Source organism: Ranitomeya imitator, chromosome 2, assembly GCF_032444005.1.
Source record: "Ranitomeya imitator isolate aRanImi1 chromosome 2, aRanImi1.pri, whole genome shotgun sequence".
Classification (NCBI taxonomy): Eukaryota; Metazoa; Chordata; class Amphibia; order Anura; family Dendrobatidae; genus Ranitomeya; species Ranitomeya imitator.
The window spans coordinates 509,908,703-510,197,060 of NC_091283.1; the positions used below are offsets into that span (position 1 = coordinate 509,908,703).

Below are 288,358 nucleotides of genomic sequence, written 5' to 3' on the forward strand. Positions count from 1 at the left end.
ACTGAGGGCAAATATTAATAGGCTAGAGAGGGACCATGGTTATTGCCCCCCCCCCTCCCCCTAGCTAAAATCATCTGCCTCCAGCCAACCCAGAAAAGGCACTTTGCCTCTCTATTCCCACTCCCCTGTAGTGGTGGGATATGGGGTAATAAGATGTTAATGTCACCTTGCTATTGTAAGGTGACATTAAGCCTGGTTAATAATGGAGAGGTGTTAATAAGACACCTATCCATTATTAATCCAATAGTAGGAAAGGGTTAAAAACACACACCCTCACATTAAGAATAAAGTATTTTAATGAAAGAAAGACACAGGGCAAACAGAATCCATGTGGGAAAATTCTCCAAACTGCGGAACAAACCCATAATTGACCTGAAAGGGAGATTTGCCAGTAGACTGATTAATACGGCAACTGAACGCAAATTCTGCCATGGGTAATACTTCACACCAGTCCTCCTGTCTGGAAGAGGCCAGGCATCTCAAAATTTGTTCCAACGACTGGTTGGTGTGTTCAGTCTGTCCGTTAGATTCCAGGTGATAAGCAGAGGAGAAAGACAACATAACCCCCAACTTCTTACAAAAAGCCCTCCAAAACCTGGCCACAAATTGCACACTCCTGTCCGACACCACATTCACAGGGACCCGTTGCAATCGAATTATATGTGTATAGAATGTGTTAACAAAAATTTATTCTGCACACAAAAACCACAAAACAAATAGATAAAAATGTAATTATTAAAAGGCAAAAACTAAGCTAATAGAAGCATTTCACAACATATATTTCAACACCAGAGATATTCCACACAGATTTAACTAAATTGGCCAAGTAATGTGAAGTAATCTTCTACTACATATTCGAGAGCCTTGTGATAAACGACATTCTTAGTTTTTCCTTCAGGTCCAAAGACGAACAGATTTTTGGCTGTTCCAACTCTGGAACAGGCCACATAAAGTTGACCATGAGAAAAGCATGGAGATTGTAAATCGATTCCAACTACTTTCAAGGACTGTCCCTGAGCCTTGTTGATGGACATAGCAAATGCCAGTCGAACAGGAAACTGGAGGCGTTTAAAATCAAAAGGCAAATCAGATGGAATGAGAGGAATTGTTGGAAAGAAAACATCTTCTCCTGTGGCACATCCTGTCAAAATGGTTGCCTCAATTACATGTGGAAACAGTTTCTTAATCAAGAGTCTTGTTCCATTACACAGCTTTGGTGGATCCAAATTTCTCAATAGCAGAATAGGTGCTCCAGGTTTTAGAAAGAGGTTGTGAGGAGGAAGTCCTTGTGGCTCAAAGGAATTAAGGAACTCAGTTGGATAAAATAATGCTTGAGCAGGATCTATTACCGTGTCCACTGACTTGCAGGTTGTGCACACACCTGGAAGGAGATTTAGAATTTGAAGTTTGAAATTGTTGACGCTGTCATTTTTGGGTGCTTTCACACAGCCAGCCAGAATTTTTGAAGTGGAGTTGAATGTTTGGAAAAACCTTTGCTTTCAACTCCTCAATGGAAGTCACAATGCAACAAAAGTTGCTTGGGAAGGTGATCTGTCCAGTGGTTGAGTTTACTGGTGCTTTGCCATCTCCAATAGTCAACAGTTGACTGGAAAACAGTCCAGCAGAAACATCGCCAGATGACATTCGTGCCATGGAATTCCTTTTCTTATGAGGCATTATTGTGGTAAAATAGTCTGTAACTGGCAGTTTCTATATCCTCTCACATAGAGGTAATGTGACTGACATCAGCCTTTCCACCATCACACCCTAACTGACATGCTATTACCTCACACAAGCTTTGTTATACTGAGAATGTCCTTTGTTGCCTATATTAACCAATCAGAGGTCATATTAATTAACTGTAGCAAAATAGAAACTGAGCTGTGATTGATTGCTATTGGCAGCCTGATAAATCCCCAGCCAACAGGAAGCCCTCCCCCCTGGCAGTATATATTAGCTCACACATACACATAATAGACAGGTCATGTGACTGACAGCTGCCATATTTCCTATACGGTACATTTGTTGCTCTTGTAGTTTGTCTGCTTATTAATCAGATTTTTATTTTTGAAGGATAATACCAGACTTGTGTGTGTTTTAGGGCGAGTTTCGTTTGTCAAGTTGTGTGTGTTGAGTTGCGTGTGGCAACACGCATGTAGCAACTTTTTGTGTGTCGAGTTGCATGTGACAGGTGTGATGAAACCTCCACCAGGGGGAGCTGGTGAGGGAAGAGAGGTTAAACATTAAGACAGAGCACAGGCACAGGTGTCACAGGTAATGAGAGAAGTCAGACAAGCCTAAAGTCAAACACAAGAATATCAACGTGGTACAGAAGGGGCGAGCAGGGAATAATCGGGGACAAGCAAGACGTCAGAGCCTACCTGGATCATGGTAACCAAATCGTGAGATGCAATACAAAGTCGGTACACAAGCAAAGTCAGAACCAGGAGGGTAACGTGGTATCAGAGACAGAAAACCAAAGCCGAAGTCCAGGGAACAGATCGAGTCATACACAGGTACGGGCAGACAGAGACACAAGGATCACCAAGATCAGGATACAGGTCAGGGGCTCAAGCTGGGAAGCATGAACTATCATTAACACTGGTAGGCAGGCTGTGAAGGACTGAAATAGCCCAGCTAGCTCAAGAACGAGGCTGATGAGATTAACCCCCGCATGACCAGTCTCAAAAGAGGAAAAATGAAAATAAACTCCGGACTGGACCATGACAACAGGTTAGTGTAGCAAGTTGGGTGCAGCAAGTTTTGTGCATGCCAATTTTTGCACGTGGTGAGTTTTATGTGTGGTGCGTTTTGAGTATGCGCAAGTTTTGTGTGAGGCAACTTTTGCATGTGTTGCAATTTTTGTGCATGTGGCAATTTTTCCGAGTGTGCAAGTTTTGCGTGTGGCGAGTTTTCCATGAGGTGAGTTTTGCACGTGTGGCTAGTTTTGCATGAGCCTAGTTTTGCATGTGGCGAGTTTTGCATGTGACGAATTTTGCACGTGGTGAGTTTTGAGTGGCGACTTTTGTGTTTCGACATTTATGTGGCGAGGTTGGTATGTGTGGTGAAATGTGTGCTGAGGGTGGTATATGTGTTCAAGCACGTGGTAGTGTGTGGCACATTTTGTGTGTGTGTCCATATTCCCGTGTGTAGCGAGTATCCCATGGCGGGGCCCCACCTTAGCAACTGTACGGTATATACTCTTTGGTGCCATTGCTCTCATTCTTTAAGTCCCCCTTGTTCACATCTGGCAGCTGTCAATTTGCCTCCAACACTTTTCCTTTCAATTTTTCCCCATTATGTAGATAGGGGCAAAATTGTTTGGTGAATTGGAACACGCGGGGTTAAAATTTAGCCTATGATGCTCTCGGGGTCCAGACGTGTGACTGTGCAAAATTTTGTGGCTGTAGCTGCGACGGTGCAGATGCCAATCACGGACATACACACATACATAACACATACACACATTCAGCTTTATATATTAGATAAACAAGCGAGCTAAGGTTTCAGCAGAAGGTAATGCAGGTAACGGCACAAAATGGTCTTGCTTCGAAAACCTATCAACCACTACCCAAACTACTGAGTTGTCCTTGGAAGATGGAAGATTAGTGATAAAATCCATGGACATGTATGTCCAAGGTTTATCCACACTTGGCAAAGGTACCAATTCCCCAGCTGGTCTGACCAGAGAGCTCTTAGAACAAGCAAACACCCCACAAGTATTCACAAACTTTTTGATATCAGTACCCATAAAGGGCCACCAAAAATTCCTAACAATTGCCCCCCGGGTAGCTGCAATCCCAGGGTGTTCACTCAACACAGAATCATGAAATTCTTGCAGAAGTGTGAGACGGAAATGATCGGGTACAAACAATTTGCCTGGGGGTTTGTTCCTGGGAACTTGTGCTTCCAAAATCTCTCTCTGTAACTCAGATGAGACTTCTGCCACAACTACTCCCGGTTGAAGAATGAAGGAAGGAGGTTCTGGAGGGGACATAGAATCAAAATTTCGGGATAAGGGATAAGGCATCCGCCTTTACATTTTTAGACCTTGGTCAGAGCGTAATGGTAAAATGAAAGGGAGAAAAAAAATGGACACCGAGCCTGTCTGGGGGTCAATCTCTTAGCGGACTCGATATTGGCCAGGTTTTTATGATCAGTGATGACCGTAACAGGATGAACAGCCCTCTCCAGAAAATGCCTCCATTCTTTGAAGGCCAATTTAATTGCCAACAATTCCCTATTGCCGACATCATAATTTCTCTAGGCCGAAGATAATTTTTTGGAGAAAAAGGTACAGGCTTTAAGGTTAGTAAGTGTGGACGGCCCTGAGACGACACTGCTCCTACCCCCACCTCCGAGGCACTGACCTCCACGATAAAGTTTTGACTGATCGGGTTGTATCAACACGGAGGCTGAAGTGAAACATTTCTTCAATGTCTGGAAGGAATTTTTTGGGGCCAAGGACCAATCTTTTACATCCGCCCCTTTGAGTGTGAGGTTGGTTAAGGGTTTCACAACCTGCAAAAACCATTTAATGAACTTCCTATAATAATTAATAAACCTAAAAAGAACCCTGAGAGCTACCAAAGGGCAACCCCCGTCAGCCAATACATATAAACCGAAAAAAGAGAGCCAAACAACCACTAGGTGCGGCAATGGATACTACATATAACTAGGCAAATGAAAAAACATCAATTGTGACCATATACATAAAATCCATACCAGATGGGGGTAAATATGAGTATAAGTTTTATTGAAAATACTAAATATAAATAGTTCAAATACAAACAGGACAGCAGTGAATGAGCAAAGAACAGCTAAAAAGAGCAGCTCATCAGATGTAACCACTAGTGTTGAGCATTCCGATACCGCAAGTATCGGGTATCGGCCGATACTTGCGGTATCGGAATTCCGATACCGAGATCCGATACTTTTGTGGTATCGGGTATCGGTATCGGATACATAGAGATGTGTAAAATAAAGAATTAAAATAAAAAATATTGATATATTTACCTCTCTGGCGGCCCCTGGACTCAGCGCGGGTAACCGGCAGGCTTCGTTGTTCAAAATCAGCGCTTTTAGGACCTGAGAATCACGTCCCGGCTTCTGATTGGTCGCGGGCCGCCCATGTGACCGCCACGCGACCAATCACAAGCCGCGACGTAACCGCAAGCTATTAACGCGCTCATTTTTAAAAATGAGCGCGTTAATGGCTTTCAAAGACGTAGCGGCTTGTGATTGGTCGCGGCCACGCGACCAATCACAAGCCGCGACGTCACCGCAAGCTATTAACGCGCTCATTTTTAAAAATGAGCGCGTTAATGGCTTTCAAAGACGTAGCGGCTTGTGATTGGTCGCGTGGCGGTCACATGGGCGGCCCGCGACCAATCAGAAGCCGGGACGTGATTCTCAGGTCCTAAAAGCGCTGATTTTGAACAACGAAGCCTGCCGGTTACCCGCGCTGAGTTCAGGGGCCGCCGGAGAGGTAAATATATCAATATTTTTTATTTTAATTCTTTATTTTACACATCCCTATGGATCCCAGGGCCTGAAGGAGAGTTTCCTCTCCTTCAGACCCTGGGAACCATGAGAATACCTTCCGATACTTGATGTCCCATTGACTTGTATTGGTATCGGATATCGGTATCGGCGATATCCGATATTTTTCGGGTATCGGCCGATACTATCCGATACCGATACTTTCAAGTATCGGACGGTATCGCTCAACACTAGTAACCACACATAGAGGATGCGCTGAAAGACTGCACAAAAAAGTCACTGCTGCACAGCCCACAACACCTGAGGCATAGATGCCAAAAGTAACGCCCGCAGATAATCAATGCAAAATCTCATGGAGGATGACAGGTGAAAAAGCGAGCTGAGAAGTGCCAGCACTGAAAACCCAGAATGCTGGGCTGCAGAACTGCTCCATGTAACACAAGGTAAACCCAAATGGCATAAAGTGAAAATGAACTAGTGAATACTAATACCTTGGGACATCTCAGCAACAGGGTGCTGGCGTGCAGACAGGGAGCAGAGAGCCTCGATGCGCGTTTCACCGCCTTGGCTTCGTCAGGAGGCGTGGCCAATAAAAAGAGGGCCGGGATAATTATCGGAAAGTGAGGGGAGCTCCAGCGAATCAGCGCGCTGGTCCAGCATGATGTGTACACGCCAGCAGTGAGGCGGGCCTTTGCGCGCCGTGGAGTATGGGCAGGAGGACGTGCGTCATCCACCCCATCACCACAGCAGCGCTCCCGGCCAGCGACGCCGCCGAGGCAACACAGCGCATGGTGGGGCGCGTCTGCACCGGACAAGAAAAGGTGAGCAGGCAATACATAAACCGGGATCACATACACAGCGCCAAGTCCCTCCCCTAATTTAGAATAATACCATGATCCCGAGAACAAAATATAAAAAGAGGAACAGCGCACTGGTAGACACCAAAGTATGGACAAAAAAATGAACAAAAAAGTTAACCCTAGAATGTCCTAAAGAAATTAAGCATGAAATAATACAATGTAATTAGATACAAAACAGAACTGATAATTACAAAACATTTGTATAGGGCAGAACTATATGCCAAATAAAGCCATACAACATACAGGCAGATGAACAGCAAAAATATTAGACTGTAAAAGTCCCAGAACATGTTAATTAAAGTGGCCATGCATGAATTGTTTAGCCACAGAGTGCCAAACAAATGGTTAATAGACATTAGAATAATAAGTGTATCCAACACAAGTCAGTCCATGTATCTTCTGCTGAGCCAGATGGAAACTCCAATGAAGCATCCCCTCCACGTATATATAGAAATTAAGAAATAATGGATGAACCAGCATCTAATTGATAAGAAACATAACAATGAGAACTTATACCACTACAAAACAGCATAAAATATACCCGGACCACAATAAAAATATATAAAAACAATATCTAAAGAAAAGACTTGAAACTGAGGGCCTCATTTAAACCTTTAAGTGAAAGAGTATCCAGGGTTACTATCCAACGTGCTTCTTTTTGAAGCGACTTCTGTTTCACGTTGCCACCCCGAATCCCCATATATATACGATCAATCTCACATACAGAAAACCCCTTGGGATTGCTGTTGTGTCTATTGAAAAAATGTTTCAGAATAGGTTTTAACAGATGTGGTTCGGAACAGTTGGCTGAATTTTTTATGTCCCTCAGATGTTCCTGTACTCAAATTTTCAAGGACCTGGTTGTCATGCCAACATAAATGCGATCGCATGGGCAACGGCCATAATACAATACTGCTTCAGTATTGCAGGTAATGTGATGAACAATCCTGTAATTTTTGTTTCCTGCTGAGTTGGTGAAGTTTTTTGTTCTTTTAATAGCACCGCAGGCCGAGCAATTCCCACAAGGAAAACAACCCCAAGGAGGACCACAGCTGGTAGATTGCTCTTAGGAGGTACGAAAGGGCTGCTGCATAACAAATCACCCAAGGTACGGGATTTGCGCCACGTAATGAGAGGATAAGGAGTAAGTTGATTGGCCAGATCCCTATCAGTGAGTAAGACTGACCAATGTTTTTTTGAAGATACCGTTAATTTCTGACCAGTTGGAATTGAACTTGGTGATGAAGCGAGGTGTCAGATCTACGTTTTTGTTGGCTCTTCTAGGTGGTTTTGTCAGCAAAGTGGATCTATCGGAATTGAGGGCATGGGAGAAACCTCTGTAGATGTCTCTCCGTTTGTAGCCTCTATTCCTAAACGGAGTAGATAGATCCATGGCCTGGCTGAGAAAGCTATCATCATCCGAACAAATGCAACGAGCTCTCAAAAACTGTCCCGTAGGTATTGAGCTCTTGAGTTTAGGGGGGTGAGACGATGTAAAGTGCAACAGTGCATTGGTGGCCGTTTCCTTGCGGAAAATGTTTGTACCTACAGTGCCCTCCATGGGATTAGTGATCAGCAGGTCCAGGAAGTCAATAGACTTTTGGCTATACTTCCATGTAAGCCTGATGTTGAGTGTATTGACATTTAGTTGGTTCAGAAATGAATCCAACTGCGATGTGGAGCCCTGCCAGATGAAGAATATATCGTCGATATAGCGAAGCCACGAGATGACGGAGCTGTGACCTGGTGTGTCAAGGACCGCATCCCTCTCCCACAGCGCCAGGAACAGAGCGCTGGCGGCGTTCTATGTTGCCTGTGGAAGCGCGCTGGAGCTCCACAGCGAGTGCTGACCACCGTATCACTGAGCGACATAGCATGCTACCAGCCCCGGGTCAATATACTGCACACGGCATTGGGAACAATTTTAAACCACAAGGGGAATTCCCTTCTGATCATATACGTTACTTTAATATTCCAGATAACATTGAACTATTCTGAGGAAGGTCCATCTTGGACCGAAAACGTTCAACAAATCAATTGGTTCTATGTCTGGATGCAAAATTAATTAAATTTTCTTCTTTTCATAATTGAGTGCCGAGTTATTTTGGATATTTGCTATTAAGGGTGGGAAACCCTACTTGAGCACCCACACCCACAACCAGCAGAGTGCCGTGTTTTGTTTTATTTTTCCAAGAAACTTTGGCTGCCCAACGCCTTAAACTCTGAGCAGAACCATTCAGCGTATTGCCTCAACTGTGTCACACTCATCACCATATTCTCCACCAGACGTACTCTATCAGGCTCATCATAAATGTGCCCCAGAGGCACAAAAAACAGGGTCACAGACATGCGTTCAGGAGCAGAGGAAGGGAGAAAGAAAGCCCATGCCTGTGGGGCCCCCCTTAACAAGGACATTACTACCCCCACCCTCTGCCTTTCATTTCCAGAAGCCCGGGGACGCAACTCAAAAAACAACTTGCATCCCTCCTTAAAGACCTTGAACAATTTTTTATCCCCAGAAAAAGTATCGGGTGACCTTACTGGTGGTTCAGGGTCCTCTAGGGAAACATGAGAGGGGCCCCCCTCCCGGAACCCCAATGGAGCAGACATCTGTAAAGCACCTGCCACATCTGTCTGCACCAGTTGGTGCGAGTGGACCAGGGCTTGCTGCTCCATGGACAGCTTCTGAAAAATCTGGGAGAGATCATTAATGTGCCCCGTGAGAGCCTATACTGGATCTATGGTACACCAACACCCTTCCCCCCACCAGGGAAAAAGACTGTAATGTCAGCTATAATGTCACGGCTCCCGGGTATTAAGGAGTATGTGCAGTAGGAAGAAATGTCCCTTTCCTTCTTGTGTAGTAATATGTAGTGTAGGTAATCTCCCAGGGGTTCTTTGTCTTGGTGTTGCTTCTCTGATATTCCAGATGGATGATGTTTAAAAGCCTCTTGGTGATGATCTAAGTAGACTGTATGTAGTTAATATATATATATAATTGTCTAAGGGTCACTTCCGTCTGTCTTTCTGTCTGTCACGGTTATTCATTCGCTGATTGGTCTCGACAGCTGCCTGTCATGGCTGCCGCGACCAATCAGCGACGGGCACAGTCCGATTAGTCCCTTCCCTACTCCCCTGCACTCACTGCCCGGCGCCCGCTCCATAATCCCATCCAGTCACCGCTCACACATGGTTAATGGCAGCGTTAACGGGCCGCGGTGTAACGCACTCCGTTACCGCTGCTATTAACCCTGTATGTCCCCAACTATTTACTATTGATGCTGCCTATGCAGCATCAATAGTAAAAATATTTAATGTTAAAAATAATAAAATAAAACAAGAAACCTGCTATACTCACCATCCGACGCCTTTCCCGCTCCTCGCGTCGCTCCCGGGACCGCTCCTTTGCAAGCGGCAGCTTCTGGTCCCAGGGCTGTGTGCGACAAGGACCTGCCGTGACGTCACGGTCATGTGAATGTGATCGCGACGTCATCACAGGTCCTGCTCATACCAGCCCTGGAACCGGAAGCTGCCGCTTGCAAAGGAGCGGTCCCAGGAGCGACGCGAGGAGTGGGAAAGGCGGCGGATGGTGAGTATAGCAGGACTTCAACGGGCCTTCGGAAGGTGAGTATATGTTTATTTTTTTTAAGTCTCTATACTACGTGGCTCTGTGCTGTATACTCCGTCGCTGTGCAATATACTATGTGGCTGGGCAATATACTATGTGGCTGGGCAATATACTACGTGACTGGGCAATATACTATGTGGCTGGGCAATATACTACGTGACTGGGCAATATACTACGTGACTGGGCAATATACTACGTGGCTGGGCAATATACTACGTGACTGGGCAATATACTACGTGGCTGGGCAATATACTACGTGACTGGGCAATATACTACGTGACTGGGCAATATACTACGTGACTGGGCAATATACTATGTGGCTGGGCAATATACTACGTGACTGGACAATATACTACGTGACTGGACAATATACTCCGTTGATACTATGTGGCTGGGTAGTATACTACGTGGCTCTGCTATATACTACGTGGCTGGGCAATATACTACGTCACTGGGCAATATACTACATGACTGTGCAATATACTACGTGGCTGGACAATATACTACGTGACTGGGCAATATACTACGTGGCTGGACAATATACTCTGTCGATACTATGTGGCTGGGCAATATACTACATGGCTCTGCTATATACTACGTGGCTGGGCAATATACTACGTGACTGGGCAATATACTACGTGACTGGGCAATATACCGTACTACGTGGCTCTGCTATATACTATGTGGCTGGACAATATACTACGTGACTGGGCAATATACTACGTGACTGGGTAATATACTACGTGACTGGGCAATATACTACGTGGCTGGGCAATATACTACGTGACTGGGCAATATACTACGTGGCTGGGCAATATACTACGTGGCTGGGCAATATACTACATGACTGGGCAATATACTACGTGACTGGGCAATATACTACGTGGCTGGGCAGTATACTACGTGACTGGGCAATATACTACGTGACTGGACAATATACTCCGTCGATACTATGTGGCTGGGTAATATACTACGTGGCTCTGCTATATACTACGTGGCTGGGCAATATACTACGTCACTGGGCAATATACTACGTGACTGTGCAATATTCTACGTGGCTGGACAATATACTACGTGACTGGGCAATATACTACGTGGCTGGACAATATACTCTGTCGATACTATGTGGCTGGGCAATATACTACGTGGCTCTGCTATATACTACGTGGCTGGGCAATATACTACGTGACTGGGCAATATACTACGTGACTGGGCAATATACTACGTGACTGGGCAATACACCGTACTACGTGGCTCTGCTATATACTATGTGGCTGGGCAATATACTACGTCACTGGGCAATATACTACGTCACTGGGCAATATACTACGTGACTGGGCAATATACTAGGTGACTGGGCAATATACCGTACTACGTGGCTCTGCTATATACTATGTGGCTGGGCAATATACTACCTCACTGGGCAATATACTACGTGACTGGGCAATATACTATGTAGCTGGGCAATATACTACGTGGCTGGGCAATATACTACGTGGCTGGGCAATATACTACATGGCTGGGCAATATACTACGTGGCTGGGCAATATACTATGTGGCTGGGCAATATACTACGTGACTGGGCAATATACTACGTGGCTGGGCAATATACTACGTGGCTGGCCAATATACTACGTGACTGGGCAATATACTATGTGGCTGGGCAATGTACTACGTGACTGGGCAATATACTACATGGCTGGGCAATATACTATGTGGCTGGGCAATATACTACGTGGCTGGGCAATATACTACATGGCTGGGCAATATACTACGTGGCTGGGCAATATACTATGTGGCTGGGCAATATACTACGTGACTGGGCAATATACTACGTGGCTGGGCAATATACTACGTGGCTGGCCAATATACTACGTGACTGGGCAATATACTATGTGGCTGGGCAATGTACTACGTGACTGGGCAATATACTACATGGCTGGGCAATATACTATGTGGCTGGGCAATATACTACGTGACTGGGCAATATACTACGTGGCTGGGCAATATACTACATGACTGAGCAAAATACTATGTGGCTGGGCAATATACTACGTGACTGGGCAATATACTATGTGGCTGGGCAATATACTACGTGACTGGTCAATATACTACGTGGCTGGGCAATATACTACGTGACTGGGCAATATACTACGTCGCTGGGCAATATACTACGTGGACATGCATATTCTAGAATACCCGATGCGTTAGAATCGGGCCACCATCTAGTCTTCATATATATGTAATCAGTATATTTATGTAATCCTTATATGTACTTATTAACCTTTGTATGTTATTGTTAATATATACAAAAGTGTACGCAGTCAGACTATTCAATCTTAATATTCCTTGAATTTTGTAGTTTGCAATGAAATTGCTTTGCATTGCAAGGATTAGCCTTTTTTTAAAGCCGTATATGAACCGTAGCGTTAAAAACATGGCAAATACAATTGCAGGGCTGGCCTTACTGCCAATGTGTAAAACAATGGAGTACGGGAGTACAAAATGCACATTGTGAAGATGATTTTCATGGGCCCATCCAGTATGTTGGTTCTAAGGCGTAATGGGGTGCATATGACTGACTATGCAGCTGGGCTGGCCTTGCTGCCAATGTGTAAAACAAAGGAGTACGGAGTACAAAATGCATGTTGTGAAGTAGATTTTCATGGGCCCATCCAGTATGTGGGTTCCAAGGTGTAAAGGGGTGGATATGACTATATATAGAAAAGTTTGTAGCCAGCTCACCAGTAATCACTGCAGGTGCACGGAACTCCGCTGCAGGTAGACGTGACGATCATCAGGGAGAACAAAAAGATTGAGTTCCAGCTCCTTAAAACAATCCGTTTATTGAATCCAAGCATAAAATCCAAATGTCCATAGTGTACAGACTCCCATCGGTAAGTGCCCAAGGTGACAGAGACTAACGGCAACGCGTTTCGATCAAGATGATCTTTATCAAAGCCCTGGATATGACTCTGCAGCAGGGCTGGCCTTGCTGCCATTGTGTAAAACAAAGGAGTACGGAGTACAAAATGCATATTGTGAAGTGGATTTTCATGGGCCCATCCAGTAAGTGGGTTCCAAGGCGTCAACCACTGACACCGCCTACAGGATGCAAAGGAGCTAAATAGCAAACCTGAACCCAGAATGAGGCAGAGCAAAGTTAACCCTTGACATGATCAGCCTGGGAAAAGGGCAGACAGGACTAAAACCCAAACAGGATCATGACAAATAGGCTGTTTTTACTGCTTTCCACCCTATCTGATCTAATACTGGAGATTAGTGATATGATGAGCGAGTGTGCTCATTATTCGAGATTTCCGAGCATGCGGGATCCTTGAGGGATCGTTCAAACTGGTCAACACCTTTTAATTCTATTTTCCACAAAATAATAAAAGGATGTGAGCCATTGTTGTAAAGGCAAACCAACCAAAATGTATACCAATGGCAGCCTTTGAAACAAATGGTAGCTGTGCTGACTGCTAGCACTGACTCAGCATATTTAATTATAGAATCCTTAAACTTTCACACTTATTTAACACATTTTATGGCTCTGCATCAGGAAAACGCAGAGTTGGTAGTGCTGTGAAATGGTTTATTATGCAGATTTAAAATACAAGCCATCTAATCAGATCACACATTTCTGCTGTAAAGAGCAAATGTACATGATCATTAATCATTCTCACGTGAAATATAATCCAGGTGATCTAGAAAATTGACCACTGCATCGCTAAGCCAAAATGTTACTGGAATGTGGACTTTATTGTGTCTAAACCGAAAACCCCCTCAGAAAAGGCAAGAAGTTTTGAAATAATAAACTCAAACGTGCACCTGGGGGGCCAATGTAACACTCATACCATTAATAAAGAGGATCTCCGGAAACAGGAAAAAAAAAAAGAAAATGTCACTATAAATAAATATCAAAATGCTTTTAACCCCTTCATGACCCAGCCTATTTTGACCTTAAAGACCTTGCCGTTTTTTGCAATTCTGACCAGTGTCCCTTCATGAGGTAATAACTCAGGAACGCTTCAACGGATCCTAGCGGTTCTGAGATTGTTTTTTCGTGACATATTGGGCTTCATGTTAGTGGTAAATTTAGGTCAATAAATTCTGTGTTTATTTGTGATAAAAACGGAAATTTGGTGAAAATGTTGAAAATTTCGCAATTTTCACATTTTGAATTTTTATTCTGTTAAACCAGAGAGTTATGTGACACAAAATAGTTAATAAATAACATTTCCCACACGTCTACTTTACATCAGCACAATTTTGGAAACAAAATTTTTTTTTGCTAGGAAGTTATAAGGGTAAAATTTGACCAGCGATTTCTCATTTTTACAACGAAATTTACAAAACCATTTTTGTTAGGGACCACCTCACATTTGAAGTCAGTTTGAGGGGTCTATATGGCTGAAAATACCCAAAAGTTACACCATTCTAAAAACTGCACCCCTCAAGGTGCACAAAACCACATTCCAGAAGTTTATTAACCCTTCAGGTGCTTCACAGCAGCAGAAGCAATATGGAAGGAAAAAATGAACATTTAACTTTTTAGTCACAAAAATGATCTTTCAGCAACAATTTTTTTATTTTCCCAATGGTAAAAAGAGAAACTGAACCACAAAAGTTGTTGTCCAATTTGTCCTGAGTACGCTGATACCTCATATGTGGGGGTAAACCACTGTTTGGGCGCACGGCAGGGCTTGGAAGGGAAGGAGCGCCATTTGACTTTTTGAATGAAAAATTGGCTGCACTCCTTAGCGGACACCATGTCACGTTTGGAGAGCCCCCGTGTGCCTAAAAATTGGAGCTCCCCCACAAGTGACCCCATTTTGGAAACTAGACGCCCCAAGGAACTTATCTAGATGCATAGTGAGCCCTTTAAACCCCCAGGTGCTTCACAAATTGATCCGTAAAAATGAAAAAGTACTTTTTTTTCACAAAAAAATTCTTTTAGCCTCAATTTTTTCATTTTCACATGGACAACAGGATAAAATGGATCCTAATGTTTGTTTGGCAATTTCTCCTGAGTACACCGATACCTCACATGTGGGGGTAAACCACTGTTTGGGCACATGGAAAGGCTCGGAAGGGAAGGCGCGCCTTTTGACTTTTTGAATCGAAAATTAGCTCCAATTGTTAGCGGACACCATGTCGCGTTTGGAGAGACCCTGTGTGCTTAAACATTGGAGCTCCCCCACAAGTGACCCCATTTTCGAAACTGGACCCCCCCAAGGAACTTATCTAGATGCCTAGTGAGCACTTTAAACCCTCAGGTGCTTCACAAATTGATCCGTAAAAATGAAAAAGTACTTTTTTTTCACCAAAAATTTCTTTTCGCCTCAATTTTTTCATTTTCACATATGCAATAGGATAAAATGGATCCTAAAATTTGTTGAGCAATTTCTTCCGAGTACGCCGATACCTCATATGTGGGGGTAAACCACTGTTTGGGCACACGGCAGGGCTCGGAAGGGAAGGCGCGCCTTTTGACTTTTTGAATGGAAAATTAGCTCCAATTGTTAGCGGACACCATGTCGCATTTGGAGCGCCCCTGTGTGCCTATGCAATGGAGCTCCCCAACAAGTGACCCCATTTTGGAAACTAGACCCCCCAAGGAACTTATCTAGATGCATACTGAGCACTTTAAACCCCCAGGTGCTTCACAGAAGTTTATAATGCAGAGCCATGAAAATAAAAAATAATTTTTCTTTTCTCAAAAATGATTTTTTAGCCTGGAATTTCCTATTTTGCCAATGGTAATAGGAGAAATTGGATCACAAATGTTGTTGTCCAGTTTGTCCTGAGTACGCAGATACCCCATATGTGGGGGTAAACCACTGTTTGGGCGCACGGCAGGGCTCAGAAGGGAAGGCACGCCATTTGGCTTTTTAAATGGAAAATTAGCTCCAATCATTAGCGGACACCATGTCGCGTTTGGAGAGCCCCTGTGTGCCTAAACATTGGAGATCCCCCACAAATGACCCCATTTTGGAAACTAGACCCCCAAAGGAACTAATCTAGATGTGTGGTGAGCACTTTGAACCCTCAAGTGCTTCACAGAAGTTTATAATGCAGAGCCATGAAAATAAAAAATAAAAAATTATTTTCTCAAAAATGATTTTTTAGCCCGCAATTTTTTATTTTCCCAAGGGTAACAGGAGGAATTTGACCCCAAAAGTTGTTGTCCAGTTTCACCTGAGTACGCTGATACCCCATATGTGGGGGTAAACCACTGTTTAGGCACATGCTGGGGCTCGGAAGTGAAGTAGTGACGTTTTGAAATGCAGACTTTGATGGAATGCTCTGCGGGCGTCACGTTGCGTTTGCAGAGCCCCTGATGTGGCTAAACAGTAGAAACCCCCCACAAGTGACCCCATTTTGGAAACTAGACCCCGAAAGGAACTTATCTAGATGTGAGGTGAGCACTTTGAACCCCCAAGTGCTTCACAGAAGTTCATAACACAGAGCAGTGAAAATAATAAATACGTTTTCTTTCCTCAAAAATAATTTTTTAGCCCAGAATTTTTTAATTTTCCCAAGGGTAACAGGAGAAATTTTACCACAATATTTGTTGTCCAGTTTCTCCTGAGTACGGTGATACCCCATATGTGGGCGTAAACTATTATTTGGGCACTTGCCGGGGCTCGGAAGTGAAGTAGTGACGTTTTGAAATACAGACTTTGATGGAATGCTCTACGGGCGTCACGTTGCGTTTGCAGAGCCCCTGATGTGACTAAACAGTAGAAACCCCCCACAAGTGACCCCATTTCGGAAACTAGACCCCGAAATGAAATTATCTAGATATGTGGTGAGCACTTTCAACCCCAAAGTGTTTCACAGAAGTTTATAACGCAGAGCCGTGAAAATAATAAATACGTTTTCTTTCCTCAAAAATAATTTTTTAGCCCAGAATTTTTTATTTTCCCAAGGGTTACAGGAGAAATTGGACCACAAAAGTTGTCCAGTTTCTCCTGAGTAAGCTGATACCCCATGAGTGGGGGTAAACCACTGTTTGGGCACACGTGGGGGCTCAGAAGGGAAGTAGTGACGTTTGAAATGCAGACTTTGATGGAATGGTCTGCGGGTGTCACGTTGCGTTTGCAGAGCCCCTGGTGTGCCTAAACAGTAGAAACCCCCCACAAGTGACCCCATTTTGGAAACTAGACCCCCAAAGGAACTTATCTAGATATGTGGTGAGCACTTTCAACCCCCAAGTGCTTTACAGAAGTTTATAACGCAGAGCCGTGAAAATAATAAATACGTTTTCTTTCCTCAAAAATAATTTTTTAGCCCAGAATTTTTTATTTTCCCAAGGGTTACAGGAGAAATTGGACCCCAGTAATTGTTGCGCAGTTTGTCCTGAGTACGCTGATACCCCATGTGTGGGGGTAAACCACTGTTTGGGCACACGTCGGGGCTCAGAAGGGAAGTAGTGACTTTTGAAATGCAGACTTTGATGGAATGGTCTGTGGACGTCACGTTGCGTTTGCAGAGCCCCTGGTGTGCCTAAACAGTAGAAACCCCCCACAAGTGACCCCATTTTGGAAACTAGACCCCCCAAGGAACTTATCTAGATATGTGGTGAGCACTTTGAACCCCCAAGTGCTTCACAGACGTTTACAATGCAGAGCCGTGAAAATAAAAAATCATTTTTCTTTCCTCAAAAATGATGTTTTAGCAAGCAATTTTTTATTTTCTCAAGGTTAACAGGAGAAATTGGACCCCAGTAATTGTTGCGCAGTTTGTCCTGAGTATGCTGGTACCCCATATATGGGGGTAAACCACTGTTTGGGCACACGTCGGGGCTCGGAAGTGAGGGAGCACCATTTGACTTTTTGAATACAAGATTGGCTGGAATCAATGGTGGCGCCATGTTGCGTTTGGAGACCCCCTGATGTGCCTAAACAGTGGAAACCCCTCAATTTTAACTCCAACACACCCCAACACACCCCTAACCCTAACCACAACCCTAATTCCAACCCAACCCTAACCCTAAGGCTATGTGCCAACGTTGCGGATTCGTATGAGATTTTTCAGCACCATTTTTGAAAAATCCGCGGGTAAAAGGCACTGCGTTTTACCTGCGGATATACCGCGGATTGCCAGTGTTTTTTGTGCGGATTTCACCTGCGGATTCCTATTGAGGAACAGGTGTAAAACGCTGTGGAATCCGCACAAAGAATTGACATGCTGCAGAAAATACAACGCAGCGTTCCCGCGCGGTATTTTCCGCACCATGGGCACAGCGGATTTGGTTTTCCATATGTTTACATGGTACTGTAAACCTGATGGAACACTGCTGCGGATCCGCAGCCAAATCCGCACCGTGTGCACATAGCCTAATTCTAAAGGTATGTGCACACACTGCGGAAAACGCTGCGGATCCGCAGCAGTTTCCTATGAGTTTACAGTTCAATCTCTCATTTTCTCCCTTACACCTCTCATTTTCCCCCTCACTCCTCTTATTTTCCCCCTCACTCCTCTCATTCCCCCCTAACACTTGTCATTTCGACCTCACATCTGTCATTTTCCGATCACTCCACTATTTTCCCTCACTCCTCTCATTTTGCACTCACACCTTTTCATTTTCACCTCACACCCATCATTTTCACCTCACACCTCTCATTTTGCCCTCAGTATATACATGTTTGTCATCTCCATTTATATAGTATACACCTGTATGTCATCTCCTGTATATAGTATATACCTGTATGTCATCTCCCCTGTAAATAGTATATACCTGCTGTATGTCATCTCCTCCTGTATATTGTATATACCTATGTGTCATCTCCTCCTGTATATAGTATATAGCTGTATGTCATCTCTTCTGTATATACTATATACCTGTATGCCATCTCCTCCTATATATAGTATATACCTGTATGTCATCTCCTGTATATAGTATATACCTGTATGTCATCTCCCCTGTATGTAGTATATACCTGCTGTATGTCATCTCCTCCTCTATATACCTATGTGTCATCTCCTCTTTTATATAGTATATACTGGTATGTCATCTCCTCCTGTATATAGTATATATGTGTGTCATCTCCTCCTGTATATAGTATATACCTGTATGTCATCTCCCCTGTAAATAGTATATACCTGCTGTATGTCATCTCCTCCTGTATATTGTATATACCTATGTGCCATCTCCTCCTGTATAAAATAAATCTTTATTTTTATATAGCGCTAACATATTCCGCAGCGCTTTACAGTTTTGCACACATTATCATCACTGTCCCCGATGGGGCTCACAATCTAGAATCCCTATCAGTATGTCTTTGGAATGTGGGAGGAAACCGGAGTGCCCGGAGGAAACCCACGCAAACACGGAGAGAACATACAAACTGTTTGCAGATGTTGTCCTGGGTGGGATTAGAACCCAGGACCCCAGCGCTGCAAGGCTGCTGTGCTAACCACTGCGACACCGTGCTGCCCCTATATACCTGTATGTCATATCTTCTGTATATACTATATACCTGTATGTCATCTCCTATATATAGTATATACCTGTATGTCATCTCCTGTATATAGTATAGTATATACCTGTATGTCATCTCCCCTGTATGTAGTATATACCTGCTGTATGTCATCTCCTCTATATACCTATGTGTCATCTCCTCTTTTATATGGTATATACCTGTATGTCATCTCCTCCTGTATATAGTATATACGTGTGTCATCTCCTCCTGTATATAGTATATACCTGTAAGTCATCTCCTCCTGTATATAGTATATACCTGTGTGTCATCTGCTCCTGTATATAGTATATACCTGTGTGTCATCTCCTGTACATAGTATGTACCTGTATGTCATCTCCTCCTGTATATAGTATATACCCGTGTGTCATCTCCCTTGTATATAGTATATATGTGTGTGTCATCTCCCCTGTATATAGTATATACCTGTGTGTCATCTCCTCCTGTATATAGAATATACCTGTGTGTCATCTCCTCCTGTATATAGTATATACCTGTGTGTCATCTCCCCTGTATATAGTATATACCTGTGTGTCATCTCCTCTGTATATTGTATATACCTGTGTTGTCATCTCCCTCGCATATAGTATGTACCTGTATGTCATCTCCCCTGTATATAGTATATACCAGTGTGTCATCTCCTCCTGTATATAGTATATACCTGTATGTCATCTCCTCCTGTATATAGTATATACCTGTGTGTCATCTCCTCTGTATATAGTATATACCTGTGTGTCATCTCCCCTGTATATAGTATGTACCTGTATGGCATCTCCCCTGTATATAGTCTATACCAGTGTGTCATCTCTTCCTGTATATAGTATATACCTGTATGTCATCTCCTCCTGTGTATAGTATATACCTGTGTGTCATGTCCTCCTGTATATAGTATATACCTGTGTGTCATGTCCTCCTGTATATAGTATATACCTGTATGTCATCTCCTCCTGTATATAGTATATACCTGTGTGTCATCTCCCCTGTATATAGTATATATGTGTGTGTGTCATCTCCCCTGTATATAGTATGTACCTGTATGTCATCTCCTCCTGTATTAGACCTCGTTCACACGTTATTTGGTCAGTACTTTTACCTCAGTATTTGTAAGCTAAATTGGCAGCCTGATAAATCCCCAGCCAACAGGAAGCCCTCCCCCCTGGCAATATATATTAGCTCACCCATACACATAATAGACAGGTCATGTGACTGACAGCTGCCGTATTTCCTATATGGTACATTTGTTGCTCTTGTAGTTTGTCTGCTTATTAATCAGATTTTTATTTTTGAAGGATAATACCAGACTTGTGTGTGTTTTAGGGCGAGTTTCATGTGTCAAGTTGTGTGTGTTGAGTTGCATGTGGCGACATGAATGTAGTGACTTTTGTGAGATGAGTTTTGTGTGGCGACATGCGTGTAGCAACTTTTTGTGTGTCGAGTTGCATGTGACAGGTTAATGTAGCAAGTTGTGTGCAGCAAGTTTTGCGCATGGTGAGTTTTGCGCGTGGCAAGTTTTATGTGTGGTGCGTTTTGAGTATGTGCAAGTTTTGTGTGAGGCAACTTTTGCATGTGTTGCAACTTTTGTGCATGTGGCAATTTTTCCGCCTGTGCAAGTTTTGCGTGTGGCGAGTTTTCCATGAGGTGAGTTTTGCACGCGTGGCGAGTTTTGCGTGAGCCTAGTTTTGCATGTGGCGAGTTTTGCGCGTGGCGAGTTTTGAGCGGCGACTTTTGTGTTTCGACTTTTATGTGGCGAGGTTGGTATGTGTGGTGAAATGTGTGCTGAGGGTGGTATATGTGTTCAAGCACGTGGTAGTGTGTGGCGCATTTTGTGTGTGTGTTCATATCCCCGTGTGAAGTGAGTATCCCATGGCGGGGCCCCACCTTAGCAACTGCACAGTATATACTCTTTGGCGCCATCGCTCTCATTCTTTAAGTCCCCCTTGTTCACATCTGGCAGCTGTCAACTCGCCTCCAACACTTTTCCTTTCACTTTTTCCCCATTATGTAGATAGGGGCAAAATTGTTTGGTGAATTGGAACGCGCGGGGTTCAAATTTAGCCTCACAACATAGCCTTTGACGCTCTCGGGGTCCAGACGTGTGACTGTGCAAAATTTTGTGGCTGTAGCTGCGACGGTGCAGATGCCAATCCCGGACATACACACATACACACACATTCAGCGTTATATATTAGATTGTGTGGGTTATCTTCAGGTCACAATAGCTGCTAAGCATTCATAAATACAGAGTGGACAGCAGTGTGAGCAGCCTCTTCTTACATCTGCACCCTAGTAACTCCAATATCAGATCACATAGACATGGTGGAAAGCAGTATGAGCAGCCTCTTATGACCTCAGCAATCCTGGTATCTTCACTATTAGATCAGATAGACAAGGTAGATAGCAGTGTGAGCAGGTTCTTCTTAATTCACCATCCCTGGTATTTACAGTATTAGATGAGATAGATAAGGTGTACAGCAGTGTGATTGGCCTCTCTCACCTTAGCATTCCTGGTATCTCCTGTATTCGATCACATAAACAAGGTGAACAGCAGTGTAAGCAGCCTCTTACCTCACCATCACTGGTCTGGTATCTCCAGTATTAGATCAGCTAGATGGTGAGCAACAGTATGAGCAGCCTTTTCTTACCTCAACATTCCTCATTCCTAGAACCTCCAGTAGTGATAAGCGAGTATGCTCGTTACTTGAGATTTCTGAGCATGCTCGGGTGTTCTGCCTGTTTGTTAGGAAATCCCCACATGTATTCAAGCTGTCTAGCAGCCACAAATCATGCAGCTGCGACGACAAAAACTAAATCTCCGAGCATGACCAAAATACTCAAACACCCGAGCATGCGCGGAAATCTCGAGTAATGAGCATATTCGCTCATCACATCACTAATCTCCAGTATTAGATCAGATAGGGTGGAAAGCAGTAAAAACAGCCTATTTGTCATGATCCGGTTCGGGTTTTAGTACTGTCTGCCCTTTTCCCGGGCTGATCATGTCAAGGGTTAACTTTACTCTGCCTCATTTTGGGTTCAGGTTTGCTATTTAGCTCCGTTGCATCCTGTAAGCGGTGTCAGTTATAGCTTCTGCCAATGGCATGAGTGGTTGACTCTGGTGATATCCTGATTTGTCCTGCTGTGATCCCTGACTGTTGACGTGTCTGTTTATTCCCCTTCCCCCATTCCAACTCAGTGTTTTCCCTTTATGTTTGTGATAAGATGGCACACTCTTCTGCGTCCCACAAACGTGGATCAATTGTTGAAGGGCTTCTTGAGTAGGCTTATGTGTAGTAGCCTTCTTCCAATATCCAGGTCCCCGTTTGGTAAACATAATCTGATCGAGTTCACGTAGGATGTTCATTCCCAGTTCTACAGGCACATCTTCCTTGATAGGCTCAGGTACTAGCAGGATCCCTTTTCTCCCAAATACTTGCCCACAGATTCGAATATTCATCCACACGACCCCTGTGACCGGGTTCGGTTGTTGGTTGGCAGCAAACAACCGGATCAATGTCTCTTTTTCTGGCTTGGCCAGGTCCTGGAAATGCTGCTTGAAATATGCTTCTGGCATCGTTGTCACTTGTGACCCAGTATCTATCAGGCAATCCACTAGAACTCCTTCGAATTCAGGGGCTCGAGGCAATCAAGTGTTCGTTATGATATGGAGCGGCCTCTCTCCTCACCTCCCCCGCAGAGTGCCACACTACTGCAGGGGTTGGTAGTTTAACGGCGGCTTCCGCTGGCCTTGAGTATAGTTCCAACAGTCTCTGGCAAGGTGCCCCCGTCCTCCACATTCCCAGCATTGGATGCCTCCTCCTCGCCGGGGGGTACCTCTAGCCTGTCCTCGTGCCTCCGATGCCTGACCGGAGGGGGCTTGCTCCCACTGATCCCTTATCGGTCGGGCTGAAGTATGGTTGCATGAGTACGGTGGGTCAGACTGTTGTAGTTCCCCCACTCTGAGAAATTCCTTCTTCTTCCCGCTGCAGCCTAGAGAAAAATTTGTCGCGAAGGTGTCCGGCGCTAGCAGTTTCGCCGTAGATCTCTTCCAGGAACTTCACTAGCTCCTTCAGGGTACTGCGGGTGAATTCTGGTTGTAGGCAGACGTTTTTGCGGTCTTCTCCCTCTAGGGCAGTTAACGCAATGTCCACTTCAAGGTCTGGGCTGATGTTATAAATCTTCAGGGTGCTTTGCAGCTGGGACACCCAGTCGGACAGTGGCATATTCTTGCCGTCAAACTTTGGTAGCATACTAAATATGGTGCCCATAGGGAGTGTCCTTGCAGGGGTTCCACCAATGCCCACAGCATCTCCATTAACATCAGCATTCCCGCCATTGCTGTCTGCTGCCTCCATCTTGGTGACAGTACCCTGCTCGCAGCGCCACTTGAAGCGATGGCCGGGGGACCACCACGGTGCAGGAAGACTACTGTACACAAGATGACGTGCAAAAAACAAAGGGTAGATTTATTGGAAGGCAAGGAATGAAGGGAATGAGGAAGATGCAAACAGGGGTATACAATGGCAAAAGACAATTTACAAGAGTAATAAACTTTATCTTTTCCGTAAAATAACACGGTGCTCCAGCTATAACAGACTCAAAATATGTCTAACAAGCAAATGTAAACAATAAACAAGTGATGATGCTACTCTACGTATAACCTCCCTGGCCTTTACTGAGCAGGCCACACGGCTCCCGTGTACTGACTATTGAAGCTTACACTAGTCCCTAACAGGTGCACCAAACAGGAACAAACTCACTGTGATGTTGGAGAATCAGGTCCAGTCCCAGGGGGGCCCCCAGCAGTCTAATACGGTGGTGCGCTCGGCTTTCTGTCAGCTCTATGAAACGTGGTCTTCTCCTTGCTTCTGGATCCTAGGGATGCTCCTGGAAACTGTAAATCCCTTTCTCTGTATCTTTGTGGCTCTCTTGCAGCTATAACAGGACACAGTTCTTCTCTCTTTCAGCTATCAGCACAAAAGTCCTCTCTGCAGCAGCCTCAGCTCACACACGCTGCTCCAGCTCCACACCTGCACTCTGCACAGACTAGCTCATTACAATGATTATTGCAGGGGAGAAGCAGAACATTCCATCACGCCAGACAAGGGGGTGCAGCCTCTTAAAGTGACAGTGTGTTCCTTACTGTCCATAACAGCACCACCCTCTTACATTTGGACTCTCTGGTACTTGACTCGGCTTTGTCTCAGACCTGTCTTTGTCTTTTGCTCCTGGTTCTGCTGCTTGCGTCTGGTGTTGAACCTCTGGTGCATCTCTGACTCTGAGTTGATTTTCCCCTTTGTACTAGGCTACTCTCCTGGTTTTTGATGTGGCTTGTTTGACTACCCTGTTGCCACCTCGTGGTGGCCTCGCTGCAGCGCTGCAGGTCTGCTCTGGCAATTGTTGCAGTCTTCCCTCCTCTCTACTGACATCTAGTGGAGCGTGCATCTACCTGCATAGCTGCGGCGTGACACTATTCTTACCTCATCATTCCTGGTATCTCCAGTATTCAATCAGATTGACAAGGTGGACAGCAGTGTGAGCAGCCTCATCTTAGCTCATCACCCCTGGTATCTCCAGTATTACATCAGATAGACGGTGGACAGCAATGTGAGAAGACTCTTCTTACCTAAGCATTAATGGAATCTCCAGTATCATATCAGATAGACAGGGTAGACAACAGTGTGAACAGCTTCTTCTCACTTCTACTCCCTTAGTATCTTTTTATTATATGAGACTATGCACTGGAATTACATATTACTACACAAGAAGGAAAGGGACAGAGCTTCCTACTGCACATACTCATAATGTCCTATTAACATTCTAGGATGTTTTTCTGTCAGTGTGACAAAACAGCATCCAATATAATTCCATAGTTATTATCTACCTCGACAAAACAAATGTGATATGATAATTAAGAGTGTGTAGGAAATTATTAATGATGACCTTTCTCTTCTTTTTTTTTCTTTTCTATCTCCTAATGACCTCCATAAGGATTAGAAAAACAATGTCATAGCTGCCCACTGGTTGTACAGTTTTGCCGTTCAGTCCCATTCATTTCCATGTGACGCTGTTTTACAAGGGACATAGCGATGTTTTCTAATCCTGGAGAAACTCTTTAAAGAGGTGAGTAGACATCTTATGTCCTAATGTTCCAAGGATGATAGATGATTAGTAGCGATGAGCGAGTGTACTCGTTACTCGGGTTTTCCGAAGCAGGCTTGGGTGGTCTCTGGGTATTTATGACTGCTCGGAGATTAAGTTTTCATCGCCTCAGCATCATGATTTACAGCTATTAGCCAGCTTGATTACATGTGGGGATTACCTAGCAACCAGACAACCCCCACATGTACTTAGCCTGGCTAATAGCTGTAAATCATTCAGCTACCGTGATGAAAACTAAATCTCCGAACACTAACAAATACTCGGAGGTCACCCGAGCGTGCGCGGGAAAACCCGAGCAACTAGTATATTCGCTCATCACTAATGATTAGTGATGGGCGATCACTAAAATGCTCGGGTGCTCGTTGATCGGGTCGAGCAAATTGGAATACTCGGGTACTCAGCCAGAACAATGAGCCCAATGTAAGTCTAGGGGAGACCTGAGTATTTTTACCACGATCCCCCCAGGGGTCCTTTTAGGGTCTAAAAACATCTGAAAATGATGGAAACACTGCTCAAATGACACAGGGACATCATGGGGATCGCCCCTGGAAGCATTCCTGACTCTTAGTTCACAGCTTTGATCAATTTTTTCCGAGATTCATGCCATTTTTCCCGGTGCCACAAAAAACACATTAAAACAAAACCAAAATGGGTTTTGCTTGGAAATATGTCAAGGTACATCCTTAACAGGTTAATGACTTGCCTGCTAGGTTCACATTGCGTTAGTGCAGTCCGTTTAGCACACACGCTAATGGACTGCGTTAACGCAATGTCCAAAAAGGGATCGGGTTTAGCGATCGTGCTAAAGCAGATGCCCGATTTGCGCTAGCGAGAACCGACCCAAAAACGCTGCAGACAGCGCTTGAGGTCCATCACAAAATAACGGAACATCGCTAATGCATGCCAAAAATGGCATGCATTAGGGATGCGTTACATACATTGCGGTCAATGGGTGCGCTAACAGATCCGCTACATTGCGTTAGTGGTGCTATGTAACGGATTCCGTTAGCGGATACCCACTAACGCAATGTGAACCTAGCCGGCCAAATATTTCACCCCAGACCGAAAATTTCCTCCCCCACTTAGGCTTAGTTCAGACGCAGCGTTTTTGAAGAGTTTTTCAACTTTAACATTCCTTTCGACCAGTGCAAATACATTCACTGGGAAATGTCATTGTAACATTTAACAACACTAGCTGGCCATGTGGTGTGTGACACATAAGCAGACCCATCTTGCTTCATTTACGAAGGAGGGACTCAAAGTCACAGAGCCTATTTTTACTGGTGCATCAGGCGGCATTAATCTTCTTAAATGGTCATTATGAAACAGTGGGTCTCCTAAGCTGTTTTTAGCCTATGCTGTGAGTGGATGGGCTGCCAAGAATTATGAGGCACCACAATACCCCTGCCATAAGATATCGATGTCCAGGGGGACATTGAATTCAAGGCCTGCCCTGCTACCAATTCATATGCACCTCAATAAGCCTTTGAACCCACATACTGGATGGGCCCATGAAAATCCACTTCACAATATGCATTTTTTACTCCGCACTCATTTGTTTTACAAATTGGCAGCAAGGCCTGCCCTGCTGCATAGTCATATCCACCCCATTACGCCTTGGAACCCACATACTGGATGGGCCCATGAAAATCCACTTCACAATATGCATTTTGTACTCCGTACTCCTTTGTTTTACACATTGGCAGCAAGGCCAACCCTGCTGCATAGTCAGTCATATGCACCCCAATATGCCTTGGAACCCACATACTGGATGGGCCCATGAAAATCCACTTCACAATATGCATTTTGTACTCCGTACTCCTTTGTTTTACACATTGGCAGCAAGGCCAGCCTTGCTGCATAGACATATGCACCCCATTACGCCTTGGAAGCCACATACTGGATGGGCCCATGAAATTCCACTTCACAATATGCATTTTCTATTCCGTACTCCTTTGTTTTACACATTGGCAGCAAGGCCAGCCTTGCTGCGTAGACATATGCACCCCATTACGCCTTGGAACTCACATACTGGATGGGCCCATGAAAATCCACTTTACAATATGCATTTTGTACTCCGCACTCCTTTGTTTTCCACATTGGCAGCAAGGCCAGCCCTGCTGCATAGTCATATGCACCCCATTACGCCTTGGAACTCACATACTGGATGGGCCCATGAAAATCCACTTCACAATATGCATTTTGTACTCCGTACTCCTTTGTTTTACACAATCGCAGCAAGGCCAGCCCAGCTGCATAATCGTATGCACCCCATTACACCTTGGAACCCACATACTGGATGGGCCAATGAAAATCCACTCGTATTTTTTAATGGTATGATGGTTCCCTCTTTGCAGAATTATTTACAGGAGAATTTGGCAACTGCGTTTGCCATGTTTTTAACACTAAGGTTCAGATACGGCTTTAAAAAAGGCTAATCCTTGCAATACAAAGCAATTTAATTGCAAACTACAAAGGAACTTCAAGGAATATTAAGATTGATTAGTGTGACTGCATACACTTTTGTGTATGTTAACAATAACATACAAAGGTTAATAAATACTGTATTTTCTGGCGTATAAGACTACTTTTTAACCCCTGAAAATCTTCTCAAAAGTCGGGTGTCGTCTTATACGCCAGTTGTCGTCTTATAGGGCAGATGCGGAGTAATCTGCGGTCGCCGCATATTGTGGGGGGAGCGGTCCCAATGACGAGGTGAGGGGGCGCCTCACCGGGAAGGTGTAAGTGAAGCAGAGGCAGAGAAGGAGATAATAGGATACAAGGGCGAGCCAGATGAGTGAAAGAGGAGTGTTTTTCTAGGCACAGCATCGCCCTCTCTCTTTTTTGCTTACCCCTGGCATCCCAGACGCTGACAGTTTGCTTCACTTACACCTTCCTGGTGAGGCGCTTCCTCACCTCGTCATCGGGACCACTCTCCCCCACTTTATATGTTGACCGCAGATTGCTTCGCACCCTCCCTATAAGACGACACCCGGCATATAAGACAACCCCCGACTCTTGAGAAGATTTTATATTTTAACTGGAAAAGTTGGGGGTCGTCTTATACGCCCAGTCGTCTTATACGCCGGAAAATACAGTACATTTAAGGATTACATAAATATACTGATTACGTATATATGAAGATTAAGTACATACCGTCTACGGAGATCATCACCAAGAGGCTTTTAAACATCATTCGTCTGGAATATCAGAGAAGCAACACCAAAAGAGAACCCCTGGGAGATTACCTACACTGCATGGGTGTCCCCAATTATGCAGGTATGAGCACACTGTACATGTACAAGTACCCCAGTTTTAGCGTCTGTCTTAGTCATGTTTCTCTGGTCTTATATAATGATTTACACTATGTTGTAACTCTAGTTTCACCCAGACCTTCAAGTGGCCACTTTTCAAGGTTGGATGAAACTGAGATATCATGGACTCATCAGACGAGGGGCCATAAACCCCTAGAAAATAAAAGCAACAATGATTTAGATGAAACGACAACAGGCATAGTTTCAGTAAACCTTAATGTTTTACAATGACAAACAGCAAACTTATAGAGGCTTAGAACTGTTTGTGAATTGAGTAAACAAACATTTATCAAGATTGTGTCACTATGAGCATTTTCTGTCACATCTGTAAATGTTTTACAAGAAATGCAGCTATGTGATTGTCTGAATGCATTCGGTGTACAGTATTTCAATCTTGTTTACAAATCGCCATTTGTATATTTGCCATTTGTACATTTGAGGCAGCCAAAGTTATGGCTCTCAAGGAGAGAAAATAATATAGTGGACAAAGCTATATTTTTAATGAACTACTAAGCCACACTAACAGCATTGCTTTATCAAATTTATATGAAGTGTATTGTGTCCAATTTGAGCAACCAGGCAACACAAAAAGGAGCTTTTCAAGTGAGCTCTTAAAAAGGGAACCTGTCACAACGTTTTTTTTATATGAGATAAAAATATGGTTCAATAGAGCCCGAACTCTGCTTTATCATCAGTACCTTTCATATCCCCCGATTCCTCACCTTTGCTGAGAAAATACCTTAGTAATCTCTCAGTTTTCATATGTCAATCACCCCGATCCGGTCCGATGGGCGGGCGTAATCGCCGATTCTCCCCACCTCCGGCTTTGCTCTACGAATCTTCTTTCCTTTCTTTGGCATCAGTTTCTGCGGTTGCACATTGAATTAGCGTCTCGCGCATGCGCAGTATGCTTTGACTAACTGTGGGCAAAGCACAAAATCATTATTGCGCATGCGCCGGCTTTTGACCCTATGCTCTGTGCCTCGGAAGCATAGAAAGACTTCCGGGGCACAGAACATCAAGGAAAATGCCAGCACATGCACAATAATGATTTCATGCTTTGCTCACAGTTGGTCAAAGCATACTGCGCACGCGCAAGACGCTAATTCAATGCGCAACCGCAGAAACTGACCGCGATCTGTGCTATTCACAGATTTAGTTACATCTGACACGCCGAGGAGCGGGGGGAGAGACAGTAATTAGGCCTCGCCCATCGGACCGGACCGTGGTGATTGACATACAAAAATGGAGAGATTACTAAGGTATTTTCGAGGCAAAGGTGGAGAATCAGGGGATATGAAAGGTACTGATGTAAAGCTGAGCTCAGGCCCTATTGAACGATATTTTTATCTCATATTGAAAAAAACGGGGTGACAGGTTCCCTTTAAGGTACACAAATGTGAAGTGTTTGCCATCAAGTATGTGATTTCACCAATGTGGGGTACCTTTTATAAAAATATACTATTTCCTTCACAGCCCCCTTGCCCAAACTTCATCAGCCTATAACAGTACTGAGCACGCTCACCCTGGTGATCTAGTGGCAGTTAAACAAGAGACATTGCAGGAGAGAGAGTTAAGAATTAGGGCCAATGTAGTGGTGTGTGTCTCTGAGACTTGTAATGCAGTGCATGACCTGCGAAACAATTCCCCAATGGGGATCCCTTTTTTAACCCCTTAGTGACGGAGCCAAATTTTTTAAATCTGACCAGTGTCACTTTATGTGGTAATAACTCTTGAACGCTTCAACAAATCTCAGTGATTTTGAGAATGTTTTTTCGTGACACATTATAATTTATGATAATGGTAAATTTAGGTTGATATGTTTTATGTTTATTTATAAAAAAATATTAGAAATTTGAGAAAAATGTTAAAAAAATAGCAATTTTCAAACTTTAAATGATTATCCCTTTAATCCAGATAGTCATACCACAGCAAACATTAATAAATAACATTTCCCACATGTCTGCTTTACATCAGCACCATTTGTAAAATGTTCTTTTATTTTGTTAGCATTTTAGGAGGTTTTAAAATGTAGCAGCAATTTTTCATTTTTTCAAGGAAATTTACAAAATGTATTTTTTTAAGGGACCTATCCATATTTGAAGTGCCTTTACGGGTCCTATTTATTGGGAAGCCTCCAAAAGTTACACCATTTTAAAAACAGCACCCCCTGACATATTGAAAACTGCTGTCAGGTAGATTATTAACCATTCAGGTGATTTTCAGGAATTCATGGAAAGTGGCATGACAGAAATGAAAATGTGTATTTTTACCACCTAAATATCACTGACTTCTGAATAGGTTACAACAGCCGTCAGACTCTAAGGCCGCGATTTGGTCGTGAATTGCCATTGCAAATATCAGGACCACACAATCATGATTTGATGACACCAATTGGGATAAAGAGGGAGTCCCAACACTCTGTTAACCATTTAAGTGATGTAGTCACTATTGACAGCAGCATTTAAGGGGTTAAACAGATTTGGACGGTGCAAACGCTGATCGTGGCTGATACAGCAACTTGTCAGCTATAGTGTCCAGCTGACAGCTGCTGGATTGTCCCCTGTATGGGGATGATATTCTCTTACATCTCAGGTCAGTTAAAAGACGTATTGGCAGTCATTAAGGGGGTAAAAATACACTAGTACCATCGCAGGCCCCTAGCCCAAACTTCAACGGCCTATAACAGTACAGAGCACAATCACCCTGATGATATAGTAGCAGGTACATTTTAGATTTCAGGAGACCGAGTTAAGAAGTCGGCCCAATGGAATGTCATACCCAATTCCCCAATGTGAGGTCATTTTTTAAAAAAAATAAAAGAGTGCCATCACAGCCCCCTTGCCCAAAATACACCTTACAGAGCACGTTATCCCTGGTGATCTAGTGGCAGTTAAAGGACACATTGCAGGAAACAGAATGAAGAAGTCGTCTCAATGTAATGTCATGGACAATTCCCCAATGGGGGGTCATTTTTAAAAAAAATAAAAGAGTGCCATCACAGCCCCCTTGCCCAAAATGCACCATACAGTGCACTTTAACCCTGGAGATCTAGTGGTTCTGGATGACGAGGAGGAGGAAAAGGAGGAGGATAACAACAAACAGACCAAATATTGTAGCGTATACCCATGCCGGGTTGTGAAGAGGTGCATGAGAATACACCTCCCCAAAAGAGAATGTATTTGAGGTTATGTTTCGCTGTTTTCACTTGGTGGTGTACAAAAGTCTTTCCCAATCCAGGCCTTATTCATTTTGCAGATGACATAATTCCACCAGCGGCACTAAAAACCCTCTCTGACAGAACGCTAGCAGCAGGGCTGGCCAGGACCTCCAGGGCATAGAGAGCCAGTTCATGCCACGTGTCCAGCTTAGATACCCAATAATTAAAAGGCACAGAGGAATCACGGAGGACGTTTGTACGATCTGCAAGGTACTCCCTCACCATTTTCCCAAACATTCCACTTCTTGTAACAGCACCCCTTGCCTCTGTGCCGCCACAACGGGAGGGTCTGAGAAAACTGTCACAGAACGTGACAATTGTTCCCCTGCCTGAGCTGGATTGTACTTCTGTCTCTCTCTCTTGGACTCCATGGTTGTACAACAAACTCTGACTGCTGCCCGCGTTCTCACATGGGAATTTTCTAAGTAATTCCGCCACAACGGCCCTCTGGTACTGCAACATTTTAGTACACCTCTCTGCCTCAGGCAGAAGAGATTGAAAGTTCTCCTTGTAGCGGGGGTCTAGAAGTGTCATCAACCAGTAATGAGTGTCACCCAAAATTTTTATAATGTGAGGGTCACATGAAATGCAGCGCAACATAAAGTCAGCCATGCGTGCCAGGCTGCTAACAGGCAAGACTTCTATGTCCTCACCGACAGGACGACTGACCATGCTGTCCTCCTCCTCCTCATCCTCCCTGTCCTCAGGCCATCCCGCTGAACAGACGCTAATACAGATGTGATTGTAGTACCGTCTATAGCGTATGAAAGTAGCTCCTGTACTTCCTCCTCCTCCGCCTTGGCTACCAATCCACGTTGAGAAGACATGAGGCTGGGCTGAATGTAATCCCTCTGTATGTTTCCTTGCTCCATATCCTTGTGCTCCGCCTGCAATGCATCCTCTTTGATTGTGAGCAGAGAAATTTTCATAATGCTGAGAAGCGTGATGGTGACGCTAATTATGGCGTCATCGCTGCTCACCATTTTGGTGCAGTCCTCAAAGTTTTGGAGGATGTTACATATGTCTGACATCCATGTCCACTCCTGAGGTCTTATGCGTTGAGTCTGACCTGAAATTCAATGGCCTTGTTGATGTTGGAAGTCAACAACGGCCCTCTTCTGCTCACAAATCATTTCCAACATATGCAGCGTAGAGTTCCAGCGTGCAGGGACATCACACAACAGTCGGTGAGCTGGAAGCTGAAAACGCTGCTGAAGCACGGCTGAAGCTGTAGCTGACTTTCTAAAATGGGCAGACAGACGGTGTACTTTCACTAGCAGATCTGGCAGCTCCGGGTAGCTTTTCAGAAAACGTTGAACCACGAGGTTAAGCACATGGGCCAAGCAAGGTACGTGTGTGAGCTCACCTTGCCTCAGAGCCGCCACAAGGTTATGGCCATTGTCACACACGACCATGCCTGGCTGTAGGTTCCCGGTGTCATCCAAACATCTGACTGCTCTTTCAGCGCTGTCCACAACTCTTCTGCATTGTGCGGTTTGTCACCTATGCGGATTAGCTTCAGCACAGCCTGTAGCCGCTTGGCTGAGGCGGTGCTGCAGTGCTTTCAGCTTCTGACTGATGTGCTGATTTCAGGGATGGAGGATGAAGAGGAGGAGGAGGTGCAAGAGCTGTAGACTGTGGGGGCAACCCTGACTGACGTAGGGCCAGCAATCCTCGGCGTGGGGAGAATGTGTTCCATCCCAAGGTCCGACTGGGTCCCGGCATCCACTATGTTAACCCAGTGTGCCGTCATTGAGATGTACCGTCCCCGCCCAGAAGCACTTGTCCACATGTCCGTGGTTAGGTGGACTTTCCCTATAACAGCATTGAGGGCACGGGTAATGTTGTGGGACACATGCTGGTGTAATGCCGGTATAGCACACCTGGAGAAATAGTGGCGACTGGGGAACGAGTACCTTGGGACGGACACCGCCATCATTTTGCGGAAAGCTTCTGTCTCAACAAGCCAAAAAGGCAGCATTTCTAGTGCAAGCAGAAGAGAAATATTAGAATTTAGGACTGTGGCCTGTCGGGCGTTGGCTGGGTATTTCCGCTTGCGTTCAAAAGACTGGGTTATAGACAACTGAAGGCTGGGCTGGAAGAAGGACGTGGACAGGCTCGATGATGGTGCTGCTTGACTGTGGGGCACAACAGGTGCAGGGCTAGAGGCATCTTCACATGCACGGTGTACTGGGGATTAGCTTCTACACAAAACAGTGGAAGAAGCAGTGGTGTGACCTGCAGACCGTGTTCCTGGAGCCTGGAGTTCGGCCCATAAAGTCGGGTGCTTTGCTTGCATGTGCCTGATCATGCTGGTGGTGGTCAGCAGGGCCACCATCAGGGCATTACAGCCATGACTGGCGTATGGGGCCCTGTGGGCAGAGGCAGTGCGTGCTTCACCTGCGTGGAGGGAGTGAGCTTCGCTCGCCGCAGGAGTGTGGCCAGGTAAGAACTCGTGGTTTGTTTGTTTTTGAGAGCGGCGATCCAGGGGGCACCAGGGCAGAATGCTGGACACGCTGGGGTAGAGATGCTGGACACAGGGGCAGAATGCTGGACACAGGGGCAGAATTGTTGTGAATTCTGTGGCAGAGCTCCCTCCTGTGGTCACAAGCAGAGGCGTAGCTAGAGCTTTTGCCGCCCGGGGCTGTTCCCGAGTTTGGCGCCCCCCCCCCATCCCACCCCACCCCCCCTCCAGCTCAATACACACAAAGGTTACCAAAAATGGTTTTCCTGTTTTGTAGAACTTAAACTGGGCCTAATAGTGTCACCCCCACATGCCACACCTGTGACTTAATACCACCACACCATGACCAGGCCACATAGTGACCGAATAATACTACATACAAGGGACAAATACCACCGCACCATTTCCAGACCACATATTACCACCACATAGTGACTGAATACTACAATACTGATCAGTAATAAAAAAAAAACCCACAATACTATCACCATAAGTGCCAGTATTCACAGGAGATCTGTACTTAGTATGCAGTGTCTGTGTAGAGGTAATACAGAGATCACTGGTGACATTATACACAGGACCTCTATATAGTATACAGTGTATAGTGTCAGTGTATAGGTAACACTGACTCACCAGTGACGTCTCTAGGTGAAGTCCTTCATCTTTTATCCAGCACAGACCGCCATCATTCCTTCCAGCCAGGACTCGTTTCTGCAGGAAATAACACAGTTATCTCGAGCTCCGCTTGCAGAACACATTACTTAATTTTTCACAACTTCTACATTACACCACATGAAGAAAAAAAGGTGATATAGTGTCACTCTGCACAGTAACAGGACCGCCCCCCCATTTAAAACAGTATACTCAAAAAATAAAATAAATACATCACTGCAGTAACAATATCCCTTAATTATCCCCTATGGTAATAATATTCCCCACCCTGGCCCCGTTTATCTCATTCCTGGCTCCAGCCATATGTTGTCGTATCCTGCCCTCATGAGTATCCATTCTACCCCATATGATCTCCCCATCCTGCCCCACCAGCCTCCATCGTATCCGTCCTGCCCCATGATCCAATCCTGCCCCGTGTCTCCAATCATGCCCCGTATCTACATTCTGCCCATGCCTCAAGTCCTGCCCCCAGTGTGTCCAGCATATTACCCCCATGTTGTCCAGCAATCTGCCCCAGTGTGTCCAGCATATTACCCCCATGTTGTCCAGCAATCTGCCCCAGTGTGTCCAGCATATTACCCCCAGTGTGTCCAGCAATCTGCCCCAGTATGTCCAGCATATTACCCCCAGTGTGTCCAGCAATCTGCCCTCAGTGTGTCCAGCAATCTGCCCCAGTGTCCAGCCTTTCCCCAGTGTGTCCAGCAGTCTGCCCCAGTGTCCAGCATTGCCCCAGTGTGTCCAGTATATTACCCCCAGTGTGTCCAGCAATCTGCCCCAGTGTCCAGCATTGCCCCAGTGTGTCCAGAAGTCTGCCCCAGGGTCTCCAGCATTGCCTCAATGTGTCCAGAAATCTGCCCCAGGGTCTCCAGTATTGCCCCAGTGTGTCCAGCAATCTGCCCCATGGTCTCCTGTATTGCCCCAGTGTGTCCAGCATTCTGCCCCATGGTCTCCAGTATTGCCCCGGTGTGTCCAGCAATCTGCCCCATGGTCTCCAGTATTGCCCCAGTATGTCCAGAAGTCTGCCCCAGGGTCTCCAGCATTGCCTCAATGTGTCCTGAGATCTGCCCCATGGTCTCCAGTATTCAGAGTGTCCAGCATTCTGCCCCATAGTCTCCTGTACTGCCCCAGTGTGTCCAGCATTCTGCCCCATGGTCTCCAGTATTGCCCCAGTGTGTCCAGCATTCTGCCCCATGGTCTCCAGTATTGCCCCAGTGTGTCCAGCATTCTGCCCCATGGTCTCCAGTATTGCCCCAGTGTGTCCAGCATTCTGCCCCATGGTCTCCAGTATTGCCCCAGTGTGTCCAGCAATCTGCCCCATAGTCTCCTGTATTGCCCCAGTGTGTCCAGCAATCTGCCCCATGGTCTCCAGTATTGCCCCAGTGTGTCCAGCAATCTGCCCCATAGTCTCCTGTATTGCCCCAGTGTGTCCAGCAATCTGCCCCATGGTCTCCAGTATTGCCCCAGTGTGTCCAGCATTCTGCCCCATGGTCTCCAGTATTGCCCCAGTGTGTCCAGCAATCTGCCCCATGGTGTCCTGTATTGCCCCAGTGTGTCCAGCAATCTGCCCCATGGTCTCCTGTATTGCCCCAGTGTGTCCAGCAATCTGCCCCATAGTCTCCTGTATTGCCCCAGTGTGTCCAGCAATCTGCCCCATGGTCTCCTGTATTGCCCCAGTGTGTCCAGCAATCTGCCCCATAGTCTCCAGCATTGCCCCAGCCCCAGACAGTCAGAAATAAAGAAAAAAAAAAAAAAGTAAAATCCTCACCTCTCCCGTTCCCAGCGCAGGTCCGGTGCAGTCAGCGTCTCTCCGGCTCTGCGACGCTCAGGACAGAGAGGCAGAGCGGCGCGCACAGTAGTGACGTCATCGCGCCCTCTGCTCTGAGACGTCGCAGAGTCAGAGGAGGCTGCAGCTGCCGGCGCCGCAGGAACCAGGAGAGGTGAGTATAGAGCGGGGGGCGGGGGCGGGGGCGGGAGCGGGAGCGGGACCCGGGGGTGGGGGGAGCTGGCCCTGGTCGTGGCGGCGGACGGCGCCGCCCGAAGATTTAAAGGGGCGTCTTTTTTTTTTTTTTTTTTTTATCTTCTTCTGCAGCGCCGGCCGCCCCCAGCATTGTGCCGCCCGGGGCGGACCGCCCCCCCCGCACCCCCCTTCCTACGCCACTGGTCACAAGTGGTACTTCGGCTGATTCTCTCTGTGAGCTTCCGTTGGTGGAGGAAAGTGGTACTGCGGCTTCTGAGTTTCCTTCCTCAGGTGAGGTGGTGAAGTCGTTAGGTGCTGCTCTATTTAACTCCACCTAGTGCTTTGATCCTGGCCTCCAGTCAATGTTCTAGTATTGGACCTGTTTCCTCCTGGATCGTTCCTGTGGCCTGCTGCTCTGCATAGCTAAGTTCTGCTTTGCTATTTTGTTTGCTGTTTTTTTTCTGTCCAGCTTGTCTATTTGTTTTTCCTTGCTTGCTGGAAGCTCTGGGACGCAGAGGGTGTATTTCCGTGCCGTTAGTTCGGTACGGAGGGTCTTTTTGCCCCCTTTGCGTGGTTGTTTGTAGGGTTTTGTGTTGACCGCAAAGTTACCTTTCCTATCCTCGCTCTGTTTAGTAAGTCGGGCCTCACTTTGCTAAATCTATTTCATCTCTACGTTTGTCTTTTCATCTTAACTCACAGTCATTATATGTGGGGGCTGCCTTTTCCTTTGGGGTATTTCTCTGAGGCAAGGTAGGCTTATTTTCTTTTCTTCAGGCTAGCTAGTTTCTCAGGCTGTGCCGAGTTGCATAGGGAGTGTTAGGCGCAATCCACGGCTGCCTCTAGTGTGGTTGGAGAGGATTAGGGATTGCGGTCAGCAGAGTTCTCACGTCTCAGAGCTCGTTCTATGTTTTTGGGTTATTGTCAGATCACTGTATGTGCTCTGACTTCTATGTCCATTGTGGTACTGAATTATCTCATCATAACACAGAATGCTGGACACGAGGGGCAGAATGCTGGACACGAGGGGCAGACTGTGAGACACGGGGGCAGAGTGCTGGACACAGGGGCAGAATGCTGGACACGAGGGGCAGACTGTGAGACACGGGGCAGAATGCTGGACACAAGGGGCAGACTGAGACATGGGGGCAGAATGCTGGACATGGGGGCAGAATGCTGGACACGAGGGGCAGAATGCTGGACACGAGGGGCAGACTGTGAGACACGGGGGCAGAATGCTGAACACGAGGCAGAATGCTGGACACGAGGGCAGACTGAGACACGGGGCAGAATGCTGGACACGGGGAAAGACTGAGACATGGGGGCAGAATGCTGGACAGTGACACAGGGGCAGAATGCTGGACACGGGGGCAGAATGCTGGACACAGGCAGAATGCTGGACACAGGAGCAGAATGTTGGACACGAGGGGCAGAATGCTGGACATGAGGGGCAGAATGCTGGACACAAGAGGAAGACTGAGACACGAGGGCAGAATGCTGGACACGGGGGCAGAATGCTGGACATGAGGGGCAGAATGCTGGACACGAGGGGCAGACTGTGAGACACGTGGGCAGAATGCTGGACACAAAGGGCAGAATGTGAGACATGGGGGCAGAATGCTGGACACAGGGGCAGACTGTGAGACACGGGGGCAGAATGCTGGAGACAGGGGCAGAATGTTGGATACCGGGGCAGAATGCTGGACACAGGGACAGAATGCTGGACACCAGGGCAGAATGGAGATACAGGGCATGACTGGAGACACTGGGGGCATGACTGGAGACAGATGGGGCAGAGTGGAGACACATGGGGGCATGATTGGAGACAGATGGAGCAGTGTTGTGAATTCTGCTCTTGGGCTCCCTCCGGTGGTTATGAGTGGTAGTGCTGCTGTCTTTGGATCGCAGCATTTATCAGGTGTGTCCACTTATTGCAATTTGGACTTGGATATTTAGTCTTGCTTGATCCTTTAGTCAGTGCCAGTTGTCCATTGTTTTTGGAGGATTCACATCCCTGACTGGTCTCTCCTGTTTGCTGTTCTTTTCAACAAAGATAAGTTCTGGCTTTGTTTTTGCTGTCCACATGCTGTGGGCCTTATAGTTCTGTGCATTTTTCATGTTTTGTCTTGTCCAGCTTTGTCTGTGTAAGGATTTTATGCAGCCAAGCTGTATCTCTGGAGATGCAGATATACCCTCCACGTCTTTAGTCAGATGTGGAGATTTGTATTTTCTGTGGTGGATATTTTCTAGTGTTTTAATACTGACCGCATAGTACTCTGTCCTATTCTTTCTTTTTAGCTAGAAAGGCCTCCTTTGCTAAATCCTGATTTCAGTCTGCGTATGTCATTTCCCTCTCCTCTCACAGTCAATATTTGTGGGGGGCTGTCGATCCTTTGGGGATTTTCTCTGAGGCAAGATAGTTTTCCCGTTTCTATCTTTAGGGGAAGTTAGTCCTTAGGCTGTGTCAAGGTGTCTAGGGAGTGTTAGGTACATCCCACGGCTACTTCTAGTTGCGGTGCTAAGTTCAGGGTCTGCGGTCAGTACAGGTACCACCTTCTCCAGGGTACGTCACATGATGCTCCTAGGCCACCAGATCATAACAGAGCAGGGTTGGAGACAGATCGTGCAGGATCATGGGACAGGATGGATACGATGGAGACAGATGGGGCAGGATGGGGAGATCATATGAGGCAGGATGGATACTCATGAGGGCAAGATGGGTGAACATATGGCTGAAGCCAGGAATGAGACACACGTGGCCAGGGTGGGGGATATTATTATTACCATAGGGGCTAATTAAGGGATATTATTACTGCAGTGATGTATTTATTTTATTTTTTGAGACACTGTTTTAAATGGGGGGGGGGCGGTCCTGTTACTGTGTAGAGTGACACTATGTCGCCTTTTTTTCTTCATGTGGTGTAATGTAGAAGTTGGAAAAAATTAAGTAATGTGTTCTTCAAGCGGAGCTTGAGATAACTGTGTTATTTCCTGCAGAAATGAGTCTTGGCTGTAAGAAATGATGGCGGTCTGTGCTGGATGAAAGATGAAGGACTTCACCTAGAGACGTCACTGGTGAGTCAGTGTTACCTATACACTGACACTATACACTGTATACTATATACAGAGGTCCTGTGTATAATGTCACTGGTGATCACTGTATTACCTGTACACAGACACTGCATACTAAGTACACATCTCCTGTGTATAATGGCACTGATGGTGATATTAGTATTGTGTTTTTTTTATTGCTGATCAGTATTGCATTCAGTCACTATGTGGTGGTAATATGTGGTGTAGTCATGGTGCGGTGGTATTTGTTCCTTGTATATGATATTATTCGTTTACTTTGTGGTGGTACTATGTGGTCTGGTCATGGTGCGGTGGTATTTGTTCCTTGTATGTGATATTATTCGGTCACTGGTGGTAATATGTGGTCTGGTCATGGTGTTGTATTTGTTCCTTGTATGTGATATTATTGGTCATTTTAAAAATTGAAAAATAAATAAAACTATACCTAAATTGTATTGCATATTTTAACAAATATTTAGTAGGTTACAGCAGAGTAGGGCCCAGCCAAAAGTGTCTACCGTGTTATGGTGGTGGCTTAACCCCTTAACGACCGCCTATACGCCTTTTAACGGCGGCAGTTAAGGGTACTTAAACCACAGCGCCGTTAATTAACGGCGCTGTGGAAAAAGTAAATAGCGCCCCCCAGAGTCCGATTTTCTCTGGGGTCTCGGCTGCCAGGGGTAGCCGAGACCCCAAAGAACATGATCGGGGTCGGTTATACCGACCCCTGTTTTGCGATCACCGGTAATTAACTGTTTACCGGCGATCACAAAAAAAAAAAGTGGTGTGTAATTCTCTGTCCTCTGATGTGATCGCACATCAGAGGACAGAGAAATAGGGGGATTCGGGGACCCTATTATACTTACCGGTGTCCCTGGGTCCTCCTGCGTCCTCTCCTGCCCGCCGGCGTCTTCTTTGGGAAACAAAATGACGGGCGCATGCGCAGTGCGCCCGCCATCTGTCGCCATCTGCCGGCCGCCAGGAGAAAGCAGTTGGGGCTAAAATTAGGGTTAGGGCTAGGGTTAGGGCTAGGGTTAGGGCTAGGGTTAGGGTTAGGGCTAGGGTTAGGGCTAAATTTAGGGTTAGGGCTAAATATAGGGTTAGGCTTCTTTCACACTTGCGTCGGTACGGGGCCATCGCAATGCGTCGGCCCGACATACCGACGCACGTTGTGAGAATTGTGCACAACGTGGGCAGCGGATGCAGTTTTTCAACGCATCCGCTGCCCAATCTATGTCCTGGGGAGGAGGGGGCGGAGTTACGGCCACGCATGCGCGGTCGGAAATGGCGGACGCAACGTACAAAAAAACGTTACATTGAACGATTTTTTGTGCCGACGGTCCGCCAAAACACAACTGATCCAGTGCACGTCGCGATCCGTCAGCAATACAAGTCTATGGGCAAAAAACGCATCCTGCGGACACATTTGCAGGATCCGTTTTTTGTCCAAAATGACGGATTGCAACGGATGCCAAATGACACAAGTGTGAAAGTAACCTTAGGGCTAGGGTTAGGGTTGGGGCTAAAGTTAGGGCTAGGGTTAGGGTTGGAGCTAAAGTTAGGGTTAGGGTTGGGGCTAAATTTAGGGTTAGGGTTAGGGTTGGGGCTAAAGTTAGGGCAAGGGTTGCGGCTAAAGTTAGGGTTAGAGTTGGGATTAGGGTTAGGGTTTGGATTAGGGTTGGCATTAGGGTTACGCTTGGGATTAGGGATAGGTTTGGGATTAGGGTTAAGGTTAGGGTTGGGATTAGGGGTGTATTGGGATTAGGGTTAGGTTTGAGGTTAGGGTTGAGATTAGGATTAGGGGTGTGTTGGATTTAGGGTTTTGATTAGGGTTATGGTTAGGGTTGACATTAGGGTTGTTTTGGGGTAAGGGTTGTGATTATCGTTAGGGTTGTGATTAGGATTATGGATCGGGTTGGGATTAGGGTTAGGGGTGTGTTGGGGCTAGGGTTGGAGTTAGAATTGGGGGGTTTCCACTGTTTAGGTACATCAGAGGGTGTCCAAACACGAAAGCCAATTTTGCGCTCAAAAAGTCAAATGGTGCTCCCTCCCTTCTGAGCTCTGCCGTGCGCCCAAACAGTGGTTTACCCCCACATATGGGGCATCAGCGTACTCGGGATAAATTGGACAACAACTTTAGTGGTCCAATTTCTCCTGTTACCCTTGTGAAAATAAAAACTTGGGGGCTACAAAATCTTGTTTGTGGAAAAAAAAATATTTTTTATTTTCACGACTATGCATTCTAAACTTCTGTGAAGCACTTGGGCATTCAAAGTTCTCACCACACATCTAGATAAGTTCCTTGGGGGGTCTAGTTTCCAAAATGGGGTCACTTGTGGGGGGTTACTACAGTTTAGGTACATCAGGGGCTCTGCAATCGCAACATAACGCCCACAGACCATTCTATCAAAGTCTGTATTCCAAAACGGCGCTCCTTCCCTTCCGAGCTCTGCTGTGCGCCCAAACAGTAGTTTACCCCCACATATGGTGCATCAGCGTACTCAGGATAAATTGGACAACAACTATTGCTGTCCAATTTCTCCTGTTACCCTTGTGAAAATAAAAACTTGGGGGCTACAATATCTTTTTTTAAACTTCTGTGAAGCACTTGGGCATTCAAAGTTCTCACCAGACATCTAGATAAGTTCCATTGGGGGTCTAGTTTCCAAAATGGGGGTCACTTGTGGAGGGTTTCTACTGTTTAGGCACATCAGGGGCTCTCTAAACGTGACATGGCGTCCGATCTCAATTCCAGCCAATTCTGCATTGAAAAAGTCAAATGGCGCTCCTTCACTTCCAAGCTCTGCGGTGTGCCCAAAAAGTGGTTTACCCCCACATATGGGGTATTGGCGTGTTCAGGAGAAATTGCATAACAAAATTTATGGTTACATTTCTGTTTTTACACATGTGAAAATAAAAAAAAATGGTTCTGAATTAAAATGTTTGCAAAAAAAAGTTAAATGTTCATTTTTTCCTTCCACATTGTTTCAGTTCCTGTGAAGCACGTAAAGGGTTAATAAACTTCTTGAATGTGGTTTTGAGCACCTTGAGGGGTGCAGTTTTTAGAATGGTGTCACACTTCATTATTTTCTATCATATAGACCCCTCAAAATGACTTCAAATGTGATGTGGTCCCCCCAAAAAATGGTGTTGTAAAAATGAGAAATTGCTGGTCAACTTTTAACCCTTATAACTCCCTAACAAAAAAAAATTTTGTTTCCAAAATTGTGCTGATGTAAAGTAGACATGTGGGAAATGTTATTTATTAACTATTTTTTGTGACATATCTCTCTGATTTAAGGACATAAAAATGCAAAGTTTGAAAATTGCAAAATTTAAAAAATTTTCGCCATATTTCCATTTTTTTTTCATAAATAATCGCAAGTAATATCGAAGAAATGTTACCACTAACATGCAGTACAATATGTCACAAAAAAAAATCTCAGAATCAGCGGGATCCGTAAAAGCGTTCCAGAGTTATAACATAAAGTGACAGTGGTCAGAATTGTAAAAATTGGCTCGGTCATTAAGTACCAAATTGGCTCTGTCACTAAGGGGTTAAAAAATCTTTTGGCCAAAACAAAAGCTGCTGGCTATATATGTGATCTGGTGATGGGAACTGTTAATGTGTGATAGGTGAGAAGTGGAGTTTTTCCAAGAGAGAGCGGTGGGACTGGGGACAGTTCGAGGGGTGGAGCCTTGGCGGAGTCTCAAGGGGGCCCCGAAAATTTTGCCAGCATGGGGCCCCGAAACTTCTAGTGGCAGCCCTGGTGGTCAGGCTGGTTGTTTGGCTACCCCTGCTTGTGCGGGCATGGCAGGTGCTGCAAATGGCCTGTTTGGGGCAGAGTCTTTAAAAATAACCAGACTCAGGAAGATCTAACAGTTGGAATGGCAACTTCCCTCATGTTGGTGTTACTGGGAACGGATGCACGCCTTCTGTCTGTGGCCACCACACTGCTTCTTCCTGCCTGTTGGTGGGATATGCCGCCTTCCCCATTTGTGCTGCTGTCCTCGCTATGCATGTCCTCCTGACAGGTTGGGTCAGTCGCTATGTCATCCACCACCTTGTCTTCCACATCCGCACCCTGCTCCTCCTCCTGACTTTCTGGCAATTGTGTCTCATCATCGTCCACCTCTTGTGACACTTTCCCACCATCGCCTTTGTGTGACCGGGGCTGGTCAAAGCTTTGGGCAGCTCTACATGCGATCTCATCTTTCCCCACTACAAGTTGACCAGCAGAGATTTCTGAATCTTGAAATGGACAACTGAACAGCTCTTCAGAGTGTCCAAGTGTGGGATCAATTGTCTCAGGGTGCTCGGCAGGGTGGGAGGAAGGAGGATCAGGGTGAGGAATATCCTGACCACACTCACAGCTACTCAGACTTGACCGTGTGGAAAACATGGTGGTGGTGGTGGTGGCTAAGTGACTGGAAGCATTATCCTCTATCTAACCAACAACCATTTCACACTGCTCTGGCTTCAATAGTGGTGTGCTGTGGTCCCCTAGAAACTGGGACAGGAAGGTCGAGCGAGAAGATGTGGGTCTTTGTTGTTGCCCACTCTCACCTTGGCCACGGCCTCGTCCTCTGGATGCACCATCAGCATCACATCCACTTCCCCGTTCCTTGCCCCTTGCCTTAACCATTTTAAATGGACTACTGCACTATTTCAAATGCTCAACACAAATATCTTTATTAGTAGCAAAATAATATCTGATCAGTATGCCTGCAAATCTACGATTTTTCAAACCCAAGCACCAGGCAGGCCTCAGCCTGACATAACAAACTGTATTCAATGTTTGGGGGCTTTTTTGTGAAGTGAATTTATGCAAAATAGTGCTGTACAGAATTGGAGTATCAGACAGCAAAAAAATAAGTACACCGGCCTACAATGACCAAACTTGGAGCACGCAGATATGTGACGGCTGTAACGGAAATACCACACTGGCAAATATGTGGCTTTTTTTTTTGTTTGATATGCAAAATAGTGCTGTATTGAATTTGAGTATCAGACAGCCAAAAAATAAGTACACCGGCCTACAATGACCAAACTTGGAGCACGCAGATATATGACTGCTGTAACGAACACTGGCAAATATGTGGCTTTTTTTTGGTTTGATATGCAAAATAGAGCTGCATAGAATTTGAGTATCAGATTGCCAAAAAATAAGTACACCGGCCTACAATGACCAAACTTGGAGCACGCAGATATATGAGGCCTTTTTCTGTGAATTTAAAACACACAAAAAAAATGTGGCACAAGGGTAGCACACACAACTATGCTACGTATGCCTGACAAACTATGATTTTTCGACAGGCCTCAGTCTGACAGAACAGACTGAATTTTTTTTGGGTGGGGGGTAAATTTTTGGGGAAAAAAATCCAACTAGGTATATAGTAAAGAAGCTGCAGCAGCAGCAGACAGTAATGGAGCTTTGGGAGAGATGCAGTGGAAGCTATGTACGCACATACAGTGCCTGCAGGCCTTGCACTGATGTGGATATGCTGTGCCCTGCCTACCTAGCACTGCAATATCGGGGCCCACGAATTAGCCCTAAAAAGGACTGTTGGTTTCTCAGGAGTTGTGGATGTAAGAGTTGCAGACCTACACTAACTATAAAAACCATGATTCTGGCCCTATTTCGGCACCAGCTCTCCCTACTCTCGCTGAAACAGGAACAGAATGCGGCAAGCAGGCCGGCGCCAGGTCTCTTATACTCGTGATGATGCTGTACAGCCAAGCCAATCACTGCACGACCACAACAAAGATGGCTGCGGCGTTTCATGGCCTGGCAGACAATCCCTGCAGCGTGATTGGGTCTCTAAAGTCCGCCAAAACTGCTGGGTGGAGACTGCAGTTACTGCCGAATAATCTCGGAAATGCTCACTGCTCGCCGAGTACGCCGAGCATAGCGATACTCGGGCGAGTACCGAATAGTGGAGAGCATGTTCACTCATCACTACTAATGATTAGACCTGCTAGAGTATATGGACATAATAGAGTATCACCTTCTGGATCACCCTCTATAGGTAGTGAAGATGTTTTGGCAGTCTCAAGTTGTCCATGTGATAAAAGAATGGCCATTCAATGCCTGCAAATTTGATGTCATTCAATTTCAACAAAATCAACTAAGACAACTCCTTTATCATTAATAGAAAAGGGAGAATGAAATTTCAGAGTAGACCACCCTGCTGTGCTCCAGAGTAGAATAGCAATATTGTAGTATTTATTTTTATGTGTTTCGTGCTCACACCAAGTTCTTTTTAAAAAAGAAAAATATATTGTTCTTGTATTGTTGCCCAGCTACTTACGAGTATTTCCATGGAGGACTGTATGAAGGTATTTTGAAAGTTTTGGTTGGGTGTCTGGGGATCAGACTTATTTATATATATGCTTTTCTATATACTTTGCGTTCTTATGTCTACTGTCTATTATCTATTTTTCAAAATCTCAGTAAAGACTGATTACTCATAAATTGGCTGAGCAAATGTGAGTAAATGATGCAGACAACTTTCCTTTGGCTGTAATTAAATGTCAGGCCATTTGTAGGATGGGTGGAAGAATTACTCTATCTATAACCCACTTCAATTCTCTAAATATGTTTTCTGTTGCCTCACTGTTTCCATTCACTTGGCTTGTTTGAGGCCCTCCAAATAATGCAGAATGTTGCCACCCATCGTGGTAGGTAATTTCTGTGTGTAATATAGTCAGTATTTCAAAACTTCTAACATATTCCCAGTATAGGACAATAATGTAAATTGCAGAAATATTAAGAGGGACAGATGGCAAGAAAATAAAGCAGAAAGATTGACATGGAAATAAAGACATAAAGAACAATAAGCTAAAATGTAATAAGTTTAAAACCCATCAGATGCCTTATTTAGGAAATGTATAGAATAGGTAGGACGGGGCAGGTGAATGGAGTGCCTTCGCCAACTGGGTATAAAATAGGTAGGAGGGGCAGGTGGACGGGGTGCCTGTGCCAACTGGCTATAGAATGAGAAGGAGGGGGCAGGTGAAGAGAGTGCCGTTTCCAACCAGGTGTAGAATAGGTAAGAGTGGGCAGCTGGAGGTAGTGTCTGTGCCAACTAGGCAAAGAATAGATAGGAGGGGGCAGGTGAAGGGAGTGCCTTTGCCAACCGGGTATATAATACCTAGGAGGGGGCAGGTGTATGGAATGCTTGGACCAACTGGCTATAGAAAGTTTTGGTGCCAACTGGACTATATGGCTGCCTATTGGGATGGTGTGGTGCCATTTAGATTCTGACAATTTCAGATTGCAGCAACGCTACATAGAAACAGTTTTATTAGAAGGGTAAAATTTAATCTGTCATACAATTTCCTTATATTCTATCCTATGGCTATGCCAGTCCCGCATGAATAATGTGGGTATCTGCCCTGCAATGCCATCCCGTGTATACAATGTGCTACCTCTTTAATCATCCATGTTTTTTTAGTCCTGTTTCTGCTAGTCTCATCTTCTGTATTACTTGTCTGCCTCCTGATCTCATCCTCCCATCATCCCTCTATTCCTGAGTCTATCTCTTCCACATATCTTGCACCTCTCCAGCCTTTCCCTACATCCCTGTCATTTCCCAGCCTGTCTTCTCCATTCTGTGCTATCCCCTCCCTGTGTCTGCCTGTGCTCTCCTCCTCCTTGTTCTATCATTCACCCTATCTCTCCCTTTTCTTCCCTCCCCAGTTCTGCTCTCTTCTGCCTGCCTCTCACATACACACAGTCCTGGAACTGCTGGAGGGATGAGTGCAGGGTAACAGGAGGAAATCTGAGTGTGGAAGGGGGGTCACACCAATGGTCCAGCAGAGCAGAATGGCCAGGACCCCTTCCAGCTCAACACAGGAGATCCAGATGGATGTGTTAGAGGGGCACAGTCTGCAGGTGAGAAGACTACAGCTTCAGCTACACCCATTCCTGTACCATCACCAATGCACAATTTCATTGCACATTTCTGGCTTTTCTCTCCATCACATAATATATACATATATTAGGATGATTAATGTATATATCTCTTGGCGATACATTGTATCAGGAGTATCAACATCCAGAATGTATACTAGTACAGACAGAATGGTAATTTATAGAGGTGTTAGACATCCATGGAAAGAAATCGAAAGGAAGGTGGAGGGTTAGAGTGATTGGAATAGAAAAAGGAAGAGAATGGATGAAATGTGACCATGGAGAAACAGCTGGTATTGAGCAGGTAAACATAGGATGCATGGGGGATGGGAAGTGGAAGTGAGAGGGGGATGATTGCATTGCTGTAGCACTGAGAGGGTTAAGGAAGAAATATTTGACTTATTAATTTCCAAAACGATAGGAACGTTGACATGTGCTTTGCTGTATATATATATTCGTGTTATACCAAGAAAAAAAATATTATGAATAATGCACCGAATGAAAATACATGCAAGAAGTTATCAATCCTATTTATGTAATACTAGTATATGGGAAGCACTGGTATATATAGTATAGGAGCTAGTAAGTGGGTGTCCTGTGGTGTGATGAGTAAAAGTAATATTTGTCATTCCTCGGGAGTAGATACATTGCAATATATACCTGGGTTAAATATATACTGTAGCGTTAAGACTGTGTTCCTGACCGTGCCATTTGGGGAGCCATGTACTCTGCCATATATTGGAGTCCTATTATTGACAAAGTGAATGTGGGACCCCTGGTTTTGGGTCCCGAGCTTCGACAATACAATGGCACTAATCAGAAGTGGTGACAGGATGGTACTAAGCTTACTTGGCTTGGATGGCATTAACGGGTGATATGTCACATGGTGGCTGGAGTAATTCTACCAGGGACAATATTACTTAAGGTATAGTATATTTTCTGAATATCACAACCATTGTTCTGTTACTGCAGCATTTATTTTTACTCTCCTTGGCAGGCTAAATATAAGAGAAAAAGTCGATTTAAGCGTTCAGATGGCAGCACCAGCTCAGACACCACCTCTAACAGCTTTGTGCGGCAGGTAAGTCATGCTTATCCGTGCTTTACACTATGGCCTGGTGTGTGCGGCAACACAAACGCAGGCCTCGCTAGGCCCTGGTCCTGGGTTACCATAGCAACCAGCACCAGGGAAGAGATGCTCCTACGTCAGGAGATGGAAATGACAAACACTAATTAACTGACTGGAAGAGAGGGAAAGAGGAGATGCTGTAGAATAGTACAGGGAGAGGGAGGTGGATGGGAGAGACAAAGAGACATACATACAGTATATAGAGAGGGAATCTGGAAAATGGCAGCTTGTGGAAGGGCACAGGCAGAGAAAGCATGATAGCAGGGAGAAGCAGGGAGGGAGGCGCATCACATGGGCCACTATGGAAAACAGGGCTTGGACTAGTTCAGAAGGAAAACTTAAAGAAAGGATGGAAATAAGATGACTGCATTTGCAATGGTCTATTGTAACTGCTGCATCATGGGAAAATTAATGACTAGCCTTCTGCCATGCTGTACAGAGCTACACATATATGTATGGAACGTCTAAGGCTATGTTCACACCTTGCGTCGGGTCCCTGCGGGTTCTCCCGCAGCGGATTTGATAAATCTGCAGGGCAAAACAACTGCGGTTCTCCCTGCAGATTTATCGCGGTTTGTTCCGAGTTTTCCGCTGCGGGTTTCCGCCTATACTATTGATGCTGCATATGCAGCAATATGCAGCATCAATAGTAATGTTAAAAATAATAAAAATTGGTTATACTCACCCTCTGATGTCCGGATCTCCTGGGCGCTGCACCCGGCGGTCCAGTTCCAAAGATGCTGTGGGAGAAGGACCCTTCGTGACGTCACGGTCATGTGACCGCGACGTCACCGCAGGTCCTGGTCGCACAGCAACTCTGACCGGACGGCCGCGTGCAGCGCCCAGGAGCTCCGGACATCAGAGGGTGAGTATAACCAGATTTTTTATTTTTTAACCCCAAATATGGTTCCCAGGGCCTGGAGGAGAGTCTCCTCTCCTCCACCCCGGGTACCACCCGCACATTATCCGCTTACTTCCCGCAACGTGGGCACAGCCCCATGCGGGAAGTAAGCGGTTCAATGTATTCCTATGGGTGCAGAATCGCAGCGATTCTGCACAAAGAAGTGACATGCTGCGGGTTGTAAACCGCTGCGTTCCCGCGCGGTTTTTCCCGCAGCATGTGCACAGCGGTTTGCGGTTTCCATAGGGTTTACATGTTACTGTAAACGCTATGGAAACTGCTGCGGACCCGCAGCATCAAAATCGCGGCGGTTCCGCGGTAAAAACCGCTAAGTGTGAATATAGCCTTACAGGTAGGACGACAATAGCTACATTTTGCACTGGGATACATATGGCAGTCAGGACGTTTATAGCTCTCTAATTCATCTCAGCAGCTGATTGTAAGCATGTAAAGAGATACACTGAGACAAATTGACAATTAAAGATCCTATTCCTCTGCTCTTCTGTCATCACCTGATCTTTTGTCATCATCTGCTCTTCTGTCATCATCTGATCCTCCTCTGTCATCATCTGTTCTTCTGTCATCATCTGACCCTCCTCTGTCATCATCTGCTCTTCTGTCATCATCTGACCCTCCTCTGTCATCATCTGCTCTTCTGTCATCATCTGATCCTCCTCTGTCATGTTTGCCTGTTTTTAGTAAATACTTTACACACACATTTTAAACTTAGACTTCTGCGTTGTGCCTTTCCTCTGTAAATCCTACAGGAAATGCATGAATAAACTTACAGCTGGACGTTATCGCTCTCTTTGTCAGTAAGGTGTGGCTGCGAATGTCAGTCCAGACTTGTGCCGAACCGAGTAGGGACAACCTATTGACAAGTAGAATGAACAATAACACCCACTTGTCAACTGTACTGCCCTGTTACTGAAAAAAATCTCCATACAATCACAAGCATCGATATTACCACCATATTGTGACAGTGGTAGATAACAGACCTGCAGAACATATAAGACTACAGCACAGTTATAGATTTTCTGGTGGAGTCATTCACTTTTCCCATCTTTTCCATCTGACCCAGACCGACATGACGAATTCTCCAGCCAGGACTCCTCTGCCGAGATTACAGCAAAGACACATCTGCCTTCTCACATTTCCTGCATGTCTCCATTTAGCCACAACCTCCTTATCCTGCTGATACCCCAATGCTGAGCAGCTGCTGCTGTATGTGTCCCTATTACTACACCACTGTGAGGCACTGTGTCCTCTAATTTTCCTCCTACTGAAGCCCTAGATTTCCCTTTTATTGCACTTGCAAATTATGATGATGATGTCAACAAAAGTGCCCCACAAACACTAAGACATCCCCATAGTGAATTCCTCCACGGTACCATCTAAACGCATAGTATGATGACCCTCCTGTACCCCACCCCGCAACTGTCCCAGAAAACTATGGTGACTCGAACACAGTATGACATCCAACTGTGACCCCCACATAGCCCTTCATGTAGTATAATGGCTCCACATATCTCCACATTGTACATTGCCCCCACACAGTATGATGGACCCTGCACAAACTTTCACACTGTATAATAGTTTGCATACAGTTTAAAGACTCCCACATAAGAGTTAAAATATTTTATTAGCCCCACATAGTCCTCCATACAGCATAATGTACCCCATGTCCCATATAGTATAATACACCTCATGTCCCATACAGTATAAAGCATCCCCCCATGGTCCATACAGTATAATGAGCCCCCCTGGTCCTCACAGCATAATGCATCCCCCCTGATTTTCACAGCATAATGCATCCACCCACGGTCCATACAGTATAATGCACCCCCCCTGCTCCTCACAGCATAGTGCATCCCCCATGGTCCATACAGCATAGTGCATCCCCCATGGTCCATACAGTATAATGCATCCCCCCTGGTCCATACAGTATAATGCATCCCCCTCATGTATAAAGCACCCACCCCTCCATTGTCTATAAAGTATAATATATCCCCCCTGGTCCATGGAGTATAAAGCATTCTCCCCCCCCCCCCCATTGTCTATACAGTATAATGCATCCCCCCCATGGTCCTCAGTGCGGTTTTATCTGAACACAGTGTTCTAAAAACAGTAAAATACAATACTCACCTCTCCTCCCCGTTTCTCCGCTGCTCTCCGCAGCTCCAGCTTGTCTTCTGAACTGTCGCACATCTCAGTATACAGGACACCATTTAGTGACATCATCGCGTCTGTGCTTTCATAGGTGATAACATAGGTGATAACACTATGTAAATGTTTTTCCCAGCAATATGCGCACCTCAAGAAGGATGATGATGGAACTTGATATTCTGATTCAAGGATGATTTTTATTTCAAACTAAAATATTGAGATCTATCATCTTCCTTCAGGAGCGCATATTGCTGGAAAAAACGTTTACACAGAATTTAAAAAAAAAAATAAAACTCATGAAATAGGCCTGGACAGAAATGATGGTACCCCTGAAAATAATGTGACAAAAAGGACATGTTAAATCAAGGTGTGTCCACTCACTAGCATCACAGGTGTCTACAATCTTGGAATCAGTGAGTGGTCCTGTATATAGGGATACAGACACTCACTTTGCTGTTTGGTGACATGGTGTGTATCACACTCAACATGGACCAGAGGAAGCGAAGGAAAGAGTTGTCTCAGGAGATTAGAAAGAAAATTATAGACAAACATGTTAAAGGTAAAAGTTATAAGACGATCTCCAAGCAGCTTGATGTTCCTGTGACTACAGTTGCACATATTATTCAGAAATTTAAGAGCCATGGGACTGTAGCCAACCTCCCTGGACTTGGCCGCAGGAGGAAAATTGATGACAAATCAAAGAGACGGATAATACGAATGGTAATAAAAGAGCCTAAACAGAGGTGAACTTCAAGCTCAAGGAACATCAGTGTCAGATCGCACCATCTGTTGTTGCATGAGGCAAAGTGGACTTCATGGGAGACGACCAAGGAGGACACTATTGCTGAAAAAAAATCATTATAAAGCCAGACTGGAATTTGCCAAACTACATGTTGACAAGCCACAAAGCTTCTGGGAGAATGTCATATGGACAGATGAGACAAAAATTGAACTTTTTGGCAAGGCACATCAGCTCTATGCTCACAGATGGAAAAATGAAGCGTATCAAGAAAAGAACACTGTCCCTACTGTGAAAAATGGAGGAGGCTCTGTTATGTTCTGGGGCTGCTTTGCTGCATCTGGTACAGGGTGTCTAGAATCTGTGCAGGGTACAATGAAATCTCAAGACTATCAAGGGATTCTAGAGAGAAATGTGCTGCCCATTGTCAGAACGCTTGGTCTCAGTCGCAGGTCATGGGTCTTGCAACAGGATAATGACCCAAAACACACAGCTAAAAACACCCAAGAATGGCTAAGAGGAAAACATTGGACTATTCTGTAGTGGCCGTCTATGAGCCCTGACCTAAATCCTATTGAGTATCTTTGGAAAGAGCTGAACCATGCCGTCTGGAAAAGGCAACCTTCAAACACGAGACAACTGGAGCAGTTTTCTCTTGAGGAGTGGGCCAAAATACCTGTCGAGAGGTGCAGAAGTCTCATTGACAGTTACAGGAATCGTTTGATTGCAGTGATTGCCTCAAAAGGTTGTGCAACAAAATATTAACTTAAGGGTACCATAATTTCTGTCCAGGCCTATTTCATGAGTTTTATTTTATTTTTTTAAATCTGTAGAAAGCATGGTTGAAAAGCATTTGTTCATTTTCATAGATCTTTTATTTATTATTACTTTTGTCAGATTCAAGTTATTTCTGTGACCATTGTGGGTTTTTCTGTCTTTAAACGAGGGGTACCAACAATTTTGACCACGTGTGTATATACTGTATATACTGTATATATATTTAGTTGAATATTAGTTATTTTATAAGTGCCTTTGCTGTGCTTTATAAGGCCTACATAGGGCATTTGGGGTTATTGTGAGTGAAACTATACGTTATTTGCACTTTCAGCTGGTTTAATTACTGTGCATGTAAGTTGCAATTATTGGATCACACGTCTGATAGCATGTTAGCAATGTCACAAGTACCCCTAGTGTATGTAAAATTTTCCATGTATTTTTCATTGATTTAGCCATTAGTGTCTAACCCAGCACCTGCTCCACTGTTCCTCTTAATAGGAGAGGCACTCAGATCAATGATCCCAATTTTTGATCAATACTTCCGATGATGCACTCATTGTGGTTGTTCTGGAGCGATATATGAAGGTCCTGGCCTTACAGACAATTGCATGAATCATGTGAACCTCCCATTAGGATTAAGCTTGCTTTGAATCTAATTGTGGTCAGACAGCTGTAGCGACTTCCTTCCTCAGCCTGTTGTAGTGGATGAGTCAGTTTACCGGATTTTTCTGGAGATAATATAGGCTTTCTCTATGTTTCATAAAGATGGAAAAATATGCTTGGGAATGTGTTAATATATTTTCAGAAAGATATACATCCAATACATGAGACACTGTGCTGACGTAAAGGCAAAATCATGATTCCTAAGAATGGGCTGAGTAATTTCTGATCGCTTCTTTGATGTTCGACACATCCCTTGGTTTGTAACACTGTTAAAGGGATATTCCCATTTTGATAAATTTATGGCATATCAATCAAGTATGCCATAACATTATAATCGGTGGAAATTTGGTTGCAGCTCTTGGAAGGCCTAGCAATATGCCTTTACGTGTAATGGTTGGAAAACTACTTTAAGGGCTCGCACTCATCTGCGTTTAAAACATTGCCCCAATGTTGATCCGGAAAACAGGATGAGTGTCATGCAAGTGTCATGTGATTACAGTGCGATTTTTCTCACATAGCATCCGTATGACATCTGTTTGACATGTGTATGCATTGTGTTTTTTTCTCCGCAACTATTATTCTACAATCAAACCCCCTGAGGAAGCAATATTTGTAAATGTACGTTGGGGAGTCTGGGCTGGTGCACTGCCAACTGTAGTGCAGCGGTAGCACGCTTATGCAGTGATGAGGCAGTGACCCAACAAAGTTCCAAACAAAAGTCTCTTTAACCCCTTAGTGACAGAGCCAATTTTTACAATTCTGACCACTGTCACTTTATGAGGTGATAACTCTGGAATGCTTTAACGGATCCCGCTGATTCTGAGACTTTTTTTGTGACATATTGTACTTCATGTTAGTGGTAAAATTTCTTCGATGTTTCTTGAGGTTATTTATGAAAAAAAACGGAAATATGGCAAAAAAAATTAAAATGTTGCCATTTTTAAACTTTGAATCTTTATGCCCTTAAATCAGAGAGATATGTCACACAAAATAGTAAATAAATAACATTTCCCACATGTCTACTTTACATCAGCACAATTTTGGAAACAAAAATAATTTTTTTTGTTAGGAATTTCTCATTTTTACCACAACATTTACAAAACAATTTTTTTAGGTACCATCTCACATTAAAGTCACTTAGAGGTGTGTACATGACAGAAAATACCCAAAAGTGACACCATTCTAAAAACTGCTCCCCTCAAGGTGCTCAAAACCACATTCGAGAAGTTTATTAACCCTTTACATGCATCACAGGAACTGAAGCAATGTGGAAGGAAAAACTTAACATTTGACTTTTTTTTACAAACATTTTAATTCAGAACCAATATTTTTTATTTTCACAAGTGTAAAAAGAGAAAATGAACCACAAAATGTGTTGTGCTACTTCTCCTGAATACGCCGATACCCCATATGTGGGGGTAAACCACTGTTTGGACGCACGGCAGAGCATGGAAGAGATGGAGTGTCGTTCGACTTTTTTCAATGCAGAATTGGCTGGAATTTAGATCGGACGCCATGTCGCGTTTGGAGTACCCCTGATATGCCTAAACAGTGGAAACCCCCCACAAGTGACACCATTTTGGAAACTAGACCCCTTAAGGAACTTATCTAGATGTGTGGTGAGCACTTTAAATCCCCAAGTGCTTCACTGAAGTTTATAACGTAGAGCCGTGAAAATAAAAAATTGTATTTTTTCCACAAAAATGATCTTTTCGCCCCCAAATTTTTATTTTCACAAGGATAACAGGAAAAATTAGACCATCAAGGTTGTTGTGCAATTTGTCCTGAGTACGCTGATAGCCCAAATGTGGGGGTAAACCACTGATTGGGCGCATGGCAGAGCTCGGAAGGGAAGGAGTGTCGTTTAACTTTTTCAATGCAGAATTGGTTGGAATTGAGATCGGATGCCATGTCACGTTTGGAGAGCCCCTGATGTGCCTAAACAGTGAAAAAAAACCACAAGTGACACCATTTTGGAAACTAGACCCTTTAAAGAACTTATCTAAATGTGTGGTGAGCACTTTGAACCTCCAAGTGCTTCACAGAAGTTTATAATGCAAAGCCGTGAAAATAAAAAATCTTTTTTTTTCCTCAACAATTATTATTTAGCCCCCGATTTTTCATTTTCACAAGGGTAACAGGAGAAATTGGACCCCAAATGTTGTTGTCCAGTTTGTCCTGATTATACCAATACCCTATATATGGGGGGACCACTGTTTGGGCACATATCGGAGCTCGGAAGGGAAGTAGTGACTTTTTAAAAAGCAAACTTTAATGGAATGGTCTGCGGGTGTTATGTTGCGTTTGCAGAGTCCTTGATGTGCCTAAACAGTAGAAAACCCACCACAAGTGACTCTATTTTGGAAACTAGACCCACTAAGGAGCTTATCTAGATGTGTGGTGAGCACTTTGAATGCCCAAGTGCTTCACAGAAGTTTATAACGCAGAGCCGTGAAAATAAAAAATCGTTTTTTCCACAAAAATGATTTTTTTTAGCCCCAAATTTTTTACTTTCCCAAGGGTAATAGGAGAATTTAGACCCCAAAAGTTGTTGTCCAATTTGTCCTGAGTACGCTGATGCCCCATATGTGGGGGTAAACCACTGTTTGGGCGCACGGCAGAGCTTAGAAGGGAGAGAGCACCATTTGACTTTTTGAAAGCAAATTTGGCTGGAATTAATGGTGGCACCATGTCGCGTTTGGAGACCCCCTGATATACCTAAACAGTGGAAACCCCACAACTCTAACTCCAACTCTAACCCCATCACACCCCTAACCCTAATCCCAACCCTAACCATAACCCTAACACACCCCTAACCCTATTCCCAACCCTAACCATAACCCTTATCACAACCTTAACCCCAACACACCCCTAATCCCAATCATAACCCTAACCCCATCCTAACCCTAATCCCAACCTTAACTCTAATCCCAACCCTAATCCCAACCCTAACCATAACTCTAACCACAAACCTAACCTTAATCCCAACCCTTACCCTAATCCCAACCCTAACCCTAATCCCTAACCCTATTCCCAACCCTAATCCTAACCCTAATCCCAACTCTAACCCTAACTTTAGGCCCAAACCTAACCCTAATTTTAGCCCCAACCCTAACTTTAGCCCAACTCAATTTAGCCCAACTGTGACCCTAATGGGAAAATGGAAATAAATATATTTTCTTTATTTTATTATTTTTCGCTAACTAAGGGGTTGATAAAGGAGGGGTTCATTTACTATTTTTTTTTATTTTGATCACTGTGATAGGATCTATCACAGTGACCAAAATGAACCAATAGGAAAAATCTTCCTATTGTTGCCTGGTGCTTGCGCCCGCCATTTTCTAACCAGAAGAAGACGCCAGCGGCCGTGGGGGGAAGCAGGAGGACCCAGGGACACCGGGAGACACTGGTAAGTATCAGTGGGCGATCAGGGACCCTATTTCTCTGTCCTTTGATGTGCGATCACTTTGGAGGACAATGAAATTAAATGGCAAATCGCGCTTTTTCTTTTTAATAGCGGCGATCGCAACCCAGCTGTGTACACCAATACAGTTACAGTAGAGTAGCTCCGGGTGGGCCCACTCAGATCACAGGCCCGGGGCGACCGCCCCCTCTACCCCCCTGGTAGCTATGCTACTGCCCTGAGAGTTTCAGGCGAGTGTTACATGTTTTTTTCTCACCTAGCATCCATATTCAATGTGAGTGCTATGCAAGTGTGTGCTTTTTCCCTCAACTAGCATCTGTATGACATACGTATGCAATGCATTTTGGTTTTTTTTCAAATTCAAATTTTTTATTTTTGTGTTTAGAAAGTACAAGAAAATACAATACAAATAGTACAGGGGGTAAAATATAACTATAAATCTATGCATGACTACAGAACATTGGGGGTAAAGGGAGGGTTTTCCACCAATATCCCGATCAAGCATGTATTTTTCCATATGAAATATAGAGAGCAGACCACCAATCAATAGAGACTGATTATTGAACATTGCTGTGACAACATCCCGGATAATCTTAGTTGGAGGCTAGATGGTAGGCATCAGAGTTTTGAAAAAACTTCCAATCCCTTCAAATCACACAGTATCTATCAATATCAGCCGGTGAGAGGGCAATCAGATGCTCCAACCTATTAAGGAGAGAAATCTCCGCAAACCGTTCCTCCACAGTGGGTGGAGTAGTGCTTTTCCAATGTCACGGAATGACATTCTTAGCCGCCTGAATTACGTAGCCTATTGACGACCTTTTATACATGTGTTTACTTATTGGTGACATTGATAAGAGGAGGGCTTCTGGTGTATTGGGTGTAGTCAGACCCGTTATTTTCTCTATCAAGTGAACCACTTTTGCCCAAAATGTACGGTATTTATTTTAGGGCACCCCGACCATATGTGTGACATTGTTCCCTCCCCCTCCTCACACCTCCAACATCTGTCTGAGACCACTGGGCACCATTTATGAAGGACCGCCGGTACCCGGTACCATCTAGAGATAATTTTGAAGGAGGTTTCCTGAGCTTTGGACCCTGTTGAGGTTTTATGTATTAGGAAGAAACACTTATCCCATTGTGAGTCAGAGAAGGACTTCCCCAGTTCCCTTTCCCATACATCACAAAATGCTATTGTCTGTTACCTGGGCAATGTGGAGATTATAAAGTAGGGAGATGGAGTGTGTGAGGCTATGTGCTAATGTTGCTGAATTGCCGCGGAAATTTCTGCAGCAATTCTGTAACTCCCTGCAGCGGGTAAAACGCATGCGGAATTGGCATGTGTTTTCCCGCTAAACACTAGCGTTTTGCAAGCGTAATTAGCTTTCAGAATGCTAGCGTTTCCAAGCGATCTGTATCATCGATTGGATAACTGATTGACAGCGGTGCCTAGTGTTGTCCAATGGGTGAGATTTTATTTGATCCAGCATTTGCCCTCCTATGACTACATGTGCATATCCACTTTGGATTTGTGCTGTGGGATTATATCACGCTTTATACACTGAGTAAAGGAATAGGCTGGTTGTTACTATGCGTAACTCACCCATGTGTATATCTTTTATTGGGGTTACTCATCTGCACATCTTTTTCTAAATAATTTATACATGTTGTTACTGGTTGAGTACCCCCGCATTAAGGATAGCCTGTCACTGCCTGTATGCATCGTCATATAACTTACCTGTCCTGAATTTTCTTGGGTTTCATTATGTAAATTTATTTGCCTGTTTTCTGTATTAACGTTCTAATAAAAATCTTGTATAAATTTTTCTAAAAAAGGTTTCTTATGACATATGTTACTAATTTAATATAGGTTATTATATTTGGGAATTTTAAGCTCTTTCTTTTCTTCTATGGTCATCATATTGCTCTTTAAAGAGTATTTCCTATTAATGTGGTCTTGTTATGTTATCAGTTCTCGTATGTATTTATATTCAAAATTAACCTTTGGGGAAGCAGCTCTTCCCTGTAGCAAGTCATTGCAGCGAAGTATTGGAGATGACATCAGAAAAGAATATTGGATGGGATTTGTTTGAACTGAGAAATCTATTTGCAGATAGGCCTGGTGGGAAATCCGGATTATGTGGAATCGGGAGCAAAGACCCCTGGGGGTCGATTAAGGATAAGCTTTTTTATGGGGATCTCAAAGCTAGAACAGTGGCGTAGGTACTATATGACATGAGGCCAGGAAAGAGAACAGTTAAATGGGCACACCATGGGAGAGTGGTAAGAGCTTTAGGACAAATGGATTGAGCTATTTTGACCCATAATTTCCCCTCTAAATGATGGAAGAAGTCCAGGATTCTAGTGTGCAATGCGTTTTTTAACATCAGCTCTTACATACAGTAATTCTCTATGTCTTTTAAAGCTAGTTTTCTAACTAATAAAATAATCTTATATACAGAGATAGATAGATGGATAGATAGATGGATGTCATTGATATATATAATCAGTGCAGTGTGTGGCTTACTGTACATGTATTTAGCTAATAAATAAAATAAAAAAATGGCGTCAGGTCCTCATATTTTCCTTAACCAGCTAAGGGAAAGCCGACATGATGTTTATAATCTGAGAAGGAGATAATAAACATAGAGCTTCCCAGGTTATTAATATCAGCTTACAGTTGTCTACTTAACCTTTACTAGCTATTCACAAGGGGTGACCACCAAAAAAATTACGTGGGGTCCCCCCCATTTTTTAAAAAAAACAAAACATTCATATGGACAGACCTATTGAATAACATTAATCTAAGTGCTGTCAGATTTGTTTTCTCATGAACAGCACTCGGACCGAAAATACGGTCATGTGAACATAGCCTCAGAGTCACGATTATTCATGAGCTGTGGCTGCTCTCACTGCTGAGTGGCTGCTTTTCCCCCTATTCACAGTGTAGGAAGAAACTTGTTAATCAGCTAAGGCACAATGAATATCGCTGGAGCTGATAAAGATTGATTTTAGGATTGCAAACAAAGGAAAATAACAATACACAGTTCTCATTGAAATCAATGTGCTTTCTGTGTATAGCATGGACTGGAAGAGTCCTTCAAACTGGGAAAGTTTCTGAATATTTTCCCACGTTACCACGTTCATATAAGTTCATGCCGCCGGGGGGCGCAGCTTCGGTGACGGCACCGCTAGTCACCGAAGCTCCGCCCCCTGCATTTCATTAATTCTCCAGTTGTTTACAGCTAGGAGCGGACACATTAGCAGCGCTCCCGGTTGTAAATGTAAATGCCCCCAGATATGGATTACTGCGTTGGACTTGACTGTATGGCGGACAGGTATGGGATACTGTTGCTTTTTTATTTTGGAATTTTTTACAGGACAACGAGGGCTTCGCTTGGATTTGGTGTGCAATAAAGATGTTAAAACCTGTGTTTATTTATTTCAGTAAAATACTTTTTTCTTAGTGTTTGTGTGTTTTATTAACTCTTTCACAACTGTGGGATTAGTAATGGATAGGTGTCTAATTGACACCTCTCCATTACTAAGCCAGCTTAATGTCACCTTACAATAGCAAGGTTACATTAACCCCTATTACCCCATATGCCAATGCCACAGGGCAGTGGGAAGAAGCGGGCAAAGCTCCAGAATTGGCGCATCTAATAGATGCGCCTTTTCTGGGCAGCTACGGGCTGCTTTTTTAAGGCTGGGGGACCCATAGCCATAGCCCCTTACCAGCCGGAGAATAGCAGCCCTCACCTGTGAGTTTTGTGGGGTTGGTTGGAAAATAATTGGGGGGCCGCACGTCGGGTTTTCTTTCATCCCTTCTTCCCTGCTCGCGCTGCTTTGAGCTGAGCAGGGGAGAGGGGATGACAGCCAGCTTCAGTACCACACGCAGGGTAACAGCGCTTACAGTAGCACTGTTTCCCCCGCGGCCGTCCGTGCGCACGGAGGAGAGTGTACACTGTTTTACGTGTGCGGGATGTATTGCGGTACGTGCTGCCGGTAAAAAAACGGACATGTCTACGTGTTTTGCACACGGACACACGGTTTGTGAAAACATGCTGACGTGCATAGACCCATTCATTTGAATGGGTCTGCATGTGTCAGTGTCTCCGGTACGTGAGAAAACTGTCACTACACATACCAGAGGCACTGACGTGTTAAACCGCCCTTAGTGTGAAGCCAAAAATCTATGTGATTTTCATTTTTTTCGTCAGACAACACATAGACCCACCGAGTACGTCCTCAACATCACATCATCATCATAATACAACAAGCCTCGAGTTTCATGGATCTTATTCTCAGGTCCATAATTTTCATGGTTGTATGAAAGGATCAGTAAGACTGTATGACTAAAATCGGACAGTATTTGGACATTTCACATGTGTGAATGCACCCTTAGTATAAATTCACACATCTCAGTTTGAAACAGACCGCATACAGATACAGTACCGATGTTTGCTGTCTGTTCAATCCATCGACCCATTAATTGAAAAGTATGAATTTGATCTATGAAATGGACCAAAATCACAAATGTCTCCATTTTTTTGCAGACCATTTGCTTGCAAATAAAAGACGTTTAGAATTGTAATTTGTGCATGTGCTATCTGTTGGATAGCACACATACGAGAAAAGTGTTCATATGAATAAGGCCTGATGGATCGCCATCCTGAACATTGGACCCTCTTAATTATTTTATAATTCTCTAATAGGGAAAATTTAAAAAAAAACAAACAGCTTACCGCATTTATAGATGAAGAACATCCCTTTATATTAACCGCGGCCTGGGTGCTTCAGCCATATTACCCTGGTACTCTCACAAGAAGATTCCTTTATTCACGTCTTCCACGCACAGAAGACTGCAGAGTATAACACTTCTCTCGCTCCACAGAAAAGAACAATTAGCAAGTACAGTTATTTTTAGTCATGTATTATAGAATACATGTTAAACCATTCCATACTGTTAGAAGATAAAGGTTTTCATACAGATATTTTCTATAAACCCATAAATCCAGATAAAACTCTCTGTGGATTGGAGGTTGTAGGTGGTATATGTGTGGTGGGGTTGTAATGGATATGATTATATTTAGCTTGGTGGCTTCTATGGACATTACCCATGCTGCATGTGTGGCTTAGATATTACTGTGTAAATAGGGTTCCTGTTGGGTATTGTGTGCCACCATTATATTCATGCACAGCATATTTAAAGTGAACCTGTCACCCCCAAAATCAAAGGTGAGCTAAGCCCGCATCAGGGGCTTATGTACATCATTCTGGAATGCTGTAGATAAGCCCCCGATGTAACCTGAAAGATGAGAAAAAGAGGTTAGATTATATTCACCTGGGCGGGCGGTCCAATCCGATGGGCGTCGCGGTCCCGTCCGGGGCCTCCCATCTTCTTACGATGACGTCCTCTTCTTGTCTTCACGCTGCGGCTCCGGCGCAGGCGTACTTTGTCTGCCCTATTGAGGGCAGAGCAAAGTACTGCAGTGCGCAGGCGCTGGGCCTCTCTGACCTTTCCCGGTGCCTGCGCACCTCAGTACTTTGCCCTCAACAGGACAAAAAATAGCAAAACCTCTGTATGTAGATGAACTACACAGATATACCCACTAGAACAATGAATACTAAATACAGCGCAAGTGGAAATAAAACATAACTTTTACTAGAACAATATAAAAGTACAAATCAAGAAAGCCACCCAAAAGTGATATAAAAACACATGGGGTAAGGTCTCAACAAAGAGACACCGGAAAAAAAACCCTAAAAGGATTCAAAAACACCGCCTGCAGAGGCGCTTGCGGATGAAAAAGCAGACCAATATATGATTCACGCAATAGCTACCAGAAACAAATACATATGAGTCATGAAGCAATAATACATATAATTGGTTGCATGTAAATAGACAAATATTGCGCAATGGCAAAAAACATAGCACCTATACCACGGTGTCATTAGTAAGAGTCAGGGTAAAGAAAATGGAACATTCTCACCAACTCCAGGATAAATAGGCAGGAGACCCGGAACACCTCTTGTTCAGGCAATGGTCCGGAATATGATGAAGGGAACTGACAATACCCTGTCATTCCCTATGGGGCTAACAGTAGTCTATCCCCAGAACTCCTGCCCTTACAAGGGCAGTCCACAGCTACCCCTGCACAAACATGCCCTGCACTCTCCCTGTGGTCAGTCCCGACGCGTTTCCTCCAAGCTAATCATCAGGGGACCTGCTTGATTGTAGAGATAAGTGCTCAAAAGGGAGACATAAGTTGCTGCCACCCCCTATGCTATCCTGCAACAGGGCAAAGTATGCCTGCGCCGGAGCCGCAGCGTGAAGACAAGAAAAGGACGTCATCGTAAGAAGATGGGAGGCACTGGACCGAACCGCGACACCCATCGGACCGGACCGCAGCGGGAACGCCCCTGGGTGATTATAATATAACATCTTTTTCTCATCTTTCAGGATACATCGGGGGCTTATCTACAGCATTACAGAATGCTGTAGAAAAGCCCCTGATGCCGGAGGACTTAGCTCACCTTCGATTTGGGGGGTGACAGGTTCCCTTTAAGATGGTGGACAGATCGCTAGATATTTCTGCTGTGCAGGGTTTCTCCTTATGTTCCAGTTTAATTTTGCTGATCTGTGTCACTATTCTTTATAAAAACATGATTCTGATGTATTTTCTCACATTATGTAAGTACTCATAATGTAAAGTGTACCCCAATGCTATGGAAATTTGTAAATCAAGCATAGCTTACCTAAAACAATAGGCCTACAATATACTACCCGTTCTTTGGAGAGCACAACATCTTCAGTCTCTGTAATATATTATTTGCCATAAGTGTCCTATTTTGATGAAAACATACCATATGTGTTAGGGAAGCAGCTATATTTACATAATCATATTTTAATAGGCTAATATATGGACATAATAAACACATGGGTGTTTTGTAAGCTGGTCTCGAATCAAGGTGCATCAGAGTAAGATACACCAATTCATTGTGAGGCAAGTGTTTGAGGAATGTTCTGCCACGCTGAAAGCACTTGGTCATACAAATCATGATCTTCTGCTGGCAACTCCCTTTACAACTGACAACCAATGATGTCCCAGATGTGCTTCATGAGAGACAAGTGTGGAGATGCTGCAAGCTATGGTAGCACGTTTAAGCCACGCCGGCTGCTCACAGTAGCACGAGCAACATGTGGCCTGGCATTGTAACGATTAAAATGGCTCCTGAGACACTCTGAAGAAATGACCGTGCCACAGTTCCGCGACCAGGCTGTTAGAGTACCTGGACTGAAGGATAAAGGGTCTGGCTACAGTATGTTATGCCATCCCACCCCGCAATCTCAGGAATAGGACCGATGTGATGTTACTTCATGAAGGCTTGTTCATGGCTTTGTCCACATGGTGTCCAGACCGGCTATCATTTAGTCCAAAACAAAAGTGGGACTCATCATGGTAGAGGATAGACCTGCATTCCAGCCAAACTCCTCTAGTCTTCATTCCAGGTAGACTAACAGATCAATGTTATATTGATTTGAGTGTGGGGCTAGACCTATGGACATTTTTTCATAGTGTTCCAGGAGCCATTTTTGAACAAAACAACGCCAGACCGCATGTTGCTTGTGCTACTGTAAGGAGTCTGTGTGAGCTAAATGTGTTACCAAGCTCTGCAAGTACAGCGCCCCAGGGTCCTGGTCGTTGCAGTAATATCATTCTCCTCTAGGGGAGAGTGGTGTTATGTTTGGAGGCAAAGAAGGACAACTGAATCCAGGTATCACAAACATGCAACACATTTCGCACTCCAGGCCACCAGGGGGAGCTCTGCTCCTATTTATTAGGGCACTCCTCACACTTAGGTAAAACTGGTTGCCTAGGGAGGAAGTTGTTTAGTTACTGGCTGAGCTTTGCACAGGTAGTTGGTGCCTGACAGGGGTGAAATCCTGTCAGAGATCGAGACAGAAGGACACGGAGCTGTGTCTGCCCTAAGTGCGGCAACTTCTAGAAAGAGACATTGAAAGAGAACTGTATTGTAGAGAGGGTGAAGAAGTCGGAGCAAAGGAGTGGATATCAGAGGAGTTCTGCCCTACACAGGCTGCCTCCTTCTGAGGCGCAGGATCCCGGTAGCCGGAACACCGAGGGAGCAACAGTCCTTTATGCCTTGCTCCAGAGACCGGCAGGACAGCTAATTTCACGTTACCTGCCCGCCCTATACCCAGGACGCAAGGTGGCACCCCTTAGAGGCTGGGGCATGATAGAGTCCCTGTAAAACGCCTCAAGCCACCAGTCATACGGGTTTGTCCTATCCATCTGGGGGACAGAGAGAGACATAACATCTGTAACATCTTCAACAGTTGTGAGGAGCTTATGAGAAGCTTAGCAGTAAGGTACTACAACACCACGGTGCTAGAGGAAGGCTACTGATTTGTACCTGGACAAGGGGACTCTGGATTTGCCTCCAAACCGGCCGGACTCTGCCTGCCCTGTGGTCTGGTAGAAACTGGACTGTGGATGCTGAAGCCTTCAGTAAAAGGTAAAGAGACTGCAACCTTGTGTCCTCGTTCTTCACTGCACCTCTCACCATCCACCATTTACACACTGGGAAGCCCTGGGGACATACTTCACCTGTGGGAAGGTATACCATCTAGCTGCCATAACATCACCCCAGTGGACCCCTTAAAGCAGCGTCGGTCACCCTGACCAAATACCACAGGTGGCATCACGAACATTTCCCCTTTAAAGACCTTTCCCTTTAACATGGACATCCCAAGGGCCACGGACCGGGTCAGCCACCGTGACATCCCCCTGTGAACTGAAGGACCCGGTACTGAGTACCCCGCTGCCCTTGGGGGCACTCCAAATCATCTCCAGAATTGTCTCCCATTGACCACATCTGGGATGTCATTGGTTGGCAATTGGAAAGGGAGCTGCCAACAATGGATCTTAGTGATTTGAGTGTCCAAGTGCATTCAGTGTGACAGAACATTCCTCAGACAAGCAATAATAACCTCAATGATCGCAAACCAAGGTGTGTAAAGGTACCGTTACACTAAACGACTTACCAACGATCACGACCAGCGATACGACATGGCCGTGATCGTTGGAAAGCCATTGTGTGGTCGCTGGGGAGCTGTCACACAGACAGCTCTCTCCAGCGACCAACGATCAGGGGAACGACTTCGGCATCGTTGAAACTGTCTTCAACGATGCCGAAGTCCCCCTGCAGCACCCGGGTAACCAGGGTAAACATCGGGTTACTAAGTGCAGGGCCGCGCTTAGTAACCCGATATTTACCTTGGTTACTATTGTAAAAGTAAAAAAAAAACACTACATACTCACATTCCGATGTCTGTCACGTCCCCCGCCGTCAGCTTCCTGCACTGACTGTGTCAGTGCCGGCTGTAAAGCAGAGCACAGCAGTGACGTCACCGCTGTGCTCTGCTTTACGGCCGGCGCTGACAGTCAGTGCAGGGAAGCTGATGGCGGGGGACGTGACAGACATCGGAATGTGAGTATGTACTGTTTTTTTTTTTAACTTTTACAATGGTAACCAGGGTAAATATCGGGTTACTAAGCGCGGCCCTGCGCTTAGTAACCCGATATTTACCCTGGTTACAAGTGAACACATCGCTGGATCGGCGTCACACATGCAGATCCAGCGATGACAGCGGGTGATCAGCGACCAAAAAAAGGTCCTGATCATTCCCCAACGACCAACGATCTCCCAGCAGCGGCCTGATCGTTGGTCGCTGTCACACATAACGAGATCGTTAGCGGGATCGTTGCTACGTCACAAAAAGCGTGACGTTGCAACGATATCGTTAACGATATCGTTATGTGTGAAGGTACCTTAAGTGCGGGAAATTCTGCTTGTTGGAGCTCATATTACTGAATAAATAGAGAGATTTTAAAAAAAAATTTCTATAATAGAAAAATAGACTGATTTTGATTATTATTTTTAGCTGATTTAACTAAAAATTTTTTTTTATCTGCGTTGTTTTTACCACCAGTATGACATCCATTTTTCTTGTAAGCGGAAGAAGGTGAAGTTTCCTAGGATTTTTCTACCCAGTAGAAAAATGGACAGCATATGGATGACACATAGATGACATCCATGTGCTGGCCTTTCTGAATTAACAGACTCATTGACTTAAATTGATGATTTTGATTAAAAAAATTAGATTAAAATAAAAAATATCTCCCTTTTTATTTGCAGACCCACAGACCATCAGAAAAAAAAATGTACAGAACACCTGAGTGAGACACAACCCCTACATTTGATCTAGATTTACATTCAGATTTTGCTTACAATGCATGGAAATACAACTAAAATACGGTTGTCAAAATTCATGGGACAAAGCACAAAAGTTTAAAAGAACAACATGGTCCAAACCGGTACGTAAACACAACTACAATAATGTAAATGGAAGAAAAAATATTAAAAAATGAGAAAAAATCTGCAAATATATGTAATAAATAGATGGGACAGATAAAACTTACAGTGGAAATTTTGTCAGCTTCCAGGAATTGCAGTCATAGCTCAGTCAATCTCATTTCCAAGTGTCAAAGAAACCTCTATTAGTAACAGGTGACAATAATATCCCAGCACTGAATGGCTAAAGAGCCAAGAGATGGCAGCTCTTAACTTGGACTGAAGCTGTAAATATGTTCTTTACCACTGAACTGTAAATAATCAGCGTGCTTCTTATAAGAAGATGTTTCTATTCCTAGAATAATGCAGAGCAATCAACTTGCCTTGAAAGCTAAACTAAAAAAAAACCACATCTATATTCTCAAAAACTGGAAAAATCAGAATATAAAATGTAAAAGTGTCTTACAAAAATAGGTTGTAATGCATGCCTAAAAAAGATGTGTAAAACCTTCTGTACTTCTCTCAGATTAGTGTTACTTGGACCCACTGAACCTACCAGGAAAATAATTTTCACAGCCCATCCTATTCTTATACAGAACACATGCCTGTCTCGTACTTAGTTTCTGTGGGATTAGGATCTTATGATAGTTTGGACCCACTGGTGGATTCTGAATCTTGGTGATTTTGTAATATATGTGCATGTATTCCACTCAGTATATGAAGGCAATACAAAGGAAACATAAGATCTTTGCAATCTTACTCATGGTGACCATTAACTCCTTTCCGACATCAGGCGTATTAGTACGCCGATGTCAGACTCCCCTGTGTGGTGCGGGCTCCAGCGCTGAGCCCACACCTTTCCGGGCACATGATAGCTGATCTGTACAGCTGACATGTGGCCACAACAGCCGCAGGTGGAATCACGATCCACCCGTGGCTGTTAACCTGTTAAATGCCGCTGTCACTCTCTGACAGAGGCATTTAACTTGTGCTTCCGGCAAGCGCTCCGGAAATCCTGCCCATCGGTGACCCAGTCACGTGATCGCAAGTCATCGATGGATTGTCATGACAATTAGAGGTCTCCAGCAGACCTCTATGGTTGTCATAGCCAGATTGCTATGAGCGCGGCCCGGTAGTTGGCGCTCGTAACAAGTGAGCATTTCTGCTACATACATGCAATCTGATTATTGCCTGTATATAGCAGAGGTGATCAGACAACGGCAGCTTCTAGTCTCCCATGAAGATTATTGAAGCATGCAAAAAGTAAAAAAAATATGTTTTTAAAAATATTTAAAAAATTAAAAAATATATAAAAGTTCAAATCGCCTCCCTTTCGCCCCATACAAAATAAATCAATTAAAAAGAAATCAGATATACACATAATTGGTATCGTCGCATTCAGAATCGCCCGATCTATCAATATAAAAGAAGAATTAACCGGTTGTTAAACAGCGTAATGAGAAAAAAAAGTAAAAGCACCAGAATTACATTTTTTTGGTTGCCGCAACATTGCATTAAAATGAAATAACGGGCAATCAAAAGACCATATCTGCATCAAAATTGTATCATTAAAAACATCAGCTCAGCATGCAAAAAATAAACCCTCACCCAAAACGAGATCTCGAAAAATGGAGACGCTACAGGTATTGGAAAATGGCGCAATGTGTTTTTTTTACAAAATTTGGAATTTTTCTTCACCACTTAAATGAAAAATAACCTATACATGTTTGGTGTCTGTGAACTCATAATGACCTGGAGAATCACACTGGCAGGTCAGTTTTAGCATTAGTGAACATGGTAAAAAAAAAAAAAAACAACTATGGGAGTGCACTTTTTTTGCAATTTTTGGAAATTTGGAATTTCTTTCCCGTTTTCCAGGACATGATATCTTAAAACCATTGGTGTCGTTCAAAAGTACAACTCGTCCCGCAAAAAACAAGCCCTGACATGGCCTTTTTGACCAAAAAATAAAAAAGTTATGGCTTTGAGTAGAAGGGGAGCAAAAAATGAACATGCAAAAACAAAAATACCTCTGGTTCTTAAAGGGTTAAATATAATTCTTCACAGTAGAAGGGAGGTAACAGTTTATAGGCATACATCTATGACAAACCAGTCTACCGTCTACCAGAAAATTTTAGAGCACTTCATGCTTCCATCTGCCGGCAAGCTGTTTGGAGATGGAAATTTCATTCTCCAGCAGGACTTGGCACCTGTCCACACTGCTAAAAGTACCAATACCTGGTTTAGAAACAACAGTATCACTGTGCTTGATTGGCCAGCAAACTCGCCTGAGCTTAACTCTATAGATAATCTATGGGGTATTGTCAAGAGGAAGATGAGAGACACCAGACCCAACAATGCAGACGAGCTGAAGGCTGCTATCAAAGCAACCTGGGCTTCCATAACCCCTCAGCAGTGCAACAGGCTGATCGTCTCCATGCTACGCCACATTGATGCGGTAATTGATGCAAAAGAAGCCCCGACCAAGTATTGAGTGCATTTCCTGAACATACATTTCAGTGGGCCAACATTTCGGATTTTAAAATCATTTTTCAAGCTGGGGTTATAAAATATTCTAATTTACTGAGATAATGACTTTGGGGTTTTCATTGGCTGCAAGCCATAATCATCAACATTGACAGAAATAAACACTTGAAATACATCACTCTATTTGTAATGACTCTATATAATATATGATTTTCACTTTTTGTATTGAAGAACCGAAATAAATTAACTTTTTGATGATATTCTAATTTTGTGAGATGCACCTGTATAATGTAAAAAACCTCGGAACGCTAACATAACATGTGAAAGAGAATGGATGTTTTATTGGTTCTGCAATCCTCTTCGATCTGATGAGGGCAAATAGATTCAGTTTAGCATAGCCGTTCACAGATGTACCCAGAGGTAGGAAGGCTTGAATCAAAGTTGTCCCCTGGTGTTCTTTACACCAACAAAAACCTCCAACGTCAATATCCCCAACCGATTTGGTTGAATAAGGGTGAATTGCTTGTGGAAACCTGACAACTCGTAATTTGGTTTCTTTGGGCAGACTTTGTGCAAGCTACTTTATCTAACAGTTCCCAAAGGTACCCTGGCCTTTAGCATATAACCTTTATACAGGAATAGTGGTTAAAACAGGATTGTCCATGGAGTTATGGCTGGAGCAAGCTGGCAAAGGAAGGTCAACTAGTGGGGTCAAAACCAGAGAGGGCAAGTGCAAGACAAAAATTAAGAGCCAGAGATGAATTCAGAAGGAATTTAATGTCTGATTCTAAGGAACAGAGTCAGAGGCAGAATTTCAAGACACATGAAGGGTCAAAATTCAGAACAAGATTTGTACACAATATTTTCCAGAAATATTTAAGTTATTTATTTTTATTTTTTTCAAAAAAAAACATCTACCGGTAAGTCTTTTTTTTTTTTTTTTAAGACATTGACTGTTTTTGTTACTACCAACTCCTGAATAAGACTGCTCCACAGACTCTCATGATGAAGAAGGCTTGTCTACTCTGGAGATTAACAGTTTTAAAGGAAACATTTAAATATATTTTTTTGTATGGGTCATTTATGTACTTTTACAAGTTGATCATGTCCCAAATAGACATCTCTGCACAAGACTAAATAAATTAAATTATTTTAAATCTTCACACATAGCTAAAATTACGCCATGTCCCTTATTAATTTTGTGGCTTTTCTTTATACATTTTCAAATTCCATTTTTTTTCTATGAACTGGGGCCTAGAATTATTCCACATCCTGTCTAACTAATGCTTTGCAAAGTGATAGTATTATGTCCCTGTTCCGCGAGTCCATGCCTGGTTTAATGCATGACAATATCCTGTTGGTCTGAGAAGCTGCTGAATGAGATTGTATGCTTTGTTTAGTTTGTGATCTACAAATACCCAGATCCTTCTCTAGAAGTGACTCTCCTAGTTTTGCGCCCCCTAGAACATACCTAACTGACTCATCTTCAACTCCCATATCGGCCAAATAATATACTGACTTCATCCAGGGCACTTAAGGCCATGACGATGCTGGCCTCGAGACCGTGAGTGGCAGCAGTTGGAGTTGAGGAGAAACCCAGGAGTAAGGAGGGTAGTCAGGTTGTCTACAAATCCAATTAAAGGGCTGAGTATCGAAGAAAATCAATTATTAAAGGTGGAAAATCTTTGTGAGGCCCATGATGACCATAATCCGTAGTAGTTTTAGACCACAGCTAGAAGCTATGAATTTACATGCTTGTACATTCGAAAGGCATGTCTAACTCAGTAAGGCTACGTTCACATTTGCGTTGTGCGGCGTTGCGTCGGCGACGCAACGCACAACGCAAATATGAACGCATGCACAAACGCTGCGTTTTGCGATGCATGCGTCGCTTTTTGCATGGTTTTGGGTGCAGGAAAAACTGCATCATGCTGCGTTCCCTGCGCCCTGACGCATGCGCTGCAGCGACGCATGCGTCGCAAAACGCAAATGCAACGCATGTCCATGCGCCCCCATGTTAAATATAGGGGCGCATGGCGCGTGCGTCGCCGCGGCTGCGCCCGACGCAGCCGGGAGCGGCGCAAACGTGAACGTAGCCTAATGGGGTACACGTTGTAACGCATGTCTAGATTGGAGTCAGGACACTAGAAGTGACATACTTTTGAATATGAAAGCTGTAGGGTGATGTATAAGTCTGACAATGGCGTATTCCACAAGATGCATCAACACAGTCCAAGGTGTCCATAGCTTGTGAGCACCGGTTCCCTACCAGTGCCTCCTGGGTCAGCCTTATCCCTTTATAGCCTGTAAGCCCCCTCGCTCGTTTGCATTTCTCTCTGTCCCCCAAACACTGCTAAATATACCCTGTCAGGTTGCAAAGGCTGCAGGATTTCTGTAACCTGAGCCTGAGGCTCTGAGAGACCTCTCCGAGGAGAGGAGCAGAATGTCTGCTCCTGACCCTCTCATCGGGGCTGCTTCCATCATGGACCCTCCACCTAAAGCCCCCCGTCTTCTATTGGTGAGACCTTCATATCTCTGTAGTCTGCATAGATTTTTTTTGTCTAGATTCCTCCTGTCTGTGCATAATCTTCCAGCACTTGTCTCTCTTGTCCCCAGAGGTCTCATTTACTGTCTTGTGTTCTTATTCTTCTATCTGTTCCCTTCCCCAGACAGCTCCCTCTCATAAACTGGTTGTGTGTGCTTATGACATGGGGGAGCTCTCCTCTCCTGGGTGTGTAGGTGCTTTCTGGGGTTATATGTAGGATTTCCTTATTTATACCAACACTGCCTATGCTGTATTATGAATGGGGGTGTAACAGAAGGCCAAGATTGCACATTTACGAATATGAAAAAAATATCTTTTTTGGGGGTATTGACCATACATCACAGCTATATAGTATATAGGGACAACTTTTCTGTTGATTAGTCTTTGGGAAATGCCGGATGAAAGGTTATTGTTTTCTGATGCAGGGCCTGTTACCTGGATAAGCAATGTGCAGATCATTAATAGCAGACTTATCACACGTGAGGCATTGGGTTCACCCAGGCGCTGAGGCATGGACAGAGCTGTGATATGGAGTAGTGTGGGTGCTGCTTAGAAACGCTGCTTTGTTATGTTTATAGGGTATGTATTCTGTAAGGAGTGTTTTGTGCTAATGGTATGCTCAGTGACAATTTTGACAAGTATACAGTCAATCTTGCCCCCTGGTTAGGATGGAGTACTCATTTCATCATTTGTTTAGCAAATGATAACAAAAAAAGTAAAAACACCATTGATTATACAGAGATTTTACAAAATGGTTGAAATGTGGTTAAGCAATTTCTCATTTTATGCTTACGCTGCCCAGTAGCAGCTCAGTTTTCACACCGATCTGGGTGTCTGTGAAAGAGATCGGCTAGCTTTAGTTAAAAAGATAATTCATCTTAAATTTGTCTCATTATTCTGTAGGGTCAGCAGAAAATTCCCGCAACATTGTGATTTACACGTGTCACCCTCAGTTTAGTGAAAAAAAAAACAACATAAAATTTGTATTTCTACCTAGTTATTTAAAGAGAACCTGTCCTAGATTCGTGCGGCCCGATCTGCAAGCAGCATGAATCAGAATTTGGCTGTGTGACCGCAGCCAGGTGTGTTTAAAAGACCATTTACGCCACACGATTATCGCGATGATCAGGCACTCTATATTGGCTGCCGATCACCTGATGACTGAGCAAAATGCTTATTCGCTGGGTGAAATGATCTTTTCAATTGCACAAAAGATCATCGTTCTTGGCAGCCAAACATCCTGTGTAAACTATTACAGATTAGTGATGAGCGAATATACTCGTTACTCGAGATTTCCTGAGCATGCTCGGGGGTCCTCCGAGTATTTTTTAGTGCTCGGAGTTTTAGTTTTTAGTGCCGCAACTGAATGATTTACATCTCTTAGCCAGCATACGTACATGTGGGGATTCCCTAGCAACCAGGCAACCCCCACATGTACTTATGCTGGCTAACAGATGTAAATCATTCAGCTGCGGCAAGAAAAACTAAAACTCCGAGCACTAAAAAATACTCGGAGGACGAGTGATGTCTTCCCCTGAAGTCTCCAGTTGGCTTAAACTATGTTCTCTCTGTAAGGCCGGAGTCACACATGCGAGAAACACGTCCGTGTCTCACATGTGAAAACCAAGCTCTGGCGCCGGCACTTTGGAGCGGAGCGTGCGTCTCCATGTAATGCTATGCAGCCGCACGCTCTGCTCCCAAGTGCCGGCGCCAGAGCTTTGTTTTCACATGCGAGACACGGACGTGTTTCTCTCATGTGTGACTCCGGCCTAAAAGTGAAAATGTTTCCGAGTAAAAGTTACCTGGCTGCACCTGATTCTTACAGCCCATGGTTTTGGCAGCATGAACCTAGTAAAAGCTTCCCTAATGGTACAAAAACAAACTCCTTGGGTCTTTGGGTTAACAGCGCAGCAAAGATTGATTTTCTCTTCCCTTCATACTCACAGGAATCAGGGAGCCGAGATTTATAGTCTTGTTTGCATGATCCTTGCACTGGACAGCTTGGTTGTCCCGTGCTTCCAAACTATCAGAGAAGAAAAGTGTATTTGTTTGGCCGGCGTCACACACCACACATAAAAAATCGGTCTGTTTTTCTCAGACAAGAATCGCACAAATGTTTCATGAACAGTGATCTGTATGTCATCCGTGTGCAGTGCGAGGATGCGATTTTCTCGCACGTAACATCTATGTGACATCCGTATGCCGAGATTTTCTCGCCGGCTTCCAAAATGGACATATAATGGATCCATGGCCTCAAATATTCTTGAAAACATATATGCAGTCTATATATACAGTACAGACCAAAAGTTTGGACACACCTTCTCATTTAAAGATTTTTCTGTATTTTCATGACTGAAAATTGTAAATTCACACTGAAGGCATCAAAACTATGAATGAACACATGTGTAATTATATACTTAACAAAAAAGTGTGAAACAACTGAAAATATGTCTTATATTCTAGGTTCTGAATAACATTTTTGTTACCCCTCATTAAAGGGAACCTATCATATTCCAAAGCACTGTGAACCAACAGATATGGGGTTAATCTGGAGGTTTATAGACTTGAATTGTAAAGGCTGTTGGTCCGGAACAGGACTCTGGTTGTGCACGGTGATGGCAGCATACATGGTTTGTACCAATGTGTCTGTGTATAGACAGGAAAGAATTTCCGTAGTGGCCTAATAACTGCAAGGACGACGGAGGTGTTGTACAAAGGTCATTCCATGCGAACAGTGGCCACTGATGACTGAGGCCTCCCTCCTGGTTTGGTCCTGGAGCCCCCCCCCGGCTACTTGCTGAACATCTTTCCTCTGGTATTTACTTTTACACAAGACCCTGTGTGTTCTGTATTCTGCGGCTCTGTGCCCCGGTCTTCAGTCTTCTCTCTGTAGTATGTTGTGTAGGAGGTACTGTATACAATGTTAGTGCCTCCAGCACAGACTGAGCCCTATGACAAATGTAATGTCATTTGTTACCCGACATCTGCTCACTGTATATGAAGCCCCCTATACTTCCAGGTCTAGTGGAATATTCAGGGTAGTAGTGATTACTCCCATCATTGTCATTGTGTAAGGTGAAATCCAGGAAAAAAACATACAACACAAAATATTTATAGAGATTTTTTTTGTTTATTGGAATAGCAATAAGCAACATTGTAATGAAAATATTACTGGCCCTTTAAGAAATTAAACTATGGTCACAGTGACTCTCAGATTGTCCCCAATGGAGACCACAGAACGAGCTGCGGTCATTGGGAACCACCTGAGAGCCACTGGGACCCAAAGATCCAGAGGAAGGCAAAGAAAACCCCCCAAAGAGTTCTGCTTCAGGGGGAAAAAAATTCCTTCCTGACCCCATTGCTGGCGATCGGATGTTTCCCTGGATCTTGGGTCCTGCTGCATATTGCTGTATATAACATTGGGTTATGTCATGTGAACAGCGACCAAATAGCTGTTGGCTGAACACTTGTCCTATATGATAAAATCTGCGATGGAGGCTCCTAATAGGGTGAATAGAGGTGAAATCAGCCAAATGTGGAGCTGGGAGGCTGGTAGGTAATAAATCATTATCTGTCTTTATAGGAGCGTTTGTTTAACTATATAGGAGGTTACCATTGGTAAAAAAAAATCCACAGAGCTGCTCCGGCTCTGGATCTTCAGCACTTCCTGTGGTCTATTTTGACAGGCTGCAGCGTTGATGGCTCAACTACAGCACAAATGACTGCTGCAGCCAATCACTAAGCTTAGACACTCTGCCAACATGGGCCTCTGAGCCAATTGATTGGCTGCAGAACTGCAGTCATGACGTCACCCCTGAAGCCAGTGACTAAAGATCAGAGGCAGCAGTGAAGGGCCAGAACTGGATCGGCAGGAGGTAGTAAAGCTTCATGTGTTATTATCACACATTACAGTAAAACCCCTTTAACCCTTTAAGGACCGGGCGATGTTTCGGTTTTGTGCTTCCGTTTATTCCTTCCCAAGAGCCACAACGTTTTACATTTTCATGAATGGGGCTGTGTGAGATCTTGTTTTTTGCCCCATTACCGATGTTTATATTAATATTATTTTGGCGTACATATGATGTTCTAATCATGAAAGACTAGTTCTGGCATTTTATTTTCTAGTTAGGCCGTTTACCGATCAGACTAATTTATTTTTTATTATATTTTTTATAGATCTGACTGTTACAAAAGCAGCAATATCACATATGTGTAATTTTTAATTTTTTTAATTTTTCTAAATTTATATTGGGGACAAACCGTTGATTTGAACTTTTATTTTTTTCATATTTTTAAACTTTTTACTGTATTTGTTAGTCCCCTTAGGGGACTTAAACCTGGCATCATCTGATTTTTTGTGCTACATACAGCATTGCTATATATAGCAGAAATCACAATCTCCTATAACAGCAGCCACAGGCTGGCTTTCACAGGAGTGCAGTGGTGACAGTCACAGGGATACTCAGCGGTCACGGGTGCACCGATGAGGGGATAGAACGGTGCGTCCCCCTGCCGGCGAGATTTAAATGCAGCTGTCACAGATTGACTGCGAGATTTAACAGGTTAACAGCAGTTGGTGGATCTTCGCTCCCCCCGTCGCTGTTAGAGGCATATGATGGCTGAATAACACAGCCATCATCTGCCAATTAAGATGTGGTTGGGTGTGCTAGCCCATGTGAAAGGTGGGGAGCCGACTTATGGCGGACATAGCCCATCATAAGTTGTTAAGGGGTTAAGATACATTTCTTAAAGCGTGACTGTCACTGACTGTATTTTCTAGACTACGAGACAACTCGTATATGATGCACTTATTAACAACAAAAATCTTGCTAAATATTGTGTGCGTCTTATAGACCAGAGGCAGCGGCCGATCATGTATGCTTATCATGTATCTGGCAACAGCCACAGCAGATTTCAGCTGATCGTGGGGGTGCCAAGTGTCGGAACCCACCGATCACATACTGATGATCGATCTTACAGTTAGGTCATCAATCCAAGTTCTAAATAACCCCTTTAAGAGAGTTGGGAATGAAGTTACCACCAATGTGGTGGGAGATTAGGGGCCTGAAATGAAGTGACAGGTTGCCTTATACATACATGAACACTCATACACATAGGCCGGGGTCACACTTGCGTGTGTAATGCAAGAAACTCGTTGGGGTCACGCACACACCCATTTAGTGTTGGGGTCATACACACATTCCTTTAGTGCTGGGGTCACGCACACACCCCTTTAGTGCTGGGGTTACGCACACACCCCTTTAGTGTTGCGGTCACACACTTTCCTTTAGTGTTGGGGTCACGCACACACCACTTTAGTGCTGGGGTCATGCATACTTTCCTTTAGTGCTAGGGTCACGCACACACCCCTTTAGTGCTGGGGTCACGCACACACCCCTTTAGTGCTGGGGTCACGCACACACCCCTTCAGTGCTGGGATCACGCACACACCCCTTCAGTGCTGGGATCACGTACACACCCCTTTAGTGCTGGGGTCACGCACACTCCCCTTTAGTGCTGAGGTCACGCACACACCCATTTAGTGTTGGGGTCACACACATTCCTTTAGTGCTGGGGACACGCACACACCACTTTAGTGCTGGGGTCACGTACACACCCCTTTAGTGCTGGGGTCACGCACACACCCCTTTAGTGCTGGGGTTACGCACACACCCCTTTAGTGCTGGTGTCATGCATACTTTCCTTTAATGCTGGGGTCACGCACACACCCCTTTAGTGCTGGAGTCACGCATACTTTCCTCTAGTCCTGGGGTCATGTACACACCCCTTTAGTGCTGGGGTCACGCACACACCCCTCAGGTTCTGGGGTCACGTACACACCCCTTCAGTGTTGGGATCACGCATACACCGCTTTAGTGCTGGGGTCACGCACACCCCTTTAGTGCTGGGGTCACGCACACACCTGTTTAGTGCTGGGGTCACGCACACACCCCTTTAGTGCTGGGGTTACGCACACACCCCTTTAGTGTTGGGGTCACGCACACACCCCTTTAGTGCTGGGGTCACGCATACTTTCCTTTAGTGCTGTGGTCACGCACACACACCTTTAGTGCTGGGGTTACGCACACACCCCTTTAGTGTTGGGGTCACGCACACACCCTTTCAGTGCTGGGTTCACGCACACGCCCCTTTAGTGCTGGGGTCACGCACACACCCCTTTATTGCTAGGGTCACAGACACACAACCTTTAAGTGCTGGAGACAAACACACACCCCTTCCGTGCTGGGGTCACGCACACACCTCTTTAGTGTTGGGGACACGCACACACCCCTTTAGTGTTGGGGTTACGCACACACCCCATTAGTGTTTGGGTCACGCACACACCCCTTTAGTGTTTGGCTCACCCACACACCCCTTCAGTGGTGGGGTCACGCACACACCCCTTCAGTGCTGGGATCACGCACACACCGCTTCAGTGCTGGGATCACGTACACACCCCTTTAGTGTTGGGGTCACACACACATTCCTTTAGCGTTGGGGACACGCACACACCCCTTTAGTGCTGGGGTCACGTACACACCTCTTTACTGCTGGGGTCACGCACACACCCCTTTAGTGCTGGGGTTACGCACACATCCCTTTAGTGCTGGGGTCACGTACACACCCCTTTAGTGCTGGGGTCACGCACACACCCCTTTAGTGCTGGGGTCACGCATACTTTCCTCTAGTGCTGGGGTCATGTACACACCCCTTTAGTGCTGGGGTCACGCACACACCCCTCTAGTGCTGGGGTCACGTACACACCCCTTTAGTGCTGGGGTCACGCATACACCCCTTAAGTGTTTGGGTCACGCACACACCCCTTTAGTGTTTGGCTCACCCACACACCCCTTCAGTGGTGGGGTCACGCACACACCCCTTCAGTGCTGGGATCACGCACACACCGCTTCAGTGCTGGGATCACGTACACACCCCTTTAGTGTTGGGGTCACGCATACACCGCTTTAGTGCTGGGGTCACGCACACACCCCTTTAGTGCTGGGGTCACGCACACACCCCTTTAGTGCTGGGGTCACGCACACACCCTTTTAGTGCTGGGGTTACGCACACACCCCTTTATTGCTGGGGTCACGCACACACCCCTTTAGTGCTGGGGTCACGCATACACCCCTTTAGTGTTTGGGTCACGCACACACCCCTTTAGTGTTTGGCTCACCCACACACCCCTTCAGTGGTGGGGTCACGCACACACCCCTTCAGTGCTGGGATCACGCACACACCGCTTCAGTGCTGGGATCACGTACACACCCCTTTAGTGTTGGGGTCACGCACACACCCTTTTAGTGCTGGGGTTACGCACACACCCCTTTATTGCTGGGGTCACGCACACACCCCTTTAGTGCTGGGGTCACGCACACACCCCTTTAGTGCTGGGGTCACGCACACACCCCTTCAGTGCTGGGATCACGCACACACCCCTTCAGTGCTGGGATCACGTACACACCCCTTTAGTGCTGGGGTCACGCACACTCCCCTTTAGTGCTGAGGTCACGCACACACCCATTTAGTGTTGGGGTCACACACATTCCTTTAGTGCTGGGGACACGCACACACCACTTTAGTGCTGGGGTCACGTACACACCCCTTTAGTGCTGGGGTCACGCACACACCCCTTTAGTGCTGGGGTTACGCACACACCCCTTTAGTGCTGGGGTCACGTACACACCCCTTTAGTGCTGGGGTCACGCACACACCCCTTTAGTGCTGGGGTCACGCATACTTTCCTCTAGTGCTGGGGTCATGTACACACCCCTTTAGTGCTGGGGTCACGCACACACCCCTCTAGTGCTGGGGTCACGTACACACCCCTTTAGTGCTGGGGTCACGCATACACCCCTTTAGTGTTTGGGTCACGCACACACCCCTTTAGTGTTTGGCTCACCCACACACCCCTTCAGTGGTGGGGTCACGCACACACCCCTTCAGTGCTGGGATCACGCACACACCGCTTCAGTGCTGGGATCACGTACACACCCCTTTAGCGTTGGGGTCACGCATACACCGCTTTAGTGCTGGGGTCACACACACACCCCTTTAGTGCTGGGGTCACGCACACACCCCTTTAGTGCTGGGGTCACGCACACACCTTTTTAGTGCTGGGGTTACGCACACACCCCTTTATTGCTGGGGTCACGCACACACCCCTTTAGTGCTGGGGTCACGCACACACCCCTTTAGTGCTGGGGTCACGCACACACCCCTTTAGTGCTGGGGTCACGCACACACCCCTTTAGTGCTGGGGTCACGCACACACCTCTTCAGTGGTGGGGTCACGCACACACCCCTTCAGTGCTGGGATCACGCACACACCCCTTCAGTGCTGGGATCACATACACACCCCTTTAGTGCTGGGGTCACGCACACTCCCCTTTAGTGCTGAGGTCACGCACACACCCATTTAGTGTTGGGGTCACACACATTCCTTTAGTGCTGGGGACACGCACACACCACTTTAGTGCTGGGGTCACGCACACACCCCTTTAGTGCTGGGGTCACGCACACACCCCTTTAGTGCTGGGGTTACGCACACACCCCTTTAGTGCTGGGGTCACGTACACACCCCTTTAGTGCTGGGGTCACGCACACACCCCTTTCGTGCTGGGGTTACGCACACACCCCTTTAGTGTTGGGGTCACACACACACCCCTTTAGTGCTGGGGTCACGCATACTTTCCTTTAGTGCTGTGGTCACGCACACACACCTTTAGTGTTGGGGTAACGCACACACACCTTTAGTATTGGGGGTCACACACACACCCCTTCAGTGCTGGGGACAAACACACACCCCTTCCGTGCTGGGGTCACGCACACACCCCTTTAATGCTGGGGTCACGCACACACCCCTTTAGTGTTGGGGTCACGCACACACCCCTTTAGTGTTTGGGTCACGAACACACCCCTTTAGTGTTTGGCTCACCCACACACACCCCTTCAGTGGTGGGGTCACGCACACACCCCTTCAGTGCTGGGATCACGCACACACCGCTTCAGTGCTGGGATCACGTACACACCCCTTTAGTGCTGGGGTCACGCATACACCGCTTTAGTGCTTGGGTCACACACACACCCCTTTAGTGCTGGGGTCACGCACACACCCCTTTAGTGCTGGGGTCACGCACACACCCTTTTATTGCTGGGGTCACGCACACACCCCTTTATTGCTGGGGTCACGCACACACCCCTTTAGTGCTGGGTCACGCACACACGCTTTTATTGCTGGGGTCACGCACACACCCCTTCAGTGCTGGGATCACGTACACACCACTTTAGTGCTGAGGTCACGCACACAACCCTTTAGTGCTGAAGTCACGCACACACCCATTTAGTGTTGGGGTCACACACACATTCCTTTAGTGCTGGCGACACGCACACACCCCTTTAGTGCTGGGGTCACGTACACACCCCTTTAGTGCTGGGGTCACGCACACACCCCTTTAGTGCTGGGGTTACGCACACACCCCTTTAGTGCTGGGGTCACGTACACACCCCTTTAGTGCTGGGGTCACGCACACACACCTTTAGTGTTGGGGTAACACACACACACCTTTAGTATTGGGGGTCACACACACACCCCTTCAGTGCTGGGGTCACACACACACCCCTTTATTGCATTGGTCACAGACACACAACCTTTAAGTGTTGGGGACAAACACACACCCCTTTCGTGCTGGGGTCACGCACACACCCCTTTAATGCTGGGGTCACGCACACACCCCTTTAGTGTTGGGGTCACGCACACACCCCTTTAGTGTTTGGGTCACGCACACACCCCTTTAGTGTTTGGCTCACCCACACACCCCTTCAGTGGTGGGGTCATGCACACACCCCTTCAGTGCTTGGATCACGCACACACCGCTTCAGTGCTGGGATCACGTACACACCCCTTTAGTGCTGAGGTCACGCACACTGCCCTTTAGTGCTGGGGTCACGCGCACACCCCTTCAGTGCTGGGGTGAAACACACAGCCTGTTACTGCTGCATTTCAGGAGACGTGTACATGTGTGCACACACAGGCACACACACACACAGGCACATACACACATGCATGCCCACTTACCTTCTATGCTGAACCCCAAAAAGTCTTCTCACTTGATACTTACATGTCCTATGATAGTCACTACACCAATCTCAGAACAGCCTGGGGAAGGTCAGGAAGAAGAATAAAATGCAGCTAATAATCATCTGGAGAAATACTTGTGATGATGAGGACACCGTCCACACATCGCACACTGCAGATCTCTTCCTGGCCCTGCTGTGCTGTCTGTGCTGTGCATGATGCTGTGCAGCGAGTCCTCCTCCCTCTCCAATGAGATGCGATCCTCAGGGTTCAGTGAAGAGCTACCTACCTGGACTCGTCCTCTTCAAGCTGTGACACAAGATGGCTCAAGAATAGAACTTTGCACATTCTATAGCAATTGTGATGTCATGTGAGGTCTATGATACCAAGTACTATGATGTCATGCCCCTTGTGATATCATCAGAACTGCCACTGCTGTTTTATGTATCAAGTTTACAATGTCAATAAATTAATTAAAAAAAAACAGACTGCAAATAACCTACAGCCCCATGTTATAATTCGTGACCCCTATTTAAATGAACCTTTATTTTAGTGCATATCACCTACTGCTCTGCGTAAGAGGAAAACATGAGGTTCTATCAGGGCCGGTTTTAGACAAATAGGGGCCCTGGGCAAAAGTTTAAAGTAGTGCCCCAAATGCTATCATATTGCACCATCACACAGAAACATTTATGCGGATACAGTTGGCGGAGGGGCCTGGAGCCAGTGCTGACACCGTGGTCCTAATATTCAGGGGCCTCATATCGGCCAAGTGGTCTGCAACTATTAGCAGTATAGAGAGGCGTTGCTGAGTCAGAAAAGATTGGGGGCCAAATCCCTAAGGCAAAAAGTTGCCCCCAACCCCCTCCTGATTTTTTTTTTTTTTAAAGGGAACCTGTCACCTGAATTTGGCGGGACCAGTTTTGGGTCATATGGGCGGAGTTTTCAGGTGTTTGATTCACCCTTTCCTTACCCGCTGGCTGCATGCTGGCCGAAATATTGGATTGAAGTTCATTCTCTGTCCTCCGTAGTACACGCCTGCGCAAGGTAATCTTGCTTTGCGCAGGCGTGTACTACGGAGGACAGAGAATGAACTTCAATCCAATATTTCGGCCAGCATGCAGCCAGCGGGTAAGGAAAGGGTGAATCAAACACCTGAAAACTCCGCCCATATGACCCAAAACTGGTCCCGCCAAATTCAGGTGACAGGTTCCCTTTAACAGTGCAAATAACACCATGATAACAGTGCAGATAATGCAGATGTCACCTGCAGTCCTATGTAACACCACAGATAACAGTGATAACTCTCTGAGTACAGATAATGTAGTAGATGTCAACTGCAGTCCTATGTAACGCCACAGATAACACAGTGATATGAGTACAGATAATGTAGTAGATGTCACCTGCAGCCCTATGTAACACCCAGGGCCGGTTTTAGACAAAGTAGGGTCCCAGGTAAAAAAATAAAATAAGGCCCCCAATACTCACATATTGCACCATGACACTCAAACATTTTGGTTGTATTTACATGCGCTGAGTTCAGGCCGTTCAATGAGTGTGATCGACAATATTGCAGTCGTTTGGTTCTTGTTTCTCGGCCTCTTTACATTGGCTAATGAAGACTGATGGAGACAGAACACTAGTAGCTCAATCTATCCCTACAGAGTATCATGTTATAAGCAGCAGGGCTGGCGAGTCGGAGTCAGTGTCCATTTGGTGGAGTTGGTATCAAATGAACAGACTCTCACTCCTTAAATGCAGTATATAATTAGAGATGGGCGGACACATGGTTGTTGGGGTTCGGGTGAACAGTTACAAAAAATTTGGGTTTGGGTACCAGAACAGTACCTGGACCCAAACCCCATTCACTTTAATGGGGGACCCAAACATCCAGTGTTTTCCAAGCTGACATGTGCATTACAGCGCAGCAAACACCACTTCTGATCGGTGGTGAAATCATCCCCGCCAGTCAGACAGCCGCAGTTCCCACTCTATCAAAAGACAGTGTGAGCGCTCAGCTGTGATCGGAGGTATAAAGTTTACCTCCGGTCACTGATGTCAGCTGATGGGACTACTGCTCCCATCATCCGACACCCGCTACCGCTAATAACAGCGAGAGCAGAAACGTCTGATGACTGTATTCATTAGCCGGCTCCTGCGCTGTAAATAATTTAAAAAAACTGCGAGGGTCCCAGGTCTTCCCACTTGCCCTATAGCGGTGGTAAGTGGTGTTCATATTTGTGGGGTTGATGTCACCTTTGTATTGTCAGGTGACATCAAGCCCATGGCTTAGTAATGGAGAGGTGTCTATAAGACACCTCTCCATTACTAATTCTATAGTTGTATTGTAAACAAAGACACAGCCAGAATAAAGTTCTTTATCAGAAATAAGACTAAACACAGTTTTCCATTTTTATTTAAAACTAGCAAAAACAGTTATACTCACCCAATGCCTAATTCTACCGAAGCCCTCGCTCTCCTGTAATAAAACTAAACTAAAAAAAACAACAATATCCCTCACCTGTCTGTCGTTCTGTCCCACGCTGTAATCCCTGTCTGGGAGGATAAATAGTTTTCAACCTGGAAGGTACCAAGATGCAGCCGACCCAACTGAGAACCACTGGTAACTAAACTGCTGTGATGATGTCACCGCCGGTTACTGACACTGCACTCACAGCAGCTCAGTCACCAGTGGTTCTCAGGCTGGACAGTAACACGGACTTCCTGGTGAAGTCCGTGTTCGGTGTCCGTGCTCGAACAGTAGGTGTTCAGTACAGATGCCGAACATTACTGTTTGGTTCGCCCATCTCCATATATAATACATTGGGTGCAGGATGTGATGTCATTTTTTCATAGTAATTTGGGAAAGTTATGAAATGCCCAATAAATGTCTGTTCTGTTCCTGATCTAATCTTGGCTTTTAGCTGAGATGAATCTATGCTGCACTTCATGCACATGCTCAGTAGTGACCAGTGCTGTGGAGTCAGGGAAGTTGAGAAGTCAGAGTTGGAGGTTTGGCTCACCAACTCCACAGCTCTGATTAGCAGCACATCTGCAGCTTACACCGGCGATGTGCTGCCGGCTGCCGAGAACAATGATTTATGTTCTGCCATAAACAATCCAATCACCTGATGAATGAGCAGCATTTTGCTAGTTCACTGGATGATTGCCAACATGTTTATATAGAACTTTTGTCTGTGCAGCTGGCATTTAAAAATGCGCGCACACACACACACACACACACACACACACACACACACACACACACACACACACACACTCTATCACTGTGTGTCTACACCCAGCCACCTGCATGTACTAATAACATATTCAAAATATTTATATATATATATATATATATATACACACATATATATAATGATTATATAGCACCATTAATTCCACGGTGCTGTACATTAGACGGGGTTACATCAAAATACAAATATCACTTACAGTAAACAAAACTAACAATGACAGACTGATACAGAGGGAAGGATATATACAGTACAGACCAAAGGTTTGGACACACCTTCTCATTTAAAGATTTTTCTGTATTTTCATGACTATGAAAATTGTAAATTCACATTGAAGGCATCAAAACTATGAATTAACACATGTGGAATTATATACTTAACAAAAAAGTGTGAAACAACTGAAATTATTTCTTATATTCTAGGTTCTTCAATATAGCCACCTTTTGCTTTGACGACTGCTTTGCACACTCTTGGCATTCTCTTGATGAGTTTCAAGAGGTAGTCATTGGGAATGGTCTTCTAAAATTCTTGATGGCATTCCCAGAGATGCTTAGCACTTGTTGGCCCTTTTGCCTTCACTCTGTGGTCCAGCTCACCCCAAACCATCTCAATTGGGTTCAGGTCTGGTGACTGTGGAGGCCAGGTCATCTGGCGTAGCACCCCATCACTCTCCTTCTTGGTCAAATAGCCCTTACACAGCCTGAAGGTGTGTTTGGGGTCACTGTCCTGTTGAAAAATAAATGTTGGTCCAACTAAACGCAAACCGGATGGAATAGCATGCTGCTGCAAGATGCTGTGGTAGCCATGCTGGTTCAGTATCCCTTCAATTTTGAATAAATCCCCAACAGTGTCACCAGCAAAGCCCCCCACACCATCACACCTCCTCCTCCATGCTTCATGGTGGAAACCAGGCATGTAGAGTCCATCCGTTCACATTTCTGCGTCGCACAAAGACACGGTGGTTGGAACCAAAGATCTCAAATTTGGACTCATCAGACCAAAGCACAGATTTCCATTGGTTTTAATGTCAATTCCTTGTGTTCTTTAGCCCAAACAAGTCTCTTCTGCTCGTTGCCTGTCCTTAGCAGTGGTTTCTTGCAGCTATTTTACCATGAAGGCCTGCTGCACAAAGTCTCCTCTTAACAGTTGTTGTAGAGATGTGTCTGCTGCTAGAACTCTGTGTGGCATTGACCTGGTCTCTAATCTGAGTTCCTGTTAACCTGCGATTTTTGAGGCTGGTGACTCGGATAAACTTATCCTCAGAAGCAGAGGTGACTCTTGGTCTTCCTTTCCTGGGGCAGTCCTCATGTGAGCCAGTTTCTTTGTAGCACTTGATGTTTTGTGCCACTGCACTTGGAGACACTTTCAAAGTTTTCCCAATTTTTCGGACTGACTGACCTTCATTTCTTAAAGTAATGATGGCCACTAAATTTTCTTTACTTAGCTGCTTTTTTCTTGCCATAATACAAATTCTAACAGTCTATTCAGTAGGACTATCAGCTGTGTATCCACCAGACTTATGCACAACACAACTGATTGTCCCAACCCCATTTATAAGGCAAGAAATCCCACTTATTAAACCTGATAGGGCACACCTGTGAAGTAAAAACCATTCCCGGTGACTACCTCTTGAAGCTCATCAAGAGAATGCCAAGAGTGTGCAAAGCAGTCATCAAAGCAAAAGGTGGCAACTTTGAAGAACCTATAATATAAGACATAATTTCAGTTGTTTCACACTTTTTTGTTAAGTATATAATTCCACGTGTTAATTCATAGTTTTGATGCCTTCAGTGCAGTAGCGTAGCTACTGGGGGGGCAGAGGGGGCCATCACCCCGGGCCCTGTCACATGAAGGGGCCCACTGGGAGCCAGCACTGCCACTTCTGTGCTGAGGCACAATACAGTACAGGAGGAGAGCAGCAAAATGCCTGCTCTCCGGAAGGAGATTCTGCACGCTGGCAGCACAGTGACCAGTCTCCCTCCTGCACTATATTGTGCTGAGTCGCTGACCTCAGAAGCTTCTCCCAGGCTGCAGGTTTCTTCCCTCCCTGTGCACACTGGGACTAGCTCAGGGCAGGCACGCTGGGTCCTAGTGCCCGCCTGCATTTTATTCAGCTACTTCCTGGTCCTGCTGCAATCTTCATTGGTAAGTGGGGATAAAGGTACCATCACACTTAGCGACGCTGCAGCGATACCGACAACGATCCGGATCGCTGCAGCGTCGCTGTTTGGTCGCTGGAGAGCTGTCACACAGACCGCTCTCCAGCGACCAACGATCCCGGTAACCAGGGTAAACATCGGGTAACTAAGCGCAGGGCCGCGCTTAGTAACCCGATGTTTACCCTGGTTACCATCCTAAAAGTAAAAAAAAACAAACACTACATACTTACCTACAGCTGTCTGTCCTCCAGCGCTGTGCTCTGCTCTCCTCCTGTACTGTCTGTGAGCACAGCGGCCGGAAAGCAGAGCGGTGACGTCACCGCTCTGCTTTCCGGCTGACCGACGCTCACAGCCAGTACAGGAGGAGTGCAGAGCACAGCGCTGGAGGACAGACAGCTGTAGGTAAGTATGTAGTGTTTGTTTTTTTTTACTTTTAGGATGGTAACCAGGGTAAACATCGGGTTACTAAGCGCGGCCCTGCGCTTAGTTACCCGATGTTTACCCTGGTTACCAGTGAAGACATCGCTGAATCGGTGTCACACACGCCGATTCAGCGATGTCTGCGGGGAGTCCAGCGACCAAATAAAGTTCTGGACTTTCTTCCCCGACCAGCGACAGCACAGCAGGGGCCTGATCGCTGCTGCCTGTCACACTGGACGATATCGCTAGCGAAGACGCTGCAACGTCACGGATCGCTAGCGATATCGTCTAGTGTGACGGTACCTTAAGATTGATAGGCATGTCATAGTCCCTGGGGGGTAAATGTGAGAGGATGAGGTGTTGTGGGGGCTTTGGTGGGGAAGGGGGACAGGGCACTGAGGCGTGAATGTGAGAAGATAAGGGTATTGTGAGGGCTGAGGTGGGTGAGGGGCGACAGGCACTGGGGGGCTGATTATTAGATGGTTACCAGATTATATGCACTCCATCACATGTAATAGTTGTTCTCTGGGATGGGGAGGTAGGGGCTTATTATACTAACCAGCTGGGTAAGCCATAAGCTACATCACATTTAGGCTATGTGCACACGTTCAGGTTTTTTCGCGTTATTTTCACGCTAAAAACGCTATAAAAACTCATTAAAAACGCATACATTATGCATTCAATCATTTAGAATGCATTCTGCATGTTTTGTGCACATGGATGCGTTTTTTTCCGCAAAAAAAATGCATCGCGGTAAAAAAATGAGCATGTTCATTATTTTTGCAGATTTTCTGCGTTTTTCCCGCAATTCTATGCATTTGGGAAAAAACGCGTAAAAAAACGCGAAAAAAAACACATGCAGATTTCTGGCAGAAATGTCCGGTTTTTGTCAGGATAATTTCTGCAAGAAATCCTGACGTGTGCACATTCCCTTAAGCATCACTCCAGCATTTTTTTTTATTTGACTGCTGGAATGGCGCGTCAAGGGTATGTGCACACATTGTGGATTTTGCTGTGGATCTGCAGCAGTTTTCCATGCGTTGTACAGTACCATGTAAACCTATGGAAAACAAAATCCGCTGTGCACATGCTGCGGAAAATTCCGCGTGGAAACGCTGCCGTTTATTTTCCTCAGCATGTCAATTCTTTGTGAGGACTCTGCAGCATTTTACACCTATTCCGTAATAGGAATCCGCAGGTGTAAAAACGCAGGTGAAATCCGCACAAAACCAACAAAATTCGCAGTAAATCTGTGGGGAATCCACAATGTGCACGTACCCTAAGAGGCGCAGTTACAGCTGCTGCTCTATACTCAGAGCGGTGACTGAAACCGTGTCAGCGCCGCACCTGAGGCTGCAGTGAGGAATAAAGCTAATTTCCTCATGGCAGTGTGACTCTCAGTGCAGGAGACACAGTGTCAGAACACTATTAACTATTATACTGTGTTTTGGGGGATCATTGAGGACATTATTCTATGTATAGGGCAACTCTAATGGACATCATAATGTATGTATGAGCTGTGGGCCCATCATACTGTGTATAGGGGAGCTGTGGGGACATCATATTGTGTATGGGGGGGCTGTGGGTTCAAAATATTGTGTATAGGGGAGCTGTGGGGGCATTATACTGTGCATAGGAAAGCTGTGGGCCCACCATACTGTGTATAGTCAAGCTGTACATGGAGGCTACTTAGGGGACATTATTAAATGTTAAATGGGAACTTAAACATTATTGTTATATGGGCACTCACTACTGAGACCATCAAAATTTCTTGTGTGGTATTTTTACTTTTTAGGGACAAAATGTGGAGGGCACTAGCACAGGGCATTAATGTTTTCTAGGGGTGAATTTTATTATCTAGAGAGCACAAAAGAGTCATTATTACTATGTAAGGGGCACAGTGGTGGCATTGCTATGTGGGGCGGCACCATTATTGTACCACACAGTAGGTGCTGTAGGACACATACGGCAGCAGCGGCTCAGTATTGGGGTATCAGGTGCAGTAATAGGGACGCATACGGCAGCAGAGGCTCAGTATTGGGGTATCAGGTGCAGTAATAGGGACACATATGGCAGCAGCGGCTCAGTATTGGGGTATCAGGTGCAGTAATAGGGACGCATACGGCAGCAGAGGCTCAGTATTGGGGTATCAGGTGCAGTAATAGGGACGCATACGGCAGCAGCGGCTCAGTATTGGGGTATCAGGTGCAGTAATAGGGACGCATACGGCAGCAGAGGCTCAGTATTGGGGTATCAGGTGCAGTAATAGGGACACATACGGCAGCAGCGGCTCAGTATTGGGGTATCAGGTGCAGTAATAGGGACGCATACGGCAGCAGAGGCTCAGTATTGGGGTATCAGGTGCAGTAATAGGGACGCATACGGCAGCAGCGGCTCAGTATTGGGGTATCAGGTGCAGTAATAGGGACGCATACGGCAGCAGTAGCTCAGTATTGGGGTATCAGGTGCAGTAATAGGGACACATACGGCAGCAGTGGCTCAGTATTGGGGTATCAGGTGCAGTAATAGGGACACATACGGCAGCAGCGGCTCAGTATTGGGGTATCAGGTGCAGTAATAGGGACACATACGGCAGCAGTGGCTCAGTATTGGGTATCATCAGAATGAGGAGTTTGTGCAGGTTGGGGATAGATGGGGACGGGGCTGGAAATGTGAGAAATCTGATGTGTCATCATAATTTCTGCAGACGAGTCCTGGTGGAGAAGTTGTTTTGTTGGGCTGGGCCAGATGGAACAGACGAGAAAGGTGAACGATTCCATCATAAAGAACGTCATCTGTAAGTTATCTATATATATAATTGTCTAAGGGTTTTTCCGTCTGTCTGTCTGTCTTTCTGTCTGTCTGTCTGTCTGTCTTGGAAATCCCACGTCTCTGATTGGTCGAGGCCGCTAGGCCTCGACCAATCAGCGACGGGCACAGCGACGATGTCATAAAGCACGTAGACATCCCGCATCTGATTGGTCGAGGCCGCCAGGCCTCGACCAATCAGCGACGGGCACAGCATCGACGTAGAAATCCCGCGTCTCTGATTGGTCGAGGCCGCAAGGCCTCGACCAATCAGCGACGAGCACAGCGACGATGATGTCATAAAGGACGTAGATATCCCGCGTCTCTGATTGGTCGAGGCCGCCAGGCCTCGACCAATCAGCAACGGGCACAGCGACGGTGATGTCATAAAGGACGTAGATATCCCGCGTCTCTGATTGGTCGAGGCCGCCAGGCCTCGACCAATCAGCAACGGGCACAGCGACGATGATGTCATAAAGGACGTAGAAATCCCACGTTTCTGATTCAGCGACGGGCACAGTATCGACGTAGATGTAATAATGGTTGCCATGGCGATGATGATGTCATAAAGGTTGCCTCGACCAATCAGCGATGGGCACAGTCTGCCGCGAATTCTGGAATCATCATTGTCCATATACTTCGTGGACATGCATATTCTAGAATACCCGATGCGTTAGAATTCGGGCCACAATCTAGTTATCTATAACTGTGCTGTGATCTCTTATATGGTCTGTAGAACTGGTATCTACCAATATATGGTCCTCACATAGTAGTATCAGTGTTTAGTTTTGTATATAGATGTATTTTCAGTCACAGTGCAGTCATCTGCTGATGTTCCCCTATGCTCACAATTAGGGTGCACCATGTAGCTGTAGTCAGGGGTACCTCGTTAGGGGCCCACTCAGATTTTTCGCCCCCCCTAAGCTGAAACCCTAGCTACGCCTCTGCTCAGGCACGCTGGGTCCTAGTGCCCACATCTTTCATTTCACTCACTTCCTGGTCCTGCCTGCAGTGCAAACTTTCTCAGTAAGTGGGGATGGAACTTATTAGATTTATTAAATTCAGGTATCTCACTGTGAGACCGTTGGGGTATTGTGGGGGCTGAAAGTGAGTGAGGGGGACAGGGTACTGGGGGGTGATTGTGAGACCATGGGGGTATTGTGGGGGAGGGGAGTCAGGGCACTGGGGGGTGAATGTGAGACCATTTGGGGGTTATGAGGGCAAAAGGTGGGTGAGGTGGGACAGGGCACTGAGGGGTGGATGTGAGATGATGGGGGTATTGGGGCTGAAGTGGGGGAGGGGGGACAGGTCACTGGGGGCTGAATATTATAATGTTTTGTTATGATATTATATGTGCTCCATCACATGTAATATTTGCTGTCTGGGGAGGCTGGCGATGGGGGGGGGGTTTGATATGTACCACCTGGGTCTTTTATGAGTATTAGTATAAGGAGCCCGCATACAGTAACCAAGAGCTGCATCACATTTACAGCACCATTCCAGCATTATTTTATTTCATTGCTGGAGCGGTGCTGAAAATCCACGTCCCCTGTCTGATACTCACCTTCTGACGTTTTTCATCTGGTTTTGTCTCCGCTCGGCTCCGTCTCCTGCAGTTAGTGACATGTCCGCGGCTCCAGTGTTTCATGGAGCAGCGCAGAGGTCACTAATCAGTGTGAGTCTATGAGAGCCTCGTCCTGGCCCCTTTCTCACGCTCAAGTTATGTGCACACGTTGCGGATTGGCTGCTGAGGATTCGCAGCAGTTTTCCGTCTGGTTTACAGTGTCATGTAAACCTATGGAAAACCAAATCCGCAGTGCACATGGTGCGGAAAATACCACGCGGAAACGCTGCGTTGTATTTTCCGTAGCATGTCAATTCTTTGTGTAGATTCCGTAGCGTTTTACACCTGCTACTATATAGGAATCCGCAGGTGGTAAAACGCGGGTGAAATCTGCACAAAAAACACAGGAAATCCATGGTAATTCCGCATACAAATCCGCAACAAGTGCACATAGCCTCATAGTCTTACATTGAGCGCTTGTGACATAACTTCTAACTACTGGCCAGTCAGAAGCTGCGCTCATAAGTCTGAGCAGCGGCACTGCAGCAGTGCCACAAAAAATAGTGCATACGCTGGAGGATGAGTAAATGACCGGGACATCCAAATCATGACAGGAGGCTGTGAATCCATCACACTGTGTATAAGGGAGCTGCGGGCCCATCATACTGTGTATACGGGAGCTGCGGGCCCATTACACTGTGTATACGGGAGCTGTGGGTCCATCACACTATGTATACGGGAGCTGCGGGCTCATCATACTGTATATACGGGAGCTGTGGGCCCATCACACTGTGTATAAGGAAGCTGCGGGCTGTGGGCCCATCATACTGTGTATATGGGAGCTGCAGGCCCATCACACTGTGTATAAGGGAGCTGTGGGCCCATCATACTGTGTATAAGGAAGCTGCGGGCCCATCATACTGTGTATAAGGGAGCTGTGGGCCCATCATACTGTGTATAAGGGAGCTGTGGGCCCATCGTACTGTGTATATGGGAGCTGCGGGCCCATCACACTGTGTATAAGAGAGCTGCAGGCCAATCATACTGTGTATACGGGAGCTGCGGGTCCATCATACTGTGTATAAGGGAGCTGCGGGCCCATCATACTGTGTATACGGGAGCTGCGGGCCCACGGGCCCATCATACTGTGTATACAGGAGCTGCGGGCCCATCACACTGTATATACAGGAGCTGCGTGTCCATCATACTGTGTATAAGGGAGCTGTGAGTCCATCATACTGTGTATAAGGGAGCTGCGGGCCCATCATACTGTGTATAAGGGAGTTGTGAGTCCATCATACTGTGTATAAGGGAGCTGCTGACCCATCATACTGTGTATAAGGGAGTTGCGGGCCCATCATACTGTGTATAAGGGAGCTGTGGGCCCATCATACTGTGTATAAGGAAGCTGTGGGCCCATTATACTGTGTATAGGGAACTGTGGGGGACATCATACTATGTATAGGGAACTGTGAAGGCATATTGTGCATATGGGAGCTGTTGGCCCATTACACTATATAGGGGAGCTCTGGGGGGCATTATACTTTCTATAGTGGAGTTCTGTCAGCATTATACTGTGTATAAGGGAGCATTGGGCTCATACTATGTATAGGGGAGCAGTGTGATCATACTGTGTAAAGCGGAGCAGTGGGAACATCTTACGGTGTATCGGGGAGTTATAGAATCATCATACTGTGTATAGGGGAGCTGTGGGGGCCTTATACTGTGTATATGGAAGCTTTAAGCTCACCATACTGTGTATAATGGAGCAGTACATGGGGGAACTTAGGGGACATTATTAAATGTTAAGTGGGCACTTAAGCATCATTGTTATAGGGGCACTCAGAGTATTGTGACCGTCAAAGTTGCATATCGACACAATATGGCGGTAATGTCAATGTTCGTTTTTGTATATAGATTTATTTTCAATAACAGCGCGGTCATATTCTGAGGTTCCACAATATTCACAATTAGAGTGCGCAACCATAGCTGTAATCAGGGTTAGCTGGTTAGGGGCCCACTCAGATGTTTCGCCCCCCCTAAGTTGAAACCCTAGCTACGCCTCTGCTTCAGTGTCAATGTACAATTTTCATAGTCATGAAAATACAGAGAAATCTTTAAATGAGAAGGTGTGTCCAAACTTTTGGTCTGTACTGTATATATATATATATATATATATATATATATATATATATATTTCATACAGCGCTAGATAGCTTAAAAGCCGGTAATTCAATTGCCGGCTTTTGCTATCTCCTTCCCAAACCCGACAGGATATGAGACATGGTTTACATACAGTAAACCATTTCATATCCCTTTTTTTTACATATTCCTCACTACTAATGTTAGAAGTGTCTGTGTGCAAAATTTGGGGGCTCTGTTAAAATAACGGGTTAAATCACGGAAAAAATTGGCATGGGCTCCCGCGCAATTTTCTCCGCCAGAGTGGGAAAGCCAGTGACTGAGGGCAGATATTAATAGCCTGGAGAGGGTCCATGGTTATTGCCTCCCCCCCCCCCCCCCCGGCTAAAAACATCTGCCCCCAGCTACCCCAGAAAAGACACATCTGCATGATGCGCCTATTCTGGCACTTGGCCACTCTCTTCCCACTCCCGAGTAGCGGTGGGATATGGGGTAATAAAGGGTTAATGTCACCTTGCTACTATTGTAAGGTGACATTAAGCCAGGTTAATAATGGAGAGGTGTCAATAAGAAAAAAGTATTTTAATGAAATAAAGACATAGGGTGTTGTAATATCTTGTTAAACGCTCAATCCAATTGAAGACCCTTGTCATTTGAAACAAAGTTAAAATAAAAAAACTACTGTATGTAAACCATGTCTCATATCCTGTTGGGTTTGGGAAGGAGATAGCAAAAGCCGGCAATTGAATTACCGGCTTTTCTGCTATCTAGCGCTGTATTAAATATAAATATGTGTCTCACTGACATATATATAGACTGTATATCTATAGACTGTATATATGTTTTCATGAATATTTGAGGCCATGGATCCATTGTATGTGTATTTTGCAAGCCGGCGAGAAAATCTCGCTGTATGGATGACACACGGATAATTTTTGGAGAAAAAAAATCGCATCCTCGCATTGAATACGGATCACTGTTCAGGAAATTTTCTGCGTATCTCGGCCATCAAAAACGGACCGTATTTTTATACGTTGTGTGTGACTCCGGCCTAATACTCAACGTATGTATTCTTCTCCCAGTACTGCCTGAGTTCTCCACCTCTAATTGAATGTGGTGTGTGATTTTTTTTTTTTTATTACATGTTATAGAACATGAGTAGAAGAACAGCTTGATATATAGATTTGTGATAGATAGAAAAAAAAATAGTTTAGCGCCACTTGGCATTTATTTTTGAATTCTCTCCCCTTTCTGAGTTTAGGAGTCCAGTGGGCGGTCCTAATCAGTGACTGTAGATTTGTGACTAGCATGTCACCACTGAGTCAGTGAGTGATTGCAGTCACGTCTGTCTGGACCAAGCAGAGCGTAAAGAGCTTGTCTCCGCCTGAGCCATCATTAGCACCACTAGACACATCAGTGAAGAACATGTCACCGCTACTGCCAGTTGTTAGCTGCAGCAGTCGAGCTCCCATCCAAATCGAACAGTAATTGCAGAAACCAACGTGGCGTCTGAGCAGCATTGGAACAGAAGGGGCAGAGGACTCATCTGAGAGGCTTTTCATTTTTTTCTCCAGTACCCTGAGAATCCCTTTAAATGCTTAGCTCAGACCTGAATTTTACAATGTAAAGTGTTTTCAGTTCGTATATTACACTCAGACACTTCAAGAACAAAGGTGCTTATTATTCCTCATCCATATCAGAACAGTTTATTATTTCACAGCAGGCAGGTATTACCTAGAGAGAATGAAAACTCTCATACCTTAAAAACCATGTCGACAGATAGTGTTAACATTATTTTTTTTTTTGATCTCTTAGCGCTGCCAGTCAGAAATCAATACCATCCAAACCGACGCCAACATCAGAATACAGATTACCATTGCCTCATGACAAATTGGCTCTTTAAAAAAAAATAATAAGACGTCAATGCCCAGTCGCGTGAAAAACAAGTGTGCAGAGTCATGCAGCCGCCAGGTCCACTTTAATGAAAGTGTTGATTTTACTGACAGATATCCTACAAATGCCAATTACATGGGTTGTGGATCTTGGACAGGATGTGCGGAAATTCTGTGCCATCCCTTACTAGACGTGGGAGTGAGCAGTCCACAAGGTCTGTTCATTAATAAGACTCTTGTTATTTTACATATTTCTACATGATTTCTGTAATTGGTCTCCACTTCTCATTAATTTCATATATGACCTGTGAGATGTATATTGTGATTGCCAATTCAGTGGTACAGCTTGTGATAAAAATATGATCTATTCCTATACGGACAGATGTATTACGGTATATCTTTTTTTTTAATACATTTTCACGTAGATTGTCCTTTTAATTATATATTGTATAAGGTATAAAAATCTGTTACCCGTAAACTGTCATCTTTCAGACTAGCTATTGATGGGTATTGGTGGATTATTAACTCAAGGATGAATACCCTACGATAGATAAATACCCTAATTCGATACGGGTGATTTAGGGTCCATGCCCATGGCATTACTATATGTCAACGCGCTCACTTTGAGTCCTGATTATGATTGGTATAGACAATGCTTTCTCCCTATATCATTGGCATGGGGACTAAAGAGAGCCACAGAATTGGCACACAATACAGATTAATAGAGTCATGTTAGAGGCCCAGCTGTGCCTACAGAAGTAGCTGTCAGTTACTGATTAAGACCGCCCACTGGACTCTTAAACTCAGAATGAGCAGAGAATTCAATAAACAAATTACAAGTGTCGGTGAATCTTTTTTTTTTCTATTTTTTTTATATGCTGGTATCAATCTGTTCTTCGCCTCCTGCCCTAACCTGCAGCAAGCGAATCAGACGCCATGTTCAATTATAGGTGTTAATCAGCCCAAAAGCAACTGAGCAACTCAAAGTACAAACAGAAACACATAATGAGAATAACAGAGCAATCAACAGTAGCTAGTTTATGGTTTCCAGATGGAAATTACTCTCATAACTACAAATGTGTGACTAAAAAATATGTGGAAACAAAAAAAACCACATGATAAAAATATGTGGCATGATCCAAGATTTGCATATTTAAGAGACACTTATTAATCAAAAGCCTTTTTTTGGCACATAAATATCTATCCATAAGCGTGTCGGCGCCTGGCACAGCCTCACCTATGAAGAACTCATGTGCCTGTGTAAACTATGAAGAGATATCAGGGTTGCAGGAGCCCCATGGCTGTTTCAATGTGTTGACTGGCCGTGTTCTCGGAGGCTGAACGCCCACCCAAGCACTGACATCACCAATCGGGACCTCATTTACCAATGGCCAAGCCCTTAGGCTTTCTGGTATATTGGGCCTCATATGGCACCTTTTGTTTTCAGCTGACAACCTGACCCTGGTACAGTAGGTACTAGACCACAGTACATAATAATAATAATAATTTTTATTTATATAGCGCCAACATATTCCGCAGCGCTTTACAAATTATAGAGGGGACTTGTACAGACAATAGATATTACAGGATAACAGAAATACAGTTCAAAACAGATACCAGGAGGAATGAGGGCCCTGCTCACAAGCTTACAAACTATGAGGAAAAGGGGAGACACGAGAGGTGGATGGTAACAATTGCTATAGTTATTCGGACCGGCCATAGTGTAAGGCTCGGGTGTTCATGTAAAGCTGCATGAACCAGTTAACTGCCTAAGTATGTAGCAGTACAGACACAGAGGGCTAATAACTGCATAAAGTGAATGAGTACATAGCTCTATATCCTTTTTTAGGGTCTCCTGAATATTTTTATGATGTGAGTATAACTCTTTTCTCACCGCGTAATCGTTCTTTTTTTTCTATTTCAAATTCCGACTGTGATGGTGTATTTTGGCTGCCAGTGATTCTTTTACCATTTTAGTTGTTTTTTTTATGTGCCTTTCTCATCTTCAGCGGGTCTAGTGTGAGTTTCTTCCGCTGCTCTAAGAGCCTGTCAGTATCTGCAGCGCTGCCGTCACGTCGATAGTTCTGCAGCCAATAACTGAGCTCCGCGGCTCTGCCTGAGATGATGGCACAATCTACTGAGCTCAATGATGGCAGCGCTGTCTATGTAGTGTCAGCGCTGGAGACAAGGACAAACACCAGCAGCAGTAGAGACTCAGTACTGGACCTGGGGAGGGTGAGAAAAAGTAAGTTTTCTTTTTTAAACAAAGAGGGTTTCCGAAGCTGAAAACCCCTTTAAGCCTTGAAAGCCTTATGAATAATACATCCATGCCACCAATCGGGCATTATAGAGGAAAACCGCATGCACTATCCGGAAATGGTGCCTTAGTAGGGTCCAAAGCCATATATAGTGAAAGATAAACTTAGGCACTCAACTTAAAAGGAGTTTTTTGTAATTTATTGTAGTCATCAAAATAAACGTTTCGGCCTCAATGCTTGGCCTTCTTCAGAATCAGTATGAGCTGCTCGAGGTAATGAAGTCCGGGTTATAGTGTCCACAGTTAGTTATCAAGAGACCGGTGTCGGCTTGTGCTAGTGCGACGCGGTATCCACCGCTAGTTGAGTGCCTAAGTTTATCTTTCACCAATCAGGCATTGACAGCCTATCCTCTATTGTACATCCTCCCCGTACTACTTTGCAAACTTCCCAAGTTATAAAATGAGCAGAAAATCATCCTGTTTCTGATAAGCTCTTGAAACTTTTGCATACATATTTATGAAGATCATTAGTGGCTCTTTCATGTGAGCCAGGTTGTAGTTTAGATTTAGTTGTCCTGAAGAGAGCCAGTTTCCCTTATTAGCATCACATTTTCCGCAAGGAACATTGCTTATTAATCACTGATGAGCTTTGGGAAGACATTTGAGATCTCACCCACTCACCTACCAGGAAGAACAGACTTCTCAAAGGAGAAACCTAAAATGTGCTGCTTATAAAAGAGCCGATCATTTCATCTTCACATACGATTCCATGTGGAGTACACTAGTTACAATGGAGGCAGGCATGTCTATGCTAGCTTGTAGTCATTCACCGAGGTGACAGAAGAAGAAAACAGATCATTTTGGTTTGTCCAAAAAGGTTTGATGGAGTCACAAATACATGCCTGGTTTCATCTGAAGGCGGGTACAGGGCTGTTTTGCTGTGGGCCGAAACTGAGTTCTTTTTGCCCTGAAACCCCTCTTCCAACCAGGAGTCAGACAGGTGTGGGGTGTTGTGCTGTGAGGTGCTTTCTTTACTCACTTGTAGTTTGAGAGTCCTTGTCACCTCTCCAACCATGGGACCAGATCTGGCTGCAGCTACAGATATGACAGGAGACTATAGGTCCAGTGTAAGAGGTTCAGCTGTTCTGTGTAATCCGGATACAAGCAATTGTGGCCTACAAATTGAGACAGAGTCCTTTTTGATGATGTTCCCTTGGTCCTGGTCATTATCAGTCCTTGACTCCATTCTCACTGAACTGCCCTGCCTCAATATCTTCTGTTGGTCACAGGAGCTTCCCATCCAGCAGTTTCCCTAAAGCCCACCATCTTTTTCTCTTGCTGGCATCTTCGTCACATTGAAGATAGGCACTCAATATCTCTTTCGGGCCCTAAACTGTCCCAGCGTCCACATGAAGCTTGGGATGTGTCTTCTTTTTGTTAGGAGACTTGCTCTGAAGGAATCCTTCCTCCTCTGCTACATCTGTTTTCTTAGAACCCGTTGGCACGTCGTTATCTAGCACTTCTTGACTCTCTTAATGCCTCACTCACTCTCCTCCACTCCGACTCTCTCTAGACTGCTTCAAATAAGGAAGTGTTTTCCCTATAAATTAACCTAACCCCTCAAAACTAGTGGGCTAATCCCATGAAGTACGGTAACTATTTTCCTGTGAAGTGCAAACTGTATTCCTATGCTGGCAATAGTTCCCCTAGTGAGCAGACCTCCCCCATTCCCAGGAACGGCCTTGAGGCAAAGCCACTGGGAGAACCAAAACACAATACTGTCACATATAATTCAACAACAAACAAATAACTTCCCTGTTGCCACAACGTCTTCTTCTAAAGGTACCGTCACATTTAGCGACGCTGCAGTGATCTAGACAACGATCCCGATCGCTGCAGCGTCGCTGTGTGGTCGCTGGAGAGCTGTCACACAGACAGCTCTCCAGCGACCAACTATGCGAAGTCCCCTGGTAACCAGGGTAAACATCGGGTTACTAAGCTCAGGGCCGCGCTTAGTAACCCGATGTTTACCCTGGTTACCAGTGAAGACATCGCTGAATCGGCGTCACACACGCCGATTCAGCGATGTCTGCGGGAGTCCAGCGACGAAATAAAGTTCTGGACTTTCTGCTCCGACCAACGATGGCACAGCAGGATCCTGATCGCTGCTGCCTGTCAAACTCAACGATATCGCTAGCCAGGACGCTGCAACGTCACGGATCGCTAGCGATATTGTTCAGTGTGAAGGTACCTTAAGCCTTCCATCCCCTAAACATTTGTTATAGCACATCAGTTTTCTTTAAAAGGGTTGCCCACTTTCTCTTTTTAGTGCAACATTCCTCATACCTGCACTTCTGTGCATATAATGTCTGTTTTTGAAGGAGCCTGTGACCGGACTTGTCAATTAGCCTCCTCCATTATAAAAGCAGCTTTCTCATTTGAGGCGTTTTAAAATTGGAGGAAGCCAATGGACAGGTCTGGTCACGACCCCCTCTACTGCTCTACCAGCAGCCATTGTATGTACATGACAGAACTGTTGGTCAGTTTGTGAGGAAAACTGCATTAAAAAGAGAAAGTGGCCAATTTTTATCAATTTTCCTTAGTACTGCATATATCAAAGACAGACTGTTACAAATGCTTAAAGGGAACATTGTACATGGGGTCCAATGTATGGACTGCACATGGAAAAAAGAAGGAGATTATCCGAATAATAGATAGGTTAGTTGGATAAGAGTCAGTCTAACTTGCATTTATTAATTGAAATCCCTGGTGTTTGTATGTATATGAGTGAAGTGGGCAGTCCTACTCAGTGATTGTCAGCTATCTTCGCATGAAGTCATAGAAGGAAGACTGACAATCACTGAATAGGACCGCTCACTGGACTTATATACATACAAACACCAGGGACTTCATGTAATATATGCAAGTTTTACTTTTCCCACAAATCTCTATAATATCCTGCCTGCAGATCAGATAAAGAAAACTCAACTCTTATGCCTCCTTCACATGTCTTGGAGATTCCTGTACAGGAAAAACCAGTACATGTGAGATCCGTGGTCCGTGTCCATGTGACAGCCGTGTATCTGTTTGATGTCCGTGTGTCACATCCGTGTAGCATCTGTATTGCATCCATGTGTCATGTATTAGCGCCTGGGAAAAGCATTACAGTTAGCTGTAATGCTGGGTGCTGAAGGCCGTTCTCATCGTCTCCTGATCTCACTGTGATCAGCATGACCAGGCGACAGTGATGGGAGTTGTATTCAGAACACGCTGTGTACATCATGTGTTAAACTAAGAATTAGAAAAAATGGCGTGGGCTCCTGCGTAATTTTGACAACCAGCAGAGGGAAAGGCCACAGCTGGGGTCTGACGTTACTAATCTGGCAAAGGGGACAATGTCCCTGAAGGTTCCCAGGCTATTAGTTGGTTAGTTTAAGGGGCGCCCAGAAAAAAAGTTGTAGGGTCCCCCTATAAATTCTAACCAGCAAATGCTAAACAGATAACTGTGGGTTGATATTCATAGCCTAGGAAGGGGCGAAGGATATTGCCCACACCTATCAGTCTACCAACATCAGCCCTCAGCCACCCCAGAAATGGTGGATCCATCGCTCTTCCCACTTGCCCTGTTGTGGTGACAAGTGAGGTAATAGGGTTGGTATTAATGTCAGCTTTGTATTGTCAGCAGACATCAAGTCGAGGGGTTACTAATGGAGTTTTGAAAAAAACACACAGCAAGAATAAAATCCTTTATTTCAAATAAATACTCCCTGACCCTTTTTCCCATTTATTACTGTACAAATGAAAATATTAAAAAAATATATTCCTCACTTGTCTGACGAGATGATTCATCAATGCCCATGTCCCCTGTAAAAGACCAAAAGTAATAAAACAAGATATTCCTCACTTGTCCGATGAGAAGATAATCCATTTGTCCCACGCCGTAATCCATCTCTGCTACATCTGATGCAGCTGCTCTTCGCCAGTCGTTACACTGGCTGACCATTCATTATAGGATCCAATTCAAAGTACTTGTTCTCACCCACAAAGCTCTCCACAGTGCGGCACCCCCTTACATTTCCTCCCTTATTTCTGTCTATCGGCTTAACCGTCAGCTGCGCTCTGCAAATGACTTTCGACTAACCTCTGCACTAATCCGTACCTCCCAGTCACGTCTCCAAGACTTCCCCTGTGCTGCGCCAATCCTCTGGAATGCTCTACCCCAAGAAATTAGGACCATCCACAATTTGCATAGTTTTAGGTGCGCCTGCAAAACATATTTTTTTCAGCGCGTCCTATCACGTTTCCTAATCAGTCATTTTATGTGTAAGGGTGTGTATGTAGCCCAATTCACTATCTGCATCTATCCCCCACCACCTGAAGATGGCTGGACCTTCATTGAAAATACATCATTGTAAATAAGCTCCTGTACTTTGTATCTCCCCCACCTCACTGTAGATTGTAAGCTCTCACGAGCAGGGTCGTCTTATTGTGCTTTAATTATTCTATTGTTAACATTGTTACTTATGACTTGCGTTTGAAACTGTTAAACTGTAAAGCGCTGCGGAATATGTTGGCGCTATATAAATAAAGATTATTATTATTATTTACATCTGGATGCTTTGATGAACGGTGGCATCATGCAACTGTTTACCCTGACATCCAGAAGATGTTAGCTGAAGTTAGCTTGGGGTGCAACTTCAGTAATGAGCGATAACATCATAGAGGTTACCTCCCGTCACTACCAGCTGTTCACATGCTAAGTTCACTGTGGGCAAGCCAATGAACTGCGGTGACCTCAATGAGATCACTGCTAGCACCGTGAAAAAATTCTCAGATCTGTGGGGTCCAACATCCAGCATCCCAAACCCAGCTGTTTTCAGCTCTGGATAGATGTAAACAGTAAACTCTGGTAACGATGTAATGCCTGTTCATAATACAGCTTAATTCTTATTACAGAGAATGGAGGCTGAGATTTCAATCTTAGCAATGGCCACTACACAGTAAGTGAGCTGTGCTGTTCTGGCTTTATTTACTGTCTATATCTGACCAACCCGAACAACCCCTTTAAATGACATTTAAAAATACTCTACAATTAAAAACTATCTTTATAAATACCTTACATATCTTGTACCACTGAAAAGTTATGTCCAGTCATTAAAAAAATAATATCACAATTTCTGAAAACATAGAATGTTCTAAAAAAAAAAATGCAGTGATTCTTACCTTTCCAATCCCATGTTGGTAAAGGTTCTGATGTTTCCCGGTCCTCACTGGACCAATCACTGTATGGCTGCTGCAATGATGTGGCTAGACGGCTTCTGATTAGCTAAGCTGCCGAAAAGGACAGTCAGGTGGGAAATCAGGAAGCATTGTAACCGAAGCGGCAGGGGATTGGTAAAGTGCACTTTTCTACCTTGTTAAGCTGGATAACTCTATTAATTACATGATTGGGCGGGTATATTGAGTCACCCACCAGGGCGGTGGGGTACTCGGTACCGGGTCCGGTCGCACTTAAAGGGGATGTCACGGTGGCTGCGACCCGGTCCGTGGCCCTGGGTCTCAATTAAAGGGGAATGGTCTTTTAAGGGGTATTGTGAAAGTCTATTTTCGTGACGCCACCTGTGGTTTTCGGTCAGTGGGGACCAACGCTGCTTAAAGGGGTCCTCTGGGGTGTTGTTGCAGCAAGATGGTGACACTTCCCACCGGTGAAGCGGGGTCCCCAGGGCTCTCAAGGTGTGTGACAAGGATGGTGTATGCCGATGGATAAGTAGAGGACACAAAGTTGTTAAGTCTTTACCTGGTTTACTGGTGGTAGTAGTCCACAGTCCAGGGTACCAGGCACAGGTGGTGATGTGGTCCGGCCGGCTTGGAGGCAAAGGTAATCTCTCTCCCAGGTGAGATCCTTAAGCCTTCCTACTGTACTGGTATGCGAGGTCCCTGCTGCCTGAAGCTTGCTGGCATAGTCCTCTCACTCCTGTCTTAGGACAGGTACCTGTATGATTGGCAGCTTGAGCTGTTTTACAGGGTCTCTATCACGACCCGGGCTCCTACGGTACTGCTTCACCTCCAGGTGTGGTGCGGGCAAATTACATACAGTTCTAAGACCTCTGGTTCTGCTATGTGTCTGCTCCCAGTACCTGGTTTCTGCGCTTCGGCTCTGAGGGTGCTCGGTCACAATTCCCCTCTGAGCGCTTTTCCACTCCTGTGCTCCTTCACTCAATTGCTTCACTGCACACAACAACCCCTCAGGTTCTAGTCCTTTCCTGGAGCTGCAGCTCAGTCCTGGCTGCACGGCTCCATAGTCTGCACTCTGCTCCAGACTTCCTTTCTCCTCAGTGTCTCTCTCCAACTGAACTCCTTGGTCTCCCTGGACCAACTGTCTCTGTCCACTGTCTCTCTCAGACTGGCAAACTCCTCCTCCAGACCAGGATATATAAAGCTGAGGGAAGCTCCCCTGAATCCGGGTCCTGAGTTCCCCTCCTGGCCTGGATTCTGATTGCATTGTGTGTAAGTGCTTACCTGGTAAAGAGAATCCTCCCTGCCTCCAAGCATGATATCGCCCTCCCTGAAGGGAAGGCAACATCACTGTAACAACCAGTTACCTGGGGTGTTACACTATCATTGGTGCAATCTGTGCGGCACAGGGGACCAAGAGGTAAGGGGGCCCATTTCTACCTACAAAGCAGGTGCAATTTTGTATTTTTAGGAGCTCTTGGCCTGGCACATATATTGTTTTTGCATAGGGGCCCTTTTTTGTCTGTGTCTATCAGTGGGGCATTGGATGCTCAGACAAAAAGTAAATTCAGAATTTTTATCACCAGAGTGTACTACATTAATAATTCTCATATTACGGTTAATCATATAGCCCTCATGGGTGTATATGTTGTATTATAGGAATACTTTTAGGGGAGAATGCTGTGCCTTACATATGGCAGCAAACAGACTGGCTATGGATCAGTGGCACATACAGAGTGCACATGCAATCCGTGGACCTTTGGTGTGTTCAAGCAGGTTTATCTGGACAAATATTAATTCATTATCCTTAGGACAGCCCGTCAATACTTGATCGGTCAGGGTCTGACTCATAGCATTCCAATCAATGAGAAGATTGAAGGGGTCTTCAATGATATATATATATCTACTATATAATTGTCTAAGGGTCACTTCCGTCTTTCTGTCTGTCCTGTCTGTCACGGAAATCCCAAGTCGCTGATTGGTCGTGGCCGTTTTGCCACGACCAATCAGCGACGGGCACAGTCTGGCGGCAAAATGGCCACTCCTTACTCCCCGCAGTCAGTGCCCGCTCTATAATCCCCTCCAGTCAGCGCTCACAAAGGGTTAATGGCAGCGTTAACGGACCGCATTATGCCACGGTGTAATGCACTCCGTTAACGCTGCTATTAACCCTGTGTGACCAACTTTTTACTATTGATGCTGCCTATGCAGCATCAATAGTAAAAAGATCTAATGTTAAAAATAATAAAAGAAATAAAAAATCATTATATACTCACCTTCCGGCGCCTTTCCCGCTCCTCGTGACGCTCCGGTGACCGGTCCATGCATTGCGGTCTCGCGAGATGATGACGTAGCGGTCTCGCGAGACCGCTACGTCATCATCTTGCGAGACCGCAATGCACTCTTGGGACTGGAGCGTCGCGAGAAGCATCGGTAAACGCCTCGGCTGGATCCGGGGGGCCGACGGAGGGTGAGTATATAACTATTTTTTTATTTTAATTCTTTTTTTAACAGGGATATAGTGCCCGTATTGCTATATACTACGTGGGCTGTGTTAGATACTGCGTGGGCTGTGCTATATGCTACATCTCTGTGCTGTATACTATGTGGGCTGTGCTATATACTACGTGGCTGTGCAATATATTACGTGGCTGGGCAATATACTACATCGTTGTGCTCTATACTGCATGGGCAGTGTTATATCCTCCTGGCCATAACCCTTCTATTTGACCAGATACTGAAGCCTCCGCCTCGAAAAACGAGAATCCAAAATCTTCTCAACCACATACTCCAACTCCCCATCAATCAACACCGGGGCCGGAGGATCAACAGAGGGAACAACGGGCACTGCATACTTCTGCAACAAAGATCTATGGAACACATTATGGATGGAAAAAGAGGCTGGAAGGGCCAAACGAAAAGACACTGGATTGATAATCTCAGAAATCCTATAAGGACCAATAAACCGAGGCTTGAACTTAGGGGAAGAAACTTTCATAGGAACATGACGGGAAGACAACCAGACCAAATCCCCAACCCGAAGCCGGGAACCAACACACCGACGACGGTTAGCAAAAGTTGAGCCTCCTCCTGAGACAACACCAAATTGTCCACCACATGAGCCCAAATCTGCTGCAGCCTGTCAACCACAGAATCCACACCAGGACAATCAGAAGGCTCAACCTGCCCTGAAGAAAAACGAGGATGAAAACCAAAATTACAAAAAAAGGCGAAACCAAGGTAGCAGAACTAGCACGATTATTAAGGGCAAATTCGGCCAATGGCAAGAAAGCCACCCAATCATCCTGATCAGCAGACACAAAGCATCTCAAATAAGTTTCCAAAGTCTGATTAGTTCGCTCGGTCTGGCCATTTGTCTGAGGATGAAATGCGGAAGAAAAAGACAAGTCAATGCCCAGCCTAGCACAAAAGGCCCGCCAAAACCTAGAAACAAACTGGGAACCTCTATCGGACACAATATTCTCCGGAATGCCATGCAAATGAACCACATGCTGAAAAAACAACGGAACCAAATCAGAAGAGGAAGGCAATTTAGGCAAAGGTACCAAATGAACCATCTTAGAAAACCGGTCACAAACCACCCAGATAACCGACATCCTCTAGGAAACCGGAAGATCTGAAATAAAATCCATAGAAATATGCGTCCAAGGTCTCTCAGGGACCGGCAAAGGCAAAAGCAACCCACTAGCGCGGGAACAGCAAGGCTTAGCCCGCGCACAAATCCCACAGGACTGCACAAAAGAACGCACATCCCGCAACAAAGAAGGCCACCAAAAGGACCTACCAACCAAATCTCTGGTACCAAAAATCCCAGGATGGCCAGCCAACACAGAACAATGAAACTCAGAAATCACTTTACTAGTCCATCTATCAGGAACAAACAGTTTCCTCACTGGACAGCGGTCAGGTTTATCAGCCTGAAATTCCTGAAGAACCCGTCGTAAATCAGGGGAGATGGCAGAAAGAATCACCCCTTCCTTCAGAATGCCGACCGGCTCAAGAACCCCAGTGGAATCAGGAAAAAAACTCCTAGAGAGGGCATCCGCCTTAATATTCTTAGTACCAGGAATGTACGAGACCACAAAATCAAAACGGGAGAAAAACAGAGACCATCGAGCCTGTCTAGGATTCAGCCATTTGGCAGACTCGAGGTAAATCAGATTCTTATGATCGGTCAGGACCACAATACGGTGCTTGGCCCCCTCAAGCCAATGTCGCCACTCCTAAAATGCCCACTTTAGAGCCAACAACTCCCGATTGCCGACATCATAATTGCGTTCCGCAGGCGAAGACTTCCGAGAAAAGAAGGCACACGGTCTCATCAAGGAACCATCAGAATTCCTCTGAGACAAAACGGCCCCTGCCCCAATCTCAGACGCGTCAACCTCAACCTGAAATGGAAGAGAAACATCCGGCTGACGCAACACAGGGGCAGAAGTAAATCGGCGTTTAAGCTCCTGAAAGGCAGAAACAGCCGCAGAGGACCAATTCGTCACATCAGCGCCTTTCTTCGTCAAATCGGTCAGAGGTTTAACCACACTGGAGAAGTTGGCAATGAAACAACAATAAAAATTAGCAAAGCCCAAGAATTTCTGAAGGCTCTTCACAGATGTGGGCTGAATCCAATCATGAATGGCCTGAACCTTAACCGGATCCATTTCTATAGATGCGGGAGAAAAAATGAAGCCCAAAAAAGAAACCTTCTGCACTCTAAAGAGGCACTTTGACCCCTTCACAAATAAAACATTATTACGGAGGATCTGAAATACCATCCTGACCTGTTTCACATGAGACTCCCAATCATCAGAAAAAATCAAAATATCATCCAAATATACAACCATGAATTTATCAAGATAACTCCGAAAGATATCATGCATGAAGGATTGGAACACAGATGGAGCATTAGAGAGTCCGAATGGCATCACAAGGTATTCAAAATGGCCTTCGGGCGTATTAAATGCAGTTTTCCATTCGTCACCCTGCATAATACGAATAAGATTATATGCCCCTCGAAGGTCAATCTTAGTAAACCAGCTAGCCCCCTTAATCCTAGCAAACAAATCAGTAAGCAAAGGCAACGGGTATTGAAATTTGACCGTGATCTTATTCAAGAGGCGATAATCAATACAGGGTCTCAAGGAGCCATCCTTCTTGGCAACAAAAAAAACCTGCTCCCAATGGTGAAGAAGATGGCCGAATATGCCCCTTCTCCAAAGACTCCTTAATATAGCTCTGCATGGCGGCATGTTCTGGCACAGACAGGTTGAAAAGTCGGCCCTTAGGGAACTTGCAACCTGGAATACAGTCAATAGCACAATCACAGTCCCTATGCGGTGGAAGGGAACTGGATTTGGGCTCATCGAATACATCCTGGAAATCTGACAAAAACTCAGGAATTTCAGAAGAGGGGGAAGAGGAAATTGACATCAAAGGAACGTGACCATGAACCCCCTGACAACCCCAACTAGTCACAGACATAGATTTCCAATCTAACACCGGATTATGTAGCTGCAACCATGGAAAACCCAGCACAATATCATCATGCAAATTATGCAACACCAGAAAACGACAATCTTCCTGATGGGCTGGCGCCATGCGCATGGTCAGCTGTGTCCAAAACTGAGGTTTATTTTTAGCCAACGGTGTAGCATCAATGCCCCTTAAAGGAATAGGGTTCTGCAAAGGCTGCAAGGGGAAACCACAACGTCTGGCAAATTCTAAGTCCATTAAGTTCAGAGCGGCGCCTGAATCCACAAATGCCATAACAGAAAATGATGATAATGAGCAGATCAAGGTCACAGATAACAGAAATTTAGGTTGTACAGTACTGATGGTAACAGAACTAGTGATTCTCTTTGTACGCTTAGGGCAATCAGAAATAATATGAGCAGAATCGCAGCAGTAAAAACACAACCTATTCTGACGCCTGAATCTTTGACGTTCAGCTTTAGACAAAATCCTATCACACTGCATAGGCTCAGGGCTCCGCTCAGAGATCAATCTGAATGGCCAGAGACATAGAATCACTCAGACCAGCAGGCGTGGGGAACCCCACCATAACATCTTTAACGGATTCAGAAAGACCCTTTCTGAAAATTGCCACCAAGGCATCCTCATTCCATTTAGTCAGTACAGACCATTTTCTAAATTTCTGGCAATACGATTCTGCCGCTTCTTGACCTTGACACAGGTCCAGCAAGATTTTCTCAGCTTGATCCACAGAATTAGGCTCATCATACAATAACCCCAATGCTTGAAAGAAAGAATCAACATTAAGCAAAGCAGGATTGCCAGTTTCCAGGGAAAATGCCCAATCCTGTGGGTCACCACGCAGCAGGGATATGATGATTTTAACCTGCTGAATGGGATCACCAGAAGACCGGGGTCTCAATGCAAAAAACAGTTTACATTTATTTTTGAAGCTCAAAAATTTGGATCTGTCACCAAAGAATAAATCAGGAGTGGGAATCTTAGGTTCTAAGGCAGGAGTCTGAATAATATAATCTGAAATACCCTGTACCCTAGCAGCAAGCTGATCCACCCAAGAAACTAACTCCTGAACATTCATGTTATTACTAGGTTCCGTAGCCACCCAGAGATTAAGAGGGAGGAAAAGACAAAACAGGCTAAAGAAAAAAAAAATGGCTCAAAATCTTTCCTCCCTTCTTCTGAGATGCAATTAACTCATTGTTGGCCAGTTGTATTGTTATGATCTGGTGGCCTTGGAGCAGCATGAGACGTACTCTGGAGAAGGTGGAACCTGTACTGACCGCAAACCCTGAACCTAGCAGCGCAACTAGAAGTAGCCGTGGGGGGTACCTAACACTCCCTAGACCCCTCGACACAGCCTAAGAAATAACTACCCCTAAAGACAGAAACAGGAAACCTATCTTGCCTCAGAGAAAAGTCCCAAAGGAAAGACAGCCCCCCACAAATATTGACTGTGAGAGGAGAGGGAAATAACATACGCAGAAATGAAATCAGGATTTAGCATAGGAGGCCATACTAGCTAAAAAGAAAGAATAGAACAGAGTACTATGCGGTCAGTATTAAAACACTAGAAAATATCCACCACAGAAAAATACAAAACACCACATCTGACTAAAGACATGGAGGGTATATCTGCATATCCAGAGAAATAGCTAGGCTGCAAAAAATCCTTCACAGACAAAGCTGGACAAGACAAAAACATGAAAATGCACAGAACTATAAGGTCCACAGCAGGTGGACAGCAAAAACAAAGCCAGGACTTATCTTTGAAGAAAAGCACAGCAAACAGGAGAGACCAGAAGGGATGTGAATCCTCCAAAAACAATGGACAACTGGCACTGACTAAAGGATCAAGCAAGGCTATATAGCCCAGCCCAAATTGCAAAAAATAGATACACCTGATAAATGCTGCGATCCAACTACCACAGCACTACCACTCAACCACCGGAGGGAGCCCAAGAGCAGAATTCACAACATACTACGTCTCTGTGCTATATACTATATTGCTGTGTTATACAGTGGGGCAAAAAAGTATTTAGTCAGTCAGCAATAGTGCAAGTTCCACCACTTAAAAAGATGAGAGGCGTCTGTAATTTACATCATAGGTAGACCTCAACTATGGGAGACAAACTGAGAAAAAAAAATCCAGAAAATCACATTGTCTGTTTTTTTATCATTTTATTTGCATATTATGGTGGAAAATAAGTATTTGGTCAGAAACAAACAATCAAGATTTCTGGCTCTCATAGACCTGTAACTTTTTCTTTAAGAGTCTCCTCTTTCCTCCACTCATTACCTGTAGTAATGGCACCTGTTTAAACTTGTTATCAGTATAAAAAGACACCTGTGCACACCCTCAAACAGTCTGACTCCAAACTCCACTATCGTGAAGACCAAAGAGCTGTCAAAGGACACCAGAAACAAAATTGTAGCCCTGCACCAGGCTGGGAAGACTGAATCTGCAATAGCCAACCAGCTTGGAGTGAAGAAATCAACAGTGGGAGCAATAATTAGAAAATGGAAGACATACAAGACCACTGATAATCTCCCTCGATCTGGGGCTCCACGCAAAATCCCACCCCTTGGGGTCAGAATGATTACAAGAACGGTGAGCAAAAATCCCAGAACCACGCGGGGGGACCTAGTGAATGAACTGCAGAGAGCTGGGACCAATGTAACAAGGCCTACCATAAGTAACACACTACGCCACCATGGACTCAGATCCTGCAGTGCCAGACGTGTCCCACTGCTTAAGCCAGTACATGTCCGGGCCAGTCTGAAGTTTGCTAGAGAGCATTTGGATGATCCAGAGGAGTTTTGGGAGAATGTCCTATGGTCTGATGAAACCAAACTGGAACTGTTTGGTAGAAACACAACTTGTCGTGTTTGGAGGAAAAAGAATACTGAGTTGCATCCATCAAACACCATACCTACTGTAAAGCATGGTGGTGGAAACATCATGCTTTGGGGCTGTTTCTCTGCAAAGGGGCCAGGACGACTGATCCGGGTACATGAAAGAATGAATGGGGCCATGTATCGTGAGATTTTGAGTGCAAACCTCCTTCCATCAGCAAGGGCATTGAAGATGAAACGTGGCTGGGTCTTTCAACATGACAATGATCCAAAGCACACCGCCAGGGCAACGAAGGAGTGGCTTCGTAAGAAGCATTTCAAGGTCCTGGAGTGGCCTAGCCAGTCTCCAGATCTCAACCCTATAGAAAACCTTTGGAGGGAGTTGAAAGTCCGTGTTGCCAAGCGAAAAGCCAAAAACATCACTCCTCTAGAGGAGATCTGCATGGAGGAATGGGCCAACATACCAACAACAGTGTGTGGCAACCTTGTGAAGACTTACAGAAAACGTTTGACCTCTGTCATTGCCAACAAAGGATATATTACAAAGTATTGAGATGAAATTTTGTTTCTGACCAAATACTTATTTTCCACCATAATATGCAAATAAAATGTTAAAAAAACAGACAATGTGATTTTCTGGATTTTTTTTTCTCAGTTTGTCTCCCATAGTTGAGGTCTACCTATGATGTAAATTACAGACGCCTCTCATCTTTTTAAGTGGTGGAACTTGCACTATTGCTGACTGACTAAATACTTTTTTGCCCCACTGTATACTACATGGCTGAGCAATATACTACGTGGCTGTGCAATATATTATGTGTCTGTGCTATATACTACGTGTCTGTGCTATATACTACATCGCTGTGCTATATACTACGTGGCCTGTGTTATATACTGCATGGGCAGTGTTATATACTATGTCGCTGTGCTATATACTATGTGGCTGTGCTATATACTACGTGGCTGAGCAATATACTACGTGGCTGGGCAATATACAACGTGGCTGTGCAATATACTACGTGTCTGCGCAATATATTACGTGGCTGTGCTATATACTACGATGCTGTGGTAAATATTACGTGCCTGGCCAATATACTACATCGCTGTGCTATATACTACGTGGCCTGTGTTATATACTGCATGGGCAGTGTTATATACTACGTGGCTGTGCTATATACTACATGGCTGTGCAATATATTACGTGGCTGTGCAATAAACTACGTGGCTGGGCAATACACTACGTGTCAATTTGAACCACGCTTCGCTAATTGCTCACAGCCGGATGGCCGAATCCTGTGTGTAATTTGCATTATTCTGAAAATTTTGTAAATAAACTACATACAGATTCTAGAATACCCGATGCGTTAGAATCGGGCCACCGTCTAGTATATATATACATATACTAGATGGTGGCCCGATTCTAACGCATCGGGTATTCTAGAATGTGCATGTTCACGCAGTATATTGCACAGTCACGTAGTATATTGCCCAGCCATGTAGTATATTGCCCAGTGACGTAGTATATTGCCCAGTGATGTAGTATATTGCCCAGCCATGTAGTATATTGCCCAGTGACGTAGTATATTGCCCAACCATGTAGTATATTGCCCAGCCACATAATATATTTCCTAGTCACGTAGTATAGTGTCCAGCCATGTAGTATATTGCTCAGCCACGTAGTATATTGCCCAGCCACGTAGTATATTGCCCAGTGACGTAGTATATTGCCCAACCACATAGTATATTGCCCAGCCACGTATATTGCCCAACCACGTAGTATATTGCCCAGCCACGTAGTATATTGCCCAGCCACGTAGTATATTGCACAGTCACGTGGTGTATTGCCCAGCCACGTAGTATATTGCCCAGCCACGTAGTATATTGCCTAGCCACTTAGTATATTGCGCAGTCACGTAGTATATTGTCCAGCCACGTAGTATATTGCCCAGACACGTAGTATATTGCCCAGCTACGTAGTATATTACCCAGCTACGTACTATATTTCCCGGTGACGTAGTATATTGCCCAGCCACGTAGTATATTGCCCAACCACGTAGTATATTGCCCAACCACGTAGTATATTGCCCAACCATGTAGTATATTGCCCAGCCACGTAGTATATTGCCCAGTTACGAAGTATATTGCCTGGTGACGTAGTATATTGCGCAGCAACGTAGTATATTGCCCAGCCACGTAGTATATTGCCCAGTTACGTAGTATATTGCCTAGTGACGTAGTATATTGCACAGCCACATAGTATATTGCCCAGTGACGTAGTATATTGCCCAGCGACGTAGTATACAGCACAGAGCCACGTAGTATATTGGCCAGTCACGTAGTATATTGCCCAGTCACGTAGTATATTGCCCAGTGACGTAGTATACAGCACAGAGCCACGTAGTATATTGCACAGCGAAGTAGTATACAGCACAGAGCCACGTAGTATATTTGACAGTCACGTAGTATATTGCCCAGCTACGTAGTATATTGCCCAGCCAGGTTTGTCACAGGTTAAAAAATAAACATATACTCACCTTTCCGAGGGCCCCTTGTAGTCCATGGCAGCTTCCAGTCCCAGGGTTGGTATGAACGCAGGACCTGTGATGACGTTGCGGTCACATGACCATGACGTCATGGCAGGTCTTTCTAGCACAGGCACGCAGGGCCTGTGATGACGTCACGGTCACATGACCGTGACGTCATGGCAGGTCCTTCTCGTGCAGGCGCGCAGGGCCTGTGATGACGTCGCGGTCACATGACCGTGACGTCATGGCAAGTCCTTCTCACATACCATCTTTGCCACCGGAACCTGCAACGGAAGATGGCGGCCGGCGCGAGCGTCTACGGAAGGTGAGAATAGCAGGTTTTTGGGGTTTTTTTAATTATTTTTAACATTACATTTTTTACTATTGATGCCGCATAGGCAGCGTCAATAGTAAAAAGTTGGGGACACACAGGGTTAATAGCGGCGGTAACGGAGTGCGTTACTCGCGGCATAACGCGGTCCGTTACCGCCGGCATTAACCCTGTGTTAGCGGTGACCGGAGGGGAGTATGCGGGCGACAGGCACTGACTGCGGGGAGTAAGGAGCCGCCATTTTCTTCCGGACTGTGCCCGTCGCTGATTGGTCGCGGCAGCCATGACAGGCAGATGGCGAGACCAATCAGCGAATGAATAACCGTGACAGAAGGACAGACAGAAAGACGGAAGTGACCCTTAGACTATTATATATATAGATATATATATATATAGTCATAGTACCATATATTTGGCTGTGCCTTGTTCTACAGGTTTTCCTGTTCTCTTGATGAGTCATCAGTATTACGTTCCCAAAAAACCCTTTAGGGCATGTTCTCACAAAACCTAGGTTAAAAAAATGAGCATAAGGTCTTGCTCGGCCCTTATTCATATTTACGTAATTTGACATATGGTGAGATTTTATACTAGAGGCTAGGACCATCCTGACATGGTGGGATGACTTTTATGTTTTTTAATCAAAACTATGTTAACTAAGTGCCCTATGTTATTTTCATGCACTATTGCTATTTATTTACCTACTGCAGGGTATTTGATCATTGTGTTTTATCTGCAGTCTTGTCTGTTTATTGGCCAGTGTGAACATGCGCATACACGTTGCATGCACACCAACTTATAGTTCAGTTCATCCCTTTAGATTCATGCTCACACAAAAGTCAAAATCAGCATAAAAAAACTCACTTCAAATTCACTTGTAAAAATCTTACCATTCATTTTAATAGGAAAACACACCTTTAATGTACATCACTATAGGCTTTGTGTCACTATATAGAAATTCTTGGAATGCAAAAAAAAAAGCAAATGTGTGAACATTCCCCTAGGCTGTTAGCTTACGTGTGACAAAGTGGTATAGAGCTGTCTAGACCAGAGAAACAAGCAGAATTTCAAGCACCATGAAAAAAAAAGTTGAAATCAATACAAAAATAGTAAAGCAAAGTATTTATATAGTAACTCAATGTTATACATGTTTCAATTTCATTTTATTATAGGTAGAATTAGACTTTAAGCATTATATTGGTACCCTCCAGAAAAGTTCCTACTATAAATTGATCACTGCCATTCATAGCCATAGCTAAAGTGCAAAATGTTGCATTCATGCTCATGCAGAAGTAGGTGCTGTGTGTGGATAATCAAACAATGAAGTAATCACAATGGTGGAGTAATATATAGTTCACTTGTATATATTGTACATGAATTAAACGCAACTCGCCATCACTATATCCAGCAGCGTGTGATGTCATACTGTACAGCATTGTGTGTGGTCATGATATATAACATCATGTGACTTCATTATATATTGCATAATATGACATCATTACATATAGCAACATGTGACGTCATAGTATACCGTAGCAGGTGACATCACTGTACACAGCAATGTGTGACATCATGATATGCAGAAGTATGTTGCTTCGTTAACCACAGCAATTTAAGACACCATAACGGCATAAGATGTCATAATTTACAGCGGCATGTTATGTTATTATACTGTATATAGCAGTGTCTTTAGTTATGGTATACTACACTGTGATGTCATTATATGTAGCAGTGTATGACATCATCATGTACACCAGTATTTGAAGTCATTATATACACAGTGTGTGACACCATTATATACAGCAGTGTGTGACACCATTATATACAGCAGTGTGTGACACTATTATATACAGCAGTGTGTGACACCATTATATACGGCAGTGTGTGACACCATTATATACACAGTGTGTGACACCATTATATACAGCAGTATGTGACACCATTATATACAGCAGTGTGTGACACCATTATATACAGCACTATGTGACACCATTATATACAGCAGTATGTGACACCATTATATACAGCAGTATGTGACACCATTATATACAGCAGTGTTTGACACTATTATATAGAGCAGTGTGTGACACCATTATATACAGCAGTGTGTGACACCATTATATACAGCAGTGTGTGACACCATTATATACAGCAGAGTGTGACACCATTATATACACAGTGTGTAACACCATTATATACAGCAGAGTGTGACACCATTAGATACACAGTGTGTGACACCATTATATACAGCAGAGTGTGACACCATTATATACAGCAGTGTGTGACACCATTATATACAGCAGTGTGTGACACCATTATATACAGCAGTATGTGACACCATTATATACAGCAGTGTGTTACACCATTATATACAGCAGTATGTGACACCATTATATACAGCAGTGTGTGACACCATTATATACAGCAGTGTATGACACCATTATATACAGCAGTGTGTGACACCATTATATACAGCAGTGTGTGACACCATTATATACAGTAGTATGTGACACCATTATATACAGCAGTGTGTGACACCATTATACACAGCAGTGTGTGACACCATTATATACAGCAGTGTGTGACACCATTATATACAGCAGTGTGTGACACCATTATATACAGCAGTGTGTGACACCATTATATACATCAGTGTGTGACACCATTATATACAGCAGTGTGTGACACCATTATATACAGCAGTGTGTGACACCATTATACACAGCAATGTGTGACACCATTATATACAGCAGTGTGTGACACCATTATATACAGCAGTGTGTGACACCATTATATACAGCAGTGTGTGATGTCACTGTAGAAAACTGACTGTTTGAAGTCAGGACTATCTATAATATAACGCTGGGAGCGTCGCTCTGTCCGAAGCCTTTATAGACTGCGCAGGCGCAAGCGCCGGCGCAGTCTGGGCCTAACAGAGTGACGCTCCCGGGAGATCGCGGTATGCGTTCACACTGAACGCACACCGCGATCTCCAACAGAGAAGCAGGGACCGCCAGGAGGGTGAGTATCGCCTATATTCACCTGTCCTGCGTTCCACCGCTGAGCGCCGCCATCTTCCCGGTCTTCGGCCTGTGACCTTCAGTTCAGAGGGCACGATGACGCGCTTAATGCGCGCCGGCGCCGCCCTCTGACTGAACAGTCACAGCCAGGAGACCAGGAAGATGGCGGCGCCCAGCGGTGGAACGGGGCCAGGTGAATATAGTAAGTGCTGGGGGGCCTGAGCTGGCGGCGATACCGGCACCTGACCCCCACAGCGCGCCGGTGTCCCCGCCTGCTCAGGCCCCCGGATGGGTACAGCACATGACAGGATGGGGACGCAGGATGGGTGCAGCACATACCAGGATGGGGACGCAGGATGGGTGCAGCACATGACAGGATGGGGACGCAGGATGGGTGCAGCACATGACAGGATGGGGACGCAGGATGGGTGCAGCCCATGACAAGATGGGGACGCAGGATGGGTGCAGCACATGACAGGATGGGGACGCAGGATGGGTGCAGCACATGACAGGATGGGGACGCAGGATGGGTGCAGCACATACCAGGATGGGGACGCAGGATGGGTGCAGCACATGACAGGATAGGGATGCAGGATGGGGACGCAGGATGTGTGCAGCACATACCAGGATGGGGACGCAGGATGGGTGCAGCACATGACAGGATGGGGACGCAGGATGGGTGCAGCACATGACAGGATGGGGACGCAGGATGGGTGCAGCCCATGACAAGATGGGGACGCAGGATGGGTGCAGCACATGACAGGATGGGGACGCAGGATGGGTGCAGCACATGACAGGATGGGGACGCAGGATGGGTGCAGCACATACCAGGATGGGGACGCAGGATGGGTGCAGCACATGACAGGATAGGGACGCAGGATGGGGACGCAGGATGTGTGCAGCACATACCAGGATGGGGACGCAGGATGGGTGCAGCACATGACAGGATGGGGACGCAGGATGGGTGCAGCACATACCAGGATGGGGACGCAGGATGGGTGCAGCACATGACAGGATGGGGATGCAGGATGGGGACGCAGGATGGGTGCAGCACATGACAGGATGGGGACGCAGGATGGGTGCAGCACATGACAGGATGGGGATGCAGGATGGGGACTGTTGTGAATTCTGTGGCTGAACTCACTCCTGTGGTCACAAGTGGTACTGCAGCTTCTGAGCTTCCTCCCTCAGGTGTTCTGGTGAGCTCGTTAACTGCTTCATTACTTAACTCCGCCTGATGCTGCTATCCTTGCTCCTTGTCTATGTTTCAGTGTTGGATCTGAGCTTCTCCTGATTGTTCCTGTGACCTGCTGCTCTGTATAGCTAAGTGCTTTTTGCTTTTTTGTTGCTTTTTTTCTGTCCAGCTTGTCTTTTGTTTTGCTGGAAGCTCTGAGACGCAAAGGGTGTACCGCCGTGCCGTTAGTTCGGCACGGTGGTTTTTTTTTGCCCCCTTTGCGTGGTTTTGCTTTAGGGTTTTTTGTAGACTGCAAAGTTCGCTTTACTGTCCTCGCTCTGTCCTAGAATATCGGGCCCCACTTTGCTGAATCTATTTCATCCCTACGTTTTGTCTTTTCATCTTACTCACAGTCATTATATGTGGGGGGCTGCCTTTTCCTTTGGGGAATTTCTCTGGGGCAAGTCAGGCCTATTTTTCTATCTTCAGGCTAGCTAGTTTCTTAGGCTGTGCCGAGTTGCCTAGGTAGTTGTTAGGCGCAATCCACAGCCGCTTTTAGTTGTGTTTAGGATAGGATCAGGTGTGCAGTCTACAGAGTTTCCACGTCTCAGAGCTCGTTCTTGTATTTTTGGGTATTTGTCAGATCACTGTGTGCGCTCTGATCGCTAAGCACACTGTGTCTCTGGATTGCCTGTTGTGAATTCTGTGGCTGAATTCACTTCTGTGGTCACAAGTGGTATTGCAGTCTCTGGGCTTCCTCCCTCAGGTGTTTTGGTGAGCTCGTTGGCTGCCTTGCTATTTAGCTCCACCTGAGTCTGTCTTCCTTGCTCCTTGTCAATGTTCCAGTGTTGGATCTGAGCTACTGCATCTTTCCTTGGGCCTGCTGCTCTGCTAGATAAGTGCTTCTAGTTTGTTTTCTGTTTTTTCTGTCCAGCTTGCTATTAACTTTTGCTGGAAGCTCTGAGAAGCAAAGGGGTGCACCGCCGTGCTGTTAGTTCGGCACGGTGGGTCTTTTTGCCCCTTTGCGTGGTTTTCGTTTTAGGGTTTTTTGTAGACTGCATAGTTCTCTTTGCTATCCTCGCTCTGTCTAGAATATCGAGCCTCACTTTGCTGAATCTATTTCATTCCTACGTTTGTCTTTTCATCTTGCTAACAGTCATTATATGTGGGGGGCTGCCTATTCCTTTGGGGTATTTCTCTGAGGTAAGTCAGGCTTGTATTTCTATCTTCAGGCTAGTCAGCTCCTCAGGCAGTGCCGAGTTGCATAGGTAGTGATAGGCGCAATCCACTGCTGCTTATAGTTGTGTGAGGATAGATCAGGTACTGCAGTCTACAGAGATTCCACGTCTCAGAGCTCGTCCTATTGTTTTTGGTTATTGCCAGATCTCTGTATGTGCGCTGATTACTGCACGCTGTGTTGCCTGATTGCCAGCCATAACAGTACAAGGAGCCACACCAATGATTCCCAATAGAGGGAAAAAAGAAATCCTGACAGCATTTTTTTTTCTTAGCTCTGTCTTCAGTCTTTTTTTTCCCCTAGACATTAGAGTGCTTCAGGACACAGCTGTGGACATGGATATTCAGGCTCTGTGCTCCTCAATGGATAATCTCGTTGTAAATGTACAAAAGATTCAAGATACTATTGATCAGAAATCGATGCTAGAACCAAGAATTCCGATTCCTGATTTGTTTTTTGGTGACAGAACTAAGTTCCTGAGCTTCAGAAATAATTGTAAGCTATTTTTGGCCTTGAAACCTCATTCTTCTGGTAATCCTATTCAACAGGTTTTGATTATTATTTCTTTTTTGCGCGGCGACCCACAGGACTGGGCGTTTTCTCTTGCACCAGGAGATTCTGCATTGAGTAATGTTGATGCATTTTTCCAGGCGCTGGGATTGCTTTACGATGAGCCTAATTCAGTGGATCAGGCTGAGAAAAATCTGCTGGCTTTATCCCAGGGTCAGGATGATGTAGAAGTATATTGTCAGAAATTTAGGAAGTGGTCAGTACTCACTCTGTGGAATGAATCTGCACTAGCGGCTTTGTTCAGAAAGGGTCTCTCTGAAGCTCTTAAGGATGTAATGGTGGGATTTCCTATGCCTGCTGGTTTGAATGAGTCTATGTCCTTGGCCATTCAGATCGGTCGTCGCTTGCGCGAGCGTAAATCTGTGCACCATCTGGCGGTATTGTCTGAGAGTAAACCTGAGCCTATGCAGTGCGACAGGACTATGACTAAAGTAGAACGGCAAGAACACAGACGTCTGAACAGACTGTGTTTCTATTGTGGTGATTCTACTCATGCTATTTCTAATTGTCCTAAACGCACTAGGCGGTTCGATAGCTCTGCCGTTATTGGTACTGTACAGTCCAAATTCCTTTTGTCCATTACCTTAATGTGCTCTTTGTCATCGTATTCTGTCATGGCGTTTGTGGATTCAGGCGCTGCCCTGAATCTGATGGATTTGGATTATGCTAAACGTTGTGGATTTTTCTTGGAGCCTTTGCGGTGTCCTATTCCGTTGAGAGGAATTGATGCTACACCTTTGGCCAAGAATAAGCCTCAGTACTGGGCCCAGCTGACCATGTGCATTGCTCCTGCACATCAGGAAGTTATTCGCTTTCTGGTACTGCATAATTTGCATGATGTGGTCGTGTTGGGGTTGCCATGGCTACAAACCCATAATCCAGTATTGGATTGGAACTCTATGTCGGTAACCAGCTGGGGTTGTCAGGGAGTACATGGTGATGTTCCATTTTTGTCTATTTCGTCATCCATTCCTTCTGACATCCCAGAGTTCTTGTCGGACTTTCAGGATGTATTTGAAGAGTCCAAGTCTGATGCCCTACCTCCGCATAGGAATTGTGATTGTGCTATCGATTTGATTCCTGGTAGTAAATTCCCTAAGGGTCGTTTATTTAATTTGTCCGTACCTGAACACACCGCTATGCGCAGTTATGTGAAGGAGTCCCTGGAGAAGGGACATATTCGCCCATCGTCGTCACCATTGGGAGCAGGGTTCTTTTTTGTAGCCAAGAAGGATGGTTCGCTAAGACCGTGTATTGATTACCGCCTTCTTAATAAGATCACTGTTAAGTTTCAGTATCCCTTGCCATTGATTTCTGACTTGTTTGCTCGGATTAAGGGGGCTAGTTGGTTTACTAAGATTGATCTTCGTGGTGCGTATAATCTGGTGAGAATCAGGCAGGGAGATGAATGGAAAACGGCATTTAATACGCCCGAGGGTCATTTTGAGTATCTGGTGATGCCGTTCGGACTTGCCAATGCTCCATCTGTTTTTCAGTCTTTTATGCATGACATTTTCCGTGAGTATCTGGATAAATTCTTGATTGTTTACTTGGATGACATTTTGATCTTCTCGGATGATTGGGAGTCTCATGTGAAGCAAGTCAGAATGGTTTTCCAGGTACTGCGTGCTAATTCCTTGTTCGTGAAGGGATCAAAGTGTCTCTTCGGTGTGCAGAAAGTTTCATTTTTGGGGTTCATCTTTTCCCCTTCTACTATCGAGATGGATCCGGTTAAGGTTCAGGCCATCCAGGATTGGACTCAGCCGACATCTCTAAAAAGTCTGCAGAAATTCCTGGGCTTTGCTAATTTTTATCGTCGCTTCATCTGTAATTTTTCTAGCATTGCCAGACCATTGACCGATTTGACCAAGAAGGGTGCTGATTTGGTTAATTGGTCTTCTGCTGCCGTGGAAGCTTTTCAGGAGTTGAAGCGTCGTTTTTGCTGTGCCCCTGTGTTGTGTCAACCTGATGTTTCTCTTCCGTTCCAGGTCGAGGTTGATGCTTCTGAGATTGGTGCAGGGGCGGTTTTGTCACAGAGAGGTTCTGGTTGCTCAGTGTTCAAACCATGTGCTTTCTTTTCCAGGAAATTTTCTGCTGCTGAGCGTAATTATGATGTGGGCAACCGAGAGTTGCTGGCCATGAAGTGGGCATTCGAGGAGTGGCGTCATTGGCTTGAGGGTGCTAAGCATCGCGTGGTGGTTTTGACTGATCATAAGAACCTTACTTATCTTGAGTCTGCCAAGCGCTTGAATCCTAGACAGGCCCGTTGGTCGTTATTTTTTGCTCGTTTTGATTTTGTGATTTCATACCTTCCGGGCTCTAAAAATGTGAAGGCGGATGCTCTGTCTAGGAGTTTTGTGCCCGACTCTCCGGGGTTATCTGAGCCGGCGAGTATCCTCAAGGAAGGAGTCATTGTGTCTGCCATCTCCCCTGATTTGCGGAGAGTGTTGCAGAAATTTCAGGCTAATAAACCTGATCGTTGTCCGGCCGAGAAACTGTTCGTCCCTGATAGGTGGACTAGTAAAGTTATCTCTGAACTTCATTGTTCGGTGCTGGCCGGTCATCCAGGAATCTTTGGTACCAGGGAGTTGGTTGCTAGATCCTTCTGGTGGCCATCTCTGTCGCGGGATGTGCGTGCTTTTGTGCAGTCCTGTGGAATTTGTGCTAGGGCTAAGCCCTGCTGTTCACGTGCCAGTGGGTTGCTTTTGCCCTTGCCGGTCCCGAAGAGGCCTTGGACACATATTTCGATGGATTTCATTTCTGACCTTCCCGTTTCTCAAAAAATGTCGGTCATTTGGGTGGTCTGTGATCGCTTTTCTAAAATGGTCCATCTGGTGCCCTTGGTTAAATTGCCTTCCTCCTCTGATTTGGTGCCTTTGTTCTTCCAGCATGTGGTTCGTTTACATGGCATTCCTGAGAATATTGTTTCTGACAGAGGTTCCCAGTTTGTCTCGAGGTTCTGGCGAGCCTTTTGTGGTAGGATGGGCATTGACCTATCTTTCTCCTCGGCCTTCCATCCTCAGACTAATGGCCAGACCGAACGAACCAATCAGACCTTGGAAACATATCTGAGATGTTTTGTTTCCGCTGACCAGGATGATTGGGTGTCATTTTTGCCGTTGGCTGAGTTCGCCCTTAATAATCGGGCCAGCTCGGCTACCTTGGTCTCTCCATTTTTCTGCAATTCTGGGTTCCATCCTCGTTTCTCTTCAGGACAGGTTGAGTCTTCAGACTGTCCTGCTGTGGATTCTGTGGTGGACAGGTTGCAGCAGATCTGGACTCAGGTAGTGGACAATTTGACCTTGTCCCAGGAGAAGGCTCAGCTTTTCGCTAATCGCAGACGCCGTGTGGGACCCCGACTTCGTGTTGGGGATCTGGTTTGGTTATCTTCTCGTCATATTCCTATGAAGGTTTCCTCTCCTAAATTTAAACCTCGTTTTATTGGTCCGTATAGGATTTCTGAGATTCTCAATCCGGTGTCTTTTCGTCTGATCCTCCCAGACTCCTTTTCCATATATAATGTATTCCATAGGTCGTTGTTGAGGAGATACGTGGCACCTATGGTTCCATCTGTGGAGCCTCCTGCCCCTGTTTTGGTGGAGGGGGAATTGGAGTATATTGTGGAGAAGATTTTGGATTCTCGTGTCTCTAGACGGAAACTCCAGTATCTGGTCAAATGGAAGGGTTATGCTCAGGAAGATAATTCCTGGGTTTTTGCCTCTGATGTCCATGCCCCAGATCTTGTTCGTGCCTTTCATGTGGCTCATCCTGGTCGGCCTGGGGGTTCTGGTGAGGGTTCGGTGACCCCTCCTCAAGGGGGGGGTACTGTTGTGAATTCTGTGGCTGAATTCACTTCTGTGGTCACAAGTGGTATTGCAGTCTCTGGGCTTCCTCCCTCAGGTGTTTTGGTGAGCTCGTTGGCTGCCTTGCTATTTAGCTCCACCTGAGTCTGTCTTCCTTGCTCCTTGTCAATGTTCCAGTGTTGGATCTGAGCTACTGCATCTTTCCTTGGGCCTGCTGCTCTGCTAGATAAGTGCTTCTAGTTTGTTTTCTGTTTTTTCTGTCCAGCTTGCTATTAACTTTTGCTGGAAGCTCTGAGAAGCAAAGGGGTGCACCGCCGTGCTGTTAGTTCGGCACGGTGGGTCTTTTTGCCCCTTTGCGTGGTTTTCGTTTTAGGGTTTTTGTAGACTGCATAGTTCTCTTTGCTATCCTCGCTCTGTCTAGAATATCGGGCCTCACTTTGCTGAATCTATTTCATTCCTACGTTTGTCTTTTCATCTTGCTAACAGTCATTATATGTGGGGGGCTGCCTATTCCTTTGGGGTATTTCTCTGAGGTAAGTCAGGCTTGTATTTCTATCTTCAGGCTAGTCAGCTCCTCAGGCAGTGCCGAGTTGCATAGGTAGTGATAGGCGCAATCCACTGCTGCTTATAGTTGTGTGAGGATAGATCAGGTACTGCAGTCTACAGAGATTCCACGTCTCAGAGCTCGTCCTATTGTTTTTGGTTATTGCCAGATCTCTGTATGTGCGCTGATTACTGCACGCTGTGTTGCCTGATTGCCAGCCATAACAATTTCCTTCATAACACCTGTCATTAGCAAACATAACAGGGGACGCAGGATGGGTGCAGCACATGACAGGATGGGGACGCAGGATGGGTGCAGCACATGACAGGATGGGGACGCAGGATGGGTGCAGCACATGACAGGATGGGGACGCAGGATGGGTGCAGCACATACCAGGATGGGGACGCAGGATGGGTGCAGCACATGACATGATGGGGACGCAGGTTGGTTGCAGCACATGACAGGATGGGGATGCAGGATGGGGACGCAGGATGGGTGCAGCACATGAGAGGATGGGGACGCAGGATGGGTGCAGCACATGACAGGATGGGGACGCAGGATGGGGACACAGGATGGGTGCAGCACATGACAGGATGGGGACGCAGGATGGGGACGCAGGATGGGTGCAGCACATACCAGGATGGGGACGCAGGATGGGTGCAGCACATGACAGGATGGGGATGCAGGATGGGTGCAGCACATACCAGGATGGGGACGCAGGATGGGTGCAGCACATACCAGGATGGGGACGCAGGATGGGTGCAGCACATGACAGGATGGGGACGCAGGATGGGTGCAGCACATGACAGGATGGGGACGCAGGATGGGTGCAGCACATGACAGGATGGGGAAGCAGAATGGGTGCAGCACATGACAGGATGGGGACGCAGGATGGGGACGCAGGATGGGTGCAGCACATGACAGGATGGGGACGCAGCATGGGTGCAGCACATGACAGGATGGGGACGCAGGATGGGTGCAGCACATGACATGATGGGGACGCAGGTTGGTTGCAGCACATGACAGGATGGGGATGCAGGATGGGGACGCAGGATGGGTGCAGCACATGACAGGATGGGGACGCAGGATGGGTGCAGCACATGAGAGGATGGGGACGCAGGATGGGTGCAGCACATGACAGGATGGGGACGCAGGATGGGGACGCAGGATGGGTGCAGCACATGACAGGATGTGGACGCAGGATGGGTGCAGCACATGACAGGATGGGGCGCTGGATGGGTGCAGCACATGACAGGATGGGGACGCAGGATGGGTGCAGCACATGACAGGATGGGGACGCAGGATGGGTGCAGCACATACCAGGATGGCGACGCAGGATGGGTGCAGCACATGACAGGATGGGCACGCAGGATGGGGACGCAGGATGGGTGCAGCACATACCAGGATGGGGAAGCAGGATGGGTGCAGCACATGACAGGATGGGGACGCAGGATGGGTGCAGCACATACCAGGATGGGGACGCAGGATGGGTGCAGCACATGACAGGATGGGGACGCAGGATGGGTGCAGCACATGACAGGATGGGGATGCAGGATGGGTGCAGCACATGACAGGATGGGGACGCAGGATGGGTGCAGCACATGACAGGATGGGGACGCAGGATGGGTGCAGCACATGACAGGATGGGGACGCAGGATGGGTGCAGCACATACCAGAATGGCGACGCAGGATGGGTGCAGCACATGACACGATGGGGACACAGGATGGGTGCAGCACATACCAGGATGGGGAAGCAGGATGGGTGCAGCACATGACAGGATGGGGACGCAGGATGGGTGCAGCACATACCAGGATGGGGACGCAGGATGGGTGCAGCACATGACAGGATGGGGACGCAGGATGGGTGCAGCACATGACAGGATGGGGATGCAGGATGGGTGCAGCACATGACAGGATGGGGACGCAGGATGGGTGCAGCACATGACAGGATGGGGACGCAGGATGGGTGCAGCACATGACAGGATGGGGACGCAGGATGGGTGCAGCACATGACAGGATGGGGACGCAGGATGGGGACGCAGGATGGGTGCAGCACATACCAGGATGGGGACGCAGGATGGGTGCAGCACATGACAGGATGAGGGCGCAGGATGGGTGCAGCACATGACAGGATGGGGGCGCAGGATGGGTGCAGCACATGACAGGATGGGGACGCAGGATGGGTGCAGCACATGACAGGATGGGGACGCAGGATGGGTGCAGCACATACCAGAATGGCGACGCAGGATGGGTGCAGCACATGACAGGATGGGGACGCAGGATGGGTGCAGCACATACCAGAATGGCGACGCAGGATGGGTGCAGCACATGACAGGATGGGGACGCAGGATGGGTGCAGCACATACCAGGATGGGGAAGCAGGATGGGTGCAGCACATGACAGGATGGGGACGCAGGATGGGTGCAGCACATACCAGGATGGGGACGCAGGATGGGTGCAGCACATGACAGGATGGGGACGCAGGATGGGTGCAGCACATGACAGGATGGGGATGCAGGATGGGTGCAGCACATGACAGGATGGGGACGCAGGATGGGTGCAGCACATGACAGGATGGGGACGCAGGATGGGTGCAGCACATGACAGGATGGGGACGCAGGATGGGTGCAGCACATGACAGGATGGGGACGCAGGATGGGTGCAGCACATACCAGGATGGGGACGCAGGATGGGTGCAGCACATGACAGGATGAGGGCGCAGGATGGGTGCAGCACATGACAGGATGGGGACGCAGGATGGGTGCAGCACATGACCGGATGGAGACGCAGGATGGGGACGCAGGATGGGTGCAGCACATACCAGGATGGGGACGCAGGATGGGTGCAGCACATGACAGGATGGGGGAGCAGGATGGGTGCAGCATATGACAGGATGGGGATGCAGGATGGGTGCAGCACATGACAGGATGGGGACGCAGGATGGGTGCAGCACATGACAGGATGGGGACGCAGGATGGGTGCAGCACATGACAGGATGGGGACGCAGGATGGGGACGCAGGATGGGTGCGGCACATGACAGGATGGGGACGCAGGATGGGTGCAGCACATACCAGGATGGGGAAGCAGGATGGGTGCAGCACATGACAGGATGGGGACGCAGGATGGGTGCAGCACATACCAGGATGGGGACGCAGGATGGGTGCAGCACATGACAGGATGGGGACGCAGGATGGGTGCAGCACATGACAGGATGGGGATGCAGGATGGGTGCAGCACATGACAGGATGGGGACGCAGGATGGGTGCAGCACATGACAGGATGGGGACGCAGGATGGGTGCAGCACATGACAGGATGGGGACGCAGGATGGGTGCAGCACATACCAGAATGGCGACGCAGGATGGGTGCAGCACATGACAGGATGGGGACGCAGGATGGGTGCAGCACATACCAGGATGGGGAAGCAGGATGGGTGCAGCACATGACAGGATGGGGACGCAGGATGGGTGCAGCACATACCAGGATGGGGACGCAGGATGGGTGCAGCACATGACAGGATGGGGACGCAGGATGGGTGCAGCACATGACAGGATGGGGATGCAGGATGGGTGCAGCACATGACAGGATGGGGACGCAGGATGGGTGCAGCACATGACAGGATGGGGACGCAGGATGGGTGCAGCACATGACAGGATGGGGACGCAGGATGGGTGCAGCACATGACAGGATGGGGACGCAGGATGGGGACGCAGGATGGGTGCAGCACATACCAGGATGGGGACGCAGGATGGGTGCAGCACATGACAGGATGAGGGCGCAGGATGGATGCAGCACATGACAGGATGGGGGCGCAGGATGGGTGCAGCACATGACAGGATGGGGACGCAGGATGGGTGCAGCACATGACAGGATGGGGACGCAGGATGGGTGCAGCACATACCAGAATGGCGACGCAGGATGGGTGCAGCACATGACAGGATGGGGACGCAGGATGGGTGCAGCACATACCAGAATGGCGACGCAGGATGGGTGCAGCACATGACAGGATGGGGACGCAGGATGGGTGCAGCACATACCAGGATGGGGAAGCAGGATGGGTGCAGCACATGACAGGATGGGGACGCAGGATGGGTGCAGCACATACCAGGATGGGGACGCAGGATGGGTGCAGCACATGACAGGATGGGGACGCAGGATGGGTGCAGCACATGACAGGATGGGGATGCAGGATGGGTGCAGCACATGACAGGATGGGGACGCAGGATGGGTGCAGCACATGACAGGATGGGGACGCAGGATGGGTGCAGCACATGACAGGATGGGGACGCAGGATGGGTGCAGCACATGACAGGATGGGGACGCAGGATGGGTGCAACACATACCAGGATGGGGACGCAGGATGGGTGCAGCACATGACAGGATGAGGGCGCAGGATGGGTGCAGCACATGACAGGATGGGGACGCAGGATGGGTGCAGCACATGACCGGATGGAGACGCAGGATGGGGACGCAGGATGGGTGCAGCACATACCAGGATGGGGACGCAGGATGGGTGCAGCACATGACAGGATGGGGGAGCAGGATGGGTGCAGCATATGACAGGATGGGGATGCAGGATGGGTGCAGCACATGACAGGATGGGGACGCAGGATGGGTGCAGCACATGACAGGATGGGGACGCAGGATGGGTGCAGCACATGACAGGATGGGGACACAGGATGGGGACGCAGGATGGGTGCAGCACATACCAGGATGGGGACGTAGGATGGGTGCAGTACATACCAGGATGGGGACGCAGGATGGGTGCAGCACATGACAGGATGGGGGAGCAGGATGGGGGCAGCACATGACAGGATGGGGACGCAGGATGGGTGCAGCACATGACAGGATGGGGACGCAGAATGGGTGCAGCACATGACAGGATGGGGACGCAGGATGGAGCAGCACATGACAGGATGGGGACACAGGATGGGTGCAGCACATGACAGGATGGGGACGCAGGATGGAGCAGCACATACCAGGATGGAGACCATATACCAATATAAATGCTCGCCACCCGGGCGTAGAACGGGTTCAATAGCTAGTATAATATGATTATATCCAGCAGTGTCTGAAGTCATCATCCACTAAACATTGATGTCATTATTCAGTATATAATGGGATGTGACATCATTATACACTGCAGCATATGATGTGATTACAGTATATACAGAGCAGAGACATGTGTCGTCATTATATGTAGTGGACCGATACGTGGTATTTATATATCTGTAGTAACAAAGTACCACCTATATTGGGTGCTGGGAAATGTTTCTTTTGGTGAATACTAGTGAAGACACAAAAGAGAATGGTAAAACCAAAAACACTCAGTTTGAAAAAATGTTTGCAGTAATCCGCAAGTGCTAGTAAAAGATGTAAATAACAGGGTATTTGGTTGATACGTTTTTTGCAAAAAATGTATACTAAGCTGCTCTACCAATCTTCACGGTATACCCATATCAGAGCAGTCCTAACTAATGTATGCAATCCCTATCTGATGTATTTAAAAACCTGATCATCTGTATATTACCTGTGTGAACAGGGTTCAGAGAGGAAAAATCCATGTGTGCATACAGGGCAGAACAGCTTTTGTGCAGCTAGCCCAAGAGGAGTGGTGGAACTCCCCAGTCTTGTAGACACAAGAGAACAATCATGGAAACAGGAACACATGGGCTACTGGGTCTGGAAGGACCCTGGACTGTTCAGAGGCTGCATCTGGCCTCTGCCTCTGAAGCCAGTGCTGTTCATTCTCCTACAATCTGATCATGGTATTTTGGTGCTGGGCCCTTTATTGGGGAAAGGAATGTGCAGTTATAAATATATGTAGCATTGCTCTTTCTATGGCCTTTTTCTCTTTTTATTTGATGCTATGGTTGCTCATCTTTTATAAGGACAGCAAACGTGCTACGGTGAAAGACAATGCTGATATCCGTTCATGTCTCCGAATGCAGACACATTTATCAATGGTCACTGTAAGAACTATTTCTTCTGTGATTGTGCGCTGAAACAATGTGTCCAGTACAGAATGTCTCACTTATCCTGATACAATCGTTCCTGTTACATAAGCCCTGTCATATGGATGGATTTTAAATAGAAACCCATTGCTTCTGACCGTTAATGATTTTTTTCCTTGTCTTGTGAAGCTACTATCCTTGTAGATAGACCAATGCAGCAGACTAGTGTGTGGGGAGCCGGTGTACTACCTTTGGGGGCACCATATTTACTCTAGCAAGGTCATAATATCCACAAAAAGCTTCTGGGTAAATTACCTGCGTAATATGGCATTTGACAAAGCCTACTGCCTATAACTATTACCTTCTGTTGGCTTCATTTTAGATCTGCATCATTATGACCCAACTACGATCAGTTATTCCAGACTAGGGGCCATACAAATTAAAGCTTTAAACCCAACGCTCGTTCAGCTGACCGCTATCTCTTGCCTGTACTCATATGAACATTGACTTGACCTTCCACTTTCTATGGGCTTGGGTGACCAACAAATGCGTCAAAATGTCAATATAGATTGGCCATTGGGGATTTCAACAGACCTCATGCTTTGTTCTCATGCAAAATAAATTGTTGCTAGAGGTGTTTGACAGCCGCTTGTCCTCATCTTAGTTGAGAACACATGCACACTCAGCCCATTTGAGAGTGCATGTGTATGAGGGAAGGCTGTATCAGTAGCTGTCAGCAAACTTTAAAGCAGCCGATTCCAGATATATCCCTACAGGTGATTGATATTAGGAACTGATACAATAAATATGACTGGTGGATTACTTACTTCCTATGAGGAAATCAAAATGTTATGACACTTTGTCAAGAAATGAATCACGCTGATCAAAGAGTGAAAATTAGGAACCAAAAATCTGTTATTATAACTGTAAAAACTTTTATGCACATTGAAAGCGGATGGACAACCCAGTGCGATGCTGATTTACACTGTATGTCCATATTACACTGCTTATAGTAGGACTGTAATACCCGACCCTGACTGCGGGTGACCTAATCTGAACCAGCTGCCTCACATACGGTACATGTCTATGATTCAGTTAGTCCAGGTCAGGAGGCCTGCCATCGGGCCATGTTTCACTGTCTGAGCACAGACCATATAATACAGACATACTGTATGAATTCAGCTTCACATTTGTGGCTCCAGTTGCCATCAGCTGACACCCAGTGGAAGAATATTGATTGAGGGGATCCACTAAATCAGCCCAATAATACATTTAAAAAATGATGGTCTAGGTCTAAGTCTAGGGCATGCAACTTTTTTAGCTGTTCTTCCACATTATTGCAATCTTTGGTGTTTATGGTATACTAGATGGTAGCCCGATTCTAACGCATCGGGTATTCTAGTATATGTATGTAGTTTATTTATGAAGATTTTAGAATAATACATTGAATACACAGGATGTGTATATACTACGTGGCTGTGCTATATAACACAGCCCACGGAGTATATAGCACAGCCACGTAGTATAGAGCACAGCCCACGGAGTGTATAACAGCCCACATAGCATATAACACAGCTCACATAGTATATAACAGCCCACGCATGCAGTATATAACACAGCCCATGTAGTATATAACACAGACCACGTAGTGTATAGCACAGCCCACGCAGTATATTGCCCAGCCTGCGTAGTATATTGCCCAGCCTGCGTAGTATATTGCACAGCCCGCGTAGTACATTGCACAGCCCGTGTAGTACATTGCACAGCCCGTGTAGTACATTGCACAGCCCGCGTAGTATATTGCACAGCCCACGTAGTATATTGCACAGCCCACGTAGTATATTGCACAGCCCACGTAGTACATAGCAATGTGGGCATCATATCCCTGTTAAAAAAAAGAATTAAAATAAAAAATAGTTATATACTCACCTTCCATTGGCCCCCGGATCCAGGAAGCGTTTACCGACGCTCCTCGCGCGCGCCGGTCTCAATAGTGCATTGCAGTCTTGCGAGATGATGACGTAGCGGTCTCGCGAGACCGATACGTCATCATCTCGCGAGATCGCAATGCATGGAGTGGTCACCGTAGCAGGAAAGGCCTGTTCTGGATCCAAGGGGCCGACGGACGGTGAGTATATAACGATTTTTTATTTTTTTTATTCTTTTTAACATTAGATCTTTTTACTATTGATACTGCATAGGCAGCACCAATAGTAAAAAGTTGGTCACACAGGGTTAATAGCAGCGTTAATGGAGTGCGTAACACCGCGGCATAACGCGGTCCGTTAGCGCTGCCATTAACCCTGTGTGAGCGCTGACTGGAGGGGAGTATGGAGTGGGCACTGACTGCGGGGAGGAAGGAGCGGCCATGTTGCCGCCAGACTGTGCCCGTTGCTGATTGGTCGTGGCAATGGTCGTGGGCGTTTTGCCATGACCAATCAGCGACTTGGATTTCCATGACAGACAGAGGCCGCGACCAATGAATATCCGTGACAGACAGACAGACGGAAGTGACCCTTAGACAATTATATAGTACACTAGATGGAGGCCTGATGCTATCACATTGGGTGGACGGTAATGTCGCAATGGCGGTAGGCTTTGCAGTGTTGAGCACCTCTCCCCCCATGTGCTCACCCACATATCCACTCTCTCTTTCCCCATGTGCTGACTTCTCCCGTCTGTGCTCTCTTCTATTACCTGTCTACTTTATGTGCTCTCCCCCCTTGTCTGCTCTCTCTCCACTACTGTGCTGTCTTCTTCCCTCATGTGTTCTCGGCAGCGGTCAGTGAATCATTCGGCTGATCCCAGCAGCGGCATTTTTGCGATGGTGTTCCGCAGAAGAGGCTGTGTACGGCGTATACATTGTGTGTGTGGTGCATACGGCATATACAGTGTGTGTGTGTGTGTGGTGCATACGGCTTATACAGTATGTGCTTGTGTCTGTGTGTGCTGCATACAGTGTGTGTGTGTGAGTGGTGCAACGGTGTTCCACTGGTGGTACCGCGCAAGAGGCTGGTACCATCAGCAGTTTTCATATTGAGACACCCATCAATTGGGTGTCCCAGTATGGAGGTCGGTGAACTTCCGCCGCTTGGAATTCTGGGATCCAGACACATCTGAATGGAGCAGGATGTGAAGACATTACAAGATACAGTTAGGTCCATATATATTTGGACAGAGACAACATTTTTCTAATTTTGGTTATAGAAATTACCAAAATGAATTTTAAACAAAACAATTCAGATGCAGTTGAAGGTCCGACTTTCAGCTTTCATTTGAGGGTATCCACATTAAAATTGGATGAAAGGTTTAGGAGTTTCAGCTCCTTAACATGTGCCACCCTGTTTTTAAAGAGACCAAAAGTAATTGGACAGTTGACTCCAAGGCTATTTCATGGACAGGTGTGGGCAATCCCTTCCTTATGTCATTCTCAAATAAGCAGATAAAAGGCCTGTAGTTGATTTGAGGTGTGGTGCTTGCATTTGGAAGATTTTGCTGTGAAGTAAACATGCAGTCAAAGGAGCTCTCCATGCAGGTGAAACAAGCCATCCTTAAGCTGCGAAAAGAGAAAAAACCCATCCGAGAAATTGCTACAATATTAGGAGTGGCAAAATCTACAGTTTGGTACATCCTGAGAAAGAAAGAAAGCACTGGTGAACTCATCAATGCAAAAAGACCTGGGCGCCCACGGAAGACAACAGTGGTGGATGATCGCAGAATAATCTCCATGGTGAAGAGAAACCCCTTCACAACAGCCAACCAAGTGACCAGCACTCTCCAGGAGGTCGGCGTATCAATAACCAAATTTACCACAAAGAGAAGACTGCATGAAAGTAACTACAGATGGTTCACTGCACGGTGCAAGCCACTCATAAGCATCAAGAATAAAAAGGCTAGACTGGACTTTGCTAAAAAACATCTAAAAAAGCCAGCACAGTTCTGGAAGAACATTCTTTGGACAGATGAAACCAAGATCAACCTCTACCAGAATGATGGACAGAGAAAATTATGGAGAAGGCGTGGTACAGCTCATGATCCAAAGCATACCACATCATCTGTAAAACACGGGGGAGACAGTGTGATGGCTTGGGCATGAATGGCTGCCGGTGGCGGTCACTAGTGTTTATTGATGATGTGACACAGGACAGAAGCAGCCAAATGAATTCTGAGGTATTCAGAGCCATACTGTGTGCTCAGATCCAGCCAAATGCAGCAAAACTGATTGGTCGTTGTTTCATACTACAGATGGACAGTGACCCAAAACATAAAGCCAAAGCAACCAAGGAGTTTATTAAAGCATAGAAGTGGAATATTCTTGAATGGCCAAGTCAATCACCTGATCTCAACCCAACTGAGCAGCATTTCACTTGTTAAAGACTAAACTTCAGACAGAAAGGCCCACAAACAAACAGCAACTGAAACCCACCAAAGTGAAGGCCTGGCAGAGCATCAAAAAAGAGAAAACACAGCGTCTGGTGATGTCCATGAGTTCAAGACTTCAGGCAGTCAATGCCAACAAAGGGTTTTCAACCAAGTACTAGAAATGAACATTTTATTTAAAATTATTTAATCTGTCCAATTACTTTTGGTCCCTTTACCAACAGGGTTGCACATGTTAAGGAGCTAAAACTCCTAAACCCTTCATCCAATTTTAATGTGGATACCCTCAAATGAAAGCTGAAAGTCTGAACTTCAACTGCATCTGAATTGTTTTGTTTAAAATTCAATGTGGTAATGTCTATAACCAAAATTAGAAAAATGTTGTCTCTGTCCAAATATATATGGACCTAACTGTATGTGTATATTAAGATGGTATTATATACACTGCAGTGTCCCCAACCTGTCTTACATGGAGAGCCACATTCAGCTCCTTAGAGAGGGCCGCGAGTCACAACCTGGCCTTACCTCAGAGTAGTGGCATCCTGCTCCAACCCCCTCAAAGTTCCAATTCCTAAAACTCCCATTACCAATGTAATGACAGTCAAAATTTTCCCACAGAAATAACAATGAAGTAGTACACCATGTTCCAAATTATTATGCAAATGACATTTGTCTCAGATTTTCCTAAATGGTCGGCGCAAAAGACAGTCAGTCTAATAAAAGTCATCACTCGTTACAGTATACATCGAATTTTATTGAAGAAACCTCCCAATGATAACGGTATAATCTCCAAAATGAATTAAAACTCAAAATGCACTGTTCCAAATTATTAGGCACAGTAGAATTTCTAAATATTTGATATGTTTTAAAGAACTGAAAATGCTCATTTGTGGAATTTGCAGCATTAGGAGGTCACATTCACTGAACAAAAAGCTATTTAACTCCAAAACCTCCTAACAGGCCAAGTTACATGTTAACATAGGACCCCTTCTTTGATATCACCTTCACAATTCTTGCATCCATTGAACTTGTGAGTTTGTGAAGAGTTTCTGCTTGTATTTCTTTGCATCAAGAATCGCCTCCCAGAGCTGCTGTTTTGATTGATGGTACTCCAAAGGTTCCCTATAGGGTTGAGGTCAGGTGAAGATGTTGGCCACACCGTGAGTTTATCTCCTTGTATGCCCATAGCAGCCAATGACTCAGAGGTATTCTTTGCAGCATGAGATGGTGCATTGTCATGCATGCAAGATGATTTTGCTCCTGAAGGCATGTTTCTGCTTTTTATACCATGGAAGAAAGTTGTCAGTCAGAAACTCTATATACTTTGCAGAGGTCATTTTCACACATTCAGGAACCTTAAAAGGCCCTACCAGCTGTTTCCCCTTGACTCCGGCCCAAAACATGACTCCTCCACCTCCTTGCCGACGTCGCAGCCTTGTTGGGACATGGTGGCCATCCACCAACCATCCACTACTCCATCCATCTGGACCATCCAGGGTTGCTCGACACGCATCAGTAAACAAGACTGTTTGAAAACTAGTCTTTATGTATGTCTGGGCTCACAGCAACCGTTTCTCCTTGTGAACAAAAGTAGGTTTATGCACCACACCAAGCCTTTGAAGGATCCTACACTATGAGGTTTAAGGGACTCCAGAGGCACCAGCAGCTTCAAATAACTGTTTGCTGCTTTGTAATGGCATTTTGGCAGCTGCTCTCTTAATCCAATGAACTTGCCTGGCAGAAACCTTCCTCATTCTGCCTTTATCACCAGAAACATGTCTGTGCTCTGATTCAGTCACAAATCTCTTCACAGTATGATGATCACTCTTTTTCGTGAAATATCTAATGTTTTCATCCCTTGACCAAGGCATTGCACTATTTGATGCTTTTCGGCAGCAGAGAGATCCTTTTTATTTCCCATATTGCTTGAAACCTGTGGCCTACTTAATAATGTGGAACATCATTTTTAAGTAGTTTTCCTTTAATTAGAATCACCTGGAAAACTAAACATGTGTTTAAGATTGATTTCAGTGAACCATTGAGCCCTGAGACACAATACCATCCACGAGTTTATTTGAAAAACAAAACAATTAAATCTTTATGACACTTAAATCCAATTTGCATAATAATTTGGAACATGGTGTATACTTACATCTAGGGGTTCCCACCTTATCCCGACTAGGTCCTCTTGCATCAAGCACTTACCTACTCAAGCACCTCCTCCGACTGTCAGTATCATCCTATCTCCAGATTTCTAACAGGAGAGTATATGCACGTCCATGTCTGCTCTTCTATATGGGTCACCATCGGAAGACCTGCTCTTTATAGCTGTTTGCTAATCATGGTGCTAAGCTGGAAGACAGCCGCCAGCCACACATCATAGGCCTGCGAGCCACATGGGGCTCCCAAGCTACAGGACTGAGACCACTGATATACTGGGGCCTCCATAAATGTTATTTATTATTATTAATTATGCATTGCTTATATAACGCCAATATATTCCGCAGCATATTATAGATACGATTATCGCTGTCCCCATTGGGGCTGACAAAGCATCAGTGCTAACCACTGAGCCACCATGCCACCAGTCATAACATATTGGATTTTAATTAGAGGAGATAAGTCAGTGCTAGAGGTATCTGGTGGCAGTCATAGAAATAAACATGCACATTTGGGGGTGGAGATGGGGGTTCTACATATTAATGGGATGAATGGGGGAGAAAGTGTTCAACCCAACAACAGCCAACATGGCTGGATTACAGACCCTTGCTGTACAGGTCCATAATATAGCAGCCATAGCTACGGGCCTCAATGCATCAGTGCGCATCAGAGTTCATCGCAGACTCAGGTCTTGTCTATGGTGTTTGTTTTTTATCCTATTTATCCAAGTAATGCCTAATGGAGAAACTATAGGATTAATCATGGTGACATCCTCCATTGCTCACTGTATATGGGTATTTTTCTCAAAGTTTCATAATCATAAGGATTTGTTTTTTGAGTCCTTCATGTATGGAACGAGTTCAGTGACTGGCTGCAGCGATAAAATGGATCTACTGGCAGGCACACCATCATTGCAGCACAGTAAGCAAGGACGGGTAGTGGCAACAGAATTAGTGGCGCTGGAGCAGTGATTTTTATTTATTTTACATTTTAGGCTATTTCCTGCTATCTGACAATTGTATAAAAATTTCGGACAACCTCTCTAAGGTCCTAGGATTCTTAAGACTCTAAAAGTCTCATAGCTATGTAAGATAATGTCTATAATGTGAGATATTGTTTACGGTTTTATGCATTACTGTAAATTTTTCGAATAATAAGCATGATATTTATGTCTTAAGACATAACTTTACATAAATATGTATTTTTTGTTTTACCTGTGCTAATATCACTGTTCTACTGAATCTGTCATTGTTTTTCTTTTGTTCCTGCGCCCGTCATTTACTGAATTATAGCGCCTTCTCCCTTGCATGTAAATTTTGACTTTTTAACTACCTGGACTTAGTTCTCAACTGTTCTCTATGGGAGTCTACTTAAAGATCATGCTCAGTCCGCTTAAAGGGACTCTGTCACCTGAATTTGGAGGGAACAATCTTCAGCCATAGTGGCGGGGTTTTCGGGTGTTTGATTCACCCTTTCCTTACCCGCCGGCTGCATGCAATATTGGATTAAAGTTCATTCTCTGTCCTCCGTAGCCTTGTTCAGGCATGTACTACGGAGGACAGAGAATAAACGTCAATCCAATATTGCAGCCAGCATGCAGCCAGCGGGTAAGGAAAGGGTGAATCAAACACCCGAAAACCCCACCCCTATGGCTGAAGATTGTTCCCTCCAAATTAAGGTGACAGAGCCCCTTTAAGGCTAGGTTCAGATTAGTTTATTCAGATGGCTGTCCATGATGAAATTGGATAGGACACAGACCAATGTTATTGAATAGGGCTGTTTTTCACATTGACCACGTGACTGTGTGAAAAAAATTGCAGCGTGCACTAGTCTGTTCCGTTTTTTTTGGGACAAAACTCATTACTATGGACATGTAAAAAAAAAATGAATCCCATATGGATCATCTGATTTACATTGTTTTTTTACAAGCAGATTGCCATTATTAACATAAGAAACTTTATTTGCTCTTTCAAATTTTTTAAATGTTGATATGTCAAAATTGATGCCATATGGATTAAAATTGAAATGGACACATGGATGACACCGGGACGACAAGTGGATGAAATAAGGATGAAAATTGTTTGGTTTTTTTTTTTACGGATAAAGAACAGATATTTTCTCATATGCCTGCCTGAACCCAGCTTAAAAGACCAAATTTATATACAGGGATTGCTAGATTCACACAAGCGTATAAAAAAATCAAAAATTTGAACCAGAAAACTTGAACGATTTTTTTCCCACTTGCAATCTATTTTTTATAGTGGTAGTTGTTAATTACTTACAAGACCATTTACTGTTTCCTGTTTTAAATAATTGCAACGCATCTGTAAAAAACAGATGTAATATGAATGTTCGGTACGGAGATCCATTTTTTTTCTTTTTTTAACCCAAGGTATGAAACACACTAGTACATGCTGCAAATTTCTTTTTTCACAGATTTGGTCCGTGAAAAAAAAAAATCGCTCATCTGCTCTTCCCCATTCAATAAAATTGGTCCCTGTGCTGTCTGTTTTTTCAGCATTAGGAACATATCCAAAGCGGGCAAAGTATATCAGGAACAGACAGTTGCAGGAACAAAAACACCAGGTTTATGGAAGAGTAGCACTTAGATTAGGTAAAGTTTATGGCAAGCTAAGATTTGTTGTATGTAATTTGTCTTTTTCAAGCACTGTTTGGGGTGTGTATTAGGGTATTTTACTGGTGGGATTTGATAGTAATGAACAAAGTGGTTGTTCCAGGACAGTAAAGTTAGTAGTAGTGGACGTCACTGGGTTTGGAAGCAGACATATGTTTTTATCAATCATTGTGTCAGCTTCACTACTATCCGGGGCTGGGTCTCTGGCTACCAAAGCTGCCACCTGTCCCTAACTCTCCGTACATGAGCCTGTCACTGCCACTCTGACCTCATTGAGGGTGGGACTGCCGGTCGGAAGAGCAACTTGGGAAAGGAGATAGGAAGTGTCCGTGTAACAATATTTCTTTGTGTAAATTTATTAGTCTTTAGGATTTACTAGTTTGTGATTTTGTGTCTTTGAGTGGGTGGTTATAACTTTGATATTGCACAAATGACCACCTATTACTGAGACAGAGATTGTGTCTGGTTAGCACGGCTAACATAGACTGAAAGAAAGCAACAAGTAAAATCCTGCAGTAGGCAGGTATCATGTATACAGAATATGGATTTGATCATGAGGTGAGTATCTGTATAAACAGGTCTGATCTACTGTTGTATATTGCATGTAATGTATTTGTGTTGTCCATGTTCTCTGTCCCCTGCTGCCTACTGATGTACGTTACAGGCCTCACTTCAGCGACTATTTACCAAGTTTCTGTCCATATGACTATACAAGTCTTAATCTCTCTATCTAGGGGTCAGCAGAGTCCTATACAAGTCGTCCATCTGATTCGGATGTGTCCCTCGAAGAAGATAGAGAGGCGTTACGAAAGGAGGCAGAACGTCATGCTCTTGCACAACTGGAAAAAGCAAAGGTACAACTAAAAAGAAGTGTGTAGACATGTTTATTATGGTGTAGAGGTGAAGAATCTGTTGTAGAGTGATGTTTTATCCTCTAAGGAATGTCCACACAAAGTGGATATGCTGCGCATTTCATCCAGTTTTGGGGGTGTAAATATGCAGTGTGTTACAGCAACAAAGTAGATGCAACTGTACCAAACCTGATTGTGCCAAAATACAATGGTCATGAAGACCAGCGATTTTCTCTCCGGCTTTGATGAGGAACGTGGTGGAGTCAGATGCTCCTGATTCATGAAGAGGTGTGGAGTACACCTCTTCATGAAATAGGAGCCTTTGACTAGGGGCATGTGCCTCCCTGCACCACACTAGAAATCTTACAACAGTCCATGACTGGAGTAAGATTTCTGGTGTAGAGAACGCCACAGCTTGTCATAAACTAGATGAGCTCTCTGTCACACCCCCGACCTGCCCCCACTCCTCCCATTTTGGCGAATTCGAGAGAAAACTGGCGTGAAATCGACAAAAGGCTAAACATTTTTATGCAACTCCAAGTAAAGCCCAAATTTTGTAACTTTTCAAAGCACATTACAACCAAATTCTGTCTAAATTGCTTTGATGAATTAGGGCCAAAGTGTTTATTCTGACGTTCTCTTTTCTATTAACAAGTTTTAAAAATTATTTTACAAAAGTAGTCAAGCACTTTTTGCTGCTATTGGTAGTAAACATTTTGGTCTTTCAATATATATACAGTGGCATTTAAAAGATTGGGCACCTCAAAATTACTGTTATACAATACGATACGATACACTTTATTGATCCCGAGGGAAATTATGGTATTATAGCAGCGTTACAAACAGCATTTCAATTTTATTGTAAACAGTTAAGCAAGTTGAACATGAAATGACCTCTAAAAGGCCTAAAGTTAAAGATGACACTTCTCCTTTGTGTTTTAGACACACAAAAAAATTGTAGTTTTTTTACATTCTAAAAATCACAAAAAGGGAAATGGGCCGATGTAAAAGTTTGGGCACCCTTGGAGCTATGTGTGCTCAAATATCTTTCACGAAAATTGCAGAACTAAGCGTGTTAGGGTTACAGCTTCTTCACTGTCATCGTTTATAAAAACCTAGCCTCCTCTAACCTTGTGCCAAAAAACAACAACCATGGGTTCTTCTAAGCATCTGCCTAGCACTCTGAAAAATTAAATGGTGGAAGCCCACAAAGCAGAAGAAGGACATTAGTAGATAGCAAAGCATTTTCAAGCTGTCCTTTCCTCAGTTCTTAGTGTAACTAAGAAATGGCAGTTAACAGGAAAAATGGAGGTCAAGATAAGGTCTGGAAGACCAAGCAAAATTTCAGTGAGAGTTGCTCATAGGATTGCTAGAGAGGATAATCAGAACCCTCGCTTGACTGCAAAAGACCTTCAGAAAGATTTAGCAGACTCTGGAGTTGTGGTATATTGTTCTACTATTCAGAGACATCTGCACTAATATAGCCTTCATGGAAATGTCATCAGAAGAAAACCTCTCCTGTGTCCTCACCATAAAATTCAGCGTCAGAAGTATGCAAAAGAACATCTAAACAAGCCTGATGCATTTTGTAAACAAGTAATGTGGAAAAATGAGGTAAAATCACAACTCTTTGGCCACAATGATTAAAGGTAAGTGTGTAGAAAAAAGGGCCAGAAATTCAGGAAAAGAACATGTCAAAAACTATTAAGCATTGGGGTGGAGCAAACATGTTTTGGGGTTGTGTTACAGCCAGTGGCACAGGAAACAGTTCACAGGTAGAGGGAAGAATGGATTCAATAAAATTTCGACAAACTATTGATTCAAACATAACAACATCTGTAAAAAAAAATTAAAAAAAAGCTGAAGTTGAAAAGAGGATGATTCTAAACATATGTCAAAATCCACAATAGACTATTTCAAAAGAAGCGAGCTTAAGGTTTTACAATGGCCCGTACAATCCCTTGATCTGAACATCATTGAAAATCTGTGTCTAGACCTTGAAATAGCAGCGCAGGCAAGACAACCCAGGAATCTCACAGAACTGGAAGAATTTTCCAAGGAAGAATGGATGAAAGAAAATCCCTTAAACAAGAATTGTAGACTCTCGGCTGACTACACAAAGGGTTTACAAGCTGTACAAAAGGGGTACCAATAGGTACTAACCATACTAAACTTTTGCTCATTTTCCTTTTTGTAATTTTTAAAATGTAGAAAATGACAACATTTTTTTTTTGCCTAAAATACAAAGGAAATGGGTAATTTTAAAAGGGGTTTTCCCGCAAACAAAAGTATATTTTAATCAACAGATCTTGGAATAATAATAGACTCCACAATTGGATGTGTTTAAAAAAATGTTCCTGTGCCTAGGAGCTGTGGTATGATCAGACCATGCTCCTGCATGGTCAGACACGGCCATTACACAGTACACAGCGGGGGCACATTTTTAAGATTATCTCAGTACAGGAACATTTTAGTTAAACACATCCAATTGCGGAAATTATTATTATTCTAAGATCCATTTTGCTTGTGGGAAAACCCCTTTAACTTTAGCCCTTTTATAGATCATTTCATCTTCAACTTGCTTAATTGTTCATGGCAGTAATTTTTACCAGGAGAGGCTCAACTTTTACATGCCACTGTGTGTGTATGTATATATATATATATATATATATATATATATATACACACTGAGTATAAAACTCAAACTAATATTGACCTTGGGTATGTATTTAAATCTGCAGCTTGCCAATTTATGTTGTGGATTTTTAGGCTGCCGTCACACTATCAGTATTTGGTCAGTATTTTACATCAGTATTTGTAAGCTAAAACCAGGAGTGGGTGATAAATACAGAAGTGGTGCATATGTCTCTATTATACTTTTCCTCTATTTGTTCCACTCCTGGTTTTGGCTTACAAATACTGATGTCAAATACTGAACGTGTGACGGCAGCCTAACTGCTGATTTCTCTTTTGTATTTAACAGGGTGGGTGGTATCTGCAGCAAAACGTCCAACAAATCTCCATGTAATGCAGATTTTTGCCAGAGATTTGCCCGTTTTGCTACTGCATTACAATCCTAAATGGATTATTTTCAATCTCCATGTGTTTTTATAATTAATGTCTCATCTCTCCTAATAGACCAAGCCAGTGGCATTTGCAGTACGGACGAATGTAGGATATAACCCGGCTCCTGGAGATGACGCTCCGGTGCAGGGGATGTCCATCAACTTTGATCCCAAAGATTTCCTTCACATCAAGGAGGTATGTTAGGAATGTATAGGATGAGGGCATGAGGACATACTGATGACTGTTATAATCTTATCTCTAGGACCAAGATTATGTATGAAAATGTGATTAATTGTACATTCCCATTTACACAGGAATATTGACTATGTTGTCATCACAACAATAACGATAACTGGAGAATTAGATACAAATGCATTTTTCCCCATAAAGACCATGCCTAATTTTGCCTTAATGCCTACACATCTGTTTTTCTCATTATGTCATTTCAGGAGCCATATGTTTTTTTTTTCATTACATATAGCTGTACAAGGGATTGTTTTATATAGAATTAGTTATATTTTGCAATCGCCCCCATTTCAGGGTACATACAAAATAATGACTAACGTTTATTGACTTTTTATAGAAAAAAAAAAACACAATTCTGCCATTATTTTTTTACATTTTATACTAATAATTTGCTTTGCAAGAAAAGCATTAAATAGGTTGGCCACTACTTTTTATTGATAGCCAATACTTAGGATAGGCCGATAGGCCATCAGTATCTTGCCAGTGGAGGTGACAGAGGGAGAGGTCTCCCTCTGTCAATCTCCTTATACGGTGTGGCTTTGGCATGTAAGCGAGTGCTGTTGGGCAGAGGGAGCCTCTGGATTGTGATGATTCACTGTCTTTTCACATCCTAATAGAGTTCTGTTAGAATGTGAAGAGGCAGCACTGTGACAGGAAACGCTTAAAGGGGTTTTCTAAGCTCTAGACGAATTTGTAGACAAATGCGCTCACTTTTCCTACATTCCCAGCATGAGTGATCCTTCACGTGACCACAAGTATGCAATTTACAAACTTGTGGCCCCTGTAGCATAGATTTTCATTAGATCATTGAGAGAACACAAATTAACTGCAATAATTTGTCTAGCGCCTGGAAAACCCCTTTAAGCAAATTGCATCTTATGGACCAATCACCCTTATACCCACGGCCATTTTCACGAAAAGTAGATTATAGCACAGACTTGATAAATTAGGGCTTTGTGATAGACTAACCTCTGCGATTTTTAGTACAGATTACAGCTTACTGCCAATTAACTATTTTTGTACAGGTGAGAAATCGTGGCCTGGTGATATAATGTAACGTATTCCATATGTAGTTTTTTTCACTCACTTATATTGGATCGAAAAAGTCAGAGTTTTACTCTACGGTCGTATGATTTCTATTGAGAACATCTCATGGAATGGAAACTTCTTAACCTTGAAGTTTATACAATGCAAAAAACTCAATTTGTATTCCCTTCTGCATTGACAATGTGTGAAGTCCTTACTGAACAGCATGTGTCCTTCCTGCCTGCAGTATGTCCGTTGTTAACCTACACAAGGCTTTCCTATCACTCATGCACCATCGTGTATACATTTGTACTGCTAATGATCTAATAGCTGCTATTTGCATAATTTGAAAAATAAAAATTAAATATTTTGGTAGGTTTATTGCAGGAAGCCACTTTATTGGCTGAACCAATATATGTGAGATATCAATGTATGAACACTTATGATCCAGTGACATCACTGATGCGTTCCATAACATACAATGAATACATCATCTAGGCTAGGCTGCAAGGCTTTCTGTACCCAGGGTAAAAATTCAGTTCACGTCGACCCATCCCTATACCATAATGCCTAAGGCCTCATTCAGATGGCCATTTTTTTTGCACACAAGAAAAACATTATTTTACATCAGTGTACTAGATCCAATTTTCATTCATTTTTGTTCCATTTGTCCATTATTACCACTAGTGCGGAATCCATTTAGTATGCAAAAAAAAGAAAAAAAAAAACAACAGTAAAAATCTCACAGTACTCGGATAACACAAGGATGGCATTTATGTGCTGTTGTTTTTTTTCACCAATCTACTGATTTGATCTGTGATTCAGATAAAAAATGGATATGCATTTATTTTTGCTTTTTTTTCTGTTGCTGACACTCGGTCCACAAAAAAATGGACATGTGATCAGCCCCATAAACTATGACCATAAGAATGAGACCTGAGGCAGAGTGACTTCTTGGCGCCCACACAAAGAAAGCATGTGGAGCCCCCTTGAGACTCCGCCCAGGCTCCACCCCAGCCCCGCCTCCACGCTCCACCCCTCAAACTGTCCACAGTCCCACCGCTCTCTTGGAAAAAAACTCCACTTTTCACCTATCACACATTAACGGTTCCCATCACCAGATCATACATATAGCCGGCAGCTTTTGTTTTGGCCAAAAGATTTTTTAAGCCGCCACCATAACACGGTAGACACTTTTGGCCGGGCCCTACACCACTGTAACCTATTAAATATTTGTTCAAATATGCAATACAATTTAGGTATATTTTTATTTATGATGATGTGTGCAAAACTGTAAAGCGCTGTGGAATATGTTAGGGCTATATAAAAATAAAGATTTATTTATTTATTTTTCAATTTTTAAAATGACCAATAATATCACATACAAGGAACAAATACCGCAACACCATGTCCAGACCACATATTACCACCAGTGACCGAATAATATCACATACAAGGAACAAATACCACCGCCCCATGACCAGACCACATATTATCACCACATAGTGACTGAATACTACAATTTTGATCAGTAATTAAAAAAAAGCACCATACTATCACCATAAGTGCCAGTATTCACAGGAGATCTGTACTTAGTATGCAGTGTCTGTGTACAGATAATACAGTGATCACTGGTGACATTATATACAGGAGCTCTGTATATAGTATACAGTGTATAGTGTCAGTGTATAGGTAACACTGGCTCACCAGTGACGTCTCTAGGTTAATTCCTTCATCTTTCATCCAGCACAGACCGCCATCACTTCATCCAGCCAGGACTCGTCTCTGCAGGAAATAACACAGTTATCTCAAGCTCCACTTGTAGAACACATTACTTAATTTTTCCCAACTTCTACATTACACTACATGAAGAAAAAGAGGCGACATAGTATCACTCTGCACAGTAACAGGACCGCCCCCTCATTTAAAACAGGATCCTCAAAAAATAAAATAAATACATCACTGCAGTAATAATATCCCTAAATTAGTCCCTATGGTAATAATATTCCCCATCCTGGCCACCGTGTGTCTCATTCGTGGCGTCAGCCATATGTTCTCCCATCCTGCCCTCATGAGTATCCATTCTGCCCCATATGATCTGTGTCCAGCTTTCTGCCCCTTTGTCCAGCATTCTGCCCCTGTGTCTAGCATCTCTGCCCCGGGCCCCCCACCCCGCATCGCCGCACTCAAAAAAAAAAAAGAGTTCTTACCTGGCCGTGCTCCTGCGGCGGGCAAAGCTCCCTCCCTCCAGTGCCTCCACGCAGGTGAAGGACGCACTCGCCAGCGGCTGACAATGACGTCAGACGCCCGCGAAGTGCGACTGCGCACTGCGGCTTCTCAAGTCAGCTGCCAGCATCCGACTGGCTGGTGGCGGCTGTTAACTATTGACGTGCGGGCACGGGCCCGCACGTCAATAGTGTGCCACAGCACCTGCAGGGGAGGCCCGGTGAGCAGATGAGACGGGGCCCAATGCGGGCCCCCTCTGCCCACCGGGCCCCATACGCCAGTCATGGCTGTAATGCCCTGATGGCGGCCCTGTGGAGCGTTCCCTTTTTCCTTGCTACATCCTGTCTGACCTTATTAATTGTGGTTTTTAGTGCGCAATAATATTATTTCTGCATTATATAATTATAATATATTGCATATGAATATTTAGATTGTGAGCCCCATTGGGGACAGTGATGATAATGTGTGCAAAATCTAAAGCGCTGTGGAATATGTTAGCGCTATAGAAAAATAAAGATTATTATTATTATAATAATAATCTTTATTTTTATATAGCGCTAACATATTCCGCAGCGCTTTACATTTTGCACACATTATCATCACTGTCCCTGATGGGGCTCACAATCTAAATTCCCTGTCAGTATGTCTTTCGAATGTGGGAGGAAGCCGGAGTGCCCGGAGGAAACCCACGCAAACATGGAGAGAACATACAAACTCTTTGCAGATGTTGTCCTTGGTGGGGTTTGAACCCAGGACTCCAGCGCTGCAAGGCTGCTGTGCTAACCACTGCGCCACCGTGCCGCCCATTATTATTATATGAATTAAAAAAGGTCATCACACCCTCTCCTCTTTCAATGCTCCAAGGGTCCAATCATGATCTCCATACATCCTGTTTGGTCAGACAGGCATGTGATTACTGCAGCCAATGGTGATGCATGGGTCACTGCTGTGGTCAGTGATTGGCTGCAGCTGTCACATGCCCATCCGGATTTAACAGGAGGTATGAAAACTTGTAAGGGGATGTTGGATGGGTTTTAAAAACGTGAGCATGCGAAAAAAAAGCTGTGAAGGTAAAAAGCAGACAAAATAGGGTAATCCTATTAGAGGAGGATATGATTAAAGGTACCTTCACACTAAACAATATCGCTAGCGATCTGTGACGTTGCAGCATCCTCGCTAGCGATATCGTTCAGTTTGACACGTAGCAGCGATCAGAATCCTGCTGTGATGTCGTTGGTCGGGGCTAGAAGGCCAGAACTTTCTTTGGTCGCTGGCTCTCCCGCTGACATCGCTGAATCGGCGTGTGTGACACCGATTCACCGATGTCTTCGCTGGTAACCAGGGTAAACATCGGGTTACTAAGCGCAGGGCCGCGCTTAGTAACCCGATGTTTACCCTGGTTACGATCCTAAATGTAAAAAAAACAAACGCTTCATACTTACCTTCCGCTGTCTGTCCTCTGGCGCTCTGCTTTCCTGCACTCACTGTGAGCACAGCGGCCGGAAAGCAGAGCGGTGACGTCACCGCTCTGCTTTCCGGCCGCTGTGCTCACAGCCAGTACAGAGAAGCAGAGCGCCGAGGACAGACAGCTGAAGGTAAGTATGAAGCGTTTGTTTTTTTTTTACTTTTAGGATGGTAACCAGGGTAAACATCGGGTTACTAAGCGCGGCCCTGCGCTTAGTAACCCGATGTTTACCCTGGTTACCAGGGGACTTCGGGATCGTTGGTCGCTGGAGAGCTGTCTGTGTGACAGCTCTCCAGCGACCAAACAGCGATGCTGCAGCGATCCGGATCGTTGTCGGTATCGCTGCAGCGTCGCTTAGTGTGACGGTACCTTTAGTTGAAAATACAACTGCTGCTGCCTCATGCCTGAGGGTGATTCTCAGTAGGATAAAAACACTTTAAAATAGGCTTTTGTTTTTTTTTACTTTACTTTAAAAAGTACGCTGTTGAAATGCGTAGTCTAGTTAAAGGACCCTTATCTACGTAGAAAGTTTGTTCCAGTTGCGCAGCCTATTTTAAAGTGTTTTATCCTATTGATGAAAAATGTTAGCTTGTTCTAGTATGACCTCCAAACAAAAAAGATCCCTTCCTGTAGTAATTTTTACGAGGAAGCTAGGTATTGATGCAGACTATGAATGCTTCCATTAACTTGCCTTTCAATGAACCATTATTCCCAGAAATACAATAATGACTGGTGGATCGGGCGAGCAGTGAGGGAGGGCTGTGAAGTTGGTTTCATCCCCTCTCCTGTCAAGTTGGAACATATGAGAATGCTGCAGGAACAGAAGATGCGACAGAGCCGGCTCAGTACCAGGTGAAAACCGTATGTCTGTGCTAGGAAATAAAAGTTGTACTGTAGTGTCTCCTATAGTTTTACTGATTCATTGATTGCACTTTATATGTAATTTCTCCTTCTTTTACCCTGCAGTAAATCCATTGGGAATTCAAACAGTTTAGGAGATGTGGGTGGTGGTACCCGCAGACCAACCCCTCCAGCAACAGGTGAGGGATATGTTCTATTGTCTTCTCTCTGAAAAACAATACCAAGAAAGCATAGTCCAGTTACACTGCTTGGTACATCTTTTACTCATGTGTACAATTCATATATCTCAAGTCATCACTATTTTTTTGTCCAAAATATGATCTGCATTTCAAGCTAGACCATTATGACCACCAAGCAATGGCATTTTGTCTCAATATATAGATGCCATATAATAGTTAAAAACTTGCACTTTGTTAACAGTGCAGAAGAAAAATGGTTGGATGTTAGATGCAAATAGATCCAAGGGTGTGGCATTAACTTATTTGATGATTTTTTCCTTTTTTCTACTCTCGGAGATACGCAGATGCACATTAACCTAAGCTGAACAAGGTGGGGTGGGGTGATTGCTTCCATGAAACAATCAATAGTTAAGTAATGTCTATGGTCAGCATAGGTCTGAGTGACAAGACACAGATCCTAGATGCATTCACATTGCATTCCTCAACTGTACTTCATATCCTCTTACACCTCTTACCCAAAAATCCCATGTCCTGTTTTTTCATCTTCATGCCTTTTTCTCATCCTTTTAACTCTTTTTTTGTTCTTTAGTCAATGGTTGATACCTTTTTAATGACTAACTGGAAAGGTGATGACAAATAGCAAGCGTTCGTGACAACTTCTCTACATCAGGCATGGTTTACCCCAATATCTGCAGAGTACCATAAAAGTTAATTTATTTCTTCAATACAAAAAGTGAAACTCATATATTAGATTGAGTCATTACAAATAAAATGATCTATTTCAAGCGTATATTTCTGTTAATGTTGATGATTATGGCTTACAGTCAATGAAAACCCAAAAGTCATTATCTCAGTAAATTAGAATACTTCATAACACCTGCTTGAAAAAAATATTTCAAAATCAGAAACGCTGGCCTACTGAAATGTATGTTCAGTAAATGCACTCAATACTTGGTCGGGGTTTCTTTTGCATTAATTACTGCATCAATGCATGTGGCACTGCTGAGGTGTTATGGAAGCCCAGGTTGCTGTGATAGCAGCCTTCAGCTCGTCTGCAATTGTTGGGTCTGGTGTCTCATCTTCCTCTTGACAATACCCCACAGATTCTCTATGGGGTTAAGGTCAGGAGAGTTTGCTGGCCAATCAAGCACAGTGATTCTGTTGTTTTTAAACCAGGTATTGGTGCTTTTGGCAGTGTGAACAGGTGCCAAGTCCTGCTGGAGAATGAAATTTCCATCTCCAAAAAGCTTGTCGGCAGATGAAAGCATGAAGTTCTCTAAAATTTCCTGGTAGACGGGTGCGCTGACTTTGATCTTGATAAAACACAGTGGACCTACACCAGCAGATGACATGGCTCCCCAAACCATCACTGATTTAGGAAACTTCACACTAGACCTCAAGCAGCTTGGATTGTGGCCTCTCCACGCTTCCTCCTGACTCTGGGACCTTGATTTCCAAATGAAATGGAAAATTTACTTTCAACTGAAAACAACACCTTGGACCACGGAGTCCATTTCTTTTTCTCTCTAGCCCAGGTAAAACGCTTCTGGCATTGTCTATTGGTCATGAGTAGCTTGACAGAAGGAATGTGACACTTGTAGCTCATGTCCTGGATACGTCTGTATGTGGTGGCTCTTGAAGCAATGACTCCAGCAGTAGTCCACTCCTTGTGAATCTCCCCCCCAATTTTTGAATGGCCTTTTCTTAACAATCCTTTCAAGGCTGCAGTTATCCCAGTTGCTTGTGCACCTTTTTCTACTACACTTTTTTCTTCCACTCAACTTTCCATTAATATGCTTTGGATATTGCACTCTATAAACATCCAGCTTCTTTAGCAATGACCTTTTAATGTTTCACCCTTCTTGTGGAGTGTGTCAGTGACTACCTTCTAGACATCTATCAAGTCAGCTGTCTTTCCCATAATTGTGGAGCTACTGAAACAGACTAAGGGAACTTTATAAATGCTTAAATAATGTACAAAACACGGCACTCTGCTGGATGGTGAGATATGGTGCTCAAGTAGGGTCTCCAACCCGTCAATCAATGTATACAATAAACTTGGCACTCAAATCGGTTGTAAGGTGAAGTTAATTGACTTTATTGCACGTCCCAGGTCCTGGGACGTGCAATAAAGTCAATTAACTTCACCTTACAACCGATTTGAGTGCCAAGTTTATTGTATACATTTATAAATGCTTAGGAAGCCTTTGCAGGTGTTTTTTGTTACGGTAATTATTTTAATTTACTGAGATAATGACTTTTGGGGTTTCATTAGCTGTAAGCCATAATCATCAACATTAACAGAAATAAACACTTGAAATAGATCACTCTGTTTGTAATGACTATATAATGAGCACCTGTAAATAGCATAGGACTAGTGCAGTAAATGGGACAAGTGATGTGAGGCACAGTCAACAATGTCAGGAGGGGAATTAACAATTATTACAATAAATATTGGAGCAGTTCATAGATAGGATAGATCTCATGAAAGGTTTTTTTCTACTGATTGAGGTCTGGTCTATGGTTGAGATTTCCCCACTAAGTTTGTGGGGGCATCACTATTACAGTTACAAATTAAAAGGTATCAACCACTTAGGACTCTCAGTTTCTACTTTTTTCTGTATACTGGTTAACATGGTACACCTGATTTTTTTTTTCCTTTTTTACTACATTTGTGTTGCTATAACTCTCTGGCATTATCTACTTTATTTTTATCACTTTTTTATCCTTCTTGTTCTCTCCGACACACCTCTTTCTACCTCCCCATCTTCAGGTCCCTTAGAGAACCAATTAGTGTATGACATAGATGCTGTTGATTTAGAATACGATGAAACAGAGCCTCAGCCTGTGCAGCAAACACCCAACACCAGCACAGGGAGCGTAACAACCCCCACGTCCACTACCAAACGTGTCCCTTTCTTTAAGAAGGTAACCAGTTGTATACCCATTATACTAACCCCCAAACTATCCATCAAAGTTTGTGGTTTGGTCTCAGAGCCCTAATACAGGATTGTGTAGATTTTATAACATGAAGCTTGTGTTTTGCCGAGTGTTTATTAGCAGAAGTGTGATAGGCATCTGTGTGCATGTGCTTGTGTTCTTTAAAAGCTATGCTCAAATGAATGGAAATTGATATTGGGTACAGAGGACATACTTGTAGCACCAACTCAGCAACTAGGTGTCATGTTTGACTTCAGTTGTGACATATTGTATGACAAAGGTTAGATTAATAACACCTATAGCTATGTAACTATGTAAGGAGACATATACAGTGTATTACCCATATGGTTGTATAAGGCCGACATGCCATTTGCTGAAAATTACTATTTTGATGTCTGCAAAGTGTGCCACATATGTTTCACCTATCAGTCAGACAGTCAGAGCTGTAAATGGACACTTGGCACAAATACTTGCAACACTGATCCTCCAACTAAAAGCTAGAAAGTTCTCTATTTCTCGTCCCCTGAGAAGGTCATTTATTGAGTGCAACCCTCTAAACCTCTCATCACCACCGAGTGACAAGTTCCCAATAACTGATACAAGGTAAAGCACTTTTCCAGTTCATTTCGTAAGTTAATGCTTTTATCCAAGCATAGCGTAAATTGAAGAAGTTTGCTCCAGAGGTTTCATTGGAAGGCGAGAAGCAGGCATTAGAGGTGGCCGACTGTACAGTAAAAATGACTTCACGGTACCACAACGTAAAGGCATTTAGAAGATTTTTTTTCCAGAAGAGCACATATCCATATTTCCTGCAGTTATCATACAGCAGGCCATACTCCAATATCAATGTCGAGATGATCATTTGTAGCACTTTAAAAAATATTAAATGAGAACGTTCTTAAAGCATTGTTCCACTACTGTGAAAAGTGGATTAGAAGAGAAATAAATATAAACGACAAGTCAAATTCTTCTTGTGTGGTTCATCCTGTCTGATCACCAATGGTTTTACCATTCAGAATTCTCTCTTCTCTTTTCTAAGATGCTGATCATGTCGTAGTGCCCTATGGGCACCAGGCCTGGGTGTAGCTTCTACCTTGGGACTTAATCCCTTAACCCCCGGAGCTTTTTTCGGTTTTGCTTTTTTTGCTTTTCGCTCCCCTCCTTCCCAGAGCCATAACTTTCTTATTTTTCTGTCAATATGGCCATGTGAAGACTTATTTTTTGCGTGACAAGTTGTACTTTTGAACGACACCATTGGTTTTACCATGTTATGTACTACAAAATGGGAAAAAATTTCAAAGTGCAGTGAAATTGGAAAAAAAAGTGCAATCCACACTTGTTGTTTGTTTGGCTTTTTTACTAGGTTCCCAAAATGCTAAAACTGACCTGCCATTATGATTCCCCAGGTCATTACGACTTCATAAACACCAAACATGTCTAGGTTCTTTTTTATCTAAGTGGTGAAAAAAAAATTCTAAACTTTGCTAAAAAAAATGTTAAAAAATTGCGCAATTTTCCGTTACCCGTAGCATCTTCATTTTTTGTGATCTGGGGTTGGGTGAGGGCTTATTTTTGTGGGACGAGCTGACTTTTTAATAATACTATTTTGGTGCAGATACGTTCTTTTGATCGCCCATTATTGCATTGCACGTAATTGTGGCGGTTTGACTTTCTCGCTATGCCATTTAGCGATCAGGCTAATCCTTTTTTTAATTGATAGATCAGGCAATTCTAAATCCGGCGATACCAAATATGTGTAGGTTTGATTTTTTTTTATTGTTTTATTTTGAATGGGGCGAAAAGGGGGCGCTTTAAACTTTTATATATATTTTTTTTTCATATTTTTTAAAACATTTTCTTTTAAATTTTGGCATGCTTCAATAGCATCCATGGGAGGCTAGAAGCTACCATAACTCGATCGCCTCTGCTACATAGAGGCGATGCTCAGATCGCCTCTATGTAGTAGAATTACAGCATTGCTAAAAGCACCGACAACAGGGTCGCGCTCATAGCAATCCGGCATCAACAACCATCTGATTGTCATGCCGACGCACTGATGACCCCCAATCACCGATGCACGCATTTCCGGCCGAATGCGCTTGTTAAATGCCACTGTCAGAGTTTGACAGCGGTATTTAACTAGTTAATAGGCGGGGGTGGATTGTGATTCCGCCACGCCTATTGCGGGCACATGTCTGCTGTTCAAAACAGCTGACATGTCCTGGCTTTGATGCGGGCTCAGCGCCGGAGCCCACATCAAAGCGGAGGTTCTGCCATCAAACGTAGTATTCCATCAGATGGCAGAAAGGGGTTAAAACCATTAAGATTTTAAAATTCCCTCACCAAATATTAAAATCAATTCACCATTTGAGGATCAAAAAAGCATTGCGTGCTTCTCAGATGTCAGGACTAATTTACCTGTTAGGCCGGCGTCACACTCGGCGTAAGACAATACGGTCCGTATTTTATGGCCGTAATACGCTGAAAAGTCCCCAAAATAGTGGTCCGTATCTCCTCCGTAGGCAGGGTGTGTCAGCGTATTTTGCGCATGGCATCCTCCGTATGTAATCCGTATGGCATCCGTTACTGCGAGATTTTCTCGCAGGCTTGCAAAACCGACATACGGATATACAAGGGATCCATGTGCTCAAAAAATAATAAAAACATACCGTATTTTCCGGCGTATAAGACGACTGGGCGTATAAGACGACCCCCAACTTTTCCAGTTAAAATATAAAATCTTCTCAAAAGTCGGGGGTTGTCTTATATGCCGGGTGTCGTCTTATATGGTGGGTGCGGAGCAATTTGCGGTCGACGTATATAGTGGGGGGAGTGGTCCCGATGACGAGGTGAGGGAGCTCCTCACCAGGAAGGTGTAAGTGAAGCAAACTGTCAGCGTCTGGGATGCCAGGGTTATTCAAAAAAGAGAGAGAGGGGTGCTGTGCCTAGAAAAAAAATCCTCTTTCACTCATCTGGCTCGCCCTTGTATCCTATTATCTCCTTCTCTGCCTCTGCTTCACTTACACCTTCCCGGTGAGGTGCCCCCTCACCTCGTCAATGGGGTCGCTCCCCCCACAATATGCGGCGACCGCAGATTCCTCCGCACCTGCCCTATAAGACGACACCTGGCGTATAAGACGATACCTGACTTTTGAGAAGATTTTCAGGGGTTAAAAAGTCTTATACGCCAGAAAATACAGTATATACTGTCTATATATATATATATATATATATATATATATATATATATATATATATATGTTAGTGAGACACATATATATATATATATATATATATATATATATACTGTATATATTAATATTTCATCCAGCGCGAGATAGCTTAAAAGCCGGTAATTCAATTGCCGGCTTTTGCTATCTCCTTCCTAAACCCGACATGATATGAGACATGGTTTACATACAGTAAACCATGTCATAGCCCCCTTTTTTTTGCATATTCCACACTACTAATGTTAGTAGTGTGTATGTGCAAAATTTGGCCGTTCTAGCTATTAAATTAAAGGGTTAAATGGCGGAAAAAATTGTAATGAAATATTGCAACAAACGGTGTGTTTATTTCATTAAAATACTTTTTAATAATGTGTGTGTGTTTTTTTTTAACTCTTTCATACAATTGGATTAATAATGGATAGGTGTCATAATTGATGCCTCTCCATTATTAATCTGGCTTAATGTCACCTTACAATAGCAAGGTGACATTAACCCTTCATTGCCCCATATCCCACCGCTACACGGGAGTGGGAAGAGAGTGGCCAAGTGCCAGAATAGGCGCATCTTCCAGATATGCCTTTTCTGGGGTGGCTGGGGGCAGATGTTTTTAGCCGGGGGGGGGGCAATAACCGTGGACCCTCTCCAGGCTATTAATATCTGCCCTCAGTCACTGGCTTCACTACTTTGGCGGAGAAAATTGCGCGGGAGCCCACGCCAATTTTTTCCACCATTTAACCCTTTAATTTAATAGCTAGAATTGCCAAATTTTGCACATACACACTACTAACATTAGTAGTGTGGAATATGCAAAAAAAAGGGGGATATGACACGGTTTACTGTATGTAAACCAGGTCTCATATCATGTCGGGTTTAGGAAGGAATAAAGGAAAAAATGGTGTGCACTCAGGTCTAGAATACGAGGTGCTGGCGTAACGGACCTTGATGGCCCCAGAGCTAAGTAGTAGAAATTCACCGCACACTCTCAAATGCTGGTTTGCAGACTTGTATTAACACTTTTATTCCAAAAAATTGTTTCAGACAGAAAAATCAACCACAAGCAGTGTAGAGATAAAGTAAGATATAACAACCCAACGTTTCGACCCTCCTGGGTCTTAGTCATGGGGTTACTTGGTAGGAGATGCCAAAGTAGAAGGAAGAAGATGTAGGACCCTTAGACTTAGGGTAACCGAAACTGCTGAAGGTGTGGTGTCCAGGGTGCTAGAGCGGCGCATCCGCGTCCTGCTCCGTATGCGGCTGTCTGATGTTTAGGAAGGAGATAGCAAAAGCCGGTAATTGAATTACCGGCTTTTAAGCTATATAGCGCTGGATGAAATATTAATATATATACATATATGTGTCTCACTGACATATATATACAGGTCCTTCTCAAAAAATTAGCATATAGTGTTAAATTTCATTATTTACCATAATGTAATGATTACAATTAAACTTTCATATATTATAGATTCATTATCCACCAACTGAAATTTGTCAGGTCTTTTATTGTTTTAATACTGATGATTTTGGCATACAACTCCTGATAACCCAAAAAACCTGTCTCAATAAATTAGCATATTTCACCCATCCAATCAAATAAAAGTGTTTTTTAATAACAAACAAAAAAACCATCAAATAATAATGTTCAGTTATGCACTCAATACTTGGTCGGGAATCCTTTGGCAGAAATGACTGCTTCAATGCGGCGTGGCATGGAGGCAATCAGCCTGTGACACTGCTGAGATGTTATGGAGGCCCAGGATGCTTCAATAGCGGCCTTAAGCTCATCCAGAGTGTTGGGTCTTGCGTCTCTCAACTTTCTCTTCACAATATCCCACAGATTCTCTATGGGGTTCAGGTCAGGAGAGTTGGCAGGCCAATTGAGCACAGTAATACCATGGTCAGTAAACCATTTACCAGTGGTTTTGGCACTGTGAGCAGGTGCCAGGTCGTGCTGAAAAATGAAATCTTCATCTCCATAAAGCATTCCAGCCGATGGAAGCATGAAGTGCTCCAAAATCTCCTGATAGCTAGCTGCATTGACCCTGCCCTTGATGAAACACAGTGGACCAACACCAGCAGCTGACATGGCACCCCACACCATCACTGACTGTGGGTACTTGACACTGGACTTCAGGCATTTTGGCATTTCCTTCTCCCCAGTCTTCCTCCAGACTCTGGCACCTTGATTTCCGAATGACATGCAAAATTTGCTTTCATCAGAAAAAAGTACTTGGGACCACTTAGCAACAGTCCAGTGCTGCTTCTCTGTAGCCCAGGTCAGGCGCCTCTGCCGCGGTTTATGGTTCAAAAGTGGCTTTACCTGGGGAATGCGGCACCTGTAGCCCATTTCCTGCACACGCCTGTGCACGGTGGCTCTGGATGTTTCCACACCAGACTCAGTCCACTGCTTCCTCAGGTTCCCCAAGGTCTGGAATCGGTCCTTCTCCACAATCTTCCTCAGGGTCCGGTCTCCTCTTCTCGTTGTACAGCGTTTTCTGCCACATTGTTTCCTTCCAACAGACTTACCATTGAGGTGCCTTGATACAGCACTCTGGGAACAGCCTATTTGTTGAGAAATTTCTTTCTGGGTCTTACCCTCTTGCTTGAGGGTGTCAATGATGGCCTTCTTGACATCTGTCAGGTCGCTAGTCTTACCCATGATGGGGGTTTTGAGTAATGAACCAGGCAGGGAGTTTATAAAAGCCTCAGGTATCTTTTGCATGTGTTTAGAGTTAATTAGTTGATTCAGAAGATTAGGGTAATAGGTCGTTTAGAGAACCTTTTCTTGATATGCTAATTTATTGAGACAGGTTTTTTGGGTTATCAGGAGTTGTATGCCAAAATCATCAGTATTAAAACAATAAAAGACCTGACAAATTTCAGTTGGTGGATAATGAATCTATAATATATGAAAGTTTAATTGTAATCATTACATTATGGTAAATAATGAAATTTAACACTATATGCTAATTTTTTGAGAAGGACCTGTATATATATATATATATATATATATATATATATATATATATACCTATTCTATGTATACACATTTATTCCACCTATTCTATTGTAAGCTGTCAGTGTGATTTTACTGTACACCGCACTGAATTGCCGGCTTTTCTCGCTAACACCGCTGCGTATTTCTCGCAAGTCACACTGCTGGTCCGTGTGTAATCCGTATTTTTCGGGCCCCCATAGACTTGCATTGGCGATTTTTTTGCGCAATACGGTGACAAACGCAGCATGCTGTGATTTTCTACGGCCGTAGAAAGCCGTATAATACGGATCAGTAAAATACGGCAGATAGGAGCTGGGGCATAGAGAATAATTGGGCCGTGTGTAATGCGTGTTTTACGGACGTATTTAATGCGCTCATACGTCCGTAAAACTTGCTAGTGTGATGCCGGCCTTAGAAGGACCATAATTTGGGAGTCTGGAAGAGCAGAAAAAGAAAAATATTATACACTGTATGGGCTAAAGTATTAGGGCACGCCTCTTAATCAAAGAATTCAGGTTTTTCATTCAGTCCCATTGTCACAGATGTATAAAATCCAGCCCCTCACCATGCAGTCTGCCTTTAGTAATTTCTGTAAAAGAATGGTTTGTCCTGAAAAGCTCCTTACTACCAGCACGGTCCTGTAATAGGATGTCACCAATGTAACAAGTCAGTTTCTGACATTTCTTTCTTCCTAAATATTACTCCATAAACTGTGAGTAACATTATTGAAAATTGAAAGAGTTTAGGAATTACAGCAACTCAATCAAAGTGGTCGATCACATAAGGTTACAGAACTGGGTCACTGAGTACTGAGTCACATATTACATAAAAGTTACCAACACTCTGCAGACTCCATAACTGCAGAATCCATTCCTCCTCTTTCATTAACATTAGTACATAAACTGTGCCCCGGGAGCTAAATATCATTGGTTTCTATGACTGAACAACAGCATGCCAGCCTTATATCACCAAGCACAATGGCAAGCGTTGCGTGGAGTGGTGTAAAGCTTCCACCACTGGACTCTAGAGCAGTGGAAATGTGTTCTGTGGAGTGACAAATCACTTCTCTATCTGGCTGGCTGATGGACAATTCTGGGTTTGGAGAATTCCAGGGGAACGTTACCTGACTGAATACTTTGTGCCAGCTGTAAAGTTTGGTGGAGGAGGGATAATGCTATGTGGTTTTTTCTCAGGGGTTGACCTAAGCCCCTTTATCCCAATGAATAGAAACCATTAACTCTTCACCATACCAAAACATTTTGGACAATAGTATGCTCTCAACTTTGTTGGAACAGTTTGCGGAAGGCCCTTTTCTGTCCCAGCATGACTGTGCCCTAGTGCACAAAGCAAGGTCCATAAAGACATGGTTGGAAGAACTTGGCTGGCCACACAAAGCCCTGACTTCAACCCCATCAAACACCTTTTGGGATGAATTAGAACTAAAATTGTGATCCAGGACCTCTCCTCCCACATTGGTATCTGACCTCACAAATGTTCTTCTGGATAAATGGGCAAAAACTGCTACAGACACCTCCAAAATCTTGTAGAAAGTCTTCAGAGAGGAGTGGAAACTATTATAGCTGCATTATATATGTCTATGTATTTAGAATGGGATGTGCCTTTTTTCTCAGTTTTTTTGTGTTGTTCCAATAATCACAAATACAATAAACATTTATGTAAATGGAGCTGAGCTGTAATACCAGACACAGCTTATGGACAAGATTGATGCTGTTCCTAGTGGAAAACGGTCTGTTAATCTAAGACATCTCCTTTAATTATCTGATAGGGATCTGCAATAACCAGTGACAGTCATCTACTGTATATCCGTGTTAGCTTTCACATGATAGCTCTGTATGGATGCCCATTCTACATATGCATGTCATGTAATTATTGCAGTAACCCGCATGGTTTGTTTTCTTTTCTCCCCTTTTTCATCTCTCTCCTATCTTCTGACTATTCACCAATCTGCCTCCTTATCACCCCTTAACCTATACCCCTTCATTTCTAAACTTTTCTTGACCCTCATCTATTATACCCGTCATTTTGCACATTTCTTATTTCTTTTCGGACTGCCTATAAATAGCCAAACAGAGGCAGAAGTCAGTAAGTAATTGTATATGTCTCCTGTATTGCCTCTATCGTTCACCTGTCTAGTTTTGATGTTGTGTAATTTCCCTGAATTGTGCATGCTGTGATGTGTTTGTGGTACATTTGGACAAAAACATTTGCATGACACTTAATGCATGAAGGTAAGGAGCAGCAGAAGAGAAATGACCTGGTCTTTGTCTTCTAGACTGAGCACATCCCTCCATACGATGTGGTTCCATCCATGAGGCCAATCATTTTAGTTGGACCCTCACTGAAAGGATATGAGGTATATGAACTAAGCAAACACTTTATACATACCAATGTTTCTTGATTCTCCAATGAAATGTCCCCGTCAAATAAAATTTCACACTTTGAATGTAACTGAAAAGTTGAGTAAATACTTTCACTTATACTTTGCAGTGATTTCATTGTATTTGCCATCCATATACCTAGCTTCCGTGGTTTAGCTTCATTTGGCTGTCGGACATATAAATTATATAATGTAGTTGAGGTGGCTGATGGGTGGACTGCCATCTGCTATCCCTTCAGTCTATCCTTATTAACATAAATCCTTGGCCAAGCATGTAAATTGTTGTCAAAGGGTGAGGAGAAGAATAAGCCACTGCCAGACTCTCCTACCGGTGTCTTTAAAGTCTTTATACACATTAAAGTCATCTGAACCTGACAATTTCATATGCGGGCCTCCTGTTTCTCCTGTGACAGATGATTTTGGTGGAAGTAAGGGTTGGGCAATTTGAATTTACATGACCTACCTTTGTTAGACTTGTTTAGCTGAGAGCTATTTCATGGGAATAGCCAGTTTTTTCGATGTAGTTCATAAAAGAAAAAGAGACCCCATAGCAAAGATATTTTCCCCAATATGTTGGGTTTGGTACACAGCATAAAGTTGCTTGGTATCTGATCTTGTCTTCCTGCTCATTCCATCACATTTGGGCTAATTCTCCTTTCTGCCTTGTTTGACATCACTGAAGTGGGGAGTACTGCACAGGTTCTTACCATCCATTACCAAATTAGGCAGAATTCAACATGGTTAGGTTGCCTCAAGGATCCCAAAGCCAGCATATGGAAGGTTATGTCAGCCAGTAGGACAACAAACACATTAGATGATATGGCTGACTTTTATCTAACGTCTACAATTTGTGAGCTTCATTACGTGTATATGCTGAGAAAGCTCTTGGCACATTTGCCATATACATTCATTTTCAGTAATCCTGACTCACCTAGAATATGGTAAAACGGAAAAAAAAGCAGCCATACATGCCAACACCTGGTCACAATACTAGTGCACTGTGGTAAGATTCCATTATATAGTTTATAGTAGTACTGTAGAATAATAGAAAAATAGGAAAAGTTAATTTTTTTTATGTTGGATGTAAATTACCGTAACTGCCAAGTGTCCACTGAGCAAGAGAAGTGTCCTGGCCCTGTGTCAGAAAACCCTTCCAATTCCCTCCACTTTCATCTTGATTGATGGTTTAGATTTAACTGATGTGGTTTGTCAAGGGTTTGATAACTGGCTCCCTTAAAAGTGGTAAAGAAAGTAGTTTGCAATGTTGCTCAACTTTTCATGTATTTAAACTGTAGACAAATGTAAAGTGTCATTGGAAAGCCGTGTTTAGAGGGGTTGTCCGAGACTTTTACATGGATCCTTAGATAGGTCACCAATATTTGATCGGTGGGGGTGTGACACCTTTGCCTATCAGCTGTTCCCTGTTTGAATAGAGGTGGATGTGCAGTACCCGGTCATGGCCACTATACAACTGACAAAGCTGTGCAGCTCCACTACTAAGCACTTGTGCCCGGCATTGGTTAAGCTGAGGAGGATAAGGTGGAGCATGTGCCCAGCCTACCAGGCGTTGACAACCGACTAATCTGCCTTGGCGGCGTATTTAGCTATAGGGCCAGGACAGTAAACTGAATGTTACTATCAACTTTTCTTTTCTTCTTTTTTTTTTTGGTTTTCAAATGGTCTATAGGTTTGTAGGCCTTAGGCTGCTTTCACACATCAGTTTTTTGCCGTCAGGCACAATCCGGCGAATTTTGAAATAAACGGATCCGGCAAAAGTTTTTCTCATAGACTTGTATTAGTGACGGATTGCGATAGATGGCCTCACGTTTCATCAGTTTTTCACCAGATCCATCTAAAATTGTTGCTCCAGTGGCCCGGAGAAAATGGTCAAAGTAACGTTCTTTGTGTCCGTCGAAAAAAGGGACGGCGACGTTGTTTGCTATAATGGAACCCTATGGCGCCGGATCCGTCAAATGATCCAATTAGCTGGATCAGCTAGTCGGATCCATCGAAAAAATGGATCCATCGCATCAGTTTTTCACAATCTGCAACGGATCTGTTTTTTTCAACATTCAACGGATTTTGCCTGACTGCAAAAAACTGATCTGTGAAAGCAGCTTAGTCCCAAAACAGTATTTGGTGTTTTGCATTAGTGTTTGTAAGACAAAATAAAGAGTGGAATTTACAGAGAGAAGAGCTATAATTGAAGAATTATTACATTATTTGTTTCTTCCTTTTTTTCCTCATTTCATCAATTGTGTGGCCTTCCTATTCATATCCTGTCAGTCTTATTCCATTTGTTTGGCAATAGCTAATCTGCAGTTCTCTAACATTTCTTTGTGTGCCCGCAGGTCACTGATATGATGCAGAAAGCTTTGTTTGACTTCTTGAAGCATCGCTTTGATGGAAGGTATTCATCCCCTTGAATGCTGATTTGTGAATAAGCAGATAAACAGATGGGCAATCTAAGAAAAATTTAGCCTAAGGGTACCGTCACACAGTGGCATTTTGATCGCTACGACGGCACGATCCGTGACGCTCCAGCATCGTAACAATATCGCTCTAGCGTCGTAGACTGCTGTCACACTTTGCAATGTACGACGCTGGAGCGATAATTTTATGACGTATGTGCGATGTAGAAGCCGTTGGTTACTATGCGCACATCGTATACAATATCGTGCACACCTTTGTTACACGATGCGATCATGCCGCCACAGCGGGACACTAGACGACGAAAGAAAGTTTCAAACGATCTGCTACGACGTACGATTCTCAGCGGGGTCCCTGATCGCAGGAGCGTGTCAGACACAGCGAGATCGCTGGAACGTCACGGATATATCGCTGGAACGTCACGAAACGTGCCGTCGTAGCGATCAAAATGCCACTGTGTGACGGTACCCTAACATTGATACAGTCTAATAATGTCTAATAATGTTAAACTTCGGTATATGAAAAGAAAATCTGATTTTTTATATATATTTATATACACTAGTAGTAAGCAGAGATCTTGAAAATCAGAGATGCTAAAGTACAAAAAATGTACAATAGCTGGAAACTTTTAAAAATAAAATAAGTTGTTTTTTTTCAAGTAAACTTAACCACATTTCAGCACATGACTGCGCTTTGTCATCCTATAGGACGTGTCACTTTCCATTAGGGAGTGAAAAACAGTATTCACCCAGAGATCATGATCCCAGGGCTACTGCCCTAACAGCACTCATTTTTCCCTGCTACCAAAGACATAGCAGAAGGAATTGAGCATCGTTAGAGTTTTCAGCTCTCATTGAACTTTTTACTTGCCATGGTCAATAGCAATCGCACCATGTAAAGTGACAGAAGGAGATTGCTCCCTCTGTCATTTCATTGGCTCCCTGCAGTGTGATAACTGAGAGACAATGGTTTCTATAGGAATCTATATGGCCTTCAGTGTGCCATAGATCAAAGCTTAGATCATTCCATAGGCTGCATACTGTATACTGACTGGCTGTAAGTATATAATGACAATGTGAATAATGCACTGCACTACAGAAGTAGTAGTGTACTATGTGATCAAAGGATCGTGGATAGCTGGTGGTTACTATGGCCTAACAATGGCATCTAGTGTGTCATAGATCAAACCCTAAGGCTGCCGTCACACTATCAGTATTTGGTCAGTATTTTACATCAGTATTTGTAAGCCAAAACCAGGAGTGGGTGATAAATACAGAAGTGGTGCATATGTTTCTGTTACTTTTCCTCTATTTGTTCCACTCCTGGTTTTGGCGTACAAATACTGATGGAAAATACTGACCAAATACTGCTAGTGTGACGGCAGCCTAAAGGTTGCACAATGTATTAGGCAGTCTATCATTATAAGGGCAGCTTCACACAATTGTAAGAGTTTCATCCAGAAAAGTGGGAAAACATTTTCTCACTTGTCATCCGTGTGCAGTCCGTTTTTTACAGCAGCATCAAATTTTATTTTAGCATCTATATATTCGTGAAAATCAGATCCTATACTGTTGCATCCCAAATTTTTTTGCACACACATAGACTTGAATGGCCAACTCTCCTCCAATTTATGGAAAAAACTAGTGCTTGCTGCAATTTTTTGTCAGACACAGATTCAGTTAGTGAAAAAAATCGTTCATCTGCACTGCCCCATTGAATAACATTGGTCCAAGTGCAATCTGATTTTTAAACAGACAGCACTCGGACCAGAAATATGGTCGTGTGCACAAGCCCTAACAGTATAATGCACTGTACTACATAAGTAGTGCAGGGTATTATCTATGATATCAAAGGATTACGTGTTGAAGTCCTCTTGTGGGACTAATAAATATTATTAAAAAAATATATATATATACATATATATCTCTTGATTAAGAAGAATTTGAGTTACTACTGTTAAGATTCTATGTAGACAGGATGTGGGATGAGGGAGGATCAGAAGCTAGAGTTATAGCTCCTCCCTCCTCCCTTCTACATATAATCTTACCTGCACCAACTGTCATCTCCTATCTCAACAGATTTTACCTGTAAATTGAGAATTTTGAAAATGCCTGATCAATGCTGTCAGAGAAAGAAGCAGATTTCTCTGATCAGATTTTCATGTGTAAAATTAATTTATTAAATACAAATTAAAACGATGGTTACTCTTTAAGCCGTGCCCTTTTCCAGCTAAACAGAACCCCATCTGCTAACAGTGTTTAGAACACATCATAAGAAGCTCTAAAACCACATGCAACAATTTGCACTGGCTGTAGTACGTCTGGCAGAATTTGTGTTTGTGAGGCTTTCTATAACATTTATAATGATATGGAAATCCCCAGAGTGAATGTAGTACTCTGGGTGTAGTGTGTGTCATGGAGACAGAGGCTTTGTACAAAGTCACACAGTGACTCGTTCCATGCAGTGCTCCGCAGGCCGCATTCCCACCAGCTCAGCAGAAATGAGGACTATTTATATGCGAATATGAGTGGAAATGCTCTGGACAGTCCATACGATACCTTAATCCATGGATTATCCAGCTCTTGCTCATCCTCCCCTGAACTGGGATTTTCTAAATATCAATGGCATGATTTTAAAATTTAAAAAAAAACCCACAAGATGTGCAATATTTAGCCCCAAACTTGTCTTTTTCTTCAGAAGTATAATTATTGAGGGGGCTCTATATTTTTTGGTGATTAAATATGAATTAGTGAAAAAAAAGTTAAATATGCCAACGTATATTACCGATACAGTGGCATGTAAACGTTTGGGCACCACTGGTCAAAATTACTTTTATTTTGAACGGTTAAGCAAATTGAAGATGAAGTGATCTCTAAAAGGGCTAAAGTTAAAAGTGACACATTTTGGATGTATTTTAGGCAAAAAATATATATATATATATCTATAATATAACGGTGGGAGCGTCACTCTGTCCGAAGCCTTTATAGACTGGGCCAGAGTGACTCAGCCGAACTTACTTATCCCCCCCTTTCAATATACCGGCCATGGGGGCTCCACACACCTGTGTATCCCCCATAATATAGCGGCCATGGGGGCTCCGTGCTCTGCAGCTCCCGTCAGGGTAGATGTAGAGCCCAGTGGAGCTCCAGGACCTTCGATGATGTCACCAGCACGTGACCAGTGACGCGAGTGGGCGGAGTCAGCCCTCGCTGTGCTGGCTGCAGGGGTGCTGTATCCATTATAGCCAGCGCCACACTCAGGCAGTAAGTACAGTCACACTCACGCAGTACAGCCACACTCACACAGTACAGCCACACTCAGCCGCACTCACACAGTACAGCCACACTCAGCCGCACTCGCAAAGTACAGCCACACTCAGCCGCACTCACGCATTACAGCCACACTCAGCCGCGCTCAGGCAGTAAGTACAGCCACACTCACGCAGTACAGCCACACTCAGGCGCACTCGCGCAGTACAGCCGCACTCGCGTAGTACAGCCGCACTCGCGCAGTACAGCCACACTCACACAGTACAGCCACACTCAGCCGCACTCAAAAAGTACAGCCACACTCAGCCGCACTCACGCATTACAGCCACACTCAGCCGCTCTCAGGCAGTAAGTACAGCCATACTCACGCAGTACAGCCACACTCAGCCGCACTCGCGCAGTACAGCCGCACTCGCGTAGTACAGCCGCACTCAGCCGCACTCGCGCAGTACAACCGCACTCAGCCGCACTCGCGCAGTACAACCGCACTCGCGCAGTACAGCCGCACTCAGCCGCACTCGCGCAGTACAGCCGCACTCAGCCGCACTCGCGCAGTACAGCCGCACTCGCGCAGTACAGCCGCACTCAGCCGCACTCGCACAGTACAGCCGCACTCAGCCGCACTCGCGCAGTACAGCCGCACTCAGGCAGTACAGCCACACTCAGGCAGTACAGCCGAAGAGAGAAGGATGGGAGCAACATATGGCAGAATGGAAACAGGAACAGGCAGAATGGGTGCAGCACATTACAAAAGAATGGGGGCACAGGATGGGAGCAGCACATGACAGAATGGTTGCGCAGGATGGGAGCACCACATGACAAAATGGGGGCGCAGGATGGGAACAGCACATGACAGAGTGGTTACGCACGATGGGAGCACCACATGACAGGATGGAGGCAGGATGGGAGCAGCACATGACAGAATGGTTGCGCAGGATGGGAGCAGCACATGACAGAATGGGGGTGCAGGATGGGAGCAGCACATGACAGGATGGGGGCACAGGATGGGAGCAGCACCTGACAGAATAGGGGCGCAGGATGGGAGCAGCACATGACAGGATGGGGGTGCAGGATTGGAGCAGCAAATGACACGACGGGGGCGCAGGATGGGAGCACATGACAGGATGGGGACGCAGGATGGAGTAGCACATGACAGGATGGGGACGCAGGTTGGAGCTGCCCATGACAGAATGGGGGCGCAGGGTGGAGCAGCACATGACAGGATGGGGGCGCAGGATGGAGCAGCACATGACAGGATGGGGACGCAGGATAGAGGAGCACGACAGGAATGTTGGCGCAGGATGGAGCAACACGACAGGATGGGGACGCAGGATGGAGCAGCACATGACAGGATGGGGGAGCAAGATGGGAGCAGCAGATACCAGGATTGAGACCATATACCAATATAAATGCTCGCCACCCGGGCGTAGAACGGGTCCAATAGCTAGTATATATATATATATATATATATATATATATATATATATATATATACAGTCATGGCCAAAAGTATTGACACCCCTGCAATTCTGACAGATAATACTCAGTTTCTTCCTGAAAATGATTGCAAACACAAATTCTTTGGTATTATTATCTTAATTTAATTTATCTTAAATGAAAAAACACAAAAGAGAATGAAGCAAAAAGCAAAGCATTGATCATTTCACACAAAACTCCAAAAATGGGCCAGACAAAAGTATTAGCACCCTCAGCCTAATACTTGGTTGCACAGCCTTTAGCCAAAATAACTGCGACCAACGGCTTCCGGTAACCATCAATGAGTTTCTTACAATGCTCTGCTGGAATTTTAGACCATTCTTCTTGGGCAAACTGCTCCAGGTCCCTGATATTTGAAGGGTGCCTTCTCCAAACTGCCATTTTTAGATCTCTCCACAGGTGTTCTATGGGATTCAGGTCTGGACTCATTGCTGGCCAACTTAGAAGTCTCCAGTGCTTTCTCTCAAACCATTTTCTAGTGCTTTTTGAAGTGTGTTTTGGGTCATTGTCCTGCTGGAAGACCCATGACCTCTAAGGGAGACCCAGCTTTCTCACACTGGGCCCTACATTATGCTGCAAAATTTGTTGGTAGTCTTCAGACTTCATAATGCCATGCACACGGTCAAGCAGTCCAGTGCCAGAGGCAGGAAAGTGTTGTGATCAGGTAATTCAGTACCACAATGGACATAGAAGTCAGAACACATACAGTGATCTGACAATAACCCAAAAAACATAGAACGAGCTCTGAGACGTGGGAACTCTGCTGACCGCAATCCCTAATCCTCTCCAACCACACTAGAGGCAGCCGTGGATTGCGCCTAACGCTCCCTATGCAACTCGGCACAGCCTGAGAAACTAGCTAGCCTGAAGATAGAAAATAAGCCTACCTTGCCTCAGAGAAATACCCCAAAGGAAAAGGCAGCCCCCCACATATAATGACTGTGAGTTAAGATGAAAAGACAAACGTAGAGATGAAATAGATTTAGCAAAGTGAGGCCCGACTTTCTGAACAGAGCGAGGATAGGAAAGGTAACTTTGCGGTCAACACAAAACCCTACAAACAACCACGCAAAGGGGGCAAAAAGACCCTCCGTACCGACTAACGGCACGGAGGTACACCCTCTGCGTCCCAGAGCTTCCAGCAAGCAAGAAAAAACCAAATAAGCAAGCTGGACAGAAAAAAACAGCAAACAAAATAACAAAAGCGGAACTTAGCTATGCAGAGCAGCAGGCCACAGGAACGATCCAGGAGGAAGCAAGTCCAATACTAGAACATTGACTGGAGGCCAGGATCAGAGCACCAGGTGGAGTTAAATAGAGCGGCACCTAACGACTTCACCACATCACCTGAGGAAGGAAACTCAGAAGCCGCAGTACCACTCTCCTCCACCAACGGAAGCTCACAGACAGAATCAGCCGAAGTACCACTTGTGACCACAGGAGGGAGCTCTGCCACAGAATTCACAACAGCAAAGCAACCCCAAAACATCAGGGAACCTCCGCCATGTTTGACTGTAGGGACCGTGTTCTTTTCTTTGAATGCCTCTTTTTTTCTCCTGTAAACTCTATGTTGATGCCTTTGCCCAAAAAGCTCTACTTTTGTCTCATCTGACCAGAGAACATTCTTCCAAAACATTTTAGGCTTTTTCAGGTAAGTTTTGGCAAACTCCAGCCTGGCTTTTTTATGTCTCGGGGTAAGAAGTGGGGTCTTCCTGGGTCTCCTACCATACAGTCCCTTTTCATTCAGACGCAGATGGATAGTGCGGGTTGACACTGTTGTACCCTTGGACTGCAGGGTAGCTTGAACTTGTTTGGATGTTAGTTGAGGTTCTTTATCCAACATCCGCACAATCTTGCGTTGAAATCTCTTGTCAATTTTTCTTTTCAGTCCACATCTAGGGAGGTTAGCCACAGTGCCATGGGCTTTAAACTTCTTGATTTCACTGCGCACGGTAGACACAGGAACATTCAGGTCTTTGGAGATGGACTTGTAGCCTTGAGATTGCTCATGCTTCCTCACAATTTGGTTTCTCAAGTCCTCAGGCAGTTCTTTGGTCTTCTTTCTTTTCTCCATGCTCAATGTGGCACACACAAGGACACAGGACAGAGGTTGAGTCAACTTTAATCCATGTCAACTGGCTGCAAGTGTGATTTAGTTATTGCCAACACCTGTTAGGTGCCACAGGTAAGTTACAGGTGCTGTTAATTACACAAATTAGAGAAGCATCACATGATTTTTTGAACAGTGTCAATACTTTTGTCCACCCCCTTTTTATGTTTGGTGTGGAATTATATCCAATTTGGCTTTAGGGCAATTCTTTTTGTGTTTTTTCATTTAAGACAAATTAAATGAAGATAATAATAACAAGGAATTTGTGTTTGCAATCATTTTCAGGAAGAAACTGAGTATTATCTGACAGAATTGCAGGGGTGTTAATACTTTTGGCCATGACTATGTGTGTATATATATATTTATATATATATATATATATATATATATATATATATATACACACACACACACACAGTACAGACCAAAAGTTTGGACACACCTTCTCATATAAAGATTTTTCTGTATTTTCATGACTATGAGAATTTTACATTTCACTGAAGGCATCAAAACTATGAATTAACACATGTGGACTTATATACTTAAAGGGAACCTGTCACCTGAATTTGGTGGGACCGGTTTTCGGTCATATGGGTGGAGTTTTCAGGTGTTTGATTCACCCTTTCCTTACCAGCTGGCTGGATGCTGGCCGCAATATTGGATTGAAGTTCATTCTCTGTCCTCCGTAGTACACGCCTGCGCAAGGCAGTCTTCGCCCATATGACCGAAAACCGGTCCCGCCAAATTCAGGTGACAGGTTCCCTTTAACAAAAAAGTGTGAAACAGCTGAAATTATGTCTTATATTCTAGGTTCTTCAAAGTAGCCACCTTTTGCTTTGATGACTGCTTTGCACACTCTTGGCATTCTCTTGAGGAGCATCAAGAGGTAGTCACCGGGAATGGTTTTCACTTCACAGGTGTGCCCTATCAGGTTTAATAAATGGGATTTCTTGCCTTATAAATGGGGTTGGGCCCATCAGTTGTGTTGTGCAGAAGTCTGGTGGATACACAGCTGATAGTCCTACTGAATAGACTGTTAGAATTTGTATCATGGCGAGAAAAAAGCAGCTAAGTAAAGAAAAACGAGTGACCATCATTACTTTAAGAAATGAAGGTCAGTCAGTGTGAAAAATTGGGCAAACTTTGAAAGTGTCCCCAAGTGCAGTGGCAAAAACCATCAAACGCTACAAAGAAACTGGCTCACATGAGGACCGCCCCAGGAAAGGAAGACCAAGAGTCACCTCTGCTTCTGAGGATAAGTTTATCTGAGTCACCAGCCTCAGAAATCGCAGTTTAACAGCAGCTCAGATTAGAGACCAGGTCAATGCCACACAGAGTTCTAGCAGCAGACACATCTATGCCACACAGAGTTCTAGCAGCAGACACATCTCTACAACAACTGTTAAGAGGAGACTTTGTGCAGCAGGCCTTCATGGTAAAAATGGTAAAATAGCTGCTAGGAAACCACTGCTAAGGACAGGCAACAAGCAGAAGAGACTTATTTGGGCTAAAGAACACAAGGAATGGACATTAGACCAGTGGAAATCTGTGCTTTGGTCTGATGAATCCAAATTTGAGATCTGGGGTTCCAACCACCGTGTCTTTGTGCGACGCAGAAAAGGTGAACGAATGGACTCTACATGCCTGTTCCCACAGTGAAGAATGGAGGAGGAGGTGTGATGGTGTAGGGATGCTTTGCTGGTGACACTGTTGGGGATTTATTCAAATTTGAAGGCATACGGAACCAGCATGGCTACCACAGCATCTTGCAGCGGCCTGCTATTCCATCCAGTTTGCATTTAGTTGGACCATCATTTATTTTTCAACAGGACAATGACCCCAAACACACCTCCAGGCTGTGTAAGGGCTATTTGACCAAGAAGGAGAGTGATGGGGTGCTACGCCAGATGACCTGGCCTCTACAGTCACCAGACCTGAACCCAATCGAGATGGTTTGGGGTGAGCTGGACCGCAGAGTGAAGGCAAAAGGGCCAACAAGTGCTAAGCATTTCTGGGAACTCCTTCAAGATTGTTGGAAGACCATTCCCGGTGACTACCTCTTGAAGCTCATCAAGAGAATGCCAAGATTGTGCAAAGCAGTCATCAAAGCAAAAGGTGGCTACTTTGAAGAACCTAGAATATAAGACATAATTTCAGTTTGTTAAGTATATAATTCCACATGTGTTAATTCATAGTCTTGATGCCTTCAGTGTGAATGTACAATTTTCATAGTCATGAAAATACAGAAAAATCTTTAAATGAGAAGGTGTGTCCAAACTTTTGGTCTGTACTGTATACATATATTGTTAGCAAAGGCCAGGTGATGCACATTTCCCTGATTTTGAAAAGCCCAGCCTCATCTAACCTTGTGCCAAAAAAACAACAGCCATGGGTTCTTCTAAGCAGCTGTCTAGTACACTGAAAATAAAAATTGTGGAGACACGCAAAGCAGGAGAAGGCTATAAGAAGATAGCAAAGCATTTTCAAGTTGCCCTTTCCTCAGTTCCAAATGTAATTAAGCAATGGCAGTTAACAGCAACAAAGGAGGTCAAATAAGACCAAGCAAAATTTCAGTGAGCTGCTTGTAGGATTGCTAGAGAGGGAAATCATAACACCTGCTTGACTGCAAAAGACTTTCAGGAAGATTTAACAGACTCTGGAGATGTGGTTCATTGTTCTACTGTTCAGAGACACCTGCACAAATGAGGCCTTCTTGGAAGAGTCATCAGAAGAAAACCTCTCCTGTATCTTCACCATAAAAATCAACATCAGAAATATGCAAAAGAACATCTAAACAATCCTGATGCATTTTGGAAACAAGTCCTGTGGACCGATGAGATTAAAATAGAACTTTTTGGCCACAATGATCAAAAAGTATGGGTGGAGAAAAAAGGCACAGAATTACAGGAAAAGAACATCTCGCCAATCATTGAGCATGGGGTTGGATCAATCATGCTTTGTGGTTCTGTTGCATCCAATAGCAAGAGGAACATTTCATAGGTAGAGTGAAGAATGGATTCAATGAAATTTCATGGTGCAAACATAACACCATCTGTAAAAAAGCTAAAGTTCCAAAGAAGATGGCTACAAATGGATAATAATCCTAAACACAAGTGAAAATCCACAATAGACTACCACAAAAGGTGCAAACTGAAGGTTTTACAATGGCCCTCACAGTCCCTTGATCTGAACATCATTGAACATATGTGGCTCAAAATAGTAATGTATGCAAAACGACCCAGGAATCTCAAAGAACTGAAAGAATTTTCCAAGGAAGAATGGACCAAAATCCCTCAAACAAGAACTGAAAGATTCTTGGCTGCCTATGAAAAGCATATACAACCTGTGATACTTGCAAAAAGAGGTGCTACTAGATACTAACCATGCAGGGTGCCCAAACTTTTGCATTGGCCCATTTTCCTTTTTGTAATTTTTAGTTTCAATATGTTTATTCAAATTTTTGAACATACAACATAATATAACAGTGCATATATAATGTTCCGTGTGGAAGGAATATACAAATTATTGGCACTTATAATACTTGAGTCAAGTCAACTCAAACTGAGTCGAACAGATAAAGAAAGAGGAAATAAAAAAACAAAACCACGTAAGCTATAACATAGACAAGGACAAAGGGAAGAAACAATAGGACAGGGAACATCATTGCTGTCTGCATACTTATAACTATAACATCGGTGGTAAAGGAGTAGTATAACACAATCCCCAAACGCGCACAGACTCTAATTGGAAGGAAGCACACATAGTCAAGTGGACTTCAATAGATAGGGAGATTTCTCCTGTTTTTTTTTTTTTTTTGACGGAACATTTCACAGTATATACAACCAAGATCAGGCCACAATGCATACAATTATTTACGGAGATAGTGAGATGGCCGGAGCCAAGTGAGCACCAAAGTCAAGGTCCAGCCAGGGGCTCCAGATTTTATAGAAAGTGTTCCATTCATTCGTCCTGGTGGCTTGGATCCGTTCATACAGTAGGATTATGTTCACCCTATCTTTGACCAGTGAGATTGTCAGCGATGGTGTCCTCCATTTGGCAGCTATATGGATCCTGGTTGCCATACATATAGTGTTTACCAATTTATGTATACTCTTAGAAAACCCGGGGTATTTCTTACCTAGCAAGAACACCGCAGGATCCATTGGGATCGATTTACCGAAAATCAGTTCAACAATTGATTTAACCTCACGCCAAAGAGTCTCAACTATTGGGCACGTCCACCAGATGTGTAACATATCACCTGGTATATTACAACCTCTAAAACAATTTTCAGAGATGTGTGGGAACATTGCATGTAATTTTGTGGGTACATAATATGTTCTGTGTAGTACTTTTAGAGAAGTTTCAGTTAGTGATGTCTGATGACTACCCTTGGATAGCGTATCACAGCAAGCCAGCCATGTATCCAAGGACATGGTGAGGCCCAGGTCCTCCTCCCACTGTAGCATATATTTTAGTTTCCCCTTGGTGTGTTGTACATTGAACATGGAGTATAATAGGGATATCATCCCGTTCCCCATTGGGCTATTTATGCACCTCTGTTCAAAGCTTGTTGGACAAAACGGGGTTCCGTGGGGTGAGTTCTGTCTAGCAAAGTGGAAGACCTGGTTAATGCGTAAGGCTTCTCTAGGGGGAGGCTCAAACCGCTGTACAAATTCTTGTCTGGTAAATAATAAATTAAACGGTGAACAAAGATGTCTCAGAGTGGTGATTCCCTTTAAAATCCACCAAGAGTAGTGTGCTGTTTCCAGGCCTGGCTTAAACATGGGGTTACAAAACAGGGAAATGAGGGGGGAAAACCTTGACTGCAATCCGTACTTAAACCTCTCCTTCCTCCATAGAACCAGGGAGAGGGCAGAGAAGGGAGCAATAGTTGCAATATTTTGCGGGAGTTTTTCTTTAGACCATAGGAGGCCGCGAAGTGAGTGTGGTCGTAAGAGGTGAGATTCTAGTTGTACCCACCTGGGGCTGTGTTGATTAGCGTTAAGTTTGGCCATTTGGGCTATTTGGGCGGACTTAAAATATAGTATGAAATTGGGTAGCGATAAACCTCCCATTTTTCTATGAAGATTCATGACATTTTGCTTGATTCGGGGTCTCTTACCATTCCATATGAACCTAGAAATAGTTGACTGAACATCTCGAAGGCTTTTTGCAGGTATAACAACAGGAAGTGATCTAAATAGGTATAAAAATCTAGGGAGGGAAATCATCTTTATTGTATGTAGACGGCCTAACCAGGACAATGTCAACCGTGACCACCTGGCTATATCTGCTTGAAAGTTTCTAATTAGAGGTGAGTAGTTCCATTTAAAAAGAGAGGATTTATGGGTTGTAAGATTAATTCCCAAGTAGGTCAGGAAATGTTCCTTCTCTGTGAAGCCAAACTGCGAAACCAAATTCTCCCGATCTCCTCTGGGGGTGTTGATGAATAGAGCTTCCGATTTGTCTACATTAATTTTTAGTCCTGATATTTTTTCAAATGTGTGGAGAAGGGAGAATAAGTTTGGCAGGGTGGAATATGGGTTTGTTAAAGTCAGGAGAAGGTCGTCCGCAAAAAGACTAACCTTATACTGCTCCCCTAGACCTGTGGGGCCTAAAATGTTAGGATTATTTCTTATAGCCGCGGCCAGTGGTTCCATGGCTAGTGCAAATAGAGCGGGGGACAGCGGACATCCCTGTCTTGTGCCTCGCTGTATATCTATAGGAGCAGGTTTGGTTGAGGGAAGTTTAAGATACGCTGTAGGCTTGTCATATATTAATTGGAGGCGAGAGATTAGTTTTTGGGGGAAACCAAATTTAGCCAGTACTGTAAAGAGGTAGGGCCAGGTGACAGTATCGAAAGCTTTTTCGATGTCTAACGCTAAGACCAGAAGTGGCTTCTGAGTGTTATTTGCTGAATGGATGACATTGAGATTTCTTCGTATGTTATCAGGGCCTTGTCTCATAGGAATAAAGCCTACTTGATCCTGATGAATCAGTGAAGGGAGAATTTTGTTTAGTCTATCCGTAATGAGTGAAGTAAATATTTTTAAGTCAACATTTAGTAAAGATATGGGCCTATAGTTTTTAACTGATAAGAGGTCTCGTTTTGGTTTGGGTATAACGGTGACATGGGCGACATAGAACTCAGGAGGCATTTGGGAACCCAGAAGGAGAGCGTTACAAAAATTTTTGATGTGGGGCATGAGGAGATTTCCAAACTTTTTATAGTATAGGGCTGAAAGACCATCCGGTCCAGGGGCTTTACCTGCTTTTAGTTTTTTAATTATTAAATTGATCTCTTCTGGCAAGATTTCTGATTGAAGCTGTTGCGCTATCGGCTCCGTAATTTTGGGGAGATTTATGTCCTGTAGGAAGGTATTTAAAAGATTTGTGGGGGGAGCTGGAGGAGAGGAGCATAATTTCTGATAATATTCTTGAAAGACTTTGTAAATGTTCTCGGGATGAGCTGATATATGTCCTGTATTATCTTTGATAGAGGGTATGGTGTTAATATATTCTCTCGCTCGTAATTGGCGTGCTAGCATTCTGGAGGGCTTGTTTGCCTGCTTATAGAAAGTGGCTCTGGTCCATGACAGGGCTTTTTCCGTTCTATTAGTAAGGATGACATCCAACTGTCTTTTAACGTCGTGAATTTGCTTTGTTAGGTAGCGGGATGTAGACAGTTGGTTTGCCTGTTCTAATTTAAATAATTTGGTTTCTAGATTATTCTGGAGTTCAGTTCTGCTTTTTTTACGGTGGGAGGCAATTTTAATTAGAGAGCCGGTGATAAACTTTTTATGAGCCATCCAAATGTTCCCTGGTGTAGAGTCATTGTTTGCGTTAGTTTGGAAAAAAAGCTTTAAGTCCTCAGTTATTTGAGAGGATATTGTAGGATCTGTGATCAGTGACTCATTTAATCTCCATTTAAAAAGGTTGGAGGTGGTGATGTCAAATTTAAAAACGGATAGGACGAGGTCATGGTCCGACCAGGTCGATGAGACATGGCGAGAGTATAGGACCGTTGTGAGTGAATTCGCAGTCGTTATTTGTAGATCGATTCGTGAATATGATTTATGGACTGGTGAGAAAAACGTGTATCCTCTTGTAGGCCCATTCATTTCCCTCCATATATCTACCAACCTGTTCTCACTCATCATATGCAAAAAATTTTTCCTGTCGCCCTTGGGAATGTCAGATCTGCGCGCCGAACTGCTGTCCAAGCTCGGGTTCAGGGTCAAATTAAAGTCTCCGCACCAAACTAGGTAGTGGTATGAGAAAAGGGATATTTTTGAAATTATCATTTTAAATACTGTCAGTTGGGTAGTGGCGGGGAGGTAACTATTTATAATACAGAAGTTTTTGCCCTGTAGAGTCCCTTCTAAAATTATGAACCTGCCCTCTGGGTCAGAATACGAGTCAGTTAGGTGAAAGGGAAAGGAATTTTTGAGGAATATGGCCACACCCCTAGTTTTGCGGTCCCATGAAGCTAAATAATGGCGAGTGTATTTGGAATCAAAATACTTGGGTGAGGAAGTGGAGGAGAAGTGAGTTTCTTGTAGGCACAGGATGTCAGGTTTGTGCTTATGGTAGTCCAGAAAAGCTTTTTTCCGTTTGATAGGGGAGTTCAACCCTCTCACATTGTGGGAGATTACCCTACACATGATTAGGCATATATTTACCGCTTAGAGACCTGTTGAGCTGGGCGTTGGTCCATCTCAGCCAGTGATGGCGCCTCCGTTGATGATGAAAGAACTGACAGCGATGTGTAAGTCTAAGGGGAAACGGTAGGAAAGAGACAATACAGGGGAAAACAGACATATACAACAATACGAACAAGTAGATTTGGGCCGTGGGCCCATAAAGTATGGCGATCCAGAAAGCCATAATATAAAGCTTACCAGAAAACACCAGAATTTAGGCAACATGTGGTGTACCCGAAGCCTAACCCATTATAATGCAAGACCCTCCCAAGTTATAACGGTGAAGGGGGGAGGGGATTTAAATGAGAGGGGGAGAGAAAAAAAAAAATATGGGGGGGGGGCAAGAGTACAAGGTAAGTATTTTTTAGGTAGGTTAGGGCCTATCTAGATAAATTCGGAACCGGAAGGATAATCTATGTTGTTACTATATAACATAGACAAACCCGCGAAGCGCGGCAAATCCAGCAGTAGGCTGTGATGTGGCATCAAGACCAAATCAAGTGCTCAGTTAATCATCAGCTGCCAGTCAAGTAATTCGCGTGCGTTGGCTCCTAGTTATGGGAGCATTTTGCCAGTCCTTGGCCGGACGTGGTTTTCTTTGTGGTTGTGGTGGCAGGGAATCAGCAAATGGCAATCCAGCTTTTTCAAGGGCCTTTTTGCCTTCTTCTAGTGAACGGCATATGTGAAGCTCATTTCCCAGAGTGAAGGTTAGAGAAAATGGAAAGCCCCAACGGTATTTGACTTGTGCCGTTTGTAATGCTGAGGTGACTGGCTTTAGGGCTCTTCTGCGGAACAGCGTGGTAGGGGCGGTATCAGAAAAAAGACGTACAGAGTCTGGTAGGCCAGGTAGTGTGGAGAGTGGTCTAGCAGCATTTAAGATAAGGTCCCTGGTTTCCTCATATTGCATTTTGAGGACTACATCTCTGGGAATGTCTGGGGCTCTCGGCCTGCCCAGGGTCCTATGAATCCTTGTGATGTGCATTAGTGAGGGATCCACCTCTGGTAAGAGAGCTGAGAACAGTGTGGCAATTGTGTCTTTTAATGCTGTGAAAGACTCTGGCAGACCACGTACCCTGATGTTTCCTCTGCGTGACCTGTTCTCTAGATCTTCACTCCTTAGTTCCAGGTCTATTATACGGTCCGCATGAAGCTTGAGGGTCTCCTGGTCCTCCTCTAAGGCCTCTGCTGTGGCGTCCATCTTCTCTTCAAGGTGTGTTGTGCGCTGGATAATGTCCTGCAGCTGGGTGGTAATGCTCTGCATAGCGGTGGAGAGCTCAGAGCGAAAAGTCTCCTGGAGGGTTTTAGTTAACGCTGCAGTGTCAATGACAGCGTCTCCTCCGTTATCTGAGTCCTCCTCGCCAGCTCCTGCGCTGAGCTGCGGGGATGGGGTGGGAGCAGGGATAGTTGCGGCGGCCATTTTAACAGTGCCGCTGCCCGCCAAGAGCTCTGTTATCGAGCGACCCACCGGCTGGCTAGTTCCCCCCTTTTTGGGCATTATCAGTCGCCGGACTCACGGGCACGAGGGGCGTCTGCTCGTTATGAAATCCTCCCGGTTCCGGTGCTCGGCGAGGGTTAAATCAAGCGCCGGGCTGCGGAGCTCAGCAAAGCGCGTCTTGCTCCATCAGAGTCCGCGCATGCGCCCTCCTTTTTGTAATTTTTTAAATGTAAAAGATGGAAAAAAAATAATAATAATTATATATATATATATATATATATATATATTATTATTATTATTATTATTATTATTTTGTATGCCTAAAATACAATGGAAAGGTGTCATCTTTAACTTTAGCCCTTTTGGAGATTATTTCTAGTGATGAGCAAATATACTCGTTACTCAAGATTTCTCGAGCATGCTCGGATGTCCTCCGAGTATTTTTTAGTGCTTGGAGATTTAGTTTTTCTTGCCACAGCTGAATGATTTACATCTGTTAGCCAGTATAAGTACTTGTGGGGATTCCATAGCAACCAGGCAACCCCCACATGTACTTATGCTGGCTAACTGATGTAAATCATTCAGCTGCGGCAAGAAAAACTAAATCTCCAAGCACTAAAAAATACTCGGAGGACACCCGAGCATGCTCGAGAAATTTTGAGTAACGAGTATATTCGCTCATCACTAATTTCATTTCATCTTCAACATGCTTACCGTATTTTGCGGCGTGTAAGACGACTTTGTAAAAAAAAGTTGCCCACAAAACAACTAAACTAGAAGGATGCCAACAAAGATACAGTACATCAGGAAAAACATTGCCAGCTCTTTCCTGAAGCGTCTTCTGTTTCAAAAACTGCACATTTCATTAAACTAGTAGTCATATTAAGGTCATCTTCTGTTTAAAAGCCCTACTAGGACATCTAGTTATCATAGAAGGAGAACTTGCTTGAGATGAGCCAATGTTACCCTACAGCAAATAAAAAAAAGTCTTTCCTAAGTAGCAAAATTAATTTAAGGGGTATCCCTGTCTCCATAGTATTCACCCGTTTACTGCATAGGTGAAAACTATTGGATTGATATGGATCCCACCAATCGCCAGAATATTGGAGTAGTCTCCTCTGTTCTTCCTGGTCAAAAGACAGTGACCAGGCAGAGTAAAACCGATAGGCTGGTTAAACATGTGCTCCTGTCACGATGTGACGCGACCCAACAGGGGTCGGTCAGCGGACGGCGCAACACACACAACGGGATGAAAATGGGGAGAGGAAAGCCCTACTGATAGGGAAATGGGGGATGGTCACCACATGAGCTCAAACCTGAGCCTGTCCCTGCACTCCCTTAATGCTCTAAGTGAGTCCTTCCCCCACCGCCATCAGGAACCTCATTGCTCGCTGTCACATAGCACTGTCCTAGCTAGTGCACTGTCCGGCAAGTGGTGCTAGCCTCATCACTGCAGATAGTATCACACAGGCGACAGTGACAAACACGAAAGGGACGAGGAGAAAACACCACACTTAGCTTCCAGACTCTGCTGCCGAGGTGCACACCGCAGATTACACAGAAACAAGACTCCAAACTCCAGAAAAAGCGGACACCAGAGAGCTGACACTGCAAGGCTGGTCTCCATAGAGAAACTCTATCATCAACAGTCAGCTGATGCATCAGGTGACCATTTAAAGGATGGTGGGAGTGTTCACCATCAACATCAGCTGACCTAGCAACTCTGCAGCTGCAGTAGATTGTCAGTGAGGGAAAAACTGACATTAACATATAATTATTTGTCATTTACATACTAATCTTTATATGGGTATCATACTAATTTTATTTAGTTTGGTATGTAGCACCAGGGCAAATCCTTTATATTTTTTATTCTTTTATAGTGCCAGCTGTGTACTTAGCAGTGAGTCCAGAGGACATAGATTTTTAACAATGACAAAAGCTGTAATGATATTGTGCATTTTACAGTACAAGGGGGTCTTGGCATATGCAAAATGAAAACTTAATTGTAAAAATAATATATATTCTCCATTACCTAAGGCCATTGATCATTCATGACAAATCAAAGCACAGAATACATTTTCAATTTAGTGCACAATAAATCGGTATATGATCACTAGTGGGCAGCAGTGAGCCATGAAGATGGAGCTTAAAGCCTGTATCATGAGGAGCAAGTTACTCGCCCCCTGTCATTTAAAATCCATCACAATCACTTATTACTGGGAAGTTATTACAAGGGTCTTTGCCACCTACAGAGATAGTGCAGGTTATTGATCTCCATGGTTTTTCTTATATACTATTTACATCTTTATCTCCTTATTTTCTGAGATGTTAAATATTTATATAAATATATATATCGGCAGCACAGAGGCTCAGTGGTTAGCACTACCAAGGAAAGCAACAGCTGCATGAAGCTTGTATGTTCTCCCCATGTATGCATGGATTTCCTCCGGGTTCTCCAGCTTCCTCCCACTCCCCAAAGACATACTGATAGGAATTTTAGATTGTGAGCCCCAATGGGAGCAGTGACCATAATATCTGTACAGTGCTGTGGAAATATTGGGCTGTATAAGTGAGCTAAATAAATAACTACAATATAAGAGGTATTGATGGCCAATACAATAAAAGATAGAGTGAGTAATGAGGATATTAAGGACTCAATGCTATCCTGAAAAATTTGTACAAATTGCAAGGTGGCATACAGGAAGCTAAGCCTTCTGTACTAGCATCCCCTCCAATTTACTCACCTAATTGCCACTTACAGAATTTTAGCAGATGGCGACATACACAGCATCGGTGCAACAAAAACTAGTGTGGCACACAATCATGGCCGAAAGTGTTGTCACCCTTGAAATTGTTCCATTAAATGAAGCTTTTTTTCCCAGAAAATTAATGGACCATATAACAACATATGTAAGTGCAATCATTTTCTGCAAGACGTACTTCATTTTCTATTAACACTTTCGGACATGACTGTAAATGTTCCTGAAAAAAACAATATGATTCAAAAACACAGGCACTTTTTAAAATAAAACAGTAAGGCCAGCTTTAGAAACTCACACAGTATGTTCGCAAGGAATATTTTTTATCACAAGGACTGTTATGCTGCTAACTGAGGTTTTTCAGGTTTGTCGACCAAAGAATTGGTGTTTTCATATTTTGAAAAACACTTTTCATCTTCATTTTCTACAAACACTCCTAACAGTATGTTCACACAAAAGTTTTTGACGAAGATTCTGAAGTAAATTCTACTCCAAAATCTACATTAAACCAGCTTCAAATACTATTATATTGTATTCAAATAATGAATTGAAAATGTACTCAAAGAGCATTTAACCCCTTAGTGACGGAGCCAAATTTTTGAAATCTGACCAGTGTCACTTTATGTGGTTATAACTCTGGAATGCTTTAACAAAGCCCAGTGATTTTGAGATTGTTTTTTTCGTGACACATTATACTTTATGATAATGGTAAATTTAGGTTGATATGCTTTATGTTTATTTATAAAAAATATCAGAAATTTGAAAAAAATGTTACAAAATTAGCAATTTTCAAACTTTGAATGATTATCCCTTTAATCCCGATAGTCATACCACAGCAAAACATTAATAATTAACATTTCCGACATGTCTGCTTTACAACACCACCATTTGCAAAATGTTATTTTATTTTGTTAGCATTTTAGGAGGATTAAAAATGTAGCAACAATTTAAATTTTTTTCAAGGAAATTTACAAAATGTATTTTTTTAGGGACCTATCCATGTTTGAAGTGACTTTAGGGGTCCTATATATAGGGAAATCCTCACAAGTGATACCATTTTAAAAACAGCATCCCCAGACATATTGAAAACTGCAGTCAGGTAGTTTGTTAACCCTTCGGGTGATTTTCAGGAATGAATGCAAAGTGGCATGAGAAAAATGAAAATGTGTATTTTTACCACCTAAATGTCACTAACTTCTGAACAGATTACTACAGCTGTCAGACTCTAAGGCCGCTATTTGGTCATGAATTTCCATGACAAACATCAGGACCATGCAATCATGATCTGAGACCACCAATTGGGATAAAGAGGAAGCCCCCACAGTCTGTTAACCGTTTATAATGATGTAGTCACTATTGACAGCAGCATCTAAGGGGTTAAATAGATTTGGACGGTGCAAACACTGATCATGGCTGATGCAGCAAGTTGTCAGCTATAGTGTACAGCCGACAGCTGCTGGATTGTCACCTGTATGGGGATATAAGTCTCTTATATCTCAGGTCAGTTAAAAGGCGTATTGGCGGTCACTAAGGGGTTAAAGCAGATTTTTCATGTAGATCTTGGAGCAGAATCTGCCATTAAAGCCTTATGAAAAAAACCTTATGTGAATAGTGTTAGTTCACATTGATTTTTCCTAATGTGGATTTATGGAGTGGATTCTCCTTTAAAGTCTACATAATATTATTATTATTTATTGTTATAGTGCCATTTATTCCATGGCGCTTTACATGTAAGGAGGGGTATACATAATAAAAACAGGTACAATAATCTTAAACAATACAAGTCACAACTGGTACAGGAGGAGAGAGGACCCTGTCCGCGAGGGCTCACAATCTACACATAATATAAAAAACTTTGAAATACACAGGAGCAAGCTTCCTATTGATTTGAAGTGGGGACATAATACCTAAAGTGCCCATGACGTTTATTTCTACACATTTTTTCAGTATGGGGAAAAAAAGTTGCGAAGTCGAATGTTGGGGAGTACAAAATTTGACCATTGAATGAATGAACCTATTGGAAACCATTTCCACCTACCCAAATTAAATGTAATGTTACCAATAGATGGAGATATATTATGTTCAGATCACTAAAATTATCTTCATGGTTTACAGCTTCTATGTAGGACACCTGTAATTCTGTCTGTTTGATGTAATACATTAATTAAAAATAAAATAACAATTGAAAACTCACAATGGGTATGGCATAAGTACACCAGTGTAATATACTGTATTGTTAAACACCGGGAACATGCCTGTTAGGGTATATGTACACAACATCTTTTTCAAGCAGGTCCCTTCTGAAGCCCATCTGAAGAAAACGCTCAAAAAATTAACATATTGACTGACAGTCTGCTCTCCTGATCTACATGTCTCACATTGGTAACTCCTTAATTCCTTCATAATAAGCTCTGGAGGCAGATTCTCAGGGAGATCTGTGTGTTCCACCCATAGATCTTAACAGCTCATTTACAAATTAAGAAAACATGGATTTTTCTGGAATAAAATATCAGATCACAGATATCAACATATCATTTTATTCAGCTTACTATGACTTGTATGCCCATATAGACAGCTTAGGAGGGTTGATCCTTCGGACAGATTCCATTTAATAGGGGCCTATGGATGCGTGAAACAAAGTACATAGAAGCTATGTGAATTGAGCTTGCCATACTCACCTACTAACAATGCTCATACAGTGAAGTAAAGAGCACCATATCCTCTGTAGTATGTAGGAGTGCCTCCAGCTTTAGATAAGTCATACACGTCTAAAAGAAACATACACAGGAGATGTTGGTAATAGTCATACTGGTCATGTAGTCTTCATTACTACATATTTACTACATAATATGGGATTATACTAAATGGGGATTTTATACATGCATTTTTGTAGCAGTTGACCTAATATACAGCCTTGACCTGGAAACAATTGACACATGGATCACATCACATATAGGGGACCTTTGTATCCTTTCCACTCAGATCAGTCATGGTGCGTCTGTCTGCTTCAGTAAACATATGTATCACAAAAAATGCAGCTATTCCTGTGGAAAGATTCATAATTCATGGGGCTGCAATAATTCCCCATGAGTGACATTAATGGGTCACTTAGCACTCTATGTGGCAATGGTGAATTCACTTTACAAGACTACAGGCGGGCGGACACCATGCACATCAGATGTGTAGATTTAGATGAATGCATTCCACTTACCGGTAGTTATCATTTCAAATACAGACAACTCTGACTTTTATGAACTTTGAAGCACATTTATAAAATAAGGTGTCTAGATGCTGTGTACACTTATGTCTACTCTGTTTTTATCAAAATGTTTCATAATACACAGATAATAATAAGGCCTGGGTCACACTAGGCGTATGAAAATATGGTTCATTTTTTACGGCCGTAATACGCAGAAGTGTTCCCAAAATAGTGATCCATATGTCATCCGTAGGCAGGGTGTGTCAGCGTATTTTGCGCATGTCATCCTCCGTATGTAATCCGTATGGCATCCATACAGCGAGATTTTCTCGCAGGCTTGCAAAACAGACATACAATGGATCCATGGGCTCAAATATTCGTTAAAACATATATACAATCTATATTATATATATGTCAGTGAGACACATATATATTGTAGCGTTTCACCCGCTACGGGTCTTGGGGATACTCGCTTGGCAGCAGGATAAACACTTCAGGCACGATATCTCACACATATCTATGGTCTAAACTCCGCATAAACCAGACAGGGTACAGTCCATTTTATTACAGCCATGAAACATTAGACAGTTCACGTAGCAGATAGGCTTCTCTGCTGTATATTATAATCCCGTTGTCCGGGGTTACCACTCAGAAGTTCCACTCCTTATTACACTGACTTCAGGTCAGTCCTAGGTCCTCAACACAGACCGTCCAGGTCTACGGTCTCCAGGTGCTTCCAGGACAACTCCACTTACAGGAGCCTCCAACACCGACCGTCCGTGCTATGTCCAGCACGCAGGCTCTCCAGCCTGGAATGGTCTCTGTGTGCTTCCAGGACGTCCCCACTTGGAACCGTCCATCACACAGGCCATTCTGCAGTGTCCTGCCAGGACACACAGAAGTGTGTCCACCCTGACAGACACTCACTCAATCTCTCTCAAGCTCTCTCTTTCATGTGCTACACACACCTCCTTTACATAGGTGTAACCACACCCAGGTACCTGTCACATGGCTAGTCAGGTGAGCGTGACATCACCACAGGTCCTTACACACAAAACCATCTTACGTGTTCAGACACGCCTCTTTGGCTGGGTTTGTAGGTGACTGAACCCACCCATCTCTCCAATCACCTGGAAGCCTTCCCAATGTAAACAAACCCCTAAGCAGTAGATCTGCTTGAGCAAAACATACCCAGGCTTCCATCACAGGGCCACCCACCTCTGCGATACATACCATCCATCATTCACATGACCAGTCGCTATGCTACAATATATATATATACCGTATATACTCGATTATAAGCCGACCCGAGTATAAGCCACCCCCCTAATTTTGCCACAAAAAACTGGGAAAACTTATTGACTCGAGTAAAAGCCTAGGGTGGAAAATGCAGCAGCCAGCGGTTAATGTCAAAAATAAAAATAGATACCAATAAAAGTAAAATTAATTGAGACATCAGTAGGTTAAGTGTTTTTGAATATCCATATTGAATCAGGAGCCCCATATAATGCTCCATACAGTTCATGATGGGCCCATAAGATGCTCTATATAAAAATGTGCCCCATATACAATGCTCAGCACCGTTCATTATTGCCCCATAGCTGTGCCATATAGTGCTCTGCACCGTTCATTATTGTCCCATAGCTGTGCCATATAGTGCTCTGCACCGTTCATTATTGCCCCATAGCTGTGCCATATAGTGCTCTGCACCGTTCATTATTGCCCCATAGCTGTGCCATATAGTGCTCTGCACCGTTCATTATTGCCCCATAGCTGTGCCATATAGTGCTCTGCACAGTTCATTATTGTCCCATAGCTGTGCCATATAGTGCTCTGCACCGTTCATTATTGCCCCATAGCTGTGCCATATAGTGCCCTGCACCGTTCATTATTGCCCCATAGCTGTGCCATATAGTGCTCTGCACCGTTCATTATTGCCCCATAGCTGTGCCATATAGTGCTCTGCACCGTTCATTATTGCCCCATAGCTGTGCCATATAGTGCTCTGCACCATTCATTATTGCCCCATATACAATGCTCTGCACCGTTCATTATTGCCCCATAGCTGTGCCATATAGTGCTCTGCACCGTTCATTATTGCCCCATAGCTGTGCCATATAGTGCTCTGCACCGTTCATTATTGCCCCATAGCTGTGCCATATAGTGCTCTGCACCGTTCATTTTTGTCCCATAGCTCTGCCATATAGTGCTCTGCACCGTTCATTTTTGTCCCATAGCTGTGCCATATAGTGCTCTGCACCGTTCATTATTGCCCCATAGCTGTGCCATATAGTGCTCTGCACCGTTCATTATTGTCCCATAGCTGTGCCATATAGTGCTCTGCACCGTTCATTATTGCCCCATAGCTGTGCCATATAGTGCTCTGCACCGTTCATTATTGCCCCATAGCTGTGCCATATAGTGCTCTGCACCATTCATTATTGCCCCATAGCTGTGCCATATAGTGCTCTGCACCGTTCATTATTGCCCCATAGCTGTGCCATATAGTGCTCTGCACCGTTCATTTTTGTCCCATAGCTGTGCCATATAGTGCTCTGCACCATTCATTATTGCCCCATAGCTGTGCCATATAGTGCTCTGCACCGTTCATTATTGCCCCATAGCTGTGCCATATAGTGCTCTGCACCGTTCATTTTTGTCCCATAGCTGTGCCATATAGTGCTCTGCACCGTTCATTATTGCCCAATAGCTGTGCCATATAGTGCACTGCACCGTTCATTATTGCCCCATAGCTGTGCCATATAGTGCTCTGCACCGTTCATTATTGCCCCATAGCTGTGCCATATAGTGCTCTGCACCGATCATTATTGCCCCATAGCTGTGCCATATAGTGCTCTGCACCGTTCATTATTGCCCCATAGCTGTGCCATATATTGCTCTGCACCGTTCATTATTGCCCCATAGCTGTGCAATATAGTGCTCTGCACCGTTCATTTTTGTCCCATAGATGTGCCATATAGTACTCTGCACCGTTCATTATTGCCCCATAGCTGTGCCATATAGTGCTCTGCACCGTTCATTATTGCCCCATAGCTGTGCCATATAGTGCTCTGCACCGATCATTTGTGTCCCATAGCTGTGCCATATAGTGCTCTGCACCGTTCATTATTGCCCCATAGCTGTGCCATATAGTGCTCTGCACCATTCATTATTGCCCCATAGCTGTGCCATATAGTGCTCTGCACCGTTCATTATTGCCCCATAGCTGTGCCATATAGTGCTCTGCACCGTTCATTATTGCCCCATAGCTGTGCCATATAGTGCTCTGCACCGTTCATTATTGCCCCATAGCTGTGCCATATAGTGCTCTGCACCGTTCATTATTGCCCCATAGCTGTGCCATATAGTGCTCTGCACCGTTCATTATTGCCCCATAGCTGTGCCATATATTGCTCTGTACCGTTCATTATTGCCCCATAGCTGTGCCATATAGTGCTCTGCACCGTTCATTATTGCCCCATAGCTGTGCCATATAGTGCTCTGCACCGTGCATTATTGCCCCATAGCTGTGCCATATAGTGCTCTGCACCGTTCATTATTGTCCCAAAGCTGTGCCATATAGTGTTCTGCACCATTCATTATTGCTCCATAGCTGTGCCATATAGTGCTCTGCACCGTTCATTATTGCCCCATAGCTGTGCCATATAGTGCTCTGCACCGTTCATTATTGCCCCATAGCTGTGCCATATAGTGCTCTGCACCGTTCATTATTGCCCCATAGCTGTGCCATATAGTGCTCTGCACCGTTCATTATTGCCCCATAGCTGTGCCATATAGTGCTCTGCACCGTTCATTTTTGTCCCATATCTGTGCCATATATTGCTCTGCACCGTTCATTATTGCCCCATAGCTGTGCCATATAGTGCTCTGCACCGTTCATTATTGCCCCATAGCTGTGCCATATAGTGCTCTGCACCATTCATTATTGCCCCATAGCTGTGCCATATATTGCTCTGCACCGTTCATTATTGCCCCATAGCTGTGCCATATAGTGCTCTGCACCGTTCATTATTGCTCCATAGCTGTGCCATATAGTGCTCTGCACCGTTCATTATTGCCCCATAGCTGTGCCATATAGTGCTCTGCACCGTTCATTATTGCCCCATAGCTGTGCCATATAGTGCTCTGCACCGTTCATTATTGCCCCATAGCTGTGCCATATAGTGCTCTGCACCGTTCATTATTGCCCCATAGCTGTGCCATATAGTGCTCTGCACCATTCATTATTGCCCCATATACAATGCTCTGCACCGTTCATTATTGCCCCATAGCTGTGCCATATAGTGCTCTGCACCGTTCATTATTGCCCCATAGCTGTGCCATATAGTGCTCTGCACCGTTCATTATTGCCCCATAGCTGTGCCATATAGTGCTCTGCACCGTTCATTTTTGTCCCATAGCTCTGCCATATAGTGCTCTGCACCGTTCATTTTTGTCCCATAGCTGTGCCATATAGTGCTCTGCACCGTTCATTATTGCCCCATAGCTGTGCCATATAGTGCTCTGCACCGTTCATTATTGTCCCATAGCTGTGCCATATAGTGCTCTGCACCGTTCATTATTGCCCCATAGCTGTGCCATATAGTGCTCTGCACCGTTCATTATTGCCCCATAGCTGTGCCATATAGTGCTCTGCACCATTCATTATTGCCCCATAGCTGTGCCATATAGTGCTCTGCACCGTTCATTATTGCCCCATAGCTGTGCCATATAGTGCTCTGCACCGTTCATTTTTGTCCCATAGCTGTGCCATATAGTGCTCTGCACCATTCATTATTGCCCCATAGCTGTGCCATATAGTGCTATGCACCGTTCATTATTGCCCCATAGCTGTGCCATATAGTGCTCTGCACCGTTCATTTTTGTCCCATAGCTGTGCCATATAGTGCTCTGCACCGTTCATTATTGCCCAATAGCTGTGCCATATAGTGCACTGCACCGTTCATTATTGCCCCATAGCTGTGCCATATAGTGCTCTGCACCGTTCATTATTGCCCCATAGCTGTGCCATATAGTGCTCTGCACCGATCATTATTGCCCCATAGCTGTGCCATATAGTGCTCTGCACCGTTCATTATTGCCCCATAGCTGTGCCATATATTGCTATGCACCGTTCATTATTGCCCCATAGCTGTGCAATATAGTGCTCTGCACCGTTCATTTTTGTCCCATAGATGTGCCATATAGTGCTCTGCACCGATCATTTGTGTCCCATAGCTGTGCCATATAGTGCTCTGCACCGTTCATTATTGCCCCATAGCTGTGCCATATAGTGCTCTGCACCGTTCATTATTGCCCCATAGCTGTGCCATATAGTGCTCTGCACCGTTCATTATTGCCCCATAGCTGTGCCATATAGTGCTCTGCACCGTTCATTATTGCCCCATAGCTGTGCCATATAGTGCTCTGCACCGTTCATTATTGCCCCATAGCTGTGCCATATAGTGCTCTGCACCGTTCATTATTGCCCCATAGCTGTGCCATATAGTGCTCTGCACCGTTCATTATTGCCCCATAGCTGTGCCATATATTGCTCTGTACCGTTCATTATTGCCCCATAGCTGTGCCATATAGTGCTCTGCACCGTTCATTATTGCCCCATAGCTGTGCCATATAGTGCTCTGCACCGTTCATTATTGCCCCATAGCTGTGCCATATAGTGCTCTGCACCGTTCATTATTGTCCCAAAGCTGTGCCATATAGTGCTCTGCACCATTCATTATTGCCCCATAGCTGTGCCATATAGTGCTCTGCACCGTTCATTATTGCCCCATAGCTGTGCCATATAGTGCTCTGCACCGTTCATTATTGCCCCATAGCTGTGCCATACAGTGCTCTGCACCGTTCATTATTGCCCCATAGCTGTGCCATATAGTGCTCTGCACCGTTCATTATTGCCCCATAGCTGTGCCATATAGTGCTCTGCACCGTTCATTTTTGTCCCTTAGCTGTGCCATATAGTGCTCTGCACCGTTCATTATTGCCCCATAGCTGTGCCATATAGTGCTCTGCACCGTTTATTATTGTTCCATAGCTGTGCCATATAGTGCTCTGTACCGTTCATTATTGCCCCATAGCTGTGCCATATAGTGCTCTGCACCATTCATTATTGCCCCATAGCTGTGCCATATAGTGCTCTGCACCGTTCATTTTTGTCCCATAGCTGTGCCTTATAATGCTCTGCACCATTCATTATTGCCCCATAGCTGTGCCATATAGTGCTCTGCACCATTCATTATTGCCCCATAGGTGTGCCATATAGTGCTCTGCACGGTTCATTATTGCCCCATAGATGCTCCATATAAAAATGTGCCATTGCTGCTGCTGCAATAAAAAAAAAAATGCTATCCCAGCGTCTCTCCGTACTGACTAATCAGGCAGAGGGCGGCGCGCACACTATACGTCATCGCGCCCTCTGACCTGCACAGTCAGAGCGGAGAGACGCCGGGAAGACGTAGCGGCGCCGAGAAGATGGAACGGCACCCGGCGTGTGGAACGGGGATAGGTAAGTATGACATACTTACCTGCTCCCGGCGTCCCGCTCCTTCTCCCGGACAGCTGGTCTTCGGTGCCGCAGCTTCTTCCTCTATCAGCAGTCACCGTTACCGCTGATTAGAGAAATGAATATGCGGCTCCACCCCTATGGGAGTGGAGTCCATATTCATCTTTCTAATGAGCGGTCCCAGGTGACCGCTGAAGAGGGGAAGAGCTGCAGCACCCGAAGACAGTGTAACAGGCAGGGGGAGCGTCAGGATCACCGGGACTAGGTAAGTATACCTCAGCGCCCTCTCCCCCTCACCCGCCGACACTGCCGCCCACCGTGACTCGAGTATAAGCCGAAAGGGGCACTTTCAGCCCAAAAATTTGGGCTGAAAATCTCGGCTTATACTCGAGTATATACGATATATATATATATATATATGTATATATATATATATATATACAGTATATATGTATATTTCATACAGCGCTAGATAGCAGAAAAGCCCGTAATTCAATTGCCGGCTTTTGCTATCTCCTTCTCAAACCTGACAGGATATGAGACATGGTTTACATACAGTAAACCATTTCATATCCCTTTTTTTTTTTTTTACATATTCCTCATTAGTAATGTTACAAGTGTATGTGTGTAAAATTTTGGGGATCTAGCTGTTAAAATAAAGGGTTAAATCGCAGAAAAAAACTGGCGTGGGCTCCCGCGCAATTTTCTCCGCCAGAGTGGTAAAGCCAGTGACTGAGGGCAGATATTAAATATAAATATAAATATATATATGTGTCTCACTGAGATATATATATATATATATATATATATATATATATACCCCTATACTATGTGTAGACATTTATTCTATCTATTCTAATAAAACCTGTCAGTGTGATTTTACTGTACACCGCACTGAATTGCCGGCTATTCTATAGAACACTGCTACGTATTTCTCGCAAGTCACACTGTTGGTCCGTGTGTAATCCGTATTATTCTCGCCCCCATTGACTTTCATTGGTGGATTTTTTGCGCAATACGCTGACAAACGCAGCATGCTGCGATTTTCTACGGCCGTACAAGACCGTATAATACGGATGCCTATAAGGCAGATAGGAGCTGGGCCATAGAGACTCATTGGTCCGTGTGCAACGCGTATTTTCTGCGCCTCTCTTACGTCCGTAACACTCGCTAGTGTGACACTGGCCTAATACAGAATATAAGACAGAACATAAAATAAAGTAAACCATATTCAGTATCACGAAAACATAACAAAACTGAGATCAGACCTAATAGGTCTGATATTGCAACGTTCCAGTTTCCCGTAATGTCAAAATTAGTTCAATTCAAGGTCACCATTCCATAGGCGAACATACATGCTGTATACTTATGATATTCGTACATACATCAGTATAACTGCTTCAGATACCATCTTCCCCATTTCACATTTGTCTTTTATGGTCTTTTAAACAGGATCTCGATCACTCGGGTCACCGCTGACATCTCCCTCGCCAAACGTTCTGTCCTGAACAATCCCAGCAAGCACAACATCATGGAGAGGTCTAATACGCGCTCTAGTCTTGGTGAGTGGTCAACGGGGTGGAAATAAACGTTAGAAATTTATATTGAATCCACACCAGGTCACTACAACCTGACAGAAGTCAAAAGGGGTCATGTCGTCATTAGAATCTCTGAGATTACACTTTGGGCCTATTTCAAGATGAACAAACACAAAAAAATACCGCGCTATAACCGCCCCTCTAAGGAGGCTACTAGTGCATGAATACCCTATTGGTATATGTAAGACCAACTGGCTGCGGGCCCAAAGTGAAAGTGAAAGTACAAATAAAGTGCACGCTTATATTATGCCCCTAATTGGCACCTGGTTCCACAGCACAGTCTAGCTCCAACAGTATTAATATTAACTCACATCTACCTGCTTAAGGGTAGAGAATTACCTACTTCAACCGCCGGGTTGATGAGGCTGGCGTGCAGGGGTCCCGTGGCGTTCCTATACAGCGGGTGGGGCGGAAGAAATGCTTTGGCCGCAGGGTGGATGTGACCGGCGTGCAGGGTTGCTGCGCCGCTCCGGATCAGCGGGTAGGACGGAGGAGGTGTGGGCAGTGCAGAGCCAGCGGCGCCCCGGCCGGTAGCGATACTGGATGCACGCAAGAAACAGGACGGTGGCCGATACCAGTCGGCCAGTCGACCTGGCAGTGACGTCACTAGCTATGGAAGCAGCGAAGGGTCAGTTTCAACCAACGCGTTTCGAGGTGGGACGCACCTCTTCGTCAGGGTTACGGACCCTTCCCTGTGAAGCCACATATATTGATGTAAACTAATTACCTCCGCCCCCTCACCTTAACCCTTTGCAAGCCTGATTAACCTATCGGTATATTGTGAGCTGTCCTTCATAGATACTCTTTCCTATTAATGAGGTCAATCGGTCCTTTTTATTAATCTAATAATATATATAAAAAAGAGAGCTAAATTTTATTACCATACATTTAAGACTACAAATAGACAACAATAAATAATAATAGCTATAAATACTATAAATACTAAAAATACTATAAAAATGCACATACGTGCAATTGGTTGAGTGAACAGTAATTCATTAAAAAGACAACAAACTGCTATAATATTGATATAAACACTAGAAAAAAATTTATATATATGAATAAAGATAAAAATAAAGATAAAAATAAAAATAAACATGTATAGAAGTAGGAGAACTGGGGTGCAAAAATTACTGTAACTTAGTGTGCGCACATCTGTAAATATATATATACACACATTTTCTATCGGATATGCATCCCAGGGATACCAGATCTCCATACTTGAATGTGGTTAAAAGGCATATAGCTCTAGCTCATGATTGAGGCCATTAGGGGCCAAACTATCCAACATAAAAATCCATTCGGATTCCTTCCTGGACATCTGCTTGATAAAATCACCCCCTCTCCAATTAGGATGGACTATCTGGATGCCACAAAAACTCATACTTTTAAGAGATTGTTTATGCTTTTCTTTAAAGTGGCGCGAGAGTGGATGCCCCATAAAACCTTTTAAGATGTTCTTACAATGCTCCTTTAAACGGATACTAAGATGCCGTTTAGTGCGGCCCACATACAATTTATTGCATGCACATTGTATGATGTAAATTACCCCCTTTGAATTGCATGATATATCATCTCTAATAGTGAACACTCTTGTTCCATAAGCATTGGAGAAGGCAGACTGCTTATCTTTTTTGAAAGTGGTATGCGTGCAGGCGAAGCACGTTCCACAGGGAAAAAAGCCTGTTTTAGTTGTTGCTGCACTAGAATGGTTACCTCGTCCATTTGAACCTATCATTTTGGTTGTAGGGGCTATAAGCTGACCTAATGATTGAGATTTTCTATATATAAATTTGGGAATAGTAGGTAGAAAATCTCCTATTACCTTATCTTGCCTCAAAATTGACCAGTGTTTCCGTATAATTCCCACAAATTTTTTATGATTAGCATGGTATCGTGTGATGAAGGGTAAATTAGAAATCTGGTCCTTCAGGTCTACCTCCTTAATATTATTTACGTTCTTATTATTTGCCTTTTCCAACAGAGATTCCCTTGGTAGGATAGCCACGTCGTATTGTGCTTTTTCCAGCAAGGATTTTGTGTAACCCTTATCCATAAATTGCTGAGTTAAATGATTGGCTTCTTGATTGTAGTCTACCATATTAGAGCAATTCCGTCTAATTCTAGTATATTGGCTCTTAGGTACGTTAGCTAGCCACACTGGTAGATGACAACTAGTAATGTGAATAAAGCTATTAGAGTCTACCTCTTTGCGGTGACATTTAGTGTGCAATTGGTTATTGTCCACATAGATATTTAAATCCAAGAAATTTATGTTAGTTGTACTAATGTTTGGGGTAAATTCCAGGCCATACTGGTTGCTGTTGAGGCCTGCAATGAATTTGTCCAGATCAGATTGCAGGCCATCCCAGATAAAAAGGATGTCATCTATAAAGCGGCGCCATATAACTAGGCCTGGATGTAATAGGCCTTCTGACATAATATGTGACTCCTCCCATTTGGCAACGTATATATTTGCATAACTTGGTGCGAAGCGCGTCCCCATGGCGGTCCCCCATGTTTGTAAATAGTGTTGGTCTTCATACACAAAGAAATTGTGTTGCAGTATAAATTTAATGCAATCCAAGATGTATTGAATTTGGGTTTGGGTGTAAGTGCCTAAGGAGCCAAGAAAATATTCCGCTGCCTCGCAACCTTTCTCCTGATTGATAACTGTGTACAGAGATTTGATGTCCAGGGTTCCCAGTATGTACCTCTTATTCCATTTAATTTCCTTCAAAATTTCCAAAGTATGTCCTGTGTCTTTTAGGTATGCTGGAATAAGTTGCATACATTTTTGTAAATGTACATCCACATATCGTGATAAGTTGGCGGTCAAGTTGTTAATTCCGGATATAATCGCCTGCCAGGTGGATGTGTTTGATCCTTATGTATCTTTGGAATATGGTAGAACACCGCCTTACTGGGATTCTTGTTTAAAATGTAATGATACTCCTTTGTGTTCAGGATGCCTCTTGATTTACCTTTATACGCCAATGCACTTAGTTTAATAATATACTGGGTGGTTGGGTCATATCTTAATTTCTTATATGTAATGGGATCACTTAGGAGTCGTAACGACTCCTGATGGTACATGGAGTGATCCAAAATTACAATGCCCCCACCCTTGTCAGCTGGTCTGACAACAATGTTATTATTCGTTTGTAGATCTTTTATTGCTTTTCTTTCCTGTGAATTCAAATTATTCGGTAGATATTGCATGTTTTTAGTGTTATATTTCCTTATATCTCTTGAGACCAACATGTCAAAGGAATGAAAAGCTTTGGAATACTCCTGTATTGGGTGAAAGGTAGATGCATTGGCCAGAGACGTATGTACATATTCAGTAGTATTACACAGTCTAACATCCGTAGATATATGCTCCTTTTTCAAGAAGTACTTTTTGAGGGCCAGATTGCGGAGGTATTTTTTCATGCTAATATATAGCTCAAAGGGTTTGGCCTGTTTGGTTGGGGCAAATTTTAGCCCCTTCTGCAGCAGTGAAATCTCATTCCCAGATAGTTGGTGTGAGCTGAGATTATACACATGCTGGGGATTATTAATTACTTTATCTGATTTCTTTTTGGAGAGTTTGCCCCCTCTTTTCCCTCTTTTTGTCTTTGTTTTGGAAATTTGGCCTGGAAAAAATCCCGATTAATTTGTGATTGAGTGAATGTGGTTTTATTTTTCTTATAAGTTGCGCCAATTTTGGCTGTACTCGTATTCTTGCTTATTACTTTATTTAAGCGTCCTTGGTTGGATTTTGTTTGAACATCTTAAAAGGTTTTATGGGGCATCCACTCTCGAACATCTTAAAAGGAATGAGATTTCACTGCTGCAGAAGGGGCTAAAATTTGCCCCAACCAAACAGGCCAAACCCTTTGAGCTATATATTAGCATGAAAAAATACCTCCGCAATCTGGCCCTCAAAAAGTACTTCTTGAAAAAGGAGCATATATCTACGGATGTTAGACTGTGTAATACTACTGAATATGTACATACGTCTCTGGCCAATGCATCTACCTTTCACCCAATACAGGAGTATTCCAAAGCTTTTCATTCCTTTGACATGTTGGTCTCAAGAGATATAAGGAAATATAACACTAAAAACATGCAATATCTACCGAATAATTTGAATTCACAGGAAAGAAAAGCAATAAAAGATCTACAAACGAATAATAACATTGTTGTCAGACCAGCTGACAAGGGTGGGGGCATTGTAATTTTGGATCACTCCATGTACCATCAGGAGTCGTTACGACTCCTAAGTGATCCCATTACATATAAGAAATTAAGATATGACCCAACCACCCAGTATATTATTAAACTAAGTGCATTGGCGTATAAAGGTAAATCAAGAGGCATCCTGAACACAAAGGAGTATCATTACATTTTAAACAAGAATCCCAGTAAGGCGGTGTTCTACCATATTCCAAAGATACATAAGGATCAAACACATCCACCTGGCAGGCCGATTATATCCGGAATTAACAACTTGACCGCCAACTTATCACGATATGTGGATGTACATTTACAAAAATGTTTGCAACTTATTCCAGCATACCTAAAAGACACAGGACATACTTTGGAAATTTTGAAGGAAATTAAATGGAATAAGAGGTACATACTGGGAACCCTGGACATCAAATCTCTGTACACAGTTATCAATCAGGAGAAAGGTTGCGAGGCAGCGGAATATTTTCTTGGCTCCTTAGGCACTTACACCCAAACCCAAATTCAATACATCTTGGATTGCATTAAATTTATACTGCAACACAATTTCTTTGTGTATGAGGACCAACACTATTTACAAACATGGGGGACCGCCATGGGGACGCGCTTCGCACCAAGTTATGCAAATATATACGTTGCCAAATGGGAGGAGTCACATATTATGTCAGAAGGCCTATTACATCCAGGCCTAGTTATATGGCGCTGCTTTATAGATGACATCCTTTTTGTCTGGGATGGCCTGCAATCTGATCTGGACAAATTCATTGCAGGCCTCAACAGCAACCAGTATGGCCTGGAATTTACCCCAAACATTAGTACAACTAACATAAATTTCTTGGATTTAAATATCTATGTGGACAATAACCAATTGCACACTAAATGTCACCGCAAAGAGGTAGACTCTAATAGCTTTATTCACATTACTAGTTGTCATCTACCAGTGTGGCTAGCTAACGTACCTAAGAGCCAATATACTAGAATTAGACGGAATTGCTCTAATATGGTAGACTACAATCAAGAAGCCAATCATTTAACTCAGCAATTTATGGATAAGGGTTACACAAAATCCTTGCTGGAAAAAGCACAATACGACGTGGCTATCCTACCAAGGGAATCTCTGTTGAAAAAGGCAAATAATAAGAACGTAAATAATATTAAGGAGGTAGACCTGAAGGACCAGATTTCTAATTTACCCTTCATCACACGATACCATGCTAATCATAAAAAATTTGTGGGAATTATACGGAAACACTGGTCAATTTTGAGGCAAGATAAGGTAATAGGAGATTTTCTACCTACTATTCCCAAATTTATATATAGAAAATCTCAATCATTAGGTCAGCTTATAGCCCCTACAACCAAAATGATAGGTTCAAATGGACGAGGTAACCATTCTAGTGCAGCAACAACTAAAACAGGCTTTTTTCCCTGTGGAACGTGCTTCGCCTGCACGCATACCACTTTCAAAAAAGATAAGCAGTCTGCCTTCTCCAATGCTTATGGAACAAGAGTGTTCACTATTAGAGATGATATATCATGCAATTCAAAGGGGGTAATTTACATCATACAATGTGCATGCAATAAATTGTATGTGGGCCGCACTAAACGGCATCTTAGTATCCGTTTAAAGGAGCATTGTAAGAACATCTTAAAAGGTTTTATAGGGCATCCACTCTCGCGCCACTTTAAAGAAAAGCATAAACAATCTCTTAAAAGTATGAGTTTTTGTGGCATCCAGATAGTCCATCCTAATTGGAGAGGGGGTGATTTTATCAAGCAGATGTCCAGGAAGGAATCCGAATGGATTTTTATGTTGGATAGTTTGGCCCCTAATGGCCTCAATCATGAGCTAGAGCTATATGCCTTTTAACCACATTCAAGTATGGAGATCTGGTATCCCTGGGATGCATATCCGATAGAAAATGTGTGTATATATATATTTACAGATGTGCGCACACTAAGTTACAGTAATTTTTGCACCCCAGTTCTCCTACTTCTATACATGTTTATTTTTATTTTTATCTTTATTTTTATCTTTATTCATATATATAAATTTTTTTCTAGTGTTTATATCAATATTATAGCAGTTTGTTGTCTTTTTAATGAATTACTGTTCACTCAACCAATTGCACGTATGTGCATTTTTATAGTATTTTTAGTATTTATAGTATTTATAGCTATTATTATTTATTGTTGTCTATTTGTAGTCTTAAATGTATGGTAATAAAATTTAGCTCTCTTTTTTATATATATTATTAGATTAATAAAAAGGACCGATTGACCTCATTAATAGGAAAGAGTATCTATGAAGGACAGCTCACAATATACCGATAGGTTAATCAGGCTTGCAAAGGGTTAAGGTGAGGGGGCGGAGGTAATTAGTTTACATCAATATATGTGGCTTCACAGGGAAGGGTCCGTAACCCTGACGAAGAGGTGCGTCCCACCTCGAAACGCGTTGGTTGAAACTGACCCTTCGCTGCTTCCATAGCTAGTGACGTCACTGCCAGGTCGACTGGCCGACTGGTATCGGCCACCGTCCTGTTTCTTGCGTGCATCCAGTATCGCTACCGGCCGGGGCGCCGCTGGCTCTGCACTGCCCACACCTCCTCCGTCCTACCCGCTGATCCGGAGCGGCGCAGCAACCCTGCACGCCGGTCACATCCACCCTGCGGCCAAAGCATTTCTTCCGCCCCACCCGCTGTATAGGAACGCCACGGGACCCCTGCACGCCAGCCTCATCAACCCGGCGGTTGAAGTAGGTAATTCTCTACCCTTAAGCAGGTAGATGTGAGTTAATATTAATACTGTTGGAGCTAGATTGTGCTGTGGAACCAGGTGCCAATTAGGGGCATAATATAAGCGTGCACTTTATTTGTACTTTCACTTTCACTTTGGGCCCGCAGCCAGTTGGTCTTACATATACCAATAGGGTATTCATGCACTAGTAGCCTCCTTAGAGGGGCGGTTATAGCGCGGTATTTTTTTGTGTTTGTTCATTGCTATTTAGTTTATTGACAGAGGTCGGCACAACCCCTGCCTAAGTACCAGCTGCTTTCCTGTAATTTTTATTTATTTGTTCTTTCCCTCTATCCTCTTGGATTCATAGCAGTGCAGCGCCAGTGTGGTCATTTGTTGAGTCTATTTCAAGATATTATGCAAAATATATATATAAAAGTATTGGGACATGTACATATTATACCTAGAGGAGCTGGTGTGACATCCCATTCTAAATCCATAGGCATTAAAAATAGAGCTGGTCCTCCATGTGCAGCTATAATAGCTTCCCCTCTTCTGGGAATACTTTCTACAACATTTCAACGTGTCTATGAAAATTTTTGCCCATTCATCCAGAAAAGAATGTGTGAGGTCAGACACCGATGTTGGAGGAGAGGGCCTGGCTAACAATGTCTGTTCATCCCTCAGGTGTTGGATGGGGTTGAGGTCAGGACTTAGTCATGTTCTTCCACACCAAACTAACCCAATAATGCCTTTATGGACCTAGCTTTGAGTTCTAGGACACAGTCATTCTGGAACAGAAAAGGACCTTCCACAAAATGTTCCCACAAAGTTATAAAGATACAATAGTCCACAATGTCTTGTATGCGAAATTTTAAAGATTTCCCTTCACTGGAAATAAGATTTCTATGCCAACAAACCCATAGCATTATCCCTCCTTCACCAAACTGTCCAACTAGCACCATGCAGACAGATAGGTAATATTCTCCTGGTGTTATCCAAATCCAGAAACATCCATTAGGCATGCCAAATAGCGAAACGTGAGGCGTCATACCACAGAACACGCTTCCAGTGCTCCAGAGTCCAGTGATGGTGGCTTTATACCACTACTTTCAGAGTTCCTGGTGCACGTTTAGTAAAGGCAGATTGCATGGTGAGGGGCTGGATATTTTGCTGAAAATGACTGAATGAAAAACCTGAATTGAATGATAAGGAGGTTTGTGTATCCCAATACTTTTGTCTATATCTCAGCACAAGTACACTAGTAATTTAGCTGAAGGCAACTTTAGTGAAGGTTTTTTCTTGTGGTCTATTTACGGTATGTGCCCGCGATCCGGAATAGCAGCGTTGTGGGTTCAGCTCACCTGCGCTGCATCCAAAATGCTTTGTTCTAGGCTACAAGCACAGTGGATGGGATAAATGTAAACTCACCCACGGTGCGGGTTTACGAGCCGCAGTATGTCAATTATTTGCAGTGGAGACACTAGCCTCCCCTCCGTAATTCCACCCATAGCCAGTCATTACATGTGGTAAATCCGCATGGTTCAATGAACACATGCGGAATTACCTGCGTGATTAGAACGCAGCGTTCTGGACGCAGCGCAAATACGCCGTGTCGAAAATGCTGCTATACCTGATCGGGGGCACGTACCCTTAGAGTTATATTTCTTTCATCATTATTTTCTTCCCTCATTTGTCATACTGTTGTATACTGCAACTGAGACCGTTTCTCCCATTTCTCCCTGCCCGTGGTGTACAGCGGAGGTGCAGAGCGAGATTGAGCGCATTTTTGAGTTAGCTAGAACACTGCAACTGGTGGCGCTTGATGCTGACACAATAAACCACCCGGCTCAGCTGGCCAAGACTTCACTGGCACCAATTATCGTGTATATAAAGATCACTTCTCCTAAAGTGAGTATCACAGAAAGTCTATGGGTAAGAAAGTAAGTGTTTTATGTCAAGATCACATTTATTGCTACCGAGTTGTATAAAATGAGTTTTTGTGGGGTTCGTCCTATACATTGTTGCTGAGCAATGATGCTGGTTTAAATCACACCTAGCAATGTCTGTGTAAAGATGGAGTGAAACCATTGTGCACCGCTTGTAAGTTGTCACCATATACCCTATTAAAGTTTGTATATGAAGGTCTTCTAGCTCACTAATGTGGAGGCATAAAGCACTGAATGCTGCAGTACAGACCCCATGAAATACCTGGCGTACTTCTGGAGATACCCCCTCTGCTGTTCTAGAAGAATCACCTCCTATGCCATGAATAATTTAACATGTCTTCATATTAAATCAGGCCCCATGCAGTATATTGTAAGCCATATAACAGCTTGATACAAAATAAAGCTATAATACAGCTTTATCTATGAGGCCTTATAGTTATTGCAAGGCTGCTCAGCTGTAGAAAAAGAAAAGTTGCCTTAATTCAGCAACCGCTTTTTTGTAAGTAGGACAGCGTAAGGCACCAACAATAAGCAGCAGTTAACACTGGGAAGGGGAAATTCAGTAGTACGCATCAGCCATTCTGTATCTATGATACATGTGCAGCGCCCCAGAGATCTGGTCGTTGCAGTATGACACTCTGCCACTAAGGGGAGTGATGGTACGGTCTGATGGCACTGAAGGAATTCTACTGACCAGGTATCACCAGCACACATTACACTTCACACTCCGGCCACTAGGGGGAGCAAAAGGCTTTATTTATTGGGCCCCTCCTCACACTGGTAAAACTAGGGGTTGGATAGAAAGTTAGTCAGAAGCTGACTGGGTTGGATTCAGGCAACATCCCGTGGCAGGAGGTGTTGCAGGGAGAAGACACAGGGGATCCCTGTCAGGCGTGGGAACCTGGCAGGCACCTAGCGACCAGAACAGAACGTTACGGAACCGCGCCTGCACACCCCACGGCGGTATCCTAAGAAAGAGACACGAAGCGAAGGATATTGTGAGACAGTGAGAAACGAGATCAAGCACAAAGGAGAGCCAGTAGGAGTCGTGCCGTGAGACCGAATCAACATCCTACTGAGGCGCGTAGCCGGTGGCCGGAACACCGAGAGAGTAACTGACTCTACGCCTTACTTCAAACTCCGCAGGACAGTTAATTATAGGTTGGCTGTCTCACCTAAACATCTACGAAGACATAGGGGGCAACAGTGGGAGAGGGGCGTCTCTAGGGTCCCATAAGACCTCCAGGCCTTCCCGTCATACGGGTGCGTCCTAGCCATAACATACCTGGGGGACGTTGAACTAGAAACATCTGGAACATATTAGAAAGGACGAACGAACGAGAACAGAAGTTGTGAGGACTATTCCGAATGCTCAGCAGGGTAGCACTACAACACACAGGCGCTATTGGTAGGCAACGATTTCCACCTGCAAAGGGAATTCTGGAAGTGCCCATCGGACCGGCCGGTCTCAGATAGCCCTGTTAAGCGTGCTCTGGATTGCGGATCCTGAAGTCTTCAGTAAAGAGGTGAAGAGACTGCAACCTTGTGTCCTCGTTATTGACTGCACCTCACACCATCACCATCCACCTTACTGGGAAGCCCTGGGGACATACTTCACCTGTGGGAAGGTATACCATCCAGCTGCCATTCCATCACCCCAGCGGACCCCACAGCAGCGTCGGTCACCCTGACCGAACACCACAGGTGGCGTCACGAATCCCTGACAGACTGTACCACCTTTATTGGACGCCCCTTAGCAGGGTCACGGACCGGGTATAGCCACCGTGACAGCTTCAGAACTGAACCAGAGAGGCCCGGTACCGAGAACGCATGGCCCTGTGTCTGGGGGCGCTCCAATTTGGCGTCACGAACAGGATCGTACTTAAGCCTGAAGAATCAGGTCATGTGTGCCTTGGAACTGTGATTGAAACGTGTTTGGACTGTGATTTATTGCAAAAACTGTGTACTGCTATTGACGCATGATTCCCGCCAAAACCGCCGCCATTGCTGCGCCACGAGGAGCGCAGGAGAAGGAGGGCGTGTCATGGGAGGAGATCGAGAAAACGGCGCGAACAGCAACATCTGCCCACTCCGACTACGGCTGCAGGATGACAAGCTCAGGAATGGAGGAGCTCAAACCCCAGAAGATGGCGGAGCCTCGTGTGTGTGCCACTGCAGACCAAGGAGCAGAGCTGACGACCAGCGGGTACCTGAACGACGACGAAGTGACCCGGGATCACCGCAGCCCAGCGGAGCCGAACCAGGGCTTGCCGTCAGAGGGGAACCCGGATCCCCTGGAATTGCCGGAGGAACGGGTGCCCCTTGTCAATTGCTGCCCTGAGAGTTTGATAAAACAGGGGATTGTGCTGGCCTTCCACCGGGGGAGGGGTTGTGGCTTCATATTAGAGCCAGGGCTGCTGACCGAGGTCTATGTGACTAGCTGCAATGTGGAACCCCAGTCCCGCAGTGTACCTCCACTCCGAAACTTGTACAGAGGGGACCATGTGACCTACACCCGCCACTGGAGTGAGCGAGGGTGGTATGCTAAGAGAGTCAAACGCTGTGCGCTAGTGGTCGCGCCATCTACGATCACGACTGAAACTGGTGGCGGTACTCCACTGACCCCTGATCCCACAGGACCCAGCACTACTACCCCGGCGGGTGGTGTCCCACCTGCAGAGTCTGCCACCAGCACCACCGTTCGTGCCCAGACCACTGCTGGTTTGATGAAGACGGGGCTGGACAACAACGCCGAACCAGGCCCTCCCCAGCCGGGAAGTAGTCACTACCGGCTGATGTCTTGTCACCTGCTATAGAAGTAAACCTCGAAGAACCGAGTATGTACATAGTTATTTAACTGTTTCCTGTTTGCTGCTTTAAACCCGTCCAGGGTTAACTCCTAGGGATCCCTTTGTTTACCCGGGATCCCTCCTCCTTGTGTTTGTTTATCATTGTTTCCAAAGACTGCCGGATCATGAACAGTGAATGAATCCAAAACTGCTTTGTATATAGTTTGCACCTTCTTAAAGGTGCTCCCTACTGGTTTTACACAGAAAGAAGACTTTGCGAAGATAATGCTTCTGGACATAACGCAGAAGGTCTTGCTTTCATTGGACTTGCAGAAAGAGAGAATCTGCACTACCTCCAAGAGACTCGGCTCCCTCTTAAAGGGAATGTTTACATGTTGCCTTAGGAAAGGTTGAAATGTTGATAATGTTGAAATTTAGAATAGTTTGATAATGTTAATAGAGATTGAGGACAGGAAAGATTGAAAGTGAACCCGTAGGGGTTAGAAAGAGAGTCCTCCTGAGAACTGTAGAACGATCGTTGGTTGCTGAAAGAGAGACAATGACAGTAGGCCCGGCCAGGGAGCTAGGCGGTCCTGCATTGGTGAAGCTAGAAAGGAAAGACAAGTTGAGTTATTTTATAGTATTTAGTAGTAGGCCTTGTGTCGAATTTCGTGGATTGGTGCAATGGTAACTATCTACAACTAAAGGGATTCAAGCTTGAGGAGGCTAATTTGCATATTCCAGGTGCCTTCTGGGAAAAGCGAAGTCTCCCTAAGCTAGAAGATCGTTGGGTACAGCCGGGACCAGCTGCTTGGAAAGCATCGCCAAACCAGGGATTCAAGCTTGAGGAGGCTAATTTGCATATTCCAGGTGCCTTCTGGGAAAAGCGAAGTCTCCCTAAGCTAGAAGATCGTTGGGTACAGCCGGGACCAGCTGCTTGGAAAGCATCGCCAAACCAGGGATTCAAGCTTGAGGAGGCTAATTTGCATATTCCAGGTGCCTTCTGGGAAAAGCCAAGTCTCCCTAAGCTAGAAGATCGTTGGGTACAGCCGGGACCAGCTGCTTGGAAAGCATCGCCAAACCAGGGATTCAAGCTTGAGGAGGCTAATTTGCATATTCCAGGTGCCTTCTGGGAAAAGCGAAGTCTCCCTAAGCTAGAAGATCGTTGGGTACAGCCGGGACCAGCTGCTTGGAAAGCCAGAATTTTTGCCTGTAGGATATTATTGCAAGAGAGCTTGGCTGAGTAGATTACACAAGAAGGAAAACACACAGCAAGTCAGCAGGATCTAGGAGCAACATGGCAGATGTGACAACCTACATGGTGAGCTGCAGCATGTGCTACATGTTCACAGACCGACCAGAAGAAGAATCAAATTTCACCTGTCAGAAGTGTAGACTAGTGGCCCTTTTAGAAGAAAAGGTGCGGGGTCTGGAAGAAAGAATAGCAACTTTGAAACTCATCAAAGAGAATGAAGACTTTCTAGACAGAACAGAAGCATCTCTACTGGTCACAGAAGGTGAAAAAAGTGTCAGAGAACCTCCAAAAGCAGATGAGTGGAAGCATGTGACCAAAAGAAGCAAGAAGACCATGGAGAAATCACCAACCACACAACTGAAGAACCGATATCAAATCTTTGTAGAGGATGAAGATGGCACACCTAAGGATGAAGCAATACCAGCAAGCAAAAAAGAAAAGGGCACACAGCAACAAGTGACAGCAAAAAGTACAGCCAAGAAGCAACGAAGAGTGGTGGTGGTGGGAGACTCACTACTGAGAGGCACAGAAGCAGCCATCTGCAGACCGGACATAACTGCAAGAGAAGTATGCTGCCTTCCAGGTGCGATGATCAAGGATGTGACCGATAGGATACCAAAGCTCTTCAGCTCCAAGGACGTCCACCCATTTCTTCTGATACATGTTGGCACCAATGACACGGCAAGGAAAGACCTACCGACAATCTGCAAAGACTTTGAAGAGTTGGGGAAGAAAGTAAAGGAACTGGATGCACAGGTAGTTTTTTCTTCTATCCTTCCAGTAGACGGGCATGGCACCAGGAGATGGAACAGGATCCTTGATGCAAACAACTGGCTAAGACGATGGTGCAGACAACAAGGATTCGGATTCCTGGACCACGGTGTGAATTACTGGTACGATGGACTCCTCGCCAGAGATGGACTACACCTCAACAAACCTGGGAAACACATTCGCCAGAAGACTCGCTACACTCATCAGGAGGGCGTTAAACTAGAAGAACAGGGGACGGGAAGAAAAACATTAGACTTGAACAAAGAAGACCCAGGAAAACATACTCAGATGGGAGGTAAGAACATTTCTAAAGCAATCCACAGCGAGGAGATTGGAACAAAACAAAATCCTCTAAACTGCATGCTCGCAAACGCCAGAAGCCTGACAAACAAGATGGAAGAACTAGAAGCAGAAATATCTACAGGTAACTTTGACATAGTGGGAATAACCGAGACATGGTTAGATGAAAGCTATGACTGGGCAGTTAACTTACAGGGTTACAGTCTGTTTAGAAAGGATCGTAAAAATCGGAGAGGAGGAGGGGTTTGTCTCTATGTAAAGTCTTGTCTAAAGTCCACTTTAAGGGAGGATATTAGCGAAGGAAATGAGGATGTCGAGTCCATATAGGTCGAAATTCATGGAGGGAAAAATGGTAACAAAATTCTCATTGGGGTCTGTTACAAACCCCCAAATATAACAGAAACCATGGAAAGTCTACTTCTAAAGCAGATAGATGAAGCTGCAACCCATAATGAGGTCCTGGTTATGGGGGACTTTAACTACCCGAATATTAACTGGGAAAGTGAAACCTGTGAAACCCATAAAGGCAACAGGTTTCTGCTAATAACCAAGAAAAATTATCTTTCACAATTGGTGCAGAATCCAACCAGAGGAGCAGCACTTTTAGACCTAATACTATCTAATAGACCTGACAGAATAACAAATCTGCAGGTGGTTGGGCATCTAGGAAATAGCGACCACAATATTGTACAGTTTCACATGTCTTTCACTAGGGGGACTTGTCAGGGAGTCACAAAAACACTGAACTTTAGGAAGGCAAAGTTTGACCAGCTTAGAGATGCCCTTAATCTGGTAGACTGGGACAATATCCTCAGAAATAAGAATACAGATAATAAATGGGAAATGTTTAAGAACATCCTAAATAGGCAGTGTAAGCGGTTTATACCTTGTGGGAATAAAAGAACTAGAAATAGGAAAAACCCAATGTGGCTAAACAAAGAAGTAAGACAGGCAATTAACAGTAAAAAGAAAGCATTTGCACTACTAAAGCAGGATGGCACCATTGAAGCTCTAAAAAACTATAGGGAGAAAAATACTTTATCTAAAAAACTAATTAAAGCTGCCAAAAAGGAAACAGAGAAGCACATTGCTAAGGAGAGTAAAACTAATCCCAAACTGTTCCTCAACTATATCAATAGTAAAAGAATAAAAACTGAAAATGTAGGCCCCTTAAAAAATAGTGAGAAAAGAATGGTTGTAGATGACGAGGAAAAAGCTAACATATTAAACACCTTCTTCTCCACGGTATTCACGGTGGAAAATGAAATGCTAGGTGAAATCCCAAGAAACAATGAAAACCCTATATTAAGGGTCACCAATCTAACCCAAGAAGAGGTGCGAAATCGGCTAAATAAGATTAAAATAGATAAATCTCCGGGTCCGGATGGCATACACCCACGAGTACTAAGGGAACTAAGCAATGTAATAGATAAACCATTATTTCTTATTTTTAGGGACTCTATAGCGACAGGATCTGTTCCGCAGGACTGGCGCATAGCAAATGTGGTGCCAATATTCAAAAAGGGCTCTAAAAGTGAACCTGGAAATTATAGGCCAGTAAGTCTAACCTCTATTGTTGGTAAAATATTTGAAGGGTTTCTGAGGGATGTTATTCTGGGTTATCTCAATGAGAATAACTGTTTAACTCCATATCAGCATGGGTTTATGAGAAATCGCTCCTGTCAAACCAATCTAATCAGTTTTTATGAAGAGGTAAGCTATAGGCTGGACCACGGTGAGTCATTGGACGTGGTATATCTCGATTTTTCCAAAGCGTTTGATACCGTGCCGCACAAGAGGTTGGTACACATAATGAGAATGCTTGGTCTGGGGGAAAATGTGTGTAAATGGGTTAGTAACTGGCTTAGTGATAGAAAGCAGAGGGTGGTTATAAATGGTATAGTCTCTAACTGGGTCGCTGTGACCAGTGGGGTTCCGCAGGGGTCGGTATTGGGACCTGTTCTCTTCAACATATTCATTAATGATCTGGTAGAAGGTTTACACAGTAAAATATCGATATTTGCAGATGATACAAAACTATGTAAAGCAGTAAATACAAGAGAAGATAGTATTCTGCTACAGATGGATCTGGATAAGTTGGAAACTTGGGCTGAAAGGTGGCAGATGAGGTTTAACAATGATAAATGTAAGGTTATACACATGGGAAGAAGGAATCAATATCACCATTACACACTGAATGGGAAACCACTGGGTAAATCTGACAGGGAGAAGGACTTGGGGATCCTAGTTAATGATAAACTTACCTGGAGCAGCCAGTGCCAGGCAGCAGCTGCCAAGGCAAACAGGATCATGGGGTGCATTAAAAGAGGTCTGGATACACATGATGAGAGCATTATACTGCCTCTGTACAAATCCCTAGTTAGACCGCACATGGAGTACTGTGTCCAGTTTTGGGCACCGGTGCTCATGAAGGATATAATGGAACTAGAGAGAGTACAAAGGAGGGCAACAAAATTAATAAAGGGGATGGGAGAACTACAATACCCAGATAGATTAGCGAAATTAGGATTATTTAGTCTAGAAAAAAGACGACTGAAGGGCGATCAAATAACCATGTATAAGTATATAAGGGGACAATACAAATATCTCGCTGAGGATCTGTTTATACCAAGGAAGGTGACGGGCACAAGGGGGCATTCTTTGCGTCTGGAGGAGAGAAGGTTTTTCCACCAACATAGAAGAGGATTCTTTACTGTTAGGGCAGTGAGAATCTGGAATTGCTTGCCTGAGGAGGTGGTGATGGCGAACTCAGTCGAGGGGTTCAAGAGAGGCCTGGATGTCTTCCTGGAGCAGAACAATATTGTATCATACAATTATTAGGTTCTGTAGAAGGACGTAGATCTGAGGATTTATTATGATGGAATATAGGCTGAACTGGATGGACAAATGTCTTTTTTCGGCCTTACTAACTATGTTACTATGTTACTATGTTAAGAAAACTAAGAAGTTGGTGGCCAACTATAGCAGGATAAAGATGGAATGCTTACCGATCACTATTGCTGGTCAGGAGGTAGAGCAGGTGGAGAGGTACAAATATTTGGGGGTCCATTTGGATAGCAAACTGGACTGGAGATGCCACTCAGAGTTTGTCTACAAGAAGGGGATGAGCAGACTGTATTTCCTAAGGAAACTGAGGTCTTTTAATGTGTGCAGCAAAATGTTAGAAATGTTCTACCAGTCGGTGGTGGCAAGTGCCATCTTTTTTGCAATCACGTGCTGGGGTAGTAGTGTGCGGGCCTCTGATGCTAATAAGCTGAATAAGATTGGAACAAAGAAGAACTGCACTTGGATGGCACAAGAGTAACGCATTACACAGCCTATGGACTTCACAACTACTGACAACTAGGTGTCACGTGAGCTATGGGTATAAAGGTGCTCTGCATATAAAGCAATAAGATATATATAGTCCAAGAAAGCAGAAAAATATGCGGCACTCACCCAGAAGAAGCTATATTCACGTGCTCTTTATTGGAACAAAAATTGTGTGCATACATCCATTTAGGACATCAGGTGGGACGGAGGGTGCGGTGATGGAGGCTGGACGACGGCCGTTTCGCAACTGAATGTGCTTCAACGGGTCCACATGTGGACTCTTTTGGGGAGGTAGTGGAGAAAAGAACTCTGAAAAAGTGTATGGCAATTATGAACAATAATGCACATCCACTATATGAGCTATTCATGAGACAGAAGAGCACCTTCAGTAACCGGCTTATACTCCTGAGGTGTAAGAAGGAAAAATATAGGAAATCGTTTGTGCCAACTGCCATGGGAATGTACAACAATAACATTAGGGTTAAACCACCAAGGTGAATGTCTACTTATTTCTCTACATTTCAGTTCACTTGTTGTGTATGTCCTATTCTAATGTATAATGTATAATGTTCTTCTGTCAACAAACTGTCATGTCAACTATGTAATTCCTTTATGATTTTTATGTTTTAAGTCGTGCTGCTGTGATACCATAATTTCCCACGGGATCAATAAAGTGTATCGTATCGTATCGTATCGTAGTGGGTTCAGCTTATACGCCCTTAAAGGAAAGGTTAACTTATTGTTCAGAATTTGCACTGAGTAGAATACCCGGTTGGGTGAAAAGAGTTATTTATAGTCATAATGTTATTTAAAAATATTTAATCTTGTTTTGTTTGTAACGTTCAAGTGTCCTCACCTCCCATAAAGGGAAGCATTGTTCTATTTACTTGTTTTAAGCACTTCAAAATTTTGTATGTCTTTTGCTGAATTGTATTGTTGTTCTTCTTCCCAGTCCAGGAGTATTGGATTTAACCGGGGGGGAGTGCAGCGCCCCAGAGATCTGGTCGTTGCAGTATGACACTCTGCCACTAAGGGGAGTGATGGTACGTCTGATGGCACTGAAGGAATTCTACTGACCAGGTATCACCAGCATACAGTACACTTCACACTCCGGCCACTAGGGGGAGCAAAAGGCTTTATTTATTGGGCCCCTCCTCACACTGGTAAAACTAGGGGTTGGATAGAAAGTTAGTCAGAAGCTGACTGGGTTGGATTCAGGCAACATCCCGTGGCAGGAGGTGTTGCAGGGAGAAGACACAGGGGGTCCCTGTCAGGCATGGGAACCTGGCAGGCACCTAGCGACCAGAACAGAACGTTACGGAACCGCGCCTGCACACCCCGCGGCGGTATCCTAAGAAAGAGACACGAAGCGAAGGATATTGTGAGACAGTGAGAAACGAGATCAAGCACAAAGGAGAGTCAGTAGGAGTCGTGCTGTGAGACCGAGGCAACATCCTACTGAGGCGCGTAGCCGGTGGCCGGAACACCGAGGGAGTAACTGACTCTACGCCTTACTTCAAACTCCGCAGGACAGTTAATTATAGGTTGGCTGTCTCACCTAAACACTTACTAAGACATAGGGGGCAACAGTGGGAGAGGGGCGTCTCTAGGGTCCCGGAAGACCTCCAGGCCTTCCCGTCATACGGGTGCGTCCTAGCCATAACATACCTGGGGGACGTTGAACTAGAAACATCTGGAACATATTAGAAAGAACGATCGAATGAGAACAGAAGTTGTGAGGACTATTCCGAATGCTCAGCAGGGTAGCACTACAACACACAGGCGCTATTGGTAGGCAACGATTTCCACCTGCAAAGGGAATTCTGGAAGTGCCCATCGGACCGGCCGGTCTCAGATAGCCCTGTTAAGCGTGCTCTGGATTGCGGATCCTGAAGTCTTCAGTAAAGAGGTGAAGAGACTGCAACCTTGTGTCCTCGTTATTGACTGCACCTCACACCATCACCATCCACCATACTGGGAAGCCCTGGGGACATACTTCACCTGTGGGAAGGTATACCATCCAGCTGCCATTCCATCACCCCAGCGGACCCCACAGCAGCGTCAGTTGCCCTGACCGATCACCACAGGTGGCGTCACGAATCCCTGACAGACTGTACCTCCCTTATTGGATGCCCCTTAGCAGGGTCACGGACCGGGTATAATCACCGTGACAGCTTCAGAACCGAACCAGAGAGGCCCGGTACCGAGAACGCATGGCCCTGTGTCTGGGGGCGCTCCACATGAACAGGCCTGGGTTGCATAAACAAAAACCACTTGTCAGTTTCTCTCCACTCATACATGCCAGGGAGTCCCCTCTATGATATACATATGTCTAATAGGGTAATATACAAAACTCTTTCTGTGGGACTCGCTCACACAGGCGAGTAGCCAGCGTATAACTCGGACGGGTGCTATCCAGTGTTGCATTGGATAGCACTCGTTCCATTGTTATACCATGGAGCAGTGCCTACTAGTGTTTAGTTTCTCATGCCAAGTCAGCATAAGAAAAAAAATTGTTGCATGCTGCAATTGCCAGCGTATATCGAATGGCGTGCACCCATACAAGTCTATGGGTGTGTGCAAAACATCTGACTGCACTCGGATGTCATCAGTGCGCAGTCCGATATACGCTGACTCACAGAATGAAGAAGATGAAGAAATTAAAGGCCCCTTCACATTTAGCGACGCTGCAGCGATACCGACAACGATTCGGATCGCTGCAGCGTCGCTGTTTGGTCGCTGGAGAGCTGTCACACAGACCGCTCTCCAGCGACCAACGATGCCGGTGACCAGGGTAAACATCGGGTAACTAAGCGCAGGGCCGCGCTTAGTAACCCGATGTTTACCCTGGTTACCATGCTAAAAGTAAAAAAAAACAAACACTAGATACTTACCTACAGCCGTCTGTCCTCCAGCGCTGCGCTCTGCTTCTCTGCTCTCCTCCTGTACTGTCTGGGAGCCGGAAAGCAGAGCGGTGACGTCACCGCTCTGCTTTCCGGCTCACAGCCAGTACAGGAGGAGTGCAGAGCGCAGCGCTGGAGGACAGACAGCGTTAGGTAAGTATGTAGTGTTTGTTTTTTTTACTTTTAGCATGGTAACCAGGGTAAACATCGGGTTACTAAGCGCGGCCCTGCGCTTAGTTACCCGATGTTTACCCTGGTTACCAGTGAAGACATCGCTGGATCGGTGTCACACACGCCGATCCAGCGATGTCTCCAGGGAGTCCAGCGACGAAATAAAGTTCTGGACTTTATTCAGCGACCAACGATCTCCCAGCAGGGGCCTGATCGTTGGTCGCTGTCACACATAACGATTTCATTAACGATATCGTTGCTACGTCACAAATAGCAACGATATCGTTAACAATATCGTTATGTGTGAAGGTACCTTAAGTCCTGCAACTTCTCTGCACCTGTGATCAGATTCTCACATTCGAGAGAATCGGATCACAGTAAAATGACACTCGTGTTTGAATCGCAGCAGAGGGTCATTTACATATAGCATCAGATTCTCTTGCATGAGTGAATCATCGGATGCTACTTGCCAGTGTAAGCTAGCCCTAGTAAGAGAATCACTTTAATACTGTGAGGCTCATACATCCTGCATTAGCTATAGAGTGAAACAAAGCTTTTTCTGAACTAGTATGTGAAGATACAGCGCTGTGCAGACGTTTTAGGCACCAATGGAAAAAATGCTATAATATAAGAATGCTTTCAAAGATATAGGTGTTAATACTTTCTTTTTGATCAATTATCAAAAAGCAAAGTGAATGAACAAAAGAGAAATCTAAATCACATCAATATTTGGTGTGATCTCCCTTTGCCTTCAAAACAACATCACTTCCTCTCGGCACACTTGCACACAGTTTTTGAAGGAACTCAACAGGGAGGTTGTTCCAAAATCTATTAGAACTATCCACTGATCGTCTGTGGATGTAGGCTTGCACAAATCTTTCTATCTCTTCAAGTAATCCCAGACTCGAAGATGTTGAGATCAGGTTTCTGTAGGGGCCGTATCATCACTTCCAGGACTCCTTGTTCTTATTTATGCTGGAGATACTTCTTAATAACATTGGCTGTATATTTTTGGGCATTGCCCTACCTGATGGTATTGCATGATGGATAAGCATCTGACTGTATTTCTCTGCATTGAGAACACTGTTAATCCTGACCAAACCCCAACTCCAATTGCTGAAATGCAGCCCCAAACTTACAAGGCGCCTACTGATATCTTCCAAGGGAAGGAAGCATGATGTGTCTTTCCTTGATCAAGCACTGTTTTCAATGTCCTGAATTCAGCCCATTTCTTGTTCTTTCTTCAAAAGAGCTTGAACAACAAATTTTGAAAGGCAATGGTTTTTAGGTTGATGTCAGCTTTGTAATGTCAGCTGACATCAAGCCCAGGGGTTATTAATGGAGAGGCGTCCATGCACACCCCCTTTCTAACCCCGTAAGTTTAAAGCAAAAAACACACACAGAGAAAAGTCATTTATGTGTACAAAGCACTCCCTGACCTTTTATCCATTTTTTTACCTTAACCCTGCTGTTCTGTTCGGTCTGGGGAGACCTATTTTGAACTTTGGTATTTTTTGGGGTGTTCAAGATGCGGTTCTGAAACTTGTGGTTGATTGACTTAAATGAGGATGGGTCGGTCGGCCACGGGTTTCAGAGCCGCATCTTGAATATTTTAAAGAATATTGAAGTTCAAAGTCGGTCATTTTTGACCAACAGAACAGCAGGGTTAAACAAATCAAATATTCCAAAGGGGTCCACCGTAAATCCATCCCAGGTCCCATGATAATCTCCAACTCTGCTACATGCGAATGGTGTGATGAGCAGTGACATGAGTAATGCAACTGCTCAGCACGACAGCTAGAAAACACTAAGAGTAGCATGAAAACGCACCTGCAGTGACGAACGGTGACGTCAGACAGGTGATCGGAGTTCATCGGCAAGATGAGCACTTTCTATGTAGTGTATAAGATTGTTTTATTAGAAAACTAGCTTTAAATGACATAGAGAATTATTGTATATAAAAGCTGATGTTAAAAACGCATTGCATACGCATGTCATACGGATGGTACGTGAGAAAAAACGGATTGTACTCGCATGACACTCGTCCTACTTTTCAGGAACAACATCGGAGCGATTTTACTTGCGCAGATGAGTGCGAGACCTACTAATCTTTCTCTTTAGCACTGTATATGTGTTGCTTTATACTACAGATCCTTAAAATTCCCAGTGTGATATCTATTCTCTTTTCCCAGGTATTACATAGGCTGATAAAATCTAGAGGGAAGTCTCAAGCAAAGCATTTAAATGTACAGATGGTGGCCGCAGATAAACTGGCTCAGTGCCCTCCGGTGAGTGTCAGCATTCCTGGCAGTCATGGCTGGTAGAACACAGAGTAATGCTCAGCTACTGTGACAAGTTCATGTCCTGCTCCATAAACAAACACAATCTGTTCCTTTTATATGAATGGATTGTTTCCATTTTAGTCGGCAACATTAGATCTGGAATGGATAATGCCTATTCCAAAGTGATCCATAGACACGTCATGTGATTTGAGGCATTACTGCCTCATTGGTATTACCGCCTCGCTGAGCACTGATCATTTTTTTAAGTCATCATCTGTAGACAGAGATTGGAGGGAAGTGATGTGATAACTGTCTTTACCTTTCTTGTGCTGACAGGAAATGTTCGATATCATTCTGGATGAGAACCAGCTGGAAGATGCCTGTGAGCACCTGGCAGAATACTTAGAAGCCTACTGGAAAGCAACTCATCCTCCGAGCATTAACCCACCCAATCCGCTGCTCAACCGCACACTTGCCACAGCAGCCTTGGCATCCAGCCCTGCACCCGTCTCCAATCTGCAGGTGCAAGTCCTCACCTCGCTAAAACAGAACATGGGTTTGTGGGGAAATCGAGGGGAAACGGGGTCAGGCACTAGAATGGATGAACATGCTGTGTAGATTAGGGGAACAGACATGTCGGAGAGACCAGCACAATATATCTTCACTTACTGCCCTGACAGCTATGTACCTAATATATAAGGGGACAGTTATCTCCTTTGTTAAAGGGGGCAACATCCAAGCCTTTAGTTTTCCTCCTTGTGGCTAATAAACAAATAGGCAAGCTGTTTACAGGGCACATTGCAAGCAATGCCTGCCTAATAGTAAATGAAGCCACGTATATACAGTATATAGAGTTTAAGCCTATTTGAATGACGCTGTTTATGAAATTGGCAGATATTTAAGATATAGAGAAGAAATTACATATTAATAGGGAAAATGTCCCTATTTCACTAAGGGCCAACCACCTGCTGATATTTTTCTCTAAATGCATTATAAAGCATGGTATGGTGGTTGCTGACAACGACTGTTTACCGATGGGAACTTCCTGCTTCTGTTCTGAACCCTTATCTTTTAAGCTAATGCTAAACCATAGTGCCTGACATCAGCCCCTACCCCATATCCGACATCGACTGCGAACATGTGCAGCACCATCTGGGTGACAACACATCAACAGCCATAGGCTGTGCTTGTACTGGCACATTTTCATTTGTTTCATGTTTTTGATTGTTTAATTTTCTTTTTTATTTCATTTGCTTTTATTCTGTTCTTGTATTTTTCATGTTGGTTACTCCATGCTTTAGTTTCACATGCATTCATTAAATCCACACGTGCCTCATAACTTAAATAAATGGGTTGGTTCTCTCTTGGCATAAAAGGTTGATTGTCATATATGACAATGATCAGGCAGCAGGAGGCAGAAGTTTAGGGTCACACAAGTGCTGTGCAATCTTCTGTCCAATACAATCTGAAGATATATTACTATAGACTTAAAAAAGATGTTGGACAGTATCATAGCATGGATGTAAATTGTCCAGCAAATAATCGAAAGAGAAAGTCATGGTACATGTCCTCCGGAGCGGTAAGCTCCCATTGCATTAAACATCCTAGGAGCCATAGTAATTTAATAGGTCAATATTATTAATTTCTATAACATGAACATATTCCACCATGCTGTGTGTGATTGTCATTACTTATATCCACCATTGGGGCTTTCACTCTAAATTGCAAATTAAAGTGTGGGAAGGGAACTGGAGTACATGGAGGAAACCCATGCAAACATGGCAACCATCCAACCAAGGGCAGATGTTCCCCTTAGCCATCGTGCTGCCCATGAATGCAGGGTAGTTATATTCTTACTGTCTTGCTTTTCTTTTAAAGGAAATCTGTCGTCGATCTGTGACATTGAGCTTATCAGGATTTCAGGCCACACATGGCACAGGAAGCATGAAATCCTGGCAGGCTTTCTTGTTACAGAGACCTATGTTTTATTGTAGCTCTCCAAAGATAACATAGTTTTAAAGGGAACCTGTCACCCCCAAAATCGAAGGTGAGCTAAGCCCACCAGCATCAGGGGCTTATCTACAGCATTCTGGAATGCTGTAGATAAGCCCCCGATGTATCCTGAAAGATGAGAAAAAGAGGTTAGATTGTACTCACCCAGGGGCGGTCCCGCTACGGTCCGGTCCAATAGGCGCTGCGGTCCGGTCCAGGGCCTCCAATCTTCATACGATGACGTCCTCTTCTTGTATTAACACTGCGGCTCTGGTGCAGGCGTACTTTGTCTGTCCTGTGGAGGGCAAAGTACTACAGTGCGCAGGCGCTGGGAAAGGTCAGAGAGGCCCGGCGCCTGCGCATTGCAGTACTTTGCTCTGCCCTCGACAGGACAGACAAAGTACGACTGCGCTGGAGCTGCAGCATGAATACAAGAAGAGGATGTCATCGTAAGAAGATGGGAGGCCCGGACCGCGACGTCCATCAGATCAGAACGCCCCTGGGTGAGTACAATCTAACCTCTTTTTCTCATCTTTCAGGATACATCGGGGGCTTATCACCAGCATTACAGAATGTTGTCGATAAGCCCCTGATGCTGGTGGGCTTAGCTCACCTTCGATTTTGGGGGTGACAGGTTCCCTTTAAAGATGACCTGGCCAATGGGAGAAAAGAATTGTCTTCTTCTTCCTTCTTCTTTCCTAGGAACCTCTTAGCAGACTCTTATCCATGTGCCTGGCTCTATTTAAATCTATGTCTTCAAAGTACTTACACCGGAATTCTGGAGTAAAAGGCTTTGAAAAGCCTCAAAAAATCTGCGTAGTGGCGCAAACATTTTGTGATTCTTGGCATTTTCACGCCGGTTTTGGGGGAGGGGGACACAGCACCACACCTTGTCTAATTCATGATGAGCTGTGGCATACCTTACATCTTACAGACTGGAATAAGATTTGTGGCAGGTCACTGGGAGGTGCACGCCATTTAGCAGATGCTCCTGATTTATTAAGAGGTGTGCTCCTCTTAGGCTCTGTGCATACACTGCGGATTTTGCTGCGGATCCACAGCGTTTCCGTACCTGTGGATCCGCAGCAGCTTCCCATGAGTTTACAGTACAATGTAAACCTATGGGAAACGAAAACCGCAGTGCACGTGCTGCGGAAAAAAACGCGCGGAAACGCAGCGGTTTACAATCCGCAGCATGTCAATTCTTTCTGCGGAATCCGCAGCGGTTTTTCATCTGCTCCAATAGAAAACTGCAGATGAAAAACCGCTGCGGAATCCGCAGTAGGAACCGCAATAAATCCACAGTAAAAACCGCAGCGGTTTTGCACTGTGGTTTTTCAAAATCTGCAGCGGATTTTCTACGTGTGCACATACCCTTAATGAATCAGGAGCATCTGACTCCACTCCCCCTCATCAAGACCGGCTTGAAAATCGGGAGCTTCCTCTCAAAGTATGAAAAAATATGGCTTTCTAAAATGGGGGACCCTTTATGGATTTGGCAGAGTGAAACTGCTAGCAGATTTAATTCAGGGGCCTTTAAACCTGAAAATATAAGATAATTGATTATATTATATAATATTTGCCAATATATGAAAATGTTCAATAAATAAGTAAATGGACAGCCTTGTGAAAGCTATTATTTTGATATTTGTTTAGACACAAATAAAATTATGTAAAAACGTATATTTTAATCAAAATTGATTGGATATATCTAATCTAAAAAAAAAAAATATAGCCACTTTATAAAAATGTAGTTCAGAATAGAGTCTGGCACCATGTTTAAGGGACGGTGGGTGCCACCTTTTCCTTATAATTTTCACTTTATAAAAATGCCATTCTGTAAACAGTTCCAATGCATAGCAGTAATTGTGTAGTCTGATGCTGTGGTCATTTCAAGTGCATTTACATTAATGACTTATCCTTTGAAGATCGCTGGGGGTCAATAACCCCACATACCCCTCGAGCAGCTTTACACTTTCTAGTGACGTCTGCCGCACTTGAGAGAGGCCTCTAAACCGTCACAATCTTATATAAATGAGCTAACCAAAAGATAGGTCATTATTATAAAAGTACTGGAAAACCCCTTTGAGAATGTTAGCAAAATAACAGATAATTGGAGGGAATTAATGCAGAATGACTGCAGGATTGTATAACTCAGGGGTTGTTTATAGTCTGTAACCATGTAAGCACGCTGCTCTGCATGGGGCCTGAAGACAAAACAGGATATTTTTAAGGAAAATTATTTGTAAGGTTTCCTCAATATTTTATTCATGGTACATTAGAGCAATAAACAAAAGTAGCAAACATGGAGACATCCTTTCAGACATAAATGTAAAACATTAAAGGGAACCTGTCACCACCAAAAAATTGCCATTAACCTGTAGATAAAGTGGTAATCTCCTATGCAGCCGACATACTGGGAGCGTGACTACAGGGAGAAAATGAAGTTTTATTCTCCCTGCAGCCGCTCGCTTCCAGTCATTGCAGCAGTGCAGAGATGTTACAGTCACCGCTCAGTATTCCACCCTGTAATCACGCTTTGACAAACGTACTGACAGCCTGTCAGTGTGTGTGCAGAGCAGGCTGTCAATCAATGTGCCAGGGAGTGAATACAGTGTATTTACAGGACAGTACGTTGTGACTGTTACAGCCCCCTGCACTGCCCCAATGACTGGAAGGGAGCGGCTGCAGGGAGAAAAGAACGTCATTTCCTTGCCTTGGCTGCTCTAGTATGCATTCTTCACAGGATTTTCATGCAATTGACCTGCAGACTACTGTTGTATCTGCAGATACATTGTTGGGTTGTTTTTAGCTGACCAGTTCCCTTTACGCGTCCATTTGCATAGGCAAAGTTTCTTCTTGCATCAGCCAATCATCGATATTGGACATTGCTCCTTTATCAGCTGGGCGCTGTGCTTGTTTACGTTGGGCGGTGACCATTCATTTGGCCAATAATCAGTACATGTAAAAGAGTCGATCTAGATTGTTTACTTGAACGATCGGACGCATGCACACTAGGATTCCCCGTCATACATGTTTATGTCTAGGCAGCGGTAAATTGCTGACGTGAAGTAGAAACAGTAACAATCAGCTAAACTAAATGCAACGTTTTCAATCATTGTTTCCTGTGAAACCTCTGACTGATAGAAGACATAAGATGATATAAGCAATTCAGCGCCCGTAGGCGGTCTCGGTCTGAGAACTGAGGAAGAATAATAGCATCGTCATACCTTTCTATGCAGATGGTTCGCTCTTCTCGCAATAATAGTGTATTCCAGGAACTTTAACATAAATCTGTGAATGTTACACATTGCTCCGTGTCTCGTGTACGTGTCATCATTTACCATGTGCTAGTGTGTTACCATAAAACAATGCACAAGAATGTATGAAACCTTATTCCTTAGGCGTCAATGATAATAAATATTGCATATTTTATTGGAGTCAGTCATGACAAATGTTGTGAAGCTGCAATGAAGACTTTATGTAGCATGGACACCCTTGTCTTCTGCTTCCATCTGTTGTCACCTTTCTTAATAATACCTTGTTACCTCTGTCTTACCTAATCTCCAGGTAATTATGATGGGCCCTGCACATTGACAAGCATGAGAGTCTGGCTAGGAATCCATGCACAATTCTTACTGGATGACTACCTAGGCACAATATTTTCAGGCTGGCTTGGTGGTGCTTCTGATGAATAAAGTCCTGTACAAATACCCCAAGATATCTGGGATCACTAATTTAAAAGCCCATGTTAGACATAGATACCTAAGAGGTAACCTTTGTTCTTGAGCAGTGCTTGCTGGCGTGAGGAAATTTGCAATGCAATGCTCCTCTGGAAAATTGAATATGCAAATTGCCTCTTTAGAGAAAAAGGGGACTCTGGTACAACCTATAGGAAGTAGCAATCATAAAAGGTCAATATCGACCCTTTAACGAGCCTTGCCACATGATAAAAACTAAATCAGACTCTCAATTTGTAGACACGTGTTTTGGGGTGTTTGCACCTCATCAGTGCAAAGCAAGACTATGATGTGGCTGGATGAGAGTCCTCTGACTGGGGTCTATTATTATTATTATTATTTATTTATATAGCACCATTAATTCCATGGTGCTGTACATGAGAAGGGGTTACATCAAAATATAAATATCACTTACAGTAAACAAAACTAACAATGACAGACTGGTACTGAGGGAAGAGGACCCTGCCCTTGCGGGCTTACATTCTCCTTATGGAAGGAATGCTTCCTATCTGAAGCGTCAACTTGAATATACATGGATATGTGGTGGCAGTGGATGCTATAAAATGCACCAAATTGTTGGGTTAGAATTGGTGCAGATGTGTCACTGGCTGTCTATGATGTGGTCTAAACTAGGTCCATGGTGACTGATTAGATCTGGATCTAATCTGTGATTGGCTTGATTGTTGTCATATACCTATACAGATACAGACAGCAAAAAATCAGATCTGATTTTTATGTGAATGCTCCTGGCTAGAAGCACTTTCTGATTTATGTATATGTGTCTGGCCATGAATAAGTTCTAATGTATATATCTGGCTATGGATCAGGTGTGAGGTGTACTGCTGGCTCTGGATATGTTGAATGTAGGCGTTCTGATTTACATGTGTATGTCTGGCTAGCAATTATTTGTGTGACTGGCTAGGAGCCAGTTGTGATATATAGGGGTGTGCATATGTAGTTATACAGTGATTCCATTTTTTTTTTACCATTATAAGATGATAAGTAGACAACACCTTACCAGACCTTACTCAGGTCAATTTTTTCTTTTTCGGCAGTTATAAAAGATTAAGTATATTAAATTAAAAAAACATGTAGTTGATAACATCATTATAATTCAAATAATATTTAAACGGTATACCTTCTTCTGCACCTCCTATATGTTTGCACCCAGTAAGGAATCAGTTCTTAGAGATCAGCTCTAATATAACTTGTTAGAGGTCTTTATTAAAGGGTATCTGTCAGCAGGTTTTCACAGTTTAAACTAAAACCAGCATAATATATAGAGCAAGAGAGCCTGATTCCAGGGATGTGTCACTTATTAGGCTGTGAGCTATAGTTTCAATACAGTGCTTTATCAGCAGGAGATTATCACTGCCTGACTGGGTCTCACGTGCACTGTAGTCCAGCTAATATGTGTAACCACGCCCCCAACACTGATTGGTTGCTTTCTTGCACACTTTACATTGTTAGCAAGTTGCCAATCAGTGGTGTGGGCGGGGTTATTCACAGTTCAGCCTTTTACTATTGCTAAGGGTTTCTATCAAAACTACACTAAGCAGTCCAGTGATACATCCATGGGAACCGGACTTTCGTGTCCTATTTTATGCTGTAGTTGGATTACATAGCAAAAACCTGCTGACAGATTCTTTCTAAGTAATTTGACTTTGTCTACCACATTCAAGTTCAGTTCTGATACACTATGTATGTGCAGTTGCCTAGGGATAGGTTCTTATGTAGGCTTGGATAAGGATCAGTTCTCATGTTTGTGTGTGTAATTGGGTAGGAAATCACAGGTTTGATTGCTATGTGAGCTTTTGGTTATGGGTTGGTTCTCATGCTTTAACACCTTTTGGGAGCAACATATATTTTTTGTAATCAGTGCATGTACTTTGGACTAAATATTTTTGAAGTTGTGTTCCATGAAAATATTGCACTGATTGTTTTCTATAGACTCTGTGTTGCACTGTATATTGTTGGCCGTGTAATGAGTTAACTGAGAATCTGTCTGTGAGCTCAATCTGACAGACAATGTCTAACTCTTATTTTCTGACTCTTGCTAAGCTTCTCTCAGATAATGGTCACATCAAAGTTCAGTTCTCCTTTAATGTAGTTAGTAATTATAAATTAGATGAGAGGAGCTCAATAAAAGACAGATAAGTGTTACAAATGCGCTGATAAAATGAGATCAATGATAGATTCTATCTTGGTTATTCTTATTCTACAACCAGCAATGAGCATAGGAAAAAAGCCTTAAATGGTGCAACATTTTTAAGAAAACCCTATTGCAAAAAATTCTTTTCAGCCCAAAATGCATACATTTAAGAAAAAAAAAAGTCTTTAACTTTTGCTTGTTTTGTCTATTATTTGTACAAAGTATTACCCTTAGGGTATATTAACTTATTTTACCGATAGACTATGTACCGTAATTGATGTTGTATAACTAACTTCTTAAACTGATTTTCTAATATGCCCTTCTTGTTACAATTTGTAAGGGGTGTTCCATTGCTTTAACCCCTTTCTAACCTCGGACGGAATAGTACGTCAGAGGTCAGTACCCCTGCTTTGATGTGGGCTCCGGTCAAACTCTGACAGTGGCATTTAACAAGCGCTTCTGGCGACCCCCCCCCCCCCTCACATGAATGGGGGGGGGGGGCGATCAGTGTGTTGGCATAACAACCAGAGGTCTCCTGCAGACCTCTATGGTTGTTGATGCCAGATTGCTGTGAGCGCCACCCTGTGGTTGATGCTCATAGCAATGCTGTAATTTAGCTACATAGAGGCAATCTGAGCATCGTTCCTATGTAGCAGAGCCGATCAGGGTATGCCAGCTTCCAGCCTCCCATGGAGGCTATTGAAGCATTGCAAAAGTAAAAAAAATTTTTAAAAAATATCAAAAACATAAAAAAATATAAAAGTTTAAATCACCCCCCTTTCACCCAATTCAAAATAAAATAAATAAATAAATCAAACCTACGCATATTTGGTATCGCCGCGTTTAGAATCGCCCGATCTATCAATAAAAAAAGCATTAACCTGATCACTAAACAGCGACAGACAAAAAATCAAAACGCCAGAATTACATTTTTTTGGTTGCGGTGACACTGAATTAAAATGCAATAACAGGCGATCAAAAGAACATATCTACACCAGTATGGTATCATTAAAAACATCAGCTCAGCACGCAAAAAATAAGCCCTCACTCAACCCGAGATCACGAAAAATGAAGATGCTATGAGTCTTGGAAAATTGCACAATTTTGGGGGGTTTTTTTAGCAAAGTTTAGAATTTTTTTTCACCACTTAGATTAAAAATAACCTAGACATGTTTGGTGTCTATGAACTTGTAATGACCTGGAGACTCATAATGGCAGGATAGTTTTAGCATTTAGGGAACCTAGCAAAAAAGCCAAACAAAAAACAAGTGTGGGATTGCACTTTTTTTGCAATTTCACCGCACTTGGAATTTTTTCCCCGTTTTCTAGTACACGATATGGTAAAACCAATGGTGTAGTTCAAAAGTACCACTTGTCCTGCACAAAATGAGCCCTCACATGGCCATATTGATGGAAAAATAAAAACGTTACGGCTTCGGGAAGGAGGTGGAGCGAAAAACGAAAAAGTTCCGAGGGTTAAGGGGTTAATATTGATGACTTTTCTTTAGGCTGGGTCACCAATATCAGACAAGAGGGGGTCTAAAACCCAGCATTGATCAGCCGATTAAAGGTGCTACTGCACAAAATAAGAGGCACAGCGCCATACTTGTATAGTGGCAATGAGTGGTACTGCGAGCTTGTAGTACCATTCACGGCCACTACACAATGTACAGATCTGTGCGATATCTGCAGCATCAGATCAACTCATCGGATTTAATCAACTGATCGGTGTGGGTGCCAAGAATCCTACCAATTAATCGTAAAGTGAAGTTATCCGTATTAATGTCTGAGAACACCGCTATATAGTCTCACTGTTCCTAAAATAATGTATTACCCTTTTGCCTAACAAACCTGCTTTGTGTGTGCATGACAATAACCTATGTGTTTCTGTCTCTGCATGTCTTGTTTGTATTACTAACCAGGGTCCATATTTGGTTCACGGAGAGCTGAGATCAGAAGCAAATGACCGAACAGGTGTGTACGAGGATCAACTGCGGAGGGGTCAGACGGGCTCAAGAGTCCTTTCCCGAAACGACACATTGGAGTCTGAGACACAGGGAAGCCGGGACTCAGCATACACAGAGCCAGGAGACTCCTGCATGGACATAGAGACTGACCCATATGAGGATCCAGAGCCCAAAAGTCATGGTGGGGAACACGGGCGGCTTCAGCATCAGGGCTCCTGGGAAGAAATGGGCCCAGATCAAGAGAATATGCAGCAAAGGAGGAGTAGGGAGTCTCCAAGACCACAAGGAAAGGGAAGAGAGCAGTACTGGCATGAAGGTGAAGGCAGGAACAGGGTCCAGTTGGACAGCTGGGGGAGAGATGTATGTATTCGTTAATGGGGACTGCCTGGAACCAGACCTGGGATTAGACTGAGAGGGCATCAAGGACCTCTACGGTACGTCAGGTCTGTAGTGTGCAGCCTTCCTCCAAACAAACAGTGCTCCTTCCAGAACACCTTTAAGAACACACACATTTCTTACATTCCTCATATTTTCATCACCATCACTACAGGCCTCACAGCTCAGCAATGTAGAACCCCACAGTCTCCAAAGTCTCAGTCATTGGCACACATTGTTCGTTTCCTCCTCCTGGCATCTCAGGGCCCACACAGCAGCTGGTGCACATGGTACCTGCACCGGGATTAACACTGCCTTGGCCCTAATCCTTTCCTGGACCCAGCAGATTATGACCACTGCCCCTAGTCTGTGATAGGAAAAAGATGACACCATGTCCCATAGCTAGAGCCCATATTTCATTGTCAGTTTGTTGAATTACTTTACGTTGTGACAAAGAATGCCTGGATGGCATTTATGTATTATTCCCATAAATTAAAAAAGTATAATAACCTGGCCTACATAGTTTATTCAGACTCTAAAGTTTGCTCTTAATCCAAAATTCAAGACTTGAATTATGTGAATTTTTACTGATAAAATCTATAGGCACTTATTGCTTAGTGCCTTAAAGTCCTATCCTAACCAGTGAAGCAACCTTTTAACTATATCTGGCTCCTGTTATCTTTATTATTTCAGTTCACCAAAACCTAGAAAAATGTCTGATCTATATATGATTACCCGTGTACAGTAGACCTTACATAATCTAGGAGTAACTAAGCAGGAAACTGTCTGTTATATATGATTTACCATATATATGACCCAATAACATTACCGATACACTGCACTCACTGCCGCTTCCCAAATCACTCCTATACTTCTATAACTCTCACTCTCTCACCCCTGGCACCCACTGAAACACTGCCATCTCATGAACTGTACCAACACTGCCTTCTGACACCCTCACTGCACTTAACACTGCCTTCGTCCCCAGCCTTGCACTGGCAACCTTTTTAACCACTTCTTGGAAATACAGTATGGCTTCCTATTTCCCTCCCCTGCCTCTCATTGCACTGACTCCTCCACTCCCAGCTTCACAGAGAGAAGAATACGACTTCCACATCCTCAGATTGTTGGACTTGATGCTCCCAATCACGTCTTTGCCCCCCACTGGAATGTGCATTGAGGCCAATCCTAGCCTGACAACTGTGGGGGAGTCTGTAGGTTGGGAATTTCACACACCATGTGCCATAAATGTATTTTCTGCAGTGAAGAGAGCCTGAATGTATTAACCCCCTCAATGCCTAAAGGGGGCTACATCAACACTTTGCAATGGATCACTGGCCTAAAACTAATATGTTAACCCTTCTTTGCTCTCTTGTAAAACCGGGATGTAAAGCGTTAGCAAATGCCTGTATACATTGTGCCTGCATATAGTTATATCTTTGCCTGCCGTTTTGATTTGTCACGTCCCATATTTTTCGATTCTGAGACAGTCCCAGAAATCTGAATCTTCTTCCCTTTCTCCATCTCTATGCGATGCTTACCACCAGGTTAGTTCCCTAGAGTTCTGTATTGTCGGTGGTGTGTCCAGGAGGAGGCAGGTAACAGCTCAGCTTCCCGGACCTCATGATACGATGTTCATATACTACACCGACATCATAGTGGTGGAAACCATACAAATCACGATGGACAAATGTAGAGGGAACAAACAATATGTTACTAGTGCCAAAAGTAAAGATGTCTAAAGTAGTAAAGATGAAGTTGCATTATAGGGACCTCGTTGGTGACCCCTGTGTATGGGAGTATGTACACGTGATATGCCTGTGTTATGGATGGTGCCACACAGAACATAAAGTGACAAAACTGAAAGCAGAAAATTTCCCTGATTACAAGGCATCTTTTACTTTCCTCATAGCTGAGAGTGCAGCTGAACCTGTTTTACCTGGAATCAGCACTGAACTTGCTCCTGATGCCTCAGCTAAAAAACAGGGAGTTTTTTTCTATCTCTATGGTGCTTGTGTTCTCACCTCACCAGTCCCATGTGGAGTACTTGCTAGGTCTTAGAGGGCTTGTAATCATTGCTAACATTTTATGTGCTGTGCCCTGCTGTTCTCTGTGGTGAGAAGATAGGGATTATGGATGTCACCTGATGAGCCCTCATTTCCTTAAAGGGAGTTCTCAGTGCCGCAAAATTACAGTATGAAGTAAGCGCATCTGCATTTAGAGCAACTTGCCCAGAGAAGAAAAGCACCAAAATCCATGAGTTATATTTGAAAACAATGATCTTTGAATTAACATGCAAATTAGGTGCATTAGCTCCTCCTCCCACTCCATTGATTGACAGTGACGAAAGTGACGCCAAGACTGTCAATTAATACAGCAGGGTGAGAAGCTGAGGTCTCAAATTGACTGATGGATGGTGCTGAGCAGGGGCGGACATATCATTGATGCAATCTGTGTAGCCCCACAGGGGCGCAGAAGGTAAGGAGGACACTTCTACCTCTAAAGAAGGTGGAATTGTACATTTTGATGACTCATTAGGCTGCAAAGGGTCCGTGTACTGTTCTTGCACAGGGGTCCTCTTCTCTCTGTGACCACGATTGGTGCTGAGGACCACCCATAGGTGCGTAGAGCATCTAACTTCCATGTTAATTCAAAAATTGTTTTCTGGAAAAGTAGCTCTTGAACTTACACGTTTGCTTCTTTCAGAGCAAGCTTCCCTGCATTGAAAAGTGCTTACTTCATAATAGAATTTTAACCTGATAAACTCCCTTTTAATGCAAGACAATCTCATATCCACTGCAAAATAATTGACTGTTCCAAGTGTGAATGTGCGCAGACCCCCAGGTAAGGGGAAAATGATTAAATGGGTTGTTTCATCTTCAGTGATCATCATCACCAATGATGATGAGAATAACGGTTAATTCAAGTTCTACACAAACATGAACTTTCAATCTGAGGTCTCATTCAGACGTCTGGGATTTTTCTCATATGCAAAAAGGTGGACCATTGTTCATCAGTGTTTTGGATTCGAGCTTGGACATCTGAATGAAGCCTGAGGTGGAATTCCCCATCTCTGCCTATAAACAATTTACTGGTGACCAACAGTTTGTCTGGATGGCAAGCAGCCATCTGCTGTGTATGTAGATTTCATTTTCAATTTTCTCTTTCCTTTTTATGTTTGATAGTTGTGCAATTTCTGTTTCTTTATTGACACACTCATCATATGCACAATCATCTTTGAGAACTGGAAGAAAAGTTTCTTCTGTAGACAAGACTGCTTTATCTACAAGACACGACCTGTGGTGGAAAATGACCACCGATCGGCTAGCAATGGTCGATTAATAGGCTGTTTAGACAGGCCAACCATGATTCCAATGCAATTCATTTGTTCGTATGGGCTGCCATTGTTCTCGGCAGCACATGTCCTGTTTAGACAAGATGAGGTGCTGCTGAGAACGATGATTTTTAAGTAAGCTAAAAAATAATTTTACTTGCCAAATGGGCATTTTGCTAGTTTGTTTGCTGATTGTCATCCTGTTTACCTGTTTCTAGGAACGCTCATTCTTGGTAATAGTACAGCACCTTAAGGCCTGTGCTACATTGGGGTCACAGGGTCCTAACACATAATGGGGTAAATCCTATTGTCAGGTTCTCTTTAATATTTATCCATGAAAGTGTTACTTGGGGCAAAAAATCAGACCAAAATGAGTCCATCACCATCAATGTGCTAGTGATAGTTCTTAAGGTTCTTACATGAGCAATTGTAATGCATCTTAGGTGTAGCTGCTCCTCCGTATGTGAGCATTTTAAAAATTATGTCTTAAAATGGGTTGTCTTGTCAGACGCTGGTGGCAAAATACTGTGATTCTTGACAGTTACTCTGAATAAGAGGCAGCAGCACCAAGAAACAGTCATTCTACATTCTTTCCTCCTCACAGACAGCCCATGGCTATCATGAGTACAGTCAAACCCCTGAAAATTGGTGGCATATCCTGGTGATGCCAACGGTGTCTGTAGTTATACAACCCCTTGGCAATATATATATTCCAAACTTGTGTTATGTCATTTTGTGGCAAAGGACATCCATAGCACATCTGGTAAAGTGCATGTATGTATTTTTACCCACATCTAAGGAACCATTTGCTGCAACTGTTTCATTCCAGAAATTCTTGAACTAACGATCAACCAGACAAAGTGTTTTGGGAATCTCTACAGGAAGCTTCAGTAATATTTCCCTTTTGTTTCTAGTTGTTTTTAATTCCCACGAAAAATAATTGCTGTGCTTCCCCTAGTACCAGTTCAGCAGATTATACATAGCTGGTAAATTGCCCCAAGATTTCACATGTGCTTGTGCCTCACAGACATCAGACCATAACCATGATATTGAAAGATTCTTTTTTTTCGGCTACTGTAAATTCATTTGCGAATTTACTACTTAGTCCCGGCATAATTCCCACTAGGTAAAGCAGGAAGGCGACAATAATGGATAGGATGGACTCCCTCACCAGAACAAGCCTTCAGGACAGGCTAGTTCAGCTAGATTGGGTATCAAGGATTAGAGAGTACCCACTGTCACCCTTGTTGGTCTATTTAATTGGTGAAACTACACCAAGTGATTCTTTGACAACAGGTCTAATCTACATTAGTTTTTCCTAATAATAGTATATTGGAAAGAGGAATGCTTAGTGACTTTGAAATGTCTGTTTTAGTAGATACTTGCAATCTCAATGAAATAACACTGCTAGGTAATTTTGATCTTTGATCTCTACATTGAGATATTCCTCTGCTTTGCCTCCTGAAAATCTTTGAATAAACTGGCAACTGACTATTCCTCGACTCTACATAGTTTGACACTATCTGCGCTGGTTAGACTGGCAGAATGTGGAGGGACATAACCAATTCAAAAGGACAATGGTAATGTCCAGATGTCGATTTATTAATACACTCCCAAATAAAATAACTGAGTAACAACATATTGCCGAGCTTTAAGGAAAATGCCCCAAAATTGTTTTTTATTTACTAAGACAAACATGTAAGGAGAACTGTTCCTCGCATACCAGTCTGAAGTGTCAGTGAACATTACTATTAACATATTAGAAATGCCACCAAACTCTAATGTTTTCAGCCATAAAGTAAAAAAAAAGAAAAAGATCCTATAATCCCACCGCAAAACCAGACCCGACTGCCAGGTCACCTCATCTAACAGGATGTAATTTGGGTATTTGGACCAGCGGCCTGATAGGAATTTGTGGCCATGATCTGGGTTGCCAACTTTATTTTTCCTTGACAGATTGTCAAAAATCACATACTGACAACTTTTTTTTAAGGACACATTAGATGACCATAATAAATCATTACTATTATAAGTGATTCTTGTCTACAGAGCATAAATCCTATATGAAAACATCATCTGCATTCACTGTAAACTGTAAAAGGGTGATAAATACAGTAATAAAAGGGCCGCGCTTAGTAAACTGATATTTACCCTGGTTACCATTGTAAATGTAAAAAAAAAAAACACTACATACTTGCATTCCGGTGTCTGTCGCGTCCCCCAGCGTCAGCTTCCCTGCACTATGTCAGCGCTGGCCGGCCGTAAAGCAGAGCACAGCGGTGACGTCACCGCTCTGCTTTACGGCCGGCGCTTACACAGTGCAGGGAAGCTGATGCCGGAGGACGCGAGAGACACCGGAATGTAAGTATGTAGTGGGTTTTTTTTTTACATTTACAATGGTAACCAGGGTAAACATTGGGTTCCTAAGCGCGGCCCTGCGCCTAGTAACCCGATGTTTACCCTGGTTACCCGGGGACTTCGGCATCGTTGGTCGCTGGAGAGCTGTCTGTGTGACAGCTCTCCAGCGACCATATAACGACTAAACAGCGACGCTGCAGCGATCGGCATCGTTGTCTATATCGCTGCAGCGTCGCTTAATGTGACGGTACCTTAACAGAAAATAGTATTACCAATACTTACGGTACGTAGTGAGACATTACTAACTTCGTATAGTAGTTAAGACATTTATAACCATATTACAAAAGTGCTAATCATTTACTAAACACCCTGAGAAAAAGGTAAAGGCATGCCCCCAGATCAGCCAGATATTAATACTTACAAGGACATTGTAGCAGATCAGCTTTAACACAAAACAGTTTTTTTGCTATAAGATATATATATATAGATATATATACAGTGGGGCAAAAAAGTATTTAGTCAGTCAGCAATAGTGCAAGTTCCACCACTTAAAAAGATGAGAGGCATCTGTAATTTACATCATAGGTAGACCTCAACTATGGGAGACAAACTGAGAAAAAAAAATCCAGAAAATCACATTGTCTGCTTTTTTAACATTTTATTTGCATATTATGGTGGAAAATAAGTATTTGGTCAGAAACAAAATTTCATCTCAATACTTTGTAATATATCCTTTGTTGGCAATGACAGAGGTCAAACGTTTTCTGTAAGTCTTCACAAGGTTGCCACACACTGTTGTTGGTATGTTGGCCCATTCCTCCATGCAGATCTCCTCTAGAGCAGTGATGTTTTTGGCTTTTCGCTTGGCAAAATGGACTTTCAACTCCCTCCAAAGGTTTTCTATAGGGTTGAGATCTGGAGACTGGCTAGGCCACTCCAGGACCTTGAAATGCTTCTTACGAAGCCACTCCTTCGTTGCCCTGGCGGTGTGCTTTGGATCATTGTCATGTTGAAAGACCCAGCCACGTTTAATCTTCAATGCCCTTGCTGATGGAAGGAGGTTTGCACTCAAAATCTCACGATACATGGCCCCATTCATTCTTTCATGTACCCGGATCAGTCGTCCTGGCCCCTTTGCAGAGAAACAGCCCCAAAGCATGATGTTTCCACCACCATGCTTTACAGTAGGTATGGTGTTTGATGGATGCAACTCAGTATTCTTTTTCCTCCAAACACGACAAGTTGTGTTTCTACCAAACAGTTCCAGTTTGGTTTCATCAGACCATAGGACATTCTCCCAAAACTCCTCTGGATCATCCAAATGCTCCCTAGCAAACTTCAGACGGGCCCGGATATGTACTGGCTTAAGCAGTGGGACACGTCTGGCACTGCAGGATCTGAGTCCATGGTGGCGTAGTGTGTTACTTATGGTAGGCCTTGTTACATTGGTCCCAGCTCTCTGCAGTTCATTCACTAGGTCCCCCCGCGTGGTTCTGGGATATTTGCTCACCGTTCTTGTGATCATTCTGACCCCACGGGGTGGGATTTTGCGTGGAGCCCCAGATCGAGAGAGATTATCAGTGGTCTTGTATGTCTTCCATTTTCTAATTATTGCTCCCACTGTTGATTTCTTCACTCCCAAGCTGGTTGGCTATTGCAGATTCAGTCTTCCCAGCCTGGTGCAGGGCTACAATTTTGTTTCTGGTGTCCTTTGACAGCTCTTTGGTCTTCACCATAGTGGAGTTTGGAGTCAGACTGTTTGAGGGTATGCACAGGTGTCTTTTTATACTGATAACAAGTTTAAACAGGTGCCATTACTACAGGTAATGAGTGGAGGAAAGAGGAGACTCTTAAAGAAGAAGTTACAGGTCTGTGAGAGCCAGAAATCTTGATTGTTTGTTTCTGACCAAATACTTATTTTCCACCATAATATGCAAATAAAATGTTAAAAAAAACAGACAATGTGATTTTCTGGATTTTTTTTCTCAGTTTGTCTCCCATAGTTGAGGTCTACCTATGATGTAAATTACAGACGCCTCTCATCTTTTTAAGTGGTGGAACTTGCACTATTGCTGACTGACTAAATACTTTTTTGCCCCACTGTATATATATATATATATATATATATATATATATATATATATCTATCTATATATATATATATATATATATATATATATATATAGATATAGATATATATATATATATATATATATATATATATATATATATATATATGTATATATATATTTATAGCAAAAAACTGTTTTGTGTTAAAGCTGAGATCTGCTACAATGTCCTTGTAAGTATTAATATCTGGCTGATCTGGGGGCATGCCTTTACCCCCAGACATTACTAACTTCGTATAGTAGTTAAGACATTTATAACCATATTACAAAAGTGCTAATCATTTACTAAACACCCTGAGAAAAAGGTAAAGGCATGCCCCCAGACCAGATCAGCCAGATATTAATACTTACAAGGACATTGTAGCAGATCAGCTTTAACACAAAACAGTTTTTTTGCTATAAAATATATATATATATATAGATATATATATCTATCTATATATATATATATATATATTTATAGCAAAAAACTGTTTTGTGTTAAAGCTGATCTGCTACAATGTCCTTGTAAGTATTAATATAGTAAATGCTGCTGTTCCACTGAATCCGGCATTGTTATTATTTTGTTCTTGCCACTCTCCAGTCCTGAGATATGGCCTCCTTTTCCATGTATGTAAATCCAGGCATTTTAGCCATATGGGTGTGCTCAAGTTTTCTCCACGGGAATCTTCTTCATGACCATGCCCAGTTGGCAATAAAAAGACTAGGTTTGTAGGGAAAAGAAGACCATACCTCAGAAATGGAGAAGTGCAGGAATAAAAAATACTGATACCAGATTAAAAAAAAATTATATTTGTAGAAAGTGACAGTTCTTCTTTAAAGCCCGGCTGAGGATTCCCATCTCCAAGATCCTATCCCAATATGTAGTAGGTGTAGTAACAATAATATTAGTAAATATCTCCAATTAGAAATGTAGTATAGTTTTTCTAATTAGCTATGTCTCTATCCTCATGTGCGGGCAGTGCAGGACCTTAGGTATTCATGGTTAGGACCACTGATATAGTTGATAGTGGTTGTAACCATGGATACCTAAGATCCTGCAATGTCTGCACATGAGGAAAGAGACATAGTGAATCAGAGAAACTATACTACGGTACATTTCTATTTGAAAGTATTTGATAATATTATTATTACTACACCTACTCTATATTTGGATAGGATCCTGGAGATGGGTATACCCCTTTAAGGAAAATAAAAGGACTGCAGCAGGTTTTCATGGCTACATATATATGATTCTTAGGGACTGGCCTTCTGCCTTACATGTTCCCTTTTTATCCTCTTTTCTGGAACTATTTTGCATATAGGGAGAACTAGGCCACAAGTGTTGTACTACTGACAAGAGCCCCTTACATGTCTACAGGAAATATGGTCACTGTCATAGCACGTGAGATATCAGCAATGCCCCTAGATCGATAATCAATAGAAAAAAATGCAATTGACTTTACTTTTTAGATACATCCTTCTTGGAGACTAAACCAAGGATATGCTGTCTACGAGTCATTGCCTCATACATACTAGTCATGAAGTGCCTCTATAATATATATGGATAGTTTGTACTGAATTTCTCCATTGTCTGAAGCTGGTCATACATGGTTCAGTATTTTGCAGCATGTTTGGGGAGCTGGTGCTTGCTATTATGTGATCTTTCCCTTTTCTTACGTCTCACCTTGTAAGGCCAGCTTTACATATACAGCCTTTGGTCTTCCTTTTCAAGAAATCAGATCAGAATATTGGTAATATGATGATGCTTAGACAATGTGGTCACTGAAGGCCGGCCTGACTGCTGAGCTGCACACACGAGTGGCCACGTGGGACAGGGATTACACAGGTAGTTATTAGCTCGTATGGCACCGTCCACTACGCAAACCCTTTATTACATCATTTACTTACTACTTTGTGGTCTATTACACCACAGTGGATTATGACCTTTTTTTTATCTTTTTTTTCCCTTTTTCCTGTGCTCCAGATACAGATTTTCTTGCTGCATGTTTATATATGTATGTATATGTAAACTGTTTTACATTTTGACATGTTTTCTCAATGTTTTGATAAATACCAGTATGTCAAAGTAAAAGAACTGGGGCTATACCGCTGCCTCTTAGTGACGACATTCTGTCGCTTTTTACTCAATGTAATCCATAACTTGTTCTGGATAAAGGGGCTACTGAGGTGGAGTAGTCTTCCTTGCCACCGAGCATCCAGTGCCAAAATCCCACATGGACAGTGGCTTTTCATGTAAATACCACAAATGCCGTCAAGCAACCAAGCTGCCTACTGCATGACATGGGAGCAATGCGTCGCTAGGAGGAGCCACATGCACCACCAGTCTATAAACCCCGGGATTACTGCCGTTGGTTCCAATGTCTTAGGGATCGTGCTTGGGCTGAAGGGGTAAACTGGTCAATTGTGCACAGGCAGGCAAGTACGCAAGACTTACCCTTGCTGGGCTCCAACTTGTAAAGTGCTTTCTCTTTTAAATGTGATTGAAAATAAATTCATTTTGAAAGAGCTGAATGTTTCCATCTTTATTAAAGCCAATATAGGTCTGGTCTATCATCAGGACAACCAGTTCATCTTCTCAATCCCACGGTAGCTCTTCTGCATCATTTACAGGTCAATTTTGTATTCTAGGATATGTATGAAAAAAATTCAGTATAATCCCTGCTTGTTCTGTGCTTAGGAGTCCAGTGGATAGTCCTAATCAGTGATTGACAGCCATCTCTGTCCATAATGTAGTCCGCCTTCTGATGGTAAAGTATTTGTACCGTCTTGGACCAAGTCAGCCAATTAAGGGTATCAAAACATGATTGTAATGGTGCATCAGAAGCAGGATTTGTGGCAATGCAAGCAAGGGTCTTGTGTTCAGGACCCTCAACTATTAGCCAGTGTGGAGTGTTTCTCCCTCTGGAGGCTTTGGTCCAACTTCATATTACAGTTCATTTATTACAATAGCTACTGTGTAATGCTTCCTTTCTTCTGTATTTGCAGAGCAGTAAATTAAATAGGTACATGTTTCTCTTTCAAATACAAATTTATAATCACAGTCTATTGATATAATTAGAGAATATATCCCCTAAATATACGATATCTACACCTCCCCAAATAATTTAATTTAGGGAAAGAGGATCCATTTCACAAATAATAAAATGCAAATTGCCTCTCCTGAGAAAAAGAGGACTTAAACTCCATAGCGCCACCTGTTGGAAGTAGCGATCCTGCAAGTCACAATCAACCCTTTAACGAGTCGTGCAATATGACTTAGGATAAAAGCCAAATCAGTATCTCAATTCGCAGACACGGGGTTTCGGGCTGTTGGCCCTCGTCAGTGTGAAGCATGAGAACTGATTTGGCTAGGTGAGAGGCTCTGGACTGAGGTCTAAGGGGTAACGTTTCTCCTTATGGAGAGTGACATACCAACAAATAATAAATTAACTAATATTTATTTCAATAATTTAAAAGTGCAATAGTTTAAAAATTCAAACAGGAATAACATAAAGTGACAAATACAAGTCTATTCACTCATACTCCAGTTAAATCAATCCAAATGAATATAGGCTCATAATCATAACAATGCATGTATCAGGTATATTGAACACTATCAACAGTAGTCCATTTTTTATTATGAAACATAAATAAGGGACAACTAATAATCCCTATATAAAGTGCATGTGCCAAATAATTACAGGGCTTGGTGTGCCTAGTGTGCACGTTACTTTCACTTTCTGTCCCACTATTGAAGAGTTATCTCTCTGTCTCACTATAGTTTTAAAGGCATACTAAGCCCTGCAACTGTTTGGCACATGCATTTTACATGGGGACCATTAGTGATGCCTATACATTCTCTATATAATTAACAAAATGGGCTATTGGTTTGTGTCCTTATATGCTTGATACACAACTGTCAGGTTCTTTTGAGCTTACATCCACATGGATTGATTTGATTGAAATATGAATATGTACTGTAGATATTATCTTTGTAAGCAATCTCCTTCTTAATATAGGTCCAGGCTCCACACTAGAGCCCTGTAATTATTTGGCACATGCACTTTATATACATTGTACCTTATTTATGTTTTATAATAAAAAATGGACTGCTGTTGATAGTTTTCAATATACCTGATACATACATTGTTATGGTTATGAGCCTATATTCATTTAGATTGATTGAACTGGAGTATGAGTGAATAAACTTGTATTTGTCACTTTATTTTATTCCTGCTTGAATTTTTAAACTATTGTACTTTTGAATTATTGAAATAAATATTGGTTAATTTATTATTTGTGGAATGGATCCTCTTTCCCTAAATTATTTTGGGAGGTGAAGATATCTTTCAAATACAAGTCCAGCAATATCTTTACATGGGCAGTCTGTTCCTCTATTACTGAGAAATCAGATTGTTAATTGATACTCAAATCGGGCTGGAACGCTGCAGCAATTCATAGTCACACATACCTCGCTGAGATCATATAGCCAGTGCCTGATACATGCTGCCCGTAGATTGGGCAGCATTAATTAGCTGTCAGGTTAAATGCTTCAGTCCAGGTTTTTCCATTGATTACAGCTAAACAATGAGGGATCTATCATCTTATACATTGTGATAAGCTTTGTATCACTTCTGACAAGAACAGATTGTTAAAAGCGCACTACTCCTTTAATTTAAGACTGGTGCAGAGACACATGCCCAACATCTTTTACCTTTCCGTAGGCTATTGCTGTACTCGTAGTAGCATATAATGTAATGCCTACGACTATTTCATCTATGGTGTTTTGAAAAGGAAGTTGCTGTTTTGCTGCGGGTTCAAATTTCACTAAGATAACTACCACCCCTAATACTGAAGCCATCTCTGGATTGTTTGAGTCGCTCAGCCCTTCGGTGGATTATCTCACTGTTTATGGATCAGTTATTTGCTTCAGATTAGATTAAACATTATGACAACTAATTTGCAAATGATTTGGAAAGCCAGAAGTTAGAAAAAAAGTATGTAACCAGCAACAGATATACTAATGAAGCACATTTCCTGTTTTCACACTATGAGAAGTTAATGTCTAAAAAAGTACTACTTCAAAGTTTTTATCCTCTTGAAGCTCATCAAGAGAATGCCAAGAGTGTGCAAAGCAGTCATCAAAGCAAAAGGTGGCTACTTTGAAGAACCTAGAATATAAGACATCATTTCAGTTGTTTCACACTTTTTGTTAAGTATATAATTCCACATGTGTTAATTCATAGTTTTGATGCCTTCAGTGTGAATGTACAACTTTCATAGTCATGAAAATACAGAAAAACCTTTAAATGAGAAGGTGTGTCCAAACTTTTGGTCTGTACTGTATATCAGAAATCTCCCTATCTCCAGTATAAAAACTACATGATTAGGTGGATGGAAGTAAAGGTACCGTCACATTAAGCGACGCTGCAGCGATCTAGACAACGATCCCGATCGCTGCAGCGTCGCTGTGTGGTCGCTGGAGAGCTGTCACACAGACAGCTCTGTAGCGACCAACGATGCCGGTCCCCTGGTAACCAGGGTAAACATCGGGTTACTAAGCGCAGGGACGCGCTTAGTAACCCTAGGTGTACCCTGGTTACCAGCGTAAACGTAAAAAAAAAAAAACACTACATACTTACATTCCGGTGTCTGTCCTCCGGCGCTCTGCTTTCCTGCACTGTCAGCGCCGGCCAGCCGTAAAGCAGAGCGGTGACGTCACTGCTGTGCTTTACGGCTGGCCTGCGCTCACAGCCAGTGCAGGAAAGCTGACGCCGAGGGACAGACACCGGAATGTAAGTATGTAGTGTTTTTTTTTTTTTTACGTTTACGCTGGTAACCAGGGTAAACATCGGGTTACTAAGCGCGGCCCTGCGCTTAGTAACCCGATGTTTACCCTGGTTACCAGTGAAGACATCGCTGAATCGGCGTCACACACGCCGATTCAGCGATGTCTGCGGTAGTCCAGCAACGAAATAAAGTTCTGGCCTTTCTGCTCCGACCAACGATGGCACAGCAGGATCCAGATCGCTGCTGCCTGTCAAACTGAACGATATCGCTAGCCAGGACGCTGCAACGTCACGGATCGCTAGCGATATCGTTCAGTGTGACGGTACCTTAAGAGTAAGCTGCCCCAGAAACCTTTGGCAGCACTTATGGTTGTTGGAAAAACAGGGATGAATGAGCCAACCTCTATGACTTGTGCTATGTTGGAATTGGTCTGTTGAAATAACCATCAGTAGTTATAACAATGTCGGCAGATCGAGTGGAACCTGTTCAGAAACACTGACAGAAGACTTATGACCAACTGTAAACTGTAGGTACTCTTCTGGTGTTTTGGCACATATTTATATCCACAAATAGGATTTCCTGAATATATGAATGAATCTGTTTTGCATTGGGAGCAAATGACAATATAGCAAGGCAGACAGAGGAAGAGAATTTTTTGCAGCTCTCCTTTCAACCCAAGGACAACATGTGATCTGCTGACATCACTGCAGGAGTAAGGAAATGAATCTATATCAGGGAATTACTATTTAAAGGGAACTTGTCAGCTTGAAAATGATGTTCAATCTTCTAAAAGAAGCATGTGATAAATCAGGAGGGGCAGGGTAGACTGATATATCAGTATGCGGGAAAATATTTTACCTAATTTGTATTTGAATAATTGAAATTCCAGATCATTCTGCGCTTACATGTCAAAGGTTATTGGCAGCTGATTAGGGACTGCTAAGCAACATTAAATGGGTTGTCCTCTTTTAGAAAACTTTCTGCCGTGGGTTGCGAGAGTTATAAAAGACAAGTTGAGTACTACTTATCCTTCCCAGGTCCATCGCCAAGTCTCCACCCCACTGCCCCAGTCTCTGTTGTTTGACTGCAGCCAGTTATTGAGCTCAGTGGCTTGTACTGTGTGTTTTGACTGCAGCGGTGATGTCACGTCGATTGCCCTGCAGACAATCACTGTGCTCGGGTGCGCTAGGCCTGTTGATGGCACAAGCCATTGATCTAAGTGATTGGCTGCAGAGACAAGGGCTGGGAAGGGTAAGTAGTATTTAATTAGATTTTTTTTTATTATTTATTGCAGCATATGGCATAGATTAGTTTTCTAACAGGGACAACCCCTTTCATATCCTGTAATGATATGGCTGAAAAACATGGTTGTTTAAAAATAATATTGCTTTGTAAAGAAAAATAAATGTGAATGATACGGACGTACGGCTTTCTCTTCTACAAAACAAAATGCACAGATGAGCACATAACCCTCACAAAAATACAAGGAAGATAGTGTGCAGACGAGGAGGGATAATATGTGCTCTTATTTCCTAGAATCTGCTCTGAGTTATCGAGTAAAAATGTTCTGTAAACAGCGCAGACTACAGAGAAAGCACTGACATAAAGGACACAGCTGTACACTAGAACTAGTGCCAGACTACAATACCCAGCAGTCACATGTAATAAAGGCATAATGGCATATAGGATTACAGTCCAACTGAGGCAAAGCCCAAATTGGTGCGATCATCTGAGATCTGCATTTGCACACAGGATAAAATTACACAAATCTCACATCTCCTGAGGACAAGTCAGTCAAGGTGAGGCATCTAAGCCCAGGCCGTGGTGCAATGGGGTTTTCAATTACATGATTTTATAGGGAAACGGCACTGTCTAATGGCTGCTGCATTTTTTGGCCCTGTCGTGGTTGCTCCATCTGGCCTTACCCTTAGGCTATGTCCCCATAATGCTGCATTTTTGATGTTGCAGAATTTCCGCACCCAATGCAAGTCTATGGAGAAATTACACACAGAGAACTCAGCACGCTCACTAGAGAAATTAATGTGCTGGGGATTTGAAAAAACGCACCACAGCTCAGTTTACGCAGCTTCAGAAAGAAGCACAGTTGGCACAGCATTTATTTCTATAAATCCCATCCACTTTGCTGGGACTGTAAGATGCTGCGTATTTGACGCAGCGTCAAAAACGCACCAAAAGCTCATCGTGGGAACGTAGCCTAAGGGTATGTTCAAACTGAGTCTTTTTGCTGAGTTTTTGTAATGGAAACTGAGCAGGAACACTCCAAAATCCTTGTCAAAAACTTAAAAGGTCTCAAAAACGTAGGAGTTTCTGCTCAGTTTCCTCTCCAAAACCTCAGCAAAAAGTCTCATAGTGGACACAACCTTTCAATGCAGAGCCAACAATACATGTACTTCATACGTGCTTCTCAGCCAGAAGCATCAGATTTATTTTCTACTAGATGGTGGCCCGATTCTAACGCATCGGGTATTCTAGAATATGTATGTATGTATATAGCAGCCACATAGTATATAGCACAGGCCACGTAGTATATAGGAGCCATGTAGTATATAGCAAATACTATGTGGCCTGTGCTATATACTATGTGGCTGCTATATACATACATACATATTGTAGAATACCCGATGCACTAATACAGGCCACGTGATATATAACAGTGGCCACGCAGTATATAACAGCCCAAACAGTATATAACTCAGCCCACGTACTATATAACACAGCTCACGCAGTATATAGCAGCCATGCAGTATATAGCAGCCATGCAGTATATAACAGAGGCGACGTAGTATATAACACAGGCCACGCAGTATATAGCAGCCACGCAGTATATAGCAGCCATGCAGTATATAACACAGGCGACGTAGTATATAACACAGGCCACGCAGTATATAGCACAGCCCACGCAGTACATAACACAGCCCACACAGTATCTAACACTGGTCATAGTATATAGCAGCCACGCGATATATAACACAGCCCACGTAGTATTTAGCAGTGTGGGCACCATATCCCTGTTAAAAAAAAAAAAATTAAAATAAAAAATAGTTATATACTCACCCGCCGGGATCCAGCGAAGCTCTGGCGATGCCATCTTCCGTTCCCAGGATACATTGCGAAATTACCCAGAAGACTTAGCGGTCTCGCAAGACCGCTAAGTCTTCTGGGTAATTTCGCAATGCATCTCTGGGAACGGAAGATGGCGGCAGCCGTGCGCGCCTGGGCGGACTACGGAAGCTGAGAATAGCAGGTTTTTGTTTTTTTTTTATTATTTTTAACATTACATCTTTTTACTATTGATGCTGCATAGGCAGCATCAATAGTAAAAAGTTGGGGACACACAGGGTTAATAGCAGCGTTAACGGAGTGCGTTACCCGCGTCATAACGCGGTCCGTTACCGCTGGCATTAACCCTGTGTGAGCGGTGACTGGAGGGGAGTATGCGGGCGCCGGGCACTGACTGCAGGGGAGTAGGGAGGGACTAATCGGACTGTGTCCGTCGCTGATTGGTTGCGGCAGCCATGACAGGCAGCTGGCGAGACCAACCAGCGACTTGGGATTTCCGTGACAGAAAGAAAGACAGACAGAAAGACGAAAGTGACCCTTAGACAATTATATAGTAGATACAGTGAATGCTAAGGCCATAAATTCCATTTCCTCTGCTCTATAGTCATCAGTCATAACTGGCATCTTCTAATTCACACCAGCACATACTGTACACCTAATATACATACATACCAGGTCATGTACTTCTCATCCGCTCCCAATAGGTGTACATGTACCTCACATTTCCGAATACACATAGATCAGGGCTTGAACTTCTCATCACCTCCTACAGTAATTCTACATGTACCTCACATGTCCTAATAGACACACACTAAGGCATGTACCTTTCATCTTCCAATACACAGTCACTAAGACCTGTACCTATTACACAGGCTATACAACATATACTGTACCTCACACACCAGTATTTGGTCAGTTTTTTACCTCAGTATTTGTAAGCCTAAACCAGGAGTGGAACAATCAGAGGAAAAGTATAATAGAAATAAGTCACTACTTCAGGATTTATCACCCACTTCTGGTTTTGACTTACAAATACTGAGGTAAAAAACTCACCAAATACTCAACGTGTGAACATGGCCTTAGAAGCACACATCTAATAGGCATAACTCCACCTCAGCTCTTGTCATACTATGTCACTTTACAATTGTGAATGTTCTGATAATTATACGTAGGCATCACACTCACTTCTACCATTGTTACATAAAATCACCATGCATTTCGCAGACTCAATGTTCTTGGGCTCAGAGCACACAGCCATCTCCCGAGGAACACACGTGCAGCCACTAGTGTGTGTAACCACATAACTAGTTTATCCAGCACATGAGCAGCTGACATAGCTGGCAATACATCTGTGCTTTATACAAGCGTCAGGCAGGAATTTTGGTTCTTCCCAGCACTCAAGGGCATTCCCGGTAACCACAGCTAAATCAGCGAGGGGCTTTTTAGAGACCCTCCATAAAAAAACATAACTTTGAGAGATCTAGAGACAACTATAAAGTCTCCATATTGCCTTTGTATACAGAAAATGAGTGTATTATTTCTACAGGTTGGCCCATGAAAAAGTAGCCTTCCTCCAATAACAGTGCCAAGCTCTCTGGAAGAGGCCGTAGCCCCTCGCACTCTGGTGACCTGGTGTCGCTTCGTAAGGGTCCAGCTTTAGTTTGGCTTCCTGTTCAATTTTTCGGTGCACACTGTGTCAGAAAGATGGCAGTGTTCTCCTTGGAACAGCAAATAGTGATTGTGGAAGGCTAAGTGCGAAGCAGATGGATTAAGGAAACGCAAGGGCCCTTCGCCGACTATTACCCAGGAACATGAAGCCTATTGAGTAACAAAAAAGAGGTGCTGGGATCCAAATTTTGCAAATTCATATATCAGAAAGTTTATTGACACATAATAAAATTACAATGATACACATATTATTACCCATAAGATAAGTACCGTATCTATAAAGAAAATTACACGGATACATTAACAGAAAAAAACACTTGAAATAGATCACTCTGTTTGTAATGACTCTATATATGAGTTTCAGTTTTTCTATTGAAGAACTGAAATAAATTAACTTTTTGATGATATGCTAATTTTGTGAGATGCGCCTGAATATCCCCATTCTGCAGTTGTTCTTTAATGTATAGGAAAAAAGTAAACCACTATAATCTCACCAGGGGTGAACAGAGAATTCATGGGGCCCCATAGCAAAAGTATAATGCACTCCCCATAGTCCTCCATAAAGCATAATGCACTCCCCATAGTCCTCCATACTGTATAATGCACCCCTCATAGTCTTTACTATAGTATAATGACCCCTCATAGTCCTCCATGTAGTATAATGCACTCCCAATAGTCCTAGAAAAAAATATAATGCACCATCCATAATCCTCCAAACAGTATAATGAGCCCCCATAGTCCTCCATACAGTATAATGCACAGCCCATGGTCATCCATTTAATATAATGCACAGCCAAAAGTCATCCACGTAGTATAATGCACAGTTCATAGCACTACATGTAGTATAATGCACAGCCCACGGTCCTCCATATAGTATAATGCGCAGCCTATCTTGGTATATGTTCCCCATCCTGGTATATGTTCATTCATCGTGGTATATGGCCCCATTCTGGTATATATACCCCATCCTGGTACATGGCCCACAACCTAGAACATGGCCACCATCCTGGTATTTGTCCCTCATCCTGGTATATGTCTCCATACTGGCACAAGGCCATCATCCTTATACATGGCCCGCATTGTGGTATATAGCCCCCATCCTGGTATATGCTGCTCATCATTGTATATGTCCTCCATCCTGGTTTATGGTCCCCATCTTGGTATATGTCCCCCATCCTGGTATATGGCCATCATCCTGGTACATGGCCCCCATCCTGGTATTGGTATATGTTCCCATCCTGGTATATGTCCCCATCCTGATTTTCCCCCCATCCTGGTATATGCCCCTCATCACTGCATATGTCATCCATCCTGGTATATGTCTCATCCTGGGCCCCATACTGTTAAATGTTCCCCATCCTGATATATGACCCTAACCTGGTATACGTCCCCATCCTGGTATATGGCCCTCATCCTGGAATATTGCCACCATCCTGGTATGTGGTCCTGCTGTTGTTCGATTCACAGAAAAAAAAACACAAAATGTGCCTCCTCAATTTCTCAGCGCTCCCACGCCCGTGCGGCGTCCACTTCCAGCACCAGCAGCTGACCTTGGCATGCAGCGGGAGCACATGATGTCACTGCCATGCACCCCCTGGTCACATGCACGCTGACATCATCTGCTGGCCTCTGATTGGCCCGCAGTGTATATTGCTGCACAGACCTGATGGGTCTGTTTTGCTGCAACACACTTCAGCTGAATGTGGGTCTGAGGACGAACACACCCAGCTTGAAGTAGGGGCTATCGGCGGCGGCCCCTCACCCGCCGGGCCCAGTAGTTATGACCCAGGGAACCATTTAATATGGTTCTGCAGAGCCCAAATCTGGGGTTCACTGCAGGTGTCAGCGGTTGGATGTCCATTGATTAGTAAGTTATCCCCTATCCTATAGAATGGAAATAACTTTACATTTTGCCCATGCTTCCTTAAAGGGAACCTGACAGCTGAAGCATGCTATCCATGATCCTGCACCATTTCAGTAAAAAACATACTTTAAGAGCCCCCAGGGACAGAGCAGCACGGGAAACTAGAAGGACTGACGGGTCCCTGAAAGCTCTTCTCCACCAGCTCCCTTTGACTGACAGGTCTCTCCCTGCATGCACTTCCCCACAGAAGTGCGAGGGGAGAAGCCACCGGGGACCTGCCTGTCCATACAATATAGAGCCACAATAAATAAATCTCTGCGTGACTTCCCATATAGGTACCCGCCCTACAAATTATCGCAACTACAGATGATATAAGGCAGAGGCTTTCCTGAGTGGACGAATACTGGGAATTTCCTAGAATTATGTCTTCTCAATTTTCCATTCTCTGCTCAGGAAGTTAAGCTTAGCTTTCCCTAATTGTGTAACAATTACTATTTATAAGTATTAGTATAGAGGAACTGTCTTCACATTTGGGGAAACTATTGTCTACCTTAAAGGGAATGTGTCAGCAGAATTTTACACCCGAAACGATTTGTATAAGCTTGAAACACAATTGCACAATACCTTTAAGTGGCCAGTCCGTTCTTCCACTATTGATAATGGAATGATATGCATATGGAGGATCTGAAGCCTATGTCACTCCAGCTCTATTCCCCGGCCAGCGCCATCTCCTCCTGCGTGACTGACAGCTCCTTACTGAAATCACACAACAGGAGGAGGAGGCACTGGGGGGGGGGGGGGGGTTGGCAGAGCTGGAGTGACAGAGGTTTCAGATCTACACCTCATTCGCATATAAAGTTTGCATCTCGGCTTTGGGAAAATGGCCGCCGCGATCTCTTCTGCGCATGTGCGGCTTCCTGCGGCCATTTTCCTGAAGCCCCGTGCAGCAGAGCACTCCATCAGCGCACGCGCGGCCCCAGGAAGATGGCCGCCCCCACCGATGACAGAGGGTAATAGCGCAGATCGCGCGCTGCTTCTTCACGTGCGCGCAGTGGATTCGTCACTTGGACATGCGCACACCACTACGCCACCAACGGAAAGCTGGGGAAGAAAAGAGCGATGTCACCACGCCCACCTGACCTGACCAGCCTGATTGACAGGCGAAAACGGCAACTTTGGTAAGTTATTTCTCAGCATAGGTGGGGAATCGGGGTACACTACATACACTATAGTAACGCACAGCGCAGGCCCTATTTAACAGTATTTATAGCTCAATCTCAAAAAACGGGGTGACAGGTTCCCTTTAAAGCGACCATTTAATCCTCAGGTATATTTACTGCAGTGGGGTCAGGTCGGCCCCTGTGGGGTGTCCTCCCATTTCATTCTACAGCCACAAGATCAGGGTCACGTTAGTAACAGTATAGAAGGAGCAGAGCGCCTCAGGAAGAAGAGGGAGGAAGTCAGCAGGCAGCAGCCTCGTCAGTGCGGAGGAGCAGAGCGCCTCAGGAGTCAGGGGGCGCCTTCTACAAGAGGGAGGAAGTCAGCAGGCAGCACTCAGCAGCTCGTCAGTGTGACGTCATCAGCTCGTTCCCTCCCCGATACTTCTAGCGAACACCGCGGCCCCGCCCCCAATCTCCTTACCCAGTCACTGACGTCACGGGGACTCCACCGGAACGTACCGATAGGCGGGGCTTCCGACTACGTCACTGCTGTTTAAATACTCTGAAGAGCAGATCGCTGTATATCGTCGGCTTGCGAGAATCACATCGCGACAGACAGATCGCGGGCGGCGCCTCCACTATCGATCGCTCGGCTGGATTATCCTGTGAACTACAAGGATGGGGCAACTGTTTACTAGACTCATGAGCATCTTCGGTAACAAAGGTAGGAAGAAGAGCCCTTCACTTACCGGAGATCCGGAAACCCGGATTATCCCTTAATAGGGATTGGGATTGACGGGTCTGTTAACTGAGAGATACTTGTGGCTAATATACGTGTGTGTGTGTGTATATATATATATATATGTGTGTGTATATTATATGGTTTAGCCATTGATGTGCTCTCCTATTGATTGGATGGGGTGCATAAATACTATTTTTCTCCTTTTACATATCACTGAGACTTGTAGTTCTTCCTATATCCTTGCATGGTTATCACCGTAACCCCCTAGAATAAGTCGTCATCCCGGTGACACAGGATCTTGCATCACTTTCTGTATTTGTGACGCCGTTGTGCAATGTCCATTCACCTAGTGACTGATATTTTGCATATAATCTGAGGAATCAGATTATAGTTAGTGATAACTAGTTATAATCCACTGCATTGCTCCAACAATTCCTGTCCTGTACACAATGGGCAAAGCAGAATCACCCCCATAATATTGTGGGGACCCCCCATCCACATACACTCATTAGACCTCACAGATTACAGATCTGCTTGGACAGTGATTGTGGTCCTGATACTCCGGGCCCCTCCATACAACAAGCTGGGGGCCATTATTGTGCCTTCCGGCCTTTGTGCCCCTCCAGTGTCTGCTCTTCACCTCTCCCCCGCTCTATTATCTGGGTGTGAATAGGATTCTTGTCCTGGTGTTTTTCTGCCATAGAGGAGGGGGCGCCTGTTGGGAGAGTTCTGTTCTTGGCGAGTTCCTCTCCCTCTTGGCCCTGGCTGTTCTCTGAGTTCAGACATCGCTCACATTCCATTCTCTCCACATCTGTCTCTAGGGGAGGAAGGAGTCCTGTTTGTCAGTCGTCCATGCAGATCCTAGGAATACATATAATGGCGGTGATTTGTCCTGCTGAATATGTATTCTCCCCTGTCTGCGCTATGTGTGGCATGTGATGGCCGTGGCATACGTCACAGGTTGCACAGAATTGTAGCTGGCACTCTGGTTAGTGAAGGTCGGCCACATCAATGGGCATAAAACCAGATCACAGCGGCCACGTTTCCTGCGTGTAACATGACAGCTCCGTTCTGGATAGATAAACCATAACCACTATTTGTCTCTTTTCCACAGAGCACAAAGTCATCATTGTTGGGCTGGACAATGCTGGGAAGACCACCATCCTGTACCAATTGTGAGTATTCCCACCCCCAGCAGATGGTCCAGGGACAATAGAGGAAATGACTGACACTTGTCCAGTTAGGAGATGGCACTCAGCGGGGTATGAAAACAGCAGATTGTGATCAGTAGGGCTCTTCACTGCTGTATGACCTGTTGTCCGCCTAGAAAGGTCTATTCTTTGTGACCACGAGGCGGTGAAAATGGCTGTGATTGTGCCCTTTTCTACAGCAGTGATCCACACACCTGCTCCAAGAACTTTCTCCCCCAGCAGACCACCTCAGTACATGTGACCAGATACAGCTTTTCCAGAGATGAGGGACCATTGATCTATGGCTAAATGGGTGCACGCAGAAAAAAATGGTCTCCGGCGGCACTGAGCGATAGATTTCCATTGTGGTCTCCTCAGTACAGTACAAGTGCTCCTTTATCTATGCGGTCTCTAGAAAACGATCCCTTCTCTTTTCCAGTCTTATGAATGAAGTGGTTCATACAGCGCCCACTATTGGCAGTAACGTAGAAGAGATTGTCATGCGGAACACACACTTCCTGATGTGGGATATTGGGGGGCAGGAGACCCTTCGAGCAACATGGAACAGTTACTACTCCAATACTGAGGTAAGGGATCAGGCACGCTCCTTAGAAATATGTTGGGCTAAACGTTCAGCTGTCAGTAAGAGGCTCTACTGACATGGTGTCTTATGGCCGCTTGCCAGGTATTGTTCACACCCAGCAAATAGCGGGCATTCCGCTTATTCCAATTAATAGGACAGATGCACAAAACCTGGCAAGGGGCTGTTGGATGCCACGTCAGTATCGCCTACAGCAGTGATCGCTGCTGGATCTCTAGGCAAAGGTGTTCTAGAGACTGCTGGAGACGAGGCGTTTCTTTGTACTTCTATTATCGGATGTGGCAAGAATGTCCACTGGAGGTCCCCAAGCAATGGGCCAAGTTTGAGAATTATATTATAGCATTGCAATTTCTGTATTTATCTAATATCACTTTTAAAAATGGCTGCTTCACTTTGAGCCTTTCTGGGGCAATGATGGACACATTCCTCTAGTCTGCCGTGGCCTCCACTCTGATGGTCTGTGTGTTTCATTTTCAGTTTGTCATTCTGGTGATTGACAGCACTGATCGAGAACGCTTGCCAGAGACGCGGGATGAGCTGTACAAGATGCTGGCTCATGAGGTGAGTCATCCGCCCACTTTTCTATAGATCTTATGCTGGGTCTTCACGGTTACTGAATAAGTCGGTCTTAATGAATTAGGAGGGTCTCCAGCAGGGAGACAAGGAGTCCCCACCATTTCAATGCCAGGTTAGAAATACATGAAGCAACAGCCCAAACAAGAGCAGACTCTCATTGTAGTCATTCATTAGTCCTACAGATCCCCTAATGAATGATGGTTTTGTGCGGGCTGTTTTGCAAAGGCTAAGCATATACAGCATATCCTGCCAAAGCGACATGTGCAAAAGAAATCATTAATTCAAGCATAATAAGTGTTTGTGCACATGGCGTTGTTTGTTTTTTTTGCTCAGTTTTCAGAGCTGGAACTGAGCAGAACCTCCAAGTTTTCAATGAATATTTGTAAAGTTTTTGCTCCAAAAAAGCTCCCTAAAAATAAAAAAATAAAAAATTATATATATATATATATATATATATATATATCTCCCTTTAGCTGTTTTTTATTTTCTGCTTCTGAACAATTGTCCTTCTCCGCATAGGACCTGCAGAACGCAGCCGTGTTAATCTTTGCAAACAAACAGGATGTGAAGGATTCCATGTCAGCCACGGAGATCTCCACCATGTTGGCACTTAGCGCTATCAAAGACAGAGCCTGGCACATTCAGGGTTGCTGTGCGCTCACTGGAGAAGGGTAAGTCAGCTTCTTATGGGCTGTGCAATATACTACGTGGACATGCATATTCTAGAATACCAGATGCGTTAGAATCGGGCCACCAGCTAGTATAATCATCAATGTACTAATATGGCCACTGATGTAAAAATAAATACTCACCTTCCCGTCGCTCCCCTGCCATGCGTCATCCTCTTGTCAAGCTGACTTCAGCATACAACCGGAGCGTATAACATCACTATCATGTCCCCCTTAACATGCACGCTAATGTCAGCTGCTGGCCTCTGATTGGCCGGCAGTATGAATTGTCGTGCACTTGAAATTGTTTCAAAAAATGAAATATTTTTCCCATAAAATTATTTCAATTACACATGTTTTGTTATACACATGTTTATTTCCTTTGTGTGTATTGGAACAGCACAAAAAAAGAGGCAAACGAGCAAATTGGACAGAATTTAACACAAATCTCCCACCCCCAAAACAGGCCAGACAAAATTGTTGACACCTTTCCAAAATTGTAGGTAAACCTATTTGTTTCAAGCATGTGATGCTCGTTAAAACTCACCTGTGGCAAATAGCAGGCGTTGGCAATATGAAAATTACACCTGAAACCATGTAAAAAGAGAAGTTGTCTCTATCTTTGCATTGTTTGTCTGTGTGTGCCACACTAAGCATGGAGAACAGAAAGAGGAGAAGAGAATTCTCTGAGCATTAGGGCTTGTTTTCACTTGCGAGGAACACGTCCGTGTCTCGCATGTGGAAACGAAGCTCTGGCGCCGGCACTCCGGAGCGGCCGCATAGCAACACATGGAGCCGCACGCTCCGCTCCGGAGTGCTGGCGCCAGAGCTTCGTTTCCACATGCAAGACACGGACGTGTTTCTCGCAAATGGAAACAAGCCCTTACAAGTAGAGCTGAGTTAATTTCCTTGGGTCCCCGCTTATTCGGCAAGCTATAGCGCTTGCCAAATAAGCTGCAGAGGGATCCCGGCTTCCTGGATCGCTCCAGCTAGTCAGCTGTCCGGCACTGCGTCAGCATGTGTCGCAGCTGTGCGTTAGGAGTCTCGCATGTTAATACCTGGCATTGCCGCCGCCACTCAGGAGCGTAGCGTGCGGCCGCATAGCAATACATGGAGCCGCACGCTCCGCTCCTGAGTGACGGCGGTAATGCCAAGTATTAACATGCGAGAATCGGCCGTATTTCTCGCATGCGTGATCCCGGCCTTAGAGAGGGAAGCCAAATCTTAACCCCAGCAGTCACTGAAATAATGTAGGAATGAGAATTCCGAGCCTGGTTCAGCATCTACAATGTCCTTTCTAAATATGTATCTTTACACCCTAATCACTTTTTAATATTGTTTATTATAAAATACCCTGCACTTCTCCATATTAAGCTAATCCTAAATGTTTTGGAGTTTTTTTACAACATGTAGTGGCGTGCCACTTGCCATAAATCTGTAGCATTACTGCTACTCATATAAATTCAGTGTTTCTTACTAGAAAGAAAGTTGCAAGAACCCTGATAAAGTCAGACATCTTATCACAAGTATCTTTGCTGTAAATTATTCAGTGAATACAAACAAGTCTCTGCCCAAGCTTCAAGTAGCCACACGAGGTCTGCCTAATCACATGTATAGGGTGGCATTAAAAATTGCTTCTGATGATCAGATTTATGACAGCAAGAGAAAGAAAGGATCAACCCCACTGTGTTAGCATATTTAATTTCCCAGAGGCAGGAAGATGCTTTACCCTGGCATGTCACTCTCCATAACGAGAAATATTACCCCTTAAACCTGTCCGAGTCCTGTCCTGTAATACAGCCAGATCTCATGCTATGCACTGAGGAGGTGCAACACCCCGAAACACGTGTCCGAATATTGAGATTCTGGTTTGGCTTTTAACCCAAGTCATGTGACCAGGCTCGTTAAAGGGCTGATTGACTTTTAGGATTGCTACTTACAATAGGTGGCACTAGAGTTCAAGTCCTCTTCCTCTCTGAGGCAATTTGCATCAGGACTAACTGGCACAGCAATAATTCTGGGGTCAGGCCAATTTGTCACTATAGACTTCTGACTCTATGGCAAACCTAAGGGGCAAGGTGCTTGCATCTACGTAAATGTGAGATTACTTTTTTTTTAATTTGGAGAAAAAAGATGGCTTTAAATTTGTATCTGGCAAACCTATTGCAACACTCAGCAGAAAGAAGTGTAAGAGTTTAATAGAACTTCTCCCTTGTAAAATCTATAATTTGTGACTATTGCAGAACACTGCGAGGGTTGATAGTTTTGCTGAACATTACGTGCCCCCCTCCTAACGTTAATGATTGATCTTGTTTGCTTTTCCTCTACAGGCTGCCTGCTGGATTAGACTGGCTGAAGTCTCAAGTTACCGCAAACTGACTCTGATGGGAGCCTTTATATTTATTTTACATACGCTGGACACTTTTCGTATTACTTTTGTACAAAATTGACTCCTTTTTATACAGACCTTTTTTTTGTGCTTATTTTATGTGAAAAGAGAAGCAGCTGTGGACATCATGACGTGGATTGTGGATATCTCGGGCCAAGAGGGTGGGGAGAGGAACTGCATCAAGTTAACTCAGAATGTGCAAGAACTCAAGATTTCATTTCACGGTACAATAGCAGAGGGACCGAGAAGAAGAATGTTAATGCAACCAGTCATGCCAACTACAGTATATGCATGTAACGTGCAAAACAAAATTGTGGATTTATTCTTGCCACTGCCTCTTAGATTCTGGGGATATTGAGCGGTGAACATTTTCATCCAGCCATGTGTATATTTTTGTAACTCCTATTTGACTACCTCAGCTTTCTCCAAGACTGTTCTGCCTACGGAGCATTTTCTGCTATGAAACGACCCATGTTTGCTTTAAGAGGAACAAGAATTTACATCTGGTTCACATGATAGTAACCACAGCTGCACCACATTTTTTTTTTTTATTAACCCTATTACGTGCTGCGTTTTTTAATCTGTACCTTTCTTTGTTGACAGAGGTCTTAAGTGCACCACAGACCCCTTAGATGGGCAATAGGTTACATTTCCCTCACTGTGTGTATCTATATTTCCCCACCATGTGAAAGTATATTTATTTTGTAAGTCATGACAACCCCTTCCATTCCTTCCGTTAACTCATTAAGTCTCAGACATCTCGAAGAAGGAAGGGTGTTCACTTGTAAGAAAACATTTCATTGGTGCTATGAACCCCGATATGAAGGGGGGATTGTTTTTGTATAGTATTAACCCTTTCTGTGCCTGACTGTGCAGAGTGCTGGCATTGTCTGCACATGGGGCCTCAGTCAGGGAGTATTAAACAATGTTTTATTATTATACCATCTGTGTCTTTTCTTCTTTTAAATTTGGGAAGTGGAGCGTATGGAGAGTTAGACTCTGCACGACTGGAGACAGATGGATAAGTTTGTGCTTAGTCTAAGGGCGTTACCCTTTGTCCTGCCGAAACTGCATATTCTGTACTGATGTAACCTTGGATCATACAGAGCTGGTCTGAAGGTTACACAAAGACGTAAGGGAGTTGGGGACTTCAAGTACAGTCTTGCAGTGCTTAATTATCACGCTGATCATGTGACACCTTGTGAGACAGCGCAGCTTTTGTCCCACTTGTGTGCACATACCATTTTGATGTAACATCACAGATTATAAGGGGTCTATAGATGTGGAGATAATTCTGCCATTGTAGCCAGTTTAGCAGTTGAGATTGATTAATCGTCATGATAATCTGTTTTTCACATGTATGGGCACGTGTTTCCATATTTATTCATTGTGCTAGTGGAGCTTTTAAATCTGTCAGTAGGATCATCCCTCCTATATGGGCATGTAGGTCATAGGAAGCTGAATAACATGATATCTTAATATTTGCGATCCGATGTCTTATTCCAGAGAAATAACTTTTTTTTTATTTAAATGAGCTGTTAAGATCCATGGGTGGCACATAGATCTCACTGAGAGTATACCTCCAGAGCTTATTTTCACTGAAAGGGGGTGTTAACAGTGTGAGACATGTATTGATTGACCGACTGCTCTACTGATATACATGTCACACACTGGTAATGCCCCTTTCATTGAAAATAAGCTCTGGAGGCAGATTTTATGTTCCGCCCAGAGATCTTAAAGGGACACTGTCACCTGAATTTGGAGGAAACAATCTTCAGCCACGGAGGCGGGGTTTTTGGGTTTTTGATTCACCCTTTCCTTACCCGCTGGCTGCATGCTGGCTGCAATATTGGATTGAAGTTCATTCTCTGTCCTCCATAGTACACGCCTGCACAAGGCAAGATTTCCTTGTGCAGGCATGTACTACGGAGGACCGAGAATGAACTGCAATCTAATATTGCAGCCAGCATGCAGCCAGCAGGTAAGGAAAGGGTGAATCAAAAACCCCAAAATCCCGCCCCCATGGCTGAAGATTGTTCCCTCCAAATTCAGGTGACAGTGTCCCTTTAACAGCTAATGTACATATGTGTACAAAAAATGTATAATTCTCTGGAATAAAACATCGGATTTCAGATATCAAAATATCATTTTAATTATCTTTCTATGACCTACAAACCCTTATAAAAAGGCTAAGGAGGGTTGATACTACTAAGATTCCGGCTTTCATGCACCCATCAAGTCTGTGGGTGCTGTTGTGAGTTCTGTGGCTGAGTTCACTTCTGTGGTCACAAGTGGTATTGCAGTCTCTGGGCTTCCTCCCTCAGGTGTTTTGGTGAGCTCGTTGGCTGCCTTGCTATTTAGCTCCACCTGAGTCTGTCTTCCTTGCTCCTTGTCAATGTTCCAGTGTTGGATCTGAGCTACTGCATCTTTCCTTGGGCCTGCTGCTCTGCTAGATAAGTGCTTCTAGTTTGTTTTCTGTTTTTTCTGTCCAGCTTGCTATTAACTTTTGCTGGAAGCTCTGAGAAGCAAAGGGGTGCACCGCCGTGCTGTTAGTTTGGCACGGTGGGTCTTTTTGCCCCTTTGCGTGGTTTTCGTTTTAGGGTTTTTGTAGACTGCATAGTTCTCTTTGCTATCCTCGCTCTGTCTAGAATATCGGGCCTCACTTTGCTGAATCTATTTCATTCCTACGTTTGTCTTTTCATCTTGCTAACAGTCATTATATGTGGGGGGCTGCCTATTCCTTTGGGGTATTTCTCTGAGGTAAGTCAGGCTTGTATTTCTATCTTCAGGCTAGTCAGCTCCTCAGGCAGTGCCGAGTTGCATAGGTAGTGATAGGCGCAATCCACTGCTGCTTATAGTTGTGTGAGGATAGATCAGGTACTGCAGTCTACAGAGATTCCACGTCTCAGAGCTCGTCCTATTGTTTTTGGTTATTGCCAGATCTCTGTATGTGCGCTGATTACTGCACGCTGTGTTGCCTGATTGCCAGCCATAACAGTACAAGGAGCCACACCAATGATTCCCAATAGAGGGAAAAAAGAAATCCTGACATCATTTGTTTTTCTTAGCTCTGTCTTCAGTCTTTTTTTTCCCCTAGACATTAGAGTGCTTCAGGACACAGCTGTGGACATGGATATTCAGGCTCTGTGCTCCTCAATGGATAATCTCGTTGTAAATGTACAAAAGATTCAAGATACTATTGATCAGAAATCGATGCTAGAACCAAGAATTCCGATTCCTGATTTGTTTTTTGGTGACAGAACTAAGTTCCTGAGCTTCAGAAATAATTGTAAGCTATTTTTGGCCTTGAAACCTCATTCTTCTGGTAATCCTATTCAACAGGTTTTGATTATTATTTCTTTTTTGCGCGGCGACCCACAGGACTGGGCGTTTTCTCTTGCACCAGGAGATTCTGCATTGAGTAATGTTGATGCATTTTTCCAGGCGCTGGGATTGCTTTACGATGAGCCTAATTCAGTGGTTCAGGCTGAGAAAAATCTGCTGGCTTTATGCCAGGGTCAGGATGATGTAGAAGTATATTGTCAGAAATTTAGGAAGTGGTCAGTACTCACTCTGTGGAATGAATCTGCACTAGCGGCTTTGTTCAGAAAGGGTCTCTCTGAAGCTCTTAAGGATGTAATGGTGGGATTTCCTATGCCTGCTGGTTTGAATGAGTCTATGTCCTTGGCCATTCAGATCGGTCGTCGCTTGCGCGAGCGTAAATCTGTGCACCATCTGGCGGTATTGTCTGAGAGTAAACCTGAGCCTATGCAGTGCGAGAGGACTATGACTAAAATAGAACGGCAAGAACACAGACGTCTGAACAGACTGTGTTTCTATTGTGGTGATTCTACTCATGCTATTTCTAATTGTCCTAAACGCACTAGGCGGTTCGATAGCTCTGCCGTTATTGGTACTGTACAGTCCAAATTCCTTTTGTCCATTACCTTAATGTGCTCTTTGTCATCGTATTCTGTCATGGCGTTTGTGGATTCAGGCGCTGCCCTGAATCTGATGGATTTGGATTATGCTAAACGTTGTGGATTTTTCTTGGAGCCTTTGCGGTGTCCTATTCCGTTGAGAGGAATTGATGCTACACCTTTGGCCAAGAATAAGCCTCAGTACTGGGCCCAGCTGACCATGTGCATTGCTCCTGCACATCAGGAAGTTATTCGCTTTCTGGTACTGCATAATTTGCATGATGTGGTCGTGTTGGGGTTGCCATGGCTACAAACCCATAATCCAGTATTGGATTGGAACTCTATGTCGGTAACCAGCTGGGGTTGTCAGGGAGTACATGGTGATGTTCCATTTTTGTCTATTTCGTCATCCATTCCTTCTGACATCCCAGAGTTCTTGTCGGACTTTCAGGATGTATTTGAAGAGTCCAAGTCTGATGCCCTACCTCCGCATAGGAATTGTGATTGTGCTATCGATTTGATTCCTGGTAGTAAATTCCCTAAGGGTCGTTTATTTAATTTGTCCGTACCTGAACACACCGCTATGCGCAGTTATGTGAAGGAGTCCCTGGAGAAGGGACATATTCGCCCATCGTCGTCACCATTGGGAGCAGGGTTCTTTTTTGTAGCCAAGAAGGATGGTTCGCTAAGACCGTGTATTGATTACCGCCTTCTTAATAAGATCACTGTTAAGTTTCAGTATCCCTTGCCATTGATTTCTGACTTGTTTGCTCGGATTAAGGGGGCTAGTTGGTTTACTAAGATTGATCTTCATGGTGCGTATAATCTGGTGAGAATCAGGCAGGGAGATGAATGGAAAACGGCATTTAATACGCCCGAGGGTCATTTTGAGTATCTGGTGATGCCGTTCGGACTTGCCAATGCTCCATCTGTTTTTCAGTCTTTTATGCATGACATTTTCCGTGAGTATCTGGATAAATTCTTGATTGTTTACTTGGATGACATTTTGATCTTCTCAGATGATTGGAAGTCTCATGTGAAGCAAGTCAGAATGGTTTTCCAGGTACTGCGTGTTAATTCCTTGTTCGTGAAGGGATCAAAGTGTCTCTTCGGTGTGCAGAAAGTTTCATTTTTGGGGTTCATCTTTTCCCCTTCTACTATCGAGATGGATCCGGTTAAGGTTCAGGCCATCCAGGATTGGACTCAGCCGACATCTCTAAAAAGTCTGCAGAAATTCCTGGGCTTTGCTAATTTTTATCGTCGCTTCATCTGTAATTTTTCTAGCATTGCCAGACCATTGACCGATTTGACCAAGAAGGGTGCTGATTTGGTTAATTGGTCTTCTGCTGCCGTGGAAGCTTTTCAGGAGTTGAAGCGTCGTTTTTGCTGTGCCCCTGTGTTGTGTCAACCTGATGTTTCTCTTCCGTTCCAGGTCGAGGTTGATGCTTCTGAGATTGGTGCAGGGGCGGTTTTGTCACAGAGAGGTTCTGGTTGCTCAGTGTTCAAACCATGTGCTTTCTTTTCCAGGAAATTTTCTGCTGCTGAGCGTAATTATGATGTGGGCAACCGAGAGTTGCTGGCCATGAAGTGGGCATTCGAGGAGTGGCGTCATTGGCTTGAGGGTGCTAAGCATCGCGTGGTGGTTTTGACTGATCATAAGAACCTTACTTATCTTGAGTCTGCCAAGCGCTTGAATCCTAGACAGGCCCGTTGGTCGTTATTTTTTGCTCGTTTTGATTTTGTGATTTCATACCTTCCGGGCTCTAAAAATGTGAAGGCGGATGCTCTGTCTAGGAGTTTTGTGCCCGACTCTCCGGGGTTATCTGAGCCGGCGAGTATCCTCAAGGAAGGAGTCATTGTGTCTGCCATCTCCCCTGATTTGCGGAGAGTGTTGCAGAAATTTCAGGCTAATAAACCTGATCGTTGTCCGGCCGAGAAACTGTTCGTCCCTGATAGGTGGACTAGTAAAGTTATCTCTGAACTTCATTGTTCGGTGCTGGCCGGTCATCCAGGAATCTTTGGTACCAGGGAGTTGGTTGCTAGATCCTTCTGGTGGCCATCTCTGTCGCGGGATGTGCGTGCTTTTGTGCAGTCCTGTGGAATTTGTGCTAGGGCTAAGCCCTGCTGTTCACGTGCCAGTGGGTTGCTTTTGCCCTTGCCGGTCCCGAAGAGGCCTTGGACACATATTTCGATGGATTTCATTTCTGACCTTTCCGTTTCTCAAAAAATGTCGGTCATTTGGGTGGTCTGTGATCGCTTTTCTAAAATGGTCCATCAGGTGCCCTTGGTTAAATTGCCTTCCTCCTCTGATTTGGTGCCTTTGATCTTCCAGCATGTGGTTCGTTTACATGGCATTCCTGAGAATATTGTTTCTGACAGAGGTTCCCAGTTTGTCTCGAGGTTCTGGCGAGCCTTTTGTGGTAGGATGGACATTGACCTATCTTTCTCCTCGGCCTTCCATCCTCAGACTAATGGCCAGACCGAACGAACCAATCAGACCTTGGAAACTTATCTGAGATGTTTTGTTTCCGCTGACCAGGATGATTGGGTGTCATTTTTGCCGTTGGCTGAGTTCGCCCTTAATAATCGGGCCAGCTCGGCTACCTTGGTCTCTCCATTTTTCTGCAATTCTGGGTTCCATCCTCGTTTCTCTTCAGGACAGGTTGAGTCTTCGGACTGTCCTGGTGTGGATTCTGTGGTGGACAGGTTGCAGCAGATCTGGTCTCAGGTAGTGGACAATTTGACCTTGTCCCAGGAGAAGGCTCAGCTTTTCGCTAATCGCAGACGCCGTGTGGGACCCCGACTTCGTGTTGGGGATCTGGTTTGGTTATCTTCTCGTCATATTCCTATGAAGGTTTCCTCTCCTAAATTTAAACCTCGTTTTATTGGTCCGTATAGGATTTCTGAGATTCTCAATCCGGTGTCTTTTCGTCTGATCCTCCCAGACTCCTTTTCCATACATAATGTATTCCATAGGTCGTTGTTGAGGAGATACGTGGCACCTATGGTTCCATCTGTGGAGCCTCCTGCCCCTGTTTTGGTGGAGGGGGAATTGGAGTATATTGTGGAGAAGATTTTGGATTCTCGTGTCTCTAGACGGAAACTCCAGTATCTGGTCAAATGGAAGGGTTATGCTCAGGAAGATAATTCCTGGGTTTTTGCCTCTGATGTCCATGCCCCAGATCTTGTTCGTGCCTTTCATGTGGCTCATCCTGGTCGGCCTGGGGGTTCTGGTGAGGGTTCGGTGACCCCTCCTCAAGGGGGGGGTACTGTTGTGAGTTCTGTGGCTGAGTTCACTTCTGTGGTCACAAGTGGTATTGCAGTCTCTGGGCTTCCTCCCTCAGGTGTTTTGGTGAGCTCGTTGGCTGCCTTGCTATTTAGCTCCACCTGAGTCTGTCTTCCTTGCTCCTTGTCAATGTTCCAGTGTTGGATCTGAGCTACTGCATCTTTCCTTGGGCCTGCTGCTCTGCTAGATAAGTGCTTCTAGTTTGTTTTCTGTTTTTTCTGTCCAGCTTGCTATTAACTTTTGCTGGAAGCTCTGAGAAGCAAAGGGGTGCACCGCCGTGCTGTTAGTTTGGCACGGTGGGTCTTTTTGCCCCTTTGCGTGGTTTTCGTTTTAGGGTTTTTGTAGACTGCATAGTTCTCTTTGCTATCCTCGCTCTGTCTAGAATATCGGGCCTCACTTTGCTGAATCTATTTCATTCCTACGTTTGTCTTTTCATCTTGCTAACAGTCATTATATGTGGGGGGCTGCCTATTCCTTTGGGGTATTTCTCTGAGGTAAGTCAGGCTTGTATTTCTATCTTCAGGCTAGTCAGCTCCTCAGGCAGTGCCGAGTTGCATAGGTAGTGATAGGCGCAATCCACTGCTGCTTATAGTTGTGTGAGGATAGATCAGGTACTGCAGTCTACAGAGATTCCACGTCTCAGAGCTCGTCCTATTGTTTTTGGTTATTGCCAGATCTCTGTATGTGCGCTGATTACTGCACGCTGTGTTGCCTGATTGCCAGCCATAACAGGGTGCATGTGAAATGTCGGACTACATTCACATGTCATCTGAGTGCAGTCCTATTACCGCAGACACCAGCAATGGAGGAGATGGAGAAATTACTTTCTCCGTCTCCTCCGCACCTGTTCTGTGATTCTCTTGTGAGAGTATCTGAGCACAGAGCACTGACACTTGCCTCAAACTCTGACAGCGTTTGAACCGAGTTTCATTTGCATAATCAATACTATTCTCTTGCATGAGAGAATTGACTGCTGTGTGAGCGAGCCCTTAAAATGACTGACTCATTGTATAGAAGACATTGCACTTCAGCGGTTTCTTCTTCACCTGTAATAAGCATGTAAATTTTAGCAACTCCAGGGCTGATTGACCAAAAGGCACCACAGAATCCCAGCCAAAGATTGCTGACGTGTGGTGCTGCTTGGCAAATCTAGACGAAGACCCCATAACTAGTACATGGGGTTTATTGCAGGTGCTGTAGAACTCACTGACACACAATGCAATTTTATATATGCTCTTCATTTTGCTGAGGTGCGTATACTGTGGATATAAAAGGTCTACACCCCACTCTTGAGAAAATGCTAGGTTTTTGTGATGTAAAAAAAAAATCATACCAAGAAGAATAATTTCCGAACTTTTTCCACCTTAACCCGTATTCCAAGTTGGATTTTTTTGCGTTTTCATATTTTTACTCCCCTTCTTCAGAGAGCCATAACTTTTTTATTTTTCCATAAATCTGGCCATGCAAGGGCTTGTTTTTTCAATTGTGCATAGCAAGTTATACTCTTGAACAACATCATTGGTTTTATCATATCGTGTACTAGAAAAACGGGAAAAAAATCGGTGGGGTGAAATCGCAAAAAAAGTGCAATTTTTTATTTTTTTTCCCCCCAATGTTCACTAAATGCCTGCCATTATGGTTCTCCAGGTCAGTATGAGTTTGTAGATACCACACATGTATAGGTTTTGTTTTTTTTTTAAGTGGTGGAGAAAAATCCAAAGTTTTAAAAAAAACTATTCAAGACCCATAGCATCTCCATTTTTCGTGATCTGGGGCTGAGTGAGGGCTTATTTTTTGCGTGCCGAGCTGACATTTTTATCGATACCATTTTTGTGTTATATATGATATTTTTATCGCCCATTATTGCATTATTTTAATGCAAAGGTGCGGCAACCAAAAAACTTAATTCTGGTGTTTTTATTTTTAATTTCGTTTACCGACCGGATTAAATTTTTTTTAATATATTGATCTGGCAATTTGGAACACGGCGATATAAATAGGTGAAATTGCTTTTTTTTTTTTTTTTAATTGTTTCATTTTGAATTGGGCAAATAGAGGGTGATTTAAACTTTAATATTTTTAAAAACTATTTTTTATCTTTTTTTACTGACTTCAATCTTCTGATTGCTTGTGCTACACATAGCAGCCTACAACAAGTGCTTCTCTCTAAATTAAAATAGCATTGAAAAGTTAATTTATTTCAGTTATTCAATACAAAAAAATTAAACTCGTATATTATATAGAGTCATTACAAACAGAGTGATCTATTTCAAGTATTTATTTATGTTAATGTTGATGAATATGGCTTACAGCCAATTAATTTTTGAATGGCCTTTTCTTAACAATCCTTCCAAGGCTGCGGTTGTCCCGGTTGCTTGTGCACCTTTTTCTACCACACTTTTCCCTTGCACTCCACTTTTCATTAATATGCTTGGATACAGCACTCTGAACAGCCAGCTTCTTTAGCAATGACCTTTTGGCTTACCCTCCTTGTGGAGTGTGTGTCAATGGCTGCCTTCTGGACATCTGACAAGTCAGCAGTCTTCCCCATGATTGTGGAGCCTACTGAAACAGAAGAGACCTTTTTAAACGCTTAGGAAGCCTTTGCAGGTGTTTTTTGTTAATAATTCTAATTTACTGAGATAATGACTTTGGGTTTTTATTGGCTGTAAGCCATAATCATCAACATGAACATAAGTCAACACATGAATCACTCCGTTTGTAATGATTCTATATATGAGTTTCACTTTTTGTATTGAAGAACTGAAATTAACTTTTTGATGATATCCTAATTTAGTGAGAAACACTTGTATGTGTAACTTACCGTATTTTCCGCTTTGTAAGACGCACTTCATTTCCCCCAAATTTGGGGGGAAATGTGGGTGCGTCTAACAAAGCGGATGTACCGCTTACCATTACAGGCTGGGATGAGGCGGTGTCCGCCGCCGCTGTCGTCCGCTGCCGGGGTTGTTCGCTGCTGCCCCGGGTGATGCTGGAGGCTCCGGTGCTGCGGGGGGCTCCGGCGACATTTTGTGAAAAGCCAGAGCCCCCCGGCAGTTCATCCATGCGTTCCAGTATGACTAATTCTGGGAAAATGGCCGCCGGAATCTCGGGAGATGAGATTTCAGCGCTGAAATCTCATCTCTTGAGATTCCGGCGGCCATTTTCCCGGAGTTAGTTCCAGTATGACTAATTCTGGGAAAATGGCCACCGGAATCTCGGGAGATGAGATTTCAGCGCTGAGATCTCATCTCTCGAGATTCCAGCGGCCATTTTCCCGGAGTCAGTCATACAGGAACGCATGGACGAACTGCCGGGGGCTCTGGCCTTTCACAAAATGTCGCCAGAGCCTAACGCAGCTCCGGAGACAGCCCTGCAGCACAGGAGCCCCCTGCAGACCCCTCATCCCAGCTTGCAGCACAGGAGCCCCACTGCAGACCCCTCATCCCCGCCTGCAGCACAGGAGCCCCCTGCAGACCCCCTCATCCCAGCCTGCAGCAATGCTCCACTCCTGCCTCCAGCAACTACCCTGGGACCCTGATCCACCACAGCCACAACCCCTGGTAAGTAATAAGACGCATGGATTATAAGACGCCCCACCAATTTATTAAAAAAAGTTTTTTCCTATTTTTCTCCTCAAAATTTGGGGTGCGTCTTATAATCCGGAGCGTCTTACAAAGCGAAAAATACGGTAAATGCTAAAATGCTCATCTGTTATGAGCGCCGACCAATAGGCAATGCTCATAGCAGTTCGAAGATAACAACCACAGGAGTTTCCTGCAGACCCCGGGTTGTCATGCCAACTCATTGGCGACCCGTGGTAATGTGACACAGGCGCCGATGGGCGGTGTTTGTAACGCGCTTCTGACACGATCATGGTTAATGCCGCTGTCAGAGATTGAGAGCGACATTTAACATGTTAACAGCCGTGGGGGTATCACGATTCCATCCTCGGCTGTTTGCATCAGCTGACATGAGCCAGAAAGTTGCGGGCTCATCGCCTGAGCCCACATCGAACAGGGAGGCAACCTTAGACGTACCTATACGTCCAAGTTCATAAAAGGGGTTAATGTCGCCCATAATCTGAACAATTGAAGGGAAAAATAAACTGAAACTTTTCGTTTGGAAAAATAACATGGTTGCATAAATAACCACATCCTTAAATTAACTCCTTAATGACCACCAATACGTCTTTTTACTGACCTGAGATATAAGAAACTAGCATCCCCCCCACACAGGTGACAATCCAGCAGCTGTCGGCTGTACACTATAGCTGACAACTTGCTGCATCAGCCACGATCAGTGTTGGCACTGCCCATATCAGTTTAACCCCTTAGATGCTGATGTAAATGGTGACTACATCATATAAATGGATAACAGAGTGTGGGGGCTCCCTCTTTAACCCCATCAGCACCCTGAGATCATGATTGTGTGGTCCTGATGTTTGCCATGGCAATTCACGATCAAATACTGGCCTTGGAGTCTGCTGGCTATAGTGGTCTGTTCAGAAGTTAGCGACACTTAGTAAACTTTTTCATTCCTGTCATGTCACTTTGCATTAATTCCTGAAAATCACCTGAAGGATTAATAAACTACCTGACAGCAGTTTTCAACATGTCAAAGGGTGCCGTTTTTTAAATATTATCACTTTTGGAGGTTTCCCAATATATAGGACCCCCAAAGTCACTTAAAACCTGGATAGGTCCCTAAAAAATAAATTTTGTAACATTTCCGTGAAAAAATGAAAAATTGCTGCTACATTTTTCAACCTTCTAAAATGCTAAGAAAATAAAGCAATATTTTACAAATGGAGCTGATGTAAAGCAGACATGAGGGAAATGTTATTTATTAATGGTTTGCTGTGGTACGACTATCTGGAATAAGGGGATGATCGTTCAAAGTTTTGAAAATTGCTAATTTGTTTACATTTCTGTCAAATTTCTGTTTTTTTTATAAATAAACACAAAACATATGAACTAGATTTACCATTATCATAAATTATAATGTGCCATGAAACGTGCACAGCTCAGATTTCAAAAGTTTGGCTCTGTCACTAAGGCTTTAATACATTTTTTAAGTACCTTTTGAATTTATTACAGCATTAAGTCTTTTTGGGTAGGAGTCTATCACCATACAACATCTAGTATTTGCCATCTTTGCCCACTCTTCCTTGCAACCGCTCCAAATCTATTAGATTGTGAGGTCACCTGCTGTGTACAGCGCCCTCTTCAGGTCACTCCACAGTGCATTGGATTCAGGCCTGAGCACTGGCTAGGCCATTCCAAAACTTCTGGCACATCCTTTGTTTTAGCAGGGTATGTGCACACGATGCGGATCCGCAGCAGTTTCCCATGAGTTTACATTACAATGTAAACCTATGGGAAACAAAAAATGCTGTGCACATGCTGCGGAAAAAAACTAGCGGAAACGCAGCAGTTTACATTCCGCAGCATGTCACTTCTTTCTGCGGATTCCGCAGCGGTTTTACAGCTGCTCTTATAGAAAACCACAGTTGTAAATCCGCAGTGAAATCTGCAGAAAATCCGCAGTAAATCTGCGGTAAATCTGCCGCAAAAACGCGTTTTTGCCCTGCAGATTTATCAAATCCGCTGCGGAAAAATTCGCAGTGGACCATTATACATGTGCACATAGCCTTATTGTTTTGGAGGTATACTTGTTATTGAGCTGAAAGGTTAAATTCCTCTTCCATGGTAGAGGCCTGAAGGTTTTGTTACATAACTGACTGATATTTGGAACTGTTCAGAATTTCCTCTACCTTGACTAAAACCCCAGTTCAAACTACTGAAAAACACCCCCAAAGCATCAATCATTGATGGTCAGTGCGATCCTCCTGCGATCCAGTGTTGTCTCCTGCGATCTGTGCTGTGCACTGACTGCTTTGTGACTCAACTGTGACTGATCACTGCAGCAGCAGCTCCCCAATCCCTGTTCCAGCTCCCAACCATCCTCTGATCACAAATCCCCCCACTCCCATTTGTATTGTTTGCATACATTTTGCACTTTTTTCGTGTTCACAGCGTCCTCTGCTGAGCATTTGTGCTCTTCCCATGGCCGCAGCACACTAATAATAATCTTTATTTTTATATAGCGCTAACATATTCCGCAGCGCTTTACACACATTATCATCACTCATCAGTATCGCTGCTGATCAGAATCTGCACCAAGGGACTTTTTCTTTTTTTAGCTAGTTAGAGTAACGGATGTCGCAGTGTAAGTGACGTTCAATTTTTTTAGAAAAAAAAATAGTGCAGTGTAGCTTTATAGATAGGGAGGTAGCACATTAGAGTAGCAGACCTTGCAGTGTAAGGCCGGTGTCACACTCAGTGTATAAAAATATGGTCCGTAATTTAAGGCCGTAATACGCAGAAAAGTCCCCAAAATAGTGGTCCGTATCTCATACGTAGGCAGGGTGTGTCAGCGTATTTTGCGCATGGCATCCTCCGTATGTAATCCGTATGGCATCCGTACTGCAAGATTTTCTCGCAGGCTTGCAAAACCGACATACGGACATATAATGGCTCCATGTTCTCAAAAAATCGTGGGACTTGTGCTCCGGCTAAGCCCTGCTGTTCTCGTGCCAGTGGGTTGCTTTTGCCCTTGCCGGTCCCGAAGAGGCCCTGGACGCATATTTCTATGGATTTTATTTTGGATCTCCCCGTCTCTCAAAAGATGTCGGTCATTTGGGTGGTTTGTGATCGCTTTTCTAAGATGGTCCATTTGGTACCTTTGTCTAAATTGCCTTCCTCCTCTGATTTGGTGCCATTATTTTTCCAGCATGTGGTTCGTTTACATGGTATCCCGGAGAACATCGTTTCTGACAGAAGTTCCCAGTTTGTTTCAAGGTTTTGGCGATCCTTTTGTGCTAGGATGGGCATTGATTTGTCTTTTTCCTCGGCTTTCCATCCTCAGACAAATGGCCAAACCGAACGAACTAATCAAACTTTGGAAACATATCTGAGATGCTTTGTTTCTGCTGATCAGGATGATTGGGTGTCCTTTTTGCCGTTGGCTGAGTTCGCCCTTAATAATCGGGCCAGCTCGGCTACTTTGGTTTCGCAGTTTTTCTGCAATTCTGGTTTCCATCCTCGTTTCTCTTCAGGGCAGGTTGAGTCTTCAGACTGTCCTGGTGTAGATACTGTGGTGGATAGGTTGCAGCAGATTTGGACTCATGTGGTGGACAATTTGACATTGTCCCAGGAGAAGGCTCAACGTTTCGCTAACCGCTGGCGCTGTGTTGGTCCCCGACTTCGTGTTGGGGATTTGGTTTGGTTGTCGTCTCGTTATGTTCCTATGAAGGTTTCCTCTCCTAAGTTTAAGCCTCGTTTCATTGGTCCGTATAAGATTTCTGAGGTTATCAATCCTGTGTCATTTCGTTTGGCCCTTCCTGCTTCTTTTGCCATCCATAATGTGTTCCATAGGTCGTTATTGCGGAGATACGTGGCGCCTGTGGTTCCATCCGTTGATCCTCCTGCCCCGGTGTTAGTTGAGGGGGAGTTGGAGTATGTGGTGGAGAAGATTTTGGATTCTCGTGTTTCGAGACGGAAACTCCAGTACCTGGTCAAGTGGAAGGGTTATGGTCAGGAAGATAATTCCTGGGTTTTTGCCTCTGATGTTCATGCTGCCGATCTGGTTCGTGCCTTTCATTTGGCTCATCCTGGTCGGCCTGGGGGCTCTGGTGAGGGTTCGGTGACCCCTCCTCAAGGGGGGGGGTACTGTTGTGAATTCTGTTGTCGGGCTCCCTCCTGTGGTCATGAATGGTACTTCGGCTGGTTCTGTCCATGGACTTCCTCTAGTGGGTGTTTCTGAGTTTCACAGGTGACGAGGTTAATTCGTTAGCTGCTGCTCTATTTAACTCCACTTAGATCTTTGCTCCATGCCACCTGTCAATGTTCCAGTATTGGTCTGTTCTCTCCTGGTTCGTTCTTGTGACCTGTCTTCCCATCAGAAGCTAAGTTCCAGCTTGTATTTCTTTGGTTTGCTATTTTTCTGTCCAGCTTGCTATTTAATTTGTTGTCTTGCTTGCTGGAAGCTCTGGGACGCAGAGGGAGCGCCTCCGCACCGTGAATCGGTGCGGAGGGTCTTTTTGCGCCCTCTGCGTGGTCTTTTTGTAGGTTTTTGTGCTGACCGCAAAGTAACCTTTCCTATCCTCGGTCTGTTCAGTAAGTCGGGCCTCACTTTGCTAAATCTATTTCATCTCTGTGTTTGTATTTTCATCTTTACTCACAGTCATTATATGTGGGGGGCTGCCTTTTCCTTTGGGGAATTTCTCTGAGGCAAGGTAGGCTTTATTTTTCTATCTTCAGGGCTAGCTAGTTTCTTAGGCTGTGCCGAGTTGCATAGGGAGCGTTAGGTGCAATCCACGGCTATTTCTAGTGTGTTTGATAGGTTTAGGGATTGCGGTCAGCAGAGTTCCCACGTCCCAGAGCTCGTCCTTATTATCAGTAACTATCAGGTCATTCCGTGTGCTCTTAACCAACAGGTCCATTATTGTCCTGACCACCAGGTCATAACAGTTTACCCCCACATATTGGGTATCGACGTACTCAGGAGAAATCGCACAACAACTTTTGTGGTCTAATTTCTCCTGCTACCCTTGTGAAAATAAAAATTTGGGGGCAAAAAGATCATTTTTGTAGAAAAAATGCGATTTTTTTTTTTTTTTCACGGCTCTACGTTATAAACGTCTGTGAAGCACATGGGGGTTCAAAGTGCTCACCACACATCTAGATAAGTTCCTTAAGGGGTCTAGTTTCCAAAATGGTGTCACTTGTGGGGGGTTTCCACTGTTCTGGCACATCAGGGGCTCTGCAAACGCAACATGGCGTCCGATCTCAATTCCAGCCAATTCTACATTGAAAAAGTAAAACGGCACTCCTTCCCTTCCAAGCTCTGTGGTGCGCCCAAACAGTGGTTTACCCTCACATATGGGGTATCGACGTATTCAGGAGAAATCGCACAACAACTTTTGTGGTCTTATTTCTCCTGTTACCCTTGTGAAAATAAGAATTTGTGGCCGAAAAGATCATTTTTGTGTAAACAAAAGCGATTTTTTATTTTCACGGCTCTACGTTATAAACTTCCGTGAAGCACTTGGGGGTTCAAAGTGCTCACCACACATCCAGATAAGTTCCATAAGGGGTCTAGTTTCCAAAATGGTGTCACTTGTGGGGAGTTTCCACTGTTTAGGCACATCAGGGGCTCTCTAAACGTGACATGGCGTCCGATCTCAATTCCAGCCAATTCTGCATTGAAAAGTCAAACGGCGCTCCTTCACTTCCAAGTTCTGCGGTGCGCCCAAAAAGTGGTTTACCCCCACATATGGGGTATTGGCGTATTCAGGAGAAATTGCATAACAAAATTTATGGTTACATTTCTGTTTTTACACATGTTGAAATAAAAAAAATGGTTCTGAATTAAGATGTTTGCAAAAAAAAGTTAAATGTTCATTTTTTCCTTCCACATTGTTTCAGTTCCTGTGAAGCACGTAAAGGGTTAATAAACTTCTTGAATGTGGTTTTGAGAACCTTGAGGGGTGTAGTTTTTAGAATGGTGTCACACTTCGTTATTTTCTATCATATAGACCCCTCAAAATGACTTCAAATGTGATGTGGTCCCTAAAAAAAATGGTGTTGTATAAATGAGAAATTGCTGGTCAACTTTTAACCCTTATAACTCCCTAACAAAAAAAAAGTTTGTTTCCAAAATTGTGCTGATGTAAAGTAGACATGTGGGAAATGTTATTTATTAACTATTTTTCGTGACATATCTCTCTGATTTAAGGGCATAAAAATACAACGTTTGAAAATTGCAAAATTTTAAAAATTTTCGCCATATTTCCGTTTTTTTTCATAAATAATTCCAAGTAATATCGAAGAAATGTTACCACTAACATGAAGTACAATATGTCACGAAAAAATATTCTCAGAATCAGCGGGATCCGTTGAAGCGTTCCAGAGTTATAACCTCATAAAGTGACAGTGGTCATAATTGTAAAAATTGGCTCGGTCATTAAGTACCAAATTGGCTCTGTCACTAAGGGGTTAAAAGCCGGTAATTCAATTGCCGGCTTTTGCTATCTCCTTCCCAAACCCGACATGATATGAGACATGGTTTACATATAGTAAACCATCTCATATCCCTTTTTTTTTGCTTATTCCACACTACTAATGTTAGTAGTGTGCATGTGCAAAATTTGGGCGCTGTAGCTATTAATTTAAAGGGTTAAATCGCGGAAAAAAATTGGCGTGGGCTCCCGCGCAATTTTCTCCGCCAGAATGGTAAAGCCAGTGACTGAGGGCAGATATTAATAGCCTGGAGAGGGTCCATGGTTATTGCTTCCCCCCCCCCCTGGCTAAAAACATCTGCCCCCAGCCACCCCAGAAAAGGCACATCTGGAAGATGCGCCTATTCTGACACTTGGCCACTCTCTTCCCATTCCCGGAGGGAAAGGGGGGGGGGGGGGGCAATAACCATGGACCCTCTCCAGGCTATTAATATCTGCCCTCAGTCACTGGCTTTACCACTCTGGCAGAGAAAATTGCCAAACGCCAATTTTTTCCGCCATTTAACCCTTTAATTTAATAGCTAGACAGCCCAAATTTTGCACATACACACTACTAACATTAGTAGTGTGGAATATGCAAAAAAAAGGGATGTGAGATGTTTTACTGTATGTAAACCATGTCTCCTATCATGTCGGGTTTAGGAAGGAGATAGCAAAGCCGGCAATTAAATTACTGGCTTTTAAGCTATCTCGAGCAGGATGAAATATTAAAATATATATATATATATATATATATATATATATATATATATATATGTGTGTGTCTCACTGACATATATATCTATCTATATATATATATATCTATAATATAACGCTGGCAGCGTCACTCTGCCCGAAGCCTTTATAGACTGCGCAAGCGCCGGCGCAGTCTGGACACCACAGAGTGACGCTCCCAGGAGCTCGCGGTATGCGTAAACACTGAACGCACACCGCAATCTCCAACGGAGAGGCAGCGACCGCCAGGAGGGTAAGTATCGGCTATATTCACCTGTCCCCCGTTCCAGCGCTGCGTGTGGCTCCATCTCCGTGTCCCGGTCCTCTGCCTATGACGTTCAGTTCAGAGGGCGCGATGACGCGCTTAATGCGCGCCGCCCTCTGACTGACCAGTCACAGCCAGAGGAGCCGGAAGATGGCGGCGCGCAGCGGTGGAACGGGGCCAGGTGAATATAGCAAATGTCGGGGGCCTGAGCTAGCGGCGATACCGGCACCTGACCCCCACAGCGCGCCGGTGTCCCCGTCTGCTCAGGCCCCCCAGCGACGATAGGCGAGTATGGTATTTTTTTTATATATATTGCAGCAGCATACGGGGCATATACAATGGAGCATCTTATGGGGGCCATAAACCTTTATGGAGCAGTGTACGGGGGCATATACCATGGAGCATCTTATGGGGGCCATAAACCATAATGGAGCAGTGTACGGGGGCATAAACCATGGAGCATCTTATGGGGGCCATAAACCTTTATGGAACAGCGTACGGGGCATACACTATGGAGCATCTTATGGGGCCATCAACCATAATGGAGCAGTGTACGAGGGCATATACTATGGAGCATCTTATGGGGGCCATCAACCTTTATGGAGCAGCATATGGGGCATATGGATGGGAGCAGCAAATTAAAGAATGGTGGCGCAGGATGGGAGCAGCACATGACAGAGCGGGGGCGCAGGATGGGAGCAGCACATGACAGAATAGGGCAGCACATGACAGAACGGTGGTGCAGGATGGAAGCAGCACATGACAGAACGGGGCGCAGGATGGGAGCAGCACATGACAGGATGGGGGCACAGGATGGAGCAGCACATGACAGGATGGAGACGCAGGATGGAGCAGCACATGACAGGATGGGGACGCAGGATGGAGCAGCACACGACAGGATGGGGACGCAGGATGGAGCAGCACATGACAGGATGGAGACCATATACCAATATAAATGCTCGCCACCCGGGCGTAGAACGGGATCGATAGCTAGTATATATATATATATATATATAGACAGTACATATGTTTTATGTTTTGGGGAGCAGATGGATCCATTGTATGTCCGTATGTCGGTTTTGCAAGCCTGCGAGAAAATCTCGCAGTACGGATGCCATACGGATTACATACGGAGGATGACATGCGCAAAATACGCTGACACACCCTGCCTACGGATGAGATACGGACCACTATTTTGGGGACTTTTCTGCGTATTATGGCCGTAAATTACGGACCGTATTTTTATACGCTGAGTGTGACGCCTGCCTCAGGGAGTGAGGAAGATCCCTTCTTTTTCAGTAAAAGAAATAATACATTTTATAGTTGCCCAGACAAATTTGCATGCCCATCAATTTTCACTCAAAATCACATGTCATCATACAACAGATGATAAGACGTAGACGTAGGCACTACTAAGAAGAGTGGTGCTCAAGTAGGGGCCCAAGCCGTAATGCATATGACAAACTTGGCACACACCAATGCGTAAATGCAGTGAAGAAGAGGGGTTTATTAATGAGGTAGAGTACATACAGTAGTAGACGTTTCGGTCTAATCACTAGACCTTCATCAATGTACCTCACTCTGTTAATCAATATGGTACCTCGGGTCAGTGAATGGACAGGTAGTCCCTGTTGCTGTGAATGGCTCCTAAGGGTTAAGAGGGAGCAGACCGCGAAGTGAAGGTGGGCTGGTGTATGCGGACCATGGACACTGGACAAGCGGTGGATACTGCGTCCACCCTGTGCAGCCACCCACCTTGTGAATCCCAGCCCTGCAGTGTGTTATGCATTATGCACAATGTGGGGCTGGGATTTACAAGCAGGGCGGCCGCACAGGCGCAGTCTGCAAGACTGCATCTGAGGTCAGACAGCCAGAGCTCACTGCGCCTGCCCCAGCCAGTACTAAACAGCGCAGATGCCGGATTTGATTGGAAAACAGCGCGGAGGGGGCGACGCCTGGCGCCGAAGAAGATTTGAGTGACTGAAGTGTGGCGTTTGCAGCAGATGGGTTAAGACCTGCCTCCCTGTCTAAAGACAGGTATTTTGGCGAAATTATAAAACGTTTTATTTTGGCTTTAACTGCACCAATAACTAAAAGAGCCACCTTGTCAGAATGCAGCATTACTGCTGCACAAGGTGGCTCTTTTAGTTTCTAACGGCTGGAGGGGGTGACAGAGTCCCTTTAAGGTTGAAGGAAGACTTTAAGTCCATCTATTTCAACCCATAGCCTAACCTAACATGCCCTAACATGTTGATCCAGAGGAAGGCAAAAAAAATCATGTGGCAAACAGTAAGCTCCACATCGGGGAAAAAAAATTCCTTCCCGACTCCACATACGGCAATCATACTAGTTCCCTGGATCAACGCAATATCAAGGAAGCTAGTGTATATAACCTGTCACATTATACTTTTCAATAAAGGCATCCAGTCCCCTCTTAAATTTTAGTAATGAATCACTTATTACAACATCATACGGCAGAGAGTTCCATAGTCTCACTGCTCTAACAGTAAAGAATCCGCGTCTGTTATTATGCTTAAACCTTCTTTCCTCCAGATGTAGAGGATGCCCCCTTGTCCTCGTCTCAGGTCTATGAGTAAAAAGGTCATCAGAAAGGTCATTGTACTGTCTCCTCATATATTTATACATTAACATAAGATCACCCCTTAGCCTTCGTTTTTCCAAACTAAATATCCCCAAGTGTAATAACCTATCTTGGTATTGCAGACCCCCCCAGTCCTCTAATAACCTTGGTCGCTCTTCTCTGCACCCGCTCCAGTTCAGCTATGTCTTTCTTATACACCGGAGACCAGAACTGTGCACAGTATTCTAAGTGTGGTCGAACTAGTGACTTGTATAGAGGGAAAATTATGTTCTCCTCATGAGCATCTATGCCTCTTTTAAATGCATCCCATTAGTTTATTTGCCTTTGTAGCAGCTGCCTGACACTGGCCACTAAATGTGAGTTTGCCATCCACCCATACACCCAGGTCTTTTTCATTGACGGATTTGCCCAGCGTTTTAGAATTAAGCACATAGTTATACATCTTATTACTTCTACCCAAGTGCATGACCTTACATTTATCCCCATTAAAGCTCATTTGCCATTTATCAGCCCAAGCTTCTAGTTTATATAAATCCTTCTGTAAAATAAAATTGTCCTCCTCTGTATTGATTACCCTGCAGAGTTTAGTGTCATCTGCAAATATTGAAATTCTACTCTGAATGCCCCCTACAAGGTCATTAATAAATATGTTAAAAAGAAGCAGGCCCAATATTGACCCCTGTGGTACTCCACTGTTAACTGTGACCCAGTCCGAGTGTGCTCCATTAACCCCTTAATCCCATATGATGTACTATCCCGTCAAGGTGACCTGGGACTTAATTTCCAGTGACAGGATAGTACGTCATATGCAATCGGGGGTAGCGCGGCCGGGTGTCAGCTGACTATCGCAGCTGACATCCGGCACTATGTGCCAGGAGCGGCCACGGACCGCCCCTGGCACATCAACCCCGGGCACACTGCGATCAAACATGATTGCAGTGTTCCGGCAGCATGGGGAAGCATCACGCAGGGAGGGGGCTCCCTGCGTGCTTCCCTGACACCCTCGGAGCAATGCAATGTGATCGCGTTACTCCGAGGGTCTCCTACCTCCTTCTCCCTGCAGGCCCGGATCCAAAATGGCCGCGGGGCTACATCCAGGTCCTGCAGGGAGGTGGCTTACCAGCGCCTGCTCAGAGCAAGCGTTGGTAAGCCTGCAGCCCTGCATGTCAGATCGCTGATCTGACACAGTGCTGTGCAAAGCGTCAGATCAGCGATCTGTCACTATAACATGATACCCGCCTGGGGCACTGTTATAAAGTAAAAAAAAAATATTCACATGTGTAAAAAAAATTTAAAAAAATTCCAAAATAAAGAAAAAAAATTTGTTGCCATAAATACATTTCTTTATCTAAATAATAAAAAAACTATAAAAGTAGACATATTTAGTATTGCCGCGTCCGTAACGACCCCACCTATAAAACTGTCCTGTTAGTTAACCCCTTCAGTGAACGCGGTAAAAAAAAAAAAAAAAACGAGGCAAAAACAACACTTTATTATCATACCGCCGAACAAAAAGTGGAATAACACGCGATTAAAAAGACGGATATAAATAACCATGGTACCGCTGAAAACGTCATCTTGTCCCGCAAAAAACAAGCCGCCATACAGCATCATCAGCAAAAAATAAAAAAGTTATAGTCCTCAGAATAAAGCAATGCAAAAATAATTATTTTTTCTATAAAATAGTTCTTATCGTATAAAAGCGCCAAAACATAAAAAAATTATATAAATGAGGTATCGCTGTAATAGTATTGACCCGAAGAATAAAACTGCTTCATCCACTTTACCAAACGCAGAACGGTATAAACACGCCCCCCCAAAAGAAATTAATGAATAGCTGGTTTTTGGTCATTCTGCTTCACAAAAATCGGAATAAAAGGCAATCAAAAAATATCACTTGCCCGAAAATGTTACCAATAAAAACGTCAACTCGTCCCGCAAAAAACAAGACCTCACATAACTCTGTGGACCAAAATATGGAAAAATTATAGGTCTCAAAATGTGGAGACGCAAAAACTATTTTTTGCAATAAAAAGCGTCTTTTAGTCGGTGACGGCTGTAAATCATAAAAATCTGCTAACCCCCCCCCACTATAAATAGTAAATCAAACCCCCCTTCATCACCCCCTTAGTTAGGGAAAAATAATAAAATAAAAAAATGTATTTATTTTTATTTTCCCATTAGGGTTAGGGCTAGGGTTAGGATTAGTGTTAGGGCTAGGTTTAGGGGTAGGGTTAGGGCTAGGGTTGGGGCAAGGGTTAGGGTTTCAGTTAGAATTCCGGGTTTCAACTGATTAGGCACATCAGGGGCTCTTCAAACGCGATATGGCGTCCCATCTCAATTCCAGCCAATTCTGCGTTGAAAAAGTAAAACAGCTCCTTCCCTTCCGAGCTCTCCTGTGCGCCCAAACAGTGATTTACCCCAACATATGGGGTATCAGCGTACTCAGGACAAATTGGACAACAACTTTTGAGGTCCAATTTCTCTCGTTACCCTTGGGAAAATAAAAATTTGGGGGGATAAAAAAACATTTTTGTGGGAAAAAATGATTTTTTATTTTCACGGCTCTGCGTTATAAACTGTAGTGAAACACGTGGGGGTTCAAAGTTCTCACAACACATCTAGATAAGTTCCTTTGGGGGTCTAGTTTCTAATATGGGGTCACTTGTGGGGGGTTTCTACTGTTTAGGTACATTAGGGGCTCTGCAAACGCAATGTGACGCCTGTAGACCAATCCATCTAAGTCTGCATTCCAAATGGCGCTCCGTCCCTTCCGAGCTCTGCCATGCACCCAAACGGTGGTTCCCCCCCACATATGAGGTTATGTATGCATTATACATACTCCCAGCCATAGCCCATCGAGTAAGCGGAGTGTTTGGAGCGAGGCTGCGCCCTCTTGTTGGCCATGTCACTCTTTGGGGCATGGCCTCGCTCTATACAAGTGTATGTAAGCTCTCCACAGTGCGGCACCCCCTTAATCTCCTCCCTCATTTCTGTCTATCGGCCTAGCCGACCGCTGCCCTCTGCAAACGACTTTCGACTAACCTCTGCACTAATCCGTACCTCCCACTCTCGACTCCAAGACTTCTCCCGTGCTGCGCCAATCCTCTGGAATGCTCTACCCCCAAGATATTTGGACCATCCACAACTTGCATAGTTTTAGGCGCTCGCTCAAAACTCATTTGTTCAGAGCGGCCTATCACGTTCCCTAATCAGTCATTTTATGTTTGTGTGTGTGTAGCCCATTCACTATCTCCATCTACCCCCCACCCCCTGAAGATGGCTGGACCATCATTGTAAATACACACCTGTACTTTGTATCTCCCCCACCTCATTGTAGATTGAAAGCTCTCACGAGCAGGGTGGTCTTATTTTGCTTTATTACTGTATTGTTAACATTGTTACCTATGACTGTTGTGTTTGAAACTGTTAAACTGTAAAGCGCTGCGGAATATGTTGGCGCTATATAAATAAAGATTATTATTATTATTATTATGGAGCGAGGCTGCGCCCACTGGACTGGCTCTAGCCAGGTGCATGCATAACTCATACATACCCTCCGTTCCCGACTCGGAAACTGGCACAACTTCGCAGCACCCAGTGCGTGTGCTAAGGGGATTCACGAGTCTGCAGTCAGAGTGACTGCAGATTTATAGATTTGGACTGGACAGCCCCTTTAAGGCTTTATCACCTGAAAGTCCTGCAGTTGTACTGAACTAAACTGAGATCATTTTAGTTTTATGGTGGTTTAAAAAACAAGAAGGCTGCAATAATTCTGTTAACATGGACCTTAAGGTGCAAACAAGTTGGTTGTTTCAGTTCTGTTTGACAATTTTAATAAAAGTTTTAATTTCCTTTTAATACCTTAGGTCACTCATTTAAAGGAGTTGCCCAGACTTGGGATGAAAGTTTGCAGTTAGGATTCTCCAATATTGCTAGTGTGAGTAGGCGGTCAAGTGATCTCATATATGTGAATATCACAGCATACTGCATTCACCGATCAAGGTCATAGTATCTTAAAAATTTGGACATTTACAGATGTGGTAATGCTCATTGGGGCAGACTTATCAACACTGTTTAACGGTAAAGCTTTCTTTGTTGCCCAGACCAACTAATCACCAACCAATTATTACAATTCATTTTTAATGTCAGGTGCACATAAAATTGCTCCAGTGGGAGGGGGAGAAAGGGACAGGAAGACATTTAACATAGTAACATAGTAACATAGTTAGTAAGGCCGAAAAAAGACATTTGTCCATCCAGTTCAGCCTATATTCCATTTGTGTCAAAATTTCCAACTTTTCAAACGCAAATATCTGGAAACCTTAAACCCCGGGAACAGCAGCGAATAATAAAAAAACCCCATACAAATACATAATAAAAGGGATTAAAAAAGGCGCAATCAGCAAGACGGATGAGGCCCAAACATAGAAAGAAGCGCAAATTAGAAAATACTCAACAGAAAAAGTTTCAAAACAACATTGAATGGAGCCCGTCTTGCCATGCACGTCTCTCTGGCCTCAATCTTCCCTGCGCGCAACGGTCCGACTGACGCGCCTACCCATTATCAGGCCTGGTTCACCTGCCTGCTTATCACGCCTGGTTCACCCGCCTGCACATTTGTGACGTTTTCTCGTTTCATAGGGCGGATCTTTACATGGAGGAGCGCCGCTACCTGAACAGTGACGAGCTGCGCACCTGATCATCCATCACATTACCAGGACTGTAATTAATAACAGATGGCCGTGGAGGAGGGGAACTTGTATGATCTGGTGTGTATACTGTTACTGCAAATATTGTTAATGCTCCAACAAAAAAGCAAAAAAGCTAGAAATAGTATTTAAATAAAAAAGCCAGTTTTGCATCTCCATGGCAACAGACTACAAACAATCCCTGTGTCGTCTGAGCCTGCAGTCATTCCTGCATCTACAACCAGCAGGAGTGGCACACGACTGCAGACCCCTCCAAGTTTATTGTTAGTCTCTAACCAGAGAGACACAGAGGTTGGTGGAGGAGCTGCGAACAGAAAACTGGACTTTTACTTTTTTTTTTTTTAATCATTGGAGAAGAAAAAGAATGTTGGAAAAGTACACACCCATTACCCCGGCACTGCTGGTCAGGCATGGGGCGCTCCAGTCCGGTCCCCACGTTGTTGCTGACGCCCCAGTTATGACATTCGCCCCTTTTCTTGCACCGTGATGGTGAAGGGGGATAGTTCTGCAATCGGCACAGGAGCATCTATTTCACCTCCTTTTTGCAGTGAGGTACGCAGTCTCCCCACCTCCCTTCCAGTACCAGTGCCCCCCCCCCGGTGGCAGGAAGGACCCCAATGCAGTGTATGTACAATGTCTTTACTCTCCTGCTTGTTGTGTTGCTCATGTCGCAAAAAAACCCCCAAAAAGTGAAACTAAAAGAGGAGGTAGGAAAGTCCCAAGGTGCAGTGTCAGAGGTGGGGACCGCTTTACACAGACCCCGTACTAATGTTCCTGATGGCTGGCGCTTACATGAAGACCCTTCCTTGGTTTTCTGAAGTCGTTCCAGTCCCCTCCAGCGGGGGGCACTGAGGCCTGCTCTTCTCCACAGTCGCTGGGATAGAAGTAAACTTTGGCAATGGCGCAGGATAGAAACCAGACAGTGCAAATCAATAGAACACATGAAAAAAGCAACTTTTTGATATATATTATCAAAGAATTTCCTTCTTTACATTCCTGGACTGATCTTTCGATATAAATTCATGGGTAAAATTGGAATTAATTGAAAACAGATTTCTCCACTACTGAGAGAGGAGATGACAGTTGGTGCTTTTAAAATTATATGGAGCAGGAAGGGGGAGGAGCTACAGGCAGACACAGACATTCTGCTGCAATTTCTCCTGAAACCACAATAACATTTTTTCATGGAACTTTATAAGCACCAACTGTCATCTCCTATCTTAAAAAATTTACCAATGAATTGAGAATAAAATATTGTTTCAAGAGGAGAAAGCTGTGGATTCCCCTAATAACACATATTACATTGTTTTTTGTTTGTTTTGACGTGTACTATTGATTTAGCTAAAAGAAAACAAAATGATGGTTACTGTCAAACAAATGAACATTGTGCTCTTTTTGATTGGTATGGGCAACAAACATTTCATTTAATGAATAAGAAAAGGGTTACAAGTGTGTGTTTTTTTATCTGGTCTGTTTTTTTGTTTTCTTTTTTAGTCTCCCCAGTGAACTTGAACATGTAACCATTAAATTGCAAGAACAATAAACTGCAATACTTTAATACTTCTATTGGACTTCCCAGGGGCAGACATAACAGGAAGAGGGACCTTTAGTAGGCCGACAGAATTCAATAAATTCGTAACATTTTCATGCGCTAAGGCCTTAGGATATGTTCACATGATGAAGTAGTGCAGAGTTTTTTTTCTTTGATTTCCTGAAGCCGAAGTAAAAAATTCTTTTTGCCTCGGTTTTCAAAAATCAAAACAAAAAATCTGCAATTTTACTGGAATATAGCAGCAACAAAGACAAAGTAACTGCATGGTGAGAACAAGCCCTTAACATTTGCTTGATCGTTGTGAATTAGTGTTCTTTGGAACGCTCGTTTCACGGTAATTATACTGTCTAAGGCCGGTTTCACACGTCCTGATATTTCAGGTACCGGAAAAAACAGTACCGGAGATATCTGTGTCCGTTTGTCACATCCGTGTGGCATCTGTGTGCTGCCCATGTGTCCGTGTATTGAAACAATTTGTTTCCATTTTAACCCTATGACTTTAAAAACGCACACGGATGGCACACGGATGGCACATGGACAGCATCTGCGTGCAGTATGTGTTTACACAGACCCACTGACTTGTATGGGTGATCCGTGCTGTAGCTCAAAAACGAACATGTCAGCGTGTTTTGCACACAGACACACGGTCCGTGAAAACACATTGACATGTGCATAGACCCATTCATTTGAATGGGTGTACGTGTCAGTGTCTCCGGTACCTGGGAAAACGGTCACCACACGTACCGGAGACACTGACGTGTGAAACCGGCCTAAAGAGACTCGAATGTCGGGTGAAATGATCTTTTGGCTTGCACAAATGGTTCTCGGCAGTGCCTCATCCTGTGCAAAGAGCACCTGAACTGCAGAGAACAATGGCAGTCTAGTTGCACTGAGCAATCTACTACTGATCACTCTGTGTGCATCTGAAGCGCAGTCTGCCTGCAAAAACATGTTATGAAACAACCCAAAATCAAATATGATTCAGATTAAAAAACTTGGAACTAGCCTATAACCATTGGATTTCATTTTATGTCTACAGTATATAGATTCCAATGGTAATTAAAGTATTATTAGTAATAATAATATATTAAGAAATTGCCTTAGACCTTATTTAAACAATTCCATGAAATGATTTCTTTTAGGCTGGTGTCACATATGTGCCTATGAGGAGGTTGTGTTCGGGTGAAGAGACTAGTGGCCACTTCATGCATTCAGATGTGTGAGCCCTAAACGTGGTACATTCCTAGATGAGAATCCCTGAATACTGCCTGCACCTGCTAGAAGGAAATCCAGGCCATCTGCAAGATGGCAAACAGAAAGATGGCTTCTAAAATACCTCCATGTAGAACCTTTCTCCTGCAAATACTCAGCTGGACTTAGGATTTTCAATAAGAATGGCACACCGGAGTGAAACAATAAAGCTCTTTATTTATATCATTTGTATGTACAGGATATTTACAGAGTCTTGGAGGGAGAGTCATACAGTAGGGACATCACTGGGAGGGAGCCACGCATTTCCAGTCTGTGCTGGGACTGTAAACAAATTCCTTCCTGCGGAAACAAACACACAGGGGGTGTGAGTACAAGCGGTCACAAATCTTAATCTGCCCATAAAAGTTCCTATGCCGATATAGTGCGCTAGGGAAAGCTATTGTTTGTTTGCCTAACTTTACACATTTTAAGCAGTGATACCATGAAACACCTTTCTACAGCAGAGACCTATTTTCCAGTTTGCAAACTACACAACACCAAATATTAACTGAAGTCATGGTTTATCTAGTTATAAAATATATCTAAATGTTTGCGGTTTATGATCCTCGGACCTACCGTAGAATATGATTTTTTTTCCTGCATTTTACAGCACCAATAAATAAGTGGATGAGTTGTAACTTAATCTCATCCAGGTGCTGCTTTATATTTTTGTGCGGACTCGATACAATACGATACACTTTATTGATCCCGTGGGAAATTATGGTATCACAGCAGCAGCACGACTTAAATCATAAAAATCATAAAGGAATTACATAGTTAACTCAACACGAAATTGCCTTTTGTTGTGTTTCAGGAATTTAACCTGAGGCTGCCGTCACACCATCAGTATTTGGTCAGTATTTTACCTCAGTATTTGTAAGCCAAAACCAGGAGTGGAACAATCAGAGGAAAAGTATAATAGAAACATATGCACCACTTCTGTATTTATCACCCACTCCTGGTTTTGGCTTACAAATACTGATGTAAAATACTGACCAAATACTGATGGTGTGACGGCAGCCTTACAGAAAGGAACCTTTTTGGAGCAGATTTTACGCATTCATTCAGTGGAGACCCCAAATCCGCAGGTTAAATTCCTGACACGCTATTGTTTGTGGTGTTTGTCTTTTGTGTATTTCTGCTACAAAAAGTGCACATAAAATCACACAACTAAAGGGCTTTTCTTTTGGACAAAGTTCATTTTAATCAATAGAGCTTGGAATAATAATAAATTCCACAATTGGATGAATTAAAAAATATGCCCCTGTGCTGAGATAATCTTATAAATGTGCCCCTGCTGTGTACTGTGTAATGGCTGTGTCTGACCGTATAGGAACATGGTCTGATCCTACCACAGCTCCTGGAGAAGGGAGGGAACAAAAGATTACACAGACAGGACAGCATGGGATAGCAAATAATTGTTTCTTTGAGGTAAAATATTCTTTAATAACAGGCACGGAAATGCTTTACTTCATAAAAAGAATCAGCAGACATCCCAAGCTGTCCTGTCTGTATACTCTCTTTTGTGTCCTCCCCTGCCAGGAGATGTGGTATGATCAGACCATGTGCCTGTACGGTACAGTTATTTCAGCACAGGAACATTTTATTTAAACACATCCAATTGTGAAAACTATTATTATTCCAAGAATTATTGATTAAAATCAACTTTAAAATTAACTTTGTTAGTGGGAAAACCCTTTTAAGTGCATAAAATACTTGTGTGGACTCTTGATGCAGAGTTCAGCATAAAATCAGCACATCTGCAAAGTGTCAACCTAGGCGTACAAAACAGCAAAAAACATGTACTATAACTTTATAATTGTGTCATTTTAGGAGGTGTAGCCAAAAGAAGAGGCAATTTTTGTTCAAATAGATATTCCGTGTTTATATATCATGTATATGTGCATGTCAATAAAAGCAGATCCCTTTTAAATGTGGTTTTGGGCGAATAGTAATGTAATTCATATTACAATACACTGTGCACAGTCTTGCTATACTTATACACATCTACCTAACCTGTCACGTTTGGCTTTGCTTTACGAGAAACTCTATGGAAGGTATCATGTATGGCATAATAGCACTGCTGTGCGTGATTGGTACTCACTCTCGAGAAGGGTGTATAGAACTGCACACCAGTCCTTCTTCACAAGGGCACAGCTGATTGATGCTGAATGCTAACCCCCCTTCTGGGACATAACAACTGCCTCCAGCAGGTAGCTTGCGCTTGCAGATCATCTCTCCATGGTGTCTGGCACAACACATAGAAGGAGAGCAATCCTTATCTTGACGGCATCTGGATCCTGATAAGCATAGTAATGGTTCATCAATTATTGTGTGATTTAATCAATTATTTAACAATTAGCCATCAGTGATATTATTTCTGTAAGATATCACTTGTATATGAAGAGCAAGATGTCACTTCAGTCAAGTGTAATGTTGTAAGACAAAACGAATCGTACCTTCATTTCCGCCTTGTATAATACGCTGGCATCGCCCAAACATACAGCCGAGTCCACGAACGCACTGGGAATCCTTTCGGCAGTATTGACTTTCATGACGCAGTGCCACACACAGACCAAAATGACGATCGCAGAACAAGCCACGTGCACAACCACGGTCATGGTCACATGTTACCTAGAGAAAAAAGGATCAATTTCAGGCATCGGGATATAGCTCAATGTTGTTGCAAACCATTGTATACAAACTACAGGTAAGGCCACGTTCACACAATCAGTTTTTGGTCAGTATTTCACATCAGTATTTGTAAGCCAAAACCAGGAGTGGGGGTTAAATAGAGAAGGGGTGACGTGTTTCTATTATACTTTTCCTCTTTTCATTTCCTGGTTGTGACTTACACATACTGATGTAAAATACTGACCAAATACTAAACGTGTGAACGTGGCCTAAGTCTGTAAATATAATCATCCTTTAACTAAGTTTTAGGCTATGTGCACACGCTGCGGATTTTGCTGTGGATCCGCAGCGGATTAGCCACAGCGGATTTGCAGCATTTTTCCATGAGTTTACAGTACCATGTAAACCTATGGAAAACAAAATCCACAGTGCATCTCAATTCTTTGTGCGGATTCCACAGCGGTTTACACCTGCTCCTCAATAGGAATCCGCAGGTGTAAAACCGCAGGTGGAATCCACAAAAAAAACACGGAAAAACAGCAGTAAATCCGCTGTAAATCCACAGTGTCGATTTCCTGCGGATTTACCAAAATCAGTGCGGAAAAATCCGCACAACATTCTGCAACGTGTGCACGTACCCTTATGTGTTTGTACAAGTTACTAATACTCGAAAGTGTTATGCAACACGTCTAATGCCCGTTACACAAAGCAAACTTCCTGTTATGAGAAACATTTTTAGCACCTCACAAAAGTCAGCAGCATTAAGATGGATGGATAAGGGTGAAGTTTTACCATACAATGGATGATTGCATTAACATATACCGATAAGGCTACAGTATCCAAGATACTAGGCGTCTACATTTATCCCTAGTGAATTACC

At 44.1% G+C, this 288,358-nt stretch overlaps 3 protein-coding genes across 8 annotated transcripts in view; 2 read left to right on the forward strand and 1 right to left on the reverse strand.

The window, feature by feature from the left end:
* Window positions 1–48,037: 48,037 nt before the first annotated feature.
* CACNB1 (calcium voltage-gated channel auxiliary subunit beta 1) lies at window positions 48,038–234,060 on the forward strand. Of its 6 annotated transcripts, none has more exons than XM_069751677.1 (14): window positions 48,038–48,231; window positions 49,247–49,330; window positions 142,698–142,817; window positions 145,953–146,075; window positions 151,559–151,695; window positions 151,810–151,883; window positions 163,135–163,154; window positions 163,345–163,425; window positions 165,801–165,859; window positions 195,830–195,939; window positions 204,707–204,858; window positions 218,611–218,706; window positions 219,037–219,222; window positions 228,507–234,060. In XM_069751677.1, the coding sequence occupies exons 1-14, from the start codon at window positions 48,145–48,147 to the stop codon at window positions 228,924–228,926; spliced, it is 1,749 nt and encodes a 582-aa protein (XP_069607778.1). In that variant the 5' UTR covers window positions 48,038–48,144; the 3' UTR covers window positions 228,927–234,060. The 6 variants fall into 6 exon arrangements, with proteins under 6 accessions (XP_069607778.1, XP_069607775.1, XP_069607779.1 ...); XM_069751674.1 differs by lacking the exon at window positions 163,135–163,154 and adding an exon at window positions 154,657–154,811 and having other exon boundaries at window positions 48,064–48,231; XM_069751678.1 differs by lacking the exons at window positions 163,135–163,154; window positions 228,507–234,060 and adding an exon at window positions 154,657–154,811 and having other exon boundaries at window positions 48,064–48,231; window positions 219,037–219,466.
* A 16,767-nt stretch (window positions 234,061–250,827) lies between these two features.
* Window positions 250,828–257,399, forward strand: ARL5C (ARF like GTPase 5C). Its single transcript, XM_069751680.1, has 6 exons — window positions 250,828–251,016; window positions 252,149–252,209; window positions 252,664–252,811; window positions 253,303–253,386; window positions 253,921–254,072; window positions 256,400–257,399. Exons 1-6 carry the CDS (start codon window positions 250,971–250,973, stop codon window positions 256,446–256,448), a joined length of 540 nt encoding a protein of 179 aa, XP_069607781.1. The 5' UTR covers window positions 250,828–250,970; the 3' UTR covers window positions 256,449–257,399.
* A 27,602-nt stretch (window positions 257,400–285,001) lies between these two features.
* LOC138667537 (dickkopf-related protein 3-like) overlaps window positions 285,002–288,358 on the reverse strand; it is a 3,699-nt gene continuing 342 nt past the window's right edge. The window contains exons 2-4 of the mRNA XM_069755704.1: window positions 287,304–287,478; window positions 286,949–287,144; window positions 285,002–285,144 (exon numbers count right to left, since the gene is read on the reverse strand). Of these exons, the coding sequence (XP_069611805.1) occupies window positions 285,087–285,144; window positions 286,949–287,144; window positions 287,304–287,478 (429 nt within the window). The 3' untranslated portion in view covers window positions 285,002–285,086. The remainder of the gene's footprint in view (window positions 285,145–286,948; window positions 287,145–287,303; window positions 287,479–288,358) is intronic.

Excerpts from the sequence above, each read along its gene's own strand:
- CACNB1 (XM_069751674.1), top strand. The coding sequence starts at position 48,145 with ATGGTCCAGCAGAGCAGAATGGCCAGGACCCCTTCCAGCTCAACACAG. Across the intron at positions 195,940-204,706 it reads TAATACGCGCTCTAGTCTTG|CGGAGGTGCAGAGCGAGATT; the intron begins GTGAGTGGTCAA and ends CGTGGTGTACAG. Across the intron at positions 204,859-218,610 it reads TAAAGATCACTTCTCCTAAA|GTATTACATAGGCTGATAAA; the intron begins GTGAGTATCACA and ends CTCTTTTCCCAG.
- ARL5C (XM_069751680.1), top strand. The coding sequence starts at position 250,971 with ATGGGGCAACTGTTTACTAGACTCATGAGCATCTTCGGTAACAAAG. Across the intron at positions 251,017-252,148 it reads GAGCATCTTCGGTAACAAAG|AGCACAAAGTCATCATTGTT; the intron begins GTAGGAAGAAGA and ends TCTTTTCCACAG. Across the intron at positions 253,387-253,920 it reads ACAAGATGCTGGCTCATGAG|GACCTGCAGAACGCAGCCGT; the intron begins GTGAGTCATCCG and ends TTCTCCGCATAG.